The sequence below is a fragment of the Schistocerca gregaria genome, chromosome 9, assembly GCF_023897955.1.
Source record: "Schistocerca gregaria isolate iqSchGreg1 chromosome 9, iqSchGreg1.2, whole genome shotgun sequence".
In the NCBI taxonomy this organism is placed as follows: Eukaryota; Metazoa; Arthropoda; class Insecta; order Orthoptera; family Acrididae; genus Schistocerca; species Schistocerca gregaria.
In genome coordinates this window covers 140713301-140984742 of record NC_064928.1, presented here as the reverse complement: position 1 = coordinate 140984742, position 271442 = coordinate 140713301, and the positions used below count along the sequence as shown (strand labels likewise).

At 39.9% G+C, this 271442-nt stretch overlaps 1 protein-coding gene across 1 annotated transcript; it reads right to left on the bottom strand.

Moving 5' to 3' along the window:
- Positions 1-33618: 33618 nt before the first annotated feature.
- Positions 33619-263965, bottom strand: LOC126291703 (zinc finger protein 391-like). The gene is made up of 8 exons (XM_049985335.1): positions 263801-263965; positions 234338-234400; positions 223997-224065; positions 209518-209586; positions 187024-187083; positions 142402-142506; positions 111230-111273; positions 33619-34980 (listed from the first exon to the last, which is right to left on the bottom strand). The coding sequence occupies exons 1-8, from the start codon at positions 263945-263947 to the stop codon at positions 34203-34205; spliced, it is 1335 nt and encodes a 444-aa protein (XP_049841292.1). The 5' UTR covers positions 263948-263965; the 3' UTR covers positions 33619-34202.
- Positions 263966-271442: the final 7477 nt, after the last annotated feature.

The window sequence follows — 271442 nt, the reverse complement described above, 5'->3', positions numbered from 1 at the left end:
TCGGAATCAACATGCCTTTGATCGTGTGGGCTTTAGTAAGCATCATACTCAATTCTGTGATGAATCTTCTCCATATAATTAAGTCATTTGTGGTTACCGTATATATTATTTGAGCATTTATTGCTCAGATATTCAACAAGCTGAAAAACAGTGTAAGAGGTCAGTGGTTGCACCTCCTTTTGTGAGATTGCAAAATGTAATGGCTTCATATTTGTTCACTTCGCCACTGTCAGTGAGTATAGCATCGTCACTGTGCATGGAGGATAACATTAGAACATTCTTTTTCTGTTTCTTTTTTGAGACAAGTTAGCAAATCAAGCAGTTGTTGCTTGGTTATTCTCTAAATGCGAATATGCTGCTGTTTACTTGCCTACACTTTACGTCCAGATGTTCTGGTGAAATTTCTCTTTTATCCTTCCATAGAGTAACTACTATTTTGAGTCGATGATTGGTGTACATTTTGTTAGCCAATGGTATAGACGTAAAATAATTGTTCAACGTCACGTTTCTGCCTGTTTTGTCAGTCGGTCGAATCAATCGTAACACCACGTTACCTGCATCATTTGGTACTTGATATGGCCCAGTAGCCTGTTTGCCTGCGTATACTTCCATATTTAGCGTATAAAACATTCTGGCATCACGGAGCGCATATACCTTGATGCCATATTTTGAAGGCTAATTTGGTATATACTGCCTGAATTTGCAACGTCCACGGAATGGTTCAAACATCTAGTCTACCGTTGTCAAAGCACTATAGCTCTTCTTGCAAACATCCACAAATTCGTCAAATATTTCTCTAATAGGTGGTAGCTTATCTGTTTCCCTTCCCTCAGTTCTCGTAGATTTGTCATCAAAACGTATAGCTTGGAGAAGTGTGTGGAACTTTCGTTTGCTCATTGACGCAATAAAAAAATCCAGTGCAGTCCCCGTCAGTGGCCCATAGCTCATCATTATTGAGATGTTGAGCCTTTTTCACTCCTACGAGATATGATACACCAAAGAAAGCAGATAACTCTTCAAAATCTGTCCATGGGCAGTCTCGAGCACTCCGTGAATAGGATGCTGTCATTCTGTCGAGTTCTTGGTTTGTGTATTCCACAATGCACCCAGTTACACTGTCTGGAAAAAATAATTTATATCATTCCAAAATTGTTTTCAAATTTTTTGCAACACCCTTCACACCTGGAAGCTGTGTTACAGTATTCTGATGGGTAGTTTTTGCTGGATGAGCGTGTTGCTTCAACCAATATTATTTATTCCATCCTCACCAAGAAAGGTTTCACGATCTGTATATTGAGAAACAGTTGTAGTAGAAGTATCAGATTCGCTGTCTGACTGATATGTTGCGGCATTGATCTCTTCATGCTCAGAGGGTGTGTCAGAATCTGATGTCAGACCCACTATGTAAATATCCTCCTCTAGTGGTTCATTTAGCCACTCCAATATCTGTTCCTCTGACATGACTTCTTGCCTGAACAGTTTTATATATTTTCATATCCGACAGAGAATGTCTTGTACTCTGTATAAACAATTGTTTCATTCAATTCGTAAAACCCATTAAGAATACTTACTTTTCTTATAAAAAACGTAACATACGCTGAACATTTTCAGGAGAAAACAAACGAACACAGCCACATGTTACAAGTACAAGAAACAGACTAAAAGTGAAGCAAGACGGTATTCCACAAAAGGAGAAGTAATTGTTACGTCAAGACTCCCATGTTAGAAAAAAATCTAGCACTGCACACCACTTCAAATAATGGCACAACTATGAAGCTATTGTTAAATTTGATTGTCGAGTCACAGATTAATTGAAGCAGGGGATATGAAAGAAAATATTTCTAGATCGTCAGTTCATTATCTTTGAAATGTGCTGGAATATTTCACTAAAACAATAAATGCTAGATTTTTTCTAACAATGCAAGTGATCCGGGTTAAAGCATAATACATTTCATTATTGGTCATTGTCTCTCATGGAAAGTATAACACTTAAAATGTCGTTCTGTTTCAGATTAGCTGTTCTTGTACACTGTGTCCTCCTTTGCAGTTCATATACATAATACATACAATAATAGCGCAAAGGTGAGCATTGTTTTGGTAGTTTGCCTAATGCACATATTATAGCATATTGACGTCACTGTACACAGATTTGACAACCGATATGTGGGCATGTTCACTCCTTGCTCTGTTTATTTTCACTGATAACACTGTTCTTCTTAGGTCATGCGCCGCATTATTGAAGACCAGTAGATTTCTATTCCACAACATAAGTTCCGTGAAGGCATGGATGCAAGACTTCGGACGGCAAACTGCTGGCATCGATCCGCGATTTGTCCAGGTAAGAGTGGCTGTTGTAGTCCGAGAACATTACATTCCCTGAAGTCCCATCCAAAATTCCTGCACCTGCGGAGTTGTCTTCAGTGCTTTTGCGCATCACGATCATAGGTTCAGTATTTTACCAGGTCCTTATTATGCACAGTTACATTGTGGTAAATGTCATTAGGTGATGCACTACAAATGTTATTGCACTTCACATGCAGAGTTCCATCGTGCTCACAGTTCATATGGTGATGTACAAAGAATGTTATCAAGTCTTTTATATAATTATTTCATCCCGATCATTCTCATAGCGATATATGAAGAATAGTTTTAACAATTTTGCACACATACTTCATCGCGGTTACAGACATTACAATGTATGTAGAATATCTTTAAACCAGTCTCTTTCACGTAAATCTCGTTGTTTACACTGTTTTATACATATTACAAATTCTGATCACATTTACATAGCAACATATTACATTTTGCTTTACATCAATATAGATAATTATACATAAATTACATCTTGGGTTTATGTAGAATGTAAGTGTTTACATAATTTTACAGATTTTTGAACCAAATCTTGCATTCGCACATGGATATCACCTGAAATTGGAAAGATTATACACAACATCTGGATACATCAGCAAACGAGCCCAAGCGCACATATACTAATGGACAAACGTCTAATTGCTTTAGACGTTTGTCACTTAGTATTTGTGAATCAAACCTACAGAATTCTCGCGTTACGAATGTGTGTAGAGTGCGTATATGGCCTTGGCTTCACAAATCATCTGTTATGCAGTATGAAGTGCATCGAATCAGTTCCTAGGTGATAGTGTTTGGTTGATGTGTGGTTTTGTGTATAAGTCAATCAGTCATGAATAGTCCTTGACCGACGCTGCAGTTAGTCAATAATGTTGTCTCAAAAATATTCTCATCGTACTTGTGTAAACGTCGTCATAACATTTGCGTTAAAATTTAGGCTGATGTTACGTACGTTCGGCGAAGTCGAAATCTCTTCTTTCTTCTTCTGCTGCTGGCTGGATCAGCTGAAATAAAATTTCTTATGTAACCTTATTTTCCTGCAGTAGTACTGAGAGGTACGTGTGTTTTATAAATATACAGTTTACTTACTCATTACTAAAAGATATATGTTTACTACTTAGAATGAAATACTCTTGTCGATGAGCGTAAAGCCCAATAATTCTATTTGTTTTTATGTTCTGTAACAGGTTTGCACCAGGATGCTGTATGTTGACAATTACATATGGACTGCCGTACAGCAGACGCCTCTTCGCATTGCGCCGTTTTAGTGCAGAAGATTTGTGGTACATACACAACAGTACATGTATACCTACCCTGAATTCCTGTTTTTGCTTAATAGTACTAGAATAGTATCTGTTTCTTGTATTAGCATGCTGTGTCAGCATCTCTAGTGCTGTTCTTGCCTTTTCATCATGCGGCAGCTGCTGAGGTGAAATCTTTGGCAGCGGATCACTCCACTCATTTGATTCTTTGCGGTCGAACATAAGCTCATTAGGTGTACAGGTTGTGTCATATATATTCAGATTGTTGTGAACTTCTTCAAAAAGTGACAAATAACTTACCCAATTAGAATGCTATGTAGGTATATATGTCCTCATGAATCTGTTCACTTCTCTGAAAATTCGTTTAGTAGGATTAGTGAAAGGTGGCTACACTGAGTCACAGCGCCAGAGATTGCGCTAATGAGTATTATTCAGCCGCCTCCACTGGCAGTTGCCGCTGAGAAGTTAGTGAGTGCAGTAGTAGTTCTGAGGTAGGTGTGGTCTGTGCTTGTTGAGACGTCGATAGAGTACTAGTTGTTCTGTTGGGCAAGATACCTTATGTTATTCGATTGGGGATGTTGTAATGATCAAAGTGTACTTTTCGTCAATATATATGAAGGTAAAGAAATTTTTTTATTTCAGTCCTAAATAACAATGCCTCTTGGTCACACGTTCAGTCAACAAAGCATCTGGCTTGTGTTCATGATTTAGAGTGTAATTCTGGTTTCGATTTGAAATCAAAGTATTTCTGTTTTTTTTTAATTGGTCGTTCTCAGGTGAAATTTCTTGGTCATATTATTTCTACAGAAGGTATTGTTCCTGATCCAGAGAAACTAGACGCTATTCGTAATTATGCTGTTCCTACTAAAAAAAACGTGATGTTCGTAGTTTCCTTGGTGTCTGTAATTTTCTTAGATGCTTTGTTAGATTGGACGATTTGGCCACACCTCGTTTATGTGAACTATCTGCTAAGAATTCTAATTGGTGTTGGGATGAGGAAGCTCAATCAGAATTTGAACAACTTCGTGATGCTTTAATTGCTGCCCCACTTCTTTCACATCCTGATTTTTGTTTGACAATGGACTCATCATACAAAGGCCTAGGTGCACACTTATTGCAAGAGATAGAAGAAAACGGCGTTGTAGTACAGAAAACTATTGAATTTGGAAGTCGTGTTCTCTCTAAATCAGAAAAGAATTATTCGACTATGGAACTTGAAGCCTTGGCTGTTACTTGGGCTTTCACAAAAATTCGCATCTTTTTGTATGGTAGACATACTAAGGTTTCCACCGATCATCGAGCTCTGGAATTTCTTGTGTCAACAAAATTAACAAATCGAAGATTGTCGTGATGGGCGCTGTATCTACAGGAATTTGATTTTAGTATTGTTTACATACAGGGTTCTTCAAATATTATTGGGGATGGCTGCAGCCGATTTGTTCGGTCGGTCCAGTGGTTCGTTCTACTAATGGTTTTGCGTACTTGTTGGTAGCAGTGGAACTGACATCAAATTATGTGTGTTTTACACCTTTACGCAAAGCAACAGCTCGTTCAGTATCTAATGCTTTCATTAAACATTTTCTTAAAGAAGTGGGACATGTTGACAGGTTATATCAGATAATGGATCACAGTTTCGCTCCAGAATTTGGCTTCGTACTCTACGGCTTCATAAGATTAAATCAATTTTCATTTCACTTTTTCACTCTCAGTCTAACGCTTCAGAGAAATGGATGAGGAAATCAATAAATTGTGTCGACTTTATTGTCATCAGAATCACAGAACGTGGGATCAGTATCTTCATATTTTTCAAAACATTCTGAATGAACTCCCTAATGATTCAACTTCTTTGCCGCCTATATTGATATTAAAGAATAAAGCACCGACAAATCGCATTTCTGAAATCTTCCCTTTTCCGCCTTCACGGAAACCGGCATTCTGAAGTTGTCAACCTGGCTCTACAAAATATTGCATCTGCGGCTGCTAGAAGAGAGAAATCAGCTAAACGTCCTGGTCATTTAAAAACTTTGTCAGTTGGTCAGAAGGTGTTAATTAAGTCTCATCGTTTGTCTCACAAAGGAAAAGGCTTTATAATGGTCCATATAGGGTTCGTAAAATTATTCATGATAACACGGCGGCGGCACATACTCAAAGCAACAGTCAAGTCTGCGCGCCGCACAAGGCAGTCGTTGACCGCAAACAATTACTTCCTACGTCAAACGTACCTACAGCTGATCGAGCGCTCAGTGTGAATGCACTGACAGCCGTAAACAAATACACAGTCTAATTTCTTTGATTAAATTCAGTATAAAGCTATAGTGACTTGATAAATTATGTTATTAACTTTCAGTATTTTTCAAGATACAGTTGTATAAAATATTTAAGAACTTCAGGTAAATTCTGTGTGTGTCCGACGTTAAGAGGACTTGCTATCGAGAAAATTTCAGGAAGAATGTAATTTCGAAGAAGAAAGTAATAAACTAAAAAGGTAACTATTAATTGAGTTTATTTTTCAGGTAACATATTTCCACTTAGGTACGTACTTTCGACGTAATTTGCTGCTCGCGATTACGTGATTTATACTTTGTGTTAACTGATTTTGACAATGATTGATTAATGAACTGCGTTGTTAATTATGTATATTATGCATCGCTCGGCTGCTCTGATTTTTCACTGATGTCATATTTTTTTATTATGTGCCTGCTGTGCTTATTTATTTAAATTATAGTTGTCACCTGATTAGTCGTGTTGATATGGTTATGTATGTAAGTTATACTTTGTGATTTATCTGCTTGCGCCTTCATGTTTACTTATTAAGATTACATATGAACATTTATTTGCTTATGCTGATATGATGCTAATGACCGGCTTATTATGTGAGATATATATTTGCTGCATTGCGTATGGATTGCATATTTACTCATTTCTGCTTTGTTGTCATAACTATTCTTTAATTTGGTATATAGAAATGCTGATGTACGGTGTACGAACATGGAGTTTAGGCCACACTATGGTATGAATTATAGATTGTTTGCTTGCAGAGCCTCGTTATAGGGATTGTGATACATCCATTTGTGGACATGCTGCTCTCTACTGCTGTATTTACTCGCTATTGCATGTTTTCCTTACGCTCAGTGCCTTATAATTTAAGATGAGAAAACGAACTGCTATAATTCTATGAACGACATTGGTACAAGAAACTTCACTGAAGTCATATGTGCTGGAGGTTTTATGGAAGCTGTATAAATTTATGCTAATAGGAAGGAAGCTAACGACATGACATACCAACACTAGGTTTATACCATTGACAGTTATTACACTGCATTCTTCGTGAGCAATTGAAATAGCAAGTGACACTTGACACAAGAAATACTCCACATGTTTGCTTCTGTTTTGCCATGATTCTTGAAGTGGTGTACACACTGTGAAATATTACGATCATTCACACTCCGTACTCGTACTTACTTACTGAAAGTTGTTCAAACTAAAGGTTGTTAGAGGTCATGTATGCATTTCTTTTATTTAATTTTGGACAAGGTAATCAAAATGTATTATATAATTCATAATGAGTAGAAGATTTGGGTCAAATGGATTACACAGAGGTTGTGTGTGGACATTAGGTCTTCGGATTGTATGGGATGATGAGCTGAAGTTTGCACTAGGATTTTTTCTCTACTTGTTCGAGGAGACTGACTAGAGGAAACAGTTGTTATGGAAGTGAAATGATATTGGCGATAAGGTTTATATGTATCGACGTATTGAAGAGATATTATTGAGTTATTGAGATTGTGTGAAGTTGATGATTATTGGAGTTTTGTTGGATAAGAGGTAAGGTAAATGATATTGGTGATAAGGTTTATATGTATCGACGTATTGAAGAGGTTTTATTGAAGTATTAAGATTATGTGATGCTGATGATTATTGGAATTTTGGTGGATAAGAGGTAAAGTGAGAAGCATTTTTTTTTTGTTGGTTTATATGGAATAAGGAGGATGAAGATTGCAGACTAGAACACACAAGTAGAAGGAAGATTGTCTAACACACACTTCGTTAAATCAATAAGCAGTATATAATTTTTTTTTGAAAAAGAAAGTATTTGCACATCATGACACACTGACTGTTGTTCAGAAAAAGTTGGCTAGGTAAACATTGGTCTTGACATGATGACTATGACGTTGACTAACTATTATCGACTGTTATACATTGCTACCACTACTACTTGATACACATGTTGAACATCAAATTTTGACAGAATTGCATTTACACAGTTAACACTATTGAGTTACACACTAGTACTTAAATGTGGATGAGAGATGAGTGAGTGTTTTGTGTGTTTTCCTTTCCTAATCCCAAATAATTGGTACCGACCTATCTCGTAAATATTATTTTACTAGTTTGTTGTGGCTTGCACTGACACCCATAAATATTATAGGTTTACTGACATCTGTGTATTGTAATAGTTTATATGACAATTATCTGATATCATCTGTGTGTTTGCTATAATTTGTATGTTTAGTGTAAGAGCATTGATAACAATTCTATAAAAGAAATTGTGTGTACATTCAAACTGTTGTTCGTGCTTACACGTATTAACATTGATGGGTGCCACTTGGAAATGTTTAATTTCTGCTGATAAACTCTGAGGAACTGTCTGATTAATGATAGTGAATATTATGGACTGTTAACTGCACTTGTTCAACATTGATGGGTGCCACTTGGAAATGTTTTCTGCTGATGAACTCTAATGAACTGTCTAATTAGTGATAGTGAGTGTTATACACTGTTACCTGCACCTGTTCAACATTACTGGGTGCCACTGTTGGAACTGCTACTACTGAGATGATGACACTTGTTGCTGTCTGCACCTGCTCAACATTGCTGGATGCCACTGATGGACTGCTTATACTGAAATGGCGTCACTTGTTGGTGTCTGCAGCTGTTCAACATTTCTGGGTGCCACTGATGGAACTGCTTCTACTGATATAATGTCACTTGTTGGTGTCGGCACCTGCTCGACATTGCTGGGTGCCACTGATGGAACTGCTGCTACTGAGATAATGTCATTTGATGTTGTCTGTGCCTGTTCGCCATTTCTGGGTGCCACTGTTGGAGCTGTTTAAATACTGCTGATGAAATGTTATGAGACTGCTATTTGCACCTGTTGACCATTGCTGGGTGCTACTGTTGGAACTGTCAACTACTCTGAGGAGTCCTACTTGTTTATTGAACTATTGAAAGGATTTTATGTGAATATTTGTGTAAACTGATTTTTTTGTGTGTTTACTGTTTATGAAATGTTATGAGACTCTTACCTGCACCTATTCGTCATTGCTGACGCTATTGATTAAATTGTTTAACCACATGACACTTGTGTAAACTATTATGTAAAATCACAATTATGCAAGCATTTGTATTCCTTACTATATTTTATATATTATGTTATTGATGGGTCAGTGCAAAGCCAAAATTTATTTAGTTATGAGGTATTTAATTAATTAATATTATCTTTTATTTTTGTCTGTATTTTTTTGGACAAATGTTGTATTTTCACCACCAATGCTGGCAAAAAAAGCATCAAATTCTAGCCCGTGGAGGAGGAACATATGAAAGGTGGCTACACTGAGTCACAGTCCCAGAGATTGCGCTAAAGAGTATTATTCAGCCACCTCCACTGACAGTTGCTGCTGAGAAGTTAGTGAGTGCAGTAGTACTTCTGAGGTAGGCGTGATCTGTGCTTGTTGAGACGTCGATAGAGTACTAGTTGTTCTGTTGGGCAAGATACCTTATGTTATTCGATTGGGGATGTTGTAATGATCAAAGTGTATTTTTCGTCAGTATATATGAAGATAAGGAAATTTTTTTATTTCAGTCCTAAATAACAATGCCTCTTGGTCACAGGTTCAGTCAGCAAAGCATCTGGCTTGTGTTCATGTATTAGAGTGTAATTCTGGTTTCGATGTGCAAAGTATTTCTGTTTTTTTTAATTACTTCAGTGTAAATCGTGTTTAAAATATCTTGTCTTATTGAGGTAGAACCGTGCCAGATGTGTACGTTGAATCACACTTCCACACACAGAACAGTTACATTTGTGCTTTCTTGTTTCATAGGTTTTATAGTTGCTGGGGACTTGATTAATTAATTTTGTTAATGCAAATTTCCTTTCATTCTTTGTTGTAATTCTATGCAGTCAGATTGCGTACAAATATTATTCAGGGCCAACCAGTTACGAGACAGCGTAATCGAACAGACAGTTACTAAAACTAAAATTATTAGCATTTTATTTAATTAAGCCCCCATGCATTAGATTGTGGGCTAAACTTAGAGACAAAGAAGCTCTTAATGCTATTGTACTTCAAGAATTTATGCCATTTGTAAACTGTGTATCACGTGGAGTTACCAGATAAAATTGCCTTGCATTTTCCCACGTGAGGAGTGTAGTCACGTGAGAATCAGCTGATGACTGCATAAGCAGTTGCCGATTTTATGGCGTACAGCTTAACATTTTTAGAAAATATGTCATAAAATGCTAAAATTTACTTCACACCACTACTACTTGCTGGATGTGGACCACTTACATTTGTACTTACTATCTCCAGAGGTTTGCTGGTTAGTATGGAATGTAGATCTGTCTTTGAAGATAGGTTCTGAGGTTTAGATTTCTAACAACATATGCACGTTTTAAAGACATTGTGAATTTTTCGTCTCATATTAGTGAATTAACAATATGTGCTAAGTTTTGCAAGGCACTTCTTCATTCCATAATGTCCCCAAACTAAGTGTCAGTGCCTGATTAAGTAGGGTTCCAAGTCCTTGGGAATACATAGACACCAGTTAGTCATGATGATGATGATGATCATAGAATAACAACTCATTATGTATTAGGTAATGGCTAGACAGTGGATGGTCAGATCGGTCTATAACTTAAGTTCTTACCTTGTTCCAGTGCAGATCAGATTTTTGTAAAGCTGCCTTATTTCTATACAGAGCAATGTAATATTGGTTATCCTGCATTAGGAGTACTCTGTAGTCATTGACATTATCAAGCTCAGTTTTAAAATCATCCATATCATGTGGAAGATGGGACAAAGCATCAGCAATTATGTTGTCTTTATCTTTAATGTATTCAATCTCAAATGAGTAATTGTGCAGAAATAAAGCCCAGCGTGATAATCTAGGATGAACTAACTTACATGTTAATAAAAATGTCAGAACTTGGTGATTTGTATAAATTTTCGTGTGTTTTCCATACAACTAATAGTTAAACTTTTTGAACTCCCAGGCAATAGAAAGAGTTTCAAGTTCCGCAGTTGAATAAGTACGTTCACATTCACTTAAAGTACGGCTTGCAAATCCAATGATTTTTACCTGCTCCTATTCTCCATTCTTAACTACTTGAAATAGGCAACAACCCAAGCCACTGCATGACGCATCACACGTCATACAAAAATCTAAACTACAGTCTGGATGGTCTAAAATGTTTGCATTTACCAATGCATGCTTAATGTTATTAAAATCTTGCCGGCACTGTGCAGACCAGATCCATACCTGATTCTTCTTAAGTAAATCTGGGAGATGCTTACTGTTCAATAATTGTTGTGACAGGAGACGTCGAAAGAAAGAACAGAGTCCTAGAAAATACTTCAGTTGTTTTTTAGTGAGAAAATTCCTAATAGTGTCCAACTTACCTGGATCAGGATGTATACCTTGTGTATTAATTATGTGTCCAAGGTAACTAATCTCACAACAAGCAAATTTTGACTTCTTTAGGTTAGCTGCTACACAAGCTTGCGCCAATTTATCCAGAATCTTTTCAAGAGTGTCAAGATGTTCATTCCAAGTCTTAGTAGCTACCGAAAGATCATCGACATAATGTGTAACAGTCTCAACTAACTCGTCACCAAGCACAGTGTCCAAAGCAGTAATAAATGCGCGTGAACTGACGCTCAGTTCGAAAGGAAGGACACAGAATTGATACGTTCGCCCCCTCGAATATGAAAGCAGTGTATTTTCTGGAATCAGGAGTGCTTGCGACTTGCCAAAACGAATTTCTTAATTCGATGGTGGAAAGGTACTTAGCATCTAAAAGTTTTTGTAATTGTTCCTCTAAATATTCTGGTTTAGTGCGTACAGGTAGTATAATTTCACATAAGGCAAGCGCATCCAACACCACCCTAATATTTCTGTTAGATTTTTTGACAAGAATTATGGATTACAGCGGGGAGATGTGGAAGGTTCGATGATTTCCCACTCTAACATCTGTTTAAATTCTTGCCACACTGCAGGTTGTTGAGATAGTGGTTCATTATAGGTTTTGTGATAGAAAATGTGGTCAGGCTTGACTTCAATTTTATAAACATATGTCTTTTGAAAAATGGTTGTTTGGTAAAGACCTGTATACACTTAGATAGTACTTGATGAAGCTCATTGAGTTCATCACCAGTAAGAGAAGTGGATTCACTTAACTTATGGCTAATCAGTGTTTTCAAGTCATCATATTCTTTATCAGGTGCGAGTGCCTGCATATTTGTTTCGTTGCTCTACTGTAAAAATTGAATTTTGTACCCCATACAATACTTGTCATGTTTGAGAGCCCAGATATCCAATCCAATCGTGATTTCACTGCGCTTATGTCGAAGGAAACATTTACATTTCGAGAAGTCAATAAATCTGTCCTTCTCACATAACATATCCAGACCTATAATACAATTAGTAATTAGATTCTGGACCACGAGGAATGGCCATTGTAGTGTTCCATTATCTGTCTTAATGGTCACAAAAACATGTTTCGTAGGTGTTCCAGACTTATTACCCACGGCAGTTAAAATCTTATACTTCTGAAGAGGGAACTCTGGTACAGGTTTAAAATTCAATCATTTTCTTATAGAAATTATACGACAAAACACTCATAGTCGCTCCTGTGTCCAAAGCAATACTGGTTGGAATTCCTCCTACTATATCATTTGTTGTAGCTAAAATTATTTCATAGTTATATGAACGACATAGTGTGTTTTCCTGCAGTAGTTCATCAGATAAGCTGTCGTCATGATTGTAGCGTATAAATAACAGTAGTTGCTGCTTAAAACTATTTGCTACATAATCATTGTGTTGTTCATCAGTGGGTGTGTCAAACAATGATTTGATATTGAAGTCTCCCCCAACCCCAAACCTACTTCAGCCACGACCTGGGGCACAATAGTGACTGTCTTTAGTTTGACGTCGTCGTAAATGGTGCAGGTGATGATACAGGAGGAGGTGGAGTTGCACTTGACAAATTGGAAATTTGTGGTAAGGTCTCATGGGACCAAACTGCTGAGGTCATCGCTTCCTAAGCCTACACACTACTTACTGTCACTTAAACTAACTTACTCTATGGACAACACACACACCCATGCCCGAGGGAGGACTCGAACCTCCCATGGGGGGAGACACATAGACCGTGACATGACGCCTCAGACCGCGCGTCTACACTTGCGTGGCTTTCACTTGGCACTTCTATTACGTTTACATTAGGGTACTGTGTATTCCACTATCCAATCTGTCGTGGCTTTCGCGGTTTAGCACCTTGACTTACCTGCTGACTGGTGGGAAAAGCCCAATTTTGATTTTGTACAGGCTGTGGCGATATTTGCCATGGACCTGTGTCGATGCTGTACTGTGGTGGTGGACCAGTATTTTGGCACGCATTGCCGTAATTACTGTTCCAGTTCTGCTGTTGATATTGTACAGGCTGATAATTGTTTCTGCTTTTGTTCCAGCTTTTGTTGTTTCCCTTTCTGTTATTTCCATTACCATTGTTGCGGCGCCTCTTGTCTGGGTTGTTGCTTGTCGTGTATAATATATTATGGTTATTGTTCATAACGGGATGTGTCTGCTCATGTTGGTATTTGTATTGGTTTGCGGAAGGAAGGTGTTGATTCTGCTGCGTTACATAACCAACAGCGGCCGGCGCGCCAGGATTAAGTTGGTTAGCCATAATTAAGTTGGCTAGCTTGCGCGATTTGCGTGCCACTGACATACACATTGTGGCAGCTATTTTGCTGTGTGGAATGTTAATCCGCATATAACATATCAACAGAATGAAGCACAGACAGAAAATATTCTCCATCATTGTCTGGAATATGCAGCAACTTCTCTTTAATGTTAAAAGGCAGTCCGGTTTTCAGTGCGCGGAGTATGTCGTGCGTAGCTACAGGTTCATCAAGAAAGTGGCCCCTATTCAAATATTTCTCAAAATACGAGCGCAAATTACCCTATTTAGCATTGAAAGGCTCTGGTTCCACAATCTGTTTCCTTAGACGCTCTTGTACCAAATTTTGACCAAGAAAGTTCTTTCAGATTGCTCAATGTGACGCATCTGTCGGCTTCATTATATGCCTAGACAGCTGCGTTACCTTGGACCCACCAGGGTAGCCGAGAGCGCTAATACGCTGCTTCCTGGACTCGGGTAGGCGCGCCGGCCCTGGATCGAATCCGCCCGTCGGATTAACAACTAGGGCCAGTGTACTGGCCAGCCTGGATGTGGTTTTTAGGCGATTTCTCACACCCCGCTAGGTGAATACCGGGCTGGTCTCCACGTCCCGCCTCAGTTACACGGCTCGCAGACGTCTGAACACATTCGCACTATTCCATGGACTACACTAGACGCTAATTCCGTCCTGGGGGGGTATGGGGTGCGACAGGAAGGGCATCCAGCCACCCCTAAACCGCTAACACTAATCTTGCCAAATCCGTTCTAACCGCGCCTACCTTGCGATCGCTGTGGGACTATGGCGCAAGCGAAAAAAAAACATCAGCTGTTTTACCTTGGATAAATGTAAATGTCGTGTGACTAGGGCCTCCTGTGGGGTAGACCGTTCACCGGGTGCAAGTCTCTCGATTTGACGTCACTTCGGCGCCTTGCGCGTCGATGGGGATGAAATGATGATGATTACGGCAACACAACCCCCAGTCCCTGATCGGAGACTCAGCCGGGTATCGGGACCGAGCCCTTGGGATTGACATTCTGTCGCACTGACCACTCAGCTAGTGGGGGCGGTCACCTCATGCTCTTGGGAGCACTCCATCTTCAGGCCATAAGTGGCCCATCAGGACCATCCGACCGCTGTATCATCCTCAGCTGAGGATGCAGATAGGGGGGCGGGTGGTCAGCACACCACTCTCCTGGTCGTTATGATGGTTTTCTTTGACCGGAGCCGCTACTATTCGGTCGAGGAGCTCCTCAATTGGCATCACGGGGCTGAGTGCACCCCGAAAACAACAGCACATGGCGGCCCGGATGGTCACCCATCCAAATGCCGGCCACGGCCGACAGCGCTTAACTTCAGTGATCTAACGGAAACCGGAGTATTCACTGCAGCAAGGCCATTGCCTATGCTCTTGGGAACGCATTCCTAAATTCTTTCAGAAAAATTACAGGATGTACAGTGCGTTTTTCTGGGATGAAAGGTTGAAATTGCCGATGTTTAATCAGACTTTCTTTTTTGGAACTGTAATATATATTGGTTTCACTGTGTGTTGTGCGTACTGTAAGACCTTCAGTACACACACCATCAGATCATTTGACCTGTCGCTCTAACGAAGTAGGCGAGTGTCAGCAATATGTCTCGCAGTCTTATCATGACGTGTTTATCTCTTGCTGTTAGGTCAGACGATAGAAATGCCACTTGCACGCGTAGAGTAGCAGATTGACGGTGACCAACTTTAAACAGAAGTTGATTAATTTTTACACACATTTATTAAAATAATAACAAGCATAAAAATTACTTAACTTGGCTCTGGATGCTATGTACAATTGAGAATCTGAAGTTCCTTTAGTATAGGTACGTTAATCTTATTCTCACATATATCTCTGATACTTGACAAAAGTATTTATACATTTATCTTGATGGCTATGTACAGGAATATGGTAATCTTTTTAGGCGCAGACTGAAACTTGACTATAGACTGGTACAGACAAATGTAGACTGGTATAGACTGGTGCAGACAAATGCAGGCTGACTTATCAGAGGTATGTACACTCGTTATAATACCTCGTGCGTTCAGGTATCACTGTGCGAGTGTGATCAGCGAAGAGTATAGGTTCCACGTTAGCAGCAATCTCATTGGCTGCGTTGCATATTAATAAGCGGACGGCGGAAGCAGAATTTAGTCCATCTCTATGGCAACGCCATCTCGTAGTGCAGAGACGGACGAGCTCTGCGCCTGCGCTGTTGTGCTTAGTGGGGCGTGCTCTAGTGGGAAAGTTGTGTACGTGCTGACTGCGCGGAACTATGTACACAACACACTGTAATTGTTGTAGTGATCGGGTTGACAATGGAAGGGAATGTACTGCCCATAAATGTCGCGTTTGTAATTAGGTGTCATGTGTACCGGTGTGTGCAGCTGTTGCTGTGTGGTGTGTGTTGTGTACGGAGAATGTGTGTCATACATATAATATACGTTTTCATTACCAGAGTCAGCACTTTCGTCATTACTATTACTACAGTCCAGTCGTGTGTCATCGTTTGGTTGTTTCTGTCGTGCTGCGCTGGACTGAGCTGCTTCAGCTATGACATGTTTGTTATTTTTAACAAATTCGGCTACGGTGCAGTGCACAATCTTTGGTAATTTTTCCTCTGTACATTGGTCAAAATATTTATTTTTCTGATCAACCCAGTAGTGAAATTCTTTATTTATGTTGGCAAAATAGTTGTCAGTGTGTAATTGCAGATTGTCTGTAAGTTATTTATCCATAGCGTTAATTGTGCCCTCAATTACGGTAATGAGTGTTTTTATTGAGTTGTGAACTGGCGGATAAGATTTCATTTGGATCGCAACAGCTTAGCATGTAGCGTTTAAATGTTTGACTTCAGTTTGAATATCTTTTGCGTCTTTTATGGTTTTCTTCCTGCTGTTCCGTTCAACTCGGAAAAATCAGAGTCAAGTTCGGACGCTTGCCCGCTCAGTCTCTTGTTAATCTCGTCTACTCTTTGACACAAATTTTTAGTGTTCGTCATGTCGCGTTTTTAAAACTGTCTTGTGCTCGTCAATGTCTTATTTGTTTTCGGTTATGAGATTTTTGTTTTCAGTCATCTGATTACGTGTTGATAACATACGTGCGTCGGTGTCTTCCTTGTTTTTAGTCATTTGATTTTGTATTGATGTCATGTGATTTTTGTTTTCAGTCATTTCTTGATGATCGTGTCAAACATGCTGGCAATATTTGACAACTGAAACTGCTCTTTCGCTGCCCAGTCGGTTGACATGACGGCATAGACACGAATGGGCTCTGAGCTGGATTTAGCTATTTTACTAGTGGTCGGTCTAATTACAAAATTTCCGTTACTAGGCATGTTCTGTTGGTTGATCGTCACCATTACAGTCATCTCTAGAGTCATTGTCAGTGTTTTGTCCAATGTCCGAGCTGGATTCGGTTTGCGTCTGTCTGTCGTGTTCCATTTTTGCTAATTGTTTACACGTTACCACCATGCTACACGTAATGTGTATTGCAAGAAAAATCTTTAAACACGTTTGAGAATGAGTTCATGAAATTAATTTGGTATAGCAACAATGTTGGCGTAACTGAATTAGAACTACAATTAACGACGGAAAAAATTAACATTCGTGGCTGCTTGCCATTTTTTGTCACACATGACAAAATTGGGCCATTTTGTGGAATGGTATGTATTGTTGTAAGAAACTGTATGATAATAATCTGGAATAAGTGATCTTGCGCAATAATGACTGCTACGGTTACGGAAAATTTTCACAAAGCTATGAAGCAAGCTAGAATTACTGAAAGCACTTGGACTAGCATGCCGGTGTAAAAGTGCGATGTAAATGTGTGATGCAGTGTAGATTACAGGTTTCATCAACGACTTCAATGGTTGGTGTTTCTGTTTGGTCTTTACAAATATTCAATAGCGATGGCTCGTCAGATATGATCCCATTATTCATGCAACAAAGGAAAACAATGTAGCAAATACAATAAAAGGTCCAGACACGAAGTCGCCAATTTAATTTTTAGCCGCCGTGGCTTTACCTGTCTGGTTTGAGTATATCGGAGAACAAGCAAATAATAATAATTAATGATAACAGTACGTTATCAGTTTATACAGACTTAGCGCGCTTGACAGTGGCTTTTTGTGTAATATCCGTTCAGTGTAAAGTGACCGTGATTTTATTGAAAATATCGGACTTCGTAGTTTGAATAATTCCAAAGCTTTGTTTCGTACTGGACATTTGATATAATTTGTAACACGGAACCTTGGCAAGACGCCGTTTAGTTGGAACAATAGCTTGTAACACGAATGAAACACAAAATTAAATGATAGCACTGTACTCATAAAATATTATACTAAATTAACAATATAGACACTTACATAAATTCGTTTGCTGTGTGCAACTGCGAGTACGCCTAGTGATATTGCGTCTCGATATATATATATATATATATATATATATATATATATATATATATATATATATATATATATATATATATGAAAAGTCTGCGAAGTTTGGCAATAAGTGCACCACCTACACATATTTTACGCTTATGTACAAATGGTGACATCTAAATTTCTTTTCCTAAGCTAATTTGGTTGTGCCATTAAAACCAATGCGCTCTCAAAGCAAAATAATCTTCTCTCAGTACATCAAAGTTTTGCATCGTGGCCCTGACTAGCGTTGTACTCGGCCCAGTCACATTAACGTGGTCACCGCCTATTCCGACGTCAAGGTTGATGAGAGAGCATCAATAAAATGAGATTCCCAGAGAACGATACAAGCTGTAGAGTAAAAGAAAATAAGGAATTGCAACTCTAGTAAGGGAGTATTAATTTGAATAAGCATGGAATGGTGATCCACTTGAGAGGCGAACGAGTTGGAGCCAATCATGCCACCAAGTGATCACAAGTCACCCTCCAACATGAACAGGGTAACAATGATACATAGGAGATTAACACTCAGGTTGAGAGGAGGTAGATAGTTCGTCAGGGCGCACCGGAGGAGCCTTGTCCTGGAAATTATGTTTCGTCTTCCTCTCTGTGAAATGACACTGAGGGTAGGGCATGGAGGAAGAGAGAGAGAGAGAGAGATAGAGCAGGGTTTTGCAAGATCTGGAGCTGAGAGAGAGCTGGAGGTCTCGTAGACCATGTACTTTGGGTCCCACGGCCCAGTTTTGGCAGTAAGCCTTTAACCTGGTAGACACGCAGACAAGGGGTGCTGGAAGGAAGCTACATTACCAATGGACACTGGAGAAGGGAACGCTTCTCTAACCAGGGAGGTGAAGCGACAATAGGAGGAAAGACCATGGAATGTCAGGGGGTGCGATTGCCATAAGGAGAAGGGAGAAGAGGCAAGTTTGGTGTCATCGACACAGGATGAAGATGGTCATATTTCTCATGAGCCTTAGTTTAGGATAAACAATGAAGAGAGTTATACTCCTGTATCTTCTTTTCTTTCTTTTAAATTGGGCCGTCTGGTGGGGTGGACAATGACAGTCATGACAACAGACACAGGCAGCAGAACACAAGGGCTCCCCTCACAAAGTGGGTGTCCACATTCGCCACATGAGGGTCCTTCACACAGCAGGAACACATGGCCTGAAATGTAAACACCGAAAACACCTCATGGGTGATGGAATGTACACCAATAAAACAGAACCACGGCTTCTCCGCACAGTATAATTGATTTGTCTGACAACCAATATGGCATGATCACTAGCTTTCAAGCCAAGGTTCGAACTATTTCCGAAACAGTTAAGTTTGTAAAGTGTTTGATTTAAAATGTGGTAAAATTGTACTATGCATGACAAAAGGTCGCTATCCAAAATTGGTACAGAGGCGACTGTGGTGCACCACAGGCCATAGACGACAGGGCTGAACAACAGCTGTGGAAATGTGTTCCTGGGAACAAATGAGCGACGCCGAGAAAATGAAAGCGCAGATGAAGCAGGGGGCTACCAACAGCGTCTCTTCGAGAACTGTTAAGAGAATTCTGCAGCAGCTGCTTGCCTCGTCCACTAATACTGACTGCTCTTCATCCGCGACAAATCTGTATCTGTATCTGTAACTGGACGTCCACTGAATGGTGACGTTTTACAGATGAATTATGTTTCACACTCCATCATAGTGGTGACCACTGGCATGTATTGCCCTGGAACAATGGTCAGAAGGGTCCAGGCCAGAATAGGGAGTGTTATCAACATCTACATGGATACTATGTAAGTCACATTTAAGAGCCTGTCAGAGGGTTCATCGAACCACCTCACAATTTTTTATTATTTCAGTCTCATGTAACGTGCAGAAAGAACAAACACCTATATCTATCCCTAAGAGCTCTGATTACCCCTATTTTATCATGGTGATCGTTTCTCCCCATGTAGGTAGGCGTCGATAAAATATTTTCGCATTTGGAGGAGAAAGTTGGTCATTGAAATTTCTTGAGAAGATCCCTCCGCAACGAAAAACTTCTTTGTTTTAATGATGTCCATCAAAAGTCCTGTATCATTTCAGTGACACTCTCACCCCTATTTCGCGGTAATACAAAACGCGCTGCCCTTCTATGAACTTTTTCCATGTACTCTGTCAATCCCATCTGGTAAGGTACCCACACAACGCAGCAGTATTCTAAAAGAGGGTGGACAAGCATAGTGTAGACAGTCTCCTTAGTAGAACTGTTACATTTCGTAAGTATCCTACCAATTTAACGCAATCTTTGCTTAGCCTTCCCCACAACATTTTCTATATGTTTCTTCCAATTTGTTTGCAATTGCAACTCCTAGGTATTTAGTTGAATTTATGGCCTTTAGATTTGGATGATTTACCGTGTAATCGAAGTTTAACTGATTCCTTTTACCACTCATGTGAATGACCTCACACCTGCGATATTCTCCTACGCGAATCTCTTCAGCTAAGAATAGTACTTGCATTCTCGTTGGAGATATTCAGATCTCTGTCTTCCCTACCATCCACAGCTCCATGCAACACCATGGAAACTATTTTCTGATCTCTTAAAAAATATCCCATGGTTCTATCCGATTTTTATGTCAGTATTTTTCATACATTACTTTCCTCGCCGTTTCTGCAACGAAACTCCTGGTTTCGTACCAGTCCACATAATGATCAAGGAAAGGATGAACAGTGTTAGTTGAGTGACCATCTCCACAAAACTTCCATATATACTAAATGAACTTGTAAGTAAACGCGCTATTTTTTGGGTCTTCCTTATTTCCTCTATCAATCCTATTTCGTTCCAATGCAAATTGCTCCATAAACATGCTGTTACGGTGCTAGCTTATTTCCAAGTCCGTACCGATCTTAATGCTCAGTTTTCACTCAGACGGCGCTTTGGCGTTAGGCGGTTGTTTCCGTGTGTGATCGCTGGCCGCAGCTTAGCTGGAGGCGTGTGAGGAGGAAAAGAGATGGCTGCCTTGGCGTGGAGACAGTTCGGCTCGGCTGGGGTTGTTTGCGTCTGGACGCCGAGTGGGGTCCGATGGGAAGACCGGACCGAGATTTTAGGGTTAATAGTCTGGACAGCGGCGTGTTGTGCCGTTTAACTTGATTCGCAAGGGGAGCAAAATCTCGCCTGTTGTAGTTTGTCGAGCCTGAGTTTGAAATACCTTCTATGTGCGGCGGGATGTCATTTCGTCCTCCTGTCTCTCCGTCGCTGGGATTGCTATCCTCATTTACCTTCTCATGTATGTAAATACATGGGGTACGCTGCTCTCCGTACTCTACTAGACGCTGGTTATGGAAGTGCGTCGTTCAGCGGCACGTTAGTCTGGGTGCTTTATGTTTGATCTACAAGTGCATAGTCTTCGAGTGGCAGTCCTTAGAGTTTGGCTTGCGCAGTTAGATTGGAGTTTGTCTTGTGGTGCGACCGCTTTCCGTTAACGAGGGTTAAGCTTGACTCGGCACTTCGTACGACGCTCGGCACCTCAGCAGGCGGGTCGGAGCCACCTTCGCGACTAAACGGAAGCCTATGAACTGAGAGGTCTTCTGTTTTGCATATTGTTCATAACTTGTTGTTTTGGTATTAAGTTGGCTGAGGTTCCTTATGGATTTCCTGGCATTTGGTCTGTTGTCAGGCCCGGGCTAGGTCTCGCTATTTTAAACGTCGGTCCTTGTTTTGGCTTCGTACGATTTTGGTTTACTGTCTGGTGGTTCTGGTAGTACGCCCGGTCGCTGTGGTTGTGTTGCATTTTGTATGGGGCTGTGTGCTCGGAGCTGTGGAGTACCATTTGTGTGAACTGCTTCACTGGGGAGTACTGATCGGGCCATTCTTGGTCCTCTGTTGTATGAAATGATTTTGTTATTATTTTAAAGTAACATTATCACTTAAATGATTTAATTCTTGTTGCGTTAATTGCAACTTGGGCACTGAGAAATTTAGTAGTGTAATTACGGAAAATTTAATAGTGACACATGCCCCTTTACCTGTTTCGTTATCTGTTAATTACCGAAAAACCTTAAGCTCATAGTCATGTGATTTTCTTAAATTATTGTATTTTTATGTTACTGTTTTTTTTAATTCGCTGATCACTGGTGTACTGTTCCAAGTATTAAAATGTTTCAGGTAGGTGGGTGGGACGCGCGGAACTGCAATGGAGAGAGTAGTTGCGTGTCCGTTGTTGGCGCGGCCTGGTGTCCGTTGTTTGTTTTGGTGCACCTGAGTGAAGTATTCTTGCCTCCTCCCTTGCGGCCCCGTCGTGTCCTTCTCATAAACATTTCCTTAAAGGCATTTTAGCTAATTTTATGCTAGTATTATTGTAATTTCTTACATTGGTAAAATTGTGCGGCCTTCATTATGTACACTGTTTGTCATAGCGGAGTTGATGTGCCATTGTAAGTTTTTAAACGCCATTGTGTGTGCCCTCGTGATACATATTGCTTGTCTTAATAGATTTGAGTATGTCAATTGTAATGTCTCATATATCATGATGTGAGTGTGTAATGGTGCAATAAATGGATGATTGTTATTTCTGTTTCTGGCGCCTCTGCCTCCTTTCTTGTACTTATTGGTAAGCTATCCTTGTACTTGTGTTGGTAAGCCACAACACATGCTACTAGGTATTTCATGAAAGTAACTGTTTTCGCTGATTTCTCAGCACTGGGGTGATCATATGATAAATGTTCTTCTGTCTATGTATTCGCAGTGCGTTACATTTATGTTGAGGGTCAGTTACCACTCTATACATCAGACATCGATCCCCTGCAGGTCTTCCTGCATTTCGCTGCAATTTTGACATTGCGGGTTCTCTGTGTACAACGCTATCATCCGCGAAAAGCCTCATGGAACTTTAGACGTTATCTTCTAGGTCGTTCATACATACGAAAATAAATAGGCTTATAACATTCTCTTGCGGCACGACCGAAGTTACTTTTCGTCTAAAGACTTGTTTCCATTTGAATGACATGTTGTGTTCTATTTGCTAGAAATTTCTCAATGCAATCACACATTTGGTCTGATATTCCGTACACTCGTATCTTCTGCATTAAGCGGCAGGGTGGAACTGTATCTAGTGTCTTCTGGAAGTCAAGAAACACAGCAATTACCGCCTTTGTCTACTAGTGGACGAAGGGATGTTGATTCCTACAGAGGAGAATTTCTGTCTCCAGAACTGTCATAAAACATTTTCCAAAATCCTACATTAGAGCAACACTGAAGATTTAGGTCTATAGTTTCGTGCTTCTGTTCGATGAGCCTTCTTGGAAATGGATATGACCAGTGCTTCTCCAACTGCGAGAAACAATTCGCTCATCTAGAGCACACTGCTGCTAGAACAGGAGCAAATTCCTTTGCATATTCTGTGTAGGATATAACTGGCGTAACGTGAGGTCCCATTGAGCGATTTGAGTGTCTTCTCTATTCCTTGCTTACTTGTTTCGAAATCTTTCATTTGTCTCACGATTTAAAAGAGAAATTACTTTGTGGTCTTCCTCTGTGAAACAGCTATCGAAAAAGGCGTTTACTATTTTGGCCTTTTCGGAGTCTCCTCTGTTCCAATGCCTTTATGGTGTAATAAAAAAGAAATGCATAAATTAATTAAATATTACTAAATATTATTGACTACGCGTATGAAAACACATTTTAGTAGGATATAATACGATTGCGTTATTAAAAAAAGTGTTCTGTGCTTATTTGTATGTTTTGGGCATCGTATTTCGCTTACATTTTAATTGTACCTACAGGCGACGGACTCCGTGAACACCGGCGCAGCCGCCGCGGTGGTCTAGCGGTTCTAGGCGCTCAGTCCGGAACCGCGCGAGTGCTACGGTCGCATGTTCGAATCCTGCCTCGGACATGGATGTGTGTGATGTCCTTAGGTTAGTTAGGTTTAAGTAGTTCTAAGCTCTAGGGGACTGATGACCACAGATGTTAAGTCCCACAGTGGTCAGAGCCATTTGAACCATTTTGATCACCGGCGCTTGTCGTAATCAAGAAAATTCTCCTTATATGTTGTAATCTTCACTTCAAAAAATAAGATACTTGGTAATATTGTTCAGTATAGTATTATTCACGCACACATATGATACATAGAGCTCGCAATACTTAATATCTAAAATCGTACATCTTCATCGTCCTTCTACGTACGAGAGAGTAAAAAAGTGAAAACAAAAAACTTGTACAAAAATGGAATGTTTTTCTTTCATTTGTCTGCACCATACCGCGCAATTATCAACGTCTTTACCAACTCTCTGGTCGCTCAGTTTCATGTTTTTGTTTTTTAATAAATCTTAATTTTGCGGCATCCTGGGGCCTTTCATCATGTACCTACCTACACAATTGCCCCCACACTCTACGTTGACATGGTATGGAGACGTAGAGTTTTTTTTTTAACCCGATAAGGGTCGATGCCCTTTCTTATTTAATGGAATGGGTATGCCAGCTTATCCTATGTATGTTAGAATTCTACAAGAAATCAAAAGATTATATACATAATGTGACAGTCCATTATATATTTGAATTTTAACAATAATGTTCAGTGTGTTTCATTCTCGCTGCCGGGTGTCGCTCTGGCCAACGAGTTAAAATTTTAACAAGTGCTAGACGCTAACGGTCAACATGCTAGAAGCTATCGTCGCATGTGCGTGCACTCGCTTTCTTAGTGTTGATTTCACGCAGAGCGTCACACTTTCACCTGAGTGTCACATATCGAAGAATTGCTGTGGCTTTGTCTTCTTTCCGGATGCAGTGGGTGCGTGCTTATTGTTCAAAATCCGACGCTGTGGCAGAAGATCTCCATTTTTACGGCCCGGGCGCCATTGTTACGCTTCGTACTCGCATTTTCAGCGAAGAGAACCCTGACCAACGGCATCCGTCGATGAGGTAAGTACGGGCTCGAACAACTACAGTTCACTTGTCAGCGTGTCAAGCATTGTGAGCCACGATAGTCGGAAGTTATTTCATTGCGCAGGCATGTGCATGTCGCCACACGTGACCGTCCACTTGTTGAAAGACACATACAGCCGTCCGAAACATTGTCTATATTGCTTGTCTATAACGTTCATTTCTTCGTAAAGAGTTTGGCTTCCAGTGAAGATTCATACAAGTATTGACTTACGATATACATAACATGATAGCTTATACCTACGGCTGACATACCATCCATCGCTTATATTACGAACATAAATTTCTTAAGTTTTAAAACGTCATAAAATTTTCGTTAACTGGTTTCTGTTACTACAGTTTGTTAGTTAGTTCAACTTCTCTTCATTCACATCACATGCACAAATTAATTACATATCACATTATTATGTCACAATACAAGCATATGATATATTTGTTTCATTTTATAGATAGGCTTTTATCACTTATGCGAGCTCATTTCCTCCTTAGGTAGAAGAGGGAGAAAAACGTTGGAAATAGAACTAAAAGATCGCGCATTGCTGGGGTAACTACGCTTAGCGCCGCCTTCTTTGTTTGGGAAGGAAGACGGAAAATGTAACTCATTTACTGGTTCAAGGATTTATGAGGAAATGTTACTCGTACAGTGATGGACTAGTTGCCAAGGAACTTTTGCTTCATAGAAATAATGTGTACCGACTGATCACCCAAGTAGTATCGTGTTATTTCTTCATGTGTTATTGCTGTTTATTTCAATCCACGTGTAGCTTAGTGTGAAATCTGATATTTTAACCATCGCAGACTTACCTATCTCAAATACAGGGAAATGTCATTATTAAAGCTTTCATGTGGCACGATAAAAATTAACTGGTTTTTGTAAAACCTCATACTTACATGTTTGTGTGTATTCTGCAGCGAATAGGTACGGATAATTCTCACGAAGACAAAATGCGATGCTGCATTATTCGTTTGCCTTATGACCTTTGTATAAATATCCTTATAACTAAATTGTTTACTCGAAGTGCTGCCCGTTTCTTCATTTGGTACCTGCTGCTCTAGACGTAATTCTCTTCTGCGCCGTGACGATGCACTGGTCGCTGAAAGAAAAAAATTAAAACTAACTTAAAATTAATTGCGTTTCGTAGCTCGGTGGCCACCGATACATTTGATCATTGCATATCTTCCGCAAATATTTCCATACTTTGAGTAAATTCATAGACATTCGTTTATTCTGTCACCCATTAAGATCATTTACCCTGCAAAGAAAATTATTTGACATTTCTGACGGTATTTTGTCGTTCGCTCTTAGCTTACACGTCTCGTATAGTTTTTCATAATGCTTCCTTTTGGTTGTAAATATGTTGTACATAAAACTTCCTGGCAGATTAAAACTGTGTGCCGGACCGAGACTCGAACTCGGGACCTTTGCCTTTCGCGGGCAAGTGCTCTACCAACTGAGCTACCCAAGCACGACTCACACACCGTCCTCACAGCTTTACTTCTGCCAGTACCTCATCTCCTACCTTCCAAACTTTACAGAAGCTCTCCTGCAAACCTTGCAGAACTAGCACTCCTGAAAGAAAGGATATTGCAGAGGCATGGCTTAGCGAGTCTCGATCCGGCACACAGTTTTAATCTGCCAGGAAGTTTTATATCAGCGCACACTCCGCTGTAGAGTGAAAACTTCATGTTGTACATAACTTAGTATTTAATTAAATCTCTGTGTACATATATCAATAGTTTCTTTAGTTCTTAGGTAGTAGATATATTTGCGTAGTATTTCCGTTAATTTTGTATTTAAGTTAGGTACATATTGCATTCCTATTTTGGTTGTGCCTCCTACCAATCTGTCACGCATGCGCTCAGGTCAATGTCTCCTCTGCTGCTATTGGCGTCAGCGCGTATTGCTGAGCGCGCAACAGCTGAGCCATAAGCTAATTTCGTTTATACTTTCGCGTCGCATGAAGCGGTGTGTTACTCCTCATTGCTGTTAATTTTTATGCCTACGTGTACAAATCAAAAGAATTAATTATGCCTATACATATTACTTTATCTTAAAACACACTCCAGAAGAAAAATTACACTTAGAATTATGTACACTATGTACAATTATCTTGCGATTCGTGTGGCTTTAGTGTTTGTGTTTGCGTCTGTGATTTTCTTTATCTGTTGTTCTACTAGATCATTATGGTCGTTAGAAGAATCTACCTTCTTTTTTAATTCCTTAATGTTAGTGTTAACTTCATAAAATACTTCACTCTTTACCTATGTTTTCATATCATTCAATTTTTCGTCAATTTCAGTGCGAAAATGTTTGGTTAAGTCATCGAATTTCTGTGAAACCGCGTCTTGCAAATGCTTGGTTACTTGTTTTTGCTCTTGTTTCAGTGTATCTTGTGTGACGGTGTTCAGATTGTGTGTCAAACTATCAATTTTGGTACACATATCTTGTTTCATATCACTGAAATTGGTGTTCATATTGTTTTTCGTATCATCAAATTTCACGTTTATGTTAGATAAAAACTGCTATAGTAGTGCTTCAATTGTACCACTGTGGTTGCTTTCAGCTGTACGTTCCAAGTTAATGTTCGTGCCCAAGTGGTGTTTGTAACGTGTTGTCAAAATTCATATTTGAATCGCTCTCCAACGTTTCATTCATGAGCGGTATGTCGCTCTGGGAGATGCGTGACATTGTCTCGCTAATTGTAAACATTGTGTCGTCAAGGTTGTTCTGCGTGGAGCGTCGCTATCATTTGTCACTCCTGCCACACTCATCTCTGATCTACTTAAATTTTCTGCAGGAGGCATGCACGGCGCCTGAACTTCAATTGTTCGATCTCGCAATTCTACACCATCTTGGCTGATTGCGTTTTCGCTGTTGTTATCAACAATGGGCATATACTTTTCGGTCATGTTGTGCGAATATGCAAAAAATTAAATTTTCAAAAAATGTTAAAAATTTCATATGCTAACCGTTACACTTGACAAATGCAATTCACGCGATGTCAAAGCTTGTATTACATCTGTTGTGATGTGCAAACTATTGTGTCACAATTCTTTATGTTTTACTGATAATATGTATCACACTGAAAAATTTCTGTAAATTTTTCGCAAATAAAATTCAAGAAAGCGAATAATGAGGAAAAGGTTTCTGTCTACATCAAAAGAGGCGCTACCAAGCTTAACCATGCAAGCAACTTGCGTAGTCCCCCTACCTTTGCTACGAAAAACAAAACAGCTTACTATGGAAAATTTTACGTGACTTGGGTCCAGTTTTTATTCCTTTCAAAATTTTTACCCTCAATTTTTGCCTTTTTGTAATACTTGCTCCTTGTCGTGATTCATGCAAACAGAAAATACAGGCAATTAGTTCTTGTTACTCATAACAATGCCATAGAAATTTGTTACTATAACAATACTAAATAAATATTACTCCCACCTTGAAGTCCTGGCACACAGGTCGACAGTTGTAATATAATAAGGAAATGAATACATTAATTAAATATTACTAAATATTACTGACTAAGCGTATGAAGACACATTTTTGTGGGATATAATACAACTGCGTTAATAAAAAAAATTTTCTGTGTTTATTTGTATTTTTTGGCTTACATTTTCATTGTAGCTGCAGGTGGCGGACTCCGTGAATAGTGGTGCTTGTCGTAATCAAGAAACTCCCCCTTAAATGTTTTTCTCTTCACTTCAATAGATAAAAAATACTTGATACTGTTGTCCAATGTAATATTATTCACGCAAACATGTGATAGATAGAGCTCGCAATACTTCGTATCTAAAATCGCACATCTTCATAGTCGTTCTACATACGAGAGAGGGTAAGAGTAAAAACAAAAAAACTATACAAAAATTGAATGTTTTTTCTTTTATTTGTCTGCGCCTTACCGCGCGTTCATAATGAACGTCTTTTCCAACACTCTGGGCGCTTAGTATTTCATTCTTTTGTTTTTTAATAAATCTTAATTTTACAGCATCCTGGGGGTATTTCATCCTGTAGGGGAACCTGGCCTAAAATAACACACCCTAAGCAAAACTGACTCTGTACTCGATGTTTATTTCTATTTGTTTGTACAAAGTTGCAAACACGAAGATAACTAACAAACACATGTTTCAGTACACAAGCTATTTTAAAAAAGAAAATATTTTTTGCAAAAAATTAGCATTGCAAAATTACTTCAGTGTTTCATTTTACCCTAATTACTAGGGGTAAAATGAAACACGTGCAGGTCATTTTACCCTAGTTACTGGGGGTAAACTGAAACACATGTATGTCATTTTACCCTAGTAAAAATGTAAAAATATCATGTTATAAAGTATTGTCTTTGCATATGTCACATACAAATCTCTTAGCTGTCCTAGGAAGACCTGCACATATGTGCCCACATGGCACATTTTACACACCGCAGTCAAGGCTCCCTACGCTTAGAACGACTAAAAAGGCCACTGCAGTAAATACAAGGAGAATCGTCAGTATCTCCACCCAAAATATCTGCTTCGTCTTCACTTTCATCCCTGAATGTCAGTTGTCCTTTTGAATTTCTTCCTGCTTTTCTAATGCTCGCTTTCCCGCGACCTTTGCTTGTAAATTCAATAGATATGGACTACTGGTTAAAATTTGGGAACCATCCCGTTTTCTTTTGCTTCGAACATAAGATCCAGAAGCTCATGGGACAGGTAATATGTCCTGTGGTGAAATTCGGATATGTTGGGTCTCGGAACAGTATGTTTCCCTTAGATCTGGTAGATGGGTATCTGGACTATTCTCACTATTTTGATTAGAACCGTATGGAAGTGTAACGTCTTCTTGTGAAGTCGAGTCATTCTAGATACGTTGTTCTTCTGAATGTGTTGGCTCAACTATATTCTCCACTGTAACTTTTCCACTGCCAGTCTCTTCGCGCTCTTCATCAATGTGTGTTACTAAAGTAGGCACAAATTCGTGCTCCGGAAATATTTGTGGGTTGAACGGGCAAATTCCGGTTTTCCTGAATCCACTTAAGGCATTACTAATAGTAGCAGCTTTCCCATATGCCTCACAAAATATTTTAGCTACCTGAAATTGAGTTAAGACTCATCCAGGATGATTTTTTAAGCACATTGTGGCGGACTGATCATAGTCTACAGGGGACCATAGAAACATACGTCTAGAGTTCAAATGGCTCTGAACACTATGGGACTTAACATCTGTGGTCATCAGTCCCCTAGAACGTAGAACTACTTAAAGCTAACTAACCTAAGGATATGACACACATCCATGCCCGCGGCAGGATTCGCACCTTCGACCGTACGTCTAGAGGTTGCAGCTTGTGTGTGCAATGAGGAGGAAAAGGAATCATAATTATGCCGTTTTCTCTCGTGTAAGTGACTACTTATAAGCCATTATGCGTACTATGTCCATCTAATAGTAATAAAACCTTGTTAACTTTGCTTCCATTTGCATACTTTTGAAAATTTTAAAGCCAAGTGAGAAATGAATCTCCCGTCATCCAGCCAGACTCACTAGGCACCCTAGTGATCCTGTAGGTGCGCCATCTAAAAGCTCGTACTTCCATCTTTTCCTTGGAAAAAGTAGAGTTTGTCGGGATAAAGTTTCCTGCTGAACTCATGCAGCATACAATAGTAACATGCTGTCCTCTCTCTGCACTGGTGATTGTCCCAACTTGTTTTTTACCAGTTGCCACAATCACTTTTTGAGGTTTGTGCACTGTTGAAAGTGCTGATTCGTCAACATTCCATACTCTAGCGGGCTCAATATTATTTTTCTGTAATGTTTCCTCAAGAATCAGTGAGGTATTCTATTTGCTCTGCTAACTGAAAAGCAATTTTCGTATATCGTTACATGTAAGACCAAACATTCGGGATTCTAAATCTTTTATGTGATCGACCAGCAATGTTTAAAGTCTCTTAGAAAATGTAGGCATTAATCGCCCCAAGCCTTTGTCTGCTCCAGTGATACGTTTGTTTTTTCCCTTAACTCTTCGACGTAACGTAGTTTTTGGAACACCAAACGTCTTTGAAGCTTTTAGCCATCCCATATATTTTCTTTCAATAGCTTGAATAGCTTGTTTCATTGAGTCTTCGCTCCATGACTCTCTTGTAGGTCCCAACCATTTGTGCTGAAAAGAAGCTGAGTATTACGCATCTATTGTTTTATGATCCTACACAGACAGCATACTTAAAGTTAGGCATATGATATTATTATATTGCATCAATTACTATCAGCCAGCAGTTATAGCCTAAGCCTACAAATATTTCTGTATATAAATATTTACGATGTATAATTCCATTATCTTATTAACACTGTATTGTTGTTTTTAGTATTTTAATTAATTTTAATACGTAAACACTACAATAAACATTCAAAGATACGATTTATTTGACAGAGTAAAATGGCACGCTATATATGGGTAAAATGACCCACTGTTTCATCATACCCAAGTAACTGGTGTATCTTTACCCTGAACAGCCATTTTGTACTCGGAACAACACATGCATGACCACCTTGTGTCTATAAAAAAAAACTTTGTAGTCAACAAACAAGGAAAAGAATACGGTTCCATGACCTTAACTTACATTTTTGATAACAATGTAATAAAGTACGTGCTTAGAGCATTATGTGAGTTACCGATATTAGATTAGCACCTGCTGATTACGACTTTGAGCTCTAGCGCGGAAAATAAACACAATAGGTGCACACCCCATAAGACAATACCACTACTACCAACTTGTGAATTGCGCACTACACTAGATTTAAAGCTGAGTATCATAGTATTCGAGAAACAATTGGTGTGTCATTTTATTCTAGTATTTTATTTTAGGTCAGGCTCCCCTACATACACAATGGTCACAGAATGTCTAGACATATGGCTTCGCTCTGTTTACTGATTTCAACTAAGACCAATGATTCTCTGTCAAGTCAATATAATAATCTGCATTTTTTACTGAGTTGAACAACGGTAATGTATGGGTAGTGCTTGGTGGGTACCCAGTAAACCAAGGAAGAGGAATAGGCCACAAGAACGAGTGTTATTACTGCAAAAGTTTTGAGAGGCGAAAATATTCAAGAGCCCTGAAACGAAGCACACAGCGATTTTTCTGTCACCATTCCAGTAGATTACAGATCTTCTGCACATCTTTGCAGAAACTTGGAAAACATGTTTTAAAATTTCAACGATACAAAATGTAAGTAGCTCAACAGCTATAGCCAGCAGATAAACAGGGAAAGCACAGTTACATCACTGGGCAGAACAAACCAGGATGACGCATTTATGACAAATCTTGTTATGTTTCAGGAGGCAAATTTTCATCTGAAGGCGTTTATCAATAAACAAAATTTCTCATCTTACTAGGGTACTCATTCATGAAAAGGCCCAGTGTAGACCAAACATTATTGTGCCAATAAAATTGTTAGGCCTCATTTATTTTGACAATGTCTGGCAAGTGAGTGTCAATTCTGAGCAGCATGCGGCTATGATCAACAACTTCTTCATTCATAGCTGCAGGGACATTGCACCTAAACGCGATATGGTTTCAGCAAGTGCGCCTACAAACCTGGTGGCTCGTAATTTAATGGCTACAATGAGGCTACACTTCCTACATTAATTATGCTCAGGATACGGTGATATCCCATGGCCAGCAAGAACGTCTGATCTTCCAGCTCCAGACTTGTTTCTGTGGAGTCATATCCAGCATGTAGTTTCTTCTCTACAATTACATCGACTTAGGTTATCAGCAATCCACTGTAAGGCGGTTTGTGGAAGATACTCTGTACCCCTCCTAGCAATTTACTTTCATGTTCCACTTGAAAATGGAGCGAGGGAAAACCACTGTCTGTATGCCTCCTCTTGAACCCTAATTTCTCGGATCTTATCTTTTTGGCCTTTACTCACACTATACGTTTGAGACACTCCACAGTACTGATGATCTGAAAGCTGTAAGCCAGGAAGAAAGAGACGCTACCTCTCAAGAAATGTCTGTGATCATAAAGATGAGCATCGCTGAACAACTTCAGCACTGCAGCAACAATTATGGAAACCGTTTGTGTGAAGTGCTCTTTAAGAAATTAACTTCAATTTGACTTTTCAGTAGTGGCGCAGCTTTTAGAACCCTTACCTATACGGTACAGGGGTGCAAATATACATTAAACCTCATAATGATCAAATGAAAATATATTACTTCCAATGCCACCCTACATTTTCGACACTTAATTCTGGAAACAGCAAGAGCGCAATTTTATTTATATGACTGTTATGATCATGCTGGAAAACTAAAACTCCATCTCCTGGCGCCTTATTGAAGGTGAGAAATTTTTAGAAGAATTTTCCTCATTATTTAAGATTCCTTGTTTATACCACTACAAGAGCAAGACAACTGTTTCAAACAGAAAATAAACTGCACCACATAATTTGCTTAAGATACGGAAAAATACAGAAGGTATTAGTATATTTTAGTTTGTATCATGGGATTTCATACTTGACTTAGCAGGAACCATTAGTAATGTTAAATAGTAATAGATGATGATGTTAACAGAAATGAGTTTTAATGGTAATCTTTGAGCGCACACACACACACACACACACACACACACACACACACACACACACACACACATATGAGTAAGCGCGTTTGTGCATGTGTGCATGTGTCCACATAGTGACTCCTTTGATAATATTTTACTAAGATATTAGCCTGTCTGAGAATAAAATGCATCTAAAGTTTAATATTACAGAACAGTCAAAACAAATATGCACCAGTAGTTTATCACTGTGGAAATTAATGGGGATCCAATCATACTGATAAGCAATGAAATCTTTTTCAACAAAATGTGCAGTAGCACAGATTCGTAACTTTTTTAATACTCAATACCTTATCACCTAAAATAAAAAGCACAAGATTTCTACAAAATGCCACCATCGCTCTTTTTTTAATATCATGCACAATTTCAGTAACAAATTAACTGCAATTACAATGACATCTTCCACCCAATAAATGCTACTACGATTTTTGTTAAAATGATGGCCAAATGTCATTACATCAGATAATCTGACAGCAAATTTTTCCATCAGAGCAAAAAGGAAGAAAATGGAAAAACCCAAAGTAAGGTAATAATTGTTTTGAGTCGTTGCATATACAGATCTGCAATTTTATCATTTAATGAAAACGCTGCAGCACACCGCTAGAAGAAGGAACAGAAAATTGCGAGTGATACTGGTAAAGTGCAGATGGGCTGCTTCAATTCCCCACTTCGTCCAAACGTCTTGTTGCAAACACCTCAGATGTACGACCAGTGTGCAGCCGCGAATGCTTCTTCAGACTATTTTTGGAGATGAATAACGCCACATCTGTAGGTATGTTCGCCAGTTTGTGCAACAGCGAATGCTCCTTCAGTGTACTACTTCGTGTGAATGTTTTTTTGCAGACCCTACAACTATAGGGACGCTCGCCAGTGTGCAACCGTAAATGTTGCGTCAGTGTATAGCTTTGTGTGAATGTCTTGTTGCAAACGCCACAGTTGTAGGGCCGTTCGCCAGTGTGCACCCGCAAATGCTGCTTCAGACCTGTATTTCGTATGAATGTCTTGCTGCAAAACTCACAGTTGTATGGGCGTTCACCAGTGTGCAACCGAGAGTGCTGCTTCAGGGTGCAACGTTGTGCAAATGTCTTGTCGCAAACGCCACAGCTGTATTGGTGCTTACCAGCGTGCACTCTGAAGTGCACCTTCAAATCAGTACTGTTTGTGAATATCTTGTGACACACGGTGCACGAATGCTGAAGTTCACATCGGTTCAAGTGTGTGTGCTCCTTCAGTTCCTGCAATTTTGCAAACGTTGTTTTGCAGATGCTACATCTGTGCCTCAACTGTCTTGTACCAATTTTACTCCCATTGAATGCTTCCTGCCTGGTGCTGCACTGTATCCTGTTGTCTGTTCCTGAAGCTGGTGGAACGTAGGCAATCACACTTCTGCCATCACTGTTATTCTTGTCGTCCTCCACACCAACAGGAATAGCACTGAAGAAAGCAAAGAAAACTTTGTCAGAAACGGTTCACACAAGAGTGCACGTATCAATGTGAAAAATTATATTAACAAATACTAGGTTGACAAATGTCTCAGAAGTTCCAACAAACTTATAAAGTAGGAGCACAGTGCTTTCAGTTAGTATAATTTTAGGCCCTCTTCAAGTGGCAGGAAGAGAGAGAGAGAGAGAGAGAGAGAGAGAGAGAGAGAGAGAGAGAGAGAGAGAGAGAGAGAGAGAGAGAGAGAGTTGAGTGTTGAGTTCATTTGAGAGATTACTTTGGAATACAAAACTTTGTAAAGTAGTTAGAGAGTATTCCACAGAAGTTAAATAAAGGCAAACTCGCTGACAGTGGGATTACTGCAAAATGAAACATCAGGATAACACAAACATCAATAATTTCTCGAACAGATGTAAGAAATTAACTGAGAGGGGCAATAGAATTGTAATGGATACTACATGAACTTCTACACCTTCATCTGCAAGCCACTTTTTTTTTTTTTTTGGTCATCAGTCTACTGACTGGTTTGATGCGGTCCGCCACGAATTCCTTTCCTGTGCTAACCTCTTCATCTCAGAGTAGCACTTACAACCTACGTCCTCAATTATTTGCTTGACGTATTCCAATCTCTGTCTTCCTCTACAGTTTTTGCCCTCTACAGGTCCCTCTAGTACCATGGAAGTCATACCCTATTGTCTTAGCAGATGTCCTATCATCCTGTCCCTTCTCCTTATCAGTGTTTTCCACATATTCGTTGCCTCTCCGATTCTGCGTAGAACCTCCTCATTCCTTACCTTATCAGTCCACCTAATTTTCACCGAGCGAGGTGGCGCAATGGTTAGCACACTGGACTCGCATTCGGGAGGACCACGATTCAATCCCGTCTCCGGCCATCCTGATTTAGGTTTTCCGTGATTTCCCTAAAATCGCTTCAGGCAAATGCCGGGATGGTTCCTTTGAAAGGCACGGCCGATTTCCTTCCCCATGCTTCCCTTACCCGAGCTTGCGCTCCGTCTCTAGAGACCTCGTTGTCGACGGGACGTTAAACACTAATCTCCTCCTCCTCCACCTAATTTTCAACATTCGTCTATAGCACCACATCTCAAATGCTTCGATTCTCTTCTGTTCCGGTTTTCCCACAGTCCATGTTTCACTACCATACAATGCTGTACTCCAGACGTACATCCTCAGAAATTTCTTCCTCAAATTAAGGCCGGTATTTGATATTAGTAGACTTCTCTTGGCCAGAAATGCCTTTTTTGCCATAGCGAGTCTGCTTTTGATGTCTTCCTTGCTCCGTCCGTCATTGGTTATTTTACTGCCTAGGTAGCAGAATTCCTTAACTTCACTGACTTCGTCACCATCAATCCTGATGTTAAGTTTCTCGCTGTTCTCATTTCTACTACTTCTCATTACCTTCGTCTTTCTCCGACTTACTCTCAAACCATACTGTGTACTCATTAGACTGTTGATTCCGTTCAGCAGATCATTTAATTCTTCTTCACTTTCACTCAGGATAGCAATGTCATCAGCGAATCGTATCATTGATATCCTTTCACCTTGTATTTTAATTCCACTCCTGAACCTTTCTTTTATTTCCATCATTGCTTCCTCGATGTACAGATTGAAGAGTAGGGGCGAAACGCTACAGCCTTGTCTTACTCCCTTCTTAATACGAGCACTTCGTCCTTATATCGTCCACTCTTATTATTCCCTCTTGCTTGTTGTACATATTGTACATGACCCGTCTCTCCCTATAGCTTACCCCTAATTTTTTCAGAATCTTGAACAGCTTGCACCATTTTATATTGTCGAACGCTTTTTCCAGGTCGACAAATACTATGAACGTGTCTTGATTTTTCTTTAGCCTTGCTTCCATTATTAGCCGTAACGTCAGAATAGCCTCTCGTGCCTTTACTTTTCCTAAAGCCAAACTGATCGTCGCCTAGCGTATTCTCAATTTTCTTTTCCATTCTTCTGTATATTATTCTCGTAAGCAGCTTCGATGCATGAGCTGTTAAGCTGATTGTGCGATAATTCTCACACTTGTCAGGTCTTGCAGTCTTCGGAATTGTGTGGATGATGCCTTTCCGAAAGTCAGATGGTATGTCGCCAGACTCATATATTTTACACACCAACGTGAATAGTCGTTTTGTTGCCACTTCCCCTAATGATTTTAGAAATTCTGATGGAATGTTATCTATCCCTTCTGCCTTATTTGACCGTAAGTCCTCCAAAGCTCTTTTAAATTCCGATTCTAATACTGGATCCCCTATCTCTTCTAAATCGACTCCTGTTTCTTCTTCTATCACATCAGACAAATCTTCACCCTCATAGAGGCTTTCAATGTATTCTTTCCACCTATCTGCTCTCTCCTCTGCATTTAACAGTGGAATTCCCGTTGCACTATTAATGTTACCACCGTTGCTTTTAATGTCACCAAAGGTTGTTTTGACTTTCCTGTATGCTGAGTCTGTCCTTCCGACAATCATATCTTTTTCGATGTCTTCACATTTTTCCTGCAGCCATTTCGTCTTCTTAGTTTCCCTGCACTTCCTATTTATTTCATTCCTCAGCGACTTGTATTTCTGTATTCCTGATTTTTCCGGAACATGTTTGTACTTCCTCCTTTCATCTATCAACTGAAGTATTTCTTCTGTTACCCACGGTTTCTTCACAGCTACCTTCTTTGTACCTATGTTTTCCTTCCCAACTTCTGTGATGGCTCTTTTTAGAGACGTCCATTCCTCTTCAACTGTGTTGCCTACTGCGCTATTCCTTATTGCTGTATCTATAGCGTTAGAGAACTTCGAACGTATCTCGTCATTCCTTAGAACTTCCGTATCCCACTTCTTAGCGTATTGATTCTTCCTGACTAATGTCTTGAACTTCAGCCTACTCTTGATCACTACTATATTGTGATCCGAGTCTATATCTGCTCCTGGGTACGCCTTACAATCCAGTATCTGATTTCGGAATCTCTGTCTGACCATGATGTAATCTAATTGAAATCTTCCCGTATCTCCCGGCCTTTTCCAAGTATACCTCCTCCTCTTGTGATTCTTGAACAGGGTATTCGCTATTAATAGCTAAAACTTGTTACAGAACTCAATTAGTCTTTCTCCTCTTTCATTCCTTGTCCCAAATTCTCCTGTAACCTTTTCTTCTACTCCTTCCCCTACAACTGCATTCCAGTCGCCCTTGACTATTAGATTTTCGTCCCCCTTTACATACTGCATTACCCTTTCAATATCCTCATACACTTTCTTTATCTGTTCATCTTCAGCTTGCGACGTCGGCATGTATACCTGAACTATCGTTGACGGTGTTGGTCTGCTGTCGATTCTGATTAGAACAACCCGGTCACTGAACTGTTCACAGTAACACACCCTCTGCCCTACCTTCCTATTCATAACGAATCCTACACCTGTTATACCATTTTCTGCTGCTGTTGATATTACCCGATACTCATCTGACCAGAAATCCTTGTCTTCCTTCCACTTCACTTCACTGACCCCTACTATATCTAGATTGAGCCTTTGCATTTCCCTTTTCAGATTTTCTAGTTTCCCTATCACGTTCAAGCTTCTGACATTCCACGCCCCGACTCGTAGAACATTATCCTTTCGATGATTATTCAATCTTTTTCTCATGGTAACCTCCCCCTTGGCAGTCCCCTCCCGGAGATCCGAATGGGGAACTATTCCGGAATCTTTTGCCAATGGAGAGATCATCATGACACTTCTTCAACTACAGGCCACATGTCCTGTGGATACACGTCACGTGTCTTTAATGCAGTGGTTTCCATTGCCTTCTGCTTCCTCATGTCGTTGATCATTGCTGATTCTTCCGCCTTTAGGGGCAACTTCCCACCCCCAGGACAAGAGAGTGCCCTGAACCTCTATCCGCTCCTCCGCCCTCTTTGACAAGGCCGTTGGCAGAATGAGGCTGACTTCTTATGCCGGAAGTCTTTGGCCGCCAATGCTGATTATTTATCAAAATTTAGGCAGTGGCGGGGATCGAACCCGGGACCGAAGACGTTTTAATTATGAATCAAAGACGCTACCCAGAGACCACCAATGTTGCATAATAGACGCTGAAGTGCAGGTATTCCTTCTGTCTTAGTTCAGTCATGTGATGCGGCAATTCTAAACTATTTTCATAGCAGCCATACCTCCCAGAAGTGATCAGTCTCAAAAACGAATGAGCAACTTTGGTTAGATCACTATCAACAATGCCCACTCGCTCTTAGAGCAGTGGTGAATAAAAATGTTAAACATTTTATCCTTTACCTTTAATCCCTCAAGCTACTCCTTCCCTTGTTCGTAGAGACTAGCACATACCCATACAGCTTTCTGTGGTCTGGAGGAACTCTGGAGAAAATTTATGAGCCTGTTATTTCCAATATCCATAAATGTTAATAACGCTAGAGGTATAAAGAATTCAAACTTAGGAGGATAATTCCTACCAAATATGTGATGATGGGCAATAGAAGAGATGTTGTTCCAAAAACCTATGTAAACCTTGCAGTTGTTTGGACCAAATTATTTAAATGACGGTGGGAGGACAGAAAAAGTGCGAAACTAGAATACGATAAAAATTTTGTACAATTATTCCTCTTGAAAAGTGAACCGAAACCTAAAACAGACCTCGGATTAACAAAGAATAATGTATAAAAAATCTAGACTTTTCGTGTTGTATGTAACCTAAGTACAACATTCAAAATGTTGTTGGATTAATATATTTATTCATCCATTTTTGTCCTCTCGTTCGACATATCTCATAAACTAATTATCACCAAATAATTATTAATACCATACAAATTATACTCTAAGAACGGTAATACACAACCTTAACGCTTTAATATCCACTTCGGGACTGTCAGATACTACTTTGCTTTTCATGACCTAATCTGTGGTTCCAACATGTGAGATGCACGTGTACTGGACAGCCTGTCTGGACATTTTTTTCAGCTGTGCTGATAATTGTAACAGTATCTTTCTATTTTCTTTATTTCTACAGTACTCAGGCTTGTAATGATTGCATACTCTCTGTGGCAACTTTTGTTCAAATACAGCACTCAACTAGTGCAAGTCCAGAAGTTTCTTCAGGTACTCACATTAAATGGCACACATCAATCAGTTCCCTCGCTGACGAAGGGTGGACCCACGACTAATGAGAAAAGGTTACCCCTTTATGGGCTGAAGGAGCCTTACTGCTAATATCGATTGAACACTCACTAACATATGAAAGGTTGTACAAGAATTTGCGTCTATTGGATTGATATCTTGAGACTGCAGTTACATGTTTTATTCCATATTTTATTATATATTTGTTGATCCCATACAGATATCACTCATTCAAAATACCTTTAGTTTTAATAATAACCCAGCTGTATATTTTTAACTGTAGGTTTGCAGTACAAAGCCACAATATTAGTTAAACTGGAACCGGAAAATCCCTGCCACGCTAGTTACTCTCTGCCATGCACTTAAACTGGTTTGCAGGGGACATGCATAAATGTACGGGGGTCATCCAATGAGTATGTTTCCCTATTTCATTATTCTGCAAAATAAACTTTTCACATGACCTGTGAGGGCTGGCGAGTTCAACTATTGTCTGTCGACAATACACACGCTATATTACTAAGAATACCGTAGTATCTTACAAGTATGCTGCCAGTTACCATGGAGTTACCAGTGTAAAGTGTTTCCGCTTTTATGCTGTGCTCTGTCATTCGTTTTTTCGCAAGAAAACAAATATCCGCTGTCGATATCCACCAAAGGTTAATCTATGATTATGAAGAAGGCTGCATGAGCATTGGAATGGAGATGAGACATCATTATTCGACCCCTGAGACAAAACAACAGACAATCGTGTGGAACAAACCTGGTGAAATTCCCAAAAAAAAAGGCAAAGGTAACACATTCTGCAGCAAAAGTTATGGCAATTATCTTTTGGGACTGTCAGGGGCACACTACAAAGGATGCAGAGAGGTACTGCAGTGTCTTGAAGAATATGCAAGCTGGCATCAAAACAAAACGTTCAGGAATTTTTCTTCACAAAATTCTCTTCCATTAAGACAATTCTCTGCCTCATGCAGCTCGAATTACCTTGGCAGGGATCGGCAGATTCAACTTTGGAATGTTCCTGCATATTAACCAGATCTTGCCCAAAGTGATTTTCACAGGTTGCCCCAACTCAAAGACCATCTTGGAGGTAAGTCCTTTAACACTGATGATGAATCAGATCGACAGTGAACAGCTGGTTCCGAGCACTGGACCTCATCTGGTATAACAGTGGTTTGGAAAAACTTGTCGCGTTACCAAAAATGATTAGAAAAATATGGCGACTATATAGAAAAGTAACAGAAGCATCGTAGAATGTCAATAAAATTATTTCAAAACAACTGGTGTAATGTTTTTCTAAAACAGTGAAACTAACTTATTAGACACTCCTCAGAGAAATGATGTTTCTATCACAGCCAAGGACGGTCTCGCAATGTTGAGTTCGACTACTGAGGCAAGCAGACTTATCTTCCTGATAAATGTAAATATGTCTACCTAACATTTAATCGTTTATTAAATATTAACGTCGCTCTTTTACTTGGTTTCTGAACATGGATACATGAAGACCTGGTGCAGGCATCATATTCAACATTTACAGACGGGTCCACAACTGTTTGCCTATTATGAAGAAACTGATTATCTTTTGTATATACAGGTCTACAGCTGCTGTACATTTCTTGTATAATGTCATGTGTAGTTTATTGTTTTACTTAAAAATTGTCACTTTATTTGGTAATTCAGAATTAGCTAATTTCGCCCCTTGGCCATTACCAAGCTATTTTTCTTTCTTTTCCGGAAAACTTACATCCAAAGCTCTACAAGGTATAATACCTTATTCTCTCTGTGAGCACAATATCTCACTCGTTATAGCGGGATGCTGACTCAGTTCTTCAGGTTAGCGAATGGGAAACTGCAATATAAAGAATGGAAACCTGGCATCGTCACCAATGAAATGTGTCATGTGATAGTGTGTGCAGTGTTACATTATGAAACAATGTGTAATGTGTGCAGTGACTGGAAGAGAAAAATGAATGAATATTGTAGCACTAGCATTTTACGTTATTAAATAGCTTCTTTGTAAAGCAGTATTGTACACTAGGGCTAAAGCGAATGAGACATCGCAGTTTTAAGCAGACTAGCTTTGTATTCGTGAGGGTGGAGGCTCTGGTATTCATCCAGTCACCTGATTTAGGTTTTCCATGATTTCTGTAAATTATTTCAGGCAAATACTGCGGTGGTTCCTAGTATAAAGCTCTACCCTTCTACCTGTCCAGTTCTTGACATACTAGGCCTGTAAGTTGCAAATGACTGCATATATGAATAAAATCATTTTTCTTGTTATTAAGTAGTATCATGAATACAAGTTCAATGTCCTTGTAAACTTGATCGTCGATGGATAAAACAGCTACCATTATTCCTGCTATTAAACTTCAAATAGAATCTAACTCTGACACAAATTCTGTATAGAATCTGACAACAATTTCATAAGCTGCTGGGACCTTATTTAATTTTAGCAGTTTAAATTATTTATAAACACATTAGGCATTAGTACCTAGATCATTCATTTTTGCAGTAACGCAGAAATCACACTGAGTCAGCACTTACAGAACTTCCTTTGCAAATGAACATTTGAAAATGGAGGTCAGCAGCTCCGTTTTGTACTGCTACTCTCTCTTCCAGGTGCTATGTCATCCATCATCCTTAAGCTCCTGGTGTTGACTCAGTACTTACGTACCGCATTTTTAAATGTGACTACGCCTATTCAGGCTGTTTTAATCTTATTTCTAGACCATGCCGTCTTAGACAAATTATAGATTCAGGTATGTCTTCTGAAGAAGGCTCAATTAATTGGGCTGAAACCTAGGTAAAGGTTGGTTTCATTACCGCAAACGAGGCTGATAATTTCTAATAGATTATCACGATTGGTGACTGGGTTGAAATGAAGAAAGTACAAAAACAGGCATTTGTATTATGAGTGCTGTAGGTGCAAAAAACAAAATAAGCAATGATCAGATCTTAATTACAGTGAGGACGAATGGAAAGGGCCGAAATATTTCAGCAGTAGTCACACAGGACTAATTTTAAAGAAAACTGTGTGCATTTGAGAAAATGGGGAACTAAGAAGGAGGAGGAATTTAAAGGAAGTTGAGATATGACAGAAGACAATTATGTTGGCTGACGTTCGTAGTTAGCAGCACTCAACACTATGAAGGCAGATACTATGGCTGTGCACAGAAAAAGATGGGGATGTCAAAGCAGAGGAAACGACATGATCTCGAACTGTCTGTAGAAAAGAAACTTGTCACATCGGACAGAAGACCAAGGAAAGTATGAACAATGTTGCTGAAGTTTTGCACAGCCATAAGAAGATATTTTCTAATCAAAGAATGATCATAACGATTGGAGAATGTAGGGTACACGTGAGGGAACAAGAGTTACTCTTGGTACAGCTATGGCCTACTCAACAAGTGAAGTGCAAGACAGTTGACGGAGGAATACTGAAGAGGTTGGAATTAGTAATAAGTGACAACTTCAACTGTTAATCTACATCTACTCTCCATAAGTCACTCTACATTGTATGTGTGTTTGTGTGTGTGGGGCGGGGGCTCTTTGTCTACCTCATCACTTCCCCTTTCTCCTATTCCTGTCGTGTGTGGTACTGGGGAAGAACGATCACTGAGAAGCCTCAGTGTGGTGTCGAATCTCTCTTATTTCATCTCCAGGATCTTTTCGCAAGGAATACGTAGGAGGAGGAAATATATAGATTGAATCTTTTAGGAATGTATGCTATAGGTATTTTGACAGTAGACTGCACACCTCTCTTGCAGCGTCTGCCACTAGGACTGATTGAGCATCTCCACAACAATTCCGGTCTTACTAAATGGACCTGAGACGAGGCGTGCTATTTTTCTTTGCCTCTTCTCTATTTCCTCTACCAATCCTGTCTGGTACAGATCCCAGACTGACGAGCAGTCAGGTATTTTTGGACAAGTGCCGTAATTTTTCCCGAGGGCATGCAGCTTTGCTGTATGATTAAATGATGATAACGTCCTCTTGAGTAAAATATTTCGGAGGTAAAATAGTCCCCCATTCGGATCTCTGGGCGGGGACTACTCAAGAGGATGTCGTTATCAGGAGAAAGAAAACTGGCGTTCTACGGATCGGAGCGTGGAATGTCAGATCCCTTAATCGGGCACGTAGATTAGAAAATTTAAAAAGGGAAATGGATAGGTTAAAGTTAGATATAGTGGGAATTAGTGAAGTTCGGTGGCAGGAGGAACAAGACTTCTGGTCAGGTGACTACAGGGTTATAAACACAAAATCAAATAGGGGTAATGCAGGAGTAGGTTTAACAATGAATAGGAAAATAGGAATGCGGGTAAGCTACTACAAACGGCATAGTGAACGCATTATTGTGGCCAAGATAGATACGAAGCCCACACCTACTACAGTAGTACAAGTTTATATGCCAACTAGCTCTGCAGATGACGAAGAAATTGAAGAAATGTACGATGAAATAAAAGAAATTATTCCGATAGTGAAGGGAGACGAAAATTTAATAGTAATGGGTGACTGGAATTCGAGTGTAGGAAAAGGGAGAGAAGGAAACATAGTAGGTGATTATGGATTGGGGCTAAGAAATGAAAGAGGAAGCCGCCTAGTAGAATTTTGCACAGAGCACAACTTAATCATAGCTAACATGAAAGAAGGTTGTATACATGGAAGGACCCTGGAGATACTAAAAGGTATCAAATAGATTATATAATGGTAAGACAGAGATTTAGGAACCAGGTTTTAAATTGTAAGACATTTCCAGGGGCAGATGTGGACTCTGACCACAATCTATTGGTTATGACCTGTAGATTAAAACTGAAGAAACTGCCAAAATGAGGGAAATTAAGGAGATGGGACCTGGATAAACTGACTAAATCAGAGGTTGTACAGAGTTACAGGGAGAGCATAAGGGAACAATTGACAGGAATAGGGGAAAGAAGTACAGTAGAAGAAGAATGGGTAGCTCTGAGGGATGAAGTAGTGAAGGCAGCAGAGGATAAAGTAAGTAAAAAGACGAGGGCTGCTAGAAATTCTTGGGTAACAGAAGAAATATTGAATTTAATTGATGAAAGGAGAAAATATAAAAATGCAGTAAATGAAGCAGGCAAAAAGGAATACAAACGTCTCAAAAATGAGATCGACAGGAAGTGCAAAATGGCTAAGCAGGGATGGCTAGAGGACAAATGTAAGGATGTAGAAGCTAGTCTCACTAGGGGTAAGATAGATACTGCCTACAGGAAAATTAAAGAGACCTCTGGAGAGAAGAGAACCACGTGTATGAATATCAAGAGCTCAGATGGCAACCCAGTTCTAAGCAAAGAAGGGAAGGCAGAAAGGTGGAAGGAGTATATAGAAGGTTTATACAAGGGCGATGTACTTGAGGACAATATTATGGAAATGGAAGAGGATGTAGATGAAGACGAAATGGGAGTTACGATACTGCGTGAAGAGTTTGACACAGCACTGAAAGACCTGAGTCGAAACAAGGCCCCCGGAGTAGACAACATTCCATTAGAACTACTGACGGCCTTGTGAGAGGCAGTCATGACAAAACTCTACCAGCTGGTGAGCAAGATGTATGAGACAGGCGAAATACCCTCAGACTTCAAGAAGAATATAATAATTCCAATCCCAAAGAAAGGAGGTGCTGACAGATGTGAAAATTACCAAACTATCAGTTTAATAAATCACAGCTGCAAAATACTAATGCGAATTCTTTACAGACGAATGGAAAAACTGGTAGATGCAGACCTCGGGGAGGATCAGTTTGGATTCCGTAGAAGTGTTGGAACACGTGAGGCAATACTGACCTTACGACTTATCTTAGAAGAAAGATTAAGAAAAGGCAAACCTACGTTTCTAGCATTTGTAGACTTAGAGAAAGCTTTTGATAATGTTGACTGGAATACTCTCTTTCAAATTCTAAAGGTGGCAGGGGTAAAATACAGGGAGCGAAAGGCTATTTACAATTTGTACAGAAACCAGATGGCTGTCATAAGAGTAGAGGGGCACGAAAGAGAAGCAGTAGTTGGGAAAGGAGTGAGACAGGGTTGTAGCCTCTCCCCGATGTTATTCAATCTGTATATTGAGCAAGCAGTAAAGGAAACAAAAGAAAAATTTGGAGTAGGTATTAAAAGTCATGGAGAAGAAGTAAAAACTTTGAGGTTCGCCGATGGCATTGTAATTCTGTCAGAGACGGCAAAGGACTTGGAAGAGGAGTTGAACGGAACGGACAGTGTCTTGAAAGGAGGATATAAGATGAACATCAACAAAAGCAAAACGAGGATAATGGAATGTAGTCAAATTAAATCGGGTGATGCTGAGGGAATTAGATTAGGAAATGAGACACTTAAAGTAGTAAAGGAGTTTTGCTATTTAGGAAGTAAAATAACTGATGATGGTCGAAGTAGAGAGGATATAAAATGTAGACTGGTAATGGCAAGGAAAGCGTTTCTGAAGAAGAGAAATTTGTTAACATCGAATATAGATTTATGTATCAGGAAGTCGTTTCTGAAAGTATTTGTTTGGAGTGTAGCCATGTATGGAAGTGAAACATGGACGGTAACTAGTTTGGACAAGAAGAGAATAGAAGCTCTCGAAATGTGGTGCTACAGAAGAATACTGAAGATAAGGTGGATAGATCACGTAACTAATGAGGAGGTATTGAACAGGATTGGGGAGAAGAGAAGTTTGTGGTACAACTTGACTAGAAGAAGGGATCGGTTGGTAGGACATGTTTTGAGGCATCAAGGGATCACAAATTTAGCGTTGGAGGGCAGCTTGGAGCGTAAAAATCGTAGAGGGAGACCGAGAGATGAGTACACTAAGCAGATTCAGAAGGATGTAGGTTGCAGGGAGATGAAGAAGCTTGCACAGGATAGAGTAGCATGGAGAGCTGCATCAAACCAGTCTCAGGACTGAAGACAACAACAACAACAACAACAACAACAACTGCTTCCAGTGATTGTTTTGCAATGGCGTGATCTTACCATAAAGATTCTTCCGTCTATGTATTCGCAATACTTTACATTTGTTTATTTTGAGGGTCAGTTACCACTCCGTGCACCAAGCGTCGATCCCCTTCAGGTCTTCCCGCATTTCGCTACAATTTTCTAACATTGCGACTTCTCCGTGTACAACAGCGTCATCCGTGAAAAGCCTCACGTACTCTATGTACTAGGTCGTTCAAATGTATTGTGAAAAGTAATTGTCCTGTAACGCTCCCTTGGGGCACGCCCAAAGACTTCTCTCAATTTTAACGACATGCTGTGTCCTGTTTACTAGAAACAGCTCAGTCGAATAATACAGTGGGTCTGTTATTCCATACAGTCGTATTTTGTTCATTGAGCGACAGAGCGGAACTGGACCGAAAGTCTTTCAGTAGTCAAGGAAACCGGCTCCTACCTGAGCTCTTGTACCTACTCGTGGATGAGCAGAGTGTACTGTTTACTAGAAACAGCTCAGTCGAATAATACAGTGGGTCTGTTATTCCATACAGTCGTATTTTGTTCATTGAGCGACAGAGCGGAACTGGACCGAAAGTCTTTCAGTAGTCAAGGAAACCGGCTCCTACCTGAGCTCTTGTACCTACTCGTGGATGAGCAGAGTGTACCGAGTTTCACACAACCGTTGTTTTCTGAACCCTCGTCGAATGATCTACGTGATAATCTGAGCAGCCCCTTTAGGTTGCTTGCAGATGACGCTGTAATTTACAGTCTAGTAAAATCATCAGACGATCAATTCCAACTACAAAATGATCCAGAGAGAATTTCTCTATGTTATGAAAAGTGGCAATTGGCACTGAACAAAGGAAAGTGCAAGCTCATCCACATGGGTACTAAAAGAATCTCGTATATCATGTCATTGTGTACCAAATGATATAAGATTAAAAGCCTGTTGTGTGAGTGTAGTGTAAGAGTTGAAATTTGAGGCTCAGGAAAAAGAAAGTGTTCCTTATTGTAACTGGCTATCAACGTCAACTGCTAAGAGTTACTTGGATCCCTTGCTTCACTTCAAGCCAGATTAGGCCTGGTTTCATTTGTTAGGTTATGTGAATTCCCAAATTTGCAGATACTGGTCGGAGGACAACCAACATATTGTTCATGAAGAACCTCTCCACTCACAGAAGATAGGTGTTTGGTGTGCATTGTGCAGTGCCGTGCATTATTGGCCATATATTTTTCTAATATACCTTAAATAGAACAAGATATTTGGAGACCTTTGGCTCTATGCACAATTAACAGATGCAGAGAAGCTGTATTCAATATTCCAGCAAGATGGAGCGACGCTCAGTCCCAGATATCTGGAGATTTTTTACTTTTTTATGCACAGTTAACAGATGTAGAAAAGCTGTATGCAACATTCCACCAATATGGAACAACCACTAACGCAACTTACCTTCGTATGGCTCATACCACTAACATGTTCTCTGAAGACAGGCTTGTCAGTAGAGGCCTCTGCCACTCCCCGCTCCCCCCCCCCCCCCCCCCCCCCCCAAAGTCCCTGGGCTTAAACTAGTGTGATTTTTGTGTATGGGGCACACTAGAAAGCAAAGTTTATGATAACAATCCTTACGCAATAGGCAATCTTATACAGAAGATTAGCAGAGAATTTAACAACATTATGCCTGCAGAAGTACAGCATGTTGGTGGTAATTTCATCGCACAAAGTCAAAGTTGCGTGAACGACCATGGTCACCATTTCCAGCACCTCTTATAAACAGATAACCCATGTTTTTAATGTTATTATTACATATTCTTTCTAGTTACTTCATTGTTACTTGATGAGGCATATATGAGACATACCAGTTTTACACAGGAACCCTGTATAATTGTTGCTCTAATACAAATTCCATTTATTCAAAACTCCTCTACTTTAAACAATAATTCAAATCTTTATTTTTAATCGTCAGTTGACAGCACAAAGCCACACTGTTAGAAAAACTGGAACCAGAAATTCCTATAACATTTGGTACCATATTAAGTACCCTCTGCTCTGCACTTAATTGTGGCTTTCAGGGTACATCTGCAGATATACAAGGGTCGCCCATTAAGTAAGTTTTATTTCTCTGCAAAATACACTGTACCCATGAGTTGACAACCCTCACACTGGCTTACGATGCATACTGCAGTATCTTGTCAGTATGATGTAGTTTAGCATGTACTTACCACTTCAAAGTGCGTCCGCTGGTACGTTGTGCTCCGTCATAATTTTTGTCTTAGCAAAATAACTACCTGCTGTCGATACCCACCAGCAGTTAACGTCTGGTTATAGTGAAGGCTGTATGAGCACTGAAATGGGGAAGAGATATGAGTCCATCATTCGATCCCTGAGACAAATGTTTACGATCCCTGAGACAAAACACCAGAGCATTGCGTGGAATAAGCCAGGTGAAAGTATCGAAAGAAGGCAAAGCTATGTTATGATAACCATTATTTGGTGCTGACACAGGGGCCTTACACTTTCACTAGCTGCCGTGCAATGCCACAATGAATGTAGAGAGGTACCGTAATGTCTTGAGGAATCTGCGAGCTGCCAGCAAAAGGAAACGTCCTAGAAAGTTGCCTCACAGAGTTCTCTTCCTTTTAATGTTTTTTTTTTATAAAAAAGTGAAACTTACTTGTCAAACGCTCCTCATAGAAACGATTTTCTCTCCGACAGCCAAGAATGGTCTCATAATGTTGAATCTGACTACTGGGGAGAGCAGACTTGTCTTGTTGAAGGATGTAAATGTGTTTGCCCAATATGTCATTGTTTATTAAATATTAATATAATTACAGCAGCTTCAGGACGAAACAGGAAATAAAATAAAAACTATAGATATATAAAAAAGTTCACACAACTCTGTTACTTACTTCACAGTAAAAACTGTAAAGCATACAGTGTGGCATGTTACACACATTCGTGTGGAGGAAGAAACAAGTGATGATGTCTCTAACAATAATGTTTACTGCATTTAATAAACTGCATTGATCCATGGGTTTCATGTCAGAGTGAGGTTTCACAAGAGCAGTGTTTTGAAATCAATACTGGTTCTAATGGAGAAACAACTCTGTTCTAGGTTGCTCACTGCGTTTGAGCTCATACTGTGTTCTGTGATTTTACAACGGTTATGTGGAAGAACAAAAGATATTGCACAGAAGTTTCGTAACTCATTTCTGCTACCCTTCTTGTACACAGGAAAGACATGTGCTTACTTACAGCACAGCTTCTTGTTTGAGGGATCTATGCACAAAATAGGAAAACAGTTTTCCAGCTATAGAAGAGGGCCATAAGAATTACAAACGAAAATAGCATTACAGTTCAGTGTAATGATATTTTCAAAACATGGTTTCAACTACACTTTGTGAGTACATTTGATAGCGACTGCCCAGATAGCTCTATCCAGAACCACGGAACGAGAGTTAGACTGAAGTTACATTTATCAAGAAAGAGAAAACATACAACTCAAAACAGCACTTTCTACCACTGAATAAAACTGTGCAATAAACTGACGAAAGAGCTTAAACAGATTACCATAAGAAACTTATTTAAAAAGGCAGTTACAACGTACATGTTATGCAATACATTCTATAAATTGATGGTGTAATTCGAGAATACAGAGTACAGATATTATAAAGGATGTAACACGTATAAATAATAATTACAATGATAATACAAACATTATTTCACATAACATTTTCACACTACATTTCTTCCTTCTTTTATTTCCTTTTCTGGAAAACTTTCTTCTGAAACTATGCAAGGCACAATACTAATACCTTATTCTCTTCCTGAGCTCATCGTCTCACTCGTTACAGGAGGATTGTGACTCAGTTTATATGTTAATGAATGGGAAGTAATGTACACAAAATCAGCCATTGTCTTTATGGTTCGGAGCCATCTAATAGTGTATGTAGTGTTACATTATGGAGCAATGTGTATATAGGCGGTGTAATGTGTGCAGTGTCTGGGAGTGAGAAAGTAAAGAATGGGGCAGCACTAGCCCTTTATATTAAATAGGTTCTGTGTAAAACAGTATTATACACTAGAGATGAACTGAATGAGGTAGCACTGGCCTTGTGTTCAGAAGGGTAAGGGCTAGTCCTCATCCAGCCAACTTGATTCAGTTTTTCCGTGGCTTCAGTTAATTATTACATGCTGAAACAGAAACTGAAAATTCATGAGAGGGTCTGGCAAAGTCCCCGTATCAGCAATGGGCATAAGACTGTAAATGATCCTTCTATTGGTCACCGTAGTCACCTCCACATGCAACCGAAAACTTTAGAGAAAGCCTCAGATCACTTTACGTAAGTTCCACAATTACACTGTAATCATCAATGAAGACTTAAATTATCCAAAAAACAATTGGGATGGTTACAGATTTGTCAGTGGCGGGCGTGACAACCAATCCTGTGAAACATTACTAAATGTCTTCTCTGAAACGTATTTAGAACAGACAGTTTGGAATCCACTCACGACAGAAAAATATTTGACCTAATGGCAACAAATACGCCTGTCCACTCCAAAACTGGTGCCAGTGACCATGAGGCAGACGAGGTAACTGCGGCAAGAATGACAGCCAAAGTGCAAAGCGCATCAAAAAACAAATAGAAAGGTTAATACGTTGAAAAACAAGATTTAAGAAAAGAAACCTGTAGCGTCATATGTCAATGCGAAATTTCTAATCCTTTTCACAGGACAGGAGCATTAAGATCAACTATGGCTCAAGTTTACAACAATAGCTAAATAGGCACTCGATAGATATGTAACCAGTAGAACAATTCATAATTGGAAGGGACCTAAATGGTATACAGCCATTGCAAATAAGCTTCTAATGACACACAGACTTCTGGATAATGTGTGTCAAATAAATCATAGGGCTGGAGATAGAGATATGCTGAACGAAACCCACTTGGCTGTCAAGAGAGCAATGTGGGAAGCCTTCAATGATTAGCACACCACAATATTGTCAAATGATATTCAACAAATACAAAAAAAAATTCTGGACATATGCAAAGATTGCACCAAAGTAAGTGTCCAGTCAGTTGCGAATGACATACGAAGTAAAACTGAGGATAGCAAAGGAAAAGGGGAAACGGTTAATTTCGTTTTCAAATGTCTTTTTAGAAAGGGTAATCTGGAGGAATCACCCCAATTTCGTTACATCACTGGAAAGATGAGCGAAATTAGTTTTAATTTCAGTGGCTTTGTGAAACATCTGAAATCGTTAAAACTGAACAAACCTCCAGGACTTGATGGAATTCCTATCAGTTGCTATAGTGAATTAACTGTAATCTGTCGTAGATCCATCAAACAAAAAGTAGCTGAAAGAAAGCACTGATCACACCTGCCCACAAGCAGGGTAGATGTGTTCAGCAAAACTACCTTCCGATATTCTTGACATCGATTGTTGTCTAATATTCGATCCTATTCTGGGCTCAAACAGAATGAGGTATCCCGAAAAGAATGGCCTCCTCTGTGTCAACCAGCATGGATCCAGAAAACATTGAACATGTAGTACCCAACTCCTACTCTTCAAACAACCTACTCAAAGCTTTGAATCGAGACAGTCAGGTAGTCGCAGTATTTTTCCTTTTCCGAAAAGCATTTGATTCAGTACCACACCTACGCTTATTATTCAAAGTACAATTGCAATCACTATCAAGCAAAATTTGTGACTTGATTGAGGATTTTTTGGTAGAGAGATCGCAGCAGGTCATCTTGGAGGCAGAGTCAACAACATATGTTGGAGTATGGCTCTGAGCACTATGGGACTCAACTGCTGTGGTCATCAGTCCCCTAGAACTTAGAACTACTTAAACCTAAATAACCTAAGGACATCACACACATCCATGCCCGAGGCAGGATTCGAACCTGCGACCGTAGCAGTCGCACGGTTCCGGACTGCGCGCCTAGAACCGCGAGACCACCGCGGCCGGCTATGTTGGAGTAAATTCGGTCTTGCCCAAGGTAAGTCTGTAGGGACCCTCGGTGTTCATGCTGGACATTAATGATCTTGCGGACCATATTAATAGTGCCCTTCGAGTGTATCGCAAGTGACGCAATTATCTATAACGAAGCATTGCCTGAAAAAAGTTGCTACAATATTCTAGCACTGTGAAATTTATCTGTACAGCAGCCACACCTCCGCAAAGTCTCACTGAAATTTCGATGTTATCTACTATGTTCTGCAATATATAGGGAAAAGGCTAGTCCTATAACTCTCCTTTCGGGAACGCATGAAGTTATTTTCACGTCTGAACATTTCTCTCCAACGAGAATGACATGCAGTGTTGCGTTCACTTGGAACTGATAAGTCCATTCACACAGCTGGTCAGATATTCCATACACAAGTATTTTGTTCGTTAAGCTACAGTCCGGAACTGTATGGAATGCGTCCCGGAAGTCAAGAAACACAGCAACTACATTGCCACATGTATCATTCGTGGATAAACAGAGTGAGCTGAGTTTCACACGATCTATGTTTCCGGAACCCATATCGGATTCTACAGAGGAGATTTTCTCTCTCCACAAATGTCATAATACGCGAGCATAAAACATGTTTCAAGACTATACAACCGTCCGACATCAAAGATACATGACTGCAGCTTTGTCCATCGGTTCGACGACACTTCCGGCAAACGGATATGACCTGAATTTTTTTTGCAATCTCTAGAACACTTCGTTCCTCTAGAGGCTACTGTACAATGCCGCTAGGAGATCCGGAAGGTCTGTCGCATATTCTAGAATGAAATGGGTTTCCTTCAGGTCCATTTGAGCGATTTTAGTTGCTCTTCTACAGTATGCTCACTTATTCCGACATCTATGATTTTCTCATTCGTGAGACAAGTTAAAGGAAGAACTACAATGCGATCTTCCTCTACCAAACAGCTTTGGAAAAAAGACGTTTTGTACAGAGTGACATACATAAAACTGGCCCTTGCGCTGAAAGGAATATGAATGAAGAAAAGAAAAGTACGTCATCGCTTTCTTACATTTCTACTGTACAGTTTCATTATTATCTATTTAATTAACAGTTTAAGTACAAGTTTTACTTTTATTAGTTTAATAAGCATATTTTAGAAAGGAATTGAAAGTCTGTGTTCAAAATGTTCTTCGCCGGCATCCAAGCAAAGTTGTGCACGTCGAAGCATATTAAGGAAAACACTTTTCAGTAGTCTTTGAGGAATGTTCAAAGTTTCTTCACATATGTTGTTTTTTAATGTGTCAAGTGTTCTGGGATTGTTGCGGTACGCTCTAGCCTTTAGAAATCCCCAGAGGTAAAAGTCATACGGTGACAAGTTGGGAGAGCGAGCTAAGGACAAATCCGACGTATGAGAAGTTGCCCCATCTTGCTGGAAATATGCACAACATTTTTCGTTTGGAGTTAACAGAGTCGAAAATTCATTCTAGAGCCGCAAGTAAAAATGTGTGTTGACAGTTTTGTTGAAAAACAATTGCCCGATAATTCTGTTACCAGATACAGCACATCATACACCAATTTTTAAATCGTCTAACGGCTTTTACAGTATGCCATGAGGATTCTCTCTAGACCAGTGTCTTGTGAATTAACAAAACCCGACGGATGAAACCAAGCTTCATTCGAAAAAAGGAGGAACGGATCAAGATGTCCCCCAGCGACATTTTCCAGCAACCAGTTACAGTAATGTGTACACTTACCCTTGTCCACTTCTTTTATTTGCTGAACAACACTCACACGGTAAGGTTTCATTTTTAAGCCATAAAGGATGCGTTTACATGACCTGCGTGATATTCTACATTGCTGTCCTAATCGTCGTGTTGACTTGTAGGGACAACACTGCCTGTTGAACGCCACTTTCTCACTAGATCCTGAATCTCTGATTTTGCAGGAATATTTCTTTCAGGAAACCTTTCATGACAAGTGTCAAGAACAACTTTAATGGATTCAGACCGCACATATTCTTCAACAATGAACACACATTCTTCAATAGAGTAAGGTATGACAATGAAGTGCACAGTTTACAACGAATACTTTCCGTGTGAACTACTCACACGCTACTGCTCTTGGAAGGTGGCAAAGAAACTGACAAGCTAGTAACGCTACTCAAGCGCGTTCGCATTCCAGTTCGGGCTGGTTTTCTGTGCGCCACTCTTTACATCGGCCTCTTCTGGGTCGTTCTGTCTTTCAATACATTAAGGTCATCGAGTGTCCGGAGATGTGGTTTCAATGTGATTACTGACGAAAGCTTCAATTCAGTACAATAATCTGCAATTTCTTCTTGAGAAGACTGACGGCAATGTGTGACTGATGCTGGATATGTGCCTAGTAAACCCAGTTACACTGCTACACAGCGACACCCCACAAAAACGAGAGGAATTACAGCAAAATTTTGGTGGGGCGAAAATATTCAACAGCTGAGCAACAAAGCACAAAGCGATCTTCCTCTCACCATTCCATAACACTGCAAATCCCTTGCACATCCTTGCAAAGAATTGTAAACCCGGATTTGATATTTCAACTTTATATACTGCATGCGGCTCAGCAGTTACAGTTGGTAGGAAAACGAAGTAAGTACAATTACATTAATGGACACAAAAGACCAGAATGACGCTTTTCTGGCAAATATTGTAATGTCTGAAGAGGCAAATTTTTATCTCGGTGGGTTTATCAATAACCAATATTTCTAATATTACTATGATACAAACCCAAAGTTCATTTATGAAAAGGCCCGATATAGGCAAGAGGTTGTCTGGTGTGCCTCTGTAATTGTTGGGCCATTTTGCTTTAAGAGTGGCCAGCAAGTGGGTGTCAAATCAGAGCAGTATGCGACCATAATTAACAATTCCTTCATTCCACACCTGTGGGAACATAGCATCTAAACACGATATGGTTTCACCAAGAAGGGGCTACAGTCCAAGTGCCCTGAATTCAATGAGTACACTGCGGCACCACTTTCCAAATCAGTTGTTGTTGTTGTTGTGGTCTTCAGTCCTGAGACTGGTTTGATGCAGCTCTCCATGCTACTCTATCCTGTGCAAGCTTCTTCATCTCCCAGTACCTACTGCAACCTACATCCCTCTGAATCTGCTTAGTGTACTCATCTCTCGGTCTCCCTCTACGATTTTTACCCTCCACACTGCCCTCCAATGCTAAATTTGTGATCCCTTGATGCCTCAAAACATGTCCTACCAACCGATCCCTTCTTCTAGTCAAGTTGTGCCACAAACTTCTCTTCTCCCCAATCCTATTCAATACCTCCTCATTAGTTACGTGATCTATCCACCTTATCTTCAGTATTCTTCTGTAGCACCACATTTCGAAAGCTTCTATTCTCTTCTTGTCCAAACTAGTTATCGTCCATGTTTCACTTCCATACATGGCTACACTCCAAACAAATATTTTCAGAAATGACTTCCTGACACTTAAATCTATATTCGATGTTAACAAATTTCTCTTCTTCAGAAACGCTTTCCTTGCCATTGCCAGTCTACATTTTATATCCTCTCTGCTTCGACCATCATCAGTTATTTTACTTCCTAAATAGCAAAACTCCTTTACTACTTTAAGTGTCTCATTTCCTAATATAATTCCCTCAGCATCACCCGATTTAATTTGACTACATTCCATTATCCTCGTTTTGCTTTTGTTGATGTTCATCTTATATCCTCCTTTCAAGACACTGTCCATTCCGTTCAACTGCTCTTCCAAGTCCTTTGCCGTCTCTGACAGAATTACAATGTCATCGGCGAACCTCAAAGTTTTTACTTCGTCTCCATGAATTTTAATACCTACTCCAAATTTTTCTTTTGTTTCCTTTACTGCTTGCTCAATATACAGATTGAATAACATCGGGGAGAGGCTACAACCCTGTCTCACTCCTTTCCCAACCACTGCTTCCCTTTCATGCCCCTCGACTCTTATGACTGCCATCTGGTTTCTGTACAAATTGTAAATAGCCTTTCGCTCCCTGTATTTTACCCCTGCCACCTTTAGAATTTGAAAAAGAGTATTCCAGTCAACATTGTCAAAAGCTTTCTCTAAGTCTACAAATGCTAGAAACGTAGGTTTGCCTTTTCTTAATCTTTCTTCTAAGATAAGTCGTAAGGTCAGTATTGCCTCACGTGTTGCAACATTTCGACGGAATCCAAACTGATCCTCCCCGAGGTCCGCATCTACCAGTTTTTCCATTCGTCTGTAAAGAATTCGCGTTAGTATTTTGCAGCTGTGACTTATTAAACTGATAGTTCGGTAATTTTCACATCTGTCAGCACCTGTTTTCTTTGGGATTGGAATTATTATATTCTTCTTGAAGTCTGAGGGTATTTGGCCTGTCTCATACATCTTGCTCACCAGCTGGTAGAGTTTTGTCATGACTGGCTCTCCCAAGGCCGTCAGTAGTTCTAATGGAATGTTGTCTACTCCGGGGGCCTTGTTCCGACTCAGGTCTTTCAGTGCTGTGTCAAACTCTTCACGCAATATCGTATCACCCATTTCGTCTTCATCTACATCCTCTTCCATTTCCATAATATTGTCCTCAAGTACATCACCCTTGTATAAACCTTCTATATACTCCTTCCACCTTTCTGCCTTCCCTTCTTTGCTTAGAACTGGGTTGCCATCTGAGCTCTTGATATTCATACACGTGGTTCTCTTCTCTCAAAAGGTCTCTTTAATTTTCCTGTAGGCAGCATCTATCTTACCCCTAGTGAGATAAGCCTCTACATCCTTACATTTATCCTCTAGCCATCCCTGTTTAGCCATTTTGCACTTCGTCTCGATCTCATTTTTGAGACGTTTGTATTCCTTTTTGCCTGCTTCATTTACTGCATTTTTATATTTTCTCCTTTCATCAATTAAATTCAATATTTCTTCTGTTACCCAAGGATTTATAGCAGCCCTCGTCTTTTTACCTACTTTATCCTCTGCTGCCTTCACTACTCCATCCCTCAGAGCTACCCATTCTTCTTCTACTGTATTTCTTTCTCCTATTCCTGTCAATTGTTCCCTTATGCTCTCCCTGAAACTCTGTACAACCTCTGGTTCTTTCAGTTTATCCAGGTCCCATCTCCTTAATTTCCCACATTTTTGCAGTTTCTTCAGTTTTAATCTACAGGTCATAACCAATAGATTGTGGTCAGAGTCCACATCTGCCCCTGGAAATTTCTTACAACTTAAAACCTGGTTCCTAAATCTCTGTCTTACCATTATATAATCTATCTGATACCTTTTAGTATCTCCAGGGTTCTTCCACGTATACAACCTTCTTTCATGATTCTTAAACCAAGTGTTACCTATGACTAAGTTGTGCTCTGTACAAAATTCTACTAGGCGGCTTCCTCTTTCATTTCTTAGCCCCAATCCATATTCACCTACTATGTTTCCTTCTCTCCCTTTTCCTACACTCGAATTCCAGTCACCCATTACTATTAAATTTTCGTCTCCCTTCACTATCTGAATAATTTCTTTTATTTCATCGTACATTTCTTCAATTTCTTCGTCATCTGCAGAGCTAGTTGGCATGTAAACTTGTACTACTGTAGTAGGTGTGGGCTTCGTATCTATCTTGGCCACAATAATGCGTTCACTATGCTGTTTGTAGTAGCTTACCCGCATTCCTATTTTCCTATTCATTATTAAACCTACTCCTGCATTACCCCTATTTGATTTTGTGTTTATAACCCTGTAATCACCTGACCAGAAGTCTTGTTCCTCCTGCCACCGAACTTCACTAATTCCCACTATATCTAACTTTAACCTATCCATTTCCCTTTTTAAATTTTCTAACCTACCTGCCCGATTAAGGGATCTGACATTCCACGCTCCGATCCGTAGAACGCCAGTTTTCTTTCTCTCCAAATCAGTTATGATCATGATAAATGATCTGATCCTCCATCTGTTGATTTCTTTCTGTAAAGTCATCTCCAGTACATGTTTTCTCATGGCAGCTCCACAACACTGATGAGCTTAAAGCTGTTATATGGGAAGAGAGAGAGGTTTTCCCTCAAGAAATGACTGAAAACGTAGTGATGGGCTTCCCCCAGACATCTTCCAGCAGCGCAACCTCAGTGATGGAAGCCATTTGTGTGAACTGCTATTTAAGAAATAACCTTCAGTTTCACTTTTCAGTAGGGGCAATGTGTGTAGAGCAGTTACCTATATCTCACAGGGGAGTGAATATCCGTTAGACCTCAGAATAACCAAATGAAAATATACTGCTTTCACATGCCACCATATATTTTAGACACATAATTTTGGACACAGCATGAGTGCAGTATCATTTGTACAGGTGTTTAGATCAAGCTGAAAACCTAAAACGACACTTGGTAACACCTTACTGAAGGCATGGGTTCTGTGATGATTTTTAATAGAATTTCCCTCATTATTAGAGATCTTGTTTATTGGATTATGGGTGCAAGACAAGTGACAATTAGTGCACAAGAAATTAAGCTGCATTACATATTTTGGCTGCTCATAACGTATTTCAAACTTGAATCAGCACTAACCATGTAATACTAAACAGTAACTGATGACTATGTTAAAGATACCAATACTACTGGAGCAAGAGAAATCTGAATTACACTCGATGTGAGATTTCACTAGCACTTTGCAAGCTGTATCTGCTCTTCAGCTACTTATGGCACAATTAGGATCAATACCACTATTCTACACCGTGCATTTATAAGTGTATTTTCAGATATTTTTACCTGTACTGTTATCAAATGTGAATGTTTCTCCAGTATGTGGCTTGCGAATCTCTGTAGAAAAACAACACTAGTATAATAATGTTCCCTTGCATGAAGAATTAGGTGTAGTCTCAGGTTGCTGTAGCAGAAGAATTTCTGTAGATAAATGTAGCAAATGTGCAGTCATGACTGTTCTTCAACTTTTTGATGCTTCTAAACCACTTATTACGCACTTGACAGTCTCATGGGCGATCCCAGTGTGCATTGGCGAGTCCTGCTTCAGTGCCTAACTCTGACCCAATGTCTTGTTGCAAACGCCACAGCTGTAGGAGGATTTGCCAATGTGCAACTGCAAATGCTCCTTTATATTAGTTCTGTGTATGAATGTCTTGCTGCAAAACCTCACAGCTGTGTGGGCGTTTGTCAGTGTGTGTGTGCCAATGTTGTTTCAGGTGACTACTTTGCACGAATCTCTTCTTGCAAAGGCCACAGCTGTACCGGCGTTCCCCAGAGTGCACCAACAAATGCTTATTCAGATTGGTTTGGGCAACGAATGTCTTTTTGCAAAATCCACAGGTGTAGGGGCGCTCGCCAGTGTGCAGTCGAGAATGCTGCTGCAAGTGACAACTTTGTGTGAATGTATTGTTGCAAACGCCACAGCAGTAAGGGCGTTCACCACTGTGCACTCGGAAGTGCCTCTTCAAACAGCTACTCTTTGTGAACATCTTGTGACACACGCTGCATGAATACTGAAGCTCACATTGGTTCAAGTGTGTATGTTCCTTCAGTTCCTGCAACTGTGCAAACGTTTTTTTGCAGATGCCACATCTGTGCCCCAAATGTCTTGTATCAATTTTATTCCCATAGAATGCTTCCTGCCTGGTGGTATACTGTATCATGCTGCATGTCTCTGAAGCCATTGGAACGCAGTTAAACAAACCTCTGCAATCACCATTAGTCTTGTCGTCTTCCACACCAACAGCAATAGTACTGCAGAAAGTGGAGAAAACTGTGTCAGAAACTATTGAAACTATTTTCGTAACAGTGCAAGTATGAGAATGAAAAATTATGTTAACAACAGCTAGGTTGACAAATGTCTCTAAAGTTCCAGCAAACTAGATTATAAAGTAAGAGCACACTGCTTTGAATTAACATAAGTTTTTGCTTGTCTTCAATTAGCAACAAAGAGAGTTGAGTTAATTTGAGATATTTGTTTAGAACCCAAAAACTTGTCAGAGAGTCTTCCATAACAGTTAAATGTAGACAAATTCGATGATAGCAGATTATTGCAAAGTGAGTCACCACGATAACATGAACAACAATAATTCCTTCAGCAGATGTAAGAAATTGACTGAGAGGGACTATAGAACTCTAATCCATACTGCAGTAACTTATACATCATTACATACACTCTGCAAGCCACCGATGATGGGTAGCGGAAATTTAACTTCAGATATTCCTTTTGTCTCACATCAGTGATACGATGCGATAGTTTTAAAATATTTTCATAGCTATCTTCCCACCCAGGAGTCATTGGTTACCAAAACGAATGAGCGACTTTGCTCGTGGAACACTGGTGAATAAAAATGTTCACAGAGTGATGGGCCACGGAAGAGATATTGCACCGAAGAGAATCCTATGTAAAACTTGGAGATCTTTGGAAGGAAGCTATTTAAATGAAAGTGGGAGGTCAGAAATAAGTTTCATCAATTCAGAGACCGTTTACCACAAGAAGAGAACAACGAAGTTCGTAGACGAACTGTATACCATCTAGCGGACAAACCTTTCCCTGACGCGGCGGTATCGATCTTGGAGAAGGGACTGAACTTCGCACCCACTCCGAGGACACCACCTGTTGTGGACATCATTAGCTCCGTCAAACAAGGCTTCCCAGGGAATCTGCCGAGAAGATCCGGCGGGAGACTTGCCGTGCTCTGACACGGGCTCAAGTGCCTAAGAACAATATAACAGCTGCAGAGAGGTCAGTGGTTCGATCCCTGCGAGAAGATCCTGATATTGTGATTTTACCGGTGGATAAGGGAAATGCGTCTGTTATCCTCTCCACGTCAATGTATCTGAGCAAGATGCACCAGCTTTTGGACGACTCTGCATATCGCATACTAAATAAGGGCCCTACAGCCAAAATTCAGCGAAAAGCTTTGGAGCTCCTCAAGAACAGCACGATCTCCGATGTGGTTGCTAAGAAACTACGTATACAGGCGCCCGTACCTTCCAGGCTATATGGATTGTCCAAAATTCACAAGGATAATGTGTCACTGCGGCCTATTGTGAGTAATATCGGGGCACCAACGTATAATCTCGTGGATCATCTGGCAGCGCAACAGAGCCCTTTAGTAGGAAAGTGTGAGCATCATATCCGTAACTCACAAGACTTTATTCGTCGGCTCAAGAACTTACGACTCGTGCCATCAGATATACTCGTAAGTTTTGACTAATTCTCACTTTTTACTCGAGTACCACTGCAGGAACCGTTGTTGCTCATTAGCAAGAAGCTGGATGGGGAACTTTTAGACTTATTCCAACATGTGCTCAACTAGACGTACTTCTTATTCACTGGACAATATTCTGAACAGACTGACGGCGTCCAATGGGTATTCCCTTGTCACCCATTGTGGCCAATCTTTTGATGGAAGACTTCGAGGAGAGAGCACTCCAGTCGTCGGATTTGCAACCTACGTGTTTTTTGGCGATATGTGGACGACCCCTTTGTTATCTGGCCTCACGGCACTGCATCGCTGAATGTATTTCTTGAGCATCTTAACTAGCTTCATCCCAACATCAAGTTCACTAAGGAGATGGAGATAAACGGCGAACTTCCATTCTTGGACGTGTTGGTACGGAGAAAAGAAGATGGTACATTAGGTCACGCAGTGCACCGTAAACCAACACACACGGACTTATACTTACAGGCCACCAGCTGACACCATCCTTCGCAACGAAGTGGCATACTTAGGACGCTGGTTCACAGAGCACGAGCCCTATCAGACCCAGACAGCTTATCCAATGAGCTACTCCATCTGCGTACCACTTGCCAACAAAATGGATATTCCGAACGGGAGATTCGTCATGCCTTACACCCGAAGTGGGTTACCCAACGTGAGGAACTGGAAGAAGGCGAAGAACAAAGGGGGAATGGTCATCTTGCCATACATCGGCGGTGTCTCTTCAAAAATAAGAAGATTATTGAAGAGGCATAAAGTGAAATGTGTCTTTCGTCCGCCGGCAAAACTCAGAGCTCTCATGGGCTCACCTAAGGACAGCCTTGGCCTAAGAAGACCCGGTGTTTACGAGATTCCTTGTAGCTGCGGCATGTCGTACATCGGACAAACATGTCGCACTGTAGAAGAGAGATGTACTGAACACCGACGCTACACTCGTCTGGAGCAACCAGAGAAGTCTGCAGTGGCCGAGCATTGTCTCAGTACAGGCCCATTCAATGAATTACCAACACACCAAAATTCTTGCGTCGACGAGTTCGTACTGGGACAGTTTTATTAAGGAAGCAGTGGAAATACGTAGCTCGTCGAATCTTGTAAACAGAGACATGGGCTTTCAGCTCAGTACAGCTTGGGATCCAGCAGTGACCATATTGCAGTTGCATCGAGCAGAGAGGAGTACTTTTGGTCATGCGACGGGTGACGATTCGCCAGCAACATAAATATTCTGTTAACAACGGGAGCCAGCAACATAAATATTCTGTTAACAACGGGAGCCAGCAATATAAATATTCTGTTGACAACGGGAGCCAGCAACATAAATATTCTGTTAACAACGGGAGCCAGCAACATAAATATTCTGTTGACAACGGGAGCCAGCAACATAAATATTCTGTTAACAACGGGAGCCAGCAATATAAATATTCTGTTGACAACGGGAGGATAGTCATTCGCCTACTCGGACGCTCATTTTTTGGTTCTTCATCTTGCAGGTGGCGTTGCTGTCCTTTCAGCTATCGGTTGATATCGGCGCTATTGGCCATCGAAATTTGGTGCCTCCACGCATGCGCACTTCCTGCCTAAGACTGGCTTAAATAGGGGGCCCTAGTCTTGCCTTAGCAGTGTGTTCGTCGCACCTGAAGATGTCGGCCAGTTGCGCTGATGAAATATTGTGGAGTTTTCACTATGAGATCCGACGTCTCGCCTTAGAACCGTATATACAAGTAGTACTATGCAATTTATAATGTAAGAATGATCTCACACAATCTTAACGTTTAGAGTCAAACACTATTTTGCAATTCACATGACCTAATTTGTGCAACCAATATGTCAGATTCATGTGTACAGGATAGGGAGTTTGAATTTTTCAGCTGTGCTGGTAATGGTCCAGTAACTTCCTGTTTTATTTATTCCACGGTATTACAAACAAACGTCATGCTTGTAATAATTGCTTTAGCTGAGGCAACTCCTGTTCAATATAAAACACTCAAATTGCGCACGGCGAGACGTTTCTTGTGGTACCCGCATTAAATGGTATACAACTACTTCCCACATTGACCAAGTGTGGACCCACGACTTATGAGAAAAAGTTATTCCTTCTTTTGGCTGAAAAGCATTATTTTTATACGGATTAAAAATCGGCTAACATATGAATGGTTGTACCAGAATTTTCGTCTACTGGGTCTTGACGCTGTAGTTATATATCTTACTCCTTATTTTATTACGTATTTGTTGATATAGTGTAGATCTCAGTTAGTCAAAATCGCTCTACTTCAAACAATAATTCGGATTTTTGTTTTTTATTGTAGATTTGCAACACAAAGCCACCCTGTTAGAAAAACTGGAACTGGAAATATACCTAAAAATTGGGTACCAAAATAAATATCTTCTGCAATTAACTCAAAAGTGGTTTGTATAGTAGACATGTAGATGTACGAGAGTTATCCAGTAATTAAATTTCCATATTATATTTTTCTGCAAAACAAACTTTGCCCATGACTTGAGAGGCCTGGCGAGTTCGACTGATATGTGTTGACAATACTCACACCGACTTATGATGCAGACCGCAGTATATTGCAAGCATGCTGCCAATTAGCAGCGATAGAAGTGTATCCGCATGGATAGTCTGCGCTGTCATTCGTTATTTCACAGGAAAACAAATATATGCTGTCGACATCCACCAAGGGTCAACCTGTGACTATGAGGAAGGCTGTATGAGCATTGTAATGAATATGAGACATGAATCTGACTCCTGACACAAAACATGAGAGAATCGTGTGGGGAAACCAGAGGAAATTGCCAAAAAAACGCAAAGGTAACACATCCGACGGGGGAAGTTATGGTAACCATCTTTTGGGACCGCTAAGGGGTGTTACACATTCTCTACCTGACTTGCAACACCACAATGGATGCAGAGATGTACTGTACTGTCTTGATGAATCTGTGAACTGCCAAGAAAAGAAAACGTTCTGGAATGTTGCATTGCAAAGTTCCCTTTCTTGTAATGTTTTTTTTTTATATAAAATAGTGAAAATTACTTGTCAGACGACCCTCATAGAAATGATTTTCTCTTACAGCCAAGGATAGTCTCAAAGTGTTGAGTCTGATTACTGCAGCAACAAGACTTGTCTTGTTGAGAGATGTGAGTGCGTGTGCCCAATACTTCATTGTTTACTAAATATTAATGTAGCTCTTCCTCTCTCCTCTCTGAACATGAGATACAAAAAGACCTAGTGAAAGTGTCATATTCAACATATGCAAACTGGTTGAAATCTGCTAAAAAACAGCAGCTGCATGACGAAACAAGAAATAAAATCAAAACTAGAGATGTATAAAAGATGTTCACACAACTCTGTTACTTACATCACAGTAAAAACTGTAAAGCAAATAGTGTGACAAAACACACACATCTGTGTGTAGGAAGAAACAAGTGATTATGTCCCTAATAATGTTTACTGCATTTACAAAAATGCCTTGATCCATGGGTTTCATGTTATGTCAGAGCGAGGTTTCATAAAAACAGTATTTTGGAATCCATACTGGTTGTCATGGGGAAACAATTCTGATCTAGATTGGTCCCTGCGATTGGGCTCATATTGTGATCTACGATTTTACAACAGATAGGTGGAAGAAGAAATATTGGGTAGCAGTTTCGTGAATCACTTCTGCTATCCTTCTTGTACAAAGGAGAGATATGTGCTTTCTTACAGCATAGCTTTTTGTTCGAGGAATCTATGCACAAAATATGAAAACAGTTTTCCAGCAACAGAAAAGTGCCATAATAACAATAAATGAAAATAGTAGTCGAGATTAATGTACTGATCTGTTGAAAACATTGAGATCTCAACCATACCTTGTGGGTACTTTTTATGACGACTGCACAGATAGTTTTGTCCATGAGCATGGAAGGAGAGTTATACTGAACTTGACACTTACCAAGAAACACTACACATATAAGTCAAAACAGCATTTTCTACCACGGAATAAAACTGTGCCATAACCTGCCGAAAGAGCTTAAACAGATTATGAAAATACAGTGAAAAAGGCAGTTACAAAATACCTGTAAAGCAACACATTTTATACATTGATAGAATATATGGACAATACAGAGCAGGGATTTTGTAAAAAGTGTAACACATTTAAATAATAATGACGACAATATAACATATATCATTTCACATAACACTTTCACACTATGTTTCTTACTTCTTTTTATTCCTTTTCTGAAAAACTTTCTTCTGAAGCTATGCAAGGTCCATTACTAATATCTTATTCTTTTTATCAGCTCAACATCTCACTTTTTATAGAAGGATGGTAACTCAGTTTTCACGTTAATGAATGGGAAGTTGCGGCACACAAAATCAGCCATCATGACTATGTGTCAGAGCCAGCTGATAGTGTACGTACGAGGGCATTTCGAAAAGTAAAAAGTCCTTAAATAGAACATTTATTTAGACAACGTCAGTTACATCTTATTAACTGGATTATTTGTTATTTTTAGACATAATCACCCCCGTTATCCAAACATTTGTTAAGTCGGTGCACAAGCTTTTGTATCCCACAGTCATAGAAGGTTGCCGCCTGTTGTCGGAACCACATTTCAACTTCATCTTTGATCTCTTCATCGTCGTGGAATGATTTTCCACCAAGATGTGACTTCAGGTAACGGAAGACATGGAAGTCGGTGGGCGCAAGGTCCGGGCTGTATGGCGGATGGTCCAATACGTCCCATTTGAATTGTTTGAGTAGTGCTTTGGTTACGAGCGCTGTGTGAGGCCGAGCGTTGTCATGAAGCAAGCGGACTCCACTTGTCAACATTCCCCTGCGTTTGTTTTGAATTGTCCTTCGAAGACGTTTCAAAGTCTGTCAATATGCAAGCACCATTAATTGTCGTTCCAGGAGGCATAAATTCCAACAGAAGGATACCTTGTCTGTCCTAAAAAAACAGAAGCCGTGATTTTCCTTTCTGAAATCGACGTATTGAATTTCTTGGCTTTTGGTGAATTCGAATGGCGCCATTGCATTGATTGTTGCTTGGACTCACGTGTATGGTGAGAAACCTACGTCTCGTCACCTGCCACAATTTGATCAAGGAACTCATCGCCTGCTTAGGCATAGCGTGTGAGGAAGTTCGAGTGCAAAGCCCATCCTTTTCTTTTTGTGTTCTTCCGTTAACAGTTTTGGAATCCAGCGCGCACACAATTTCCTGTACCCTAACTTGGCAGTCACAACGTCATAAAGAGTTGTCATTGACACGTCCGGTGTGATCTGATGCAATTCTTTCAATGTGAGACGTCTATTCGGACGAATTGCTTCCTCCGTTCTCCGAAGAAGGGCGTCAAATATCGCAGATAGCCGACCTGTTATTTGTTCGTCATGAACATCGGTCCTACCTTCAGAGAAATGACGACACCCTTTCGTTACATTTTGTCGATTCATAATGTTCCCATAAACAGAAAAAATTCTTTGTGAATATCGGCTGCTCGCTGACCTTTTGCATGAAGAAAACGTATGGCGGAGTGCACTTCGCATTTGGCGGGATTCTGAATTGGCGCAACCATTTCAAACAGGACCTACTCCAACCAGAAGCAACGTTCAACTGCCGAACGGCCGCGAGGAGAAAGCTAACGGGTTCCGCTGGCGTACGGTGTATCTTTATTTTCCGAAATACCCTCGTAGTATCACATTATAGATCAAAGTGTATATAATTGGTGCAATGTGTGAAGTGATAGGGAGTGGAAATGAATAAACAGTGTAGGATTAGTCTACAATAAACAGTTTCTTTGAAAAACAGTATTGTACACAGAGGATAAACTGAATGGGGTAGCACTGTTTTAAACAGACAAGTATTCTGTTCAGAAGGGTGGAGGGGTCTAGTCTTCATCTGGCCATCCTGATTCACGTTTACCGTGGTTTCTGTAAATTATTTCAGGCAAATGCCGTGATGGTTCCTACTATAAAGCCCCGGCAGACTACCTGTCCCAACCTTGTCAAAGCAGGGCCGTAAGTATATAAATATCTTAATGTATTATTTTTCGTTTTCTTAAACAGCTACATGAAGACAGGTCCAACATTCTGGTAATTTATCTTGGATGGCTAGAATAACAACTACTACTCCTGCTATTAAACTTGAAATAAGGTCTACCTCTAACAACAATTACATAAGCTCATTGGACCTTATTTAATTTTGCAATATCAGCCATTTCTAAACAGTCTTGACAGTAATATCTATATCATTCATTTTTGCAGTAATGAGAGAATACACTGACTCAGCAAATAGTAAATATTCATTGTAATGGAATATTTGAAAGTGAAGGTCAGCAGTTCTGCTTCGCACTGCTATCCTCAGTTTCAGATTCTGTGTGATCCATCATCCATGAGTCTCTGAACACAGTCTTTGGTGGTAATGAAAGTAGTTAAACACGCTGAAGTGGCAATTCCGGAAGTCATTCCGCGCCGCATTTGAGAGTAGAACAGGAAGAGAAATGACGGTTAGTGGCACACTCACTGTACAGTGGCTGGCGGAGAGTGTATCCAAATGCAGACGTGAAAACAACTGCAAATTGTGCCGCAATTTTGGAACAAACGGTATCTGTCGTTTGGTCTCCGAGGTCGTATTTCGATGATTCCAGCGACTGACAGAGACGGCTGAAAAAACCAGACCCATTCACAGGGATCAACGAAGATCACAATTTGTATTTTTTATCCCCAGAAAATCCCTTGCTTTGTTCTGAGCTGAGTGTAGGGGCAGAACCAGAGACTTTGAAACTTCTGTGACTGGCGCCACAGAGGTGAGTCCCTCTAGTTAGGTGACGCGTGCACTACACATCAGAGGTACGTCTAGGGGCACATAAGGATGTTTCAGATTAGGCAGCTCTCTACCCGGTCTCTATAACAACAGCTCTAGGAGACCTCGAAGCATTGGTTTAAGTCCAAAGGAGCAGTCCAATGAAAATAAAACACATGGAAAAAAAAGGTAAGTAAACTGTTCATTATGGCGCTACAGTCTGGAGCCGAGCGACCGCTACGGTCGCAGGTTCGAATCCTGCCTTGGGCATGGATGTGTGTGATGCCCTTAGGGTAGTTACGTTTAATTAGTTCTAAGTTCTAGGCGACTGATGACCTCAAAAGTTAAGTCGCATAGTGCTCAGAGCCATTTTTTTGTTCATTATGTCAAAAGTATTCACTGCAACTGTTAATACATTTATCCCACAGTGACAGAATACAGTCAATGCCTTCACAGATAGAAGTTTGCAGTTGCCTGCCAAACCATTACTGTGCCAAGACGTACACATCTTAATCCAAGGAGCCACGAATGTCTCTGTTCATGGCACCAACAATATGGAAGTCGCTTGGGGAGATATTGGGGCCGTATGGAGGAAGTGAAAGGGCTTCCCAGCGAATCTCTCGCAGTGTAATTGAAACAGTCTTTGCATATTATGGGCGGAGACTATCCTGCAACAGAATGAAGCCGTCCATCTACATTCCTAGGTACTTAGACACGATAGTGCATTTCAGTTTTTCCTAAGTGTTCACAAAGCTGCAGAAGTTCCACTGGGAATCCGTTATACATCGTCCACGCAGTCCATATCTCTGCTCATGCCAATTAAGTATCTTTACAGCGTTGCAAAAAAACACTTGTGGCCGACGATTCACTTCGAACGAAGGGATGCATGCTTGGACACACTCATGGCTCCATAGTCAAATGCAGTTTTCCATGAACGCATTGTCTCACAGTGGGGTAAATATACGCTGAAGAGACAAAGAAACTAGTACACCTGCCTATTATCGTGAAGGGCCCACACGACCACGCAGAAGTGCCGCAACACGACATGGCACACACTTGACTAATGTGTCTGAAGTAGTGCTGGAGGGATCTGACACCACGAATCCTGCACGGCTCTCCATAAATCTATAAGAGTACGAGGGGATGGATATCTCTTCTGAACACCACGTTGCCAAGCATCCCAGATATACTCAACAATATTCATGTCTGGGGAGTCTGGTGGCCAGCGGCAGTGTTTAAATCAGAAGAGTGTTCCTTGAGACACTCTGTGGCAATTCTGGACGTGTGGAGTGTCACATTGCCCAGCTGGAACTGCCCAAGTCCGTCAGAATCCACAATCAACATGAATGGATGCAGGTGATGAGACAGGATCCTTACATACGTGTTACCTGTCAGAGTCATATCTAGACAAATCTGGAGTCCCATATTTCTCCACCTGCACACGCCCCACACCACTTCACCGGCTTGAACAATTTCTTGCTGACGTCCAACCAGGCAACATGTTTCCAGTCATCAAGAGTCCAATGTCGGTGGTGACGGACCCAGGCGAGGAGCATAGCTTTGTGCTGTGCCGTCATCAAGGGTACACAAGTAGGCCTTGAGCTCTAGAAGTTCAAATTCATCATGTTTTCTTGGATGTTCACACGCCAACACTTGTTAATGGCCCAGCATTGAAAACTGCAGCAATTTTCAGAAGGGTCGCACTTCTGTTACGTTGAACGATTTGATTAAGTAGTCGTTGATTACATTCTTGCATGATCTTTTTCCAGCCGCAGTGATGTCGGAGATTTAATGTTTTAGCGCATTCCAGATATTCACAGTAAAATCGTGAAATTGTCATATGGGAAAATGTGCACTTCATCGCTATTTCGGAGATGCAGTGTCCCATCCCTCGTGCGCCAAATGTAACGCCACGTTCAAACTTACTAAATCTTGATAACCTGCCATTGTAGCAGCAGTAACCGATCTAACAACTGCGCTAGACACATGTTGTCTTATATAGGAGTTGCCGACGCCAACGCCGTGTTCTGCCTGTTCACATAACTTTGCATTTGAATATTCACGTCTACATCAGTTTCTTTGGCACTTCAGTGTATTTCATTCATGGCAGTTACTTTTAAAATAATACACAGTTTACTTATTTATTTTCATATGCATCGTTACTGTTTGACTAACCTCTATACTTACTGCTGAAGAATTCACAGCAAAGTGCCAGAGTCTGAAGGTCTCTTAAAAACCAAGCTCACACAATACTAGGTACTGATGGCTGGTTAAACCTGTAGTTTATAGCAGTGGAATTTTTGGCGAAAACTTAACTGTATACTGAAAGGATAGATTAATGCGAAATGGTGGTCGTGTATATGTCCCAGCAGACAAGAAACCCAAATGCGTTGAGATAGAAGCTGAAACTTCACGCAAGTTTGTCTGAGAAACACTCAGTATCATGGATGGGGTTACAGTTGTAACTGCGTTCTTCTATTGACCTCTGGAGTCACTTTCACATGTAACATGAAGAGAAAACCTGAGTTTGCTTGCACGTAAGATCCCCAGTCACACTGTAACCATCAGTGAAGGCTTTAATCATCCTAAAATCAATTCGGATAGTTACAGATTCGCTAGTGGCGGACCATCCTGTGAAACATTACTAAATGTCTTCCCTGAAACTTATTTAGAACAGGCAGTTCGGAAAACACTCACGACAGGAATATATTAAATCTAATGGCAAGAAATACACCTGTCCCCACCAAAGCTGGCGTCACTGACACGTGAGGCAGACGAGGTATTGTGGCAAAAAATGGCTACCAAAGTACATTGCGCAACTGAAACACACAGAAAGCATCATATGTTCAAAAATTAGATTTAAAAAACAAGCTTAAAAGAATAGCTGAACAGTCACTCAATAGATATATATCCTGCACTGATGTAAGCTACCGCCAGCACACTGGTCAGCAAAGATGTAGCGTGAAGGTCGATAGTAGGCAGTGGATCAAGCGCGCTTATCAAGAGAGAGGCCAGCGACACACGACAAGCAACATTCTGTCAACGCTCTCTCGACAGTAAGTACTTAGCCGCCCAACTGACCAGAGGGCTTCCCTAACTCACACTCCAGTTCGGCGTCTGTTAGGGGGATCATTTACGACACTACATAGCGACCAGAATTGTGACTACAGCAAGATTACCGATATTGTCTGCAAGAGGACTATTACTGAGGACCTTGCACCACGACACATGGACTCCATTCAAGGTAAGTAAATGTTCATGTAAATAAAGAAACGATTAATTCACGTGTGGATTTGTGTTTTACAAAGAGGATAACACCTACAGCAACATCCTCGCCCTTGCTTCCTATACTACAAGAGTCTACATACCCAGTAGAACAGTTCACGACTGGAGGGGCCCTCCATTGTATACATTCATTGCAAATCAGCTTCTAAAGAAACAGAGACTACTGCGTAATACGCTACTGGCCATTAAAATTGCTACACCAAGAAGAAATGCAGATGATAAACGGGTATTCATTGGAAAAATATATTATACTAGAACTGACATGTGATTACATTTTCACGCAATTTGGGTGCATTGATCCTGAGAAATCAGTACCCAGAACAACCACCTCTGGTCATTCAAATGATTCCAATGCCTCTAAGCACTATGGGACTTAACATCTGAGGTCATCAGTCCCCTAGAACTTAGAACTACTTAAACCTAACTAACCTAAGGACATCACACACATCCATGCCCGAGGCAGGATTCGAACCTGCGACCGTTGCGGTGGCGCGGTTCCAGGCTGAAGCGCCTAGAATCGCTCGGCCACACACCTGCCGGCTCCTCTGGGCGTAATAACGGCCTTGATACGCCTGGGCATTGAGTCAAACAGAGCTTGGATGGCGTGTACAGGTACAGCTGCCCATGCAGCTTCTCAACACGATACCACAGTTCATCAAGAGTAGTGACTGGTGTATTGTGACGAGCCAGTTGCTCGGCCACCATTCACCAGACGTTTTCAGTTGCTGAGAGATCTGGAGAATGTGCTGGCCAGAGCAACAGTGGAATATTTTCTGTATCCAGAAAGGCGAGTACAGGACCTGCAACACGCAGTCGTGCTTTATCCTGCTGAAATGCGAAGTTTCACAGGGATCGAATGAAGGGTAGAGTCACGGGTAATAACATGTCTGAAACGTGAAAGGTAGAGCCACGGGTAATAACACGTCTGAAATGTAACGTCCACTGTTCAAAGTGCCGTCAATGCGAACGAGAGGTGACCGAGACGTGTAACCAATGGCACCCCATACCATCACGCCAGGTGATACGCCAGTATGGCGATGACGAATACACGCTTCCAATGTGCGTTCCCGCGATGTCGCCAAACACGGATGCGACCATCACGATGCTATAAACAGAACCTGGATTCATCCGAAAAAATGACGTTTTGCCATTCGTGCACCCAGTTTCGTCGTTGAGTACACCATCGCAGGCGCTCCTGTCTGTGATGCAGCGTCAAGGGTAACCGCAGGCATGGTCTCCGAGCTGATAGTCCATGTTGCTGCAAACGTCGTCGAACTGTTCGTGCAGATGGTTGTTGTCTTGCAAACGTCCCCATCTGTTGACTCTCAGTGATCGAGGATTGGCTGCACGATCCGTTACAGCCATGCGGATAAGATGACTGTCATCTCGACTGCTAGTGATACGAGGCCGTTGTGATCCAGCACGGCGTTCCGTATTACCCTCCTGAAACCATCGATTCCATATTCTGCTAACAGTCATTCGATCTCGACCAACGCGAGCATCTATGTCGCGATACGATAAACCGCAACCGCGACAGGCTACAATCCGACCTTTATCAAAGTCGGAAACGTGATGGTACGCATTTCTCCTCCTTACACGAGGCATCACAACAACGTTTCACTAGGCAACGCCGGTTAACTGCTGTTCGTGTATGAGAAATCGGTTGGAAACTTTCCTCATGTCAGCACGTTGTAGGTGTCGCCACCGGCGCCAACCTTGTTTGAATGCTCTGAAAAGCTAGTCATTTGCATACCACAGCATTTTCTTCCTGTCATTTAAATTTCGCGTCTGTAGCACGCCATCTTCGTTAGCAATTTTAATGGCCAGTAATGTATATATCAAATAAATCATAGGGGTAGAGTTAAAGAGAGATCTGAATGAAACCCACTTCGCTGACAAGAGAGCAATGTGTGAAGACTTCAAGGATTAGAACACCTCAATATCGAAAAAAAAAAGGTTATATGCAAACTCTATTAGTGGTACCAAAGTCAATGTCCGGTCACTCAGGTATGAGTGAAGACAGCAAAGCAAAAGGAAAAACCCTTAGTTTCGTTTTCAAATGTATCTTTACAAAGCGTTGGTGTTGTTGTTTTTGTCTTCAGTACTGAGACTGGTTTGATGCAGCTCTCCATGCTACTCTATCCTGTGCAAGCTTCTTCATCTCCCAGTACTAACTGCAAGCTACATCCTTCTGAATCTGCTTAGGGTATTCATCTCTTGGTCTCCCTCTACGATTTTTGCCCTTCACGCTGCCCTCCAATGCTAACTTTGTGATCCCAAAATGCCTCAGAACATGTCCTACCAATCGGTCCCTTCTTCTTCTCAAGTTGTGCCACAAACTCCTCTTCTCCCCAATTCTATGCAACACCTCCTCATTAGTTATGTGATCTACCCATCTAATCTTCAGCATTCTTCTGTAGCACCACATTTCGAAAGCTTCTATTCTCTTCTTGTCCATACTAGTTATCGTCCATGTTTCACTTCGAAACGTGGCTACACTCCATACAAATACTTTCAGAATTGACTTCCTGACACTTAAATCTATACTCGATGTTAACAAATTTCTTTTCTTCAGAAACGCTTTCCTTGCCATTGCCAGTCTTCATTTTATATCCTCTCTACTTCGACCATCATCAGTTATTTTACTTCCTAAATAGCAAAACTCCTTTACTACTTTAAGTGTCTCATTTCCTACTCTAATTCCCTCAGATCTCCCGATTTAATTTGACTACATTCCATTATCCTCGTTTTGCTTTTGTTGATGTTCATCTTATATCCTCCTTTCAAGACACTGTCCGTTCCGTTCAACTGCTCTTCCAAGTCCTTTGCCGTCTCTGACAGAATTAAAATGTCATCGGTGAACCTAAAAGTTTTTATTTCTTCTCCATGGATTTTAATACCTACTCCGAATTTTTCTTTTGTTTCCTTTATTGCTTGCTCAATATACAGATTGAATAACATCGCAGACAGGCTACAACCCTGTCTCACTCCCTTCTCAACCACTGCTTCCCTTTCATGTCCCTCAACTCTTATAACTGCCATCTGCTTTCTGTACAAATTATAAATAGTCTTTCGCTCCCTGTATTTTACCCCTGCCACCTTTAGAATTTGAAAGAGAATATTCCAGTCAACATTGACAAAAGCTTTCTCTAAGTCCACAAATGCTAGAAATATAGGTTTGTCTTTCCTTAATCTATTTCCTAAGATAAGTCGTAGGGTCTGTATTGCCTCACGTGTTCCAGCATTTCTGCGGAATCCAAACTAATCTTCGCTGTGGTCGGCTTCTACCAGTTTTTCCATTCGTCTGTAAAGAATTCGCATTAGTATTTTGCAACTGTGAATTATTAAACTGATAGTTCGGTAATTTTCACATCTTTCAACACCTGCTTTTTTTGGGATTGGAATTATTATATTCTTCTTGAAGTCTGAGGTTATTTCCCCTGTCTCATACATCTTGTCATGACTGGCTCTCCCAAGGCCGTCAGTAGTTCTAATGGAATGTTGTCTACTCCCGGAGCCTTGTTTCGACTGAGGTCTTTCAGTGCTCTGTCAAACTCTTCACGCAGTATCGTATCTCCCATTTCATCTTCATCTACATCTTCTTCCATTTCCATAATATTGTCCTCAAGTACATCGCCCTTCTATAGACCCTCTATGTACTCCTTCCACTTTTCTGCTTTCCCTTCTTTGCTTAGAACTGGGTTTCCGTCTGAGCTCTTGATATTCATACAAGTGGCTCTCTTTTCTCCAAAGGTCTCTATAATTATCCTGTATGCAGTATCTATATTACCCCTAGTGAGATAAGCCTATACATCCTTTCATTTGTCCTCTAGCCATCTCTGCTTAGCCATTTTGCACTTCCTGTCGATATCATTTTTGAGACGTTTCTTTTACTGCGTTTTTATATTTTCTCCTTTCATCAATTAAATTCAATATTTCTTCTGTTACCCAAGGATTTCTACTAGCCCTCGTCTTGATACCTACTTGATCCTCTGCTGCCTTCACTTCTTCATCCCTCAGAGCTACCCATTCTTCTTCTACTGTATTTCTTTCCTCAATTCCTGTCAGTTGTTCCCTTATGCTCTCCCTGAAACTCTGAACAACCTCTGGTTTATTCAGTTCATCCAGGTCCCATCTCCTTAAATTCCCACCTTTTTGCAGTTTCTTCAGTTTTAATCTACAGTTCATAACCAATAGATTGTGGTCAGAGTCCACATCCACCCCTGGAAATGTCATATAATTTAAAACCTGGTTCCTAAATCTCTGTCTTACCATTATATAATCTATCTCAAACCTTTTAGTACCTCCAGGGTTCTTCCATGTATACAACCTACTTTTATGATTCTTGAACCAAGTGTTAGCTATGATTAAGTTGTGCTCTGTGCAAAATTCTACCAGACCACTTCACCTTTCATTTCTCTCCCCCAGTCCATATTCATCCATTACGTTTCCTTCTCTACCTTTTCCTACTCTCGAATTCCAGTCACCCATGACTATTAAATTTTCGTCTCCCTTCACTACCTGAATAATGTCTTTTATCTCATAATACATTTTCATCACCTGCAGAGCTAGTTGGCATATAAACTTGCACTACTGTAGTAGGCGTGGGCTTCGTGACAATCTTGGCCACAATAATGCGTTCACTATGCTGTTGGTAGTAGCTTCTTCCTTATTTTATTATATAGTTATCGATCTAGTGCAGATCTCATTTATTCAAAATCCCTTTACTTTCAACAATAATTCAAATTTTTTATTTCAAAATTGAAGCACAAAGCCACTCAGTTAGAAAAAGTGGAATCGGAAAAATAATCAAAATTGGGTATCACAAAAAATACTCTCTGCCGAACACTTAACAGTGGTTTGCAGAGTACATACGTGGATGTACGAGGGTTATAAAATAAGTAAGTTCCCATATTTTATTTCTCTGCGAATAGACCTGCGAAGGCTGGCTTGTTCGATTGGTTCAAAAATGGTTCAAATGGCTCTAAGTACTATGGGACGTAACATCTGAGGTCATCAGTCCCCCTAGCCTTAGAACAATTTCAAATTAACTAACCTAAGGACAACACACACATTCATGCCCGAGGCAGGATCCCGCTGCCGTGGCAGCAGCACGGTTCCGGACTGAAGCGCCTAGAACCGCTCGGCCACAGCGGCCGGCGTTCGATTGGTATGTGTACACACTACTCAAGCTGACTTACGATAGATAACGCGGTATCTTGCAGGTACGCTGCCAGTTAGCATGGAGTTAGCACTACAAAGTGTGTCCGCTTGTATGCTGAATACATCGTGTGGAAGAAACCTGGCGAAAGTGCCGAAAAAAGGCAAAGCTAGCGCATTCGACAGGGAAAGCTATGGCAACCATCTTTTGGAGTGTCAGGGGTCGTTACTCGTTCACTACTTGCCTTGCAACACCGCAATGACTGCAGAGGGGTGCTGTAATGTGTTGAAGAATCTGCGAACTGCCATCAAAACAGTTTCTGTAGTTTTCTCTCGCAAAGTTCCCTTTCTTTACGACAACGTTCTGCCTCATGCATCTCCAATGACCCCGGTAGGTCTAGAAAGATGCAGTTGGGAAGTGTTGCCACTTTCTCAATATTCTCCGGAGCCTGCACCAAGCGATTTTTCACATGGCCACCCAAGTCAGAAATCATCTTGGAGTTAAGCCCTTCAACACCGATGATGAATTCAGATCAACAGTGAACACAGGACCTCACCTGATCAAAGAACCATTTTATCTGATAATTCAGAGTTTAGCTAATTTCACCCCCTTGGCCATTATAAATCTATGTTTCTTTCTTTTCTGGTAAAACTTACTTCTGAAGCTATACAAGGGATAATGGTAATATCTTATTCTCGCTCTGAGCAGATATCGCTCGTTATTTAGGGATGATGATTCATTTCTTCAGTGTAGCGAATGGGAAACTGCGGAAAGTCGAAAATACACAGCATTTGTTTGTGGTGACAGAAGCTACGAATTCCGTGTTCTACCTTTTGGACTGTACTTTACCGCCCGGAGTGGTTATTTCAGCTTAAAATTTGAGTTTACAACAGGTGTGGGGTGGCACCCTATGACGAAAAACGTAGCCAAACATTGAAACCAGCCACATCTCTGGGTCGCTCAATTAAGCTGTGTGTTGAGTGTAACAAATTTATATATATATTCGTATCATAGCACGTGGGAGCTAGAGTGAACTATACAAATCTAGTGTGTAGTGCCCAGTACCGACGTACACCACACACACAGTCAGCTACCTGGTTAGCAGTCTTTGATGTGTAGAGCATACTGGACTAAATTAGAGGGACTCAACTCTGTCACATGACTTACTGAAAGCTTTGCATCAATGCAGTCAGATAGATACAGTAGTTCTTGATTTCCATAAAGCATTTGATTCAGTACCACAGCTATGTGACTAGAATGAAGATTTTTTCGTAGGGAGGACGAAGCAAGTTCGGAAGTGCCCAAGGGAAGTGTGTTGGGACCCTCGCTATTCATATAGTATATTAATGATCTTGTGGAAGATATTAATATTAATGTGGTGTCACCGCCAGACACCACACTTGCCAGGTGGTAGTCTTTAAATTGGCCGCGGTCCGGTAGTATACGTCGGACCCGCGTGTCGCCACTATCAGTGATTGCAGTCCGAGCGCCGCCAAACGGCAGGTCTAGAGACTTCCTAGCACTCGCCCCAGTTATACAGCCGACTTTGCTAGCGATGGTTCACTGACTTCTACGCTCTCATTTGCCGAGACGATAGTTAGCATAGCCTTCAGCTACGTTATTTGCTACGACCTAGCAAGGCGCCATTACCAGTTATTATTGATATTGTGCTTCATGTAATGTCAAGAGCGAGGTTCACCATTAATGGATTAAAGTTAAGTATAACAACAGCTACGTCCGTTTTTTTCAATTCTAATTCCCTTGTCATGTTCCAGACCTCACGCCAGCCCGCGTGAGCTAAAACGCGTGCATTTCGGCCTCCGTTAGTAACGCTGTGTTGGCTCTCCTGCCAGTCACAACAATTAACCTCATAGGTTTTCACTGATGATGCACTTATCAACAATTAAGTACTGCCTGAAAGAAGCTGCATCAACATACAGGCAGACCGTGATCATTTTTCCAAGTGGTGAAAAGATTAGCAAATTGCTTTATATATGCAGAAAAATAGAACTGAGCATTTCTCAAAACGAAGAAACGTAATGTCCTATGTAATGCCAATGAACTACACTTGCAACCAGTCAACTCATACAAATATCTGGGTGTAACACTTGGTAGGGATAGGAAATGAAATGATCACATGGGTTCGGTCGTGAGTAAAGTTAGTGGTTGAAGAAGATCGGTGTTTACCGTACCATCGACAACGAGGCCATTAGAGATAGAGCAGACGCTCAGATTAGGGAAGGATGGGGAAAGAAATGAGTTGTGTCCCGTCAAAGGAACTATCCTAATTTTTCCTGAAATGATTAGGGGGGGGGGGGGTTGGGTTGTTTGGGGGAGGAGACCAAACTGCGAGGTCATCGATGTCATCGGATTAGGAAAGGACGGGGAAGGAAGTCTGCCGTGTCCTTTCAAAGGAACCATCCCGGCATTTGCCTGGAGCGATTTACGGAAATCACGGAAAACCTAAATCAGGGTGGCCGAACGCGGGATTGAACCGTCATCCTCCCGAATGAGAGTCCAGTGTGCTAACCACTGTTCCACCTCGCTAGGTAAGTTGGTGACTGACTCCAAGTAACTAGTAAAATATGGAGGAAATGCAGTAAGTCTACAAGGGAGATTGCTTACAAGCCGTTCATGTGAATGTTCAAGTGAGTGGGAACAGTACCAAATTGAGCTAACAGGGGATACTGCACAAATACAGAGAATGGCAGCACGAATGGTTGCAGTTTTTTTTTTAATCCTTACGGGGGTCTCACAGAGATGACGAAGAAAAGGAAATGTTCAAATCTTGAACACAGATGTAAAACCATTGAGAAAGCCTACTTACAAAGTTTCAAGCATCAGCTTTATATGATGGCTCTAGGAATGTATTATAACCCCCACATACCACTCCCATAGATATCGCGAGGTCAAGATTAGATTAATTATAGAAAGCATGGAGGCAGTGAAATAATCATTCTTCCTATGCTCCATATGTAGGTGGGAATGAGAAATGATGATACCATGCCAGAAACATCACAATGATTTGGAGAGTACACATGTAGATGAAGATGTAAATGTTAAACCATTTCTTTGGGTTTTGTGAATGGTGTTCCGATAAGTGCCTGCGAAGGAAGTCACTTTAAGCATCACTCTTTGCGTTTTTCACAGTCAAATACGTTTAATTTAGCATTTCTATAGTTCAGTCTTATGCCTCTTTTAACACGTATCATGCAGTGGTCGCTGTTTCTGTGGAATTTCTTTAAAAAGAAAGTCCCAAACATCACATAGTTTTCTACTGGGTATATATTTCTTAAGTGGTTGATCAACTATTTTTCTGGGTTTGAGGCAAAATTCCTCTATACACTACTACCAAGAGCTACAGGTGTCGAGTTCTTATATGGTATGACAACAGATATCACATATTTCCATCAGAAGTGCGCTTCTCAACTGTTTCTTCCACGTAGTTCTCAAAAAATAAATTTAGTATTTCACATGATGTCTCTTCACACCTGCCACGTACAAAAAGGTAACTATCCAGTGATAGTTGATGATTAAAGTTGCTCGAATGAGGCCTTTGATGGAGAACAAATGTCCCAAAGTTTTCTCTATAGTTTCCAGTTACATCTGAGATTGTTCAGGTGATCGATACGTGGTGTAACAACTACAAATACTATTAGAATTGTATAAATCTTTTTCTCGATGTATAATTCATTTACATAATTTTCATTAACTTCAGCCATGGCGATAATGGGTATTTCAGAGGCTTCAATTAACATTAATATAATTCATCGAGGTAAGATCTGTGTGGATGTACAGAACGCTGAGCATTACCAAAGAGGTCTGAAATTTCCCATCCAACAGACTTGCAAAAGTTTCTGCATGAGGGTATAGACTGAGAAAGGCTTTGCACAGTCGATATGCTGAACTATATCAGTGAACTACAACAAAGTGTTAAAGACTTGCAAAATTCCCAATACGTTTGAGGACTTCCACAAACCTGACACAGTTGTTGTTGAAACTACAGTAAATCTTGACGGTAAATGTCCAACACTGCTACGCTATTGTCATTTTCTGTGCTTTCCGCCATTACTTAGTTGCTTCTTTGTCTTGTACATATGGTTCATAGACGCAGCTAACTATAACGATGTTTGTTATACTCGGTGGTCTGTAATATATGTTCCTTTTTTGTATAATTGCATTATATAATAATTACAAATTTCTGTTCTGGCATAACCACCAGCGCCTGAACGAAGAATGGAAGAGCAGAGAAGGCGGTGACAAAACGTCAGCCAATAGCCCACTGACAAAGACTGCGTCACGCCACAAGTGGCCTCTGGACGAAGTGAATACTTGGAAGTTGTCTATAGCGAAGTTCATATTACTGTTTGCATGTCGCCCTTCGCTTGCGACATTTGCTGTAAATAAAAGTTATGTATTGTCAGTCTGCTTTCTGGCACACTAAAAGCGACGAGTGGGCAAGATCCAACAACTGGAGACGAGTCTTCAGACGAACTACATCCCGACGGCCACAGAAATTTGTGTTTTTTGTGCTGGCGCCTTCATTCTCTCTTGTCTTTATTTTGCAGGGGCGCATATTGCTTTAACAGTTTCTTGTAGTTTCTGCTAATCAGTGCTTGCAGGTGGGCGTTACAGAAATTTTCTTTTTTTTATTTGTTGCAATTGTGTCCTCCAATATGCCCACCAATTCTGTCCCACCCCAGCTCAAGTGCCGCAGTCGCAAGCGTTAGATGCCACACAGCTAATGCAGATGTTTCAGTTTCGGACGCAGCAAATTTCGGCTCTACTCAACACGGTGCAGCAGCTACTGGCTAACGTTGCATGCCGGATAGAACGAGCACCGCCTATTACAGCTGCTATACCACGAATGGAAAAACTGGTAGATGCGGACCTCGGGGAGGATCAGTTTGGATTCCGTAGAAATGTTGGAACACGTGAGGCAATACTGAACTTACGACTTATCTTAGAAGAAAGATTAAGAAATAGCAAACCTACGTTTCTAGCATTTGTGGATTTAGAGAAAGCTTTTGACAATGTTGACTGAAACACTCTCTTTCAAATTCTGAAGGTGACAGGGGTAAAATACAGGGAGCGAAAGGCTATTTACAATTTGTACAGAAATCAGATGACAGTCATAAGAGTCGAGGGGCATGAAAGGCAAGCAGTGGTTGGGAAAGGAGTGAGACAGGGTTGTAGCCTCTCCCCGATGTTATTCAATCTGTACATTGAGCAAGCAGTAAAGGAAACAAAAGAAAAATTTGGAGTAGGTATTAAAATCCATGGAGAAGAAATAAAAACTTTTAGGTTCACCGATGACATTTTAATTCTGTCAGAGACGGCAAAGGACTTGGAAGAGCAGTTGAACGGAATGGACAGTGTCTTGAAAGGAGGATATAAGATGAACATCAACAAAAGCAAAACGAGGATAATGGAATGTAGTCAAATTAAATCGGGTGATGCTGAGGGAATTAGATTAGGAAATGAGACACTTAAAGTAGTAAAGGAGTTTTGCTATTTAGGAAGTAAAATAACTGATGATGGTCGAAGTAGAGAGGATATAAAATGAAGACTGGCAATGGCAAGGAAAGCGTTTCTGAAGAAAAGAAATTTGTTAACATCGAGTATAGATTTGTCAGGAAGTCAATTCTGAAAGTATTTGTATGGAGTGTAGCCACGTTTCGAAGTGAAACATGGACGATAACTAGTATGGACAAGAAGAGAATAGAAGCTTTCGAATTGTGGTGCTACAGAAGAATGCTGAAGATAAGGTGAATAGATCACGTAACTAATGGGGAGGTATTGAATAGGATTGGGGAGAAGAGAAGTTTGTAGCACAACTTGGCTAAAAGAAGGGATCGGTTAGTAGGACATGTTTTGAGGCATCAAGGGATCACAAATTACAGAAAAAACGGTCAGAACATACGTATCGCGAGGGGGTAAGAGATTTACAAGGTATGACGAGGAAATGTAAATTCAAATGTGCTTGCGGTGCTTTCTACTCAGATGTTATGTTGCGTCATGTGATAATGTACAGTGTATCTGATGTCAGACTCGGAGAACAAATTTTGAAACAGTCCGATCCATCACTTCGGCAGGTAGTGCAAATACTAGATCAGTACGATTCCGGTGCCTTCTCAGCGCATACATTTGAGCAGCCAGCTATTGAGTCCCTTGCTGGCGATCGCCCCATTCTGCACCGGCAGTGTGCGCTGGCCAAGCCGAGTAAACACCACCTTTCCACACCGCGTAAGTAGTTCGCTAAACAGGTGGCTACACAGGCAAACAGTCAAGTCTTGCCCTAGGTGTTATTGACGGCACAAACGCCAAGACTGCCCCTCCCGACAGGCTCAGTGTTATGCTAATGGTAGGGAAGGACATGTGCACTCCGTATGTTTGCAACGGAACAAACATAAGAAAAAAAATGGTCCAAATGGTTCTGAGCACTATGGGACTTAACTTCTGAGGTCATCAGTCCTCTAGAACTTAGAACTACTTAAACCTAAATAACCTAAGGACATCACACATACATGCCCGAGGCAGGATTCGAACCTGCGACCGTAGCGGTCGCGCGGTTCCAGGATGTAGCGCCTAGAACCGCTCGGACACTTCGGCCACTTCAAACATAAGAATTCAGCACAGTGGGAAACGTGTGAAATTTCAGTTGGACACGGGTGCCTCTGTCACATTGCTCAATCGTCAAACACATGAACTGGTAGGCTCCCCACGCCTGTCTAAAAAAAAGCACGCCACTGACGGCTAACGATGCAATCACGCGAGAGTGAGAACATATTTGGCCTTGATTCTTTTGATTTATTCTTTAATATTCAGAACAATATGTTCTCAGTGTCTGCATTCAATGCAAAAGACAGTGTAGCTAGCTTACCAAAATTCTCGGAACTCTTCTGAAGGTTTACGTAAGATTAAGAATTTTGTTGTACCTATTACTCTGAAAGACAATGCTCAGCCAAAATCTTGCTGAGCCCGACCTGTTCCCATTGGCTGCTGAATTTAAGGAATTGAAAGATAACGGAGTTATTACGCCCATATACGCTAGTCAATGGGCAAGTCAACTGATTTTACTCCCCAAACCCGCAGGTCGCATTCGCCTCTGTGTAGACTTTTAAGTCAACGGTCATCCCCAAAACTGTGATTGATACTTACCCATTGTCACGGCCAGAGGCTCTCATGGACAGGTTAAGTGCTGGTTGCCACTTTTCAAAAACTGTTTTGTGGAACACATCTATCTTCAAATATCGCTCGATGAAGAATCTCAGTGTGTGTAGTGAATAATCATTTGGGCTTGTTCCAATATTTGCGTTTGCCTTTTGGCACTGCTTCTGCACCTGCCATTTTTTCAACGTATTTGGAACAGCTGAATGCACAAGTGCCGAACTGCTCAAATTATTTGGACGAAATTTTCGTAGCAGGTAGTACACTTAAACATATTGCAAAGTTACGTGCTTTGTTTCGTGTGTAATCTGCTGCAGGGCTAAAGTGTAGACTGGACAAGTAATTTTTTTTAAACCTGAGTTGCAGTATCTTGGCCATGTGATAAGCCGGCCGGAGTGGCCGAGCGGTTCTAGGCGCTACAGTCTGGAACCGTGCGACCGCTACGGTCGTAGGTGCGAATCCAGCCTCTGGCATGGATGTGCGTGAAGTCCGTAGCTTGGGTAGCTTTAAGTAGTTCTAAGTTCTAGGGGACTGATGACCTCAGAAGTTAAGCCCCATAGTGCTCAGAGCCATTTGAACCATGTGATAAATAGTCAAGGTGAACATCCTCTTCAGTCGCATTTGTTAGCCATACTAGACTTGACAGTTCCTCGCAATATCACAGAATTGTAGTCTATCTTAGGGAAAATTAACTATTAATTTCGGTTCATACCGAATGCTGTGTGAATAGCGGCTCCATTGCATCGCTTGCGTCGCAAGAACGACTCGTTTCTTTGGACAAATGAGTACCAAGTAGCTTTTCAAAAATTTAAAGATGCAATGCAATGCTCAGCGACCGATGTTTAGTTCACTTTGACCCTGACAAACCAATTGTATTGCATATTGACGCTTCTTAATACGGAATCGGTGCAGTCCCATCGCACAGAAATGGTGATAAAGACAGACCTATTGCCTTAGCATCAAAAGTGTTGTCCAAAGCTCAGTGTAACTATTCACAAACTGAAAAAAGAGGCTTTGGCTATTGTGTTTGTATTCACAAAATTCCACCACTATTTGTAAGGCAGAAAATTCTACTTAGTAACGGATCACAAGCCTTTGCAGTGCCGGTTTCATCCAACGAAACCGGTTCCTTACGAACTGCCCAAAAATAGCAAAGATGGGCTTTGTTGTCTCAGTACGAGAGAGAGACTGTGTATCGTCCGACAGTTCAACATGGTAATACGGACGCACTTTCACGTCTTCCCATTGGCCCTGACAGACTTTGACGTTTATACTGCATCTTATTGCCACACTGATGCTCAGGGTTCTGAACTGCTTTAGTCTTTTCCGCTAAGCTATAAGAAAATTACACAGGCCACGGATGCTGGTTCGGATTTAAACATTTTGATAACATATATTTGCACGTCTTGACCTCACTCAGTGAACAACATAAACTATAGATGTTTGTGTTATCCTCATCATTTCATCATCATTCATGAAAGTGGCAATATTTGTCTCAGCAAAGGTTGGGAATTTGTACGGACGCTGATAACCGTGCAGCGCCTCACAAACCAATAATCAACAGCATCATCAACAACAGCATACTCTCTGCAGCGCGGCGATACTTAAGCAGGTTACTGTGCTTGTATTTACACAAATTATTATTAAAATATTGTTTACTTGAAAGATAAATATTTAAACTATAAAGTATGATTACGACATTTCTGTAATGTTTACTTTTAAGTTCTATGTTTACTGAACCATATGTATATGCTAAAATATGTTTTGCAATTTCGTTTTTTGTAAAGACTTGTTTGCTAGAAATTTGTTTTGCCGGGATATTATGTAACAGTGACCGGAAATTTAAAATTTTTCATTTTGGTTGCCCTATACACAGCTAGATATAAGATATGTACGTGACAACCATAGCAGCCTCACAGTTTATTCGAACCATTTTAATTTTTTTCCATATATGTATTTTCATGTGGCGGCTTGTTTTGTTTGTTGAATACTTGCATAAAATTTGTGCACGAAATACTGGAACAGATACTTGGCTCTGGATATAGATGTGCGATGCCACATCCTGGCAGCTAACATGAAACCAGCTATTGAAACGGGAGATTATACAATTTCTGACTATAGTTATACTGTGCAGTAAAAATAGTCAATAACTGTGAAAGTCAGTAGTATGTTCAATAGATAGTCATATCCCAAATTAAGCTGTAAACAAACAACTATATTCACGTCGCATGTTACTTCAAATCGTACTTTTGACTAACTACAAAGCCAAATCATACCCTAGAACAGCAAAATGTGCGAAAGTCGGTAACAAACAATTTGTAAAAATTTTCCATGAAAAACCTACATTTCACGAAAAATAAACACAACGACTAGATTGTAGACGTATCTGTAGCCACATAATATGACTACAGTGAAGTACACTCAAACTGTAATTGTAATTTTATTTCAATGAATGCAAGATTATTTATCAGATTTTGTGATTGTTGTAAATCGTAAAAGGTAGAGCCGCTGAGATAGGAATTATTGTTGAATGTGTGTCAAAATTCAGTTTGGATCTTTGTCAGTATAGCTCGTATGTTTATCGTAGTTTTTCAGTTATATCAATTTCCTTTTTTGTTCTGTGCAAAGAAGTGATTGCAAAAACGCCACAAAAAGTTAACTGCAAGCCTGATGTCTACCATATTTAGAGAAGCTACTCACAAAATTGATTATGCAGGCCTATGATCTACAGATAAGACATCCACGTTCTTTTCAGAGGATAATATCAAAACTTAAACGATTAGCTACGACTTGATGTAAAATGTTTAATTCAGTGTGTTGCAATGACCTGTTTTTTGAGGTACACCTACAGAACAGTTTGTCACTTGAACAACGAATTATAAATTCTGAATTTACTAGTCAGCTAACAAGTAGAACATCTCAGCTCGTCCTCTAACGCTCTGTACGCCACTTATACGGAGGCACCACACCGTTCAGAACCTTTCCGTTTACCCTCCCTCATACTGTTTTAACGTAATCTACCGATTCCACATCGCTTTCAGTATTATCCCTTAACAATTATAGAATTTGATCGAGACGTTCATCACTAACCTTGGATATTATCAGACTTTACTCTGTCTGTTACAGGCATTTTCTTACATTAATACACGTTTAAACACCTCTGCTACTCATTAAAACAAGTCGATATTTAGTCCATGTCTTCTTGCAGTTCCTTGTGACCGTCCAATGACGAAAGTTTCCTGTACAAGACTGCATCATCAGTGAATCGATGAATATTATAAAAGTGTATGTTGGGGTAACAATCAAGCATCTCTCAAAGCGGCCGGTGGGAGTGCAAAAAATGTGTGTGTACCGCACCGCGTGCAAATTGACAGACTATATTGATCCAGTATTTTAGAACGAAAGTACTTAGCAACTTGCAAGAAACTTTACGCATAACCTCGAACCTTTACGAAACTACTTCTAGCTGACACCTTCCACAAATAACGGACATGGCGTTTTAATTTATTATTTCTTTGTTATTAACTCTATTCACAGCACATTTTCCAGACAGTATTTACACATAACACTGAATGTAGATTGTGTAACTGTGTATGACACACAGTTCAGTATTATGACGTTGTAAAAACTGCTCTGCGTGAAAACGAAACTGCAAGGTGAAATTCACATTGGATTTGGATGTAAATGTGCACAAATATGTGTGAAATAACTTAAATATGTGATCCAGGTAGACAAGCGAAGCCAAGGGTAAAAATCTCATCTTAAGCTCCTCGACAGATTAAAACCAAAATTGGTCCACATATTACTTACTACCTGGACAGAAACACTGTAGGGGTAAAAACCACCAACCACCAACCACCAACCTCCAGTGGAGGTAGAGGTGAGAACGTGGTGATGGTCAGAGGGGGAGCAGGAAATGCACATTGGTGGACACAAGGGACAAGAGGAGTAACAGACGGACAGAGAGTAGGGAATTGTATGTATTGTATGTTAACCGGGGACCTAGAAACGACGGAGAGGCTCCGTCTCCACCGCAGCCCCAGTGGTCCACAACCTCACGACGACTACCGCAGTCCACTTCACCCCTCCGCCGACCCACACCGAACCCAGAGTTATCGTGCGGTCCCCCCCCCCCCCCCCCCCCCCCCTCAAACCGCAGGTAACGTCTCACGCAGACGAGTCTAACCCCCATGTTTGCGTGGTAGTGTAATGGTGGTGTACGCACACGTGGAGAACTTGTTTGCGCAGCAATCGCCGACATAGTGTAGCTGGGGCGGAATAAGGGGAACCAGCCCGCATTCGCCGAGGCAGATGGAAAACCGCCTAAAAACCATCCACAGACTGGCCGGCTCACTGGACCAAGTAGGGAGTAGTGGATGACAGAGAAAGAAAAGGAGAGAATTGAGATAGGGAGGACTAGATTAACAGAGAAGGTGGGAAGGAGGAGATGCACATACAAGGAGAAAGAAGCGAGGGACACAGTTGGGGGATAAGAAGGTGGAAGAGAAATGAGGGAAGAGAAGATCGGCAGAGACAGGGGGAGGGAAGGGACGGATTAATAAGACAGTGATAAATATATACTTGGGTATGCTGGGTATTCAGCTAGTAATCTTATAGCAATAAATCGTTTATAAATGGAATCCCATTATGAATTCGTGCGACACAAGTGATGTTGGTGTCATTTCTATGAAATATTTCTCGTCCAGTGGCTGTAATGAAGCAGTGCCTGGAAGCGAGCTCTCGGCGCTGAGAAGACATGGAAAAATACGCTGCATTGTATACAGTCCTGTGACTGCTGCACTGTGTGTGCGCGCTCTGAGATGGATACAGTCTCTGATAGCACGACGTAATGATAACGCATACCAGTCAGTCGCGGGTAATCTGTGGGCTATAAATGGTATATTCCAACAGCAGCCACGACAGTCAGTTGTTTATTACGAAGACGATGGGGTGCTTGGCCGAAAGATCGATATTGTACCCAAACTTCAAAATGGTTCAAATGGCTCTGAGCATTATGGGACTTAACTTCTGAGATCATCAGTCCCCTAGAACTGAGAACTGCTAAAACCTAACTAACCTAAGGGCATCATACACTTCCATGCCCGAGGCAGGATTCGTACCTGCGACCGTAGCACTCACGCGGTTGCAGACACCCAAACTTCGACGCAATACGTAAATCGAGAATGTTTTGTACAGTAACGTAATAGAGAAAAAAATTTCAATCTCGTATTTCTTGAGTCAATCGCGAATGTATGAAGACATTCTTTGACCGTATCTTGGTTAAACGTTGACGATGTCTATCAGTGTCAAGCGCCTCACTGTATATGGACACGAGTTTAGTCAGTTTTCAGGAAGCTAGCAAAATACAATCCTGCAGTGCAAGTAGCTGTCCCCTAGACAGCAACGTAGCCTACAAACTTTAAAAATCGGTCACAAACAGTTCAGTGAGCTCTTTTATGCGAACAGTGTATATAGACAGGGGTACAATCGCAACGGCAAGAAGTAGCCATCCGGGAACTGCGTAACAAATGTAGACAAAAGATGGTCACGTTGACAGTCCAACACTTGGAACTACACAGGGCCGGTTCTATGACGTTTTCCAGGTGAACAGGAATTTGTGATACTGTCAACATTGACAAGTAACGTAATGGTAGCAGCTGTTGTGCCTTCACTTCTTGGTGCACATTTCCAATTGCATTTTTATAGTGCTACTTTTGTCATAATTTGGTTTTGAGTGAAAATATGAAGACGTCCTGAAAAGGAACGCCTCCAAATTTTTTTATTCTCTTCCCAATTTCGGTTGAGGTAGTACATATTTACATATCAAGGCTGACTTTCCTGTTTCGTTGTTGGAAGTTGTCAACTCTCAACTGCTAGTGTTGTAGCCGCGAACGGAACGGTCGCAGAGTTACCGAGTGCGAAGCGTGGCGGGGCCAAACGGGAGTGGCCAGTGAACAACAAACGAATGGGAAAGGACGGACACGAAACCTCGACTTGCGCCACAGGGCGGTGGGGTTTCGGGCTTCCGCTGGATAGGTCAGGAGTCCACTACATAAAGCAGGCGGCTACACGGGTAGCAGGGGTTGTGTGGCCTCGGGCAAGTACAGAAAGGGCAACAGCCTCAAAGGGTGTGGGGCAAAGTCAGGACATGCGGGGACCAAGCAGCAATCGGTATTGTAATTGTAAACTGTCGAAGCTGCGTTGGTAAAGCACCGATGCTGAAATCGTTACACGTACGGAAAGCTGGCTGAAGCCAGAGATAAATTCTGCCGAAATTTTTACAAAGGTACAGGCGGTGTTTAGAAAGGATAGATTGCATGCAACCGGTGGTTACGTGTTTGTCGCTGTTTGTAGTACGTTATCCTCTAGTGAAATAGAAGTGGATAGTTCCTATGAATTATTGTGGGTGGAGGTTATACTCAACAACCGAGATAGGTTAATAATTGCCTCCTTTTACCGACCTCCCGACTCATCAGCATTAGTGGCAGAACAACTGAGAGAAATTCTGAAATACATTTCACAAAAATTTCCTCAGCATGTTATAGTCTTAGGTGGAGATTTCAATATACCAGACATAGACTGGGACACTCAGATGTTTAGGAGCAATTAAACAGAGAACCGACTCGTGGAGATAACATCTTGGACCTACTGATAACAAACAGACCCGAACTTTTCGACTCTGTAAGCGTAGAACAGGGAATCAGTGATCATAAGGCCGTTGCAGCATCCCTGAATATGGAAGTAAATAGGAATATAAAAAAGGGAGGAAGGTTTATCTGTTTAGCAAGAGTAATAGGAGGAGATTTCAGGCTATCTATCAGATCAAAACGAAAATTTCTGTTCCGACACTGACAATGTTGAGTACTTATGGAAAAAGTTCAAGGCAATCGTAAAATGCGTTTTAGACAGGTACGTGCCGAGTAAAACTGTGAGGGACGGGAAAAACCCACCGTGGTTCAACAACAAAGTTAGGAAACTACTGCGAAAGGAAAGAGAGCTTCACTGCAAGTTTAAACGCAGCCAAAACCTCTCAGACCAACCGAAGCTAAACGATGTGACAGATAGCGTAAGGAATAGAAAAGCAATTGGAATCACTCAACAGAAGGAAGTCCACTGGACCTGACGGGATACCAATTCGATTCTACACAGAGTACGCGAAGGAACTTGCCCCCCTTCTAACACCCGTGTACCGCAAGTCTCTAGAGGAATGGAAGGTTCCAAATGATTGGAAAAGAGCACAGGTAGTCCCAGTTTTCAAGAAGGGTCGGCGAGCAGATGCGCAAAACTATAGACCTATGTCTCTGACGTCAATCTGTTGTAGAATTTTAGAACAAGTTTTTTGCTCGAGTATCATGTCGTTTACGGAAACCCAGAATCTACTTTGTAGGAACCAACATGGATTCCGGAAACAGCGATCGTGTGAGAGCCAATTCGCTTTATTTGTTCATGAGTCCCACAAAATATTAGATACAGGTTCCCAGGTGGATGCCATTTTCCTTGACTTCCGGAAGGCGTTCGATACAGTTCCGCACTGTCGCCTGATAAACAAAGTAAGAGCTTACGGAATATCAGACCAGCTGTGTGGCTGGATTAAAGAGTTTTTAGCAAACAGAACACAGCATACTGTTCTCAATGGAGAGACTTCTACAGACGTTAAAGTAACCTCTGTCGTGCCACAGGGGAATGTTATGGGACCACTGCTTTTCACAATATATATAAATGACCTAGTAGATGGTGTCGGAAGTTCCATGCAGCTTTTCGCGGATGATGCTGTAGTATACAGAGAAGTTGCAGCATTAGAAAATTGCAGTGAAATGCAGGAAGATCTGCAGCGGATAGGCACTTGGTGCAACGAGTGGTAACTGATCCTAACATAGACAAATGTAATGTATTGCGAATACACAGAAAGAAGGATCGTTTATTCTATGATTATCTGATAACGGAACAAACACTGGTAGCAGTTACTTCTGTAAAATATCTGGGAGTATGCGTATGGAACGATTTGAAGTGGAATGATCATATAAAATTAATTGTTGGTAAGGCGGGTGCCAGGTTGAGATTCATTGGGAGAGTCTTTAGAAAATGTAGTCCATCAACAAAGGAGGTGGCTTACAAAACACTCATTCGACCTATACTTGAGTATTGCTCATCATTGTGGGATCCATACCAGGTCGGGTTGACAGAGGAGATAGAGAAGAGCGGCGCGTTTCGTCACAGGGTTATTTGGTAAACGTGATAGCGTTACGGAGATGTTAGCAAACTCAAGTGGCAGACTCTGCAAGAGAGGCGCTCTGCATCACAGTGTAGCTTGCTGTCCAGGTTTCGAGAGGGTGCGTTTCTGGATGAGGTATCGAAAAAATTGCTTCCCCCTACTTATACCTCCGAGGAGATCACGAATGTAAAATGAGAGATATTCGAGCACGCAAGGAGGCTTCCCGGCAGTCGTTCTTCCCACGAACCATACGCGACTGGAACAGGAAAGGGAGATAATGACAGTGGCACGTAAAGTGCCCTCCGCCACACACCGTTGGGTGGCTTGCGGAGTATAAATGTAGATGTAGACAACGATGGATAATCGAGTGGGACCTTATAACGACAACACACAAGAAGCAATGGGGTGACAAGAGACAACCAAACGAAATGTCTTAGATGCATAAGCGATGGGCTGTTCTGAGCCACTGGCATTCCGACACAACGGAGGCAGCCTGGGGCAAGAACTGCAAGTAATAAGTAACCTTGCCCAAAAACACCTGGAGTTGAGATAAGTCCTTGGGATGAGGAAGGGCCTCAATCACTGCGATATTATGACCTGAAGGGCGAATGCCAACTTTGCTAAGCCATTGGCCTAAGTATTCCACTTCCGGTTGGAAAAGCAACACCAGTCCAGCTGAGAGCGTAAACCTGCAGAGTGCAGAGCGTGAAATAGGTCGTTGAGGTTTGGCAAATGTTCCCTGCAGGAACTGGGATTCAGCATCCAAGGGTAACTGGTGGTGGAATGCCTCAGCCAGGTCGATCTTTGAAAAATACTCTCCCCCCAGCAAGCATGGCGAGAAGGTCTTCCTGTCGGGGAATGGGGTAAGTGTTGACGAGGGACTGAGCATTGACAGTAGCGCCGAAGTCCCCACGCAGCCGAAGGGACCCATTGGGTTTCCATATGACCACCAATGGTGTCACCCAGGCACTGTACGTCAGAGGCTCCAGAACACCAGCGACCTGGAGCTGATAAAGTTCCTGCTTGACTGCCAGCCATAAGGACACTGGAAGGGGCCGGGCGTGGATAAAGTGAGGCTGCGCATCTGGCCAGAGGATGATGGGCGCCTGAAAATCTGAAGCACATCCGAGATCCATTGCAAACAACGACGTAAAAGTGGAGCACAGATTGTCCAAGTCCTGGAAAGGATCAGTCTGACATGAGAAATTTTCGAACAATTATAAAACTTGTCAAATCACGACACACCCACTTCTCTTACCAGCTAAAACTCGCACTGAGGAAAAGCGGACAGGCATGTGGAAAGCACGAAATAAAAAGCCACAAGTTCTTCTACAGAAATAAAACACACACACACACACACACACACACACACACACACACACACACACACACACACACACACACACGACCCGAGTTGCTTGTGAGTGTTGGAGATAGACTGCATTTTTCCTTGTTGTGAAGCAACAATCATTACACCTTTACTGAAAAATTCAAATCTCATAAGAATGGAAAAACACCAGTTTTTTTGTGTTGAAAAGTATGGCAACAGTCAGTTTGCGAAACTTGTGACTTTCATGAAAAACAAAATTACTAAAAGTTGCTAATAAAATATCTTTAGAAACGACATTCATTACTAATTTGTAGGTATTTCTACACATAATTCCAGCATTGTAATCATTGTATAGTGCAGGTGACTTTTTCATCAAATAAAATAAAACTGGATGAAACTGCTTCATAAATTAAAATACTGTTATAGCAGTTACTAACATATATGGCATATTGTCTCTTGACCGCAGTTGATGAAAATTATCAACATTACAAATCAAAAAAATTCTGGAAATATTATTTTAACTATTTCATGTACATTCTTACGACAAATTTTCTGAGGCATCTGCGATATGAGGATAATTCCCAGTGTGAGATTTCACATAAAATCTAGCTGTTGGTTTCAAAATACTGTGAATGATATGACATTATGGATGCTATGTTGTTGACATCATTTGTTACATGTCACTAGTAAAATTCGACTTTTAGAATTGCAAAGTCCTCTTTACCCTATTCCCCCCCCCCCCTCCCCCTCCCAACACACACAAACGACATATTATTCATCCACCTTACCTCCCCCCCTCTCCCCCTCCAGACATTAGTTGCATTTTCTTGCTAAAAGGTAATCTGAATCTACAAATAGTGGAATAGCTTCTTTTTTTTTCATTCAGTGATAGACATCCCCATGTAAGTGGATTGAATTTCTGAATTATACTGCAGTGCAAAGTACTAAAAGAAGACACAATTACCATCTCAGATAATTTCTGAGTTATTTACAAGCTTTTACAGAAAACAGAGAGAGGTATACCTATAATTTATTAATGAGGATTCTATTAAACTGAATGGATACTATGAAGAATATCTTCTGTCAGTTTTTAGTTTTATAATCGAACTTTTGATTACACTATTCACATGTTATTTCACTTCCCATTTCAAGAACAATATTTTATGCACTATGACAGAAATTCTACAAGTATCATCTAATTTTATATTCATGTTTTAAACTTAAAACGCTTTTAAATGCATAAGTTGTACATTATACATGAAGAAAACTCAAATCAGATGGTTCAAATGGCTCTGAGCACTATGGGACTTAACAGCTGTGGTCATCAGTCCCCTAGAACTTAGAACTACTTAAACCTAACTAACCTAAGGACATCACACACATCCATGCCCGAGGCAGGATTCGAACCTGCGAGCGTAGCAGTCGCGGACTGCGCGCCTAGAACCACGAGACCACCGCGGACGGCTAAGAAAACTCAGCACTAACTCACGAATTTTAAGTAATTTGCCAAGAAATTAGGTCAAAGTTGAAAAATATGACCACTTATTCCATTAATGAAATTGTGTGTATATACCTTATAATTGCTCAGTATATGCACTAATGATTTTTCCCTTGTATTAAATATTATACTGAATTTTTTCTAGGTTTTGGCTAAGTAAAATCCTTTCAAAATACAATTTCAAGCTATTATCTTTTCCTGGTTCAATGGGTAATGTTAACAGTCCACATATGACCTTGAGAAAGTGTTAAACTGAAATATGTGTTTATGAATATGGGTTCCGGAACACTCTTTTTCTGTACATACAACATGCTGGAATTGTATTACGTATCTTGTTAAGACTCAGATGCTGCCTTAGTCAAAATGTTTAAATTTCAAGCACATCTATACAACTAAAGAGCTGAAATGATACTCACTTTAAATTGCAGGTTGCCTACTTAATGACTTCCAGGGGCATAAAAAAATAAAAAAATAAATTAAAAAAATGAAAATACTGTCCTCTAATAATTTAGAGATATAATTTACTATCAAGTGTTTACAATACTAAGTCAATTATTCATGATAGAAACTGTATATGTCTTGACACAGTGTAACTCTTGCAAATTACCCAGACAATATTCATCCAGTATTGAGAATACAAGGCCCCAGGAGTAGACAACATTCCATCAGACTTTACTATTTGATGCAATATCTATAATGAAATAACTTCTGCAAAAAAAAGCACTCTAATATTCATTCGTGACTTGATAAGATTTAAAAGTGATGCAAACATTGGCAACTGGCCTTAAATGTTTATAAATACAAAATTTTGAACTTTAGAAAACGAAAGCAGGTAGCATTCTATGACTAAATATCAGTGAGTCACAACTGGAATCAATCAACCCATACAAGTACTTGGATGTAACGTAGGGTGCCCATTTCACTTTCATTGAAAAAGGGGACATTTAAAATAAATTAGAGACAAACCTGGGACATTGAAGAAAAAAAGGGACATAAAATTGTACTGACTAATTTTAATACACATACAAGTTTACCTTTACAAAGTGCACTCAGATGATCCCAAATCACTTTTTACAATTATTCTGCCACACTATCACTGTACTTTTCACTTTTTTGTACTTTGTCAAGAAGTACATTTTCGTTTGAAACTGTATCATAAAAGTCAGTACACGATACACTATTAAAGTGTGTTTTGACAATGAGCAAGGCCCTCACTGTTTCAACTTTCATTCTGGTTTTTTTTTTTTTTTTTTTTTTTTTTTTTTTTTTTTTTTTTTTTTTCCATCTGACCACAAGAGTTCACTAACGAAAACACACGTTCCACAGCAGCATTTGACCCAGGAATTGCCAGACAAAAACTCCATCAAATGAATCATGTATTCATGTTAATGTTTTTACTTTTGAAATAGGCAAATATTTTACACCACATTGCACTAACACTTTCTTTGTCTCCTTCTTTACTTTTTATGATGTTCTGTGCACATGAAAATTCATCGAACAGTTCGTCTTCAGGAACAGGAAAATTTGGTACAATACTTTTAACAAAAACACAACAGTCCTGAATATCCTTCCACTGTAGCTGCTCCTTTTCAGTATTAACTCAGTCAAATGCTTTAAAAGGTGTGAGAAATGGTAAACACAATTCTTTAATATACTCAATCCAAGAGTCATAGAAGATGTCAGCATAAATATGAAATTGTTCAACAGTAATTTCACCCTATTCTGCCAGCTTTCTTAGAGTCTCATGTACAAAGGATGTGAGAAATCTTTCAGATTTTCTACATTGTAAATTGCCCATGTGTAGAAACGTTTTAGCTGGCTAACAAGAAAATGTAGAAGAACAATAGACACAGAGTTATCAAAGAATTGTTTAAGGATAACAGGACACTTATCAAGGGAAATGAAATATGATTTGAAAGCAGGAAATATTTCTACAATTCTTTCCAATGATGGTAGCAGAGATAGCCACCTTGTCTTGCTGTGTCCAAGTACAGTTTTGTAATCAGTTTCAGTAAACTTACAGAATGACTTCAGAGATTCAACCCTTACTGCACATATGTGGAAATGCTGGTAGATTTTGTTTACAATTAATTGGCAGTCACTGGGTAGGCAATCTGAGCCAGTTTGTAAGGAATTGTACACCACATGTGCTGGACAGCCAACACCTACTATATTATTCACTGTGTTCTGTAGCAGTTTATAGAACAAATTGTTTTTTTTTTTTCCTTTCCTCTGATTACCACCAAAATTGGTGTTAGTGTTGTCTGCAGAAACTGCAGTTAGCTTTCCCTCAAGATCATATTTCTTTAAAACCTCCAGCACATAATTCTGAAGTAAATCTGAAGTTTCTTCAGCTAAATTAACCAATTCGAGCACTTTCACTGTGATGCCATTTTCAGGGTGAAATTACCTGATAAGGAGAGAAACCAACTTCAAATCCAGATGATTCGATGTGTCAATCATTACAGAAATGAATCAAGCACTTTTCAGTTCATTAAAAACCTGCTGAGCTGCATATGGTGCAATAACATTTGAAATGATTGCATCACATTATGTGTGTCCACATGTGAATTTAGGATTGAAAAGTTTTTTAACTGCTGTTGTACAGTCCATTGACTTAAAGCTATGGTTATGCATTGCACTGTGGTATGCAAATGTAGCTTCTTGTGCTGCCAACTGCCTATCCATTTCTGTTACTGATTTTAAGTTTACATAGTAGTCACTCACGCATTTATTTGCTCCTTTCGTTTCATCACTCGTGCGATGTTTCTTCATCTTAATGTGATTCACAATGTCAGAACTTCCACCATGACCAATAGCAAATTTTGATCTGCACAATGTACATTCTACAGTTTCTTCACTACCAGTTATAAAAGGAAACTCGCTTTTTATATTGCTGTTAAAATTACACTTTCATTTTGGCATAATGAAACACTGATTGCACAGTGCAAAACATTAACAGTGTGGTGACAAAAGCTAGAGAGCAAGTATCAGTGTTGTAGAGTATCTCTAGACCAAAAGGACGGATTCAGTGGATTGATTTAGAAGAGAAGAATCTTTGATGTTATTTGTAACCTACAGTGTGTTTAAAATTACTTGCAATTTTTGACAGTTTGGTACATGTTTGGGGTATGCTGGAAGTCATCACACGCTTCCCAGCACAAATAATTGCGCAGTTAATAGCAAAGCCAAACAACCAGTAGAGTAAAATACTCTAGCCAAGCAGAATCATAAAAAAAGGGACATTTGAGCGTCCCCAAAAAAACTTTCTGGACAGCGGGACATTTTGGTAAAAAACGGGACTGTCCCAGGAAAAACGAGATGAATGGACACCCTAATGTAACAGTATCTACAGATATGAACTGGAAAGATCACATAGCCTCAGATGCAGGTAAAGCAGGTGTCAGACATTGCTTCATTGATACAATGCTAAGGTAATGCAATTAGTCTGTAAATAATATTGGTAACAAAACACTCATTCGACCTGTCCATTCTAGGAATAGTAGGTCACATTTAACATATACGAATCAGGGTAACACTTTATTTTCTGCCCACATAAGAAAATCGCAGCAACACTGAAAAAACTGAGCTAGCATATGCTTAACGATAGACGTATACTATCCAAAGAAAGCCTATTTACAAAATTTCAAGAACCAGCTTTAGGTGATGAATCTCAAAATGTACTACAACCCTCTACATACTGCTCCTGTTAGGACTGAAAGGACACAATTAGTTTCATTAGAGTGCACCCAAGGGGTTAAGCAAACAATTTTTACTTGCTTCAAATGTAAATGGAAAGGGAATATGACCTAGTAAAGTGCACAATGGAATGTACTCTCTGCCAAGCACTTAACAGTAGTTTCATAAGTGCATATCTATATATATATACCTTTGGCATACATCCTATTCACACATGTACTGCACCAAGGCCATAAATTATGTCAGATTTGAGTGGAACTTCACAGTGTCACAGCTGTAGCCACCACCAAGCTGAACATACAACAGTGCTGGAAGAAACCAGTTGGTGGGTGACAAAATGACAACAACCATGAATGACCATGTCGCATGAGGTAAACTAAACAGTTTTCCTGATGGAGTCTGATGGTGGATGAACGGTATAGTTTCAAAGGTAGTGATACAGGACTGTTCTGGCCCATCTATGATAGTCCATAAGGTGATCCATGTGGTGGCAGTCTCCGGTCTGCAGAAATAATTCACAGATGGACAAACGACTCAAGAACGAGATGCTTCATTCAAGCTGCTACATGTATTTCTAGGAAGGGCTGAACCCACTGGAACAACAATTAATTTCCAAAGAGCTTTCCTGATCACTTTTTCTAACGTCCATTGGTTGGGAAACGAGCAGCTGCCGTTGCCACTCCCACTGCTGCTGTTGTATCTGGGAGCAGAGTTTTCAGCCAGCCGTCACCAGAGGCTGTATAGCTGAGCACGTGGTCTGAGAGGTCAACGAGACACAGAAGAAAGCGAAATAAATGACAGCCATCACAATCATGTTATTTGCGTAGAAGTGCAGCTGCGCCGCACTTCCCCTGCTGCAACCAACTGCTTCTGATGGCGCCCACCATTATGTGAGAAACATTTCTGTGTAACAGTTGTATTTAATGTCAGTGCAGTTCTTATAAGTAATCATCCTTTTGTCTTTCCCTCTCCTTCCCTCTTTCCTGCTGAAGCAACAATTGGTAGCGAAAGCTTGAATTTTGTGCATGTTTGTGTTTGTTAGTGTCTCTATCAATATACCAACGCTTTCATTTGGTAAGTTACATCATCTTATATATATCATATATATATGGATGACTGTGGGGGTGGTGTGGGGGCGAGAGATGAGGAGGATTAAATCCATCCTTCATGAAATCCTCCCCACTCCACCAATAGTGTCTTTCCGCCTTCGTAACCTCTTGGTTCATCCCTATGAAATCCCCCTAGGCTAACTCGCGAGAGGTCGGAGCTCTGTGGAGATACATCTGACATATGTATTAACTTACTGCATCTCAGGTCAACTACACATGTCCACCCTGCGTAAAATCGAAAAAATTTCCACTATTTTGCAGAAAAAATTACAGATAACTGAAAAATGTCCTAATTATTTCAAAGCTTTCGCACAGTAAAGAAAAAGTGAGAATTTAAACTTTGAAGAAGAAAAAACACACAGTCTAATGGAATGCCTATGTTAAGGAAGTTCTTTTAGTCTGAAGGACACCATTACATGGTTTGAGTGTGTCCCTGGCCTTCAAATCAATGTCTGTAAATGAACTGTCATGCACGCATGTATTAAAAACATTTCAGACATGTGAAATAACATTATAGAATACAGCCTTTCACACCACCAGACAACAGGTTCCCCTACCTAAAGAGATCTCCAGCAGTTTAAAAAATACTGAAACACAATATCACACATACCAGACATCACAAAGAAAAACAAATCATTGGAAAGAGTAACATGGGGCATTTCACAGACTTAACAATCCTCCTTTAAAACATGAAATCAATAGAAAATAAAATATAACTATTAGAAGTTGACTTACAATCTTTGAACTGCACAGCAACTTGTGTTACTGAGCACTGGTGCAGAGACAAGAAATCCACCATGTAGTATTATCATTGTATGAAAGGGGAAACTCTTACTGTAGAACTGCTTTAATGGGGTGGAGGATATGCATGTATACCAGAAAAGGAACACAGTTCAAATCAAGACATGGCCTCAGTACAGTAAGTGAAGACAAACACTTTGAAATATCAGCTACTAAATTATTGAGGCTTGATATCACCAAGAAATTAATTAATCATTTTGTGTGTGTATACAATCTCCCAGTGGTAGTGTGAACACTTTTTTCAATAAATTAACAGAAGTTCTAGATAAAGTCTCAAGTACAAAGGTCAACATTATTCTCTGTGGGTACATTAACATTAACACTAATATAATAAATGAATCAAGTACCACCCTCATAAATATCCTTCAAAGTTTTGGTATGTTCCTATTGGTCAATAGTGTAACAAGGGTTACTACAATGACTGCACCAGTAACTGACCATGTGGCCACAAATATGGACAGGGCAGAATTGTTGTTGGTAGAAGAGCCAACATCGTGTTACTAGTGGAGGCCAAAATGCATTCGTTTTAGCTCACGCAAGCTGGCGTGAGGAGGAAAGGACCTTACTGACGTGAGGTCTGGAAAATGACATGGAATTAGAATTCAGAAAGCAGACGTAATTAGTTTGATACTTAACTTTAATCCATTAATGATGAATGTTGCTCTTGACGGTACATTCTTCACAGTATTATCTGTTCACAATACATTCACAGTAACTGAATATGGCACCTTGTTAGGTCGTAGCAAATGACGTAGCTGAAGGCTATGCTAAACTGTCATCTCTGCAAATGAGAGCGCATGTAGACAGTGAACCATCGCTAGCAAAGTCAGCTGTCCAACTGGGGCGAGTGCTAGGGAGCCTCTCTAGACTATACCTGCCGTGTGGCGGCGCTCGGTCTGCGATCACTGACAGTGGCAACATTCGGGTCCGATGGACTGCGGCCGATTTAAAGGCTACCACCTAGCAAGTGTGGTGTCTGGCGGTGACACCACAAGAATGTAATATAGCTGTAAAATATCTTGGACTATCAGACCATCTCTGTCAAATATCAACCGTAAAATCAGGCATCGAATCATTCTCTAAACTACAAGCCTACAAATGACTTCCATCTGAAATCACAATAAAAGATTTTTTAAAAAAACTAGCAAAATAAAGCTGGAATGAAGCGTATAAGGAAGTCAATGTGAATATGAAATTCTCTAAATTCTCCACATTATTTAAATTGAACTTTGAAAAGGCATTTCCAGAAGTATGCATGTCTGTATCAACACCTCACTAAAACAAATGGATAACATCAGGTATTAAGAAGTCCTCCCAAACACTTAAATACCTCAGTTACATGAAAAAGAGTCCAATGATCCAGAATTCTTAAATTTATATCATAGATACAAAAAGCTCTATATGAAGTTATTTAATAACAAAATAACATATAGTGAAGAGAATAAAAGCAAAGCAGTCTGGGATGTCATGAAAAAGGGAACAGGGGGAGGCAAACAAATGCAGAATAACATACTGTTAAGGGAGGGGGATAAGGTAACAAATGTTCCACGATACCTAGCAAACTATATAAACGAGCATTTTTCAAGTATTACAGAGAAGTTACAGCAAATATAACACTTGTAAATAATGTTGCACTAAATACAATGATGTTACTTCCAACTACAGAGAGTAAAAAAATAAAGTCAGTAGGCTTAGATCAAGTACCAATGTGTGTACTGAAATAATGCATAAAGATTATACAAGGGCCTTTGACTAATATAATAAATGAAAAATTAACAGCCCATTTCCCTGCTGTCACCATTCTCAAAAATGATAGAAGCAATTATGAAAGACAGACTGATGAATTACCTGAATTAATATAATCTTTTAAGTGAATCACAGTTTGGTTTCTGAAGTGGCAAAAATAAGGAGCCAGCCATAGCAGAGTTCACAAAAGTTGTACTTGATGCTCTTGACAAAGATGAGTTTGTCACAGGCATATTTTTTTGACCTTTCTAAGGCCTCTGATACAGTCAACCACACGGTTCTATTAAATAAATTAGAAGCATTAGGAATAAGAGGGGTAGCTAATGACTGGCTTTGATCATACCTAGCAGATAAGGGATAAAGGGTAGAGATATACATACTTCAAATAGATCTAAACATTTAATAAAACACTTATCAGAACCAACATACATAAATTGCAAGGTAGCATATTAGGACCAATACTATTCCTGATATACATCGATGACTTTCCCTGTAGTGTTACTCTTGGTGAAAAAATTCTCTTTGCTAATGAACAGCACCATTATAGTCACTGAGAAAACAAGAGAACTCCTTGCAAATGAAACTCTCAAGGAAGTTTATGATCGGTCAATAATCAATAAAGTGACATTGACTACAAAGAAAAGTAATGCCACAAATTTCAGTCTGAAGAGGGAAAATGACAATGTTAAATTAAATGTAGATGGCATCTTTATAGACTTATATCAAATGCAAAATTTGTAGGAATGAGTATTGATTCTTAGTTGAAGTGGTGTGAACACACAAAGGTACTTGCAAACAAAATGTCATCAGCATGTTATGCCCTTAGAATCCTATCATCAGTGTGTAACATGCAGTGTCTTTTAGTTACCTATTATTCAGATGTCAGTTCTTAGCTATGACATTCTTTTTGAGGGAACAAATGCACAAACTATGAACACAATTTCCTAACTCCAGAAAAGAGCCATAAGAATAATAACCAAAGATACCAGTCAAGCTCATTGTAAGGATCTCTTCAAAACACTGGGGATTTTAAGTGTTTCATCTGAATACATTTACCAGTCAGTTGTACACATCGAAAATAGTACTGGTAATTACAGCAAAAACAGCTCTGTACATGACCATGGAACAAGAGCTAAACTCAACTTACAGTTACCAAGAAAAAATAAACATAAAATTCAAAACAGCATTTTCTACCAAGGAACAAAACTGTACAATAAATTACCAAAAGAGATTACAGAAATTGCAAAAATACTCTTATTTAAAAAGGCAGCTAAAAAATACCTGTTATGCAATACATTTTATACATCAAAGGATTACTTAGATAAAACTGAGTAGGGGTTTGATAAAAAAAAGGTTTTACAAATAAATAATAATAGTGATTATAAAACATTCAACATTCCGCGTAATGCGTTCTTCCTTCTTTTTTCCTTTTCTGGAAAAACTTGACCCCTAAGATATGCATAGCGCAATACTAACACCTCTTCCTCTTTCTCTTTCTGAGCTCAATGTCTCACTCATTATAGAGGGATGCTGACTCAGTTTTCCATGGTAGCAAATGGGAAGTTGCAGTACAGAAAATGGCCCGGAGATCAACAATGTCTGTGTGTGTGTGTGTGTGTGTGTGTGTGTGTGTGTGTGTGTGTGTGTGTGTGTGTGTTTATAGTGAGTGAAGTGTTATGAAACAATATGTATATAGTGTGTGCAGTGACTGATAGTGAGATATGGATGAACACTGTGGCATTACATTATTTACTACATTATTTGCAAAAAAAAGTATTCTATACCATGAGTATATCTAATAATTGTCTCTAAGTAGAAGTCTGTAAATGATCATTTATACGAATTAGCTTATTTTAATTGGTCTAAACTTGTAAATACTTTGACATGTCCTATGTCCTTGTAAAAAGAGATCTATGGATGAATAAAGCTACTACTACGTGTTGGCAAAAACACAATCATTTTACGTTTGGCAACAAGCTATAAATCAAAAGGACTTCTCTGTTTTGTACACTATGGCAGATCCCGTTTTATCAGTTCAATGGTATATTGCACTGGCGTTTACGAAACATAAATACAAATAATGAGAGCATATCACATAATAGGACCTCCTAAAATCACCTAGCAGAGAACCCTATAAGATTCTACCAATACATCAAAAACAAATTCTGTCTGCATGCTGACTTCTGACATTTTTGTCTGACCTGAGTGTAAGGTTTCATCCAGCAGACTATCATTCACAATAGCAGCAGATTCTTGTATCATTTTGTAAGAAATTTGGTCTTCGCAGAACAGCCTGTTTCACGCAATCTACTCACATGTTTGGAAAACCACTATCATTTCTAGCTTCCACAACAAGCTGCAATGGAAGTGCTGGCTAAATTATAATTAGAGGTTATGGAGTATGAAATAACGTAGAACTTGCAATAACACATATTTTTAAATAGACAATAATAATAACGATAATAATAAAAACAGTCTTGATTCCATGACAATAGATACAGTCAATTTCCATTAGTTTTAAGAGCAAAATCAGTGTAGTCTGAGGGCATTCCATTTGTTCAAATTACAAACTGTCATGCACAAGGGCAGTACTTTCATTTCAGATGTATGAAAACAGATCAGCATCTATACAGTCCTTTATTACATTCAAGAGCACACCTCATCATTATTTAGTAACATCCAGAGTAGGTTAAAAAGAAAGGTTATGAACTATGAGCATCCAAACTTTAAGCAGTCACACCTTTCCTTGTACTAGAACTTCCTAATGTCACCCTATAAGATTTTACTGCATCTCTCTCTTATGACAGACCTGACAGTCAACACGCAGAACCATCTGCAACATGATCATAGTATGTCTGTTTAATACAGCTACAGTGTCCTAGAGACAGTAATGTCACATCATCCACATGTGCAATGTCGTTTAATAACATGGTACATAAAAAGCATGGATTTCAATGAGTCCTAGGTATGTTGTAGAGGAAAAGGTCCTGAGTACATGGTGAGTGGTCTCTCATGTGAAGTCTCCTAATGTTTAATGAAAACCAAAGTTGAAGTTTTACACAAATCACTTGTACCTGTAATGTTAATTTTGCTTGATTGAATGAGCATAATGCAGGCCCCAAGAGCTAATGTTCACAATTAGAACACAAACGGCACCTGCCATATGGTCTAACAACCACGAGTGATTATCTGGAGCATCACTCTTTTCATATCAGGACTCCTTGCTTTCATGTTGATGATATTATACACCCATGCCCTTCATGGAAAGCCATCCTGGGCTTACATTTCAGCAAGATAATGTCCACCCACACATTGCGAGAGTTTTTACTGCTTTTCTTCATGCTTGACAAACACTATATTGGCTAGAAAGGTCGCCATATCTCTCCTTAATTGAGAAAATTTGGTGCATTGTAGAGGGTCCCCCAACCAGCTTAAGATTTTGACACAATTACACAAAAGTTGGATCGAAAATCATTAAGTGGTTCTCTGCAAATGGGCTCTCATTAAACTTTGACAGAACACAGTAATACAGTTCCACACAGTAAATGGAATGACACCATTAATAAATATAGACTTCGATCAGAAATCAGTAGCTAAGGTAGAATATTCAAAATTTCTAGGTGTATACATTGATGAGGGGTTGAACTGGAAAAAACACACTGAAGGTCTGCTGAAACGTTTTAGTTCAGCTACTTATGCTATTAGGGTCATAGCAAATTTTGGTGATATACATCTCAGTAAATTAGCTTATCACACCTATTTTCATTCTCTGCTTTTGTATGGCATCATATTTTGGGGTAACTTATCATTGAGTAAAAGTGTGTTCATTGCACAAAAGCGTGTAATCAGAATAATTGCTGGAGCTCATCCAAGATCATCCTGCAGACACTTATTTAAAGAGCTAGATATCTTCACTGTAGCATCACAATATAAAATTCGTTACTAACAATCTGAACTAATTCAAAAGTAATAGCAGTGTACATGGCTACAACACTAGGAGAAAGGATGATCTTCACTACTCAAGGTTAAATCTAACTTTGGCTCAGAAGGGGGTAAATTACACTGCCACAAAAGTCTTTGGTCACTTACCTAATAGCATCAAAAGTCTGACAGATTTAAAAGTAAATTAAAAGAATTTCTTAATGGCAACTCCTTATACTCATTAGATGAATTTTGGATATAGTAAGCGGGTAATTTCCCCAACCCTCACAAAAAAATAAAATTAAAAAAAATAAATTATGTGTCATGTAATATTTTGGGTAATGTAATATCTTGTATAGACACCTTTTATTAACCTGACATGTTCCACATCATTACAAAGTGTCATATTCATGATCTATGGAACAAGTACTAATCTAATCTAATCTCATCTAATCTTTCTATACTCATAATTGTTTATAATTAATCCCAGTTTACTCCTTTCTGACACTTTCCAGCAGGATAATGACCAACGTGAAACTTTCTTGTTTATTGATATTTTTTGTATATAGCTTCCTATTATACACTCAGACATATCTGATCAATATACAATGATCACATGAGCAGCTGAGCTATGCGACACTCTGACGCACTATTGTTCATTGCTCTTTTTATCATATATGGCTTCCTTTGATTGTAATTTGAATGTATCTTTCAACTTCTGATGATTATGTGACTGATAGTAGAGCTAACACACTTCTTAAATTCCAACAGGATAACAGACAGACTTTTTTCTTCTTCTAGCAAGCACATAGTGTCATCATACCACAACAGCCTCAAAAAGGGGGGCCGTGGCACCAACTATGTGACATAATTGTTCGCATATTTTCTCTGCTGTCATCTTGTGTAATGTCAGCCTTGTGAGATCTTTTTTCTGCCACCATCTTGTGACCTTGAGCCTGACGGTTCATTTGCATAAAAGTCACCCCAGGTGCCCATAGCTACACTACTTTGCATGCCTTGTGCATAGATATGTGATGCCACATATCTCCGGAAACCTTCAGAGGAATGGTCAAATCGATGTCACACACAATTGCTGCTGCACTGTGTTCCAGTGAAGGCACAGCATACTTTTAAGCAGGCGGTAATAATGTTTTGTGTCATCAGCATACATTCCTTGCACAGGAATTTCTTATTTAGTGTGTTTAACTTATTTATCTTAACCGCGATCTACATCATTATGTAAAATGCAACATGGGTCAGTATTAGCCATCTGCAATTGTATAGTGGGATACCATATATCACTGGCCCTCATGCATTGCTCTGTACTCAGATAAATGTACATATCTAATTTCCGAATTTTTCCCAACTTTTTAAAAGGTTTTTCTGCAGGAATGTAGGCATATAGCCATACCACTCATTTTGACATCTTGCTCCCTCCAGAAGCATGAGTGTAAATGTCACAAACAGGAGTTACAAGTAAAGAGTACCATGTATTCAAAGAAGTTTTGGGCTTGCAGCCACTTGTCGTGCACTCCACTCTACAATATTTTGACTGGAAACCTGCCAGTCATTCCCTAGTCTGTAATTTAATAGCATGCTTTAAAATCCTGATGACAGAATGATCATTATCACTCTGCCCAGCAGGCACTATTGCCACTAGTGGATTTGTGGGTCTGCCTTCAGGGTTGATGCTCGCCGTGGGCATCAGTCTACTTTTTCATCTTCATTTAGAGCAAACAGTGGAAATGATGTGGTTCCAGAAATTATCTAGATGGTACCTGTTGTGACAGCTGATTTTCTGCCACATGTATTTCCACAGATTCTTTAATAATGGAGTCCAAAAATACGTTTCTGTATGCAAAACTAATGTTTTATCTCTTAGCACTGAATTTTCAGTGGAGATACTATATTGAGCAATAGCACATTTAATTGGTTGCAGAAGCTAAGTGCAGTGTTGATGTCCAGTGCAGAGTTCTTCCATGGTGTGCATGGTGTGGCCTAAGTAAACACTACTGCACGGCCATGGTATTTGCATCCTTCTGCAATAACAAATCATCTTTCACTGATCCCAGAAGGGCTGCAATCTTCGATGGTAGGTGAAAAGCCACCTGAACCTGAATTTCCTGGAGGATTCTGGGAATCTTGAAAGAAATATTGCCAACAACATGGAAAAATGCTAGGAATTTTGTTGGGACACACTCCTCTTTACCCACTTTCCAGATTTTGGCTTTAACTGACAGTGCTTACACTTCATGAACGACAAAAATACTTCCAAATGCTCACTATCATGCTGAAGAGTGTAATATTGAGCTGTTTAATACATGAGCTCTGTCTGGAATACAAGGGTGAATAACAACATAAACATCAGCAACTGTTAATCATGTGCTTCATATGGTGTACGTTAGGTGACATGTGCACCGCACAGTTTTCGGGAGAGATCAGCATGTACGGATTTGATGTTTTCATTTGAATATCAAATGAAGCAAAAGTATACTCTACACTGTAAATGACATGACAATGACCAACTAGTGGCAGAAACTTCATTTCTTATCATGCTGCAGAGAATACATTCATCTGTGATGTCAGAATCACATGGAACAGAAACTGAGTGCCACGCAAGTATCATCAAATGTGCTTATCAGAATGAAATACATATTACAAACCTGTATACATCAGGCAAGATGATTTGTGGATATGGATTGTCATTAGAAATTAGACACTTTTAAATCAGTATAGACTGAGGAGTGCAGCCCACATTTACATATGAATTTTCTACTCTTGACAGACAAATAATTTTACAAGAGATCCACAAAACTTCAAAAAATCTGCCAGAACCAAACCTTGTTTGCCACTAATATTTTGGCTATAAACCATTCAACCGCCTTCAGGAGTGAGCAGAATGACTGACTATGAAGCACTCTCGTCCCCCTGATATATAGTGGTTGGGTGAGTTGGTGAGCCATTGGTGATCCAAGCATGTGTGACTACACAATAAATCATCCACAAGGGTGGCAGAGATACAACTTACCATGACCCCACTGTGAAAGACATTTGAGAACTCTGGTCAACAACTTTTGTCTATGACAGTTAACTTCTGCCAGTGCCATATCCCATATTTAATAAAGGTTAAAACCATCACCACAATTAATCAAATCACTCAGCAAATGTATTTGAATAGCTTCTGTGAAAACTGAATCTCAAAAGAATGAAACAGATGTTGAAATCTGCCTGTTTTCTCAGTCCATTGCTTGACTTGCCTGTATACAATGTCTGTCAACAGCAGATTTATCAGGCTGAGGCAGGTGGATATAGGATCAATGTTCTATGTAACTTTCTTGAACTGTACATAGAGTATGTACTTCACACGATAAACAAAAATGGCGAGAACATTATACGCATCTGCTATCTGTAGAATCGAGTCACCCTTCAAACCACACAGTCAAGGAGCATGGCAATCTTTGGTGCTGACAGAAAAACAACCTCAATTATGTTTGAAGAGGATGGGACCTACTTTAGAACCAAGATTCCCTATGATGTGTAGGAAAGTCATGAACTTGAACCTTTCCTCTTCAGCCTCTTAAGGTGGGACACTCCCCTTCAGTTTTAATTGAAAAGCCTTGCAGATCTTCCACGGTGTGAGTTTTTCCGGTAGATGGTCCTTATTAGCAGTTGTATGTGCACCATGAACAATGGTATTTGGGGCACAACTGGTCTGCACAGAACTGTGGCAGTTGTCCCTTTGCAAGTAAAGGCATGTATTTGTTGGCTTGCAGAAGACACTGTAGCCCGCGGTGATGTCAGTTTTAGTCAACCAGACATCCAACAATGGGAGGCATCCGTCTTTTCAGATTTTTGGTAAATCTGATGTTCCCATGAATGCGATTGAGATGGTTCAAGAACTGACAAAATTTCTCCTCACAGTGGGGCCCTCTACCAAAGTGTCATTCACATACCTTCAAAAGATGATAAATTGAGAACTTCCACAGTCCAATGGCTTCGCCTCAAAACCTTCATCACTATTCACAATTTTACCAGAGGTTCATGTGAGTAATTCCAAAGAGCTGACATTCTACAGCCCTATAGATAAAATTTAATTAGGGGAACACAAGCTGTGAGCAGAAAAGGAGTACAGGGCTGAATATGTCACAGCCAATCAAGTGTTTAAAAATTACAGGAACTAGTCTCCAGTGTTCAGTATTCTGTGTATAACATTATTCTCTGCCACAATGCTTACAACATAAAAATGTAAAAAATACACACACAAAATAAAAAAGAAGAGATATAAAAATTGTACAAACCTTTCTGGTTCACTGCCACTTGATTCTACTTCATGTTTCAGCTCCTGGAAAAAGGATTAAGAGAATCTACAATAACTGTACAATGCACTACTTTGCATGTTTTAGTACAGATGATTGATTTTTATTTCAACACTAACCTAAACCATATTTCCTTGCAGTGAATACTCTGTTTCCCATTCCCCTGTATTCAACAGGTCTTTCTGCATAACTTCACACACACCTTCAACTTCCATACTAGGCAAGCATACCTGACCTGGAACCTCCCCACTCTCCCCAGCCTCCTACCTGCCTGTTTCACTCTCTACACCACTTCTTTTTATCACACAGTGCAAGCCACTTCCCATGCCTGTCTGCACAGCAGCTGTTCTTCCTACCTGCAGGCTTACAGTAGAAATAATTCACAATCGCAATACACTTCAACTCGCCCATGCAAATGTGGAACCCTTAACAGCCCATCTCAGTGAGATCATTTGGATATTTCAGGACCTCAGCTGTCATGCCAATCTCCTATTGGAGCCAGAGATATAAACATACATTTTGTAAATAACAGTTCCTCCATATCAAAATTTACACGTAGACTTTCTTGATCAGACATTACACTACTTTCACTCATCGCACAGCAGACACTCATACTTTTACTGAAATATTCACAACCAAGTCTCCAACTAGAATAAATCACTGATCAAATCTCGGCACCTGGCTGGTTTGCTCATTATGTAAGATACATGGCTTACTCATTGTAATGACCAAAGAACAAACTGCAAGTGATTACTTTTAGAGATTTTAAATGCTTGAATAAGCTCAAACTTACAGGTGAGGCCTATGATATTTATTGGTAGGAAATGGCAGAACATAACTTTCTTGTGAATTATCAAGTACCTAATTTCATTGAGAGATTCAGTAATTTCTACAATAAACACATTCCTACAAAAACCATAAGAATCAGGAGAAAAGTCGCACCATGGCTTACCAATCAACTCTAACACCTTATGAGTACCAGAGATGCAGCACACAGTAAATATAAATGGCACCTGACCTTGAGAATCATCACACCTAAAAGCAACTATGGAATGAAGTTAGAAAGTCTGTGAAAATTGTAAAACTCAGGTATGCCCATTCATTAACTGAGGACTTTTACAGAGCATTCATCTTGTGGAAAAATCTAAGAGGTCTAGGAAAAGCAAATCCAGAGCTGAAGCTGTAGCTCCTATTGAAGATCTAAATCAGTATTTCACTATACTGACATTTTCACTTCACCAAGGCATAAGAGTACAAACCATCCATTTCCTTAAAGAATCAGTGCTTCTTAGGAAAGAAAACTTTTTTCTGCAACTGACAAGCTTTAATATGGCCCAAAAAATAATTGCAGAAATAACTTTTTAGATGAATACCAATTTAGTTCCCAGAAATAGTGTAGTACAACAAATGCTCTTATAAAAGTGACTGACAAACTGAAACAAACTATGAATGAACAAGAGGTAACTATTACGTGCTTTTAGGAGTTCAGCAAAGCTTTCAATACTGACAACTTTGATGTTCTACTTGCTAAACTAAAAATTCAAATTTTTCTTCAACTGCTGTCCAATGATTCCACTAACATTTACATTCTGCTAACAGTGAGCAACGGTTGAAGCAAAAAGAACACAATGGAGGAATGTGTTAGCAGAGTTCCCATAACGATCAATATTGAGCTCATTGCTTTTTTCATGATATATGAATGAAGAGTCAATTATTATCTCCTACTGAAAATATTATTTACATGGCTTTCCAGCATGCTGGGTTAATAACGTGACAGAAACTTGTGTTAACTAGTTTCATGTAGAAAACAGCCAAAGTAGCAAGATTCAGTTTTTTTTATTTAAAATGGATGACTTGTGTTGGGTTACTTGAACCCATTTTCAAATTATTGTGTGGGGCAGAAAGTTAAAATTACAATTTACTCAATAAACTGTTAAAAGACTTGGGTGCATATTTCAGGATACAGAGTGTATCATACCAGGATATATTTACCAAACAGATAAAATGGTGTATTCTGTAACAGCATGCAAAACATTAATATTTTACATATATGTATATCAAAGTCAAATTTTTCTACAAACATTGGCAGGGCAAACACAACTGATAATCTTGTTCTTACACTGTCACAAGGAAACCTCTGGTAGGGTGCGCGCCATCAGGAGGCAGTGAATTTCTTCGTTACAATTTCCATTCATCAAGGACAATAAAGTAATACAACAAAAGTACAGGTCAACTAACACATTTCAGCTTTTTAAAATGTTACACAAACAATAAGACATTTAAAAGCAATGAGTAAACAGCATCAGCATCACATATGGTGCATACAAACAAAAATCATGTGCTATAGCAACACACAACATTGTTCGCTGTGAACCACAATTAGTATGAAAAGAAACATTATCTTTTGAATAACTTCATATTTGTAAAACACTTAACTAGAAGCAAGCTGTGCAGAATATGTACCTAGGAAAACAGGTAACATAAAAATTAAAAGACCTGGTTTTGTCTTCCACTGTACCAAACACTTGGGCCCATAATGGCATACAACAACATGATGTATGTACCTGTTTAATCCAAAAGTGAACAACTAATGTCGGATGCTTAAAGTATGTATACGATTAAAGCCAAAAAGCTACTGTCATGCCAAGGAGAGGCAAGAAATGGAACCACTCCTGAGAAAGAACTGAGCATGGCAGTGAGGGAATTATTTCTTTATAGAGGGGGGGGGGGGGGGTGTAGGATGCAAGGAACATCTTTATTATGATTTTCAATTAGCAAAGACAAAACAACAGATACAATATAGTACAAATCAACTACCATATGTACGATCTGTTAAATGTTTTTGGAAACAACAGGACATTTAAAACCAACAAACAGTCAGCAGCAGCCGCAACACATATAGCATATACAAACAAAAGTAATATGCTACAGGAACACATAACATCAACTATTGTGAACCATAAAATAGTGTGGAAAGAATACGAATTAGTATGACAATCAAAGTCATCACCACTTTTAAAATTACCTTATTATCATAAACCACTTAACCACAAACATGCCCAACAGAATGTATGACCACAGAAACTTCTTTTTAAAATTGAAACTTCATTGGTGCAAATAGATGTTAAAAGGCTAGATTATGTATCACATTGTACCAAATGCTAGAGCCAATGATGGTTAATGACAACATAATGAATCTATGAAATCCAACAACAAAAGTTTTTTCAAATTGTCACTTCATTGGTGCAAACAGAAGTTAGAACACTAGGTTGTGTCTTACCCTGTATCAAATGTGATGGCTCAAGGAGGGCAGATACATAAAATGAAAGTATAAAGGAGTAATGCCAAAGGGCAACAGCAATCCCAGGAAGAAACAAGGACTGGTATCACTCCTGAGAACAGAGAACAGGGCAGGGGAGAGCAGGGGAGGGGGATTAGGGAAGGAGAAGGGGGGAGAAGGAAATGAGGAAAAGGAAGGAGCTGAAAGATGGGGTTGATAAAAGGGGGCAACATAGAGACATCACAACATTCTTCATTGTGACCCATAAAAGAGTATGGAAAGAAACCAAATAGTACATTTTCTTTAGGCAAACCACACGTATTAGGTCATCGTATGAACTGCACAAACAGTTAGGAAATAAGATACACTAAGCTGAAACCTGTTAACACTTCAAACAAAATGTGACACTATGCAGTCTGTTATTTATAAATACTTTAGAAGCAGAAATAAGAATATAGTGAGGAATACAATGGACAAGTCATTCCTAAAATTCGTATAAGGACATATGCTCATAAAAAGAGCCCAAACTATTTTTCATTAAACTACAGTAGAGTAAAAGGGCTGTTGCCCTTTGGCTTTAATTCATTATATATTTTACATATCTGTCAACTCTACTATAACATTTCGTTAAATACACACATAATGTTGTCATGTATCAAAAGGGCTGTCGCATTTGGTAGTGTAAGACACAATCTAATGCTCTAACTTTTAAACAGTTTTATACTTGGATTATTACATAGATACATTATTTTGTAGTTTACTATCATGGGCCTTTACATTTGGTACATTGCACGACACTACCTAGCATTTCATCTTCTGTCTGCTTGTCAAAGAGATCAGTGATGTCTGTGAATTGCTTTGTTTAAACGTGTCGAGAATGCAGTTCTGTTGTCAATAAATAATGAGAAGTTGCAAATTTATGTTATTTCCTCCAATTAACTCCAGGAAAATGTTAGGTAATTTTAAGTAACGATCAAGAAGAATGTAGCATCGTTATAGCACCCAGTTTGGTACATTGATATTTACACAGTATGTTTCACATATGTATGCTGTAAATACACTGAAGCATCAAAGAAACTGGTATAGGCACGCATATTCAAAAACAAAGATATGTAAACAGGCAGAATACAGCGTTGTGGTCAGCAATGTCTATGTATGACACCAAGTGTCTGGCACAGTTGTTAGATTGGCTACTGGTGCTACAATGGCAGATTATCAAGATTTAAGTGAATTTGAATATTGCATTATAGTCAGCACATGAGTGATGGGACAGAGCATCTCCAAGGTAGCGATGAAGCTGAGATTTTCCCCTACAACCATTTCAGGAGTGTACTGTGAATATCAGGAATCCAGTAAAACATCAAATTTCTGACATCGCTGTGGACAGAAAATGATTCTGCAAAAAAGGAACCAACAATGACTAAAGGGAATTGTTCAACATGACAGAAAGCTTTATGCCTCACCTGGGGCCGTCAACACCAATATTGGACTGTTGATGACTGGAAACATGTTGCCTGGTCAGACAAGTCGTTGTTTCAAATTGTATTGAGCAGATGGACATGTACAGTTACGGAGACAACCTCATAAATCCATGGACTCTGCATGTCACCAGGGGACTGTTCAAGTTGGCGGAGGGTCTGTAATGGTGTGGGCCATGTGCAACTGGAGTGATATTGGACTCCTGGTATGTCTACATACAACTCTGACAGGTGACATGTACATAAGCATCCTCTCTCATCTCCTGCATGCATTTATGTGCAGTGTGCATTCCGAAGGACTTGGGAAATTCCAGCAGGAATTGCAACAGTCTGGCTCCAGGAACACCCTTCCGAGTTTACACACTTCTGCTGGCCCCCAAGTTTGTAGAATTACTCCTGTTAATGCTACTGTATTCTGAAGTATTCCTAACTTGTGACTTTTTATATCAGCTTCCATATATGAAGATGACCATTTGACCATTGAAAACAGTAGGCACTGTTTTCTTATTGTGATCTTGGCAATTAAAGGCTTTAACAAAAAAATCTACAGCATTTGATAAATAGTGATGAATGACACTGAAAGCGCTTCCCCCCCCCCCCCCCCCCCCCCCACTAGAGGTCCATGCAAAGAGTTTGTAAAGGGACATCCTCCTCTAGCATTATTTTACCTCAACAGAAGTAGTCGAAATCAGACATATTATTCAGGACAGGTCAATATTATCTCAGCTGTTTTTCTGACAAATTTCATATAATTTTATACACTATAAGCTATATTTCAGGGAGGGAGGGGAAGGTTACAAGTGTGGGCTTCATCTGGGATTAAATGACTAATAATGAAATTTTTTCTCTTGCAAAAAAGTAAAGTGATTTATTTCATGTACAATTTATGTGTGAATCAACTTCTGATCACATGAAGCAACAAAATGGAAAGTGGTCCAACAAAGCAAATCACACCAACAGTGACGATCTTCTAGTAATAATGATGGACCAGATTGAATGAAAGAGGACTTTACAACTACAAGCAGGGAAATCAGAAACAAGGTATAAGTACAAACTATTTGAGAAGTAAATTTATTTGTGGGCTCATGTGCTTGTTAACAAAATGAATAGGGACATGGTTAGGAGTGAGGTAGAAACGAAAGCTGTAGGATCCAGTCAGGACATGTCTGAGGCGAGTGAAATCAAAGTCAGTAAAGAAACAGTAAAAACTGATAATCAAAATATCCACGGGTGTACTGCCGGTCTACAGTGCCAAACAGGCACAATATTTCGGCAATCATACATGTCGCCATCATCAGGTGAACTGACGGACTGAGCTCCTGTGAACATGCCGGCACAGAGATCTGTACGCTAAGGCTGCTCAGAGGGAACTGGGTTCGGTAGCGGCGGCGGGCAATTTAAATACCCTCTGCCCACGGTGCACTCCCTCCGCCGTCCACACTCTGCGACACGGTCACGCGGTGGAACAGATTACGACGGCGTCTGAGATGACGTTGGTGCGATGGCTCTGTCTACCGTGGTCGTCACAACTATACGTTTGCTCGATTTACTCTTGATGAACCCAATCGCTGGTTTCCAAGCCTTGCTAAGATTACAGCCACAGTCACGGTTTATGAGGTCGTCATTGGTGTGAATTTTGATGGCCTCTCTAACAATGCTGTCCCAGTATCTCGACGTCTGTACCAGAATCTTCGTGCGTTCGTACTCCATAGCATGATTTTCCGACAAACAATGTTCAGCGACCACCTTGATAGCTTCAGGTTGGATGAGTCAGACATCAGGGTGAGTTTTGACGTCGTTTCCTTGTTTATGAGGGTTCCCCTGCGAGAGTGATTAGAATCGATTAGTCAGAAGTTTGACGAGAAGACCGCTGAAGTTTTTAGGCATGTCTTGCCCTCCACGTATTTTCTTTTTAATGGAGAATACTATGAACAAACGGAGGGAACTGCCATCGGTAGCCCACTCTCACCGGTGGTAGCTAATTTGTACATGGAGAACTTCGAGGAGGAAGCCCTGTCGTCATCCGAATGGAAACCTACTTGCTTTTTCCGTTACGTGGACGACACGTTCATCATCTGGCAACATGGTATGGATAAACTCCTTGACTTCCTTACACATCTAAACTCCATACACCCCAACATCAAATTCAATATGGAGACTGAAACGGATGGTAAATTACCTTTCCTTGACATCTTGGTCAAAAGAAGGGCTGACGGGACCCTAGGTCATGGCGTGTATCGGAAGACAATGCACACTGATCTGTATTTGCTCGCAGACAGCTACCACCACCCTCATATCTGAGAACAGTATTTTGAAAAAAATGGGTACTCAGAGGGCAGATTCAACGTCCTGTCCACCCAACCACTACAGCACAAACTGTGGAAATGGATGAAATCACGAGGGAGGAGGTAGGAACTGCGTTTATTTCATATACAGGCGTGCTCTATGGGCAAAATCGCCCGCATTTTGAAGAAACACCAGGTCGGAACTGTGTTTTGTCCTCTGAATAAAACTCTTGCACTGGTGGAGAGCAAAATCGCCCACATTTCGAAGAAACACCAAGTCCGAACTGTGTTTTGTCCTCCAAATAAAACTTGTGCACTGGTGGGGAACGCCAAAGATGACCTCAGTCTGAGGAAGGCCAGCGTGTACCAGATTCCGTGTCAATGTGGCAAGTCGTATATTGGTCAGACGATGTGTACCGTCGAGGATCGATGCCGTGAACACCAGAGGCACCCTCGACTGATGTATCCGAGCAAGTCGGCGGTCGCTGAACATTGTTTGTCGGAAAATCATGCTATGGAGTACGAACGCACGAGGATTCTGGTACAGACGTTGAGATACTGGGACAGCGTTGTTAGAGACGCCATCGAAATTCGCACAAATGACGACCTCATAAACTGTGACTGTGGCTATAATCTTAGCAAGGCTTGGGAACCAGCGATTGGGTTATTCAAGAGTAAATCGAGCAAACGTATAGTTGTGACGACCACGGCGGACAGAGCCATCACACCGACGTCATCTCAGACGCCGTCGCAATCCATTCCACCGCGCGACCGGGCAGAGGGTATTTAAATCGGCCGCCGCCTTGACCGAACCCAGTTCCACCTGAGCATCCATAGCGTACGGATCTCCTTACCGGCATGTTCACAGGAGCTCAGTCCGTCAGTCACCTGATGATGGCGACATGTATGATCGCCGAAATATTGTGGCCGTTGGACACTATGGGCCAGCAGTACACCCGTGGATATTTTGATTATCAAATACGCCAGAAGACACTCAAGAATCACAGTAAAAACTGATATTTTGCAGCTAATTTTGGCAAAACTAGAGGAAATGCAGACAGATAAGAATAGCAAATTTAGTGCAGTTAATGATCAGATAACTGTAAAAAGAACTGAAAAAAAAATAGCAAAATAGATAGAGTAAAGGATCAGATGGGTCAACTTAGTAATAAAGTTTCAGAGTTAAGAAATGGGTTGTTAAAGGTGTTAAGAAGAGTCAATGAAAATGTTGGGGTTTTAGAAAATAAATTTATTGTTTTGGAAAATGAGTTGGTAGTTGTGTCAGTGAGGCAATTGGAACATGTTTTTTATGTCAAGAGCTGAACAGAAAGCCATGGTGGAAAAAATGGAACAAAATATTGCCAGTTTAAGCTAAAAAATTTTAAATGTCGAAAACAATATGCAAACTGATGTAACTGTTTTAGAACAAAAAATTTCAGCAGTTCAGGGAATTTATGTGAACCAAAGTCTGTGTGCAAACAATGATATTGTGTGGTCCAACAATCCTATCAAAAGTTTTCCATCAGACAATTTTCACCCAGTGGATTTTCTGCATCACTGCAAAGAAAGTTTTGCACCAGGCATGAATGACAATCAAAAAATTAAATTTGTTAAAATATGTCTTGAAGGCGAAGCTCTGTCATGGGTAAATTTAAATTTAAGTCAGTGGGAAACATATCAAAGTTTCGAGAAATTTCTTAAAAATAAATTTTGGTCAGAAGCAGAACGAGGAAAAATTAAAAGTGAATTTTTGAAAGGTCCTAATTATAGTCTTAGGGATGGCACTTTGAAAGAGTTTTGAAGAACCAACTTAAAAAGTTAGCAAACCTCGACAAACCATTTGATGAAAATACCTTGATTGATGCACTTATAAGGAGATTACAAGTACAATAGCAGTGGGATTTAGCACATGGACCTGATGATTGTCTTGAACAATTCTTATGATATGTTGACAGGATGGATAGGGAAGTAGAAAGAAGTATGTACCAAAATAATCACAATGATAGAAATCACAAAAGAGTAATTACAGAAGCAGAGATAATAGTAACTTCTAATAGATCAAAATGTCAATAGAGAGAGAAATTTTGAACATCAGCAGGATAGGAATGATGGGGATAATCATGGGCATTTTAATAGAAGAAACAATCATAGAAGCAACTATTCAGGAAATGGCAGTTCACCTCAATGAAGGCCCACAGTTTCGAGGAGAGAAAACATAACATGTAAAGGACCTCTAAGTTACACTTGCAATTACACAGTAATAACAGTGTTAAAGATACGGCACGTGTATCTGGAATTGAATAGAAGGAATATCAGATTTCTTATTTATGTTTTGATCAAAAGTTTTGGGTTCTATGTCTAATTATAGTGGTGTAGGTGCTAATCACAAAAAGGATGTGAGAGTAGTGAGAACTTTGATAGAGTATGTACTAATGATTTCTACTCTTGCTCAGAAAACAATGTTATTGATGTATGTACATCAGGTGATGACTGTATTGGATCTGAACTAGGTGATATTTTTTATGTAGATGTGAATGAGATCTGTGAAATGACTGAAGTTGATAAGTCTGAGACTGGTGGCTTATTGAAAATGAATGTAGGTAAAATAAATGACTTTGATGGAGATGAGACTTGTATTGTTAGTGATGTTGTTGATGAAGTAATTTTGGAGTAATATGATGATGATGAGTATCAGGTATTTGTGGAATTTAACAATAATGAAGTTTCAAAGTTACTTGTGAACTATGTTGACAGTGCAGGTAAGGTAAGTAATGTATGTGATGTAAGTGGGAGTCATGGAATGCCAGTCCAGTCAAAACTGTTTTTCACTAATGTTATGTAGAGCAATGATCCAAAAAGAACAGTAAAGGTGAGTTATCTGTGAGGCTAGAGAATAAAGGCGAAAACTTTTTGAAGTCTGTTTAGAACCAGATTGATGGTAACATATATAAATGTGCATTCTGGAATAAGTTAGCTATGGTTAGTCAGAATTTGTATCGTTAGTCAGAATTTGTATCGTAGTTGGTGGAATGAAGTGAAAGAGGATTTGAGCAGAAAGTGCAATTTTGACAGTAATTTGTTTTGTGTTCCTTCTTTAACGAATGACATTAGTTGTGCCATGGAATCTATTAACTGCGTTCAATCTTTACCTGACAACATGAGTAACCAAAGCAATGTTATGATACTAGTAAGTTAATAAAACCCTGAAAAGACAGTGAGGATGTAGCATTTGATGAAACTGAGAGTGATCTTTTACATGAAGTGTCTGAAACCAGAGAGGATGATTCAGATTTTGGGAGCCACACAGAGTGACCGCGTGGAGTGGCCATGCGGTTTGAGTTGCCGTGTCAAGGAGTGTGCAGTCCCTCCCACCAGAGGTTCGAGTCCTCCCTTAGGCATGGTGTGTGTGTTGTTTGCTGCATAAGTTAGATTAAGTTAGTTTAAGTAGTGTGTAAGTCTAGGGACCGATGACCTCAGCAGTTTGGTCCCTCAGAAATTCACACACATTTGAACTTTCAGATTTTGGGTGTCTTTACATTAAAATTAAGATTGATCAGTCAGATGGTAGCTGTTGAGTGATACACGTAGCCTGATTTGTGGTGTGTCTGAACAATTTAGGGACAAGATCAAGTATAGTAAGAATTTTGTGGAAATGACCATTGTAGATGTAAAGATAAGCGGCACCACAGGTAAGCAAAGCAAATTCATAAAATCGCAGGTACTTTTAACTTTTAGTATAAGAGACAAAACCTTTGAACATGGATGCTTAGTTATCCCAGGTCTGGAAGAAAATTACACTATGTTTGCAGGTTCATACAACTATATAATTCTGTTTTGTGCATCAGGAATGCAGTTTGTAAGATGATGTGATTTCTAGTTTAAATCTATGCTGCACTATATTTACAGGTTCGTACAGCCATTCAATTATGTTCTGTAATAGATTTGTGCTTTAGAATTTGATACAGATATACTATGATACTAAATGAGTAGGTCCTTTTCCAAATTTGAAAAGGGGCAATCTGATATCTAGTAAAAAAATTTCCTATCTTGTACTGTAAAAATTATCTGTGTATATCACCTTAATAGTTCATTTTTTTCATTGGATTTAGCTCTGTTTATTAAAGTTTCATAAGTGAACATTTTTTAATCCATTCTGACGTAAACACTATATAACTGTTTCTTCAATAGACCCTATAAATAGGCAGAGCATATGCAATGTGATGTGAGGGAGACATTGAACAGCATACTTAGTATACAAAATAATGTTGCAGGATTTGATGTGAATGCTACACAGGAAGTAACCTATCCATTGAAGCGTGCGATGAGAAATGTCGGGAGGAAACTGAAAGATGTGGGTGGATCCTCTCTCACACTCCTGTATGGCTGCACCCTAGCTGGTCCAGTCAACTTACAAGAGATCACAGCTGTCGGGTAATGAACTCAAGCATCTGTCAATTACATCAGTGTTGTGACTGAAATTTGTAAATTGTAAGCCAGAAATTATTCTATATGAAGGGGTCATGGAACTATTTGTCAAGATAGGTAGTCATTGCCATGGAGAGTGTTATTCCACATAAATGTATGTTTTTGTAAGTAGAAGGATTAACTTCCCAATACATTATGTAACTTTCAATTAGTATTTATTTTTTTATCTATTGTAAATGAATCTTCTAGGCCTCCATGTATGTAGGTTTTTTTGTATGAACAATTAGCAAATAGCGTGCATGACATTTATGAGTATAGACAGTAGAACAAGATGTATACATTTCTGATTTCACACAATGATTTTGGTCCTCAAGTTACTCAATTATGTCATCATTCAAAGCTATTTATGACTCTGATTATCCATATTTATCCTGAGTACTGCATTATTGTAGCTCATTGAAACCTGAGTTGTGGCAAACTCATGCTTAACTCTGTTTTGGGTAGCCCTGGTCATCGCGACTGTGTATGTGTACTCAAGGAGAGTGTGCAACTATTGATTGAGGCTAGATGCTTCTTCTAATTACTCTGTACATATAATTGAACTTATGGATATGATTATGGACTGTATTTATTTTGTTGTGTCAAAACATTTCTTCCGGACTGTATTCGGTGTGGTTTCGATTGATAGGTTGGTCCCAACATCATAAGCTTAGGCCCTACTATTTGTTCATTATTGTCTTCTTTTATGAGTCAACATAGCCTAGCATACTCTGGTTTATGTGGCTGATTGATTTTGTGTTGTATTCCTACTCATGTTCTGGCGTCATGAATTTTTCAAGTCGGCTCACTTGTCGTACACTTAGGCTCTGAATTTTTTCTTTGCTTTTGAAGACTTTACTTTATAGATATAAACCTGTAATTTGTAATACTAGTAATTTAAATTGGCTCTGCACTTATTGCTATAGTTTAGCATTGTAATGTTGTAGTTTTAACTTTGTATCATTTGTTTTGTGACAGAATGTTCCACAGATCTGAAAATCTGAATGTCATGTCCTGATATATGTATAGATTATGACTTGTATAGCAGATATTTTTATGTTTTCTGTAATATGTGACATATCAGATACTTCTCTACATCTGTATTCCATCTTTTGGCATCGTTTTAAACACTGTTTGGCAAATCTTATAGTAGGTCATAAAATACTGGTAGAGGACTTGCCCGCGAAAGGCAAAGGTCCCGAGTTTGAGTCTCAGACCGGCACACAGTTTTAATCTGCCAGGAAGTTTCATATCAGCGCACACTCTGCTGCAAAGTGAAAATCTCATTCTGGAAACATCCCTCAGGATGTGGCTAAGCCATGTCTCTGCAATGTCCTTTCTTTCAGGAGTTCCAGTTCTGCAAGGTTCCCAGGAGAGCTTCTGTTAAGTTTGGAAGGTGGGAGACGAGGTAATGGTGGTAGTAAAGCTGTGAGGATGGATCGTGAGTCGTGCTTGGATAGCTCAGTTGGTAGAGCACTTGTCTGCAAAAGGCAAAGGTCTTGAGTTCGAGTCTCGGTCTGGCACACAGGTTTAATCTGCCAGTAAGTTTCACTGTAAACACATTGTTTTCACATCTTGTGAGGGGGATATTGTAAAGGGGCATCCTCCTCTAGCATTACTTTTCCTCAACAGAAGTAGTCAATACCAGAAATATTTTTCGAATTTCAGACAGGTCAATATCATCTCAGCTGCTTTTCTGAAAAATTTGCTATATTTCAATCTAAAATCTATGAAAAGGAATGATTTTATTTTTATTGTTACAATCAATATGTTCTAGCTTTGGATGAACAGTTAAAATTAAAATTATTATTATTATTTGTAGAAACATTTGAAATTGCAAAATATTTGGCACACTTAAAATTTTTATTATTAATTACACAATCTAGTTCTGTTTATTATGTTTATTGCTGGATTCATTTATAAAATGAAAGTAATAAACTGTGTGTCCTTGGAGAGCATGGGGGCAGGCGTTGGAATTCGGAAGAAAGCAAAGACAGATGCGCGATGCGAGAGCAGCAGTTTCAAAAGTGGCGAATGCCCCTGGCGCCACCTGATGTCACCGGTGCTGCCATGGGCAACAGCTCTGCTAACTGCCAAGGTCGACTAACGCATGTACGCCGGTGGGTCTATCTGATTGGCTGCTGATGATGTTACATCATGCCTATACAAGCGAGAAACCATAGCAGCCCCGGCAGTCAGAGACCTCCTGGCAATGATGGCGGAGATGGTCATCAAAAGATCTAGGATTTTATTCGAATTGACACAGCTTGAAAACCGAGAACGTTTTATTAAATAATAAACTAATACATATTCATTTGTCAAGAAAGATTGTAAAGCCTACACAATTTGTTATTGACACAGAGTGAAGTAGTAATGAGCATGCCTTTGATGTGATTGGGCATGTTTTTATATTTCAGAATAACGATGTAATTTCGGCTTTGTTAATGTGAACATTCAAAAGACAATGTGATATAGTGAAATGTGACACAAATAAACATTGAATAACCAAAAATTCTGTACAGACATCCTCCAAATTTATTTAGATCAATTGGACCATGAGGACCTAAAATGTGAAAATTTCAGCTTCAGGAATCACATGAAGTACTGAAGCCAACTGTGCAAAAAAAAAAAAAAAAAAAAAAAAAAAAGTAAAAAGTTTTTGTAAATCTTACTCTTACTGAATCTTATGATAAGACTTAACCATAATGTCATTAGCAACAACAAAGGAGGGAGGGGAAGATTACAAGCTTTACCCGAGTTGTTTCAGAATGTATCCTTGGCTGTTCATTAGAGAATGTGGATATAATCTGACAGCCCAACACCTTGCTTTAGTGTGGATGTCCACTATCATCTCAATGCTGTATTTCCTAGTCACTGGATTAGGAGGGGAGGTCATATTCCATGACCTGTGAGGTCACGTGACCTATATCCCCTTGATTATTTCCAATGGAAATATCTAAAGTCACTTGTTTATGTGACCCCAGTGGATATGGAGATGGAATTAATTGACAGAACTTTAGCTGCTTGTGATGTAATTCAAAACACACTACAGATATCTGTTAGGATGCACCAGAATCTTGTTCACTGATGTCATGCTTTCATTGAGGTTGATGGCCATCACTTTCAGCACATTTTGTATGATACAGCACAAAAGGTGGTTTCATTGTAACTGTAACTAATGTATAGAAAAAGTACACAGTAATGTGATTTTATTCTTACTATCTTCTTAAGCTGGCTTCTCTGACCCCAGGTTCCCTACCCCAAATTGTTCAGTGGAGCATCCTCTATGTCCTGTTAAATTTTTGCATGCTCTTACGAAAATGCCCTGTATATACTGGGTGCGTCAAAAAATTGTATACACACTTTGAACTGTCATAGACAATTTATTTCCCATTCTACAAGGTTAAATATCTGTGAGAAAGTAATGTTATGTTTCTTAAACAGGTGGCAGCAGTGGCAAGGAAGTAACTGCAACATGGCGGACGTGCGTTTGAGCTTTGAAGTGCGGAAGCAGATAATTAAGTGATACTGGAAGTTTGAGAATGTAGCTGCGATTCGAAGACAGTGGAGAAGTGAGTATGGTGCAGAAACACTTTCAAGGTTAACAATTACATATCTACGAAAAAAATTTGAAATTCATGGTACAGTGTGTGATGTGCATAAAGGTTGATCAAGGCGACCTTGTTCAGCTACAAGTGATGATTCCACAACTGTGGTCTTGGAACTGTTTCAGGCAAGTGGCAAGTGGCACGTGAGAGTAATGTAAGCGCTAGTAGTGTGTTACGCATTCTGAAGAAAGACAAGTTTCGTGTGTACATTCCAAGGCTGGTGCAACAGCTAGGTGATGACGATCCAGATCAAAGGTTAGAATTTTGTGAATGGGTTCAGGAGATGGTGAGACGTGAACCGGGATTTATGGGTAGCATAATTTGGTCAGATGAAGCCCAATTCAAACTCAATGGAACTGTCAATAGGCACAATTGTGTGTACTGGACTGAAGATAATCCTCACATTACAGTTGAAAAGGCTGTGAATTTGCCTGGTGTAAATGTGTGGTGTGGTTTGTCTGTAAGGGGACTCATTGGACCTTTCCACTTTGAAGGTACTGTTACTGGAGAAACGTACCTAACAATGCTTGCTGACTCCACATTCCCTGTCATTTGTGTACTATACGGTAATGATGGGTTTTATTTCCAAGAAGATGGTGCCTCGCCGCACTATCATAGGTTCGTACGTGCATACCTGGATCACAATGTGCCAGGCCAGTGGATAGGACGCAGGGGGCCAATCGAGTTTCCTGCACGCTCTTCAGACCTCACACCACTAGATTTCTTCTTATGGGGCGCAGTAAAAGATGAGGTGTACAAACGTAAACCACGTAACCTGGACACACTTTGGAATGAGATTCAGGCGGTGTGCGCAGAAATCTCCTCGGATACTTTGATACGATGTACGGAATCAGTGGTGACTCATATTCAGAAATGTATTGATGCTGATGGCCACCAGTTTCAACATTAATCACATTTGCAAAGTACATTTATTTTTCCAATTGGACTTTAAGCTTTCCATTTCCATAAATTTAACATTGTAGAACAGGAAATAAATTTTCTATGACGCTCCAAAGTGTGTATACATTTTTTTGACGCACCCTGTATTGTATAATCTACACATTTTTCTATACTAGACAATAACACAAATTAAGGAAAGTCAGCACATATTGATATGTAACTGACACACTGAGCAGTACTGAAATATACTTTACTTTGCATTATTTAGCGCCTGATGCATGTGTATTTTACCATTTATAATTTTTATTTGCAGGGTTTCTGCATTGCAATATGGTTTTGTAACTATAGCTTCAGCTGCTTCTTCTTCTTCTTCTTCTTCTTCTTCTTCTTCTAATTTTGGCCTTTAAAAGCCCCTATTAATTTAAGTCAGTTTAATTTCTTCTGGTCTTTATGCTTGTCCAGTATTTCTTCATTCTCATATTTTGCAACTTTCTTCATTCTTCTGGCCATGATGATTTTATGACGGATCTAATTCTGTCCCAAAAATCTGTGAGAGCTTGAGACTTCTTACTTAGAAGTTATCCTGTTGTAACTTCCTGTTTATCGTATTTCAATTTCTTTCAGATGTCGTATTCTTTGGTATCTTTAGTTTCAACTTTCAGTTGTCGATTAAACGGATGTGTTGAAACAACATGCTCCTTCTTTTTCTATTGGTGTCCATAATTCTCCCTAATTGACTATACAGTTCAGGGTTCATCTGTCTCCTGTACTGACCATCTCCTGTTCTTCAAAGTCCCAACATCCTCTGGAGAATTCTTCTTTCCACTTTCATGTTTACATAGAGTAAATTCCAAAATTTTAAAGAAAGTTAAATTTTTTTTCAAAAACTGAATTTGATATTGAATGACTTTTTATATTGAAAAGAATTAGTCATTAATGAATATGAAAATTATTATGTTGAACTTCACAAAAGTCATGCAAAAGAAAAAAATCATTTATGTTAGTGAAATGAAATACTCATAAAATGATTTGATGGTGAAGATTTTAGACAGAAAAATTAAGTAATTTATCACATAGAACCAGAATAAATTAATATGTGGTTCCTTCTACCAATCCCCTTACTCAGATGATATAGCTGCTCAAAGGTTCAAAGAAAACTGGAGTATTTTCTCAAGCAGGTACCCCACTCATACATTTGGTGGTGACTTCAGCCTACCCTAAATATCTTGGTGAATACACGATCAAAGCCGGTGGTAGTCATAAATCATCACTTAAAATTTTATTAATTGATTTCTCCAAAAATTACTTTGAGCAATTAGTTCAGAAGCCCACATGCATTTGTAAATGGTAGCAAAATCATACTTGACATCTTAGCAACAAATAATTCTGAGTAAATAGGGAGCAACATGACAGATACGGGGCTCAGTGACCACAAGATTGTTGTAGCGAGACAGAAACTGTAACATCCAAGTTGACCAAAATTAAACACAGAATACATTCATGTGGAAAAGCACATAAGAATTCGCTTGATGCTTCCCTAAGAGACAGCTCATATTCCTTTCTAATTAACTATGTAAGTTTAGACCAATTGTGGGTTGAATTGAAAGAACTAAGAGTGACACCAATTCAGAGATTTACAGCAAATAAATTACTAAGAAATGAAACTGATTCCCCATGGCACACAAACAGGTCAGAACATTGACAAGAACACAAAATCTCCAAGATTGGCGAAGTTTTACCGAAGCTTGAAATTTCATGCAAACTTCAGTCTGAGATGCTTTTCATAGTTGCCATAATGAAACTCTGTCTCAAAATCTGGCAATCCAGGGAAATTCTGGTTATTTGTAAACCACACCAAAAGTAAGACACAATCAATACTGTTACTGGACAATAGTGATGTTAATGTTATCAATCATATTTCCACTAAAGTGGAGTGACTAAATACGGATTTCCAACATTCCTTTGCCAAATAAGACAAAGTAACTATTCCAGAATTTAAATAAAGAACAGCTGCCAGCATAAGTAACTTAGAAGTAGAAATCCTTGGTGCAGTGAAGCAACTCATATCACTTAATGAAGGCAAGCCTTCCAATGCAGACTGTGTACCAATTACATTCCTTCCAAAGTGCACTGAAACAATAGCTTCATACTTAGGACTCACAAACAACTGCTCACTTGACAAACAATCTATACCTAAACGACAAAAAACAGCACAGATCACACCAATATTCAAGAAATGAAATAGGAGTAATCTGCTGAATTACAGATCCATATCACTGATGTCAATTTTTTGGTAGATTTTGGAACATCTGCTGTCAACACAGCGAAACATTATGGATCACATAGAAGAAAACAATCTACTGATACACAGTCCACACAGAATCAGAAAATATCATTCTTGTGCAACACAACTAGCTCTGTTCCTCACATGTGGTTTCTAATCAAACTGCATACCTAAGGAACATCAACACCACTTAATTCATGATTTCCTATGACAAAGGTCACAGTTCGTAGTAATTGATGGAAAGTTATCGAGAAAAGCTGAAGTGATATCTGGCGTTCCTCAAAGAGGTATTATAGGCCTTTCGCTGTTTCTAATCTATATAAATGGTTTAGAAGACAATGTGAGCGTCCATCTTACATTATTTGCAAACAATTCTGTCATTTACCATCAAGTAAAGCAGGTATGGGTAACCTTTGGTAGCCCGCAGGCATGATTCACATTCTCAGTTAAGCACATGGATCACCTTGTCGCATAAAATTACAACAGTGCTCCTAGCACGTACAGTGAAAAAAACCGACATGCAAAACATCCTTTTGCACACATGCCACACCAACAAACCAAATTTCAAAACATGTCTTTGAGAGTGCATTCATTTATGTTCACTGCATCTCCGTCTCCGTGTTTGCATTTATTTGTGTGTCATGCACATTCTTTCTTAAAAACTTCTGTTGTAAAATCGGCATTGTGCATGGAATAAGAAAAATTTTCACTGGTCTGTGTCATGGGGTGCAAACCCAAGGGATGCCATGCATCAGTGGAAATATTTGAAAATGCATCCCAGGAGAAATATGATGTGAATGCCTCACACGCTCATCCACAAATTTCTTCTGTGCAAAATACCGAAACCAATTGGGAGCTGGATCTGGTCCCTGGGCCACCCATGGACTAAAGTGAATCAGAAGATCAAAACCAACTGTAAGATGATTTAGCCAAGATATCTACGAGGTACAAAAAATTGTAAGTGACTCTATACAATGGAACATGTGAAGTCACCCACTTGAGTGTTACAAGCAACTCATCAAATTTCAGTTCCACGATAAATCACACAAATCTAAAGGCTGTCAATTCAAACAAATACCTATGGATAACAACTTAAATTGGAAGTATCACACAGATAATGGTGTGGCAAATGGAAACAAAAAACTGTGTTTCACTGGCAAAACACTTACAGGATCCAATAAATTCAATAAAGAGACTGCCTACACTACGCTTGTCCATCCTCTAGAGTATTGCTGTGCGGTAAGGGATACCTATCAAACAGGACTGACAGAGGACATTGGAAAAGTTCAAAGAAGGAGAGCTGCTTTTGTATTACCAGAGAATAGGGGAGACACTGTCACAGATATGAAAGGCAAGTTGGTGCATTTTTTGTAGAGGCAAGATCTTTTCATGAAATTTCATTCGTCAGCTTTCTCTTCTGAATGCTAAAATATTTTGCTGACACCCAGAAAAATAAGGAGAAATGATCATCACAATAAAATAAAAGAAATCAGAGCTCACATGGAAAGATTTAAGTATTTGTTTTTCTGTCATACATTGTCTGAGAGTGGAAAAGTGAAGAAACGTGAAATGGTTCAATGATCTCCCTGCCATGTATATAAGAGTGAAGTGCAAAATGTAGAATCTCTTATGTAGAATGACAGCTTTCACAACATGGTTGTCTTACTTGGTGGTGAATATTCTGAGTTGTGTGGTCAATGTCCACGAAACTTCATTGTTCTTGATGTTTCATTCACAGCTGTGTTTGACATTTTCAGAGCTGCTCTTGGTCGCACTGAGTCTTGCAACTGATGCATCAGATGCCAAAGAGTGACACCAATATCTTGAAAACAGGGCATGATAGACGTTTATCAAGCCTCTCACTCTCTCTCTCTCTCTCTCTCTCTCTCTCTCTCTCTCTCTCTCTCTCTCTCTCTCTCTCTCTCTCTCTTATGTTTAAATCAGCTTCAGCAATGCTCAATGGAACCAGGACAATTTCATGTAATTGTTTATACATAATAAAATTGTGATTAATACTCTTACAAAGAAATGGATAAGAAGAGTTGTTGAGAAAATATAAATATGTCAGTGGCAGAGGTCACAAGGTAGCTAGTACTGATTTGTTGGTAGTTGACTTAGTTATTGTTTTGGACTGATTTGCTGCATTGTATAATTTTTGCCTCAGACATTAAAGCATAATTGGTGAGAATGACTATGTCATCTTACTAGGTCATCTTACTAGCAAAGCTAAGTATTGAAATTTTATGTTTAACATTTACAACTCCCATCACTGGCACATGGTATTACGATATTAAAAAATATGGTTTTTGGGCCTTTATAATTACTCACTACATAATATACATAAAATTATTATATTTGAATATTTTTTTTGGGGTACTGAAGTTAAAATATACACTCCTGGAAATGGAAAAAAAAGAACACATTGACACCGGTGTGTCAGACCCACCATACTTGCTCCGGACACTGCGAGAGGGCTGTACAAGCAATGATCACACGCACGGCACAGCGAACACACCAGGAACCGCGGTGTTGGCCATCAAATGGCGCTAGCTGCGCAGCATTTGTGCACCGCCGCCATCAGTGTCAGCCAGTTTGCTGTGGCATACGGAGCTCCATCGCAGTCTTTAACACTGGTAGCATGCCGCGACAGCGTGGACGTGAACCGTATGTGCAGTTGACAGACTTTGAGCGAGGGCGTATAGTGGGCATGCGGGAGGCCGGGTGGACGTACCGCCGAATTGCTCAACACGTGGGGCGTGAGGTCTCCACAGTACATCGATGTTGTCGCCAGTGGTCGGCGGAAGGTGCACGTGCCCGTCGACCTGGGACCAGACCGCAGCGACGCACGGATGCACGCCAAGACCGTAGGATCCTACGTAGTGCCGTAGGGGACCGCACCGCCACTTCCCAGCAAATTAGGGACACTGTTGCTCCTGGGGTATCGGCGAGGACCATTCGCAACCGTCTCCATGAAGCTGGGCTACGGTCCCGCACACCGTTAGGCCGTCTTCCGCTCACGCCCCAATATCGTGCAGCCCGCCTCCAGTGGTGTCGCGACAGGCGTGAATGGAGGGACGAATGGAGACGTGTCGTCTTCAGCGATGAGAGTCGCTTCTGCCTTGGTGCCAATGATGGTTGTATGCGTGTTTGGCACCGTGCAGGTGAGCGCCACAATCAGGACTGCATATGACCGAGGCACACAGGGCCAACACCCGGCATCATGGTGTGGGGAGCGATCTCCTACACTGGCCGTACACCTCTGGTGATCGTCGAGGGGACACTGAATAGTGCACGGTACATCCAAACCGTCATCGAACCCATTGTTCTACCATTCCTAGACCGGCAAGGGAACTTGCTGTTCCAACAGGACAATGCACATCCGCATGTATCCCGTGCCACCCAACGTGCTCTTGAAGGTGTAAGTCAACTACCCTGGCCAGCAAGATCTCCGGATCTGTCCCCCATTGAGCATGTTTGGGACTGGATGAAGCGTCGTCTCACGCGGTCTGCACGTCCAGCACGAACGCTGGTCCAACTGAGGCGCCAGGTGCAAATGGCATGGCAAGCCGTTCCACAGGACTACATCCAGCATCTCTACGATCGTCTCCATGGGAGAATAGCAGCCTGCATTGCTGCGAAAGGTGGATATACACTGTACTAGTGCCGACATTGTGCATGCTCTGTTGCCTGTGTCTATGTGCCTGTGGTTCTGTCAGTGTGATCATGTGATGTATCTGACCCCAGGAATGCGTCAATAAAGTTTCCCCTTCCTGGGACAATGAATTCACGGTGTTCTTATTTCAATTTCCAGGAGTGTATTTTGTATGTGAACCCTTATTATAAGGTAGTTGAAACATGATATAAGTTTCCACTGTGTGTGTCAGTGGGAGGCTTTATTTTCTCATATGTTGCACAAAGTTATTTAACTTTGAGCAGAGTGCTAGCTTGTTTTGCAGCCAGCTCGCAACTTCCCATGTACTGCTCGCACTCGTGCCACTCGAGTGAAATGTCATGTGGCTGTTCGAGTACCACTTCATACCGGCAGACATTGCCCTATTAATCCTAGGTTAAGTGCAGTTGCAACATGCAGTAAATTTAAACTTACCCAAGATGTTTGAGTCAAGAAGAGCCTGCACAACAGCCAAAGCACACACATAAAGTGTACGAGACCCAAAAGCAAGTGATAAGTCACAATTTTGTGTTTGTAAACAAGTGAAAAGTGCTGCCATGAAAAACTGTTATTGCTGTTGCTGTTTTCATTCTAAAGGCTACTTTGATGCAGTTCTCTGTACAAATCTATTCTGTGCAGGCCTCTTCATCTCTGAATAACTACTTCAACCTATATCGATATGAACTTCTTTACTGTGTTCCTAAATAACATCAAATATTACAGAACATACGAAAAAATGGACAAAGTGGGCCATAAACCCACTACTGTATCTTGATGCCTCTGGGCACTACACCTTGGCAAACTGCTGCATTATCAGGCCTCAAGTTTGATGTAGTCATTTTCGAACATCTTTAATGCTCATATGGCATCAACTGACATCTGATCATAACAAAATGTACTAATACTGATACATTTTTGACAATTCTTCAGTACAGCATAGCCTTGAAATGGTAACACGCAAGTAATAATACTAAAGCAATCAAATACGAAATGCAGTATGACACCTCCCAGAGAGAGAATGTTCATTGCATGCACACAAGGCTTATTCTTACACATTATTTTGACATCACTTCCAAGTAATTCCAAGTGAGCCATGAGAGTGTTTGAGGCATCTCGCTGTCATCCAAAATGCTGTAAACGCATACACTGCCTCTCTATGTTGAATATACACCTCTCTTATGTTCACCTTAGAGTCTCTTCTTAAGATAAACACATGCCTTAGTATATCAGTATATTAGAGATGATCAATTTTGGTCTAGGATCAGACCACCATCGGATGCAAAAAACATCTCAGCTTTGCATTTGCACAATTGGAAAAATTGTTATGTCATGTGCTTTGTTTCATCGATAATGGTAGCTGTATATAAGTAACACATATGTCCATTTAACCTCATAGATGTTTGTTCAAGACAACTGCAACAATCTTTTTAACACACTACCCATTCCGCTCACATGCTCTTCTAAGTCATTCGTTGTCTATGGAATTACAATGTCAATAACAAACATTTTTTTTTTTACTTCCTCTTCCTGAACTTTAATTCCATTTCCTAATTTCTTCTTGGTTACCTTCACTGCTTGGTCAGTATGAGGTGTGATCAAAATGTAACAAAATTTTTTGATTTCACAGGCTATATATTTTTGATTTTCAATTTTTTTTACCTCATTGATATACATGTTGTTGATATAATACATTTTCAGTTTCTGCTATTTTGAAAATTTAGTTGGCTGTTGACAGTTGGAAAGGTTACATGTGTTTCTGAATGCTCAAAAAGATGGATCAAAGAATTCGATTAAATTTTGTTTGAAAAATACCATCAGGGAGGTTGCTGATGATGTTGCCATATCCTCAGGCTCATACCAAGCAATTTTTTTGCATTTTTGGGCATGAAACGTGTAGCAGCAAAGTTTGTTCTGAAATTTTTGAATTTCAAGCAAAATGATGTCGCATAGACTTCACTCGGGTATTGCTAATGAAGTGCAAAACATGGGTATATCGGTGTGATGTCAAAACTAAGGCCCAATCACACCAATGGAAACTACCTGAAGAGGCAAGACTAACAAACATTCAACAAGTTCGATCACGTGTCAAGACTCTTCACACGGTTTTCTTCGATTACAATGGAATAGTGCATCATCAGTTCCTATCTTATGGTTGTGCAGTCAATAATGAATAATTTCTGGAAGTTATGAGCAATTTGGATGAAGCTATTCAAAGAAAACAACTAGAATTGTTGCAAAACCACTCATAGAATGCTCCCAGCTCACTCATGGAATGCTCCCAGCTCACATCTCAATGGTTGGTTGTGATTTTTTGGAAAAAAAAATCATCCTGTTGCCTTAGCCACCGTATTCACCCGGAAACTTCTTTCTATTCTTGAGGCCAAAGAGAACCATGGAAGGACAAAAACAGAATCACTGAAGGAGCTGAACACCATAATGAAAAGTGAGTTCCAGAAGGGCTGGAAAAAGGCTGGAAAAAGCATTGGCACAAGTGTATTATATCTGAGGGGGATTATTTTGATGGGAACAAAGTGGATGTTGATGATGAATAAATGAAGATTCTTTAAGAAAAACAAAAATTCCAGTTACTTTTTGATCACGGTTCATATACAGATTTACGTACATATGCCATATGCTACATGTGTTTCTACTCTTCCTACCTTTATTCTGTACAAGTTGTAAATAAAATTTTTCTCTCTGTATTTTGTCCACGAAATCTTCAGAATTTTCAAAGAGCGTATTTCACTCAACATTTTTAACAGCTTTCTCTAAAATATACTAACTCCGTGTATGTAGGCTTGCCTTTCTTTAACTTGCTCCGTGTATGTAGGCTTGCCTTTCTTTAACTTATCTTCTAAGATAGGTCGCGAGGTCCATATTGTACTGTGTGTTCCCAACTGATCTTCCCCGAAGTTGGCTACTACCAGTTTTTCATTCTTCTGTAAGTAATTCATCAGTATTTCACAAGCACAGTTTATTAAACTAATAGTTCAGTAGTATTCACATCTGTTAGCCACAGTCTACTTTCAAACTGGAATTATCACGCTGTTCTCAAAGTCAGCAGGCATTTTACCTGGAATATATCTAGTGATTGAGGTGGTACAGTTTCGTCATGGTTGGCTTTCCCTAGGTCTCACTAATTCTGAGGGGATATTGTCTACTCCAGGGGCCTTGTTTCAATGGTCTGTCAAATTCTCACCACAATGTCATAGTTTTCACCTAATCTTCATCTACTTCCATAACTTTCACTTTTCAGCTTTCTTTCATTTGCTTGCCATCTAATCTCTTGATATTCATGCAGCTTCCTCTCTTTTCTCCACACATCTCTTTCATTTTCATAAAGGCGGCATCTATCTTTCCCCAAGATATCTATTTTTCTACAGCCTTGCATCTGTGCTCTAGCCATTTCTGCTTAACCTTCTGAACTTTCTGTCAATATCATTTTTAGACACCTGCAAATCCTTTCACCTGCTTATTTGTTGCATTTTTATATTTTCTCATTTTGCCAATCAAATTCAATGTCTCCTGTGTTATCAAAGTGTTTCTACTAGATCTAGGACTTTTACTTAGTTGATTCTCTACTGCTTTCACTGCTATATTTCTCAAAACTACTCATTCATCTTCTATTGTATTGTTTCCATGTCTTTCTCAAAACTAAATATTTACAGTAGCACAAACAATTCTATTTTTACTATTTTTTTAAACCACTGACAGGGTGTATACATGGACAAGGAAAAAAAATTCCCCGGATTTCCCGGTTGAAAATACACTTTTTCCGTGTTAAGTGACAGTATACTGTTCCTCGGCACTGTAAAACTTGTCAATCCTTTGATTGTTTATGGTTTTATACACTGACGTAAAAATACCCAGCACTTTAGAAAATGAGACTCAAGGGTAAAAAACACGTTTTGAAAAGATCTTTGATGTGCAGCAACATGTACGCTGCATATTTTCATGTTACAAAAGTATGAACTCGAATTCCACCAAACACCGCATGTTACTTTATGAAGCATTGAAATAGAGATTGCGACACGCTTTCATAAGCCAGTGACAGCTCATGTCGCGTGATCTCACCAGCTGATGACAGCATGGGAGATGTGATGTAGTCAGCCAACAGCTAGGTCACTTTTAAGTAGTGCAAACACACAAATAAGGAAAGTTAATGGTTTAAATTAATATACATATTGTTGCTACAAGAAAAGCAAAGCTTTCACAAATAATATTGGTCTTGAAGATTAATAAGCTGCAAGAGAAGCTAAGCTTCCACATATAATGCTGATCTCTTTTCCGCGTGTTACACTTTTACATACATCACATAAAAATGCCAGTAAAATTTTTAATAACGACGTAAATGTCTGATCTTCTGGGCTAGAAATTCTTCTAGATGGCCGTCCCCAAAGAGTTGATTTGTAAATGAGAGTCAAAGAAATTTGTCGGACATCCTCGCACATAGTTCATCTTGCATAAAAGGAAATTAACTTTCAAAATAACACTTTTCAAACCACCATTCGCAATATTTTCCTGTGACGTGTTAGAAACAGGTTTGGTTCAGCAGTTGCCAGAGAGTGCCAAATAACAGGTGTCACTGCACTTGGCACAACTACGATGATGCAGGAAGGCCGTATGTTCGTATGTGTAAATCATTAAAAGATCTTGCATTAAAACGAATCTAATGTAAACAGCTGTCACACCATGCTCATCAGAGGCAATTTGTTGTTAAGAAGCATTGCATAGTCTTCCTAAAGCCTTTGACACACTTTGCTGTTGGCAGACGCTTGTATGAGCACTGTGTTTTGTTGTATACAGCGCATTTCCTTTGCGACTTAAGTTTTATTTTCGTTTTTTCCCCTCTCATTCATGTTTTGTTCCTGCAGTATTATTCTGCAGAAGTGGAATACAGTAATATTCTTAGTTAGAGTATTGGTTCTTACCAGTCAAACTCCCAAAAATTTAACTGAAAACTAAAACAATGAAAAATTCCCAGAATTCCAAAAGAATTCCCGGGTTTTTCCCAGTTGTTCCGGGTCGTATACACTCTGGCTGAGTATGCCTACTACTGCTGCTACTACTACTACTACTACTACTACTACTACTAGGTGAAACATGTTTTGCTACAAAAAATAATAATTATTCAAGTGCAAAAGGCTGTAATTATTATTTTATGCACAATAACAACAGCCTGGCTAATTTACTGCAGAAAAATTGACACTAAAGAGCACCTTTTACATCGTCTGGTAAAGTATATGGTTCTAAGAGTGTATCACTCTCAATGCCTATCCAGTCATTGATACTAAAATGAACCTGATGGCTTGCTTTCACAATTGCTCAAAGACATGTCCACACATGGCTATTGCAGTAATTTATTTTGTCAATAAGTGTGATCCTCGTTTCATCTATACATAAAATGTAAGCTGTGAGCTACATATCTTTAGCTGTCTTAGAATACATTAACAGAAGTGTAATCTGGCACTGAGGTCTTAAAGCTAGAGGACTTGCACAGAGTGCTCATGGAGAATTGACTATGCAAGGGCATGGTTTACAGCTTCAGAAGCTTCAATTCTCTGCACACTTGTCTCAAGAACACTTTCTTCCCATCTCAACATTTGCTCCTCTATATCTGTTTTGTAAATTATGAGGATTCTACCACAATCCCTTATCCTACATGCAAACGATCACATGTCTGTTAAGTTGCTGGAAGAATCTGCTGGACATTTTTACAGACAGAATGCAGTATTCAAGAGGTCACTCAATGTGCACAAAATACACATCAGTTAACACAATTAGATAAACTGCAGCACTATACTATGACTGCCCTTTTGTCTGCCTTTTCCCATGTGGGATAACAGGGCTCCATTCCTCTGTTTATGATGTTCTTCAGTCCATGGAATCACTAATCTTATTCTAATTCCAACAGACACTGATCTAAGCTGTTTTAGGAGGCAGTTGTGACAACAGCATTACAATCACACCCCTAACAAGGCAACCTTACAGACTGCTCTGCCCTCTTTGATTTTCTTCATACGAGGGCACATCAAATATAAACAATTTTATTTTTTATTTACATTCATTTATTGAAAAACTCAAGGCAATTATAATTTATTTTTCCACATAGTCTCCTGCTTTGGAAATGCATTTGTCCAAGCATATGGGCAGCTTTTCGATGCCCTCAACATAAAATGAACTGGGTTGTGTCAACAACCAGTTGTGCACGAACTCTTCCACACACTTATCATCTTCAAATTGTCACCCTCCTAGAGGTTCTTTAAGCGGTCCAAATAAATGGAAATAGCAGAGTGATACATACAGACTGTAAGGAGAATGATCAAGTGTAGTCCAGTGCATTTCCTGTAGCTTGGAGACAGTTAGAGCTGCAGTATGGGGTTGCGTTGAATCAATTGGTCTCGCCTTTTGTGGCAATATGCAACTCTTGCCTTGTTCAACAGTTTGAAGTAGTAAGCAGCATTGATTGTGCATCGCTCATGCAAAAATTGAATCAGCAAAATGCCTTGGTGATCGTAAAAAGCGGTTGAGCCAGCTGACAGTCGAGTCTTGGCTTCCAATGGTGGTGCCTCCCCTTTCCTCTGCCACTCCTTACGGGCTTGTTTTGATTGTGGAGAGTAGTGGTGAAACCATGTTTCATCACAGGTGACAATCTGACTCAAAAATGCATCACCTGCTTCTGCAAACCTTGCTGTAAATCTCTGACAGACATCCAAACGTCTCAATTTCAGATTTTTGGTCAAAAGTTGAGGGACCCATTTGGAACATACTTTACGGAACTGAAAAGTATGTTGATTGCTTTACAGCTCCCATAACCGATTCCGACTTTTTGTGTATATCTGATACTTTTGCCCGTCGATAGTTGTCAATAATGTCTTTAACCGTACGAATGTTTTCGTCTGTAATGCTGATCCGAGGATGGTGACTGTGTTGCTGATTTTCCCGTGTTCTTGTCCTTCCTTGAACTTTTTATGCCAGGCAAAGACACGTGTCCTTGATAATAATTTTTCACCGAACTGTGCAGTCAATCTTTGGCAAATTTCCATTGCTGTAACTCCTTCACGAGCACGAAATATGATAATTATGCATTGTGCAATGGGGGGTTGCACCTGTTGCTCAGACATCGTGAGCATTACTGATGAAACAGTGGGAAATATCTAACAGAATGCTCTCTTCACTTCTGACGGTTCCGCCTAAGCATAGCAGAAGTGCAGGGCCAGTCCTACCACCTGTTGGTGTTCAGGAACAAAAAGCCCGTTCACATTTGATAGCCCCCTCGTACTTACAGTATATAATGCAATGCCTAAAGCACTAAAGTGAAAATCTCAAATAAACTCTAAAAAATTGCCAATGGAAATTAGAAGACTGCTGAGCACCGTTAAGTAGAAAACATTTGTTATGTTTTAATCCTGTCACTGCAAGCTCAGTGCATACCATGAAACTCTAGTAACCATAAAGTTGCTGGTTTGAATATAATTATTTGCACCTTTATTTACTATGACTTAAAGTTCATATTTATTAACAAATAAAAATGCTCATTAACAAATATGGAATAACAAACTTTAAAAAAACATATTTTCATTTTAATTAATAATTGAATGAAAATGACAGAATTCACAGTGAAATGAAATTTGGTGCAAAAATGCAAAGTGCGAAATGGGCAATAAAATATTTTTCTATTTAGGCGGATTGATCATTATTGTGAACTGGTGATACAGCCATTAACTGAAAAAGGAGTGTAGGTTTGGAAAAGCACTTATTGCATACATCACCTCAGAGAATTCCTTGACAAATAATAGAATACAATCCTATTGGTTGAAGGTATGTCGGGAGGCAAGGAATGAGATGGTAAGGCCAGAATTGGCCATACAGTCTAATACTGGATTGGCAGCAGCAGAGGAAGAAGAAGAAGAAGAAGAAGAAGAAGAAGAAGATCATTACCACTGAATAATGTAAATTTTTTTCATTAAACAGTAATGCATTTACGATGACTGTGACAAATTTTATTTTAAAAGCATGTGATACATAATTAAAAGCAAACAAATCTTATTTTTATTAAAAGTATGACTCAGTATTTGATAACTAACATTTCTACTTGGTACTAAAAGTGAAATTTGGGGAACAAGTAAAAAGAAATTGAGATTCAATACAGCAATTCTGCAAGTGCTAGACTTTTACACTATGGGCTCAGATACTGCTGGTTATGTTAACTGATGATAAATGTTTTGTACTTAATAGCAACTGGAGCTCTTATAATTTTAAAGATGAATTTACCAAGTTCTGTTTCTGTGTTCTGTTACACTCTATTAGGAAACTGATGCCCTGGCAATGAGCTTCAAATCCTACAAATATGAAGAAGGACCAGGCTGTGAGTTCCCCTTATGAACTAAGACATATGCAACAAGAAATGAGCAATTAACATCAGCAGGAAGACAGCATGCACCATTGTGTATCGTCCACTCCAGAGACACATAAAACAGCTCATACTTCGATAAGTACTTATGTCCAGACACAGATTTATAGGACATTTTCTTTCTAGTTTTGGCAGTGCTGTCTACAATACAAATATGAAAACCTTTTAAACACACTATACACCTCATTATATGACATATGATGCACTGACTGGTGCACTTTTTTGTTGATAAAATTCCCTATTCACTAGACTACATTAGCATGAAGGTCCACAAGCAAATTTAACACTCAACAGACAGCTATAGTTGAGATCACAAATGGTGACAGGTAAGCTAGGCACATTCTGCACACCTATGTCATGCATTTTCTGACAGCCAATGAGCGTTCAGTAGCATTCTGAGCACTCTGCTGTGAATGTCGTAGCCAATGCAAGCATTAAACATGATTTCAGTGAGCTATTTAGTGATCTTTTATTCCATTTCTTGTGAGTTATCATCACTGATGTTGGTGATAAGTGACAAAGTCTGAATAGGCAAGCACGTGGGATAATTTTCAGGATATAGGCTTTCTTCAAGCGTAACATACATGTATTCATGTAATGCAACTGTAACTCGGAACTGGCAGCAATGCAATCCCCATCCAGGCTTCGACCTGTACGAACCGCCATTGTTCATACATCGGACTGTATGTGATACGTAGCTTGATCTTCCTCAGTTGTACACAGCTGTAAACAACACACCAGTGGTTGACATGGCGTCGTGAACATGACTCACCTCAAAGCCATCCTCACACACTGCATCCTCGTCTTTCTCGTTGTCGTCATCCTCCTCCTCAATGCTGTGAATGCTAGGGCCGCGAAAATCTTCTGATAAACATTCCTGGAACATTAAAAAAAAAAAAAGGTTCATAAGATGAGAGGTGCAACAAACTTAGTGCAATGTAGTCAAATGAAATCGTGTGAAACTGAGCAAATTAGGAGAAGGAATTTGGGAAGAAAGGTAACTAATGGCAGCTGAAGGAAATATAGACTGGCTATAACAAGAAAAATATTTCTGTTAAAGAGGAATTTGCAAACGTCTAATACCAATTTAGGCATTAGGAAATCTTTGCTGAAAGTATTTGTCTCCAGTGTAGCCTTTTACGGAAGTGAAATGTGGACAAACAATCAGTTCAGTCAAACAGAGAATAGATTTTTTTGGAATGTGTTGTTAATGCTGATGATTATGTGGGTACAGCTAATAACTAGTGAGGAGGTACTAAACTAAACTGCAGAAAAAAGAAATTTATAATAAAATTTGAATAAAAGAAGGGATTGGTTGATATGACACTTCCTGGGGCATCAAGCAGTCAACACTTCTGGTTGCAGAGGGAAGTGTTGGGGTAAAAATTGCAGAGCGAGATGGAGGCATGAATACATTAAGCAGGTTGAAATGACTATTGATATGCAGATATGAAGAGAGTTGCAAAGGACAGACTAGCATGGAGACCAGTATCAAGCTAGTCTTTGGACTTAAGACCACAAAACATAATACAAGCATGAGACTACAGCAAACTTTCAGACAAAACCACAAATACTCTGTCCGCTTCCTTTGTTTTGCATCCAACAAATGCCTTTATGGAAGTGATTACAGCTATATGCATGGTATACAGAAATATCATATAGAAAATTTGTAATGTACATGTAGTTATTATAGTCAGTGCAGCAGATAATGTCCTTGTTCAAATGCATTAAATGTAAACAATTACAGTTCGTTTAACAGCAAGTCACACAGTTGAGGATGCAATCTCATGTCATAGAGAAGGGTAGTGTCTTTACATGAGAGAGAACATCAACACTGCATTACGTTCCTCAGCACATTACGAAACAGTGAAAGTGAGCATATGGGAACACTGTCCATCTTACAAAAGAAAGATTAGGGTTTAATGTCTCATTGACATTGAGGTCCTTAGAGACTGGGTCTTACAAAAAGCCAGAGCACAGAATTTACACCAAGCAACTGGCACTAATACTGCAATTTGTCAATGGGTAAAGCAAAATTAATAACAGATGTTGTTGTTGAAAGTTGTGAGGTAATTTTTGCACACTGCTGGGAAACATGGGAACAGAAAAACTGTGGCACTGTGTAGCTGGAAGGGGTCTTAAGGGTACAAAGGATCATTATTTCTTTTATTAAATTTTTGAAATATCTTTCTTGTGGCTACCACTGCACCTCAGTGACATGATGTATGTCAAATAAGCAGCTCCACAGCTCTGGGGTGGACCCCATGCTCAGTTCCACCAAGGGATTGATACTATCCATTGGGCTGCTGAGCAAGTAATGCTTTCAGAAGATTCAAAGCCAGCCAATGGGCAAGCAGAGATCAGTCACAAGGAGTGTGCAGTTTGGCCAGCGAGACAGTGGCCGCAGCAGCAAATCACTCTCTCACATGAGCTGGTAGACACACAAGCGCCCTGAGGTAGCTTGCTGCAGGTTATGTGCCTGCCTGCACCACATGTGTGCCTGGTGTGCTCGTGCATAAGTTCGTATGGCGATCACATTTGCCACAGCAGTGAACCGGGACAGCTAAGTAACACCGCCGAGTGCGCTATCAGCCATGTGCCACTGCTGCCTGAGACAAACAGAGGCAAGCCACTGTCAGCTGCTGGACCACTGCAAGCCCCATCACTTTGAAGGACACAGCTGCCACCTCCAATGCTGTCACCACCTTCGTCACTGCCGCCAATACCATGTTGCTGCTGAGGTTGACATCACCTTTGCCAGTGCCTCCACCGGCACCTCTACATTATGTAAATGTTGCTGTAATGCATTCTCCTTGTTAAGAACTCCAGTAAACTTCCACCAAGGGATCTTTTCACTGCCTAGAATAGAGCAAGACCTCTTTTATGTACACCTGTCTGGTCTAAGACCCAGTTTTCTAACCATGCCTGATTTATGTCCTCAGCAACCAGCAGAGAGGTCTGGATTGGCTCTCAATGCTGCAGCTGTAGTCGTGAATGAGCCTGATCACATTACTTTACCGCAACAGCAGATATGAATCTTGACTTTTGAAAAAACGAACGTTATGCCAGAGTTGTCAAAAATTAGGTATATCTGGCTCCTTCAAAAACCCCCAAAGCTGGATCTGAAAAATTAGCTCCAGATATACCCAATGTTTGTTCCTTCTTTTGCTGGAAAGCCAGGTGGAAATGTGACAACATTTTTGCAAAATGTCAGGGGCATGAGACTTACATGCACATGGTCAGGCCATTTTTTGTTAAATGTCACCAAGCTGAAGCTTTTGAGCGATGTGCGAACTTACAGTGAGACAGCAGATGCACTGCAGGAAGCATTCACCTTTGAAATCTTGGTAAAGAGATTGGTGGAGCACTGCTCTGACAAGAGTGGGTTTTAGCTATTACCGTGGTCAGTTGTCTACCATTAGACAGAAAGCGGGAAGGACTCTGAAGCATCTGCAGACAGAAATACGGCAATATCTTGTCATACACACTCACACCCTAAAAAGGGACAATACATGTAATGAGGTGTTATTTCTTTTATTTTTATTTACACATCAAGTTACATAGAACCAAATTGAGGAGCAAATCTCCAAGGTATGGAACATGTCAGTAAATGAAATTACAACAAAAAAGTAATAGCAGGTAAAATTGAAAATGTTTATGAACCAGAAAAAAGTCAATACATAAATTTAAGCAACCACAAACAACAATACAAAAAGAATCAGTTTACTTTATCAATTAACTCCTTGAGAGAGTAGGAGTGACCCATGATGAAACTCTTCAGTTTTGATTTGAAAGTGGTGGATTATTGCTAAGATTTTCGAAATCAAGTGGTAGCTTATTGAAAATGGATGCAGCAGTATACTGGACACCTTTCTGCACAAGGGTTAAGGAAGTCCGATCCAAATGCACGTTGATTTCTGTCAAGTATTAACTGAGTGAAAGCTGCTTATTCTTGGGAATAAACTAATACTGTTAACAAGAAATGACAGGAAGGAATCTATATATATTGAGAGACCAATGTCAAAATACCCAGACTCGTGAACAGGGGTCGACAAGAGGTTTGTGAACTTACACCACTTATTGCTCAAACCGCCCATTTCTGAGCCAAAAATATCCTTTCAGAATGGGAAGAGTTGCCCCAGTATATAATACCATATGACATAAGCAAATCAAAATAAACAAAGTAGACTAATTTTTGTGTCAACCGATCACTCACTTCAGATACTGTTCGAATAGTAAAAATGGCAGCATTAGGTCCCTGAACAAGATCCTGAACATGGGCTTTCCATGACAGTTTAATATCTCTCAGAACACCTAGAAATTTGAACTGTTCAGTCTCACTAATCATACACCCATTCTGTGAAATTAAAACGTCACATACTGTTGAATTGTGTGTTATAAACTGTAAAAGCTGAGTATTACTGTGATTTAGCGTTTGTTTTCTACAAGGCTATGAACTTGTGTCATGAACTGCACTATTTGAAACCGAGACGATGTTGCACACAACATTCTTTACTATCAAGCTAGTGTCATCAGCAGACAGAAATATTTTAGAGTTACCTATAATGATAGAGGGAAAATCATTTATATGAATAAGGATCAGGAGTGGCCCCAACACTGATCGCTGGGGCTCCACCCACTTAACTGTACCCCACTCAGACCCCACATCACAGTCATTCTCAACATTGTGAACAATGACCTTTTGCTGTCTGTTACTAAAGTAAGAGGTGAACTAATTTTGAGCTACTCGTTGTATTCTGTAATAGTCCAACTTCTGGAGTAATATTTTGTGATCAATACAATCAAACGTCTTAGTTAAATAAAAAAAATATGGCTAGCATTCGTAACCTTTTGTTTAACCCATCCAGTATCCAAAGAGAAAGTTGTTAAATGACTTCTAAAGACAACCTATACATTTGATAGCAAATCGTGTGGTATAAAATGATCAATTATCCTCACATACACAGCCTCTTCAATAACTTTAGCAAACACTGATGGCATAGAGATAGGTCTAAAACTGTCTACATTATTCCTTTCTCCCTTTTGATAAAGCAGCTTTACTAGCGAGTACTTTAATCGTTCACCAAACTGACCATTCCTAAAGGAAAAATTACAAATATGGCTAAATACAGCGCTAACATGGGCAGCACAGTACTTTAATATTCTGCTAGGCACTCCACCATATACATGAGAGTCCTTAGTCTTCAGTGATTTAATTATTGACTCAATCTCCCCCTTGTCTGTATTACAGAGAAGTATGGCAGACATCAATCTCGAAAAGGCATTTGCCAATAAATTTATATGATTCTCTGTAGAAACTAAAAATTTATTTAATTCACCAGCAATGTTCAGAAAATGATTGTTAAATACTGTACATATATCTGATTTGTCAGTAACAGAAATATTTTTACTACGAACTGACTTTATATCGTTGACCTTGTGCTGCTGACCAGACACTTCCTTCACAACTGACCATATGGTTTTAATTTTATCCTGTGAATTAGCTACTCTATTAGCATACCACAAACTCTTTGCCTTCCTAGTAACATTTCTAAGCACCTTACAATAGTGTTTGTAATGGGCTACTGTAGCTTGATTCTGGCTACTTCTAACATTTTGATATAATTATCACTTTGTTCTACATTATATCCTTATCCTACTAGTGAGCCACCTGTGTTGCCTATTACTGCCAGTACCCCATTTAGGAGATTCTAATGGAAAGCAACTCTCAAAGAACATGAGAAATGTGTTACGGAAAGCATAATATTTATCATCTATGTTATCGGCACTACAAACATCCTGTTCCTTGACAAGGTTTAAAAAACTCTCTATTGCTCTTGGATTAACTTTCCTACTTAGTCTGTAATTATATGTGACATTTGTTTGAGTACAAAAGCCTTTTAGTGTTAAAATGTGGGCATCATGGCCTGAAAGGCCATTAACCCTTTTACTAACAGAATGCCTATCTAGTAATGAAGAATGAATAAAAATATTTTCTATGGCTGTGCTACTGTTTCCCTGCACCCTAGTTGGAAAAAACACAATCTGCATCAGATCATATGAATTTAGGAGATCTACCAACATCCTTTTTCTTACACCATTGTACACAAAATTTATATTGAAGTCACCATATAACTAATTTCTGGTACTTCCTAGAAAGTGAATAAAGAACCTTCTCCAGCTTGAGCAGAAATTCTCTGAAGCAAACAACAATTAGAAGTTTAGTTTCACTAAATTCAGCTGCCCCTGCACAACATTAAAATATCTGTCCAGTGCAGTGTCATGATATGTCTATGGACTCAAATGGAATACTGTTTTTTTTATGTACACAGCCACTCCCCCACCTCACAGGGAACTCCTTGAAATACAGGCAGCTAATCTGTATCCTGGTAAAGGAAGCCTCTGAATTGTCAAATTATTTAAGTGTTGCTCTGACATACCAATAATTTAAGAGTCAACATCTATAAGCAGTTCACTAATTTGATCTCTAATACCTCTTATATTTTGATGAAATATGCTAATTTCTTCTCAACTTGGAAACATGATGCTCTCTGAAGCTGAGCCCTTAGTTAGAGGGACCTCCTTTAAGCAGGTATACCTATCAGCTAACTTCAATCTAAAAAGGGTGCAGCTCTAACACCAACTACTACAGGAACTTTTCCATGAGTGATCCCACCACCATCCACTACACTGTCACCTTTAAACTATGCCAGCCCCCCTTCTCATACTATTGAGGTGCAGGCCATGTCTAGTGAAACCCGATCAACTGATAGACCCAACTGGCACCACTGAAATATGACCCATGACATCTGCCATCAGCATCCTATCCACCCCCTTGTTAACATGCCTAACAGCCCCATTAAGATGAGGTTGATCATGATGCTGAAACAGTTCCACAAAATATACATTAGTGGCACCAGTTTGAGTAGCTATCTTTTCTAGCTCACCACCTACATCATATTCCCCGCCCCTATCAAGACTGTCCTCTGCTCCACTCACTATCACTACCTGATCCTCCTTCGTAAAATTACTACATATCTCCCCTACACTTTCAGTCACTTGAGCCAACCCTACACTAGGGTTCACAATGCTGGTGACCTGGTACTCAGTCCCCAACACTTCCTGCAACTGCTGGCCCACACCTCTACTGTGTGAACTACCTATTAGCAGAACCTTCTTCTTTCTGTTTGACTTTTCAACTGACCTAGGTCTCCTAACTGCTAAGGACTGCTGCATGTTCCCTACATCTACAGCAACAAGAGGCTCCTCTCCACTCAACTCTGACAGTTGGTCAAATCTATTGCATATATGCAAAGTATAGCTGTCTGAATACCACCTCCTCCTCCTAGCTGCTTTCTTGGTGACTGCCAGTTCCCATTCCCTACCATCCTTCACCCCCCTCAAACTATCTAGTTCCTCCTTTGCTCATTGTAACTACACCCGAAAAGCACAGATCTGCTGCTGCTCCTCTATTAACTTATTTCTACTATAGATTTTGCATTCCCAGGAGAGGATGGTTCAAATGGCTCTGAGCACTATGGGACTTAACATCTATGGTCATCAGTCCCCTAGAACTTAGAACTACTTAAATCTAACTCACCTAAGGACATCACACAACACCCTGTCATTACGAGGCAGAGAAAATCCCTGACCCCGCCGGGAATCGAACCCGGGAACCCGGGCGCGGGAAGCGAGAACGCTACCGCACGACCACGAGCTGCGGACCCCAGGAGAGGATCTCACTATAATGCCCACTGGCTTCCCCATTGCATTCCCTCCAATGAAAATACTTTGAACAAATCCCACACCATAACCCACAACTCATAAACCTAAGACAGAGCCCACACTTCTCACTCATGGTAAAATTTTACAATTACTAAAAAGAAACTACATTACCTAAGTTCAGTTACACCAGTAGAACTATTTATAGAACAACAGTGGTCTCGAAATTCTCTGTCTACTAAGAATGCAACTACTTGTATTAACACTACTACACCACAGCTAATACCAACAAAACTTCACAAAATTATTAGCTAAAACCAAAACTTCCAGTAGCCACTGGAACACTCAATGAAGTTAAAACACTGAATGAAAATTTTACTGAAATATTTCACTAGAAACAATAATTGAAGAAATATTAATTCAAGAAGCTGAAGTGAGAGCAAACAATGTGTTCATATGTGGAATAAATCCACAAATAGGTTGTGAGGTAAAGGTAGCCTCCCCCACCTCCTTGCATGAAGCAGTCAAATTTGTTCTATTATGTAAAGAAGTGGGAAGATTTGTATCAGTCCCAAGCATGCCAGTGAAGTGTGACATCTGTTCATTAGTGACATGAATTGCCAAAGATGCAAGACACCCAACCATATGCTCAGTGCTGTTGGGCCTCCTGTTGTAAGAGATGCCTTACCATCGGACACAGACAGGATCGTTGTCCACAAAATAAGTGGTCAAATTCCCCCAAGAGGCATGTACCAGCAGGCAACAAGAAAAATGATCAGTCAAACAGGGGTACTAATACATAGGGAAACGAGTGTGGAGCAGATTCTGCCACCCACTCTCGCCCTCAATTACATATATGAACCCTATAAAAAGGGGAGAGCTCACTGAGGTGGCAAATTTAGTTTTACAGTGCACACTCAGATGGAAAACTGTCAAAATTCCTGTGGATACCAGAGCTCAGATTAGTGTTCTTTTTGCTTCTAATAATGAAAAGCATGTACTAAAAACTGTCACATTACAATATAAGTGGACTTAGAGGTGAGATAATAATTCTTGCAGGCAACTGCACAACAGACTTGCACACTGAAAGGAAAAAGTATGTCTCTGATGTGGAAGTAGCACGGAAACGTAGACAGGACTTTCATGTTATCCTAGGGAATGATTTTCTAACATGCTATCGTGCTGTCATAGATTATAACACGCTCAGTGTCCAGTTCAATGATTCTGTACATTGTTTGAGCAAGGAGGATGCATCACAATTGCGAGGAACTTGCGACAGAGGGCCCACCTCACAAGCACCAACCAAGTTGGGCATATGGGTGATGAAAAGCATCACATACTGCAAAATTCTGCAGTGAAATGGGAAGACTTCCCTGGACTGATATCAAAGACCAGGAACCACTAAGATTGGACTTTCTGGTTGATTTGCTCACCCAGCAGAATGACTTCCTAGAAAAGTTGCAAGTACACGTTAAAAGAGGTTTGAGTAAATCAGAGACTAATGGAACAGGTTTCAAATATCTGAGAGTGTTGACAATTTTGCTCAACAGGATATAGAAATACCACAAAGTACAGCTGTGGGCCTGTGGTGATGAGGTTATAGAACCCAAAATTGGCAAAACCAAAACAGGTTAAAAGAAAGAATCAGTAAGGGAGGTTTGCATGATAGCACCTTCATTAACGGATCAGTTAAAGAAGAAGTTGGCACGCTGTCCAGAGCCAGAGCATGATCTTTTGTACCCAGTTTCAAGGAGTATGCACAACTGTTTGAGGAAAGGCTGTGTTTGCCAACAAGACCAATAAAAAAGAAAGGCTATTGAATACCATACCACCTATAGCCTGACGTTGAAGACAATATTCAACAGCAGGTGCCTGCAGGGATAATTCAACCCTCTGCAAGTCCTTGCTCACTTTCTATCACTGTTGTTCCCAAAAAATTAATAAGTGGCACAAAAGCCTATCACGTATGTGTTGATATGAGGGCGGTAAACAAGGTTACCACACCTGATACCTACCCCCTGCCATATATTGACGTGACCTTAGAAAGAGTGTGAAACTGCAAATACTTTAACACCCTGGACATGAATTCCAGATATCATCAGATTCTGATTGCACCACACGACAGACCTAAAACTGTGTTTGTGATTCTGTCTGTGGTGTACAAATTCTTGTGCGTGCCTTTTGGTCTAAGAAAATGTGCGCACCACTTGTCAAAGATTTGTCGACTTGTTATTAAGAGGTTTTATCTCAATTGTGTGTCTGGTGTATTTTAAAAACACCATAATTTTTGGAAAAACAATTGAAGAGTAGGCACAAAGATTAAGAAATGTATTTGTTGTGACTCGCCGATCTTTCAAAGTGCAGCCGCACAGCTATGCGCGTCCTCTACGTCTGGCACTGTCTGCCTGCCATGCAGCAGCAGTGCCACCTAAGCAGCCAGCCAGCTAGCGGCTGCTAGATTCAGACTCAGTTATGATTTGACTGTTAAAGTGTACACAGGTCTTACTCTGTTAACTTCATCTGTGACTTTGAGGTATTGCATCTTCCTTGAAATATATTTGTTCCACTTGAAGTTATAACAATTGGTGACGAGGTAGTGATTTTTCTTTTCCATCGTTGACCCACATGTTTCCATGGCTACTTTAGAGCAACTATTGCAAGGTCTCATAGAACAGCAAACGCTTCTCACAAATGTGTTTCGTGATTTCGTCCCGGCATCTCTTGTCGTCGTCTCTACCTCCTTTTCCTCCTTACGATGAGACGGCGGAAGACTGGTCTGATTACGAAAAACGTCTTCGTCAGCACTTCTTGGCATTACATGTCGCGGATGAACAAACATGAAAGTCTCTGTTCCTTTCATGGATATCACCTCAAATGTATCAGTTGTTGTCGCAATTGGCTCCTTTGAAAGATCCTGCGTCTTTGTCCTTTGCTGAAATGTGCTCACTTCTGTCCGTCTATTTTCAAAAGCATACGCATGTGGTAGCCTCTCGGGTTGCCTTTTATCGTCAAAAACAACTGTATCAATCCTATAGCACTTGGGCTGCTGAACTTCACAGCCTCAGTAGAAAGTGTTAATTTGTTACTGAAGTTCACAAAGAATCCTACACCGATTGCATGGTACGGGATGCTATTATCCGATCGGCGCCTGACAAAGAAGTTAGGCAACAGCCTAACCATAAACAAACCTCTAAGAAACTGCAGCAAAACCCACGGCAACTTCCTTCATGTCCACGGTGTTTTACGAAACATTCATGAGAAAATGGCCGTGTGTCACCAATGGAGGAAAAAAAAAAAAAAAAAAAAGGTCATGCGTCATCCGTTTGCAAATTCCACCGTATACATGATGTACATGAACATGAGCCTGATTCTGAGTCTGTGTTGTCTGCCAATTGTACTTCTCCCCTTTCAGGTAAGTTATTCCTCACTGTCCAAATACTTGGTCGAGATGTTCGCATGCAGGTGGATACTGGTTCTGCTGCCACTATCATCAACTCTCAAATGTATCTTCAGTTGGGTTTTCCAATCCTGTCACCTGCCACTAGGCAATTACGGACTTACGAAAAAACAGAAGATTTCTCTCTTGGGACAGTTTGATGCTGAGGTATCTTACAAATCTGTCGTTCGCACTGTTCCCATATTTGTGGTCGACCATAAAATACGGAGAATCTTTTGGGTTTCGATGCCTTTCGTGTTTTTGGGTTCTCCATAGATGACTGTCAATATCGGCTCTGATGCTATTCCTTATGCTCAATTGGATTCCTTGTTGATGACATTTTCGTCCCTTTTTTCTCCTGGGTTAGGCCGTGCAAACGACTTTGAAGTTCATATCAAGGTCAAACCCACTGCTCAGCCTAAGTTTTTCGGGCTCGGCCCATTCCCGTGGCCCTTTTTGATCAGGTCAAACAGGAGCTGGATCGTCTCACTGCTGCAGGGGTCTTGCTTCCTGTCACTTCCAGTGAGTGGTCCTCTCCTGTCATTGTCGTTGCTAAGCCAAATGGAGATATTCATCTCTGTGGCGATTTCAAAGCCACTGTAAATGCTCAATGCCTTATTGCCACTTACCCTATGCCTCGACCTGAAGAATTGTTCACTAAACTTGCTGGAGGACAGTTTTTTCTAAACTTGACCTGTCAGAAGCTTATCAACAACTTCCTCTCGACACTGCTTCCTGGCAGTTCCTGGTTGTTAACACACCTTTCGGCCTATATCGATACCAACGATTGCCATTCGGGGATGCCAGTGCCACTGCTCTCTTTCAGTGATTCTTGGAAGAATTATTGCTCACTGTCCCTGGCTGTATAAATTACCAGGATGACATTGTTGTCACTGGCTCCACCACTGACAAACATCTTCAAAATCTCCGCACACTTTTTCATGTCTTACAGTCTGAAGTGTAGTCTTCAGAAATCAAAATTTTTTCAGGCATCTATCACGTACTTGGGGTTTCAACTCTCTCAGGATGGTATTTGCCCGCTTCAGCAAACTGTCGTTGCGATCGATGCCCTTCCTCGCCCTACATCTGTTAAGAAACTGCAGGCCTTCTTGGGGAAAATAGCATACTATCACAAGTTTTTACTGTCTGCTGCTTCGGTGGCTTAGCCATTGCATCGCCTGTTGCATAAAAACGTGCCTTTTCACTGGTCTGCGTCAAGCGATGCGGCTTTCCATAAATTGAAGACTATACTGAAACAGGCCCTGTGCCTGGCTACTTATCGACCTGGCCAACATCTTGTTCTTGTCACAGACGCCTCTCAATACGGGGTCAGTGCAGTCCTTGCGCACCGTTTTTCTGACGGTTCTGAACAACCCATTGCTTACGCTCACGGATGCCCAACAAAAGTATTCTCAAATTGAAAAAGAAGCTTTGGCCATTATTTATGCTCTCCATAAGTTTGGTGTTTTTCTCTATGGATCCCAATTTGATCTTGTTATGGATCACAAACCACTTGTTTCCTTGTTTCATCCATCAACGTCACTTCCCAACAAGGCTGCACACCGTCTCCAGCGTTGGGCTCTTTACTTGTCTTGTTTCAATTATGAGATTCATTTCCGGCTGACAGCTCAACATGCAAATGCTGATGCACTGTCTCGCCTTTCCATGGGTCCTGATCTGGCATTCGATAGGGACGAACTTTTGTGTTTCCACCTGGATGTTGCAGAGCAGCGGGTTGTGCATGGGTTCCCCATCACCGGGGACCGGCTGGCAGCTGCTACGGGTTCTCACTCTACCCTCTCCCAGGTTTAACACTGTATTCAGTAGGGTTGGCCAGATCATCCGTCCGCTAATACTTCTGATCTATTGCAAAACTACTATGCTTTGTGTTACCGCCTCACGGCTAGGGATGGTGTTATCCTCCTTTCCTCCTTTCCACCGACAATGCTTCGCTGCGTGTTGTGGTACCTGTGTCTTTGCATGCTTCGGTCTTGCGCCTCCTTCACCAAGGGCACTGGGGTGTCTCTTGCACAAAATCTCTGGGGTGCTGTCATATGTACTGGCCCAGCATCGACTCTGAAATCACACACATGGTTTCTGCCTGCGGCCCTTGTGAGTCACAGACCGACGTCCCGAAGTCATCTTCGTCACTGTCGCCTTTGCCTGGAGCGTATTCATGTTGACTTCGTGGGACCTTTTTTAGGTACTTATTGGCTTCTCGTTATTGACGCCTACTCTAATTTTCCTTTCATTGTCTGTTGCACGTCGCATACCACCGCGGCAACCACCAATGCTCTAGCTCGCATTTTCCCATTTGGAAGGCCTTCCCTCTACTCTGGTTACTGATAATGGTTTGCAATTTGCCTCTTCCAATTTTGCGGATTTTTGTGCCTGTCACGGCGTGATGCATGTCACGCTCCCTCCGTTCCATCCACAATCAAACAGTGAGGCTGAACGACTAGCCCGCACATTCAAGGCTCAGATGAGGAAACTCCTGACTTCTTCTTCTTCTGCTGATGATGCGCTTCTCCAATTTCTGGCTTCTTACCATTTCACCCCCATGGGCGACCACAGCCCAGCTGACCTCTTACATGGCCAACAGCCCTGCATCCTACTTCATCTTCTGTGGCCTTCCACCTCACGGCTGCGGGTGCCTTCACTTGGCCAGTTCACTGCCGATGACCTTGTATGAGTACGGGGATATGGCAGGCGGCCAAAATGGAGTCCTGGCCACATCTTATGACACCATGGCCGATGCCTGTATGAAATCCAGATGGACACCGGTGTTGCAGTGTGTCATTCGGACCAGCTTCAGCCTCGTGTGCCGACAATGCCTGTTCCGAATGCCACTACACCACCTTCGGCTCTACCTGACGCTTGGGATACTGGAATCTCTCATTACTCACAATGTAGTCCTCTCACCATCATATCGGTGCCAGCACAAGAAGTGATACCACCAGGAGATGTGCCCAGGCAGGAACCAGATGACCATCATCTGTCGGAGCAACTCTACTCGCCTCCTTCTCCTACGGACGCGGACACATCGCCCATGTCTCCTGTTATAATAACCGGACTTGCCGTAATGGGCAGATTGCTGCACGGGGCCCCAGCAGATTCGACCCCCACATCTCTTGTCATCTCGACCTGTTATCATTGGGGACACTTCCGTCCGTACGGGAAGCCTCCTCCTCGAGACTTTATGGCCAGTCAAACAACACCTATGGATGTTAGCAATCTACAGGCTACCTCCATCAAGACCTGTGCAAACAAATTCAAAGGGGGGGAAAGTGTTGTGACTCGCCGATCTTTCAAAGTGCCGCCGCACAGTTATGTGCGTCCTCTACATGTGGCGCTGCCTGCCAGCCATGCAGCAGCAGCGCCGCCTAAGCAGCCAGCCAGCGGCCGCTAGCCTTGGACTCAGTTATGATTTGACTATTAAAGTGTACATACATCTTACTCTGTTAACTTCATCTGTGACTTTCATGTATTGCATCTTCCTTGAAATATATTTGTTCAACTTGAAGTTATTACAGTATTGCCTCAAATTCATAATGCAGTTTGAGGTGAAAGTTAGAAAAATGTTCTGCACAGTCACAGGTTCAGTACCTGGGACATGTCTTAATTCAGTAGGAGTTAAGCCAGATCCTGGGCTCAGTGAGGAAGTAGTTAATTTCCCAGCGCCAAAAGGTGTTCAAGAGTTACAATCTTTTCTTGGCTTAGCCAATATTATCATTGAGTTGTACAAGATTATTTTATAATAACAAAACAATTGACAAATCTATTAAAGAAAGGTATAGTGTTTGAATCGACAGAGGAGTGTGGGGCAGTGATGAGAAAAATTAAAAATGTAATGACTAGTTCACCTCTATTATTTTTTCCAGACTTTGAAAAAAACGTTCATCTGTTCGAGCGATGCATCGGATTATGTGGTTGAGGCTGTTTTGAGCCAGGAAATTGACGGTGAGGAAGGATCAATAGGTTATGCCTCCAGGCAAATAAATTCTGCGGTTACGCACCACGCCACACTAGTTTGGATACTCAGATTAAAGGACCCCAGAAGTCATTCGACTACGTGGGCATTAAAATTATCTGAGTATGATTATACAGTTTGGCATAGACCTATCTATTGGCAAGGAAATGCTGATGCCCTTAGCTGAAAAAATTAGAGTTGCGCAAACAGATGATGTTTCCATAGAAGAATTGAAAGAAAGTTACTCTAAAAAAAATGTAACTTACATGAATGTGACTCGTGCAAAGTAGAAATCAACATAAAGGCATAGCTTCCTGAAAGACACGCCATTTAAATGTACAATATCTCAGAAATAGACTATACTTATTACAAATATTCATAGCAAAATACTCACCACTTGTTATAGTAGTAACTGATCACTGACTAAAATCCAGTGATGTAATATATTATAGATTAGAAGGGTACAGCAAACAGTTATTGTAGGCACTATCATAAAGGTGGTGATGTAGTAATTTATGTTTGTAAACATATAGCAGTTAAATAAAATGGAATCCTAATGCAGTTTTACAATGAGTATTGTATGCCATTGGCCCCCTACTTAGCTTGCATTTATCATGAATCTCTCGCCTCGCACAAAGCACCAAGTGACTGGAAAAAAGCACAGATGATTCCTACATACAAGAAGGGTAAAAGAATGGACACGCAGAACTACAGACCAAAATACCTAACATTGCTTTTGCTGCAGAACTCTAGAAAGCTTATGTCCACGAATCAGCATGATTTTAGAAACCATAACTTATGTGAAACTCAGCTTCCCCTTCTTTCATAAGATATGTTGTGAACTATAGGCAAAAGGCAACAGGCAGATTCCATATTTCTAGATTTCCATAAAGCATTTGACATGGTACACAACTGGAAACTGTTAATGAAGGTATGAGCACATGGAATAGGTACCTAGATATAGGAGTGGTTCAAAAACTTTTAAGTAATAGAACCCAGTATGTTGTCCTTGGCAGCAAGAGTTCATCAGAGACAAGGCTATCATCAGAAGGGTCCCAGGGAAGTGTGATAGGATCACTGTTATTTTCTATATACAATAATGATTTGGCAAATGGGGTGGACAGCAATCTGTAATTGTTTGCTGATGATGCTATGGCATACGAGAAGATGTTGAAGTTGAGTGACTTTAGGAGGATGCAAGATAACGTGGACACAATTTGCAGTTGGTGTGATAAATGGTAACTAATTCTAAATGTAGAAAAATGTTAGTTAATGTGGCTGAGTAAGAAAAACAAACCCATAATGTTTGGATACAGCATTAGTAGTGTCCTACTTGACACAGACACATCATTTAAATATCTGCACATAACACTGCAATGTGGTATGAAATGGGACGAGCATGAGAGGACTGTGGTAGGGAAGGTGAATGGTTGACATTGGTTTATTGGGAGAATTTTGAGAAAGTGTGGTTCATCTGTAAAAGAGACTGCATACAGCACACTAATTGGTTATTCTTGTGTATTGCTTGAGAGTTTGGGATCCACACCAGATCGGAAGACTGAAGCAATTTGAGGGTTGGCTGCTAGATTCCTTAGTGGTGTATCCAAACAACATGCAAGTGTTACGGAGATGCTTCAGAAACTCAAATGGGAATCCCTGGAGGGAAGGCAATATTCATTTTGAGGCTCAATATTGAGATAATTTAAAGAACTGGTATTTGAAGCTGAATGCAGAATGATCCTACTGCTGCAACATACATTTTGCCTAAGGACAATGAAGATAAAATATGAGAAATTACGGCTCATGTGGAGGCAGACAGTAATGTTTCCATACTCTATCTGCAAATGTAACAGGGAAGGAAACAAACTGTAGTGGTATAGGGTACTCTCTGCCACACGCCTAATGGTGGCTTGCAGAATTTGTATGGATGTAGATAAAAATCTCTTCTTGAATAGCCCACCACAGAAGGATAAATTGAAATGACATGTTTTGTGATGCGTAGCGATCATCTTATGTTAGCAACCCATATACTGATGGAGGTGTGTCAACCACCAAATGCTGATGTAATGTCTTCATGAATAGACTTAGCAGTGTAGTTGGTCAGACTGACCTGGTGACTTTAAAACAGATTTAAATTCAAATAGTATAATCAAAATAAAACTCTCTGATATATTAACATTGTATAATATGTTAAAGATACTAAGCTCAGACACTAAGGGAGCAGTCACATGCTCCACTATAACTGATAGTACTATAATCAGCAAAAATGTAGATAATGTAAATTATGGTAATTTAGGTTTTCATTGTTTGGGCACTTGTACCTAAATTCAGCTGTACCAAAAACAGCAAAAGTTGCCCTGCAGAAACGAACTCCAAACATGTCTAACATTACCTACTGGTGGAAAGGGTCTGACAACAAATGGAATGAGTTCTACTCAATTCTACTGAGGCACTGTGACTATTGCTGCCCTGCCACAGAAATACAGACGATAGTAAAACATTACAAAATGGCATAATTCTAGACAGAAATGCCAACAAAGTTTGAGTTAGGTCAGACATAGTACATATGAGCTAATCTGGTTTATAAAGCTACTGCACTGCAGGTTTTTAAGGAAACAGACAATCAGGTTACCATCATGATGGCTCAGTGCTCCTTAACTGTGCAAGGAAGAGAGTCTCAATACTCAAATAAGCTGGAAATATGCATTGTAGTAGTGGTAGTTCCAGGATTTCATTAAAGGTTAATGTTGCAGCAAAACATTGGCTAGTTTTCTTAATAAAAAACATTGAAAATCCATAAAAATTTCTGACATTCTAAGAAATGGAATGTTTACATGACCAGCAACCTCAAAACTAGTCATAAGTGTAGCTATGGAACACTAATTCCACAACAAATATTGTGATTACAGGTCATTGCATTGATCTGTGACTTTTTGGGGTATGTTCTGGAAGAGTGCTGCTAAGTTGCAAAACTGTCTAAACAATAGTGAATCTAAATACGATAGTTGTTCAGTAAGTAATGCCCCATATTTTTTTTTAAAAAAAAGTCATTAATGTACATAGACAAACGTTCTTGTTGGTGCTTCACATTTGATGTCTGTTCTGTGCGCTTGTGAAGTTTCGAGCCATTCTGGCAGATGGCAAAGCCATAGTACAGTGTCAAAATGGTGTCTCCACATGACTCACATTACAAGCAGTGAGCTGTAATTAAATTCATGTGTGCAGCAAACGATAAATTGATGAACGTCCTTAAATGTTTGTCTGTTGTGTTTGGCGATGCTGCAGCTGGTGGAGTACAGTTGGGCAACGGCCAAAGAAAGTTACAGCCTCAGGAAATGCACAAACAGAGCTCCATGATCAGCCACACTCAGGACGTCCTGTCACATCCACTGCTCGAGACATGCTGTATTGTGTGGATGTCATTATCCGTACTGACTGGTATATCACAACTCAACAATTGGCTCTACAGTTGTTGGTCTGCATTGGAAATGCATCTGCAGTGATCAAAACTGCCTGACATTCAAAGAGGTGCTTATGATGGGTTCCATGGATGCTCACAGCAGACCACAGGATTCAAAGAAACGTCATTTTATCTGAATTGTTATTGCGTTTTGAGACTGACGGAGAGGCCTTTCTGTCATGGATCATTACGGGGGACAAAAGATTGGTGCACCACTTTGCACTGGAAACTAAAAGGCAGTCCATGGAGTGGCATCATCCTTACTCACCACAAAAGAAGAAATTTAACACAATCCCCTCTGCTCCAAAAGTCATGGTGACAGTCTTCTGGGATTGTGGTAGTGTCATTCTCATGGATATGATACCAAGAGGGTCAACCATCAATTCAGAGGCATATGTGAAGACTCTGTATAAACTCAAGAACTATTTCTGATGTATTTAACTGGACAAGAATCCAGAAGAATTGCTCCAACATGATAACGCACACCCATACACAAGTCTGAGAAACTGGGAACACATTGCCAAATTGGGTTGGACATCACTGCCTCACCCACTCCCAGGCCAGAACTGGCACTTTTGAACATCCAACTCTTTGGGCCGCTTATAGAGTCTCTACGGGAAACACTTTGAAGATGACAAGAGTGTCAGTCATGCAATGAAAACATGGCTACAGCTACAGGACAAGAGCTTTTACCAGCAAGGAATACATGCTCATCCACAACATTGGCATACAAGCAAAGAACTTGATGGAGACTACGTAGAAAAATAGAACATCACCAAGAAATGTTGATGTACACTGGACAGATGGCACAGAAAGTGCTATGCCATGTTCACAACAGCCCAACCCGAGCCAGACATGCCACACCCTCGGTCTCACTAATGTTTGCTTGCCGACTATACACTTACTACAAGGCTGCACAGGTATATGGATGGGTCCCACGGTTTAAGACTGTATCATTCTATACTTCATTCAGTGTTATTCTGAATCTGTTCATGTGGAAATAAAATAAAACTCAGATATTTTGTGTGTGTGTGTGTGTGTGTGTGTGTGTGTGTGTGTTACGTTAAAAGATACTTGCTGATGAGCGCAGTACTCTACTCCAAGTGTTTTGTTTCTCGGTTCGATATATGGCCAACATGTCAGAGGAAGAAATTTTGCAATCTACTGCTGAGCAGCGAGCTCTCACTGACCGGCAGCAGACTCTTTCTGTGGCACTAAACCATTTCGCAGCCTCACTGACGGAGTATCCAGTGCCCAACAATGCAACCTTCACAGTCTCCTCAATATGACAATTCTGTGGAAGACTGTGACACACATGAAAAATGCCTCTGGCAACATTTTCATTCTGTGTACCTACTGGGGGAAAGGGTCTGACACCTGGCCACGAATAGGGAAGTTTTTGAATGTGCTTTACAATGTGAAAATCCCTCTCTGACGGATGTTCTGAACACTGCTTAATCTTCTGAATTATCTAAGGCAACAGGAAATCAGATAGAAGCATGATGTGAAGTAGCCACCACTGCTTCCTCTCCTCCATAGCTGTCATCGGAGGGGAAGACAATGTCGCGGCTGTGCAACAGTAGCCTCCGTGCTTCACAGAGCTGCGTCGTGGTAAGTAGCAGCAGCAGTAGTCAGTGTCACAACAGTGGCCAAATGTTCCTCTCCTATTGTGCCCTGTTGTGTTATGTCCGCACTATAACACAACAAATATTCCGTGATAACCAAATTTATTTGACCTTCTGTCACTCAAAACAAAACTTAAGTTCGACTACACAACACTTGCTGGCTGTAGCGCCAAGGAGAAATCAGAGTCACTAGTGGAGAATACAAGTCCAAACCACTGCCATCCAGTCGATACCGACGTGTTGCAAGTTTCCAGCCAGGGAGGCCACAGTACGGTTCGGTCGTCATGAATCCAGCAGCCGGGTAGTAACATAGTCATCGGCGAAGATTAAACTGGTTAAACGGGCTCAGGGAGCTCGCTTAAATCCATAGGTCCGGCCAATCAGAGTGTTGGTAGATGGTGCCCTTATACGGTTGCTCACTCTGGTGGCAAGGGCAGCGCCGCCAGGGTAATCCATATCGATAGTGGTGTGTATGCTGCCGCTAATCCCGTGACAATGCATTCACTTGCGCCAGTTGTTGACATCGTGTGCGGCACCAGCGGTACTCACTGTGTGCCGCGCATGTTGTTGCACGCCCAGCCGAGTTGACGGCTGCTGTGTGGCGGCCAATACGACATGCCCTTACTGCTTTGTTCAACATGAGCGAGCCGCACTCCGAAAGTGTTGGACGATGAGAAACCATTGTAAAAAAAAAAGGGGGGGGGCGGCCTAATTCAGCAGACATGAACACGAATGTGAACAGTGTTTCCCAAGTGATGGTGGCTCCAATCAAATTCTATACTGAAATGCAGGTGATGGGCAAGATGTCAAAAATGCAAATGAACACAGCTGTAGCAGTTACTTTGTTAAAATCTCACACCTATGCGGATCTCGGATCACCGGCATTTTCCTCATCTCGTGTCAGTTATAACAAACAACAGGTATTGGGACAGTTTTCTACTTCTGTAAAAAAAGCAGTTGTTCCGCCTTTGATCTTTCTAGTAGTGGATGATGCCAACACTAAAAACTTATTTGGCTGACACATTCAAAATTTTTGGGTTCTTTATTTCTAATGAAATGCATCTGGTACTGGATCAGGTTCCATATCAACAACTGGACAAGCTCTGTTCAGAATATTCCTCCCTGTTTTTAGAAAGTTTAGGGTGTGCTGCCAATTTCAAGGCTCACTTACAGTGAAACCTACGATGTGCTCCCATTTTTTTCCGTGCCCACCCAGCCCAATAGCTTTACAGGAGCAAGTTAAATTGGAACTAGATCGACTTATGTCTTTGGGTGTTATCACACCTGTCTCGTCTAGTGACTGGTCTGATACATCAGTAACAGCCAAAAAACCTAATGGCAATATTCAGCTCCGGGGTCATTTTAAAGTGTCTGTAAATTCACAATCTATTATTGGTACCTATCCCTTACCCCATTAGGATGAACTCTTAGCACAGTTTTTTGTGGGCCAATATTTTTCCAAGATAGACCTGTCTGAAGCCTGCTTGCAACTGCATCTGGATGATGATTCCAAATGTGTCCCTGTAGTGAATACCCCCTTTGGATTATATCAGTACCAGCAGCTGCCACTCAATGTGCCATTTTCCAACAATTTCTGAAGCAACTCACAGTCTCAAGCTGGTGTGCATTAACTACGTGGGAGATATTTTGGTCTCAGGTTTCTCAACAGGTGAGTGGTGCTTTTACCCTATTAAGGTCAAAATGGAGAGCTGCATGGAGAGCTGCATCAAACCAGTCTCAGGACTGAAGACAACAACAACAACAAGGTCAAAATTACACTCGACACCTTGCTTGGTTACCTTCCAACCAGGCCAACACCTGTTTTGGCCACAGATGCCTCCCTGCATGGCCTTGAGGCCCTTCTTGTACACAAATATGTGATGGTTCCAAATGCCCCATAGCATCCACATCTGCAGATAGTAAAATAAAGCAGCTCTTGCTATTATGTATGCGCTCAAAATTTTTCATATTTTCTTATGTGGGTCTAAGTTTCATTTGATTGTGGATCATATATCTCTGGTTCCCTTTTTCAATCCTTCAGCATCTTTGGTGGACAAAGCACCCCATTGCCTGCAACACTGGGCAGTGATTTTGTCACACTATAACTTTGAGATTAACTTGTAACCCACAGCACAACATACTAATGTGGATGTTCTTTCTCAATTGTTGACTGGCCCTGATGTAGCATTTGATCAGAAAGAACTCTTGCATTTCCATTTAGATGTCAAAGTCCAAAGCATCATAGATGTTTTACCCATTACCAGTTCTCAGATTTCGGCAACTGGCATGGCCGATCCTGTCATATGTTGTTCAATTTACCCACCACAGCTGTCCAGATACCATGAGGTCAAGTGTCACATCTTTTGTGTAATTATTATGCTCTCCACCACTGCCTCTCCCAGCTTTTGATGCTGTGTTACTGTTGGCTACTGAAGAGTTGGTGCATAGGGTTGTGATCTCATTCACACAGTGACGGGGCGTCATGCGCCTTCTCCACCTGGCCCATTGGGGTGTTTCTCATACAAAATTGCTGGCCCACTGCCCAATGTTTTGGCCAGGTGTTGACAATGAGATAAGGTGCATTATAATAGCCATCAAGAAGCAACACAGGGCTCTCTTTCCCCTTAGTCCCCCACCCAGTGCCCCTGGGAGGGTATTCATGGTTAATATATGGGTTCGTTCCTCAATTCCTTTTCACCTGTGGTAGTTGATGCTTTCTCCAAATTTCCTTATGTGGTTCATTGTCCATCCACATCAATGGCAGTTACGATCAATGCCCTCCAAAAGAACTGTCATATAAGCTTGTGATAGACAACAGCCGACAGTTTGTGTCTTAAAACTTCTGAAGATTTTTGTAGAAAGTGTGCCATCCGGCATGTTACGGCCCCTGTTTTTCATCCCCAGTCCAACAAAGAGGTGAGGTGGCTGGTCCATAAATACAAAACCAAGATGAAAAAAATATATCACTCAATTTTCTTCCAAGGAAGCTTTCAACAGGTTCTCGAGCTCATGTGACTTCTACCAGTTCGTGACCTTAGTCTGGCAGAGCACAACACCTGCTCCAGAAGTGTCACCTGCAGATGAAGACATGGACATCTGTACAGTGAACACATTTCCCCAAGGAGGAATGAGAGTTGTAGCCGTATAGTGTGAGTGCACGTAATCAAACAGCCATCCAGCCTAAAGTGTCACCACACAACCTGGACCATCAGCCTATCAAGTCAGGCCCTTGACTTCACTTATATTTACTTACTTATTGTATGATTATCTACGAATCTGTACAGGTATACTGACATGTTCTACGGTTATGATACTTTGCACAGTTCTTCTACACTTCATTCATTGTCATTATGAATCTCTTCATGTGGCAGCAGAATAAAATTTGCTTGGTGTTACGTTTGATATTTTGTCTGTAAAACATTGTGCAAGAATAAGCTTTTGAAGATTCAGAGAAAGTTTCTGACAATGGTGATTGGAATACAATTTCCGAAACTCAGAAAATGGGAGGGATAAAATACAAGGAATGAATAGTTATTTACACCTTGTACAGACACCAGACTGTAGTTATATGAGTTGCATGGTATGAAATGGAAGTAATAGTTGAGAAGACAGTGAGACAGTATCGTAGCTTCTCCTTGATGTTGTTCAGCATGTAAGCTGCCCAAACAGGGAAGGTAACATAGGAAAATTTGGAGGGAATTAAAGCTCATGGTGTTTGTCAGTTACATTTCATTTCAATTCTGTCAGGCACAGAAAAAAATTTACAAAAGCTGCTGAATGCAAAGGATACTGTCTCGAAAAGAGATTATAGCCAAAATATCAATAAAAATGAAATGAGGGTACTGGAAAGCAGTCAAATTAAATCAGTGATGCTGAGGGAATTAGATTAGATAATAGCAGGCAAGTTTTTCTATTAGGGAAAAAGATACCTGATACTAGGGCTGCTATATATATATTTCTGGCCTAGGCAACACTAAGTGTTGCCAGGTGCAATCTGACATTTCCATTGGAAAGTTTGACATTTTTTAGCATAAATGTACTCACAACTTTTTGACTTACGACAATTTTTTTTTCTTTTACAGGGACTTGAAGAAATCAATTTGGCACAAAAATGGAATTAACTCGTGAACATTTTCGTGCGATCATTTTTCACAACTTTCGACGTGGATTATCACGACAAGAGTGCATCGATGAACTTAAATCTTTGTATGGCGACGAAGCACCATCCTATAGCACTGTGAAAAACTGGTACAACGAATTCAATCGTGGCCGACGCTCGCTCAAAGACGAATTCCGTGAAGGTCGTCCAAAAACAGCCGTTGTGCCAGAAAACATCGATGCCGTACGTGAACTGAAAATGCAAGACCGTCATGTGACATACCGTGAGATAGAGGCATGCCTAGGCATTTCTCCCACCAGCATACATTCGATATTGCATGAACACCTGGCTGTATAAAAGGTTTGTTCTCGTTGGATCCCGCACAATTTGACAATCGCTCAAAAGAAAGCTCGTGTGGATTGGTGTAAAGAAATGCTGAAAAAATACGATCGCGGTGCTTCAAAAGACATTTATAAGATCGTCACAGGTGACGAATCATGGATCTATGCGTATGAGCCCGAAACAAAACAGCAATCGACCGTGTGAGTCTTCCAAGACGAGCCAAATCCAACGAAAGTTGTTCGTGGAAGAAGCACTTCGAAGCAAATGGTCGCCTGTTTCTTCGGCAAAACTGGTCATGTGGCGACTGTTCCGCTTGAGCAACGTAGGACGGTCAATTCTGAGTGGTACACCACCTTTTGTTTGCCTGAAGTCTTCGGAGAAATTCGAAAAATGAACAAGAGAAGACAAATCATTGTGCACCATGACAATGCGAGCTGTCACACATCGGCTCAAACCAGCGCCTTTTTGACCGGCCAAAACGTCGAAGTGATGGGTCATCCGCCGTACAGCCCTGACTTGGCACCCAATGACTTCTTTTATTCCCACACATCAAGAAAAAAATGCGTGGTCAACGATTTTCATCGCCAGAAGATGCTCTTGCAGCATTCAAAAACCATGTTTTGGAGGTGTCTCAATCGGAGTGGAACAAGTGCTTCGAAAATTGGTTTGAGCGCATGCAAAAGTGTGTAAATCTTGATGGAGAATATTTTGAAAAACAATAAACCATTTTCGTTGATAAATATTCGTATTTTCATTATTAGGCCAGAAATATATATAGCAGCCCTCGTAACTGTCAAATTAGACAGGATATGAACTGCTATCTGGCGATAGGAAGAAAAGCATTTATGAAAAGGAGGAACTTGTTATCAGCCAATATAAATTTAAGTGACAGGAAATATTCCCTGAAAGTGTAAGGAGTGTAGTCTTGCATGAAATTTGTGGTACAGCTTGGCTAAAAGAAGGACTCAGTTGACAGGACACATCCACAAGGATCAAGAAATCAACAATTTGGTAGTGGAAAGTTGTTTATGGGGTAAAAATGATACAGGCAGTCCATGGACTCAATACAGTAAACAAGATCAAATAGATTTAAGCTGCAGTAGCTTCGTAGAGCTGGAGTGTCTTGCATGGGATACACTAGGATGTAAAGACGTATCAAATCAGTCTTCTGAATCAAGAACACAACAACTACAACTTCAGAATTATAGAGGGCATTCAAGTCAACACTGTTAGAAGTTTTTTTTTTCATATCTACATATGTTGCAATAATAATAATAATAATAATAATAATAATAGTAATAATAAATGATTCATAAAAAAAGGAAAGTTCTTGCAGAAATGAACTGTCGATAGGCACACACAAAAGAAGGAAAAGTTACTAGCTAAAGAGCTATCCTGAATGAGCTAAAGTAAAAAAAACACACACACACACACACACACACACACACACACACACACACACACACACACACACACACACACACACCCCTATGTCCCTTCATGGTGATTGCATGACTAACATTGCTACTTCTTGGCAAGTGGACTATTTCTAGTGGAGATAGTGTGTCTGGTGGGGTGGGTAGAGGGAGAAGGAGAGTGACTAGGGGGAAAGAGGGTGGCTAGTGCCTCAGAGGGAGTCTGGTTTGCCAGCCAGGAATGTGGGAGGGGGATGTGGCAGGTAAATTTGTAGCAGCCAGAGGGAAACAGCACATGGTGAAGGAGACGTGGGGACGTGAATTGGGAGGGGGTGACAGGACGGAGGAAGAGAGGCTATTGGCTGGAGGGTGCAGGACCAGTGGGTTACCTGTAACGGAGGTTACGACAATTACAGGAGTAGATGTGTTGCAAGGATAACTCCCACCTGCGGCGAACCTCAACGTTTTTATTTCTTCTCCATGGACTTTAATACCTACTCCGAAATTTGTAATTAAATTCACCGATTACAGGAAAGCTTATTATTTAACATACTGCAAAATCAACTTTCAAACCATGGAAGAATTTGGAATTAACTGAAAGACCCAGAAAATCATAAAACAGACACTTAGAAGAACAACTTCCAAAATGAAATTCATGGGTGAGATATAAGAACCCCTTAAAATTAGAATGGGAGTATGGCAGGGGAATGGGCTATCCAATTCTTTTCAATATTGTTCTAGAAAAGATCAGAGAATGGGAACCTCATGTAAAAGTGTCCAAATTGGTATCAGAAAAGAAAAAGACTGTACTAAAGTAGAATGCCTTGACTTTGCAGATGGTATTGCGATTATTACAAACAACAGTGCAAAGCGATACACGCAGTAGAAAAACTACGTGAAACTGCATAAAAGACTGGATTGCAAATTTCATATGAAAGAAACCAGTATATGGAAAAACAGCCAGAAAATAAGTCCCCACTAATCATGAAACTTAGTAAAATCACACAAGTCAGCCACTTTAACCCTTTGTGCATCACATTTAGAAAAAAATTGGGGAAAACTTTTTTGTGATGGATATTTACTGTATATTATGCACATATGACATAGCCATTGCAAAAGTTCTTTTGAAGCTATTGGTGAATAAATAAAATAATGATTCCAAATGGCATCATTTTCACAGAAATTCACCATAAGTATTACTTAGGTGTAAAGTAGTCAGTATAAATACATAAACTAATTACTGATTTATTTTATTAGTAAGTGTTAAAACTCTTTATTGTTTTTGTTAAGGAATAAAACAGAATCTTTATTTGAGCCTTTCATTTATTTATAACACAAAACCATGCTACAAAATTGATTTTTTACTGATTTATATACAATGAAAATTTCTGAAACAGTTGTTTTGTCTGTTAAAACGCAACGCAACATTGGACTTGGAGCATTTAACTCTTTAACATGTCTTTATACAAAGTCTGCAACTTGATTTTGATTCTAAATGCTCTGGCCAGTGTCCTATTTGGCCAAAGCGCATGTCAGCGACTGGGCAAATTGCCTTAGGATTTCTTTTGGGAGCAGATAGACTTGGAGAGTCTGTGGCTCGACGGCCCCTCTTTCTTACAGGTGTACCAATTCCTTACTTCAGCAAGGCACTTGCTATTTCTGCTGGCAGTATATTTCTCATTTTTCTGAGCACAATGTTGCCTGTAAAACAGCCAAGCATTCTCACAAGCCATGTCTATTGTGACCTCGACTTTTCTCTTTGCTCTGTTTCTTTTGCTGATCTTTCCTCTTCTTTCTTCCTTCTTCATACCACGGCTATATCTCAGGGTTTTCAATACAGAAATGTAGTGAGAAGGGGGGCACATGTGTGTGGAAGTTCACGATATCGTAGTGCTGTGAGGGAGCGTCACTCGTGCCTCTGGTTTGAGATTACTGATGGCTGAAGTACGAACATTTCTCACATGAAAAACAGGTACATGCTCTCTTTTCTTTTAAAACTATAAATAGTAGCGTAGCTAGTGCTATCTATCATTCTACTAAACTGAATGAGCGCGACCCCATTGATGAAGTTTCAACCTCGAAAGAAGTTTACTATTGCCAATTAAATGAAATAAATAATAATAAAAAAACACTCAACCAATCCAGAAGTCACTCACTGTTAGAGTAATTAATTTCTGTTGTGTTTGTATTGGGCATTGATACCTAAAAGTTCGTTCAGTAATTCTATCACTGTCCGTTTATGAGTTGCTAAGCAATGTATCAACAAGCCGACTAACTATCCAATGATTAATATTTGTCGCATCCCGACAGTAAATCGCTTCTCGCTTGCTTTAAGCATCAAGACGATTACTATGCCGCTCATATAAGTCTTTGATAGTTACTATCAAGCTAATGTCCGTAAATTGCGGTTAATGTTACTGAATCACACACGCAATGATATCACCCGATCTCCAGCCACATATCTTGAACTCTGTGCTGATATTTGAGAATTCACGTGTGATTTATTTGCAGAAAAGTCAGGCCGTGGTTCGTTAGAATAATTTTTAAATGAACTGCGAGTTGTAAATTAACATTTCTATGCCCATTCATGAAAGTTACAGCAGATCCGCACTCGGCGACTACTTGATCACACACATGAGCAACACAAAAGTTTTTTTTTCTTACAAAGAGAAAACATATGTGTAATGCAACAAGGTCATTTGTTATGTCAAAACATATTTTTATCTATCTCATTAAAACTCATTACCTATTAAATGTTGTACATAATTAAAGTCTTTACTCTGTAAATAATCAATAAAATTTAGAAAAGAATAACACGTATAAAATAAAAATCTCAAGTTAATATAATGTCATGGGTCACTACTGGCTTCGACTCCCCTACACTCATGTGATGCAAAGTAGATCCGACTATACAGGACATACTCATGTAAGGTTACACAACAAAATGGAAAATAATTCTCAGGTAGTACCTCTTGGTTTTTATGTTTATTCTGTGTATCTGGACCAACATATCATGGAGGTCCACTCCTCCCATGTGCATATTATACTCCTCCACAATGTTGGGACGTGGAATGTCTATATACGATCTGTATTTTTATTTTATTTTTTTACTCTAATGTTTCATATTTTCAACACGTTCCTTGCCTTTATAAGTAGAAATCAGGTGGACAGCTTTATTGTCATACCATTTCAAAATTACAATTTTGTTTTTTTCATCTACACGGTAATCATAGGATCCTCTGCCTTCTTTTTTCATCTCTGCATCACTTTTCAGATGGCATCCACCCAATCTGTGTTTTTTTTTTCTTTTCGTTTTTTTCCCCATGGTTCCCACAACATATATTCCTTCATTTCTAAGCTTTACTGGTAGGCTGAGGAAAGTAAAAAAGTTGTTCATAAAGAGTGAAATTGGTGTGCCTAGGCAAGTTCTCAATCAGCCGAATCACTACATTTCCACTCATTCCTAACTCAGGATTACTTGTAGTGTTTGTTCCATTCCCAACATACATTTCAAAATCATAAATGAAGCCACTTACACCAGCTCGAGCAAATACTTTTATGTCCCATTTGTGTGGCTTTGATTTTATATACTAGCGCAGAGATGTATGTGATTTTAGCGGAATAATAAGTTCGTCAATACTGTTGTATTCTTCAACTTTAGTTTTTAGAAAATTGTTCTTTAGTTGATCTAAAAATGGCCTGACCTCAAACAACTTGTCATGATGAGGGTCATTCCTGGGTAACATATCTGCATTGTCGTTCACATGCAAATACCTCCTGAACTTGTAAAATAGATGGAGTGGCATCATGTCAGCTATCTGAGTATACCTTGTCTCATTTGCCCAATACACCTTGTAACTCGGCACACTCACAATACCACTTAGTAAATGAATGCCCATGAACTGTCTTATTTCATTGGCACTTGTGTTTATACTTTGCCCTAACACTTGAGTAGAGTATAGATTTGTCTGCGTAACTAAATTGTCAATTATAGTCTCATCAATAAAACTTTCAAAATATTGGAGGTGAGAAGGTTTTTCACTTGGTGGATCCAAAAACTGCACAGCACACTGAACATCCATAGCCTGCAGATCCTTGCATATCCATGTATAGTTTAGGCAATTTGCTTTTCCCACTCCTAAAGTTTCAAGCCGTACCGATAGGGGAGTTTCATCATCAGTAAGAGCTTCTTCTAAACCGTCCAGTTCAGGTTCTGTCTGCAGAGGCAATAGTTGCTGTAATATTTATTCATTTATCATCCAGTAGATCACACATTTGATATAGGATTTGTCATTTGATTACACATAAAAACACATACACATAATAAATGGACAAACATATACAAACAGCAAAACAAACATAGTACATAAGTAGTGTACAAGAACTTATTACACAAAAACAAAAGTATGTACTCATGATAAACAATTATAGATCATGAACTACGACTTATACACAAAACATATTACGGATATTTGACAGATTTTTCATAAGTAACATAATTAAATTAGATTGAATTTTTAAAAAATAAGTACAGGTTTGAATCCACAGTCTGAGACAGGTATTAATTTACACTGTAGTAGCATTTTTCCATCAATTGCTTTTTTACTTCACGCATCAAATTATTTTTGCCTTTCAATTCTTTAATTTGAGATGGAAGAGCATTTAAAAGCTTTATTCCTAAGTGGCTAACATGTTTCTGACTTCTAGTTTTTGCTACACAGGGAATGTGTAAGTCTTTACAATGCCTTGTATTGTGATCATGGTAGCTTGAGTTGGTTTGGAGATCACAGTTATTTTCACTGACCATTTCTAGGCATTTAAAAATATACATGGTGAGTCACCTAACATTACCGCTGGATATATTTAGTAAACCACATCAAATACTGACGAATCGATTTCACAGACCGAATGTGAGGAGAGGGGCTAGTGTAATTGGTTAATAGAAACCATACAAAAATGCACGGAAGTATGTTTTTTAACACAAACCTACGTTTTTTTAAATGGAAACCCGTTAGTTTTGTTAGCACATCTGAACATATAAACAAATATGTAATCAGTGCCATTTGTTGCATTGTAAAATGTTAATTAGATCCGGAGATATTGTAACCTAAAGTTGACGCTTGGGTACCACTCCTCTGCTGTTCGATCGTGTGTATCAGAGAGCACCGAATTACGTAGGGATCCAAAAGGAACGGTGATGGAGCTCAGGTACAGAAGAGACTGGAACAGCACATTAAATCCACATTTTAACACCTTTTTTTTGGTCTTTTTCACTGACGCACATGTACATTACCATGAGGGGTGAGGTACACATACACACGTGGTTTCCGTTTTCAATTACAGAGTGGAATAGAGTGTGGCCCGACATGTCAGGTCAACAGATGTTCAATGTGGTGGCCATCATTTGCTGCACACAAATGCAATCTCTGGCGTAATGAATGTCGTACACGCCACAGTACATCTGGTGTAATGTCGCTGCAGGCTGCCACAATATGTTGTTTCATATCCTCTGGGGTTGTAGGTACATCACGGTACACATTCTCCTTTAACGTACCCCACAGAACGAAGTCCAGAGGTGTGAGATCAGGAGAACGGGTTGACCAATTTATGTGTCCTCCATGTCCTATGAAACGCCCATCGAACATCCTGTCAAGGGTCAGCCTAGTGTTAATTGCGGAATGTGCAGGTGCACCATCATGCTGATACCACATAAGTCGACACGTTTCCAGTGGGACATTTTCAAGCAATGTTGGCAGATCATTCTGTAGAAACGCGATGTATGTTGCAGCTGTTTGTGCCCCTGCAATGAAGTGAGGACCAATGAGGTGGTCGCCAATGATTCCGCACCATACATTTACAGTCCACGGTCGCTGTTGCTCTACCTGTCTGAGCCAGCGAGGATTGTCCACAGACCAGTAATGCACGTTCCATAGATTCACTGCCCCGTGGTTTGTGAAACCCGCTTAATCGGTAAACAGATAGAACTGCAACGCATTCTCTGTTAACGCCCACTGACAGAATTGCACTCGATGATTAAATTCATCACCATGTAATTGCTGATGTAGCGACACAACGGGTGAAAGCAGCGATGCAGTATGCGCATGACACTACTTTGACTCAGTCCACTGGCTCTTGCAATGTCCCGTGTACTCATGTGTGGGTTCATGACAACAACAGCTAACACACCAACTGCACCAGCTTCTCCTGTGTTTGTTACAACACGCAACTGAACGTCGGAGGTTTCAAGTGTCAACTTTAGGTTACAATATCTCTGGATGTAATTAACATTTTACAAAGCAACAAATGGCAATGATTACGTATTTGTTTATATGTTCAGATGTGCTAACAAAACTAATGTGATTCCATTTAAAAAAAACCTAGATATGTGTTTAAAAACATACTTCTGTTCATTTTTGTATGGTTTGTATTAAACAATTACACTTGTCCCTCTCCTCACGTTCGGTTTGCAGAATCGGTTCGTCAGTACTTGATGTGGTTTATGAAATATGTCCAGCAGTACCGTTAGGTGACTCACCCTATATATCAATGGTATTGTCAGTATCTTTAGTTGTCTGAATAAGGGGCTGCAGTGAGTTTGTGGTGGGCTGTGTGTCATGATATGAATAGCTCTTTTTTACATAACAAAAATGTCATTTAATCTTGACCTGGTTTTTCCCCAAAAACTTATGCCATGTACTGATAGATTATAGTCACTTTCATCATCCGAAACAATTTCGTCATCTGATATTTCATAGCCATTCATTGCCACGCAGATGATGAAGAAGAGGAAGAAGAACAAGAAGAAGAAGAAGAAGAAGAACAAGAACAAGAACAAGAAGAATTTCATCATCCCGTAGAGCTTCAAGTTTTCCACACTTAACCAATAAAGAAAATGTGATGCAAGAATGAAAACAAAATATTATGTAAGAACAAACATGATTCACTCTTATGATAAAAATTCATTTTTTGCATACCTCATACATGCTAATGCATCAATGACTCCAAATGGCATCATTAGAAATTACACAATAATTACTCAAAAAAATGTACACATAACTGTATTGTAAAGTTACCGTATTTCTTTCCCTTATCCTTGAGGAACTAGGTGAAGTTGGTTTCATAACCAAGAATTTCAGTATACGTAGAATAAAACTAAACACAACAATCATTGTTCACTCACAAATGCAGTAGCAAAACTCACTTCTCTGTTCTGCACTTCAAGCAAACGATGAGTCATGAAAGAAAATGCAACTACAATCTGTTGGCCAAACTTGGAATTACGCAAAGCAATGCTAAACAGTATCATGAAGCATTGGAAAGCTCAAAAAAGCCAGGAATACTTAATGATGCCATTTGAAATTGCAGATGCAGAAAGGGTTAAAGATCAGTCATCAGGACTAAACAGAATCGCCAATCAACGAAGGATCAGCAAGCTGCAAAAGGCATATAAATTAACATGGGCCTACTACAACAAAAAATGCATTTGGACAGATGAAAAACTGAGACATTATTACAAAACTATGATTCTTTCAGACGCAGCATATGCAGCTGAGACAATGGTAATTAGCGGTCACTCCAAAATTAGGGAAATAGAAAAACAGGAATGAAAAATTCTTAGTAAGATTTACAGAGCAATCAACAAAAATCACATCTGGATGAAGAGACCGCAGAACGAACTCTATCAAAAGACCAACACAATAACCAAAGAAATCATGAAATGCCAAACAAATTAAGTTCTCCACGCACATCTACAGGATAGAGAACACCAGAACAGCAAAGAAACTACTTGACATCTATAACAAAGGGTGAATTCAGCACAGAGTGGCTAAAGGAGGTCCAGAGGGACATGCAACAGATCAACATAGAAAATAGAAAATCTCGAAGACCGCAATGATTGCCAGAGTAAAATCATGAATGTCAAGTTCAAGCAAAGAACAATGCAACAACCTGGTAAAAAGTGGAAAGTGGAACAGAAGAAACAACATTCTGAAACGATGAAGAGTTTCTGGAAGAGGAAGAGGGAAAACTTATAAAAATAAAATCATGAAGTAAAGTTCAATTGCTCACCTAAAGGGGAATAATCAATTAAATAAATAATATGAATTATTATGGCCTAGCACAAAAATGGAAGTAGTATAAAATGTTTTAAACAGTTTTTCAATTAACTCAATTTTGCAAAAACAGACATAATGTCTTATGGGATAACAGCAATAAGTGATTTTATAATGTTACTTAAAAACCGTCTTGATTGAAATTTTTTTTTTTATTCTAATGACCGGTTTCGGTTCATTCAGAACCATCTTCAGATCTGTAAAAATAATGATACTAATTTACTATTTCACGGAAGCAAATCTTTTTCATTCTATCTAATCAACATCAAATGTACCAGAGCGTACCTGATATTTCAGTTACAGGAGTAACCCGTCCAAATCCAGCAATTTTCACATGCTACGTCACATAAAATTGGTTGGCAGAGTGCACGTCATTTATATTAATTATAACACTATTACTGACAGGTGGTGTCTGGTACATTTGTTACATTCCATTTGCACATACTGTATTCAGTAGATCTTTTTTTTTTTTTTAATTAAAAATACTTAATTAAAATATGTAGATGTCAAGGTTAAAATCTGTACTTGTCAACATTAATAAAAAAAAACAGTAAAATTATCATTTTTATACGATCTAAAACACACAGGGCGATTTATATATCTATGCTGATGGCGTGAACTTGTTTTCCTCTATGGTCTGCTTCCGTATTTCCCGCCATTTCGGTGTACAAATGTACCAGATGCCACCTGTCAGTAATAGTGTTATAATTAATATAAATGACGTGCACTCTGCCAACCAATTTTATGCGATGTAGCATGTGAAAATTGCTGGATTTGGACGGGTTACTCCTGTAACTGAAATATCAGGTACACTCTGGTACATTTGATGTTGATTAGATAGGATGAAAAAGATTTGCTTCTGTGAAATAGTAAATTAGTATCATTATTTTTACAGATCTGAAGATGGTTCTGAATGAACCGAAACCGGTCATATGAATAAAAAAAATTGCAATCAAGATGGTTTTTAAGTAACATTATAATTAACTCAATTGAAAAACATCAATGAAGCAGTTTTTATTTATGTTATGAAAGAGTCATTTCTTATTAAGGAGATTCCTTTTTTCTATAGCTTTGATGTAGGGAAAAACATTATATCCAGATCACTTCTGTGTGAAAAGAGCAATGTGTTATGTCAGTATGATGGGATTTTATCGGTGTGGAATCAATCGAAATTCCAAACACTTACATCAACAAATACAGCAAACTTCACTCATTCGGCGCTCATTAATCTGAATTTCTAATTCATCGAGATCTTTTTTCTATTATTTTAAGCAAAGTATTTGCAAGTACAGTAAAGTGCAAAAATTGATGATGTCAATCATAAAATTTAAATTTGGCAAACTGCTGCACATGGGTCCCAGCAAGGTGTCAGTTAAGAAGTTGGTATAAGATGCTTTGAGATAGGTCTCAGACATGGGGGGCTCTCTCAGGTGTTCTGTTCAATGTCATTTAACACAAGGAATAAGGGAATGTCAGCAATACAAGTGGGCTGGAGGGCAGATGGATGGAAATTTCACTTTTCTTGCATATGCAGATGATAGTACTGCTAAGTGAGTCAATCCATGAGTTGAAAGAAATATACCATAAAATGGACAACTAAATACAGGAGGCTTGACTAGAAGTGACTCAAAACAAAACAGAGTTCATGCATTTAGGAAGCAGACAGGGGCAGCAAGAATTTTTTTCAGATATAAGTCATGAGGTTCAAGATAGTTCATCAGTTCAAATACTTGGGATCATAGTTTACCAGCAATAACAGCATAGAAATGGGAAACAAGGATAGAACAGCAGTGGGAATAAAGTGCATGTAGTCCCTCAGGGGAACACTCAGCTCAAAATCAATATCAGTGAATACTAAGATGAGAATATCTAACATAGTGATATGCCCAGCACCCATGTAGAGTTCAGAAACCTGGAGTATGACTAGACAACAAAAGGAAAAACTGTTAATATTTGAAAGAAGAGTAATGAGAAAGATTTCGGGGCCCATCTTAGATAAAGGAGAATGGAGAAGGAGGAATGAGGAAATCTATCTCTTGATGCAACAATGAACAATCCTACAGAAGCTGAAGAGCAAAAGAATCCAATGGGTGATCCATGCAGCCTGTATGTCAGAAGGAAGAGAGATGAATAAAGCACTTGAGGGGGAACCAAACAAAAGACACTCCATAGGACGACAGAGGCAATACTGGATGGACAGCCTGTTGATGTATGTGGCATCCCTGGGGATAGAAGGCATCTGGAGGAAATGAGCACAAAACAGAAAGGAATGGAGGCAGTTTGTGGAAGCAGTACATGGTCTGCAGGGCCTGTGACAGGTGGACAAATACAATATTAAAATGTAAATCACTTTAAAGTGCCCTGTCCTAAATTCACTCATTTTGCTTGAACATCCTATTCTCTGCAACCTCCCCCTTCCTCTGGGGTGTCACCCCCTCCACATCACCACATGTCATGTGTCAATGTGTGCCACCATACCAAATTCGACACACACACCTGCTTCCTCCCTGCGGGCCATCAGTCGTCCCTCCCAAGCTGCCCTCCCACTCCCTGCCTCTTTTCTCCCCTCACTCACTTGAGCTGGCACAATGTAGTCATAGGTTTGTGTGTGTGTGTGTGTGTGTGTGTGTGTGTGTGTGTGTGTGTTTAGGAAGGGAGGGGAGAGGGAGAGGGAGAGGGAGGGGGAGGGGGGGAGGGGAGGGGGGAGAGGGAAGGGCGTGCTCATTGGGTGTTTTGTGTACTCACACAAAACAGGATTTGTTCAAAAGCTACCAAAGTTTTTAGTCCTTGTCAAGTGCCTGTCAACAACTCAACTGGTACAGCAGCTAAGAGGAGCTGAGAAATAAAACATAAGTATGGATTAGTGTGTCCAGATGGGGAAGAGTAACAGAATGAAGTTGAACCAAATCAGGTGATGCTGGGAGAACTACAATGTAAAGTGAGATACTGAAAATAGTAGAAAAGTTCTGCAATTTCGGAGTACCGGTATAACAGCCAACAACTGTAGAAGTAAAGAGGATACAAACATTTTTTTCTGAAAGAATTTGTCTAGAGTTTGGCTTTGTACAGAAGTGAGATATACACAATACCATCCAGAAACGAAAATAAGCTTTTGAAATGTGTTGCTACAAAAGAACGCTGAAGATTAAACAGAAGATTGGATAACTAATGACGAGATAATGAATAAAATTGTGGAGAGAAGAACTTTATAGCAAAACTTGATTAAGAGAAGGGATCTGTTCATAGGCCACAATCTGAGGCACCAAGGGCAATGAAGCACTTCATAATGGCTTCACATCTTGTAATGTGTCCTACTGACTAATTTCTCCTCTTTTAGATATTGCCCCCCCCCCCCCCCCCCCCACTTTGTTTGATTCAGTACATCCTCACTATTTATTTGATCTATCCATATGCCACAAAATTGCTGCCTTCAATGCTAGTGCAAAGTTAACATCACCAATTGATGCAGCCTCTCAAAATTGTCTGATATGATGCATACTGTCTCAAAAAATTATTGCAACCACCTATTCATGAATGTTGACTGTTCTCTCGTAGATGTGGTCTTTCATGAAAGTCGACACAAGGAAGTCTAGTGAAGTAATCTAGGAGGCCACTCTCAGGGAGCACCACACCTGACCCACCTGTGTTCAAATACTTGATTTGAACGTCATCAGGCCACTATAGTTGTACATGGTGGAACACTGTCCTGTTGCAACAACATCCATTGGTGTCTATGGAGAGTGTAATGTATTTGCAAATGTTTGGTAGCGTTGGTGGCCACAATTCTCATGTAGTAAACAACACGGTACCATATGTATTTTTTCGTACTTACATTAATTTACTAAGAAAAAATACTTCATTTCACCATGCTAAGCTATAATTAAATGACTTCTGCATTATTTAAATTTTTTGTGCTGATATCAGTTTTATACCATTTTACTGTTTGTTAATAGTTGCTTGTAAATAAAAGACACTCATTGTGTAAATAGTTTAGGTGAAAACTTTCAAGAATAAGAAAAATATTATTTGTGATTCAGTTATACAGTGCAGTAAAGAATACACGTGAAAATGTTAACAATAATTATAGACTGAATTCAAATATGAAATAACTAATTTAAAATACAATGCTAGTATTTGTCAACTATTTTGTAATTTATTATAAGTTCTTCAAATGTTGTACTTCCAAGCATTAAGATTAAGATTTGACCAAACAAAAACACCACTGGAAGTTGATTAGTCTTTGTAAATTGATAACTTTTATTGTGGTTAAGATTACTAACAACTATATTCTGTTGTTAGTAACACACTTGTAAATGCTGTAAAAATTTGATCAGGTAGCATTCATGAACAGCATGTGACAGGGCATTGCACTGCTTTTTGTTGAAACGAATGAACAAGCTAACTGAGAAGATATGTGTGTCCACTTTTGCCATGAAAAATAAATAAATAAACAGAGATTATTAGAAAAAGGTGTGTCAGCTTATTGAATAACAACTAAAATGTTGGACTTCTGTATCCTGCACCCAAGTTGAGTACAACATGTATTATTATTGTTCTAACAATAGTGATGTGATGGTACATCTGAGTTATGTTTCCAAGAAAAATAATGTGAAAGTTAAATTTTGTGTATGAACAAAAATGGGTTACCTCAGAAGAGGAACATTTTCTAACACTATAGGAAATTCCACTTGCAAAACTGTCAATAATTCTGTCCATTTATTCAAGGAGGTGGAAAGAAAGGTTACACTGAGGTGTCACTGACAATTCCTGCCAAGACATTTGTCAAAACCTTTCCTAGTGACCTTTTTTTCCTGAATTTGATAAGGGTTTTTATTTTGATAAGGATTTTCATATGTATATTGATGACAGTTTTGGACATTAAATACTGCTTCCACAAAAAAATAGTGTCATCCATAAACAAGATGACATAGGGAATAACAACATTATTGAACACTGATGCTGCCCTCAGGCTCAGGCACAAAAATTGGCATGCCACAGATAATATTCTTGCCCTCAGGCTCAGGCACAAAAATTGGCATGCCACAGATAATATTCTACTTTCTCATCTTGGAGCATCTGCATGACAAGGATGTAAACCATTTTCCTATGCAATGTTTCAAACAAGCTACTAAGTAACATCGAGTCTGTGAGCTGTTGCTTTGATGCTGATTGAAAGTACTGTTTTGAAATACTGGAGTTCTGTAGGTCCTCTCTGCGTACTGGTAGCTTGTCATCTCCAACAACTAGATGTTACTGCAAGTTTTGTTACTAAAAGTTAATCATGTTATCTGTGAAATGTAATTTCATGATTATATTTTGTGTTGATGTGCTGTTAGTTTTGATATATCCATTCTCATCTGTTGTGGAAATGCACACACAAAAACAATAAACATTCTGTGGAACTCCACTCACAAGCTACACTTTTTCATTGAATTAAAAACAGTGTTTAAGTTGCTGATGTGTGTGTACCATTGATGTTCATTTGTTTCCATATCAGTTTGGAGTGACATTTGAAGTTACTTACTTTCTCTCTCTCCATGTGTGTGTGTGTGTGTGTGTGTGTGTGTGTGATGTGGGGATGTTTTTATCTGTTGTTGTTGTTGTGGTCTTCAGTCCTAAGACTGGTTTGATGCAGCTCTCCGTGTTACTCTATCCTGTGCAAGCTTCTTCATCTCCCAGTACCTACTGCAACCTACATCCTTCTGTATCTGTTTGGCGTATTCATCTCTTGGTCTCCCTCTACGGTTTTTACCCTCCACACTGCCCTCCAATACCAAATTGTTGATTCCTTGATGCCTCAGAACATGTCCTAATAAACCGATCCCTTCTTCTAGTCAAGTTGTGCCACAAACTTCTCTTCTCCCCAATCCTATTCAGTACTTCCTCATTAGTTATGTGATCTACCCATTTAATCTTCAGAATTCTTCTGTAGAACCACATTTCGAAAGCTTCTATTCTCTTCTTGCCCAAACTATTTGTCATCCATGTTTCACTTCCATACATGGCTTCATTCCATACAAATACTTTCAGAAATGACTTCCTGACACTTAAATCTATACTTGATGTTAACAAATTTCTCTTCTTATCTGGTTGGGTCATTTTTGTTTAATGTGTTAAATAGTGTGCCACCACATAGTCTAGAATAGTCACTTATCATCTGCTTTCTTCTCTCTCTCTCTCTCTCTCTCTCTCTCTCTCTCTTTCTCTCTCTCTAATGCCTTATAGTAGAAGCTATGACTGATAAAGCAAAAAAATAAACAATAAGGTTTATCAAACTTAATTCTCAATATGTCATCATCAGGGTTATATTGTGGGTGCCACCAGGTTTCAAAATTTGCTGAGGTTTCTTAATTGCCTGTTCAGTTATCAGTTTTAGAGAGACAGAGAACAGTTTTGAAGAAGTGCTGTGTGCAAAAGTCAAAATTTTGGGGGCCAACTCTGTTTTCACACACATTTTCTATCTGCCAGGGAGTTTGTATCAAATTTCTTCTTTAGTTATTCAATTACCCAACAATGAATGAATAATGATGATGCAACACTGAAACTGGGTGACAGAATTCCCTTCCACAGTCTCATGTTAGATGAGCGTCTATGTCTTGGAAACATCAGATTGATATTTTATGCCAAAAATTAGGAAAATCTGTTAATGCAATATGAACAGTGTCCAAATTTCTGAATTCTGACCAAAAGAGAAAGGGGTTTTGCACTAGCGTATCTGTAATTTACATTTGCAACTTATGTGAGGGAGTGTGCAGCAGTCAAGCATATAAACAGAGCATTTACCCTCCAAAAAATGGCAGTTGGAATTCCATGCAGTCATCCCAGTTACATGGATTCATTCGGTTCACTCAAATTTACTAACACTGCAAGTGTAACAATGTTATGTGATGTGACTCAGGTGCAAACAGGACGGGAACAGAACACTGACAACTTTGGGCATCCTTTTTATTTTTTAGTATGTGACAGGTAATCTTATAGCATAGAGCAGGGTGTAGGTTAGGTTTAAAGGTGACAATTTGGTTTTGAATAGGTGAAGTCAACAAAGTTGAATGTGAGATCTTAGTTGAGGTGGAACACTGATTTGCAGTACAGCCCAAGGCATAGGTTATGTTGAAAGCTGATAGTATGACTGCAAGTGGAAAGAGAACTGCCAAAGGCTTCAGTTAACCCATTCTTGTAAAGTGTGGCATGGCGGGTTATAAGTTCTGTTGCGTAATTGTTTGACCAGTGTCTTTTGTTGTACTGTGCACTACAAAAAGTTCCACCTACCTTAGTACAGCGTCTGGTCACCAGCTCAGATCTCTGCATACTGTTCAGACGATGTTAAAAGTAGCATTGAGGAAAAACATCGTCAATACTTACATTTGCAAAGTCCGCCTAAACTCTGGTAGCAAGCTATCCTGTAATATCTTATAACGATTTTTGGGTGGAGGGTTATTGCTTCATTCTTTTAGGGAAAAAAAGTCAAAATTCAGTAACAAGTTCTTTGTTTCTTTAGGTTCAAAAATAAAGAACTTACCATCGGCCCGTATTTATTTAAATGGCTAATATCAATGTCCCCCCCCCCCTCCCCCCCCCATGAACCATGCACCTCACCGTTGGTGAGGAGAGGAGGCTTGCGTGCCTCAGCGATACAGATGGCCGCACCGTAGGTGCAACCACAACGACGGAGTATCTGTTGAGAGGCCAGACAAACGTGTGGTTCCTGACGAGGGACAGCAGCCTTTTCAGTAGTTGCAGGGGCAACAGTCTGGATGATTGACTGATCTGGCCTTGTAACACTAACCAAAACGGCCTTGATGAGCTGGTACTGTGAATGGCTGAAAGCAAGGGGAAACTACAGCCATAATTTTTCCCGAGGGCATGTAGAGTTACTGTATGATTAAATGATGATGGCATCAACTTGGGTAAAATATTCCGGAGGTAAAATAGTCCCCAATTCGGATCTCCAGGCGGGGACTACTAAAGAGGATGTCGTTATACCATCTGGTGAGCAAGATGTATGAGACAGGCGAAATACCCTCAGACTTCAAGAAGAATATAATAATTCCAATACCAAAGAAAGCAGGTATTGACAGATGTGAAAATTACCGAACTATCAGTTTAATAAGTCACAGCTGCAAAATACTAACACAAATTCTTTACAGACGAATGGAAAAACTTGTAGAAGTCAACCTCCGGGAAGATCAGTTTTGATTCTGTAGAAATGGTGGAACACGTGAGGCAATACTGACCCTACGACTTATCTTAGAAAATAGATTAAGGAAAGGCAAACCTACATTTCTAGCATTTGTAGACTTAGAGAAAGCTTTTGACAATGTTGACTGTAATACTCTGTCAAATTCTGAAGGTGGCAGGGGTAAAATACAGGGAGCAAAAGGCTATGTACAATTTGTACAGAAACCAGATGGCAGTTATAAGAGTCGAGGGGCATGAAAGGGATGCAGTGGTTAGGAAGGGAGTGTGACAGGGTTGTAGCCTGTCCCTGATGTTTTTCAATCTGTATATTGAGCTAGCACTAAAGGAAAAAAAGAAAAATTTAGAGTAGAATTAAAATCCATGGAGAAGAAATAAAAACTTTGAGGTTCGCCGATAACATTGTAATTCTGTCAGAGACAGCAAAGGACTTGCAAGAGCAGTTGAACGGAATGGACAGTGTCTTGAAAGGAGAATATAAGATGAACATCAACAAAAGCAAAACGAGGATAATGGAATGTAGTCCAATTAAATAGGGTGATGCTGAGGGAATTAGATAAGGAAATGAGACACTTAAAGTAGTAAAGGACTTTTGCCATTTGGGGAGCAAAATAACTGATGATGGTCGAAGTAGAGAGGATACAAAATGTAGACTGGCAACGGCAGGGCAAGCATTTCTGAAGAAGAGACATTTGTTAACATTGAGTATAGATTTAAATGTCAGGAAGTCATTTTTGAAAGTATTTATATGGAGTGTAGCCATGTATGGAAGTGAAACATGGACGACAAATAGTTTGGACAAGAAGAGAATAGAAGCTTTCGAAATGTGGTTCTACAGAAGAATGCTGAAGATTAGATGGGCAGATCACATAAATAATGAGGAGGTACTGAATAGATTTGGGGAGAAAAATTTGTGACACAACTTGACTAGAAGAAGGGATCAGTTGGTAGGACATATTCTGAGGCATCAAGGGATCACCAGTTTAGTACTGGAGGGCAGGGCAGAGAATAAAAATCATAGAGGGAGATCAAGAGATGAATACACTAAACAGATTCAGAAGGATGTAGGTTGCAGAAGGTACTGAGAGATGAAGAAGCTTTCACCATGACAACAACAGCAACAGCAGCAACAACAACAACAACAACATCAATGTCCTCAGCTCACAGTTCATACAACCCAGTATACACGCAAGACAGCCAGAAATGTACTTAAGACCGACCCGAATTATTACGTGATCTACAGTATGAGTTTCACATCCGGTCTTTTTTTGAGTGGATTTCCTATAAAGAAACTGCTTGCCAGCTATTCCATAGATGAATATGAAACATGCCACGTGAAATTCTACAAAGGCCAAAAGTTGATATGCATTTATCTTTCCAACTAAAGACTTCACAAAGCTCAAATTACCACAATCTGTCCATAAATGCAACTGCTTTCAAGGCAATACGATTCGGATGTGAAATAGCAGTAACTTCTTCATTCTACTCATAACGTAGACGGATACGTCCAACATGACCTGTACATCTGATAGCTACTCCTGAATACTGCTTCTTCCACAGATTATAAATATCTGTCAGTGTGCGGGAACTGCTAAACTCTGATTGACTGATCAAAATGACCAGCCAATCAGAACAAATGTTCGAGATCATTCTCGCGCCAAAACTGCCCTATGCCAATCGCTATTCATAGAGGCATTTACATCACTTCATCATGCAAATCTTAATAAAAAGATTAACAAAACCAAATGGAAAGAAAACTAATCTTGAAATGACTTTAGAAAATCATTACTCTGGAAATGGCAATTCTGACTGCCTTCTGACATAAGCAAGTACCCCTGGACATACATCATCGGCAAGGTAGGAAAATTACACTTTCATTGCAACTGCTTGCTTCACACTTTCCCATGACATGATTATGTAATGTTTAACATCAGATAATACTGAATCTTTACACATGTCAGACATATACACTCTCACTCTCTCTCATTTATTCACACAACAAAACAAATAGTTATTAAATAAACATTAATCCTCTCTGAATTCTATGTTACGAAAATGAAAAATGGTGAATGTTTTTAATTATAAAAAATATAAATAAATTGTTCTACCATTTAGTAAACTTCAGTAATAATTCCATATGATACTAAAAGACAAGCTAAACTGCTATGAATCCTAACTGACTTTAATCTTATACATGTTGGTTTTTGGTGTTCTAGATAATTGTTTCTAAATCTGAAAGTATCACAGCTAGACAGCTGAGATTTTAATACAACCTCCCTCTTAATAACAAAGGGCTGTATATTGAATAATATTTAATACTGTTTATTTAGATTCTTAGGGGCTTGAATATTCTGTCACTTGAACTAACACTGGTTGCGCTTCCCACAGCTAGGCTAGCGACAGGTGCAAGTGAGTCACGCTAAGATACCACTGGCTGCATTTTGCCACTGCCAATGGCTCCAAAGCTATGAGCCTGTACTTCAAAGTAGCTTACTGCAATAAAATGCTACTGCGTATTGACTTGCGGCGTTACAAAAGGATGTTCAAGAAAAAGAAATTACTTCCACTACTGTCAATATATATTTCTAAAATTGTGCAACCAGTCTTAAAATACAGGCAGCATAACAGTTTAAATAAAGATGTACATGTTTATAGCCTAGGAGAGATTGTGTCTATCACTTGGCAAGGCATTACACGAAAGGTGCAGACAATAGTCTGCATGGAGATCAAATTGTTTAACAAGCTTCCAAAGTACCTACAGGGAAGTCACCCTGCAAGAATATTTTACTAATAAATGTTTTTATAGTATTACTGAATGTATTTTGAAGGAGTAGATTATCTACCTTTGTGCCATACTATCCATACATAACTGAGATGATTGTGTGTTCGTAATTGTTTCTGGCAAGTTATGGCATGACTTAATGTATGTCCAAAATCCAAATTCTCTATAGTGAATAAATAAATTACTATTCTACATTACACAATGTAATTACCCACTGCAGCCTAAGAACAACTCACCTCTTTAACACTGCTTAGTGGATCCTGCATACTATTGTGGCCATCCGGTACCTCCCACTCCTGTAGACAATGAAAAGTAGTAAAAAGAGTTACTCTTGTATGTGCATAATGCTTAAGTCATACCATGAAAAACATTCAACTTTTTTCCCTTCTACAATGCACAGCAAATGATGTACACAGAACCAGCTAGTTCTTTCTAATTTAGTGACCTTTGCAATTAACAGTTTTCTTACAAAAAGGGAGGGGCTAACAAAAATGTAAGATTCAGTTTTATGCTCTGTATATAAATAACTAGCTGACTAACCTGACATTACCTGTCTATTCATTTTGCCAATTTGCTATTAGAAACAAAAACAAAAAATGAATTGCGTTTGTAGTGAAGTATTGAAAAAATTTCATTTCCATGTATTTGTGAAAAGATCTTTAAAATTATGAAACAGCTGTACAAAGAAATATGCATCATGAACAAATGTACAGGTACAGAATCCAAATTAAGAAACATGATCCTGGCAATTTCTGTACATCAGGCGTAGCTGCTTTGCATGTCTACGAATGCAATTTTGTACACCGAGTCACGATAGGCAATAGTGTGGTTTCAGTTGCCTGAGACTGCAGATGTGTATGCGAGTTGCATCTGTGTGTGTGTGTGTGTGTGTGTGTGTGTGTGTGTGTGTGTGCGCGCGCATGAATGTATGCATGTGTGTGTGTGTGTTGACAAAGGCCTTAATGGCCGAAAGCTATAATTGTGTGAATATTTTTGTTGTGCCTATAGTGGCTCAGCATCTCCATTATATGGTGAGTGGCAACTTTCCTTCTCTAATATTCTTACATTCCATCCCGGATTTTCCATTGTTTGATTTTGTATACTGAGGACTTGTGTTGACAATAAGGTCATTAGAGATGGAGAACAAGCTCGGATTAGGGAAGGATGGACAAGGAAAGTAGCCATGCTCTTTTAAAAGAACAATCCTGGTATTTACCTTAAGCAATTGAAGAAAATCATGGAAAACATAAATTACAATGGCCAGATGCTGGTTTGAACTGTTGTCCTCCCAAATGCTAATCCAGTGTGCAAACCCCTGCACTACCTACTCGGTAATTTTGTATAGTTTTCTATGGCAATGCCTCTTTGCCTATTTTGTATAGTTTTCTATGGCAATGCCTCTTTAGACTTCTGTCATTGCCGTCTACAACCATTTGGGCTTCACAGTTGAAGGATGTCAAAAGCACTGCCAGATGTTAGGGATTTTCTTAAGTTGGCTCAACTGAAGGAGTATCTTAGTAGTAAAGAATAAATGTATTAAAACTTGATGCAAGATGCGACAATTTTTTCACATATCTCCCTGTTTACGACATCATATCCCTTAAATATAAGTCATACAATAATATAATTTTGTATGTACATTCATGGCATATGTGATACTGTCTGCAAAAAGTGTTATGAATAAGTAATTAATTTAAATGGCATTTATGGTGCAGAAATTTTTCACATGTCTCAGTGTTCATGATGTCATCTCTTTTTAACTATGTGTGGCACCATGATATACTTTTGTAGAAGCATTTAGTGGATGCTGCCTGTGAAATTTATTGAGAATACAGTTAATAGCACAGAAGTAGTACATTTAAATGTCATGCATGTTGTGGAAGTTTTTCGTGCATCTCATTGTTTATGTTGTATGTCTTTAACTATGTTAGTCAGCTGATTCTTACTCAGGCAGCCACCGTGGCTTGACAGTAAGGGATATGTGTACCAAATTTGGTTGAAATTGGTCCAGTGGTTCAGGAGGGGATGTGGAAGTGGCACTCAAATGCAGGAAAAAACACTTTCCAATTCTACACCTGCATGAGCCCATTATGTTGGGTGTTCCAGATTTCTGCACATGAATGAAACTGATTTTTTTCAATGCTACAGGAAAACAATAGTGACAATTCAATTGCACCATTTCAAGACTAGAGTGTAATCCAGAAATTGACAGCCTGAATATAAAACTGCTTATAGTTCATTTTCACTATGTTTTCCTGATTTATTCTATTGTTATGCGAAAACAATGGCATGGAAAGCAGTACAAACTTATAGATTAGGAACTATAGGTAGATGAGACATGAGAAATATCCTGAAACAAGAATGAAATAATTCTAATTGCAAATAAGCAGGTGCTGACAGGTGCAAATACTGTAGAAGTCTCATTTTTATAAGTCATAGCTGAAAAGTACTGACACAAATTATTTATGGAAAAATGGAAACAAACTGACCTCAGGGAAAATCAGATAGGGTTAATGTAGGAATGCACATGATAATATGTATCCAATTACTTATCTGAGGAGATAGACTAAAAACACATTAAGCCACATTTATAGCATTTACAGATTAAAAGTAAGCTTTTGACAATGTTGACTGTGATACCCCCTTTGAAATTCTGAAGGCAGTAGCGAAAAGGCTCATGAAGTGAAAAGCTGTTTATAACTTGAACAGAAAGCAGGCTACAGTTCCAAGAATTGAAAAACATGAATAGGAAGTAGTAGCTGAGAATGGAGTGAGGCATTGTTGTTGCCTTCCTTCATGTTATGTAATCTATAAACTGGGCATGTAGAAAAGGAAACCAAGAAAAAATTCAAGAAAATCCAGTTTGCAATGTAACAATATTATGAAAAGGAAAGAGGTTGTAGGTTTGGAAACTGTCAGGCATTGGGAAACGTGGTGTTCAATAGCTGTAAGAGTATGGGCATTAGGGATGTTAGTATAAATGGAGGTAGCATCAATAGTTATGTGCTGGGCACCATGTTCTAAAGGAACAAGAAATGTGGAGTGTCAGTGGAGGAAATGGTTGGTATCTTATAGGTTGCTGGTAATAGGCTGAAGGTGTTGATCTACAAGAGCAGAGATTCTCTCCATGAGAGGATAGTAACTGGCCACAATGGCACGTCTTAGGTGGTTGAGTTTATGGACTTAACGAGGAATGTACAAGGTAGGAGTGCGGCGAGTAATGGGGGCGAGGAGAGGGATAGATTATAGGGAGAGGTTATGGAATGGACCTGAGAATTTGAGGAGAGATTGGAGATCCTGCTGGCTTTCTGGAATGGGGTCAGTGTGGCAGGGTGTAGTGCTTATAAACAACAGTACAAAGCAGATCTCCCATACCTTATCTCTCCTGTCACACACTACCCTCCAAAGTCCCACCATCCAGCCACATAAGAGCATTCCCCTCATGACTCAGTACTACCCAAAACTGGAGCAACCACATCACATTCTCTGCTAGGGTTTCAACTATCTCTGGTCCTGAAATGAGGAATGTATTACCCACTATCCTTCCCACCCCTCCCACAGTGGTATTCCACCACCCACCAAACCTACACAATTTCTTCATCCATCCCTACACAGCTCATGCCTCCATCCCTTTGCCTCATGGCTCATATCCCTATAATAGACCTAGATGCAAGACCTGTCCTGTACATCCTCCCACCACTACCTACTCTAGTGCTGTCACAAGCATAACTTATCCTGTCACAGGTAGGGCTACCTGAAAAACCAAAGCTGCAATCACTGTGCTGCATTCTATGTTCGCATGACAACTAACAAGCTGTCTACATGAGTGGCCACCAACAAACTGCGGCCAAGAAATAGCTAGACCTCCCCACTACTGAGCATGGCACCCAACACTAGAGGGCTTTGAATTACAACATGAAACATGATAGTGTGTAACTTAACTATGTTGGTCCATGCACCCTTCCCACTAACAAGCTTTTCTGAATTGCACATGTGGGAACTCCCCCTTCAATATATCATACATTCTGATAAGCTCCCGCCAGTCTTTGTCCTGTCTCTCTAGCCCCTTCCCTGTTCCCATTCCAGCAACAAATAGTTCTCTATTCTTTCAGCAATGTATCCACAGTCTTTCTATGTCTCTCCTTTTCCACTAACACCCCCCCTCCCCCGGGTCTAAACTCTTGACTGCACCCAGCTGCCTTACCCTCTTTCCATCTCATCTCTGTATGCTCCCACAAGCAGCACTTTACCATCCCCCTCCTATACCATGCCATCCCTCCTCCTCACCACCCCAGCCTCCAACTTAATCCCAGCACCCATCTGCATCTCCCATCTTGCACAGCTGCTCGCAAGTGACTGCAGTAATGTATGAGTTGTGTGTGTGTGTGTGTGTGTGTGTGTGTGTGTGTGTGTGTGTGTGTGTGTGTCTTTGTTGGCTGAAAGCTCATTTTCTGACAGTCTTTTTGTTGTGCCTATCTGCAATTCAGCATCTCTGCTGTACGGTGAGTAGCAACTATCCTTTTCATAATATTGAAATGAAGGACAAAATTATAAACTGAATTATAGCTCACGGAGAAGAAATAAAAACCTTAAGGTTTGTCACTGAAACTGAAATTCTGTCTCACATACACAGCACAGGACTTGGAAGAGCAACTGAATGGAATGGGCAGTGTCTTGAAAGAGATTACAAGATGAACATCAACAAAAATAAAATGGGGGTAATGGAATATAGTCAAATTAAATCAGGTGATGCTGAGATAATTAGATTAGGAAATCAGACACTAATAATATCACATGAGTTTTACTATTTGAGCAGCAAAGCAACTGAGGATGGTTGAGGTTTGGAGGATATAAAATGCAGACTGGCAATGGCAAGAAAAGTGTTTTTGAAAAAGAAAATTTTATTAACATGAATATAAATATATGAATTTAAATTTAAGTGTCAGAAAGTCTTTTCTGAAAGTCTTTCTTCAAAGTGTAGCCATGTATGGAAGCAAAACATGGCTGATAAACATTTTAGACAAGGAGATAATAGAAGCTTTGGAAATGTGGTGCTATTGAAATGTGGTGCTGCAGAAGTATGCTGAAGAGTAGGTGGATAGAAACAGGGTGTGTGTGTGTGTGTGTGTGTGTGTGTGTGTGTGTGTGTGTGTTGGTGGCGGCATTATTGTTGAGGGAGACCATGAGATCAATACAGTAAGCAGGTTCAAATGGATATACAATGCAGTAGCTCTTTTGCTCAGGATACAGGAGAGTAGAGAGCTGCATCAAATTAGTCTACAGACTCAAAGCCACCACCACTACCACCACAACAACAACACTAACCAAACAATTAAATACATGTAATGCATAACACCATGGGTCCCAAACAATGCAGGTGCCTCTTGAGGAGGAGGAGGAGGAGGAAGAGGAAGAGGAAGAGGGAGAGGGAGAGGGAGAGGGAGAGGGAGAGGGAGAGGGAGAGGGAGAGGGAGAGGGAGAGGGAGAGGGAGAGGGAGAGGGAGAGGGAGAGGGAGAGGGAGAGGGAGAGGGAGAGGGAGAGGGAGAGGGAGAGGGAGAGGGAGAGGGAGAGGGAGAGGGAGAGGGAGAGGGAGAGAAGAAAATGGTTCAAATGGCTCTGAGCACTATGCAACTTATCTTCTGAGGTCATCAGTCGCCTAGAACTTAGAACCTAACTAACCTAAGGACATCACACACATCCATGCCCGAGGCAGGATTCGAACCTGCGACCGTAGCGGTCGCTCGGTTCCACATTGTAGCTCCTAGAACTGCACGGCCACTCTGGCCGGTGAAGAGGGAGGAGATCGACAACGAGATCATTAGAGACTGATCACCAGCTTAATGAGGAAATGATAAAGAAGGAAATTGGTCATACCCTTTTAAAAGAACTATCATGCATTTGCCTGAAATGATTTAGGGAAAACTGCTGTCCTCGCAAATATGAGTCCAGAATGCTAACCACTGTGCCACCTCGCTTGGTACAAATGCCTCTTGAGCAAAGTTGACATTTTTTTATGCAGACCAGCTGCTATTAACAATGATGAAAATACAAATGAACCACAGAAGTCCTCCTGATACTAATATAAGAAATGACAGCTTTTTTTCAATCTAGAGTGAAATACATTTCTACTTTGTTGATACCTGATGTGACACATTGCCTATCAGCATTTGTCTTCCCACTCGTTGCCAAAGATAAACATTTACATAGTTCACAATATCCTGGCTGAGTGCTGGACAGTGTGCAGGGAGTAGAGAAAGGCACCTCTAAGTACCAAAGCCCCACATACAGAGACAACCAAGGAGAGTGTGGCAGTATAGAGGGATTATGCTGTAATTTCCTTATGCAGTGTTGAACCACACATTTGTTTACTGGTTAAATGTGGACACCCATGACATTCACTTTGTGATGCCTAGAGAACACCCAGATACCATATTTTTTGAGACTACCTCTGCATTTACATATATACTCCACAAGTCACCATTCGGTGAATGGTGGAGGGTACCTTCTACCACTACTAGTCATTTCCTTTGGTGTAAAAGCCCTAGTTTCTCATATCTTATCTTCATGGTCCTTAGACAGAATGTACATAGCCAGAAGTAGAATTGTTCTGCAACCAGTTTCAAAGGCTGGTTTTATAAGTTTTCTCAAGGGCATTTCATGAAAAATATGACGTCTTGCCCTTCCCACTGCAGAGATTCCCATTTGAGTTCATGAAACCTCTCCGTAATACTTGCAAGTTGACTGAACTTACTGGTGACAAATCTAGCAGCACCCTCCTGAATTGCTTCGATGCCTTTCTTTAATCCGACATTGTGGGCATCCCAAACAATCGAGCACAATGGGTCACACTATTGTTCTATATGTGGTCTCCTTTATAGATGAGCTACACTTCCCTAAAATTTGACCAATTGCCTTCCCTGCTACTACCCTTGCATGATAATTTCACTTCGTATCTCTCTGCAGTGTTACAATTAGATGTTTAATCAAAATGACTGTGTGAAGCAGCACACTACTAATGCTATACTCGAACATTATAGGATTACAGAATGAAATTTTCACTATGCAGCGGAGTGTATACTGATATGAAACTTCCTGGAAGATTAAAACTGTGTGCTGGAAAGAGTCTCGAACTCGGGACCTTTGCCTTTCACAGTTAAGTCTTCTACAGACTGAGCTATCCAAGCATGACCCATGCTTGCTCATGATAGGCAGTTTGAGTCTCAGTCTATCACACAGTTTTAATCTGCCAGGAAGTTTCATTATAGGAATGTTTTTCCTACTTACATTTTTCAACATTTAGAGAAATCCGCCATTCATCACATCCAACTAAAAATGATTTCTCAGTCATCTTGTACCCTCCTGCAGTAACTCAATGATGGAAACTAGTGCACCACAGTGCCATCAGCAAACTGTTGCATACTGCTGTTCAACTTGTCCAACAGATTATCGATGTATATAGAGAACAGGAGTGGCTCTATCACATTACACTGGGACACAGCTGGCAATACCCTTGTCTGTGATGAATACTCACCATTAACGATAACAAACTGGGTTTTATTGCTTAGGAAGTCTCTTCCGGCCACATGCATATCTGGGAACATAATCCGTATACTCAGACATTCGTTAACAGTCTGCAATGGAGCACTGTGCCAAACACTTTAAAGAAGTGCAGGAATATGTAATATGTCTGCTGCCTTCCATCCACGATTCACAGGACATTGTGCAGAAAAACAGCAAACTAAGTTCCACACAAGTGATTCTTTCTAAATATGTGCCAATTTTCAGGCATAAACTTATCTATTTCGAGGAATTTTATTATACTAGAACTGAGAATAAGTTCAAGAATTCTGCAGCAAACCCACATTAAGGATAATGATCTCTAATTTTGCAGGTATGTTCGGTTACCCTGTTTATATACAGGAATCACCTGCACTTTCTTCCAGTCATTTGGGACTTTGAACTGGAAAAAAGATTCCAGATAAATGCAAGCTAACTAAGGAGCCAATGGTGAAGAGAATTCTCTGTAAAACAAAGCTGGGATTCCCTCCAGGCATGGTAACTTATTTGTTTTCAGTTCTTTCTCTTGCTTTTCTACATCAAGAATGCCTATTACTATGTCTTTCGTATGGGAGTGTGAACAAAGGTCATGCTACAGAATATTTTTACGATTCTTCCACACTCGACATAGCCGCAAATGTGTCTGTTTAGGTGTCTGTACGATTGTGTGAGTGAATGTATGTACTTTTGTTAGAGAAAGGGCAAGAGTTGATTTTCTGTTGTGTATTGCTATGTGCCACACATGTCTGCTATAGGCGGGTGGTTGCCTTTCCATTATTTTGGATATAATAATCATTTACAGTTTACAGGGACAAAACCACAAAAATTCTTAGCTTAGAGGAAGAAAATAATTATGCAAATAACAATGTACAACAGCGAATATGTAAATTACATGAACGTACGTAATTTTTATCAGTTTCATTGTGCTGATAATGAACGTCACAAAGAAAATTGAAACTTGGCTCTGGTCTATGTTTTAAAAAGGTCTCCCCTCCCCTCCCCTCCCCTCCCCCCCCCCCCCAAAAAAAAGAAAAAAGAAGAAAGTCATTGCCAACATACTTACCCATTATATTGGTAATAACCTTCATTCACTTCTCATAAGGTATGTTGATCACAAAGAAGAATTTTATGTAAATATGATATGATTATCTGAAATCATCAAGTAAAGTGAAATTCAGTGATAGTAAATATTGTTGTTTCTCATTTTTGAATGGGGCAGTAGGGTCCATGCATCTCACTTTACCAAAGCTGACTGGCATAGAAGAAATTCACTACAGCCTGGTGAGAAGAATGTATTACTTGAGGTATTAGCAGATCCAAAATAATGTTAATTCATTCTTTACACATAAAGCTTGAAAATGAATTACAGGAGCATGACTCAAGAGCACTTGGCAAAATTCCCATGACAGACTGAACCAAAAGTTGAAGGAGTATCTTCATTGGCCCAAGGATTTGAGAGCTTTCCAAAGACAAGCAATCTGAAGAAATAATACTATGTGATACGAAGGCCCACTGGGAAAATTTCAAAAATGTTTGTTTACATTTTTTAGGAAACAAGAGTGCTGAATTATACATGACAAAAGTCATGGGATAGTGATACACATACATGCAGATGACAGTAGTATCATTTACACAAGGTATAAAATCAAATTGCATTGGTGGAGCTGTCATTTGCATTCACGCGATGTGAGAAGGCTCCCAATATGATTATGGTTGCACAATGAGATTTAACAAACTTTGAATGCAGAATTGTAGTTAGAGCTGGATACACAGGGCATTCCATTTTGGAAATCATTAGGGAATTCAATATTCTGAGATCACCAGTGTCAACAGTGTGCCGAAGATGCCAAATGTCATGTATTATCTCTTACCAGGGAAACAGTAGCCAACAATCTTCACTTAGTGACCGAGAGCAGCATCATTTACGTCAAGTCAGTGGCATAGCATTGCATGTGGGGATAGGGGGTCATACTTTTTTTTCTTTTTTTGGAGGGGGGGGGGAGAGTTGGGGGGGGGGGGGGTTTGTTTCAAAATGTTACAGTGATGGATCCTAATATTTTGTGTAATTATTGCACAAATTTAAAATGCTTCTTGTAATGTACTCATTGCAAAGTAAAATCTTACATTAAGTTTAATAGAATAAGACATGTATTACAATTAGAAACAGAGAGTCTGTATTGTAGCTTATAGCACAACAATTGTTTGATCTGTGAGAAAATGGATACTGAAATAATTATGACTGCTTAAAACCAATGTCCATTGTTAGTGTAACTCTATTATGAATTGTTATTTCACATCATGCAAAAGCAGATTACATTGGTGAGGGAAGGAACACACCTTTCCCTGTGTCTTATTGGTTTTGTTTATACATGGTGTTTCAGGAGGAATGGTAATTTTTTTAGGGTGTGGTAGTATAGACAAACTGCAATTAAAAATGCCATATAACAGGTGTCCAATTTTTATTGAGTACCGAGATACAGCAGAGTTCAATGCATTTTTGTTTCATGTGTTGGAATGCTGGTTGCTATGGGTGTATTTATTGAAAGTCATTAGTAAAGTGTTGATGTTCATGTTGTGAAGTTGTGCTTTAGTTTACATTTAAGTGTTCATTGTGATTTGTTTGCCAAGTCTACTGTATCATATCATGTAAACATGCTTCAACTATTTCCACATGCTGAGTATCTCAATATGATATTTGTATATGGGTTTTGTAATGGAAATGATGCTGCTGATTGTAGAGAAGACGGCATATGATTTCCTAAGCACAAACTACTAGATACAAGAGTGTTTACTTGTGTGTTCAATACACTGCATGACACTATTACAGCACACAGCAGTCATATTGTGTCTGAACATGTAACTGAACAGTCTGTGGATGAAGTAGATAACACTATTCAGTCGGTAGGATGTGTCCTTGAACAAGCACATGTAGAATTTCTGTGTGTATTGGTGTTCCACAAACAAGAGTATGGCAGACATGACGTACGCATGGGTTCCATCTGTATCATTAACAACTCATTCAGCACCTTCAAGCAGGAGATGAAGGTAGACGATTGGAATTTTGTCATTGGATACTTGAAAATTACAAGGTAGTCCCATTTTTACCCTTCAAGGATAAGCCACTTTCACTCGTGACAGCGTGAATAACACTTGTAATTCACATCAGTGGTCTGAAGGAAACCCACGTGCCATTGTGGAGACACTTTCTGAAGTACACTTCTCTGTAAACATGTGGTGTGGTTTGACATTCAGTTGATTGGGTCTGTTGTACCACAGCATCACTTTTTATTTATTTATTTTTACCCTGTTACCTACACTTTCTTGAACATAAGTTTCCATCATTACTGGGAGAGATTCCTGTGGCTAGAAGAATGAGGTCCCTGAACCTTACCCCTTTGGTTTATGCCTGTGGGGATTGTTGAAAGGTGGGGCTGCAAAGAAAAAGTAACCACAAGAGCCAATTTGATCGTTTGGATTATGATTAGTGCAGCCCTCATAAAAGAGCACAAAGGTGAACTCGGAAGAGCTACACGTGGTGTTATCAAGAGAAGTCAAAAGTGCATTGAACTTGGTGGAGGAATTTTTGAAAATCAACTGTGAACATCCTCATTTGCCTTTGCTTTAAGTTTGTTTGGGTTACAGACTAACAGCTGTATCTGTGAACCCCATAAAAATTGAATGAGTGAAACTGTTATAACAGTGTTCAATAAAATAATTGAAGAGATACAAAACACTCAAATTTTATTTCTATATTCTCTGCAGTTTGCAATTTCTCCTTTTCATATTTTATTTATTGTTGTAGTGGTCAAACGTAACGCCTTAAAGTAATACAATAAAAAATAGTTTTTTTACTTTTATCACGTCAGTGCCTGGAAAAAAACTCAGGGGTTCCCAGAATCAAAAAAGAAAACTGAAACAAGGAAAAGAAGACCAAAAAGCCAGAATAACAATAGAATATATATAAAAAAAAAAAGAGAGAGAAAAAAACCACGAAAATCACAAGAAGAAAAACCAACAGATAAAAAGATGAAGAAGTCAGAATTGGATTTATGTTTTACTCACACTACTGATAAACTTTTATGCAGTAACACAACACAAGTAGAAGTCTTTGAAGATGACGAATATCAGGGCCCATGTTCACCTGAAGTTCCAGCACAGAAACTACAGCAAAATCACTCGTTGTAATTCCATGTGTTCTGGAGTTTAAAGGTGTTGCTTACTTAAAATACAGTAATAATCTTCCAATAATATCGAATCAACTTCGCACAGAAATGATTATTTGTGGATCCCGCATATTTCAACATAATTGCAGTCTAAATGTGGTAGCAACATCAGCTAATCATTGGATACCAAAATTTTGGTTTTCTGGATGGGTTTCTAATTAAGAAGGAACTGAAATTAACTAATCTTTGTTGTTATATTCAGCAAAAAATTAATCGATTAACCTTGAAAGAACTCCAAATCATTGAAAGTCCCTTACAACTTGGAAAGAAACAGAACGAAGGTTCATTAATAAAACCAGAATCAATGCATCATTGGAAACAAATATACAGATGGAAAAACAATGGTGGTGAAATTACTGCAATGAATATTAGCTTGCATAAAGTATCTGGTCATACAAAATCTTCCTCTACATGGTCATGTTGAAAATCTAGCACTTCAAGATGGTCTAAATGTTGGAAACATATAATCCTTACTTAAACTTATAGGTCAGTTTGAGCCACTATTAACAAATCACCTTAAAAAGTCATGGAAATGCCAAGAACTGTCTCATACCTCTCACCACAAATTCAAAATGAATCTTCTGGCATTCACAGATCGAAATCAACTGATAAGAACAAATGTTGGATGTCAACATGTAACACTGATTTTACCAACATAAAAGTTTACGTCAAAGAATATTTTTTGGAATTTGTTAAATACATGCTGAAGATGCATAACCCAATTGAAAATATGGTGCAATTTTAGAAAAACTAAATTCCGATCAGATTTCATTAAGGAACTGTAGGTCACAAAGTTATGATAATGCTGCCGTGATGTCAGCTCACATATGGGAAGAAAAAGAAAAAAAAATTGCAGCTAAGCAAGATACAATCACCGCAATTTGTTTTGGAGTATCAGTAGTTAATAACATACATCTCTTTTTCTCAAGTTCAATATTAAGATGGAAATCATTAAAAATGCTTTAAGGAAAACTTAAAAAAAATGACTCTGAACCATGATGGAGCATCAGGGCCCAAGTGGTTTGCATTATTGTCGATGGACTGGAAGAGACAGCAGAACTATTAGAAAAATTGTCCGAAGACAGTACCACCACAAGTGACACTAGAAATGGAGCCACTACAATTTTATTGAAAAGACACTGAATTTCAACCTCATAACTAGTCCATTTCTGGCATGAAACCTTGAGGAGAACAGATTGTGTGCAGCTCGTATTACAAGATCCTACGACGAATTTTAGAGAAGCATTCCATGATTTTGAATCATTAGCACTGGAGAAATTTGAGATGAGATAAGTGATGAGGCAACAGAAAAGGTTAAGTCCCTACGTGAAAAGTAAGACATTGATTTAACAATCTGTGATAGAAGATGCTGAATAATGCCTGGAGAATTGGCTAGTGATGTTGGCCTTACTGCAGAAAGTGAAATTTCTCACGTTATGACAAGAGTTCTTGACTGTCTGCAGCAAGAAAAAAGTACACAATTTACATATATATGTGATATTATTTCCAAATTTCGATTTTTACTGGATGTTGACAATTTATTAAACAAGGCTGATAATGATAACAGTCTTGAAAAGAACTGCAGAAAATTATGTGAACTTTATGATACAGATTTTAATGGAACAGACCTCTATTTCAAAGTAGCTGACTGCAAGATGTTACTCAGCAGCATAAAAGACATTGAACCTAAGGCTCCACTAGAGCTTCTTCCCTTTATAATATTGTATGGAGGTGTTTTTCCAAACCTGAGAGTCACACTTCAAATACTTCGTAATATTTTTAGTATCAACTGCTATCTGTGAACCTTAGTTAAGCAAACTGAAATTAATTTTCACATATCTACGACCAACGATGGAATAAGATCATCTATGGATTCGGTCACAGTAGCTCTGATATTGGTGGATTCCGACGACAACTGACATCGGCCGGAGACGGACGATCTTCTTCAAATCAGTACACCACTATGTGCGTGGTCACACATAGTCCACTATCTCCCAAATATATAGACTTACAATGACAACTGATGAAATTCAAATCAGTTTGTTTTCTTCAGTCAAATTGACTGATATTCTCGCACATGAAATATGGAGCATGAGAAACTGATAAGTTTAGTCCAAGAAAGAGGATTTTTTTGGCATCCTGAGGATGAAAGTATTACAATCAGGATAGAGTTCTGAATCTATGGACTGAAACTGCAGGTTTATTCGAAACCTCAAATGGCCAAAATCTTTATTGGAAATTTTAGGTATAGATTACAATCCCAAAAATTAATTTGTTCAACTGAAAAGGGTGGTGTATCTTATATGCTTCTAGCTACTGTACTGAATCTATTTTGTAGTAGACTGACATTAGTTGTCTACAAATTATTATTGCTGCTTACTGATATTTTATGCCAGTAGGATAGTGATTCTGTTAATATGAAGTGGTTTGCAAATGTACGGTATTTATTTCCACTTGTAAGTGCTTTAGGTTTTCAGAGTCCCTTAATACTGTGAAACAGTGTTTATATCTCGAATTATCTTAAGTATGTAACAGAACGTTTCCCGCCTCATCTCACATATTCCTTAACCTCGTCTGGTTATCCTGATAACCGAGGACAGAGTGTATAGTACCTGCGAAATTCTTTAGGAAACAGGAAAGCTCATTCACATGCATTCAGCATTCCTTTAATAGGAGGAGCCGCTATGCAGCACTCGTATCCAAACACAAAGGTATCGTGATAACCACCCCACTCTCAGAGGTTAAAATCTGACCTAGTTCATGCATAGAATAGTTTCTAATCTGACCTAATCGACTTAGGCTACAGTCAGAGTGACACCAATATTGGTGGGTTCCACCGATGACTTACATCAGTCAAAGACAGCCATCTTTTCAAATCATTACACCACTATCTGTGTAATCACAATACAGCCAATCTCATCACCTGAATGTAAAGATTTCGGATGACAATCGGTGAAATTCAAACGAGTTTGTTTCTTTCGGTCACAACAGCCGACGTGACACTATATAGCCTTTGGACTGTGAGAAACTGATAACTTTAGGCAAAGGAGGAGTCTGTGGCATACTGAGGATGAAAAATTTCATAATCGAGATATAGTTCAGACTCTGTGGACTGAAATTGTAGGTTTACTGGAAAGTAGGCAAAATTTTTATCAAAAATTTAAGGTGCAAATTATAACCTCAAAAAATAATTCATCCAAGTGGCAAGAATGGTGTACCTATGCTTAAAGATACTGTAAAGTATCTTTTTGGGCTGTGTTGTGTGGGCAGTAGCTATCTACTAATCATTATTGCTTCTTACTGTGTTTTCTATGCCAGTAAGGTGGTGAATATGCCACACGAAGTGGTTTGCAATTGTGATGTACATACTGTGTGGCCACGATAGCTCGACGATTTTGCTAGTGCTGCCAGAAGTGGAGAAAACAGGCGCTACTTGAAAGATATTCCTTTGTCTGCAAGTGCTGCAAACATCAAGACGACCCTAGATGCAAAGTATTACAAAAGGTTTGCATCCACTAACAAATAATATGTTAGAACATAAACTTACTCAAGTTTACTTCAAGTCAATGGGGCAAGTTTATTTCAGAAACTCAGTGCAAGTACTTGTTACAGAAGTGCAGTTATTCTTAAAAACCAGAGCAGTCACCACTGTTGTTGCATTATTATTAATGAATAAAAATTGTGACAAAACACAAAAATAAAAACAGACAAAAATATTAGAGGAGTACATATTGATGTTACCAAGAAACACTATTCAATTGACTAAAACCAGAGGACTTCATTTGGATTAAAAATTTTGAGAATGTCATATACAAATTTTAACATCCCTTGTCTAGTGTATAATCAAGTACTCAACAACAGGAAACAAAAATGCTGCACTGTACCTCACCAAGAGACTGCCATTTAATTACTCTTCGATATTTGCAAGCTGTGTTTACTACTTTTATCACAAATGTAATGCATTAATGTTTACAACACCTTTATAAATAGCTAAAATTTAAAGTTGTTTGTACTGCCATTCTGCTTTACCTTCTGGTGAAACAAATTGATTGGTAAACTAATTTCGCAGTTCCTTGACTCATCGTACCAATTATGTGTGTTTAGGGGTTCCAACGGTACATTTGTTTCGGCCCATCTGTCTTTGTGCCCTTCTTTTTGACTATGACTCTTTTGCACCAGCACTGATCTCACATAACTTCTGTAAGTTTGATAAGAAGTTCCACGAAAAGACAAATTCAGAAAGTACTCGCAGCAAGATACAAGAAACTAGAACAAATTTTCACCCAACAAACTCGACATGGCACACAGTTCTAATTTGTCAGGAAGATTCATGCAAGAAACTGTTTCCACTAACTTGCAAACTTTTTGAATTTGACGAAACTAATGGATGTAGCTGGGGGAAGGGGGTGCGGTTGCAGACGTGGTCGTTCGTAATATTCCACCCAATTCTGTGATTGTATGGATAATGTGCCTTACCACAGCAGGAAGATTGACAGAATGGCTAATATGTATGGTCTCAGGATTACAATGTTAGAGTGGTTGCAAGATGGGCAAAGAAACTGCAGTGGCTCAATGAGGAAGGCTGCACTGTTATCCTCAATGAAGGAAAACAAACAAGCCGTGAAAGTTTACATTGTGGATAAAACCAGTGTGATTACTGCCATACAATAGTGTAACTGCGATCTAAATCAGATAGTACTGGCATAGGCCAAAATAAAACAAAATTTCAGAGAGGAGGAGGTCGCTGGTAAGATGTTGAATGAAAGATTGCAGAGACTTCTTAATGTTGCTTTCCTTTCAGTTACTGCACAGGACTGGCAAGATTACTGTAAAATGTGCAGAAGCTGAAGCAAAGAGTACTGGACACGAGATGGAATAATGGAAGTGACCATCGATGAAGTTATCACCTATACCGTGCCCTCGAGTGATGACGACGATGATGATATTGAAACAACCACAAATGACAATGATCTTTAGTGAACAACATTTTGACAGTTCTTTCAGGTACAGTTAATAACACTCTGTAAACATTACTGCTGTCTGTCTTTAATAAATGCAGTGTGTAAACAGATTCCAAAAATCAGTTTTTTAAATTTTGATTCATAGTGTCATAAATCACACATTCATCTATATTTATTTTTCATTTTTTCGATACACAAATAACACATAAATTATAGGTAAAACTCTTGAGCAAGGATATGTCAACAAATTAGGTGATTTCCAATCTGACAGAAGCATCACTTAAGTAGGCAATACTTCCGTGAGTGCCACCTGCAATTTCGTGTTAAGTGCAGAATACAGGTAGCTGCCTTCCCCTCACGGCTCCTCTACCTTCAGCAACCATAATGCGAGGGCACAGATGTTCCTGACAGCCACCTCCCCAATTGTCAACTTATTGAGGACAAACAGAATGTCTTTCCACTTTCCAGTGGTTTAGCTGTTCAGAGTATCTTTTCATAAACTTCATTTATCTTTCACACATACGCTGAATGACAGTCATTGAAAGTTAATTGACATATATCTGCACAATTTCAAATAAATTTAGCAAAACATATTTTCATTACTTATACAATTGTGATTCAATTCTACTAAAAATCCAATACTCACATTAAAGATAACAGCTCTAGGTCAAGTTAAGCTAGAAGTGAAACTTTGATATTTGATGCCTGGTGATTACATCTTTCCAATAATTTCACCTATACCACATTCTGAAAAGTACATTTACCAAGCTTTTCTGTGATACTAGAGAAATTTAGAAAGTAAGTTGCGATTGATTGTGAAATGGAAATTACTTTGAAAATCAGAAATATTTTATCTACAACAGTTAGCTACAGCTTCCAGCCACTGCTCTACATAGTCACCACTCTGACTTAAGACATTTGTCGTAGCACTGTACCAACTTTCCAATACCCTTGTCACAGAAGGCAGCTGCCTGTGCTTATCATCAATTCTCTACACTCATCTATAGCTCGTTGTATGTGTGAAAATATAGTCTTTATAGCCAGTAGTTAATCTGAGCAGAGACGAAAAACAGAGGGAGCCAATTATGGGCTGTAGTGCGGGTAATCAAACACTTCCCATCAAAAACGCTGCAGGAGCATTTTCATAGCCCCTGCAGATTGCAACCGGGAATTGTCACAAAGTAGGAACCATATGACAGTTCTGTAATGTGGGCTGCATAACATCAGGTGAAATCTCCCACGAGCACCTCACATTTGGTGGGAGACACTATTTTCTACGCATCTTTATGTGCTCACCATGTGCTCAGAACTGAAAAGAGCGAAGTGATGTAACCAACAGGCATACTAGAGACATTGTCGACCACATATGTGCAAAGCTTTATTAGGTTTACACAGTGGTTTCCATTTCTTGATCAATCGGAACTTACTTTCCAAATATCCCTTGTATGTTGGACACTATTCACTATGCCCTAAATACTAATTTAAAGGTTAATATTTTCACTCTTGCATCCCAAATACTACGATTTTTTAAAATTTGTTCTATACTGAATTTTGGAGCTGTACCTAATGCAAGGCTGCTGTAATGTAGTTGATTTTTTTAATTAAAAGCTACACTAAACATAAAATAACACTGCCACAAAAAATCTGATTATTTTCTTTCTGATATCCACTGGGCAAGTGTTTAAAAGTGCAATGGAGTTTACAGTACTTACCACATTCTTTTCGAGACAGCCCTGTAGCTCACTTACATGCATTCAGCATCTTTTTTAATTGCAAATGCCACATTGCAGTACTCGAGTCCAAGCACAGAAGTATCACAGCATCCATTCCGACGTTAAAATCTAACCTACTTCATACATAGAATAGATTGTAACCTAACCTCCTTGACCCCACCAAAAACTGATGAGTGACATCTGAAGGACAGTGACCAAACTGTCAGCCAATGTTATGGGGCGACCTCTGGTGACAGCGTCTGATGACCACTGTCGGTGCCACTGTGAATGCAGCCTAAGTCACATAGCATTTTTTGATGACCACTGTTGGTGCCACTGTGAATGCAGCCTACGTCACATAGCATTTTTAAGTGTGGAAAGACAAAATAAAGTGTTGCTCCCCAGGTGCCGACTAGTGGGGGTGGAGTGGCAATGATGTGTTTTGCCGTGGCCGCCAATTATGTTTGCTACATGACTGTGTAGAGTTGTCGGTGCTGGCAGACAAGCAACACTGCATGAAATAACCACAGAAATCAATATGGGATGCATGGCAAATGTTTCCAGTGACAGTGTGGTGAGATTTGCGATTGACTATGGGGGCATATGGCTGATGCAAGTGCTTTTGCTAACAGCATGAGAACAGCTACAGTGTCTCACCTAGGCTCATGACTATACTGGTTAGTCCCTAGATGTGGTCTGGTCAGATGAGTGCCGATTTCAGTAGGTAAAAGCTGATGGTAGGGTTCAAGTGTGGCATAGGCCCTACAAAGCCATGAATCCAAGTTGTCACCAAGGCATTGTGCAAGTTGGTAGTAGATCCATAATGGAGTGGGCTGTGTTTACATCGAATTGGCTAGGTCCTCTGCTCAATTTGAACCGATCATTTACTGAAAATGGTTGTGTTCAGTTGCTTGGAGACCAAATAATGCTGGAATTTTTATGGATGCCAATGTGCCATGTCACTGGGTCACAACTGTTCACAGTTGGTTTGAAGAACATTCTGGACAATTCAATCAAATGATTTGGCCATCCAGATTGCCCGACATGAATCCCATCGAAGATTTATGGGACATAATTGAGAGGTCACTTTGTTAACCTACTGGGTGTCGTTGTGCCTGAGCAATAGTGCTGTGTACTTAGTGCTGTTACATATTTTCAATGTTTTCTACTTGCTTAAACTGGTATTATGGCATTAAGCATCATTTTGACTTTTCCAAGTCAGCAATTGCGTATATGTTTTTGGTTAAATAGCTTGTATGGCATGTGAAGTAATCGCAATAGAAATTCTTCACTATGAAGGTGATAAATAATCAATACCAGTTGTGAATAAATATACTGTATGACAGCACAGTGCATAGTGCGTATTTCTCTGTGGAAATGGATAGGTTAAGTCAGATAAAATGGGAATTAGTGACGTTTGGCAGCAGGAAGAACAGGACTTTTAATCAGATCAGAGAGGGATAATGCAGGAATAGGTATAGTAATAGATAAGAAAATACAAATGACGCTAAACTGCTATGAACAGCATGGAGAACGCATTGTTGTAGCAAAGATAGACACAAAGCCAACATCTACCAAAGTAATACAAGTTTATATGCTAACTAGATCTGCAGATGATGAAGATTGCAAAGGGTGACCAGGATTTGGTGGTAGCAAAAGAACAAGATCATGGACAGGGAATGGAATGAAAAAGGAAGTTGTGTGGTAGATTTTTGCACAGGTAATAATTTAATCATTGTTAACATTTGGTTTAAGAATTGCAAAGAAGATTCTATGCATAAAAGAGACCTGGCGATGCAGGAAGATTTCGGACTGGTTACATAATGGTAAGACAGAGCTTTCAAAACCAAATTTTAAACTACCAAGGCATTTCCAGGGGCACATGTGGACACTTACAAAAATTTATTGGTAACTAACTGCAGACTATAACTAAACAAATTACATAAAGGTAGCAAATTACAGAAATGGTATCTGGATAAACTGAATGAACCAAAAGTTGTTGATAGTTTCGGAAGGAATATTCAAAACACTGGACTGAAACAGGGGAACGGAACACAATACATAACAAACGCATAGGGTTGAGAGATGAAATACGAAAGACTGTAGTTGATCACATAGGTAAAAAGACAAGACCTAGTAGAAATCCTTGGAGAACTCACGAGATACTGAATTTAATAGACAATGTAGGAAAAGACAAACTAATACTTCCCATACAGAAGACATATAAGTTGCAGACAGGCACAATTACAAGTTACTTATGTCAAGTTTTTTGGCTATACCCTTCCATCAGTAAAAGAGAGACACACACTGTTTATATACACAAGCAAGTACATCTCATGCACACATTACCACCATCATCTTGTGCCAGAACGCAACTTAACGTGTCTTTTTACGGTAAGTAGCAATCTGTCTTTTTCCTACATTGTTAATATTCCTACCTGGAGTTTCCATTGTTTGAATTTAATAGACAAAGAGTAAAAAAATAAATATTAAGCAGATGAAAATGAATACAGACAAATAAAAATTAAGTTGATAGCAATTGCATAATGGCTGCATTCAAATTCAAGGCCACAGAAGCATGGGTAACTAGGTGAAATATAGACTCTGCCTATAGGAGAGTTAAAAACATCTTTAGAAAAAAGAGAAGCCAGTATTAAGAGAAATACATAAAGATGAAAGGTGGAATGAATATATAATGTCTCCATAAAACAAGAACAAATGTCAGGAATATATTATACAAAGAGAAGAAGAAGTAGATGAAAATGTGATGGGAGATACAATACTATAACAATTTGATAGAGCACAGAAGGAACTAAGTGAAAACAGGCTGCTGGAATAGTCAACATTCCCTCAGAATTACTGAGATGTCTGGGAAAGAACTGTCCACCTGATGTGCAAAATATGTGGGAAATGTCAAATACCCTCAGATTTCCAGAAGAATGTAGTTATTCCAATTCCAGAGATGGCAGGTGCTGACAGAGGTGAACACTACTGACCTATGAGTTTAATAAACCATGCTTGCAAAATATTGACATGAATTATTTAAAGGAATGGAAAAACTGACAGAAGCCACCCCTGGGGACAATCCTTTTGCGTTTTGGAGAAATGTAGGAACATGTGAGGCAATAGTGACTGTACGACCCATCTAGAAATTAGTTTGAAGAAAGGCAAATCTATGTTTATAGCGTTTTTAGATGTAAGGAGAGCTTTTGTCAATATGGACTGGACTATACTCGTTCAAGTTTTGAAGCTTGTGGGGATAAAATACAGACCGTAAGGGTATTTACAACTTATACAGAAATGAGACTGCAGTGCAGATATAAGAGCCAAAAGACATGAAAGGGGATCAATGATTGAGAAGGGAGTGGGACAAAATTGTGGTCTACATCTGATCAAAAGTAGGTCTGCATTGATGAAGCAGTAAAAGAAGCCACAGAAAAATTTGAAGAAGGAATTCAAGTTTAGGGAGAAGAAATTAACACTTTGAGATTTCTCATTGATTTTGTAATTCTGTAAGAGATGGCAAAGAACTTGAAAGAACAGTTAAATTGAATGGATAGTGCATTGAAAAGAAAGTTATAAGATGAACATGAACAAATGAAAAACAAGGTTAATGGAAAGCTAGTAGGAGTAAATTAAGGTGATAGTGGGAGAGTTAGATTAGGAAATGACACATTAAAATTGGTAGATGATTTTTGTTATTTGAGCAGAAAAATAACTAATGATGGCATATATAGGGAATATATAAAATGCTGTCAGGCAATAGCAAAAAAAGTATTTCTGAAAATGAAGAATTTATTAACATCTAAAAGAAGTTTAAGTGCTAGGTTGTGGGCCGTTCTAGAAGTAAAGGAAGTGATTTCATCTCTTTTTTTTTTTTTTTTTTTTTTGTTCTTTTCTTCTTTTCTACACTTTAAGAATTATAAAAGAACAAGAATCACTACAAAGCCCAAATGTTTTTGCGTATTTTCTAAATATGCAAAGAAATAATTTTCTTAGTGTAGCAGTTTACATTTCATTCATATAATGAGACGTGTGAAGAAAAAGTTATAGCAACAGAATAACATAATTCAGAAAATGGAAAAGCCGAGCTGGAATGTAACAATATAATGAAAAGGAAAGTTTCTAGTCACCATATAGCAGAGATGCTGAGTCGCAGAAAGGCATAACAAAGACTGTCGGAAAGTTAGCTTTTGGCCAACAAGGCCTTTGTCAAAAATAAACACACACACACACACACACACACACACACACACAGGTGAATTTTAGTACTTACTGTAGTTTCTTCCTTAACAGATACGTACTCCATCTCTTGCTTTGGGGATGCAAGGGGGTCGGCCTCAACCTGAATGAAAACAAATTATTTAAGTACAGGTGCAACACAGTACGGGCAGTGCTATGAAACCAATCTACAGACTATAAATGATTACATTGTGACAACAGAAACTCTGTGCCTGGATTTCCAAGCTATCATGAGCAGACGTCTTATCTGTTAAGGTATCTGAGCACACTTCCCACCCTAATTCTGACTTCCATTATCATCCATTTTTCAACCTATGATTTCTGATCACTGCCACCAGAGGTTCTCAAATGGGGTACATGGGAATAGCATCACAGGAAAAATGCAGTTCATGGAGGGCTGTCACTTACCCTAGCCATTCAGTTTGCTCTTTACGTAGAATATTCTTGCAGGTGATTGTTTTTTTAATATAATCCAAATATATCAGTTCATAGCAGGAACGATATGGGTACTCTTAGAATAATAACTAAAATGTGACTTCACAAATTCAATTCAACAACCTGAGCATAATAATTATGAGTTACCATTTGCAGGAACAAATTACTTTTAAATAGATTTGCAGCAGATCTGTAAATTATATTTTGAACAATCAGACTTAGAAATCCCTGTTTGAATAAGAAAACAGTTAAATTGTGTAAAACTCATACGTATGTTATTCATACAGGTAGTAGTTGTTGTTGTGGTCTTCAGTCCAGAGACTGATTTGATGCAGCCGTCCATGCTACTCTATCCTGTGCAAGCTTCTTCATCTCCCAGTACCTACTGCAACATATATCCTTCTGAATCTGTTTAGTGTACTCATCCCTTAGTCTCCCTCTACGATTTTTACCCTCCACACTGCCCTCCAATACTAAATTGGTGATCCCTTGATGCCTCAGAATACGTCCTACCGATCAATCCCTTCTTCTAGTCAAGTTGTGCCACAAATTTCTCTTCTCTCCAATTCTATTCAGTACCCCCTCATTAGTTATGTGATCTACCCATCTAATCTTCAGCATTCTTCTGTAGCACCACATTTCGAAAGCTTCTATTCTCTTCTCGTCCAAACTATTTATTGTCCATGTTTCACTTCCATACACGGCTACAGTCCATACAAATACTTTCAGAAAGATCTTCCTGATGCTTAAATCTATACTTGATGTTAACAAATTTCTCTTCTTCACAAACACTTTCGTTGTCATAGCGAGTCTACATTTTATATCATCTCTACTTTGACCATCATCAGTTAATTTTCTCCCCAAACAGCAAAACTCCTTTACTACTTTAAGTGTCTCATTTCCTAATCTAATTCCGGCAGCATCACCCAATTTAAATCGACTTTTGCTTTTGTTGATGTTCATCTTATATCCTCCTTTCAAGACACTGTCCATTCCGTTCAGCTGCTCTTCCAAGTCCTTTGCTGTCTCTGATGGAATTACAATGTCATCAGCGAACCTCAAAGTTTTTATTTCTTCTCCATGGATTTTAATACCTACTCCACAAGTAGACTGAAAAAAAAATACATTATATTATGTTACATTATATTATTTTATATTGGATGGTTCTGACTCACTGTTACCTATTACATGTGCGTGAACTACTTACACATTTTTTAACAACACAATTTGATTACCAAGAGAGATCAACTAAAAAAAAGCAGAAATAATTATATGTTCAGCAAACTAGATACAGAGACACTACTGTCATATCTCACTGTGGAACTATAAATATTTAGCTCTGGGCAGGAGCAGGTAAAGGAACTATGGCTCAAGGGTAAAAGAACAACTAACCATCTATTTTATAAAACCGTACTCAGCACAATAGTTTATGGTGAGAGCGACTCTCCTTGTACAGTCACTATAAAGAAATTTTTAAATAACCAGAAATTACAGCATAACAGGTGTAAACAAAAAAAAGCATAGCATGCAGGCACAGAGATGGTTCATGAAACACATTTGGCCGTCAAGAGGACAATCTGTGAATCCATCATTGACTACCTCAGCAAATTATTATTAAAATATCTTCCATGAAACCCAAAGAAATTCTAGTCATATGTAAAGGGTGTTAGTGGTACAAAAGTTAGTGTCCAGCCCTCAAAGATGAGGTACAAACTGAAGTTGAGGGTGGTAAAGCAAAAGCAGAAATTTTCAACTATGTTTCAAAATGTTCCTTTACAAAACTATACCCAGGAGTGTTGCTCAAATTAGAAATGTAAAAGAATAAAGAAGTAATGCAGAATAGGCCATGGAGGTTGAGACCAAAGAGTCTGTAGTCGGAGATGTAGAGATACATTGGTAATTTTAGGTTATGTTCTTTGTTTTCACTGATTCATGTCACGTACTTAGAAATATAGGTATTTTTTGTTGTATTCCTACTTTTTTTTATAAGGAGGCAGGGAGTACATGCAAATTATTCCCTCTAGGTGATGGTGAGTATTACACTTAAATGGGGTTTAGAAACTGTTATGATCTTGCTCATCTTCGGAGCAGAAGGAATTATCAAGCAGCCTTTGTGGAAAAGGGTTTTGTTCATGCAGCAGTTGGAGATACTCCTCACGAATCACAGGTAGTCATTGAGACTGACCTTCGATACTTGGGAGGTACGGAACCAAGTGAAAAGGGTGCATCTTAAAAGTGCTAAAGGCAGCAAAAGGGGGCATTACAATATGGGATGTAGGGAGTGAACATTATAATCTTAAGTTTTCCTATGATAAGCTGAGAGAGTAGTTGCAGAAAGTAGGAGGTACAATCCCATATTCTCTAGTACAGAGGAAGAGAGGATAGCTGAATGCTGGTGGTAAACTATTATAAACCATGTCTGGCACAGCAAATAATGATGATGTTTCAAGTTTGATAGTAAAACAGGTCAAATGTAAGAAGTAGCAGGACACAGAGAAACAATATTTGACTGAAATATGACTTAGACTTGGGTATGGGGCAAGGATTGTTAAATATAACTAAAATGATGCATAAAATGACAACTGAATTGCAGCAATATGCTAATATCACAAAGATTACCTTGAATAAGGATTTATGTATAATACAGAATCACCTGAAAAATTACATAACAAAGTAGGGATAGCTAGATTAATGACAGTATTAGCAAACAGTTTAAGTGACAAAGCAGAGTAGGAAAAATTCAAGAAGCTACCAACCATGCTACAGATAAACAATTAAACACTACGCCGTTAAGACCAAAACATTTTTCCAAGGATCACTGGAGGCAGGAAAGGAATTTCCCTCATGTCTGCAGCATGTTACTTCCATAAATAATAGCAATGTAGCCTTTTACTATCATGTTTTCATAGTTAAAACTTATTCTGATAAATCACATATATACATTAATGTACAATTCCCAGTAACTAGCTTTAAGTCACAATTTGAATGTTAACGAGTCACACATTTCTAATTGGATGGAGTCTTACTGAAAGAGGGATTAAATTCTTACTTAATAAAGTATTACTTGTATCTAAATGACAGGAATTGCACATAGTTCTATCAGCAGAAGATCTTTGTAAGCATATAAATGAAATTATTACTACTTGTCCTCCACAAGTAGTTCAGATGGATAATGTGTCATGTGGGGTACAATTATTTTTGAGGAATATGAATGTGCCAGAATGTAAGAAGGTAGTCATGAAGCCACAAACACATTTTCAATGAGTCTGAAATCATTGGATTTATTCTGTGTACAAGCCACAAACAGTAATATGTAATTGGTTTAAAAAAAAAAACTTTTAAAGAAATGAAAAAAGTGTAATTGCAGTTTAGGGCTATATTAATCAATTGAACAGAATGTGATATAGCAAGAGCAGACTTTCAATTCCCAGCAAACATCACAAGTACTACGGTAATTACAAGAGTACAACCAATATCATACTGGCCAGAAAATCCTTTCAGCATTTTTACCTACTCAGAATATTTCTTTTCTAAATCATACACTAGATGCTTTGGCACTACAAGGCATAGATAAATTAACTTATGTAGAAAATGGGAAAATCGCTATCAATCAAATGTTAATAAATGTTCAGGAATATGAGTGAAACCAGAACATGATTACCATTAGTATGACGGCCACTAGTGTGATCGCACTACTAGCAGTCATACCTTTCCTAATGCATAAAATAACAGAAACGGAGTTAAAAACCACACAGAAGATCGTCTGGAATGGATTGTAGCAGAAAGAAAAATAGAAATTGTAACACAGGTTAATTTGGTAAAGAATTCTGTAAGCAGAGTAAGATTTTTATATTGATGGTTAAATTTTTTTGTTTTTGTTTTGCTTTTCCTACAATTCAGGATGAATTTTTTAGTGGATTGGAATATGTGGCATACCAACCTTGAACAAGGCAGCAAGCGGTTAAAATTGATGAAATGCCACAGTAAAGCTACCTCATTTACAATACAGCAGTGTCAACATGAGGCAGGCACAAACAATAACATTACACCACCAAGACTGAATCCGGTGAAACACAGCATTGGCACTTCTGGTGAAGCAGACAGCAGACCTCTGCAGAAATGTAATGGGACAGAGCAGCTGGACAGGATCATGTCACTTTCTTTACATGATGGAAGAGACGCTGTTGCTAATACGACAATGCAAGCAAGATCTTTTACAAACCAGTCCTATACTACAACAAACTTGTTTGATACCTTCATTGAACTAAGAATAATGTTGTCATGACAAGTAATGTCAGATAAACAGTAGTCACTATTACATTTACGCTCAATTCCCTGATTACAGTAAAGTCACGTCCAGCATAAGCCTGTTGTAGACTGCCTGCACAATACTGATCAACAACAGCCTCTACTAAGAGTGATGGCCACTTCACCATAAATACCAGTTGCAGAGTTCAACACCACAAACTGCTGCTGACACAAATGAGTCTTCCCTATAATTCGGGTCACGACACCAGCTTTCCTGACACTCCAACAGACTGATCTGGACCTACCTGAATGGCATGTCATGATCATTGTCTACACGGCTACAATAATTGGGGTTCAACAGATAATGAAGAATGGCCGTGAGCGAGATTGGACAGAGAACCTCTGACATCAGCATATGTAAATCCAACACATGTGCTGTCATGACTCACTGTTGCACGATTGCAGTATGGCCAGTGCCAGAGCCACCAAGGGTGGCGAACCACCAAACCACCACCAGCAGCGAATGGAGGGGGGGGGGGGGGGGGGGGGGGCGTCCTCAACTACCTTTAGTGGGCTGCATGCTCTTACAATGCAAATCCTTGACGAGCATCAAAAGTCGATGTCAACAGTGAGTCAAGACACTAACTAAGTTATAGAAATAAATAATTAATTCTGAATCTTCTTTCACTGCACCTACAGGTGACAATGTATCACTACCATGTTCTGATGAAAATTAGTAAGGCTGAACCATCTCTGCTTCCACTCTCTCAACAACTGCCTCTCGCAGGACCTTACTATTTAAATAAAATGAATAAAAGCAACTAGAATGGACTAGCTTAAGATATTTGTATAATTTTTAGAGATTTTTGTTAACGTATGCCTTTACACCCCCATTCCCTCTTATGAACCATGGACCTTGCCGTTGGTGGGGAGGCTTTGCGTGCCTCTGCAATACAGACAGCCGTACCGTAGGTGCAACCACAACGGAGGGGTATCTGTTGAGAGGCCAGACAAATGTGTGGTTTCTGAAGAGGGGTAACAGCCTTTTCAGCAGTTGCAGGGGCAACAATCTGGATGATTGACTTATTTGGGCTTGTAACATTAACCAAATTGGCCTTGCTGTGCTGGTACTGTGAATGGCTGAAAGCAAGGGAAAACTAAAGCCATAATTTTTCCCAAGGGCATGGAGCATTACTGTACGATTAAATGATGATGGCGTCCTCTTGGATAAAATATTCCGGAGGTAAAATAGTCCCCCATTCGGATCTCCAGGCTGGGACTACTCAGGACGATGTTGTTATAGGGGCATGGAATGTCAGGTTCCTTAATCAGATATGTAGGTTAGAAAATTCCAAAAGGGAAATGGATAGATTAAAGTTAGATATGATGGGAATAAGCGAAGTTCGGTGGCAGGAGGAACAAGACTTCTGGGCAGGTGAATAAAGGGTTATAAACACACAATCAAATAGGGGTAATTCGGCAGTAAGTTTAATAATGAATAAAAAAATAGGCGTATAGGTAAGCTACTATGAACAGCATAGTGAACGCATTACTGTGGCCAAGACAGACACAAAGCCGACGCCTATCACAATAGTACAAGTATATGCCAACTAGCTCTGCAGGTGACGACGAGACTGAAGAAATGTATGATGAGATAAAAGAAATTATTCAGGTAGTGATGGGAAACAAAAATTTAATAATTGTGGGGGACTGGAATTCAATAGCAGGCAAAGGAAGAGAAGAAAAAGTAGTATATGAATATGGACTGGGGATAAGGAATGAAAGAGGAAGCCTCGCGGTAGAATTTTGCACAGAGCGTAAGTTAATCATAGCTAACACTTGGTTTAAGAATCATGAAAGAAGGCTGTGTGCATGGAAAAGGCCTGGAGACAGTGGAAGGTTTCAGATAGATTACATAATGGTAAGTCAGAGATTTAGGAACCAGGTTTTAAATTGTAAGACATTTCCATGGGCAGATGTGGCCTCTGACCACAATCTATTAGTTATGAACTGTACATTAAAACTGAAGAAACTACAAAAAGATGGGAATTTAAGGTGAAGGGTGAGCCAGAGGTGGTAGAGAGATCAGAGAGAGCATTAGAGAATGATTGACAATAATGGGGGAAAGACATACAGTAGAAGAAGAATGGGTAGAATTGAGAGATAAAATAGTGAAGGCGCCAGAGGATCAAGTAGGTAAATAGACGAGGGCTAGTGGAAATCCTTGGGTATCAGAAGATATATTGAATTTAATTGATCAAAGGAGGAAATATAAAAATGCAGTACATGAAGCAGGTAAAATGGAACACAAAGGTATAAAAAATGAGATTGACAGGAAGTGCAAAATGGCTAAGCAGAGATGGCTAGAGGACAAATGTAAGGAGAGGCATATATAAGATATATGCTGCCTACAGGAAAATTAAAAAGACCTTTGGAGGAAAGAGAACTGCTTGTATGAATATCAAGAGCTTGGATGGAAAACCATTTCTAAGCACAGAAGGGAAGGAAGAAACATGGAAGGAGTATATAGAGGGCCTAAACAAGGGTGATGTACTTGAGGGCAATATTATGGAGATAAAAGAGGACGTAGATGAAGATGAAATGGGAGATTTGATACTGCGTGGAGAGTTTTGACAGAGCACTGAAAGACCTAAGCCGAAACAAGGGCCCGGGAGTAGACAATATTCCATTAGAACTACTGATAGCCTTGGAAGAGCCAGCTGTGATAAGACACTACCATCTGGTGAGCAAGATGCACGAGACAAGTGAAATACTCTCAAGACTTCAAGAATATAGTAATTCGAATCCCAAAGAAAGCAGGTGCTGACAGGTGTGAAAATTACTGAACTATCAATACCAGAGAAGGAAAGTTGCTACCTACCATATAGCGGAGATGCTGAGTCGTGATAGGCACAATGAAAAGATTCACACAATTAAAGATTTCAGCCATCAAGGCCTTTGTCAGCAGTAGCCACACGCACACACGCACACATGCACACATGCAACTTGCACACACATCTGCAGTCTCAGAGACCCCACTGCGAACGAAGTGGGGTCTCAGCTCTCTGAGACTGCAGATGTGTGTGCAAGTTGCATTTATGTGAGTGTGTATGCATGTGTGTCTGTATGTGTGTGTACTGCTGACAAAGGCCTTAATGGCCGAAAACTTTAATTGTGTGAATCTTTTTTCTCTGCTTATCACGACTCAGCATCTCCGCTATATGGTAGGTAGCAACTTTCCTTCTCTTGTATTGTTACATTCCATCCTGGATTTTCCATTGTTACATTTTTACCCAATTATCAGTTTAATAAGTCACGGTTGCCAAATACTAATGCACATTCTTCACAGATGAATGGACAAACTGGTAGAAGCCAACCTCGGGGATGATCAGTTTGGATTCGATATAAATGTTGGAACTCGTGAGTCAATACTGACCTTACGACTTATCTTAGAAGATAGATTGAGGAAATGCAAACCTACATTTCTAACATTCGTAGATTTAGAGAAAGCTTTTGACAATGTTGACTGGAATACACTCTTTCAAATTCTTAAGGCGGCAGTGTTCAGATACAGGGAGAAAAAGGCTATTTACAATTTGTACAGGAACCAGATGGCAGTTATTAGAGTTGAGGGGCATGAAAGGGAAGCAATGGTTGGGAAGGGAGTGAGACAGTGTTTAAGCCTAACTCCAATGTTATTCAATCTATATATTGAGCAAGCAGTAAAGGAAACAAACGAAAAATTTGGAGCAGGAATTAAAATCCATGGAGAAGAAATAAAAACTTTAGGTTCACACAAGATATTATAATTCTGTCAGAGACAGCAAAGGACCTGGAAGAGCAGTTGAATGGAATTGACACTGTCTTGAAAGGAGGATATAAGATGAACATCAACAAAAGCAAAACAAGAATAGTGAAATTTAATCGAATTAAATCAGGTGACTCTGAGGGAATTAGGTTAGGAAATGAAACACTTGAAAGTAGTGGATGAGTTTTGTTATTTGGGGAGCAAAATAACTGATGAAGGTCAAAGTAGAGAGGATATAAAATGTAGACTCGCTATGGCAAGGAAAGTGTTTCTGAAGAAGAGAAATTTGTTAACATCAAGTATAGATTTAAGCATCAGGAAGATCTTTCTGAAAGTATTTGTATGGACTGTAGCTGTGTATGGAAGTGAATCATGGATGATAAACAGTTTGGACAAGAAGAGAATATAAGCTTTCAAAATGTGGTGCTACACAAGAATGCTGAAGATTATATGGATAAAAGATGTAGCTAATGAGTAGGTACTGAATAGATTAGGGGAGAAGAGAATTTGTGGCACAACTTAACTCGAAGAAGGGATTGGTTGGTAGGACACATTCTAGGCAACAAGGGATCACCAATTTAGTACTGGAGGGCAGCTTGGAGGATTGTAGGTTACAGTAGATACCTGGAGATGATGAAGCTTGCACAGGATAGAGTAGCACGGAGAGCTGCATCAAATCAATCTCTGGACTGAAGACCACAACAACAACACACCTTTACAATTATTTGTTGCATTGCTTTAAGAAATTAGTTTTCCAGGGTAACTAGAAGCTGAAATTTTAGACAATTGTGATGTCATTTTTTCAGTTGTAGAAATTCTTAATATGAAAATAGAGCTTCAAATTAGAAGATTTCAGGGTTGCCACAATTTTCACCAAGTGAAATTCCCTGATATTTCCCTGATTTCTAGACAAGTTCTTGCATTTTCCCTGACAAATGTCAGATCTAAAAAATATGTAAGAGCTTCTATATTTCTCCCCCATGTGAGCAAGAATCTTAACATCAAGATCTTTTGTAATGAATTGTTTTAGATGGATCAAGCAAGCCAAATGGTACATGTGTTTCATGAAGACCACTGTTGTTATTTTATTTCAATAAAACAAAACCCATTTGGTGACAAACATAAGCATTTTTCCTTGGAGCCACTAGACAGATTTAAAATAGCTTCACTGATTTCAAAATAATGTCAAAAAAATGTAGGACTCTTGAAAGAAGTGTATAAGAAAGGGAAGAGTTGTGTAAACTAACACTATAGGTGACAGCCAATAAAATGTTGGTTCTACTAAGTTTGTTCTTGTCAGTTATTACCCACTGTATTATATCTATTATTTTACAGGTATTGTGTGATTTTTCTTTTGAGAAATATATGAGTACATAGCATACAAATCAACAGCGACTGCCACAATTTTCTTCTTCTTACTGTCCACACTTTCTAATATATAAACTACTTTCAAGGTGCAAAATGTGCTACAATAAATAAAATGTCTATAAAATGCCGCACTGTACAATTTACTTGTGGCGAGACAGTCGCAATTACTGAAACCCACTGCCCGTGGTTTCCGGGCAGCCGAAATGGAGCACCACAGTCCTGGTTCCATGCATAAACCATGAAAATCCACCACAATATGCCACACACAGACAGACCCAGGCTCTAGACAGATTGCAGACTGTTGAGAATAGATCTAATGGGCAGGGCCTGCAAATTAGTGGGAAATAATGGGCTTCAGATTGGCAGGCTCAATCCATTAGAGATACCCACAGAAATGGCCTGTGGTTTTGGACTGTAACAGAAATCCACTCATTTGGTCAGCTATTTACGAGTCACAGACACCGTGCTGATGAAATGAGACCGTGGTGATCAATCCATGCAACAGATGACTTGTGCAAATACTCTGAGAATCTATGCTACTGAGGATTGGTAGCAACTTGCTGTAAACATGATCGGAGAACCACAGACAGGTACGTAAAAATGACAATCACACTCCCAGAACTAAATTTTTGGCCAGAGCCTTTGTCAGAAAACGAGAGCATAGAGACATTCACACAAACACTCAGACACAAGTCATGCGGACATGACCACTGTCTCGGGCCACTGTGTCAACAATCTCTGAGAATCAGGTCCAAACAAACCACTCCTCACGCCTCCCTGCTTCCTGCCTCCCATTGGCAGCTGCAAGGCTAGCGGCGAGAAGTGGTGGCAGCATTGAATCAAGTGGCGGAGGGGGGAGGGGGGGGGGAGTGGTAAAAAGGGGAGAAGCAGTAGGAATGAGAGAGTAGGGAGGTGGCACATGTACTCAGCTCTGCCCAGCCAGCAATGATGCACGACATCTCAGTAAACAAACCATTTCATCTACAAAAATGAGATTTTCCCAGTATTTTCTTCAAGTTTCCCTTATATTTCCAATTTCCCTGACACATTTGAAATTCCCATATATTCCCTGACTTCCAGAATTTGTTGAAACCCTGGGTTTAATGTTTCAGCTAGTAGAATTTGTAGTCAGATTTGTAGTGAGAAGATTTTTTTTTATTTTTATCATTTATGTCCATGTTCTCATGGAACATGCCTTGTTTTTTCTGAAGGTATGTATCTATAGTGTGGCCTTGTAAGGAAGCAAAATATGGATGATAGGACAAGAAAATTAAAAAAGCTTTTGAAATGTGGTGCCACAGAAGAATGCTGAGCATTAGATGGGTAGAGTGAATGGCAAGTAAGCAGGTACTGGGTTGAAATGATGAACAAATAAAATTTATGGCACAACTTCACTTAAAAAAAGAAACTGGTTGATAGAACATAGCCTGAGGTGTCAAGGAATCGCCAGTTTGGAAACGGAAGGAAGCATGGAGGATAAAAACAGTAGAGGGAGACCATGGCACGCACACAGTAATCAGTCCAAATGGATGTAGGTTGCAGTAGTTATTCAGAGATAAAGAGTCCAGCTAAATAAAACCAGCCTTTGGATTGAAGGCAACATCAAGAAGCCATAAAAAACATGAAAAAATCCTTCTGAAATTTCTTTTCATTTAATTTAGTAACTTTGTGAGAGATGACATTTACTGAATTTTTTGAGAGCATGTGATTTCATATTAGCCAAGTGCTATATATAGTGGACATAATCACATGTCAATATTACAAGAAGGATAGATTGCTACTTACCTCATTGCGAAGACACTGAGTCACAGATTAGCACAACAAAAACACCACTTAACAACTGCACATGATGGGAGAAGCAATCTGGCTGATGGGGATAATGATGAGCCTGGGGTGGGGAGGGGAAGAGATAGCAGGTTCGGGTTTCGGGTGGGGGACAGTAAAGTGCTGCTTGTGGGAGCATACAGTGACAAGGTGGCAAGAGGACAGAGTAGTGGCAAAGGGGGACCGGGGGAGAGGGGTGGTGGGAGGAAAAGGCGAGAAGTAAAAGACTGTTGGTGTGTGGTGGAACAGAAGACTGTGTGATGCTGCAGTGGGAATGGGGAATGGGATAAGTTAGTGAAGGACAGTGATTAACAGAGGTTGAAGCCAGGGGGGTCAGGGTAACTTATGATATACTGGACAGTTCAGAAAAGTTTGTGTTGGTAGGAAAGATCCACAGGGCACAGGCTGTGAAGCAGTCACTGAAGTAAGGAATGTTGTGTTGGGCAGCATGCTAAGCTACCGGGTGTTCCAGCTGTAACTTACCTACAGTTTGTTGGTGGCCATTCATGTGGACAGACAGCTTGTTGGCTGTCATGCCCATAAAGAACACAACACTGCAACTTAGCTTGTACATCACATTACTGGTTTCACTGGTAGCCCTTCCTTTGACAGGAGGAGGTGGTGGTGGTGGTGGTTAGTGTTTAACGTCCCGTCGACAATGACGTAATTAGAGACGGAGCGCAAGCTCGGGTTAGGGATGGATTGGGAAGGAAATCGGCTGTGCCTTTTCAAAGGAACCATCCCGGCATTTGCCTGAAACGATTTAGGGAAATCACGGAAAACCTAAATCAGGATGGCCGGAGACAGGATTGAACCGTCGTCCTCCCGAATGCGAGTCCAGTGTGCTAACCACTGCGCCACCTCACTCGGTCATTTAACAGGATAGGTCATGCTTATGACTGGACTGGAGTAGGTGGTGGTGGGAGAATGCAAGGGGCAGGTCTTGTATCCACATCTATTACAAGGCTATGAGTCATTAGGTAAGGGGCTGGGAGCTGGGGTGGAGTCAGGATGGACGAGATATTGGCAAATTTCGCTGGGAGGTGGAACACACTGTGAGAGGAGTGGGAAGGATAGTGGATAGCACATTCCTCATTTCAGGGCATAACAGGAGGTAGTTGAAACCCTGGCAGAGAGTGCGATTCAGTTACTCCAGTCTTAGGTGGTACTGAGTCACAAGGTGAATGCCCCTCTGTGGCCAGGCAGTGGACTTATGGAGGTGGTGGGTAAGGCTGGTATTACACTATCAAATTTCTTTGTCAAAGATTTGATCAAAGATGTGATCACATATTCATCAAATATATTTGAAAAAGATCTTTGACATGGTGCTAAGAAGGGGTATTACACTGTGATCATATTTTTTGTCAAAGTTCAATATGGCTGACAACAACAACTCATTATTAACCGCAGTACTTGCGGAAGAGAAGTGAGGGAACAAAAGGAAATGTACCTGGGTGAAGGCATGGGTTTTACGATGACACGATAAAAGCATTAAACAAAACTTTTTATGTAAGCTTATAGTGGAGGACATGAAGTCATACATCAATTACTTAAGAATGGATGAGCATACATTTCTGTATGTGCTCAGTGAAGTGTATCCTCATATCACAAAGCACAATACTCACTTAAGAACTGCTATACCTGCAGAAGACAGGCTCACTGTAACACTTCGATTCCTTGCTACAGGAGAGATATGGTTAGATCAAGTTAGGTTATGTTAGGTCTCCGATTTTCTTAATCTATTTTTGTATTCAAGGTGCCTCACATTGTAAAGCATTTCATCAGCTTTGCACATATCTATTAATTTTGTAGTTGTCGGTACACACCAATTGTATTTACCGACAGTGTTTTAAAAATGCTACAGATGACAGACCGCTGCAGCGATGTTAGCGCTCCACATGGTAATCTACAGCAAGGTCCTAGATTTGAAAAGAGAGGTGGCATCAGCAATAATGAGCAGGGCACCAAGTAGTAAAGGAACGTGAACTGTAGACAGTTGGTGGAGGAAATGGTTGGTATTTTTGATATAGGGGGATAGGTTGAGCTAATAGGCTGAAGGTGTTGGTCTTTGACAATGGCGATTTTCTCACTGGGGGCACAATAACTGTTGAACACAGAGCGTCCTGGGTGGTTGTGTTTATGAATTTTAGGAAGCATATAGAAGATAGGAGTGGTAGAAGTGAGGAGAGAGACTGACTCATGGGAAAGACTCTGCGATGGGTCTACGAATTTGAGAAGAGACCGGAGATACTGTTAGATTTCCAGAATGGCATCACTATGATAGGATCTGTAGCTGAACAAATCTGATGTCTGGCACAGTCATTCCATCAAACAATCCTTGAACTTTAAAACCACAATGCTGGAGCATTGTGTGTATGAGTTGTGAGAATGTGTGTGTGCATGTGTTGTGTACTTCTGAAGGATGCCCTTTGACTGAAAGTTTACTTTTCTTGTTTAGCAGTCTTTTTGTTGTGTCTGCCTGTGATTCAACATCTTCAGTATGTGAGTAGCCATCTGCCATTTTCATAGATTCTTTATATTCCATCCTGGGTTTTCCATTGGTTGATTTTGAACATGATCACATGTGTCTGGTTATGATGAGCTTCCCCTCCAACTAAGGTGTGTGAAGACTACAGTGGAGTGTTATGTTGTAAAGAGATAGCAATGAGAATGTTCAAAGTGTGCAGCTCAGAAAACAACTTTAAAATGAAGCAGTCACCCCTTTCGGACACAGGACAGAATCACCCAGCACACAAGAAGACAATTTGTTTCTGTGCAGAGCCACATTACTTTTTGAAAACTCTGAAGACATGTGAATTTTAGTACTTACTGAAGTTTCTTCTTTAACAGATATGTACTCCATCTCTTGCTTTGGGGATGCAAGTGGGTCAACCTCAACCTGAATGAAAACAAATTATTTAAGTACAGGTACAACACTAAGTACAAACAGTGCTTATGGAACCAGTCTACAGAATATAAATGATTAGAATGTCACAACAGAAACTCTGTGCCTGGACTTCTAAGCTATCATGAGCAGACGCCTTATCCATTAAGGTACCTGAGCACAATTACCACCCTCATTCTACTTCCATTATCACCAATTTTTCCACCAGTGGTTTCTGAACTCTGCTTCCAGAGGTTCTCAAATTGGGTACATCACTGGAGAAATGCAGATGGTGAAGGGCTGTCATTACCCTGTCCAGCCAGTCTGTTCTTTATGTAGAATATTTTTGCAGCTGATCTTTTCTTAATACAATACAAATGTATCACCACATAGTAGGAATGATAAAGGTACTTTTAGAATAATAAGTAAAATGCGACATCACAAATTTAATTCAATGTGAGCATAATAATTACCCAGGTCAACGAAATTTTTTTTTTTTGAGACACTATTTTTACGTTGATAGCTGATTTTTATAATTTTTACAAGCTGAATCCAAATCAGTCACAACACTGCACCCATATTTTCTCCATATCCCACATATTTTCATTTGGTGATCTGGCAGGCAGGTACGTGTTGTGCAGCAACATGTGACCGCACATTGTCATGCTCAAAAATAGCATCTGTGGTGGTGTGCAGAAAGCGTATGGCTACGGATCACAGGATGACATTCACAGAGGTCACACTGGACACAGTGCCTTGGACACACAGCAGCTGCAATAATTTGGGATTGTGTGCAATAGGACCCCCCTTCCCCCCCACCATAAGGCCTTGAGTTGGCACTGCATGTCTTGTGCGAATGGGCTGTGATGCCGCTCCCTCTCTCGGCGGGAAAAAAAAAAAAAAAAAGGTTCGAATGGCTCTAAGTACTATGGGACTTAATATCTGAGGTCATCAGTCCCCTATACTTAGAACTACTTAAACCTAACTAACCTAAGGACATCACACACATCTATGCCCTATGCAAGATTCGAACCTGAGACCACAGCAGCTGCATGGTTCCAGACTGAACTGCTTAGAACCACTCAGTCACAGCGTCTGGCTGAGGAAGGCCAGGTAAAGGAACTATGGCTCAAGTGTAAAAGAATGGTTAACCATCCTTTGACAAATTTGTACCTAGTACAACAGCTGGTGGTGGGAGCGACAGTCCATGGTACACAGTTACTGTAGAGAAATTTCTTAGGAAACACACACTACTGCATAGCATATGTATAAAAAAAGCATAGGTAAGAGCTGGTGCATGAAACATGTTTGGCTGCCAAGAGGGCAATGTGTAAAGCCATCAGTGACTGTTGTTGTTGTTGTTGTTGTTGTTGTTGTTGTTGTCTTCAGTCCTGAGACTGGTTTGATGCAGCTCTCCATGCCACACAATAAAGCTGTATGTCCTTGGGAAAAATTATGGCTGTAGTTTCCCCTTGCTTTCAGCCGTTGCAGTACCAGCACAGCAAGGCCGTTTTGGTTAATGTTACAAGGCCAGATGAGTCAATCATCCAGACTGTTGCCCCTGCAACTACTGAAAAGGCTGCTGACCCTCTTCAGGAACCACATGTTTGTCTGGCGTCTCAACAGATACCCCTACGTTGTGGTTGCCCCTACAGTGCGGCCATCTGTATAACTGAGGCACGCAAGCCTCCTCACCAACGACAAGGTCCATGGTTCATGGGGGGATCAGTGACTACCACAGCAAAATATTATTAAAAGATCTCAGAAGCCCAAAGAAATTCATGTCCTATGCAAAGGCTGTTAGTGGTACTAAAGTTATTGTCCAGACATCATAAATGAGATAGGAACTGAAATTGAGGGTAGCAAAGCAAAAGCAAAACTTCTCAACTCTGTTTTAAAATGTTTCTTTACAAAAGAAAATCCATGAATGTTGAACCCATTTAATTCTGTCCCACTACTGCGTGAGAGAAATAGACATTAGTATTAGTGGCATTGAGCATTGAGAAACAGCTGCAATAGCTAAAACTGAACACAGCTCCAGAGACCAATGGTACTGTACCAGATACTGTACTGAAGTTGTAGCTGAGTGGGCCCCTATTCTAACAATGATACAATATAGATCTTTCAAATGAACAGCCATGACTAGTGGGTGGAGAAAAGCTCAGATGGGTAGCAGAAGTGATGCCAGAAAACTATTTTCAAAAATGGAAGACATCCATTTCTTGTACAATCTTAGGACATATTTGGAGTTGTATGCAATCGACCATCTTGAACAAAGTGACTCTCTCCACCTCAGCCAGCATGGACTCTGAAAGTGTAGCTAATGTGAACCCCAACCAACACTTTCCTCACATGACATCCTGAAAGCCATGGATCATGGCAATTATATGGACGGCATATTTCTTGGCTTCCAATGTATTTGACTCGCTACCACGTCTACAATTACTAATGAAAGCATAATTGTATGAGGTATCAAGTGACATTTGTGACCTGTGAGAATTTCTTGGTAGTGAGGACTCAGCGTGTTATCTTGGATAGAGAGCCACCAACAGATGCAGGAATAACTTCAGATATGCCCCAAGGAAACGTGATGAGACCTTGCTCTTCATGTTGCATAGTTGATAAGACAATCTTGGACTTTTAGGAGATGATGCAGTTATCTGCAATGAAGTACTGGTGAGAAAAGTTGCACAAATATTCAGTGAGACCTGGATAAGATTTCAAAACAGTGCACAGATTAGCAACTTCCTGCAAATATTCAGAAATTTAAAACTCTGCACTTCACAAAATGAAAACATGTAGTCATGAGTCAGAGTAGGAACTGGCCAAACCACACAAATACTTTGGTGTAACAATTCGTAGGGATGTGAACTGGGACAATCAAATAGCCTCATTCATAAATGAAGCAGTTGGAAGAACACGGTTCATTGGTAGAGTGTTACGGAAATGAAATCAGTATACAAAGTAGATTGTTTAGGAAACACACATGTGACACATCCTACAATATTGCTCATAAGTATGGGACACAAACCAAATAAAACTAACAGTAGATATTGATGGTAAGTTCGTTGGCAGATGGGGGGAGGGGACCAAACAGCGATGCCATTGGTTGCATGATCAAAGTTGGCAGAAACCGAGGGAGGAGCAACACAAACAGCACAGCACATTTGTCAAAAGGAAGTGAAACATGGACAAACAAAGAGGTAACATCAACATGAGGGCAGAAGGAAGAGAAGAGAACAAGAGGGGGTGGGGAGAAATGGTGAGAGCAGGGGCACCTCAGTAACACTACACGCTGTGGGGAACCCGCACCGCCACCGACCCATGGCAATATCCACACCACACCATGATCATGAGACAATGGGGGCAACACCAGGGAAAGGAGAAAAAAGAAAATGGGAAACAAAACAACATAAAAGACTCGACAACACATAGAGAAAAAGAGGCCATACGTGTGAAAAACAATGGCATACTAAAACTCTCATAAGCACAGGCAGAACAAACAATGGGACACCACTGGAGTTATGGAGGCTTTCAGACCCTGGAAGAGAACCATTCAAATACAAGGCTGAGGAACTAATCAAGGAGAGGCATTCAGGAGAGAATGTGGGGAAGAGGGACGGAAATCACAGCGGAGAGAAGCGAGGTGCAGCCCAACTGGTAAACCCGCCTGAGGGCAGAAAGCACGCAGGCGACTTAGCAGATATGGTATACTGATTTGTTTGATGTGTGGGAAAGCACTGCTGGGATGTTGAAATAAGTGAATTGAAGGACAAGATTAGACAAATTATGGCATATACAGAGGCATTTCAGCAATCATTCTTCTCCTGCTTCATATGTGAATGGAATGAGAAGAAGCCCTAATAACTGGTACAATGGGAAGTACAGTCTCCCATGCACTTCACAGTGTTTTGCGGAATATGGATGTAAGTGCACTCCTTAAACAGAATCTGATATCGACATATTCAGAGGCGCCTGTCTCACAGTGTAGAGTGAAATATGTTTCTATGTAGTCAACATCTGAAGTGGTGCATTACTTGTCAGCATTTATGTTGCCAATCAGTGGTCACTGCCAAACATACTGTAAATGTGATGGCCTATTTCCCTAAACAGGGTATTAAATTTTGCATCTTCAAGAAGATAAACAAAACTTACGAATACTACATGTGGTCTATTTTATTAACAAAGGTATGTGTGCAACATGACAGATAACGGAAATATTGTTGCAAATACCTGTGATTTTCCTGCAGATTACACGCTGTACAACTACATTCATAATTTTAATTTAATAAGTTAATGATAATTTTGAGTTATAATTTTCAGGGACAAGACCACAAAAATTCATAGTTTATGTGGAGGGAATATTTATTTTGGTTATGCAGCGACCATCTAATAAAGTATCACTATCTCATACTGATCTGGTAAGCCTGTTACTTCTGATCTTACATCCAATCGTGTTGTTGTCAGTGATGAAGTTTATTCACAGAAATAAATAAATACACACATTGAAAAAAGTTTTGCATCACCTCGGTTTTGAGAGTTTTGGTACCTGTATAGAAAATTGGAATAGAGATCAACATATACATCATTTCTGTCCTTATTATTGCTCATGAAAACCATACATTGTGTGTTTTACCGCTGTACAGCGAGACCTTCAGAGGTGGTGGCCCAGACTGCTGTAGACACTGGTGCCTCTAATAACCAGTTGCACGTCCTCCTGCACTGATGCATGACTGTATTCATCGTGGTATACTATCCACAAGTTCATCAAGACACTGTTGGTCCAGATCATCCCACTTCTCTATGGCGATTCAGCGTAGATCCCTCACAGTGGTTGGTGGGTCAGGTTTTCCATAAACAGCCCTTTTCAATCTACCCCAGGCATGTTCAATAGGGTCCATGTCTGGAGAACATGCCGGCCACTCTAGTTGAGTGATGTGTTATCCTGAAGGAAGTCATTCACAAGATGTGCACAATGGGGGCACGAACTGTCATATATGAAGACAACTGCCTCGCCAATATGCTGGCAATATGGTCGCACTATCAATTGGAGGATGGCATGCACGTATCATACAGCCATTACGGTGTCTTCCATGACCAACAGCGGCATACGTTGGCCCCGCATAATGCTAAAACAGCAAGGAACCTCCAACTTGCTACACTCACTGGACAGTGTGTCTAAGGCATTCACCCTGACCGGGTTGTCTCCAAACATGGCTACGACAATTGTCTGGTTGAAGGCATATGCGTCACTCATCAGTGAAGGAACGCGATGCCAATCCTGAGCAGTCCATTTTGCATGTTGTTGGGCCCATCTTTACCACACAGCAAGGTGTCGTGATTGGAACGAAGGACCCCGCCATGGACATCGGGAGTGAATTTGCGCATTATGCAGCCTATTGCACACAGTTTGAATCGTAACACAACGTCCTGTGGCTGCACGAAAAGCATTATTCAGCATGGTGGTGTTGCTGTCAAGGTTCCTCTGAGCCATAATCCATAGATACTGGTCATCCACTGCAGTAGTAGCCCTTGGGAAGCCTGTGCGAGGCATGTCATTGACAGTTCCTGTCTTTCTCTATCTCCTCAATGTCCGAACAACATCACCTTGGTTCACTCAAAGATGCCTAGGCACTTCCCTTGTTGAAAGCCCTTCCTGGAACAAAGTAACAATGCGGACATGATTGAACCGTGGTATTGACCGTCTACGCATGGTTGAACAACAGACAGCATGAGCCGTGTACCTCCTTCCTGGTGGAATGACTGGAACTGATCAGCTGTCGGATCCCCTCCATCTAATAGGCGCTGCTCGTGCATTGTTGTTTACATCTTTGGGCAGGTTTAGTGACATCTCTGAACAGTCAAAGGGATTGTGTCTGTGATACAATATCCACAGTCAACACCTGTCTTCAGAAGTTCTGGAAACTGGGAAGATGCAAAACATTTTTTGATGTGTGTAATCCAAAATCGCTTGTGGACTGATGAAAATTTTTGCCTAGCTGCAATATTACTGCTGATGATGCAGCTGATTGTACCTTGGAGTACAGACCACAGTTCTCTGTCCACTTACTGTAAATGACAGTAGGGTGATATAAAAATTAAAATGTGTCAGCAGTTCATATAGTAACAATCTGTGAGATTTAAAAGGCATAGAACAGCAACAAATTAACTTAATCACAATTGTGTCAGTCAAAAGGCAAGAACAAAGGTAATGACTGGCTCTTGAAAATTATCATTAGCAAAATGGCTCTAAGAATTACATCAAATCTTGGTAATATTGTGGTCCCTATAGCAGCAAGTTTTGGCCAGCTGCATTCTCCGATGTGTTATGGCATAAGTTTCTGTGGCAAAATGAGAATTTTGAAGAAAATCTTCACAACACAGAGAAAACCTGTGAGAATTATCTGCAGTATACATCCAAGAACATGTATCCTTCACAATATATACTGTATACACTGATGTGCCACATCGAGACGAATGCCCACAGCAAGACTGAACCTTCTCTGGTAGAAATGACATCGCATCCTTTGCCCATCGCAGCTATAACCAGACTGCGTCTCCCCCCCCCCCCTCCCCCCTCCACTCCCACCTCTGTAGTAAAGGGAATCAGTGGGCTGCTCTGCGAAATACCCATACTAACCCCTCAGAGGCTGGGCCAAACTACAGCTGTCCATTCACACCGGTGTTATGAGTTGCTTGAGCCTTTCTTCACTCACAGTGTACCGTCAAACTACTGTCTGTGCATACAAAGCTACTTATGGTGTTGTTCTGAATTATTCTGTCAGTCAAATGTATTAAGGAATGTAACAGTCATCAAACAAACCAAAAAACAGGTACAATAAACATGGTTCCAGAAAAGCATAGCCCGACTTTCTGAGGACTGAAGGCTTGTTCGTAAGAGGCTTTGAAAGATGTTTGATTGTGGATATGAGTAGAGTCATTGCTTGGTGCTCCACCCACAGTGTCAAGAGAGTGTCCTAGTGTATTTCTGTATCTCAGTAGTACAGGTACACATTAGTGTGAGCATTAAATAGCCTGCAATCAGTTGTGCTGCTCGAGTTGTGTTGTACTGTAGTTTCAGTCACATTAATCTTATTATCCAGTAAATTATTCACAAATTTGGGTGTGTATCGTGTTGTCATCTTACTGACATAGACTACTTCAACAAAATTATAATTCATTCTGTTGCTACTAACTGTTGAAACAAGACACCACAGAAATTGCAATATGAGTTGCAAACATTCTCCAAACAGCACACTGGGAAAGTGCAATGTGGCAGAAAACAAAATCTCCTGACAAGTCTCAAAATGTACAACATGCCACTTTGGAAAAACCAAGTCTTGAGTACACTAGATACACATATTACTGCTTTTACATCTAAAACAGGGACAGCCACGGCATGCCAAACTGCACACGTGTACAGATGTGCTGCACGCGTGCTGTCCAGGGCTCGGTCTGCCTCACCACTACTCGGCTTTCCTTCATCTTTCGCGGCACTGCTCGGCACAGCGTGACATTAGACTAGCTGTGCGATGCGACATTTTTTCATCTGGATAGGATGCATTTGTTGATTTGTAGTGGCAGCTATGTTTATTCCTCGCTATTTGTTAGCGATTCATAGGAAGTTTGTAAGTACTGTACAGTGGTTGTTGCAATGGAACACACGCTCACAAAGAGGCGGGGTAGTGACACAACGTCTCGAGCCTTCAGAGCTGAATGGGAACTGCAATATTTTTTCGAAGATAAGGATGAAAATTCTCAATGCCTATTATGCAGTCACATACTCGCCGGGCGCTGCAAATTTGCAATCGAATGGCATTATAAGACCACACACAAAGCACGTAATGATTTAGTTGGGTTGACAGATCAAACAAGTTGGCGGAATTAAGATGATGTAGTGTTGTGCAGCAAGACGGACCGAACGCGAGTACCACTTACAAATCTTTGTGTTTCTGATGTTTGTATATGTGCATATTTGTCGTCCGAATTCAAATTTAGAGTTCACTAAATTTTTGTTTCCTTTTTTTAGCCTGCAACCGAACGTAGCGACCTTTCTTTAAGAGCAAGCTACAAAGTAGTGCTCAAAATTTCAAGAGCGAATAAGACTTTCAGTGATGGTGATTTCATCAAGGAGTGTATTGTTGAGGCGGCGGAACTCTTGACGCCACCGGAAGTAAAGACGTTTAGTGAAATGTCTACAGGCAGTTAATTGATAGTGCCTGCAAGATTATTGCATTCTCAATTGCTTTGGATGAGTCGACCGACATTTCGGACGCAGCACAACTAGCGATTTATGTTGATGGCGTCGCACAAATTTGCACGTGATGGAAGAACTGTTAGATTTAGTACCAATGAAACCCAGACCAAGGGGCACCAACTTGCTAAAAGCAGTTGAAGAGGCAGTTGAAGCCATTGGCCTGAATTAGAAAATGTTAGTTTCAGTCACCACAGATGGAGCACCAGCAATTCAAGGTGCTCAAAAGGGGCTTGTAGCATTGTTGCGTAAAAAACTAGGACGATCGACAGAAGATTTGTACGGAATTCATTGTTTCGCACACCAAGAAGCTCTTTGTGCTAAGTATGCAAATTTGGAGCACGTGATGAAGTTGGTGGTCACCATAGCACATTTTTTGAAGTCACGTGGCTTAGTACACTGTCAGTTTCAGCAGTTTTTCATGGAACTGAACGAAGAGCACGGAGATGTTATTCACCACTGGGAAATACGTTGGTTAAGTCAAGGATCATGCCTCGAAAGATTTTCCAATTTAAGGAAAAAGGAAACGCAGAGCCAAAATTAGAAGATCCAAAACAGATTGCAGACCTCGCCTTTTTAGTTGATCTAACTGCACACTTGAATGCTCTCAATAAGACTTTGGAAGGTGAGAAGCAGCTTATTTCTGAACTGATGAAAAAAGTGGATGCATTTAATAAGAAACTCGCATTGTGGAAGGAACAACTCATGAAAATGAATACTGCCCATTGCCCTAAGCTCTCTAAAGTAAGAGAGAACGCAACTTCTGATGAATTCGTTTCTGTGGTGGAGGAACTGCAGGCACAATTTTCTAAACGTTTTTAGGACACTGCCGGTCTGACATCTGTTTTTGAACTATTTTCTAGACCATTTGCCGTTTCAGTTGAAAGTACTCCAGTGCATTTGCAAATGGAATTGATCGATCTGCAGTCTAATTCCCGTTTAATGGACAAATTTTTTTACGTAAAAACTGTCCAGGAATGTTACGAAGGTTTTCCTCACGAAGAGTTTCCCTGTGTCCACAATGAGGCTGCAAAAGTTATATCAGTGTTTAGATTGACATGTGTGTGCGAAAGGTTTATTTCGCTTATGAAACTAAATAAGTCAGGATTACGTGGCAATCTGAGTGACGAAAATATGAGAAACTGTCTGCGTTTGTCCGTGCACCGTCAGTGTGTGCCGGATATGTACTTTATTATGTCTACAGTGAACCAAAAATAATTAAATTAATGGTGATAATTTAGTTGTATTGGTCATATGTTTTGTTGAGAATTTTAGTTATTGCAAATTTTGTACAGTAGTTCCAGAATATAAAATTTGCTTGTTTCACATGAAGTTGTAATCACTTATTCCACATCATACTGCATGCTGTAGACTACTTTCAAGTCTGTTTCTATATCTCAGCAATGTTGTAAGAATTTTGCGAGTGACGTTGTGAGACGTACAATATTGTTGGTGTAAACCCAGTGTTATTGTTATTTTTCTGTAGGTGTACAAACAGCCAACAAAGACTCAGTATTGCTCAACATGATGTGTTGTACAGAGTTTAATATTATCATATGTCGTAATATGAAACTAAGCCACATGCTAGCAGGGCGGTGTTCCTTATGCGAATGCAGTCGCGTGCGGCGTGTTCGTAGTTCCGCGGATGCGCGCGCAGTCAGCTGGTGTGGTAGTGGGGGACGTGTGACATCAGAAGGGAGCGGTCCGCACATGAATGAAACCTCGGCACACCTGCATGCACATGTGCCGCATTCTTGGCCATCCCTGATCTAAAATAACTATCAAACATGTACTTTGTGTAAAATAAAAAAAAGTGTAGCCCACTGAAGCTGGAGCATAGGAGCAAAAACAGATATGAACAATAAAAGATCAGAAGATCTGTTTGAAAATTTATGTGACTGCACTGAAAGATAAAGCATTTTAGTAAGACTTATTCTTTTCCCTATCTTCACAAATAGTTATTGGTTTATGTTTTACTTATTGTCTGAATGATAACAAACAACATGAAAAATGTTCATATTAACATTACTTACTGGCTCTTGTTTGATGACAGTAGCACCACGAACAGAACTTTTATGTTTTACTGACGCCATCTTCTGAAAAAGAAAAACATAAGTGAATTTCAGCTACAAAGAACAACCTAAGACTAAACCATGCAACATAATAAAAGTAGGTGGACAGTTCTAGATCTGTGTGCTGGAGAATTCCAGCATGTGTTTGAAAGGGTGTTTTTCTTAAATTATTTTGTTTGACAAAACAGTTTAAAGGTGTTGGGTGAAAGTTTGAAGTAAGCAAGTCTTTGAAACCTTCTCTCTCTCTCTCTCTCTCGCTCTCTCTCTCTCTCTCTCTCTCACTGTGTGTGTGTGTGTGTGTGTGTGTGTGTGTGTGTGTGTGTGTGTCCAGTCACTAGGAGACTAAGCTTAACTTATCTCAAATTATTTTCTGTTTGGAAGAATTTAGATTAAAAAAAAAAAAAAAATCTGTTGCCCTTAGATGTAAAACATGAATGTGCAATCTTTCAGAAATTCAAAACCAAATGAGATGAATATCTTGTTAGATCTGCGAAGCACTTTTAGAATTGTAGTAAAGAATGTTCAATGGGCTTAATATTTCATTATGTAGCATTAAATATCTTCTGTTCAATAGAAACAATGGAGGATCTAGTATTTGCTGAGTAGCAACTATTAATAATGCATCACACTAGGCTAAATATGTATAATTGTAAAGAGGATATTAGAAAATTCTTCTAACTCATAATGAAAGGTGTCTATCTTTAATTACAGTTATTAGTGGTTCTTCAAAGAAGCATAGTATAGGAATGTATATTTACCTCATTTACATTATTGTGGATTCTACTCAATGAAGGGGTCTTCAAAACATGCTGTCTGAATGAGCACCTTTCTCTAATCCTGACAACATTCAGTCTAATTATAGTTTGCATAATTTCCGTTGCTCACCCCTTCGTTGTTGTATGTGTTTGAGGACAATTTCCATCTTCCTTTAAGTGCTAGGTTCCCAAGAGTAATACAACTCCTATTCCCACAAAACTCACTTGAAAACCATTTATACAAAGAAACAGTCAGTTCAGTGTCAATAACCAACAGTTATTTTAGAACACACACTGACTCTATAGGACATCAAAAGAAATTGGAAAATTCTGAAGTCTTCTACTGGGGCTTTGCAACTAACTTAGAATATATCAACTAAAAATATATAATAAAAATCATTGGGTATATTCATATAAACATTTCAGTCCCTCTCACAAAAGGCATACTTTGATCTCACAAACACCCCACTTCCCCACCCACCACCAGTACCAGCACAAAAATAAATAAATAAATAAACAAAAAATTTTAAAAAAAACTGCAGCTAGAGGGAGTAGTACATCAAAACCTTTTAAAGTAACAGTAAGTATGAAGGAAAATAATGAGTGTTTGAAAATATAAAATGTTGTTGTTGTGGTCCTCAGTTCAAAGACTGGTTCGATGCAGCTCTCTTTCATATCTCTCAATGACTACTACAACCACCACCCATCAGAACCTGCTTACTGTGCTAGTCTCTTGGTCTCCTTCTGCAATCCCCACCCCTCCCCGCCTTCTAAACCCTCCTCCGCACACTTCTCTCCGATACTAAACTGATGATTCCTTGATGTCCCCGAATGTGTCCTACCAACCGATCCTTTCTTTTAGTCCAGTTACACCATAAATTTGTTTCTCCCTAAATCTACTCATTACTTCTTCATAAGTTACATAATCTACCCATCTAGTCCGCACCATTCTCCTGTGGCAGCACATTTCAGAAGCATCTGTCCAATCCCAGCAACAGCAAGCCCATCTGTGAAAGCAGCCATGTCATACAAAAGCTCTGCTGCAATTTCTGCATGGCATTTTATATGAGTGTGACCACAAAGCAGCTGTCCACAAAAAGAATAGCCACCATCATGTTGCCAAGAAAGGAGCTGACCACCCAGTGGCAGTACACACCACTCAACACAATTGCACAAGTTCAATGGCTGCTTCACAATGCATGTGATCTGGATATTTTCTTACCTACGCAGGTGGGAGTTGTCCTTGCTCCCGTAATGCTTCTAGCCTCAATCTTCAGTAATCCAAAGCACTCACACTTTAACCAATAGCCTCTTCTTCCTCTGTCCAGTCCACAACTCCATGCCATCACCACCGTCTGCCACACAAACTCAGTGGTTCTGGTGCCCGGTGTCATATCACTAATCACTACCCCATGCACGCTGCCCCTCCCTTGCTCCCTCATTCCTATCTCGAACACCTGCTTCATCAGTCTAAATCACCAGACATCCCTCCTTGACTCCTCCTCTCACTTACTTCCCACCTCTTACTCCATCTACAAACCCCCCCCCCCCCCCTCCCATGTGTCTGTCGATGACTCATCACTTCTATTATTTGTTGAGTGCTCGTCTTTACTCCTGCACCATTTCCAATTAAATTGACACTGCATGATTTTGAATTCAATTTCTTGTAGACTTTCTAGGGGATAGTTTACATCTATCTTTGAGAATCTTCCAGTATAGTTTCTTCAGTATATCTGTGCCACTCTCCCGTGGATCAAACAAACCTGTGACCATTTGTGCTGCCCTTCTCTGTAAACATTCAGTATTCTCTTTTACTCCTATTTGGTATGTGTCCCACACACTGGAGCAGTACTGTAGAACCAGTCACATGAGTGATTTGTAAACAATGTCCTTTGCAGACCGATTGCATTTCCCCATTAACTTACCAAGAAACCAAAGTCTGCACCTACTTTACCAACGACTGAGCCTATGTGATCATTCCATTTAATATCTTTACAAAGTGCTACAGCCAAGTATTTCTAAGAGTTGTCCGATTCCAGCAGTGATTCACTGATATAGTCACAAGGTGCTACGCTTTTTCATTTTTGGAAGGGTACAATTTTACATTTCTGAACACCTGACACAAGTTGCCAATCTCTGGACCACTTTGAAATCTAAATGAATATTTATACAGGTTTTCTCAGACAATACTTCATTATATGTAACTGCGTCATCTGCAAAAAAATCTGATGTTACTATTAATATTGTATTCGAGATCATTAATATACAACATGAATAGCAAGGGTCCCATTACACTTCCCTGGGGCACATCTGAAGTTACTTCTACATCTGATGATGATTCTCCATCCTGGATAACATGCTGCATCCTCCCCACCAAAAAGTCCTCAATCCAGACCCAAATTTCACTTGATAACCAATATGATTGTACTTTTGACATTAAGTGTATGTGTGATACTGAGTCAAATGGTGTTTGGAAATCAGGAAACACTGTGTCCGTATGACTGATCCAAAGCTTTCAGCATGTCCTGTGAGACAGTGCGAGTTGAGTTTCACATGATTGATTGTTTCGGTATCCGTGCTGCCTGGCATTGAGGAGGTCATTCTCTTCAAGATATCTCATTACATTTGAATTCAGCACAGAACAAATCAATGTGAAGGATATTGGATTGTAGTTTTGTGGATCACTTCTACTAGCCTTCTTCCAGACATGTGAGACCTGCACTTTTTTCCACAAACTGGGCACGGATTTTTGTTTAAGGTGTCTATGATAGATTATAGTTAGAAGATGGCTAACTCAGCCACAAATTCGGTATAGAATCTAACAGGGACTCCATCAGGGCATGGAGCTTTGATTAATTTTAATAATTTTGGTTGCTTAACATTACTGACACTAATGGTTATTTCATTCATATTTTCTGTGTCTCCTGAGTTTTTCTTTGTAAAGGAACATTTGCAAGCAGAGTAGAGAATTTCAGCTTTTGCTTTGCTACCCTCAGTTTCAGTTCCTGTCTCATTCACTAGGGAGTGGACACTGTCTTTGGTGTTTTACATATGACCACAATTTCTTTGAGTTTTGTGAAATATCAGCTGACAATATTCTGTTACAATAGTCATCGAAGGCATCACACATTGCTCTCTTGACAGCCAAATGTGTTTCATTCAGCATTTTTCTATCTACAGCCCTATGCTTTTCTTTACAATGACTGTATACCATGAAGATTCCCTCCCATTATGAACTATTCTACTGGATACAAATCTATCCAGTGCATGATCAACCACTCTTTTAAACTTGAGCCAGAGTTCCTCTAAACAATCCTGCCCTGTGCCGACAGTTTCAAGTTCCTCACTGAGTTATGGCACTACTGATTTTTTAAATCTAGTTCACCAATAATTTACATCTCTCAGTGTTTCAGTTGTCCTTCGAACTTTGGTAACAACTATTGCCACAACCGTGTCATGGCAACTGATATCAGTTTCAGTGTGGGTATCCTTGAAGAGGTCAGGTCTATTTGTTGTCATTAGATCCAATGTGTTTCCAACATGAGTGGGGTTCTGAACTATCAGTTCTAGGTAAGTTTTCAGAGAAGTCATTTAGTAATGTTTCATGGGATGTCTTATTTTAATAGTCTATATTTTCGACATAGAGAGCAGCTCAAATATAAACAATGTATATGTTCAAAAAGAAAATATTTTTATAAATACATGAATTGTATATGTTTGAAAAATTGTCAACATCTGTACCATTCACCCAGAAGTAATTACCATAATTGTCAGTCTGAGTAGATTAATGCGAGTCATAATTTGTAGTTACTACGCTTTAATGATGCAGCTGCGAATGGTGGCGTCTGCCTGTTGGTGTTTTCAACTTGACTCAGTCCACATCCCTGAAAACTCTTCTTCATGCTAGGACTGACAGAATACAGTGTGTTAATGAATGAATGGTCACTATTTCTTTAGAAGTGGGGAGTCCTTTCTATCATGAACTGTTCTAATAGTCATATATCCACTCAATGTTCGACAAACTATTCTCCTAAATTTGTTTTGCAGTTCCTTTAAATGCTCCTGCCCCTGATGTAAATGTATCAAATTCTTCCTAATGATATGAATATAATAGAGGGAAACATTCCACGTGCGGAAAATATATCTAAAAACAAAGTGATGTGACTTACCAAACGAAAGTGCTGGCATGTCAATAGACACACAAACAAACACAAACATACACACAAAATTCAAGCTTTCGCAACCAACAGGTTTGGGCAGAGATGTCAGTCGAGGTAGAAGTACAGAGACAGAGATGTTGTTGAATGACAGGTGAGGTATGAGCGGTGGCAACTTGAAATTAGCGGAGGTTGAGGCCTGGTGGGTAACAAGAAGAGAGGATATACTGAAGGGCAAGTTCCCATCTCCGGAGTTCTGACAGGTTGGTGTTAGTGGGAAGTATCCAGATAACACGGGTGGTGTAACACTGTGCCAAGATGTGCTGGCCATGCACCAAGGCATGTTTAGCCACAGGGTGATCCTCATTACCAACAAACACTGTCTGCCTGTGTTCATTCATGCGAGTGGACAGTGTGTTGCTGGTCATTCCCACATAGAAAGCTTCACAGTGTAGGCACGTCAACCTCTGCTAATTTCAAATTGCTGCCGCTCATACCTCACCTATCATTCTACAACATCTCTGCCTCTGTACTTCCGCCTCGACTGACATCTCTGCCCAAACTCTTTGCTTTACAAATGCCTGCTTGTGTCTGTGTATGTGCGGATGGATATGTGTGTGAGTGCGAGTGTATACCTGTCCTTTTTTTCCCTCTAAGGTAAGTCTTTCCACCCCCGGGATTGGGATGACTCCTTACCCTCTCCCTTAAAACCCACATCCATTCGTCTTTCCCTCTCCTTCCCTCTTTCCTGATGAAGCAACCGTTGGTTGTGTAAGCTTGAATTTTGTGTGTATGTTTGTGTGTATCAACATACCAGCGCTTTCGTTTGGTAAGTCACATCATCTTTGTTTTTAGATATATCAAATTCATCCATCAGGTCTGATACTACTGCATCCCTATCCACTGTTCTGGCAGCAACTGAGCTACAGCTACCTCAGGGTCACTGACACCAGTTTCAATTTGGACATCATCAAGGTCACATCAGTTTGTTACCATTAGTCCTATCTAACACACTACTGTCAAGAGTGACCTTCTGAACTATTTCTTGTAGGTACTTTTCAGAGGGGCCACTTAGCACTGTTTTGCTGGCTGTTTGGACTAGGCCACCACTTACAAAACTGAATCATTCATTGGATGATTAGTCTCCTCCGACATTGCCATTACAATTGGGGAACATATGTACTTAGTCAGCTGAGTTTTTCCCTGAAATTTTCAGTTACACATATGGATGAGTCTGGTGATCTTTTTGACATAGGCTTAAGACTTTACCAAACATATCACTGCTGTCAGTTTTGGGTTTGGGCCAATTTTCTGTACCTTGTGTATGCGAGTTCCACTCCTTTTTCACTACTGCTTCAAACTCTAGGACTTCATTGTGAAAGCTTCAGTTGTTGACTGCTAGGATTTTAATAATTTCACCTGTGGGGGATATAGCTTTGGATCTTACGTGGATACTTTGGGGTCTCCTAAAGCTGTTGTTATCTGGACTGGGTGGAAGTCACCCAACTAGAAAAATCCTTGCATGCACTTCACAAACAGTCATCCACCTGCGTGTTAGCCTCTGCTGTGTAGAATACATCTCATCTGTGTAAGGGGATCCTACAGTTCTCTAGCGGATGGCTAACTTTAGAATGTCACAATATGCACAGTATGACTTGTGCCAATACCTTGAATGTCTCTGGTTTAAGACTTTAACTCAACTAGTAACCAGAAGGATATTGTTGTTACAATTAAGCAGGGAAGAATAAGATGGGCAGGACATGTGCAGAGAATGCCAGAAACTCGGAGTGTCAAGAAAGTTTTTAAGGGGAAACCTGACAGGAGAAGAGGTAGACCCAGGAAAAGGTGGCTGGACAATATGGAAGAAGATTTAAAGGCGATGGGAGTAAGAAATTGGAGAAGGAAGGCAATAGAGAAGAATGGAGGCAGGTGATACAGGAGGCCAAGATTCTTCAAGGACTGTAGAGCCAACCAAGAAGAAGAAGTAACCCAAATGGCACAATCAGATTTGAAGATAAGGTTTACATTACGAGATTAAATGGAAACCCCATGAGCAATCCTTGTCTTCTTCACCTTATCTGCCACTTGCTGGAATAATCCAAGAATGACCTTGGAGTCCAAACAAGAGACACCATTCGTGCAACATGTTTCACAATTTGCAACTGATTGCACCCAATTCCCTCACTGCCTTCTGAACAGTCTCTTCATCATGTTGAATGCCCCCCTCCTCCCCCAAGGCATGAACACTGGGTGCACTATGTGATCCTTCACATCCCTTACTGCCATTTCCCAAAGGGAGTAGCATTAACCACAATATATTCAAACTATTAACAATTAACAGATTTCCACTCATATGTACAAGCCTTCCCCTTAAACAGCACACTTCCTATCAGGTGAAGTTTGTCACAATAGCTCAGTTTCAGTGGAAGACAGCCCCTCAGACTTGACAGAAAGGGGTACAAGTTTGATACCCTGAATTGTTCTTGGTATTAGCACTCTTCGACAGGTGCTCAAACCTACCACTGACTCGCCACAAAGTCAAGCCAACGAATAGTGGTGTTACTGTAAACCGTGGAGAGAAGAGAGACTCTAAGGGAGAGAACAATACTTAAGTACCTCTGTTATCTCTTTGGTAGTTCACCCAATACAGCCATTCACCATAGCTTCCAATCACTGACAGCAGTTCAGGCAGTTCCATCTGTTTACAAACAGAGCTAACTCATCCAGTACCCAATAACAGCATTCACAGAAAGGTCAAACTGTTTGTTTCTAGGTTTTCTCACTATCATTGCCCCACATAGTGTTCTGTGGAATGAAAATTATAGTGAGAAATTGAAACATTGCATAGCCAGAGATTTTGGTGAGGTTGAGGAGTAATCTGAACGTAAATTCAAATGTGATGCAGTATGAACGCATCTAATGTAAGCTAAATCAATTTTACATACTCCTCTTTATGTGATTTTTCTCTGTAAAGGAGGAAAGGCACAAGATTAGGGTTAACATCCTGTCAATACTGATGTCATTACAGATGGCGCACAGCTCGGACTGTTTCAAGAAGATGGAAGGATATCAGCCATGCCCTTTACAAAAAGGAATCATATTGGCATTTGCATGGAGTGATTTAGGGATATCATAAAAACTTAAATCAGGATAGCCAGATGTGGATTTGAACCCTTATCCTCTTGGGTCGACAGAAGTGTCCAATGCCACCCATCAGCTTTGACCCTTAATGTAAGGGTGTCATGGTGTGTCACGTCATGATGGCGTGGAGTTTGGTTTATGAGTGTGGCGTGTTTGTAGGTGTCGTCATGTTGTGGTTTGTTGTGCCCTCTGGTGGTATGTTCAGGGCTTTCGTTTGTGTGGTGTAATGGGCCCAGTTTGGTCTAGCTCATTATACAGCATTGTTCGAGTGCTGGCTATGTTTGTAGTGGAATTCATTTCAGTGAGTTAACGATTTAATGGTTTTGTGTTGAGGTTAATTTAATGTTGTTTGCTGTAGATCATGTAGTAATTTGAGTAAATTAATCGGTTGTTGTTTTTGCTCACGAATGAATATGAAGGATAAAATTAATAGTGCGCGTCTGGAAGAAATGATGAGAAATACTGTGTTGCAGCTGATAAAGTTTTACAGCTGTTTGGGAAGTGTTCGATCCGAATTTATGGGACTGGGAGCTGCTGTTGAGCTATATAGGTCAGGGGAAGAATGTGATCCTAATTTATGGGATCGGGAGCTACTGTTGAGCTATATGGGGCCAGGGGAAGTTTTCGATTGTAATGTATGAGATCGGGAGCTGCTGTTGAGCTATATAGGTCAAAAGAAGTGTCCGATTCCAGATGATATTGTGTCTAGTGGAATATGGGGACTTCTGTGTTGTCATTTTTTTCCTCGTTTTGCGTGGTTTTGTATGGGGGTGGGTGTAACGATTTTATATGCGCCATATTGGAATCGTGGTTTATGGTCGTTTCCGCCAAATTTTTGATGTCATGGGTCAAAGCAGACGGGTGGTATCGAATGCTTCCATATTTCCATCCTCTCTTATGCAAACCCAGTGTGCCTAGCACTGTGCTGCCTGGCTCAATTTTACTTCTGTGTAAAAGCTTACTGTCGCATTCATGTTTGCATTAGCTATATTTTTTTTTTGTAGATTCTGCCTTATGCAATACAACTACTTGTTTTCTCTCTTAAGAAGTACGTGTGTTCTGAACATAGTTCATATACAGGGTGTTTCAAAAATGACCGGTATATTTGAAACGGCAATAAAAACTAAACGAGCAGCGATAGAAATACACCGTTTGTTGCAATATGCTTGGGACAACAGTACATTTTCAGGCGGACAAACTTTCGAAATTACGGTAGTTACAATTTTCAACAACAGATGGCGCTGCAAGTGATGTGAAAGATATAGAAGACAACGCAGTCTGTTGGTGCGCCATTCTGTATGTCGTCTTTCTGATGTAAGCGTGTGCTGTTCACAACGTGCAAGTGTGCTGTGGACAACATGGTTTCTTCCTTAGAACAGAGGATTTTTATGGTGTTGGAATTCCGCCGCCTAGAACACAGTGTTGTTGCAACAAGACGAAGTTTTCAACGGAGGTTTAATGTAACCAAAGGACCGAAAAGCGATACAATAAAGGATCTGTTTGAAAAATTTCAACGGACTGGGAACGTGACGGATGAATGTGCTGGAAAGGTAGGGCGACCGCGTACGGCAACCACAGAGGGCAACGCGCAGCTAGTGCAGCAGGTGATCCAACAGCGGCCTCGTCTCATGCGCCAGAGTTTACACCTCTATCCATACAAAATTCAAATGCGGCAACCCCTCAGCGCCGCTACCATTGCTGCACGAGAGACATTCGCTAACGATATAGTGCACAGGCGCATATGGGGAACCAAAAAGCCCCATGTTGCAGTCCCATCGTCCCTGCATCCTCAAAAAGTACTGGTCTGGGCCGCCATTTCTTCCAAAGGAAACATTGGCCCATTTTTCAGATCCGAAACGATTACTGCATCACGCTATCTGGAGATTCTTCATGAATTTGTGGCAGTACAAACTGCCTTAGACGACACTGTGAACACCTCGTGGTTTATGCAAGATGGTGCACGGCCACATCGCACGGCCGACGTCTTTAACTTCCTGAATGAATATTTCGATGATCGTGTGATTGACTTGGGCTATCCGAAACATACAGGAGGCGGCGTGGATTGGCCTCCCTATTCGCCAGACATGAACCCCTGTGACTTCTTTCTGTGGGGACACTTGAAAGACCAGGTGTACGGCCAGAATCCAGAAACAATTGAATAGCTGAAGCAGTACATCTCATCTGCATGTGAAGCCATTCCGCCAGACACGTTGTCAAAGGTTTCGGGTAATTTCATTCAGAGTCTACGCCATATTATTGCTACGCATGGTGGATATGTGGAAAATATCGTACTATAGAGTTTCCCAGACCGCAGCGCCATCTGTTGTTGAAAATTGTAACTACTGTAATTTCGAAAGTTTGTCTGCCTGAAAATGTACTGTTGTCCCAAGCATATTGCAACAAACAGTGTATTTCTATCGCTGCTCGTTTAGTTTGTATTGCCGTTTCAAATATACCGGTCATTTTTTAAACACCCTGTAGTTTTGACACAGTGAAACACCAAGCAGCAACAGAACCTTGCAATTAACAAAATATATTGAAATAACAACTATGCTACAGAAGACAGTCAGCAACCCGAACAACATTATGCATAATTAAATTAAATAAACTTTTGTGAAGGTTAAACATCACACAAACATGATCCTCCTAACATATCTGAAGTTTACAGAACTGGGCTAATACAAGTATTTAGTTTGTTAACAAAGCTAGGAGTTTCCTACAAACATCATACAGATCAATGTACAATTGATATAGGCCTATGCCCTATCAGCCAATGATTTTTTTCCAATGCCATGTTAAATTTAATATGTATATACAGCACTTCCTATAAAAACAGGGAGATTATTGCTTGGTTAAGTGCAATCTACGCATACTTACGTAATTCTCCATCTACCCTTAAGACTTGCAGAATGCAGGAGAATACCATGACAATCACTAATGCATACAAAACTGAAGAGACCTCCAAAACCCATTTCCAGAACCCTGGAGATCTTAACCCTCCTTGCTTATATATTTTCGACAACACAAAACTCTTTTTCAAAAAAGAAATAAATGCATATTGCTAACAAAAGCAGAGTAAAGAAAAACTTAAATTAACATAAATTACATTAGAATAAATTCAAACCTGCAAGTGTTAGGTGCTAATGTATATTTTGCCATAAGGAAGAATTTAATATTGGTCTTCAGCTGATCAATAAGATTCCCACGAGTCCAGTATAAAGTCTATCGAAGACAATAAACAACACTGTAAACATACTATTATTTACTTTGTTACTGTTTATACTTCATAAAAGAATACCGAGAAGAGTAAATGTGTTGGTTGCATTTACGTACAACAAATGAACTACTGAGTAAAGCTAATTTTGTAAACCTGTGGCACTGTGTTGTAAATCATGTACTATCCAACACAAAAGTAGAAAATTTTATTCACCTTTGCACAGTGTACAATACCAGATCATAGGGGCAAAATAAATGAAGATATACAACGGTTGTCGTTTCGATAAAACTAACCATTTCCAGCGTGAACGTTCCGATGATCAGTTTACGATTTTTCTTTGAACATATCACTTCTCCTATACAAACGTCAAGTCACTCCTCCCACTCATAGCCCGTCTGCGGCTTCACGTGTGTTTGTAAACTAAAACGAGTAGTAGCTACACGCGATTAGTTGCAGTTAATCGAGATTGTCCTAATAATCGATATACGGATATTTGTTATGCGTCAGTTTAACCACAATCTGACTGTTAGACTGTGATTTAACTTTACGTAATCACTCTCCCTCCCAATTAATTATTTCGGTGATTCCTTTTTTGTTTTAAAGCCTGTTAAATGTTGACATGCCGTCTACAGCTCGGTTGATATTTATCTTCGATTCATGTTTACATATTCTGTAAGCAGAATTTGAAATTGTTTGGTACTATTGCACATCTACGTTGTTTAGTGTTTACTGTATTATTTGACGTGCGCCGTCTCTTTGGTATTTAAACTTTAATTTTCAGTGCACACCTCTATTTGTCACCTCGTGAGATTGTACCAGTTTTCCTTGCTTTTCTGTATTTTATATTTTTTCTGCAAGCATTTTATTGGCGGTCTAGAGCCTACCCAGATGAGGTAGAGGCAATCTTCCACCACACATTTGTCATTTAACAGCTCATTTGAGTCAATGAATATTGCACCAGGCATGTCACACTGTTCCCAAATGCCACCATAGAGGCCACAATGGCATTATCTCATTTTCTTTAATGGGAGGAAAAGTGTTAGCATAATTCACTATAACAAGATAATTATCTATTACTGCAAAATGCGTCATATCTTTCAACTCATGTTTAAGTGAAGCCTTGTCTTATAATCTTGAGTTTTTGTTGACTGTAACATCCTGACAGTACCTCAGTGTATGTACATTGAAGAGGGGAGGAGGGAAAGAAAGGGAAGGCATTGCTGATGCCAGCTGCTTCGGAACATCGGGGACGAGTGAAGGTGTATTTGAACTCGGGCTCTTCTACTTACTAAGGCAGGTGCGTTAACCACTGCTCCATCCGTGCACGGTGTTATCGCAACTGTGCAGACTATCTCGGCACGCAACAACGCCAACTCACATCTCCACTGAGCCCCACCTATCCGCACTCCTTGTGTATTTCCTCCATGCTCGCTACCCTTGGATTCCTGCAGGAAGTCGGACGTACTTGTGTATCCGCACTGAAGTGCCCCTGTAGGGGTATCAGTTATACACTCCTTGTGTATTTCCTCCATGCTCGCTACCCTTGGATTCCTGCAGGAAGTCGGACGTACTTGTGTATCCGCACTGAAGTGCCCCTGTAGGGGTATCAGTTATACGAATTCCTAGAATTCCACGCATTCATATGTCACTAAACTTTGAAAAAACACACTACATGCAGTTCAGAACTTGTAAGGGGTGCCCCACAAGTATATGCATAACATACGATGACAAGCAGATATTAGAAGTGGACAGTGTTAAATTCTTGGGATTACAGCTTGATAATAAATTCAACTGGGAGGAGCACACTACAGAACTGCTGAAGCGTCTTAACAATTCACTATTGGCAATGCAAAATGTGTCAGACATAGGGGATATAAAAATGAAAAAGCTGGCATACTATGCTTTCATTTCATAATATCATATGGGATTATTTTTTGGGGTAATTCATCAAGCCAAGCTAAAGTTTTCTGGGCACAAAAACGTGCAGTAAGAGTTATAGGTGGTGTGAACTCAAGAACATCCTGCAGAAGCCTCTTTAGGGAAAGGGATACAAACTACTGCTTCCCAATATATTTATTCCTCAATGAAATTTGTCATTAAAAGTATATCACTTTTTCAAACCAACAGCTCAAGTCATGGAATCAATACTAGTAATAAGAATAATCTTCACAAGGATTTAAAGCAACTTATTCTTGTACAAAAAGGTGTACATTACATTTTCAATAACTTGCAAGCAGCCATAAAAAGCTTAACAACCAATGAAATTCAGTTTAAGAGAAGCCTAAAGGATTTACTGGTGGCCAACTACTTCCACTCCATTGACGAATTCCTCAGTAGGACCAACTGAAGTACAATATGACCTCTGCACTATTTCAATGCAGTAATGTGTTCTTTGTAAATAAGTATTGTAGTAATTCTATTACATGTTTATTACCTCATAAATAAATAAAACTTTTTTTATTTTAAATTCAGTGCATTAGTGTTTGTAAAATGATTCTTTCATATACTGTTCACTAAAAAATTATGAACAATCCACTTGGGACCTGTGGAAGATACATTGGCTTATTTGTTTCAGTTGTAAATATTTGTCATATATTATTGTTTTTCTGACATGTTCCACATCCTGGAGGACCTGCTCACTATGGATCAATTGGAATGAAAGTAAATCTAATGTAATCAGTGATCAATGAGCTGAGCTGTCCATTTTCTATTATTTTAACGGCACAAATACTACCACACTGTGCTATTTGAGTCAAATGATGTGATCTGTGTTGTGCTTTTTTCCTCAATGGAAGGTTGCCTCTGGATGGATGGATGGTTGGTTGGTTGATTTGGGGGAGGGGGACCAACCAGCGAGGTCATCAGTCCCATCGGATTAGGGAAGGATGGGGAAGGAAATCGGCTGTGCCCTTCCAAAGGAACCATCTTGGCATTTGTCTGAAGCGATTTAGGGAAATCACGGGAAACCTAAGTCAGAATAGCGGCACGCGGGTTTGAACAGTCATCCTCCCAAATGTGAGTCCAGTGTGCCAACCACCGCACCACCTCGCTCAGTACATCTGGATGTACATTAATACCCCGGTCTGACATACTGACTGTTGTCAATATTAGTAACGCATTGTAATTGTACATACGCTGACTTTTTTTTAACTGCTGTCTGTCATTTGAATTGTTGAAAATTGTAGCACTTACAAGAGAAATACGAAAGATTATAGACATTTAATTCACAACCTTTGAAGTTCACAACCAGCTGTTCGTAGATGTCGATGCAAACTAAATGTAAACATAGCAAAGACAAGTAAAATAAAGAATAGTGTGCTGTGCAGAATGCATACAATCCTGTTTATTGTCTACCAGTGCAGTGTGCTAAGATTTGCGTCGATGCTTTTCTTTTCGTTGTTGAATTAGCTGCCATTTTCTGCGTTCTACATCGTATTAACACAATAGAATGTAGCCTTCCTCGGCCGGGTCGGCGCCGCTGATCACCGAGTTTTGTGTTTATGTCGATGAAAATTTTACCGAAAGAAGTGAACTTCGCTTTATGCAACTACAGTTTCATCTGGACTATACATAAACTTTATAATCATAACAGGATGTCTATGATGTAGTTCAATATATGCTTGTCATGCTCTCTAAAACCGATAGTGCATATCGTGTTTTGTGTATTGAAACCGGGGATGTAGAACGACAGAGAGGCTTCGTCCCGCCGTAAACCTCAGTGGTTCACAACCCCACAATAGGCCACAGCAGTCCCCCCCCCCACAGTTCCCCCCCCCCCCCCCCCCACATACACACACCGAACCCATGGTTATCGTGCGGTTCGGCCCCCAGTGGACCCTTCCCGGGAACATCTCATACCACACGAGTGTAAGCTGAAATGTTTCCGTGGGAGAGCAATTACGGTATACGCGTATTTGTAGACAGCGCGGCTAGCCAGGTAGGCAAACCGATAGTATTAGCATCTTCCTTTACAGAGTATGTTACTAACGATGTGTGTGTGTGTTTGATTTTGTTGTAGGATAGAACAGGGCAGGATCGGAAATCAGCGCAAGTAAGTGCGATGTTCAGCTCTCAAACGGTGGTACTGTTGCATCGTTACAATGTGTAATATCAACCAAGGACAGTGAAACATACATCAACAGCGAAAATACCACGCAGTGAGCGATACACATCTTACGTAAGGACCCCGCTAAAGTATCGTTACTCTATGGTCTGGTATGTTTTATGCAAAGTATCATGACATCAAACGTTTCCACTGGGTCCATGTCAGATTTGAAGATGAAGATGGGTTTGCGAGATTGAGGACCGGGAATGATAGCTCTATGATGTTGCAGACAAAAGCTAGGATTACTGGAACAGGTTCTATTATGTCAGACTACAAGAACGCGGCCGAACATGGCAACTGGGGCCATACTGACGCAGCTCCGTTATGTCGGAATCCGAAAAGTGGAATACTAGCACTGGGTCTATGACGTCACAGTGCAGCTCAGTCCTGCTGGGCTATTTGTAATAGCACAGAATTCCTGCACACAGGTCCCTCAGGCATCTATGGTCAAAGTATACTGCTTCTCCTAACACTAAATTTGGATCTCTCCACTGTATACCTTAAAATAAAAACACTGGGAAAAGGAAGGCCCCTACATCTACATACATTCTCCGCAATCCACCATACGGTGCGTGGGGGAGGGTACCTCATACAACAACTAGCATCTTCGCTCCCTGTTCCACTCCCAAACAGAACGAGGGAAAAATGACTGCTTATATGCCTCTGTACGAGCCCTAATCTCTCATCTTATCTTTGTGGTCTTTCCGCGAAATGTAAGTTGGCGGCAGTAAAATTGTACTGCAGTCAGCCTCAAATGCTACTTCTCTAAATTTCCTCAGTAGCGATTCACGAAAAGAACGCCTCCTTTCCTCTAGAGACTCCCACCCGAGTTCCTGAAGCATTTCCATAATACTCTCGTGATGATCAATGTTGTGGTTGGCAGGAAAGCCAGCACCTTGGTACTAAAGGAGGCCGTAATGCACGCGTTTTAGCTCACGCAGGCTGGCGTGAGGTCTGGAACATGGCAAGGGAATTAGAATTGAGAAAAACGGACGTAGCTGGTGGAATACTTAACTTTAACCCATTAATGACGAACGTCGCTCTTGATGGTACGTGATTTATAATATCAATAGAAACTGATCATGGCGCCTTGTTAGGTCGTAGCAAATAACGTAGCTGAAGGCTATGCTAACTATCGTCTCGGCAAATGAGAGCGTATTTTGTCAGTGAACCATCGCTAGCAATGTCGGCTCTACAACTGGGGAGAGTGCTAGGAAGTCTCTCTAGACCTGCCGTGTGGCGGCGCTCGGTCTGCTATCACTGATAGTGGCGACACGCGGGTCCGACGTATACTAACGGACAGCGGCCGATTTAAAGGCTACCACCTAGCAAGTGTGGTGTCTGGCGGTGACACCACAATCAAACCTACCGGTAACAAATGTAGCAACCTGACTCTGAATTGCTTCTATGTCCTCCCTCAATCCAACATGATAGGGATCTCAAACGCTAGAGCAGTACTCAAGAATAGGTTATATTAGTGTTTTATAGGCGGTCTCCTTTACAGATGAACCACATCTTCCCAAAATGCTACCAATGAACCGAAGACGACTATCCGCCTTCCCCACAACTGCCGTTACATGCTTGTTCCACTTCATATCGCTCTGCAATGTTACGCCCAAATATTTAATCGACGTGACTGTGTCAAGCGCTACACTACTAATGGAGTATTCAAACATTAAGGGATTATTTTTCCTATTCAACTCCATTAATTTACATTTATCTATATATAGAGTCAGCTGCCATTCTTTACACCGATCACAAATCCTGTCCAAGTCAACTTGTATCCTCCTACAGACACTCAACGACGACACCTTCCCGTACACCACAGCATCATCAGCAAACAGCCACACATTGCTATCCGCCCTATTCAAAAGATCATTTATGTAGATAGAAAACAACAGCGAACCTACCAAACTTCCCTGGGGCACTCCAGATGATACCCTCACCTCCGATGATTACTCACCATCGAGGACAACGTACTGGGTTCTATTACTTAAGAAGTCTTCGAACGACTCACATACTTGGTAACCAATCCCATATGCTCGTACCTTAGTTAGGAGTCTGCAGTGGGGCACCGAGTCATACGCTTTCCGGAAGTAAAGGAATATGGCATCCGTCTGATGCCCTTCATCCATGGTTCGCGTTTCGCAGGAGCGATGCTTTCTAAGGCCGTGCTGATGCATGGACAGCAACTTCTCTGTTCAAGGAAATTCATTATATTCGAACTGAGAATATGTTCGAGAATACTGCAACAAACCGATGTTAAGGATATTGGTTTGTAAATTTGATGATCCTTCCTTCTACCCTTCTTATATACAGGCGTCACCTGTGCTTTTTTTCCAGTCGCCCGAGACTTTACGTTGGGCAAGAGATTCACGATAAATGCAAGCTAAGTAAGGAGGCAATGCAGTATGTAAAACCGCCCTATGCTGCCTCACTTCCCCCATCCTAAGCAACAACCCTCCACACACCCTCTGACATTACAGTTTAAACAATTTAGCCTCGACAGCAACTACCATAAGTTCAAATTATGAGAAAATCCATGTACTGTAAGTTTAGTAGGATGCGAAGTCTGCTGGCCGAACAACTACCATAAGTTCAAATGATGAGAAAATCCATGTACTGTAAGTTTAATAGGATGCGAAGTCTGCTAGCTGTCAAAGTATATTGAATTCATCTTAACTTTAAAACTGAACAGCCAACTCATGCAGTCAATATGGTTGTCAAACACACTTACAACTGTCAAATGTAGTTTGGGGAAAAGAATCGCCATCCAACAGTCCTTAAACATACGTTCCGCTAGCAAGGTCCACACACTATGATCGCTGACTTTAAGAGCGTGAAATTATCACCTTGGACACCAAATGCAATGCTGATTCTCTCTGGCACAAACCAGTTATAGGTTTCGAGAGGCGTATAACATGGACTTATTACGATATTCACATCCGATTACAGTTTGGAAAGTATAGTACGTTCACATTATTCCTATAAAATGATCATCAGCGATGATAAATTTACCTGACGAAATACGAACAATATACGAGAGTAACAGTCGGTTACTTTCATATCCATAACATTTTAACACGTAAAACAGTTGCCAGTTCCAGTGCACAGATCTCAGTGCACCTTGTGTTTAACACCGGCTAGAGGCCAGGAATTTTATGGTTCAGCACAAACTTGACAACCTATAGGAAGAACAGATGTGTCCGCCATAGGTTGAGTATCTCCGTAGCGATCCATATTGCAGACTACAAGTGACACGCGTTCCCCACGAATGAATGCTTAAATTTACTTGACAGAGGCACATATTCTGTCTCCCACTGTTCCATGTGTATGTGAAATAGGAAAAGGAATTGACCAGCAGAGATGTAAGGTATGCTCAACAAGTATGCAGGTTTGCCAAGTACACATACCCATCTTTGTAAGGTTTGAGGCCTGGCAGAAGCAGCATCAAAGTCTTTAACACTTTCACACACACTGGAAGGTGATGAACTGATGAATTGTAACTGTGTTTGCGCAGGAAAATCTGTTGTAATAGTTCATACAGAAATGTGAGTCACTTTGACTGAGCTGATATGGTACAATACTAGCAAGTGTAGTAGTAGATTCGGTATCTTCAAACAGTAGGCCCCATGGCGAATTCAGATTGCAATACTTTCAAAGCTAACTGTAGAATTCTCAGCCAGCAGTACCATAGCGAACCTCACACTCTTTTGATGGATAGGGGTACAACTTCTTCAACTAACGCCGATTTTCTCTGTAGACATGCCTTGGTGTGATAGAAATTTTAAATTGCTGCAGACGTAACGTTAAAATCCAACCATCCTTCGTATAAGCAGATTGTGATCTATTGTCAGGGCTGGCACTGCATTTTTAAGTGATTCCTGACATACACTACTGGCCTTAAAATTGCTACACCAAAAAGAAAAGCATATGATAAACAGGTATTCATTCGACAAATATATTATACTAGAACTGACATGTGATTACATTTTCACGCAATTTGGGTGCATAGATCCTGAGAAATCAGTACCCAGAAGAACCACCTCTGGCCGTAATAACGGCCTTGATACGCCTGGGCATTGAGTCAAACAGAGCTTGGATGGCGTGTACAGGCACAACTACCCATTGAGCTTCAACACGATACCACAGTTCATCAAGAGTAGTGACTGGCGTATTGTAACAATCCAGTTGCTCGGCCACCATTGACCAGACGTTCGCAATTGGTGAGAGATCTGGAGAATGTGCTGGCCAGGGCAGCAGTCGAACATTTTCTGTATCCAGAAAGGCCGGTACAGTACCAGCAACATGCGGTCGTGCATTATCCTGCGGAAATAAAGGGTTTTGCAGGGATCGAATGAAGCGTACAGCCACGGGTCGTAACACATCTGAAATGTAACGTCCACTGTTCAAAGTGCCGTCAATGCGAACAAGAGGTGACCGAGACGTGTAACCAATGGCACCCCATACCATCACGTCGGGTGATACGCCAATATGGTGATGACGAATACACGCTTCCAATGTGCGTTCACCGCGATGTCGCCAAACACGGATGCGACCATCATGATGCTGTAAACAGAACCTGGATTCATCCGGAAAAATGGCGTTTTGCCATTCGTGCACCCAGGTTCGTCGTTGAGTACACCATTGTAGGCGCCCCTGTCTGTGATGCAGCGTCAAGGGTCACCGCGGCCATGGTCTCCGAGCTGATAGTCCATGCTGCTGCAAACGTCGTCGAACTGTTCGTGCAGATGATTGTTGTCTTGCAAACGTCCCCATTTGTTGACTCAGGGATAGAGACATGGCTGCACGATCTGTTACAGTCATGCGGATAAGATGCCTGTCATCTCGACTGCTAGTGATACGAGGCCGTTGGGATCCAGCACGGCTACCGTATTACCCTCCTGAACCCACCGATTCCATATTATGCTAACAGTCATTGGATCTCGGCCAATGCGAGCAGCAATGTCGCGATACGATAAACCGCAATCGCGATGGGCTACAATCCGACATTTATCAAAGTCGGAAACGGGATGGTACGCATTTCTCCTCCTTACACGAGGCGTCACAACAGTGTTTCACCAGGCAACGCCGGTCAACTGCTGTTTGTGTATGAGGAATCGACTGGTAACTTTCCTCATGTCAGCCCGTTGTAGGGGTCGCCACCGGCGCCAACCTTGTGTGAATGCTCTGAAAAGCTAACCATTTGCATATCACAGCATCTTCTTCCTGCCGTCAAATTTCGCGTCTGTAGCACGTCATCTTCGTGGTGTAGCAATTTTAATGGACAGTAGTGTAATTATAAGTGTTTTACGTTGTGTGTAGAACATTTAAGATTTACAGCAGATCCACTACTCACCTGTAGCACCCAGGATTACGACCCATGCTATGAATTTCTAACACGTTGTTCACATCTGATATTCCAATAAGGTAAACCACTGTGCAGGGTAACGATATTTCTGTGGCGTCACCTTGCAGGTACAACCTGCATGGCTCTAACAAGGGAACCCTCCTCAGATTTAGTTGTAAGTTGGCACAGTGGATGGGCCTTGAAAAACTGAGCACAGATCAATCTAGAAAACAGGAAGAAGTTGTGTGGAACAATGAAAAAATAACCAAAATATACAAACTGAGTAGTCCATACGCAACATAGGCAACATCGAGAAGAGTACGAGCTGAGGAGCGCCGTGGTCCTGTGGTTAGCGTGAGCAGCTGCCGATTTCGAGGTTCATGGTTCAAGTCTTCGCTCGAGTGAAGAGTTTAATATTTAATTTTCAGACAATTATCAAAGTTCAGGCACTCACACATAATCAACTTCGCTCTCCAAAATTCCAGGACATGATCAGATTTGCTTGGACATAAGCAGGATTTGACGGTCTACACACGGAAAAATTTGAAAACGTGAAAAACATATGTTTTGACAGCGCATAGGGGAAAATGTGCAACTGTGAAACTGATGCATTCATTTGTTGCAGTTTATGTGACAAAATCTTATGTTTTGGCTCTAAGCACTATGGGACTTAACATCTGTGGTCATCAGTCTCCTAGAACTACTTAAACCTAACTATCCTAAAGACATCACACACACCCATGCCCTTGGCAGGATTCAAAACTGCGACAGTAGCGGTCACGCGGTTCCAGACTGAAGCGCCTAGAACAGCACGGCCACACCGGACGGCTCTTATGTTTTCATCACTTTTTTGGGAGTGATTATCACATCCACAAGAAAACCTAAATAGGGCAAGGCAGAAAAATGTTTTAACCCATTCGCCAAGTGTACAAGTTAGGTGGGTCGACAACATATTCCTGTCATGTGACGCACATGCCGTCACCAGTGTCGTATAGAATATATCAGACGTGTTTTCCTGTGGAGGAATCGGTTGACCTATGACCTTGCGATTAAATGTTTTCGGTTGCCATTGGAGAGGCACGTCCTTTCGTCTACTAATCGCACAGTTTTGCGGTGCGGTTGCAAAACACAGACACTAAACTTATTACAGTGAACAGAGACGTCAATGAACGAACGGACGGATTATAACTTTGCAAAAATAAAGAAAGTAAACTTTTCCCTCGTGAGAAGACTTGAACCAAGGACCACTCGCTTCGCAGCTACTCACGCTAACCACGGGACCACGGCGCTCCTGAGCTCACGTTTTCCTTGATGTTGCATATCTTGCGCATGGACTACCCGGTTTGTATATTTTGCTTATTTTTTCATAGTTCCACAAACTTCTTCCTGTTTTCTAGATTGATCTGTGTTCAGTTTTTCAAGAACTATCCACTGTGCCAACTTACATTTAAATCTGAGGGGGGTGCGATGGGAGGTTCCCTTGTAAGTTTAGAATCCATGACTTCTTCAATGATGTCAGAATCCAACTCACACACACACACACACACACATATATATATATATATATATATATATATATATATATATATATATATATGTGTGTGTGTGTGTGTGTGTGTGTGTGTGTGTGTTTTCATGGTTTTCTTTTAGTTCTTTCTGAGTACAACAGCTCCAAGATATAGACAATGTTGTGCCTGAAACATTTGAGCAGAAGCAGCAGCAGAGATCAAGTCAGCAACCAGACACACTCCCTGCTGCAGCTCTTAACACGTTGAAACGGAAATCAAATACTTCAAGCAGCAGAAAACAAGTCATCTTGCAGACAAGCAAACTCTCCATGCAGCCCCAACACTCTGGAGTGGAAATTAAATCACGTATTGCTATTATACACTGATGCACCAAATAAACTAATATAGGCATGCGTATTCAAATACAGGTACGTGTAAACAGTCAGAATACGGCGCTGCGATTGGCAACGCCTTTATAAGACTAGAGTCTGGTGCAGTTGTAAGATCGGTTACTGCTGCCGCAACGGCCGACTATAGAGATTTAAGTGAGTTTGAACGTGGTGTTATAGTCGGCGCACGGGTGATAGGACGCAGCATCTATGAGGTAACGATGAAGTGGGGATTTTCCCGTACGACCATTTCACGACTGTGCCGTGAATATCACGATCCGAGTAAAACATTAAATCTCTGACATCGCCGCGGCTGAAAAAAGATCCTGTAAGAACGGGACCAACCGCGACTGAAGAGAATCGTTCAGCGTGACATGTAAAGGAACTGAAAATATTGTGATTTAATCGCAGAGGTGCTGAAAAATTGTTCCAGTGACACACCAGAGAAATATCTGGTAAACTTTTTATCTTTGAGAGACATAGGAACAATTTCGCCCTTCGTTTTTTATTTCTTGTATGAACGACTACTTTTTGTTCTGATGGGCTGGTGGGATGTCGTACTGTCTAATTACTAGTGTGTGTGTGTGTGTGTGTGGTAAATGAATGAGTTAAAAGACGCAAGATGTGTTTTATATTATTTTCATCGCACAACAAGCCTTATTCCCATGCCTATGGAGTATTTATGTTAAGCAGAGAAGGCGAGTTTTAGATGGAACCGAAGATCTTCAAAATGGCGCTGCTCAACAATAGAGGTACGTGATTGTGCTCTCTACTTTCCTTTCGTGGCCGCTAAAATTACTTCCGATTCGTTTTGCCGAGACATTCAGAACCTGCAATCTTCTTTTTCTTATAAAAATACTAGTCCGATGCAAAAGAAATACTCTTAGATTTAAATAATTGCCATTCTTTTACCCAGGCCACGGGGAATGATAGAACGTACGTGCCTCTACTCTGAATGTACGTTCGCAATCTCCGAGTGTGTTACGACGAAATTATTTCACAATGAAAATTTCTCATCAGACCACAACCACTCGCACGCGAATGTACGTACCCTCTGAATGTAGTCAGTCACGCGCGTTGTTCAAAAGCTTTACTTTTAATATTCAGTGGATTACATTTCCGAAATTAATTTTTGTTTATGCTGCAAATCGTACTTCACGCGAAGTATTTATTACGTAAGTTTCAGGCTCAATTTAATAAGAAAAAAAGATTCCGAATAATAGAAATAAAGAATAACAATCAAACAAATCAAACCTAAATAAACAGAAAGAGGGAACGTTACAATGGCGACCGAGTGCCATGACCATAATTTCAGTAAAAATCAGTAGAATTGTTAGTTGAAATATTTAAGCTTTTTTTCTTGCCATCCATTATTGCCACTACAACATATTGTTTCTGTTGCATGTCATGCGAGCTACGTACCAGAAACGAAAAACCACATGGAAATTACTAATTTTCGAAAAAAAAGTTTTGGACCATTTAATGTTAATTCTTCTCACTACAAAACCGTCAGAAAACACACGTAAGGTAAGAACAACAGCACTAATCCGCTTTAGTTGAAAGTAAATGTGGGACAGTTTTTTTTCATTTTTTCGACACCCACTGCGTAGAACGCATCAATTCCTTTTTCCAAATTCTTTTCCATTTCTTTTTAGTTTACGTAAAAATTGCATTAGTTCATTTTCTATTATATGTAAATGCATCACAAGATGGCGGACAATTTTTATTGATTGAGGGCGAAAAAAGTAAGAGTCATTTATCAGTCTTCTGTTTTGCCAGAGACATATTTTACTACGTGAATTTTCACGGACGAGTGCAAAGCCATCTGTGATTTATTTACGTGTAGTACGAGCTGTAGTGATAGTGAAGTTCGGCTGCACGCTGTTTTGTGTTGTGAATCGGCATGGTGAAACTCAGATCTCAGACAAAAACCATGGATAGTTCGTCAGATGAGGAATCAATAGTCCAACCCTTACAAAACTTTGAGGCCGAAAGTACTGCGAATACCGAAAACACAGTCGCAGCGACCGGCAGTGCTCAGTCGCAGGCGACGGGCGACAATATGTCGACTACAGAAACAAATACGAATACTGACAATACACAAGACCCAGTAGAAACAGACCTTATACGCATGTTTAGAGAGATGCAGACAAATTTAATGTCGCAGTTTGCAGCTCAAGTTGTAGAAAATGTTGCGTCACAAATGCAAGCTCACACAGAAAATGTTGCAGCTCAGATAGGTACTATTAACACAAGAGTAGAAAATGTTGCAGCACAAATGCAAGCTCACACAGAAAATGTTGCAGCTCAGATAGGTACTGTTAACACACGAGTAGAAAATGTTGCAGCACAAATGCAAGCTCACACAGACAATGTCACAGCGCAGATAAACGCTGTCACTACCCAGATAGCCAGTGTAACGACACAAACGGACAAAATAGACAATGACGTGAAGAACCTGACCGACATGCAAAATAATCTGACGACTCAACTGACCCAGTTAAAAAGAGAGGTAGCAGATCAAGTGATAGAGGTAGTACGCGAAGATTTAAATTACATGAGCCAAGACATTGATAACTTAAAGTCCACAGTTAAGGATATGCCAGAACAGATCCGTACCTTAACCGAAAATTTTGAAGCTATGAGTTTTCAACAGACCGAGCTTAGTGTCAAAATGCAGGAGGCTGTAGACCAAGTTGATGACATGACGAAACAACAAAAACAGCAGTTTGACGAATTTTTAGAGGAAAAAGACAAACATATCAACCATACATTAGAAACAGAACTGAAAAAAGCAATAACTAACACTGTAGAACAGGTGTACCCTACCCAAAACACGTCTGTAACTAAACTTCAAACTGACCTAGCTCAGTTACAAAGGACTCTGACACAGGACTTACCTGACTGGAAAAAACATGTAGACGAGCAACTAAAGAGTAAACACCATACACAGAACGAAAGAGAACAACATTCAGAAGAGGAATTTGATGACAGACGCACAGGTAAGAGTGACGACGCAGCAAACAGTTATCTTTATCCCGATGTACCCATGTTTTCACCAAACCAAGGTCGTTACGGTAATCAACATTACCGCGACGAACGAGAGAGACACCAGACAACCGAACCAACTTTGTCGGCTGTTCTGTTAGAGGAAAGCCTTATAAAACACAGGCAGTTTCAAGTGTTTATCCCAGAAAAAAAATCCGTCCACCCGGTAATTTTTATAAAGTCATTTAAGAATGTGTTGCCTAAGACCTGGTCTGAAAAGCAAGAAATACAGTATGTAACTGGATATATTCAAGGAGATGGTGCCCTATGGGCAATGGAAATGTCGGAAAATTGTCAGACATTAGAACAATTTGAAGCTGCATTTTTATCTAAGTATTGGTCCCATGGTGTACAAGAGAGATTGAGAAAAGCTCTGTTTAACCCGGAGCCATACAATCCAAAATTTGGATCACTCCGGAAGTATTTTGAAAAATACTTAAACAAAACGCGATTCTGGGACGAGCCCGTCACACACACAGACGTACTGCGCATCCTGAAGGCAAAATTACCGATCAGTATCAGAGAAAAATTAGTACAAGTACCAGAGAGCAATCTCGAATATTTCCTATCTGTATTAGATTCTATCGATTTAATTAATGAGGATGCTAGGCAAAATCAAGCCTATCAAAACAATTTTCGTGGCAGCGGTAGCAACCAGCTTATACAGCGCCAGCCGCATTACGGCGTCAACAATGTAGCGTGCGCGGCTGAATCGCGACCGGCTTTTGTCGATCGCGCCCCTACAGCACAGATGCCAGGCCCGAGTTCGGGAGGAAATTACAACTGCTACAATCAGACCTGCCATCCACAATACAATAGAAAAAGAAAAAACGGGGATAGGAATTTTTCTGGTTATTCCGGTGACCGAAAACGTAACTGGTACAGAAATGGCAATAGGAACCAGTGGGGAAATAGTTATAATAATTTCCAGCCTGAATTTGGCCGCAACCACACGGGAGATCATCAAAGTAGGCAGTGGCAATATCCTGCTAACAGCCAAGCCTATCAATCAGAAACGCTAGGTGACACTATTCCGCTAAACTCAGGGCAAAACCACGACAGAAATACTCAACTAAGGAGCAACACGTCAGGGGTAAACATAATTGAAGTCGCAAACGAAACACAAACAGATATGAACCGTGGAGCGTTAAACTAAACATGGCCTCATTATGCTCCCCAATGTTGGCCATAGATTGTCGTGGGGGCGATCCATGCTGTCATGAAAGTAAATTGCTCAGGTAAATGGATTGAATACTTAAACGTTTTTGAACAGGTGGTAAACAATCTCCCAATATACGACACTGCAGTTACGCCGTCAGAACTAATATGCAATAAGAAAGAAAATAATGAATGGGTAAACCCTATCCCGTCTTTTCCTAGACAACCCGTCGACCTAAATGAAAAGATAAGGCAAGTATTAATCTCTATCACACAACAGGCCCAATGCCGAAAGAAGCATTATGATAAACGGCTACATGGTGTTACCAGATTTACAATCAGAGAAAAGGTATTATTACTCAAAACTCACGTGAAATCTTCCTTGCTAGCTAAGAAAAACGCTAAGTGGCAAATGAAATATACTGGTCCGTACGTAATCGCACATATTCCGCACGACGGTTGTTATTTACTTGCATACCCTCACAGTGGTAAGATCAAAGGGCTGTATGCACACAGAGACTTAAGAAAATTCTACTATAATTAAGTATCATACGTCATATCTAATAATGCACAAGTATAAAATAAGTTACTGTAAAAAAAGGAACGAGCACGATTAGGATAAAGAAAATACATCTTACTAAGTGAATCAGAGCATTTCACTATTTCTGTTTACATTTGTCAGTGAACGTGGACGCAAGATACAGGTAAGCTAGGACATACACGTCAGTTGGTGACTAGCGATGTTTAACACGAAGTGTACTTGTAAGTTTTGACGGAATGTTTTTTGTTTGGTCACAGTGGTATTTTAGTTTTAAGTTTATGTACGGAGGTATCTGGAGCGAACAATTGGCACAGACCTCACAGCAAAATAGATGTAAGTTATTTATTCTTTTTTTTTTTGCCACTTGTGTATCAAGGCAGTAAGGTACAGGGTAAGTTACAAAGAAAAATATTGGACTCCCTAAGGTACAAAGGTTAAATTTGTGACGCAAGTACACGATAGGTTGCTGAGAAAGTATTTTGTGTCTTTGACGTATCCACACCACGAGTTTTTATCTATAAATATATCGCACAAAACACGACCTTAAATTTTTTTTGTATGCCGCAATTATAAAAAAGGATTCCTAACTGCTAATGAAAGTGTAGGGTACTATATATATATATATATATATATATATATACGCACAGTAACTTGATCTAAGAAAAGTGCACCTAAAGATAGGATACATGAATAACAACTTGTGTGATCTTACTGTCATACAGATATTTTTTTTAACTTTATATACATGTTTGAATGCAAGTACGATGTTGAGATACAATCTGTGAATGTTAACTGAAGCAAACATAACACCGTCCCTTATAAAAAAAAAAAAAAGGAGTATGTATAAGGTAAGTTACAGGTAGCCAACTAGCCGAAAAAATGAGGTAACGCCGAAACAAACACAATTATTTACAGGTGGCGCTCGGCGAGATACTGCGAGACTTCAATCGGCGGGTAAGTCATGAAGTTACATTAATGTCACTATGACTGACGATTGACGTAATAAAACCTTACCAAGATCACTGAGAAACACACTACGTGGTACCCAGTAACGCCAAAGAATTTTAATAATCTATTTTTTTAGTATGAAAATACGAAGGATGTACGCTGACTTTAGAGGGATGCAGTACATTGATTATATTTTTTTATGTGTTTATAATATTTTGACCAATCTGAGCGGAAGATATTTGATGGAAGGAGAAGAAGTAACACAAATATGAACACAAAAAAAACACCATATACGCGAGCACAGACTTTAGAGGCAGTAGCACACAGCAGCCAAGCTTCATTATTAATCTGTTGTTTGTACTACCTAGCAATTTATGTATATTGATTTATTTATGTCTGTTTACTCATTTCCTATTATTATTTTATTCCTTTATGTTTATGATGTGTGTGTACCATGCGTTGTTACAAACTTGGGTGACGAAAGGATGAAAGAATCCCCCCTCCCACATAGTAACTCGCGGGTAGAGAATGAACAAACTTTGCCTCATTTGGAGACAACTTCTAAAAGCACTTATAATGCGTTCATGTCCTAGTATTGTTATTTCAATACATAAGTGCATCAGTAGCACGACATAGAGTAAAAAAGTGCTGTTGTTCTCAAACGTGTTCTCCTATGCTCTATGAGATGTCAGACAGTGTCACGATCGCGAAATATAGTATTAGAGGCACGTACTTTCTGAGAACACAATCACCTACCAATTTATGTAATAAAAATGTTATGAGAAAAAAGGTACGCCGACAAGGTTCAGTAAAAAATCGATGGAACAAATAACGAACGTGGGCATTTATCATAAAAGACAAGCTAGTGATATCATGAGCTACAGTTTTGTTTCTGAATGGACAGGACAGTGTGACAATGTTATTCAGTGTCAGTGACCTGTGAGCTATATGCAAATAGACAAGTGAAAATACGTTTCATATCACGAACCTTTTCCTTCGAGGTAAAAGAGACATAGTGAATCGACGAAGAGTGCGGCGGTACAAGTGTTTGTGCACTACATAGGACAGTGTGCCGTTGCTAGCCAAATAGTGAAGTGCAGTACTTACCTTTGTGCAGTGGACTTCGGAGGCACCGAGTGGTCCCTTCCCACAGCCAAGGTGTACAGCAAGTGGAAACAAGTGCGGTTGGTTTTTTTGCAAACTCTGCGAACACTGCACGAGACACTGAAAAGTTTGGACCGAGACGCACGGCATCGCTTTACGGCGGTGGGCCCGCGCAACTGCCGAGTTCCACACGGCGCGCAGCGCGCCACCAAACTGATTGTTGCGAGTGCAGTTATGTGCATATGACACATTATTGGCTAACGGCACAACATAGAAGGACAATTTAAATGCAAAGCTAAATCTACGTTTAAATGGACACCCAACGAAGTGCCAAGACATGTAGAAACACAGATTCCTGAAACCCGAAATAAAGTCTGACTACCCCAGCTCATGATTCACGCCCCACGTTACGCCTATTTTTATATGTATATATATGTATTAGTATTAAGTTAGACTAAGTATTAATCAATGTGAATTTTTGTTTGTTACATGTTTATATTACCCATGACGAGACAATAGTAAAATACGGAAAGGATGTCACTAAGCAGATCTTGGCGTAGAAGAGAGAAGCAGTGGAAAGCAGAACCAACTCTAAGCAAGAGCTAACGCCTCTTGCTGCCCCAGACACGACTATTAACCCACAATCTAGATCCGAACACTCTAATAAATATGTGACTTTCCTGAAAATTTTTTTTAATAAAAAAAAAAAGACTTAGGAATTATGAATTTTATGAGCAGCAAGTGTAAAAGAAGACTGTTTATGTAGCGATAGACTATGTATAAAACAACGTAATACCTTTGTATAATGCGATGTACCAAGAAATAATAAAATAATTTTGTGTATACAATACAAAAAAAAGAGAGAAGAAAGAAGGTAATAGGAGGATGTAACAATTATCCAAATGTGATGATTTAGTGTCAAGGACGATGTAATAATTTTGTGTGTATAGTATGTAAGTTTATGTGTGTTTTACATGTGTTCTGTGTATCCTTATATAAATGATTTGTCCTCATTGTCATGTGTCAAAACTGGCATCAAAACCATGTTTGTAGAATGAAGTGATCGGGAGAGAGACACTGACAGTGCAATCCCATTACGTGTGAATAACAGTCAAGGACTACCAGTGTGCAAAGTGTTTGGGCTCATTGCCCGCAAAATTGACATTTCTTCAGACAATTCGCCCAAGGGGGCGATGTAAAGGAACTGAAAATATTGTGATTTAATCGCAGAGGTGCTGAAAAATTGTTCCAGTGACACACCAGAGAAATATCTGGTAAACTTTTTATCTTTGAGAGACATAGGAACAATTTCGCCCTTCGTTTTTTATTTCTTGTATGAACGACTACTTTTTGTTCTGATGGGCTGGTGGGATGTCGTACTGTCTAATTACTAGTGTGTGTGTGTGTGTGTGGTAAATGAATGAGTTAAAAGACGCAAGATGTGTTTTATATTATTTTCATCGCACAACAAGCCTTATTCCCATGCCTATGGAGTATTTATGTTAAGCAGAGAAGGCGAGTTTTAGATGGAACCGAAGATCTTCAAAATGGCGCTGCTCAACAATAGAGGTACGTGATTGTGCTCTCTACTTTCCTTTCGTGGCCGCTAAAATTACTTCCGATTCGTTTTGCCGAGACATTCAGAACCTGCAATCTTCTTTTTCTTATAAAAATACTAGTCCGATGCAAAAGAAATACTCTTAGATTTAAATAATTGCCATTCTTTTACCCAGGCCACGGGGAATGATAGAACGTACGTGCCTCTACTCTGAATGTACGTTCGCAATCTCCGAGTGTGTTACGACGAAATTATTTCACAATGAAAATTTCTCATCAGACCGCAACCACTCGCACGCGAATGTACGTACGTACCCTCTGAATGTATCTAGTCAGTCAGGCGCGTTGTTCAAAAGCTTTACTTTTAATATTCAGTGGATTACATTTCCAAAATTAATTTTTGTTTATGCTGCAAATCGTACTTCACGCGAAGTATTTATTACGTAAGTTTCAGGCTCAATTTAATAAGAAAAAAAGATTCCGAATAATAGAAATAAAGAATAACAATCAAACAAATCAAACCTAAATAAACAGAAAGAGGGAACGTTACAGACAGAAGTGAAATGCTTCCGCAAACTGGTGCAAATTTCGGTGCTGGCCAATCGACAAGTTGTGGGGCGGCGAAGAAGTTGTCGAATGAGTTGTTTGAATGTTCATTTCACGTAACAGACTATTGCCGATGCAACATATGTGGGACGGCGAAGAAGTCGTTGTTTAATGTTGAATGAAAGTTGAACATTGCCACCTTAAATCACGCGAGCCTGGCAACTAATTTGGTGGTCAGTCAGAAAGCGAAGGGAAACTTACTGACCTTAGTTCCCAGTCTGCACGGCCACATTCCTGTACAGCCCAGCTAAACGAAAAATATCCATAGTTCTTCACGGGATTAGGGCTGCTTCAATAAAATTTAAAGTTCCAAACAAGATTTTATTATCTTAAAGGCTCACACAAATTACTCGAAACTTCTGAAAATGCTAAAGACATTAAATATTGTTAATTCAGCCAATCGTTTAATAGTTCAGAGGCGACTTCTACAGCAAGTTCCTCCCGAATAGTTCATTACTCTAACTAACGGTGGTCTATTAATAGTCCGCAATAATGTTAAAAAAAAAGATTAATGCTCGCCTTAAAAGTGGAGTTAGTCACCACTTGCCACGCGGAATTATACTTCACACGGACGGCACAATAACAGTTTGTTACCGAAGTCTAAACGATCCAGGACGGTGTACAGTCCTCGCGATTTTCAATGTCCGTTTACATTGCTAAGTACGCGCATGTCACAGCCCGCTATGACGTCACCCGAGGCGAGGCGCGATCGGACGTTAAGCTCGCGTGGACTAGGCGTTGGTCTAATGCGGAGTGAGCTTACTACTGCCTCTGCCGCTCTTTTTATATAGCTCCGGCGCGTACCGCCAAGAGAGCATCTGTTCTTTCCGTTCCTATGCAGATGCCTGCGGCCTCCAAATGATCGCTATCTCAGGCACATAATCTTAAATATCACATTTAATAATAGCTTTACAAACTTCTCAATTTTTGTATACATACATCTGAGCAGTACAGAAGCACGTAGAAAATCTCAGCCCGCTAAAATTAAAACTTTACTCTCTAGAATTTTTACAATGGAACTAACGGTAGATTGTTACCTCTGAACTATAGCTTTATCAAGACTTGTATCAGCTGTTAATTATGCTACAAGACTAAAACTTGGTGTAGCTTTGTTAATTGTCCTATCTGATCATTGGTCTTAAAGAATTTGTTTTATCATTAAAATTTAAAGTACTTAATCTATAATGCTTATGTACATTTTACTCACAAAAGTAGTTTTTACTAAATTACTAAAAAACTAGAAGAGGTAACTGATTGTGGTATTTCCATTATTATTATTAGGGTGAACTGAAGCATCCTACCAATTTTCAATATTGTAGCTCTATTATTTCGCGCCTCTGATTTTTCCAAAAAACGCGGATTCTGGAGTCAATTTTAGTTTTATGGTTTTGGAAACCAGCACCACTCATTAATGACTTCTTACTGCACCTTCTCACCAAATTTTGGCTTCCTAGCGTCATTATTTAGCGCCTCCTATTTTTCTTTCAAAACGTGAATTTTACGTAAACTACTAATTTTATAACATTAAGATTTGTTACCTGAAACATTATTACATAGAACTATACTTTAACAAAGTTTTACACACAAATCTTAATTTTTACTTTTATGTTAAATGTGGTGCAATACTATATGCAGGCGCGTTACGATGACGTGACGCTACTAGCAGTGAACTAGGGTAAGTCCCGTGCACTCGCTCGCCTCTGTATCTTATACATGATACAGCGCTTGCTTTGCTTCATCAACCCCTTTTTAATTTTCGTGAAAATCTATTTTTGAACAAAATTAAATTTCTAAAAGAACAAACAAGCGATGGATTACTTTAGTATACCTCTTTCAACTTAAGTTGCTTCTTCTTAGGAAATTCCTTATTACTACATACACAAAATAACCATACTCATATACACATAGAAAACCTAGTACAGAAGACATTCACAAATTATTTACATACATTTACATGGAAATATAAATTTTTCAATGGTTACAAAATAGTTATTTTTTTTTCTTTAAAATCAGTCTCTTCCTGAAAAAGAAAATACACACGACTTTTATCACTGCAACGAACTCACATTTTTCTTTTACTATAATACTCGGCACTGTGGTGGGTGTCCTATTGTAACACTCATTTAATTTCACTGATTGACAAAATTGTGGGAGGAAATTGTATTCACTGTGGTTTGCGTCTCTACTTCCAATCTCCCTACCGCTTGTTGTCAGTCATTCATGCAGCCTGCATGTCCCTGAGAAACAGACAATACAGTCTAAGTTTCTGTTTTCAACTTATATCTAAGGTAGGACAAAGTACATTTTATAGTTTATATTCTGGCACTATTTTACTAATTGTGAAGTTGTCAGAAAGACATTTAGCACTAAGTCGTATCTGATACAATAGCTCCTACTTTCTTCTTTCATAAATAATCTTTTAGGTTCCTAAATAGTGAAAATTCTTTTAGCAAATTAATATATTAAGATCTTGCTTCAACTTAGAAAATTGAGTAACCTTTTAGTTTTAATGTACTCTGGCTTAATTATCGTATGGATTAGTTCATCAAAGAAGTCATTTGCTGACCAGCACTTTGCTTTATTGTATGAATTACTAAAGAAATTAGTTATTTTCAGTATACCGATTCCAAATTTCTGCATTTTCCAATATTTGTGTGTTTCTGTTGTCTGTTTAACTATTTATTTGCCTCAAGCAAGATTTAGCGTTTTTCACCATTTCACGAGACGTGAGGGAATTATTCTTTAATCCTACATCATTTACTTCAATTTACTTACTTCACTTCTTCACCTTATTCATTTTCTCCCTTTTCTTCCAGATTCAAAATACTTCATTTCTCCACTTCTTTCTCCCTTTTCCTTTTGTCAGCCTATTGACGTCCTGTTTCTATATATTTGGTGCGATCCTCACACCACTTCCACACATCTCCATTTATTTAATTCTAAAACGCCATTGCTTGCCTTTATGAGCATTACCTTCTTACGCTGTTTTCCTTCAGACAACCTTATTTCTAGCAACATACTACCTTCTGCATAATCTCATGGATTATTCATATTCATACCGTACTTCGTATACTGCAAAGTGTCTCTCTTAGTTGTAGTTTCTAACCCTTTACAATTACATGAAATATTTTAATTTATTTATTTTAGCCATGTTTGCCTCTTATTGGTACTCAGACTTTTGTTTTGCCATTCACTAGGTAGATCCTTACTAAGAATACTTAAAACCTAATAGCATATATACAACATGAAGACATATGTGATTCTTACCTGTTATGATAGACCAGAAGAAGGGAATGAAACTTGAAAAGGAAATAAAGTTTCACCCAGCTGGGACTGCACGGTACGCCAAACCGTGTATCCGCCAAAGAGTGGCAGACTCCCTACAGTAATTAATTACTGTTAATTTTAAATTCCTTTAGATCCACAATATTTCTTAGACCTAGTTCTCTCTTACTCTTTGGATATTCCAAACGATAGGCATTTGCATGAGGTTTACTTACTATTCTAAATGGTCCATGATATACATGCATAAACTTTTTAGTTTCTGCAGAAATTTTCTTTGATTTTTCTTTTGTTTTGACCAGCACTAGCTCACCAATTTTAAAACTAGTGGGGGAAGCCCTTGCATCATGCCTCTTTTTCCTATCTAAAGCTCTTTTGCGTATATTTGCCCTGGCCTGTGCTTTCTTCTCATCCAATGTACTCTGACTTAGAACTGGAAAGTCAATCATACTCGGAATGATATTATGTGGTTCCTGATTGAACATCAGCTCACATGGAGCAAAACCTGTGGCATCGTGTTTCAGATTATTAATTATCTCTTCAAAATACTTAATATGATCAGCCCATGTTGAATGCTTCCTAGCACAGTAGGTTCTACATAGTCTATTCAGTTCTCGCATAACCCTTTCACTCATATTTCCTTGCGGAAAGTATGCTGAAATCCTTATATGCCGAGTTCCGCTCCTTTCAAGACACAACTTAAATTTTTCTGATACAAATTGAGGACCATTATCTGACAATAGGTTCTTTGGCTTGCCAATTTTCACAAAATAATCTTTCTCCAATTTATCTACAAGTGTTTTGGCATTGGCTCTCTTAATCGGATACAGTTTAACATATTTACTAAACCCATCAATCACCACAAAAACATGCGTACATCCTCCTTTAGATGTCGGGAGAGGTCCAAAAAGATCAACTGCACATAACTCTAAGGGTTCACTTGGGTCTACGTGATGCATATCCCCTTGCACTATTTTATTTACTGCTCTTACCTTTTGACAAATAACACAGGATGCTAACCTTTCTGCAACTCTACGATGCATGTTATCAAAGATGACTTTCTCATTTAGTTTAGCAATGCACTTTTTTGTACCATAATGACCATACCTTAGATGTACATAATCTATTAGCAGATCTACGTGCTGTGAAGGAAAACACACTTTCCATTCTGCTAAAGTTACCTTCCTCCTACGGAACAAAATTCCTTTGTGTAGACAGTAATATTGTGCTACCTTTGGATAATTAGGGTCCCCTAAATAGCTTTTAACTAGCTTCAATTGATCATCCTCATTCTGTTCTCGTCTTAAATTCTTAAATACTTTCTTTAAGGCACTCTCCTCTCTGAGCTCATGTACTGTCAACATACTTACCTCATTCCTTTCTGCCAAAGGAAGTTCTGATTCATTCCATAATTCAGCACTTCTTGATAGCCCATCTGCTACCAAATTGCTCTTTCCCTGTATATAATTAATTTCAAGATCAAACTGCTGAAGGTACATGGCCCACCTTGTCAACCTTGGATGCCTTAGTTTACAGGTCTTCAAAAATGTAAGTGCTTTGTGATCACTATAGATAATTACCTTCTGTCCTAACAAATAGTGCTCAAACTTCTGCATACCAAATACTATGGCTAGTGCCTCTAATTCTGAGATAGCATAATTTCGCTCAGCAGATTGTAATGAACGACTTGCAAAAGCAATAGTTTTATGAACCTCCTGGTCGCCTTCTGTTTCTAGCTGAAACAATTCTACAGCAATCCCATAACCACTTGCATCCACTGACATGCAAAAGGGTCTTGTAAAATCGGGATGGTGCAAGAGCGGACTATTAATCAAACAATCTTTTAATCCCTCAAAAGCAGACTGGCATTCTGGAGTCCAAACCCATGGGGTATTCTTTTTTAGCAGGTTGAGTAAACATGGATCATTAAATAAATGATCTTTAACAAAACGTCGGTAGAATCCAAACAAACCGAACATTGACCTGAGTTGCTTTTTATTTCGGGGCGCTTCAAACTTTTCAATACATGATAATTTGGATGGATCAGGTAATATACCCTCTCTGCTAATTTCATGGCTCAGGAATTTTATTCTGTCCTTTACACATTCAGTCTTTTCTAACTTTAATTTCATACCTCCATTTTCAAGAGCTTCTAGTACCCTGTCCAACAGACTGATATGTTCTTCCCATGTGGGAGTTG

What these genes read in the sequence shown, in the direction of transcription:
- LOC126291703 (XM_049985335.1), bottom strand. Translation starts at nt 263,947, where the DNA reads ATGCCGTGCGTCTCGGTCCAAACTTTTCAGTGTCTCGTGCAGTGTTCG. An exon ending in CTGTTAAAGAAGAAACTTCA is followed by an intron (nt 209,587 to 223,996) that starts GTAAGTACTAAA and finishes GTTTTCATTCAG; the next exon opens with GTTGAGGCCGACCCCCTTGC. An exon ending in CTGTTAAGGAAGAAACTACA is followed by an intron (nt 187,084 to 209,517) that starts GTAAGTACTAAA and finishes CATTGTCTACAG; the next exon opens with GAGTGGGAGGTACCGGATGG.